The sequence below is a fragment of the Eptatretus burgeri genome, chromosome 16 (genome assembly GCF_056783735.1).
Source record: "Eptatretus burgeri isolate ZD-2024b chromosome 16, Ebu_testis_v1, whole genome shotgun sequence".
Taxonomy (NCBI): domain Eukaryota; kingdom Metazoa; phylum Chordata; class Myxini; order Myxiniformes; family Myxinidae; genus Eptatretus; species Eptatretus burgeri.
Window position 1 is genome coordinate 50,713,452 of NC_140976.1, and position 222,500 is coordinate 50,935,951.

Genomic DNA, 222,500 nt, shown 5'->3' on the forward strand with positions numbered 1-222,500 from the left:
TTGAGACTCTGAACTCTGTTTGCATGGATATCAACAGGTTTGATGTTAATGTCAATAAATATTGGTATGAATGTGACACTTATTACTGGTATCTGACAAATATTTTCTGCTTGCAATATGATGCATATCCACTGTGACCCAAATAACTTCCTGCTTTATTTCAGAAGACCAAAAATGCACAGTGGAGATCCCATCCTAGAAAATACTTAAGGCATTGAAATTTATGTCAACTTGCTAATTTCACCTATGGTTATGATTCCAGATTAACCATGGCATCCTGCAGAGAACCATCATTGAAGAAGCGTGCAACTGAACCTTCCATTGACTTTCGAGTCCACTTGTTGTGTCAAGTAGACAAGTTCACTGACATTAAAGGTGTTCATCAACTGGAGCATCTGCGACTATCAGAACTGGAATCATACCAATCATTGTTGGACTGTATAAGCAAGAGGGTTCAATATCAAAACCCTGAGTATGTTCGTGTGCATCAACAACTGAGTGGCATATTTGGAAAAGAACTGAACAACCAACATGCAGTGTGGCACAAATCATATCATGGTAAAGCAACACACAAGCAACACATTGAGCGAGACAAAGCTAGATATGACAAAGCAGTTTTATCTCAAGAATTAAGTGTATTGTCATACAGCAAAGTCGGTGGTCGCCCTCCCGCATCACAAACATCAAACACCCCAAAGCAAGGAACTCCTGCATCTACCAGCACACCAACAAGATCTCGTTACCCTCCATTCCAAAAGGAATACTGTTTCTTCTGTCAAAACGAGAATATTTGTGGTGGTAAGACAGAATGCCTTAATTCTTGTTGAAGTGTCGATATTGGAGTGTCAATCCAAAACATAGTTGATGTTAGCGGGAATGAACAATGGAAAGTAAACCTGGCAAACATCATAACTGTTTGCGACTTTCCTTCAAGGGACATTAAATATCACAAAAATTGCCATACTATTAACTGGCACAAGTACATAGAACCCAAAGAAAGAGTCAACAACAGAGAACATCAGGCAGCAAATTCAGTGGAATTTATTTCTGCAGAGATCGAGTTCCGTGCTGAATTGCAGGAATCTATAGATCAAGGAAGCATCCTTACTTTGAGTGAAGTAGCAACAGGATACAACCAATTTATGCACAATCATGGCATTCCAAACCCACAGATTACACGTGCAGTGCTACTCACCAAAATAGAACAACAAATATCAAACTTCACAATTACTGAAGCAAAAGGAAGAAAACCTGCAGTAATTCATTCTAAGGAAACTGTTCGGTCACCAATAGATACTGTTGTGGAGGAACGTGATGTTTTAGCTAACAGACAAAATATGAAGACCATCTTTCATTGCTCAAAACTTATCAGGCAATTTATCTTGCAAGCCAGCGAATCTAACCCGTGGATCTTTAATGGCTCATTGACAAATTGAGAAGAACAGTGTGTACCTGCAGAACGAGTTGCTATGATGAGGTGGACATTACAAGGAACTCAAGCTGCAACAACAGACACACGTGCCAAAGAGCTCAGCAAAACATGTCGCACTCTTTCACATTCCATAGTGCAAGCATGCAAAACAAAGAGGCAAATGTCTCTGACACCAAAATCAAATACAGCTGATTTCCAGTGCAGGCTGTGACATGACAGGACATATCCAAGGGAAGGGAAAGATGGGGTGCTTTACAACTTTCCTGAAGGCAAGCCCCACCATTCTGAGAGCACTAGCTGACTTTGGCGAAGGGGATGAGCCATCTGAAGAAGTTCTTCGTGGTTGTGAAGAGTTTTTTTGCTCTCTTTTCTCTCCAGTTGGAGTCCACTTTGGGCAAGCAAAGATGCTGAGATGGTTTTTGTTCAAGCAACTCACAGATGAACAAGAAGTTGACAAACTGACAAACAGATGAAACTCAGGGATCATGGATTTAACATATACGCCATGCCCATGTCCAGCGTAATATCTGGCGCCAGGATATGGTATTGAACCCAACTTTTCTTGACCCTTTGACCTCGGGGTGGCGAAACCAAGACAAAAAGCTACTGATTGATCTTTCTCAGGTTGCACCAGCTCCTGTCTCAGTGCTGCAGCTCATCAGGTGTAACTGTGAGAAATTAAAGTGTTCAAGAAGGTACTCATGCAGAGGAAACAGTGTGGTCTGTACCGAACTTTGCAAATGTGGTGGGGAAGGCAACAGCTGTCCGAACATAACACCACCAATGATTAGCGAAGTTCTAGAAGATGATTGAAGCAATGATAATTATAAATGTTTAATCAGTAACATTGACACTCCTGATTCATACATGTAGCATTTTCATACCTTTGAAAAAAAAAAAAACTTATCAATCTTCGAATTGTATAACCTCCCAAATAAATTTACATTGAATTACATGCTCTATATTGTTTCTGTTAAATGCTTTGGAAGATTGTCAAAGAGTGATCCAATCATAAATATATTATTATTGGAATCCTCCTGTGCCAAAACATATGATTAGACAACAAAAACATCTTCTTCTGTCTATTGGTTCAAAAGTAATGGCATTTTACATTGAAAACCCCCAAAATCAGGCGGCCATCTTGAATTTTTTCCAATATTTAGAGTATTTCTCGTGCTCTTTGTTTGCTTCTAATGAATCTTTGTCCCTTTTATATGAGTTTAGATAAAATAAAATAAATATTGTATGACATTTGAATGAATAGTTATGGTTAATTTGCAATATTATTTTTAAAAGAAGATTTTCGGTGGTGGCCATTTTGAAATTCAAAATGGAGACCCTAAATGTTATTGGAAAACTGGCACCCTTTTTTTTCTAAACCAGTGAAGTTTCTAGATGTGTTTAGACATGGGTGCCACGAATCTACGCAAAAAATGACAAATCCATAAAATGTTACATCAGCCCACGGACTAATGATGGAGCACATACAGATACAACTTGACAAATTAATGATTGTAAGTACTGCACAATAAAACCTGTATATTAAAAGAGTTCAAGAAAAATGCTTCACTGGGAAGGGGTAAAGTGACTTTCAGGCCACCACATATATATATATATATATATATATATATATATATATATATATATATATATATATATATATATATATATATATATTCATACATATATATAGTTACTAGCCGAGGGTCAGCCGCCAACCGACCGCTCTGAACGGAGCCGCAAGTCGAGTCAGCCCGACCAATCGCCCGGAATATAGATCGCCGCCCGGATAACTCCGAGCGACGGGTCCTTGTACAAGAACCAAAATATGCCAATCGGCAGATCACGTTGGGTAGGGTCGATTGCCAATCTTCAATGTACCTAAATACCCACGTGATCCAACTACTGGGGTATTTCACCCTCGACGGATCTCGTAAGGAACAAACCACCGAGGCCACCTTGTCCGTGCGCGATTCCAAGCGGTGTAATCGCCGAGAACCGTCGTTCCAAATGTCCCCCTATTACAGCAAACCAACGGCTTTCTCACTCCCGACACACGAAATGTTCAGTCAATGAGGGAATGGGTGCAACGAGCAGGTTTACATTCACACAAGGACATTTATTATAATGAAACAGGGATGCAATTAAATAAGGCAAAACACGTCTGCAATTATACAAGCAACAAAAGCATGACAAAAGAACTACAACCGTGTACTTATTATGTACAGTCATATACACTTAACAGCAGTTCCGACTTATGAGACGGGCCCACGGACACACGTACGCACGCGCGCGCACACACACACACACACACACACACACACACACACACACACACACACACACACACACACACACACACACACACACACACACACACACACACACACACACACACACACACACACACACACACACACAACAAACGGTGGCTGAGGCCTTTAATCACGAGATGCAGCTCGGAGGACAGGTGAGCTGAAACTCAGAGCTTGACTCGAACCTTTCCACCTCGTGTGGTCTTCAACTTGTCCGGACGCAGGCTCCAGCGAGAGCGAGCTGGATCCAAATCGCAGTGAGCCGCGTTCCTTCCCGAGCTTCCATGAATCCTCCCGCACTTCTCAACACGTGCCGGTGAGATGAGGCGCCGATCCTTCCTGTCGATGCGTCGCTTCCCCGTGGAGCCAACTCCAAGAGGAGGCCGACGCGTCGCACCAAGCCGGGAAACAAAATGGAGAACGACATGCTCCACGAACCAAGAGGAAGAGAAAGAAGAGGAAGAAGCCTCCACTCGCAGCTCGAGCCGAACAACCGGCTCAAGTTCCTTCCAAAACAAAGCAGCAGCCGAAGCTCACTGAGCCAGCTGAAGCAAAAAGCTTCCGAAGGCCTCAAGCCAAGCAAGCCAAGCAGGACCCAATGGCTGAATGACTGCTCTCTCCGAAGCAAAAAAAGCTTACTCCTCCCACGGGACTCAGCACACGAACTCTGCCCACGGGACTCCCACGAACTCAGCCCTACCACGGGACTCCCACGAACTCTTTTCGAACAAAGAAAAGATGTCCTCTTTACCCTTTGCACCCACTCCCCCGCACCCGGCATGACTCATGCCCTCGTGATCCAACCCTGCTCAACTACGGGTGGGAGGGAGTTGTTGACGTCACGGGATGGTAGGGTTCTTCTTCCTCTTTGCAGAAGAGGGGGAGGGACTTCTCCATTGTTTCGTTCCCTAACTATTAAATCAATCCGCAGCGCATCTTATCGATCTCTGAACGTTTAAACAATGGAAGGTGAGCTATCTAGGGAACATGCACTTATCGACATAGCTGACTAAGGGAACCTGTACGTTGTGTGCGATTGAATTCCAAATTCGTAACAACATATATATATATATATATATATATATATATATATATATATATATATATATATATATATATATATATATATATATATATATATATATATATATATTGTTATGGCTGTGGAAATTCGCATTACACCATAAAGGACCCTCAGGTGAGATATCTTCATAGGTACATCTGTAGTTAGCCCAAACCCGTTGTATAGAGGGAATTTATGTGATCCATCTGGGTTGCGACGCTGTGAGTTCGGCGTTTTTCTTTTTCTATCTTTTATTTCAAACACACAACATTTCAACAACCACGCCATCCCCATCACAGCGCCAACCACACTGCAACCACGCCACCCACACTGCAACCACGCCACCTCCACCATCTATGCAACTACATCTTCGCCACTACGTCCGCTTCCGAACGGCAAACAAGGGCGCCAGGGAAGGAGCTGCAAGGACGCGCGGGTTTTCCCGCCTGTTTTTCCCGCCATTTTTCCCCGCGCTTGGTGTGAAGGAAGAGGGGAGGGCAGCTTGCCGCCGATTGGTGGATGACCAGCGTGAGGCGGTCGTGGTGAGGGAACGCCCCTCTTCGAGAACCCTCTCGAAGGAGGATGGAGCCAAAAACGGGGGCGGAGTGAAGGGCGGAGCCCCGGGCTATAAAAGTCGGACACGGGCGGAGCGCTTTTGGTGCTCTCTTACTGACTTCGTCTGCTTTTCTTTCTTCCGGCTCGCTCTTCCTCTTCGTCTCCTCTTCGTGGTGGCCACAGGCCTGGTCTTCTGTGGTGCGGTCCCGAGACTCCGCTGGCGGGATGGAACGTCTGCCATTCCCCACACCTCAAGCAACAACGTTTCCCCCCCCCCCCACATTTTCTATCTGCGCTGAGATAGTGCTGGAAACCCCGTCCGTGGCGTTGAGCGGCCAACACGTGCCGGTGCGAGGCACGCCGGAGAGGACTCGCCAACCATGCCAGGGATCAGAGTCGCGGCCAGGCGCGACCACGCCGACGGACGTAAGAGAGGGACTCGACGGCCCAAAGGGAAGTCACCATTTTCTTTTTGGGGTTTTTGTATGGTTCTTTTGGCGCTGTGTCTCGGAAAGTATAACTGTATAAGTGTTGCCATGTGTGCGCGTAGTCGGTTTTAACTGCTTTTCTTCTTGCATTTGCTTTTTGTGTATGGCTGTATATACGTGCTTTCCATGTGTCACGAAATAAAGTGCTTGCTTGTTGAACTGTGCCCGTTTCGCTTTACCTTTTCTCCATTGACTCTCCATCCTGCTTCACATAAAGGGTTCGTAGCGGGTGCAAGATCCCGGTAATTAATCTGAACCATCCAGGTCGACGATAACACCGCTTGGTTATCCCGATAGTAGGGATCGTTCCGCCGAAGCGGCTCGTGTCCGGAGTCGACCTGCGGCGAGGTACGATCGCCCGGTCGACCATTCGCGCAGGTACTTAGGTAGATCGAATTTGGCGAACAACCCTATCCTATGTGGGTGGCTGATTGGCACGATTGTGGTGAGGTCGAAAGGCCCACCCGTGACTGGCTCCGGGCGATAGTTCACGGAGGGTCACGACTGAATTGTCCGTCCGGTGGGCGACGTGCCGCGATTCGAGTTACACGGCTTTTGCATGCCGGCGGGCGCGAATTCGCAACAATATATATGTGTGTGTGTGTGTGTGTGTGTGTGTGTGTGTGTGTGTGTGTGTGTGTGTGTGTGTGTGTGTGTGTGTGTGTGTGTGTGTGTGTGTGTTATGGCCACAAGTACCGAGTGTATTACAAGGGGGTTAATCCTTGTTTCTCCTCATTAGTACCGGACCTTGGGCCACCGCTCATAATTAACTTTGTGGTGCGGTGGTTTACTTTACAACCACGAACACCAATCAGTTAACCACAAGTTCCACTGTCTAACTTGCCATTTAACTGGAGGTCACGTGGCTTCCTGACCAGGGAGCGTGCCCTCAGCGATGCATTCGGGCAGGTAGAGTTCTCCTGGCGTCCACCAAAACCCGATTCATCCGTCGGACTGCCAGATGATGAAGCATGATTCATCACTTCAGAGAACGCATTTCCACTGCTTCAGAGTCCAATGGCGGTGAGCTTTACACTGATCCAGCCGACGCTTGTCATTGCACATGGTGATCTTAGGCTTGTGCGCGGCTGCTCGGCCATGGAAACCCATTTCATGAAGTTCTCAATGAACAATGCTTGCACTGACGTTGCTCCCAGAGTCAGTTTGGAACTCGGTGGTGAGTGTTACAACTGCCAAGAGACGATTTTTCTGCACCACATGCTTCAGCACTCAGCAGTCATGTTCTGTGAGCTTGTGTGGCCCACCACTTCGTGGCTGAGCTGTTGTTGCTCTGAGACATTTCCACTTCAAGATAACAGTGCTTACAATTGACCGGAGCAGCTCGAGCAGGGCAGAAATTTGACAAACTGACTTGCTGGAATGGTGGCATCCCATGACGGTACCACGTTGAAAGTCACTGAGCTCTTCAGTATGGCCGATTCCACTGCAAATGTTTGTCTATGGCAATTGCATGGCTGTGTGCTTTATTTTATACATCTGTCAGCAATGGGTGTGGCTGAAATAGACGAATCCACTAATTAGAAGAGGTGTCTGCATACTTTTGGCCATGTTGTGTGTAACAGTATGTATATGTATGTATGTATGTATGTATGTATGTATGTATGTATGTATGTATGTATGTATATATATATATATATATATATATATATATATATATATATATATATATATATATATATATATATATACATATATACATATATATACATATATATATATATACATATATATACATATATATATATATACACATATATACATATATATACACATATATACATATATATACACATATATACATATATATACACACATATATATATATATATATACATATATATACATATATATATATATATATATATATACATATATATATATACATATATATATATATATATATACATATATATATATATATATATATATATATATATATATATATATATATATATATATATATATATATATATATATATATATATATATATATATATATATATATATATATACAGCTATAGAAAAAAATAAGAGACCACTCCAAAAAAAATTTAAATCAGCATCTCCACATGTATGGCAGCCGTTCCATTCCGGTGTCTTTTGAATTCCAACACAGGCACACCTCATTCTACTTCGTGGGGTCCTGATTAGGTGATCACCTGAACCGAATCTTATTTAACAAGGAAAAGTATAAAAACCACTGCTGTGGTTATCACGATTGGTCCATTTGCCGTTATTATGTGTTCCATTGTCAACCTTGTTGATGTGGAAAGTTTATGGTTTATGATTGTTTTGGACTAACATGAGTCCACTAATAAAATTCAGGTTGGTTGCCGGGGTGGCTACCTTGGTGAACTCCTGTAATTTGCATAAATTCAAGATGGCTGCTACAGGTCAGAGGATGGGGCTCAGTTTTTAATCGGTCAACATATAATCCTGTGTAATACCTCTTTTCCATATGATTTTGACATGAGGAATTCAATTTTGGGGTTATTTTTTATGTTCAGGAATAAATAGAGGTTCACATGAAATGTTCATGACTATTTTCTGCTGAAAATTATGCAACACTTCCGTTCGGGGGGGTTGAAACTCCTGTATTGCACTGGCTAGGAGTTTGAACAGACTCTCTTTGTTCGAATCGCAATGCAGGAAATTCTTCCAGATGATAGGCATGTTTGTGTTGTTGTCAACTCTGAGATTGCTTCCAGATCCACGGTTCTGTCATGTCTGTGTCTTGAGGCTGTCCTTGTATACATCCCAGACTATATCCAAACGAACAACAACCTGGAGCATGCGTTCCAAATATGGCAGGAACACAAGTTGTGAGTAGTCCTTGAAAGTTTTGAAAGAAGCCGTTGACTTCTTCGGATCGAGTATGTTCACAAGGGCAGCGCCATCAACAATTTTTACATCCACTTTTGGAACAGATTCTGCTTGAGGTAACAATGATTCCAAAAATTCAATCAAGTCTGATTTGCTTGATTGGTGCATGATGCGATTCGCTGCCAATGATGGAGGCCAGGCATGATTTTCATGCCTGAAGAAAGCATCCATATCACCGTCTCTCGCCTGGCACAATATATTCATCCTCGAGAAGAGATGAACATCATTGTGTGGAGATGTACAGTTGGACAATTTGCTATGCCTTTATATAACAATGGTGCATGAACAACATCAAGAATGTGCTAAATTCAAGCCTTACCACGTTTCTGCTCTCGTGGCATGAACACAATTATTTAAGGAATTAAGGTTAGGTGCAAATCACTATGATACGTTTCTATGAAAATTAGTGTTATAACAGCAATATTTTAAAATGTTCAGCATGAAGATGTAGGTTATGAGTCTTCTCATGTGTTTTATTGAACTAATTGACCTCAAAAACATAGGTATAGACATCAAGATCAAGGCAATCAGGCGACTTAGAGCCGTTTCATGGGCAAAAATGTGTTTTTGCGGCGGCCATTTTGAATTTCTTCATTTTTAGCGAGAACCGCTGGAGTGACATCGTGGTTTCCGCAATTTTTGAAATCAGCATACCCAACCCCCCCCCCCCCAGGGCAAAGTTTCATATTTCTTTCCAGAATTGCACAACTCCACCAAAAAATGTTTCATATCCTCCCCACTATCATGCTTGTTGAAGAAAATAAGACAGTGGTTAAAGGCAGCTGTTCAGGTTGAAAGAAAGAAAGAACAATTGCGAGATAATCATTTGTCCAAAAAGAAAACCAACTATATCAGAGAGTGATATAACTGACTCTGAAAGAGCAGCACTCTCCGGGCTTCTTCAATTACACAATAGTTGTTCCTGGTGGTTTGGTGCTCTCCGTGTACATGTATGATAGATAATAAAGTTTTCTCTCAAGTACATCGACGTCTTCATACCTCAAATGAAAGGGTGATCGACGCTCCGACGTATATATATATATATATATATATATATATATATATATATATATATATATATATATATATATATATATATATATATGCTCACGAGTGCTGGCGATGACACACAAGGGACCCCTGGGTATCGTCAGTGAAGCAGCGTTGACAAGACCTAGTGTGGTGGCCTGGTATCAACCACGATGTGGAGGAAATGGTCTTGGACTGTGCAGCTTGCCTGCTCAGTGGTAAAACAGGCCAATCTGCCCTACCAATCTGCCCTACCGCCTCTGCAATTGCTGACCTGGCCTTCTAGACCCTGGAACCACTTGCAGATTGATACCTGTGGGGAAATCCATGGTGTACCCCACCACCAGCACTACCTCATTGTTATCTATGATCTCCATTCTAAATGGCCTGAGGTCGTCCCAGTGGGCTCATAATGCCCGAAGATACATGTATCCGTACATCAGGGAGAGCATTCCTTCAAAAGAGTGAAGCACAAAATCAGAGTAACGTTCCACAATGCAAGAACAACACCTGGATGTTTTAACGCTCATGGTGATGGTGACACTGATATGGATGGGAGTGCGGAAACAGAAGTTAGGTTGGTGTAAAGGAGGATGGCGGAAGAGTTCAGCATGAACATCGGTTTTAGGCCCTCTCATGATTATCATGGTGATGGAGTTTGTAGGCAGGAGGGTAAACATGACAGTATTCTGGAGAGGATGTTGTACAGACAATTTGGTTGTTGTGGTGGAGTATAAGCGGGAGATGCAGGAAGTACTGGGGAAGAGGAAGGAGGCATTCGAAAAGCATGGGCTGAATAAGAGTATAGAGAAGCCTGAAGTGATGTGGGTCAGGCAGCAGAGAAAGAGAAATGAATACCAGGTTGTATGGGGAAGGAGCTCAGACAGGGAAATAGGTTTGAGTATGTGGATGGAACAGTAACCAGGGTCAAAAGCAAAGGTGCTGAGGAAGATTCAGGTGGGTGCGAAACCATGGATGAGGGTGGAGAGATTGATCGCAGACAGGAAAATATCGAGGGAATTGAAAGGGAAGGTTCTGATGTCATGTGTAACGCCGGCCTACCTTTACTGTCTGGAGACGGCAGCACCGACAGAGAGACAACTAGAGAGGATGCAGGTCTGCAAAAACAATTGGGTCAGAAGGATTGCGGGACTGAAGAGGATGGATAGAAAGAGGCTGGATGAACTGAGGGAGGAGTTCAGTGTGGAAGTCAACTTGACAGGGAGATTGATAAAAAGCCAGCTGAAGTTTGCTGGTCACATGGTGTGGATGGGGGAAGAGACCATGTTGAGGGAGCAAGGAAGGAAAATCCTCTATTTCTCTTTGCTGATGACTCCACCCTCTGCCGTACCATCTGTCATCCCTCAGACCGGCAAGCAGCAGCTTCTTCGCTCACTGCAGATCTGGATAAAATCACAAACTGGTCCAACACGTGGAACATGTCTTTCAATCCAGACAAATCTCACACTCTCACTATGTCTCTTCGAAAGGACCGTTTACAAAACCCCCCCATCCACTTTCTCAACAATCCTCTGGAAGAAGTCTTTTCTTTCAAGCTTCTGGGTCTCACTATCTGCCATGACCTTTCCTGGGAAAGTCACATTTCCAACCTTGCCTCAAAAGCCAGTCGCCGACTGGGAATCCTCCGTCGTGCAAAGTCCTTCCTCGGCCCTCTTGAGCTCCTGACCACTTACAAAGCTTTTGTCTGTAGCCTGATGGAGTACTGCTCTCCCCTCTGGGCTGGTGCTCCTGCCTCCCACCTTTCTCGACTTCACGCTGTCGAAACCAGGGCTTTTAAGATCATTGGCATCTCCCGCAATGAAGCTGAGTCTTTGGGCCTCTCACTCAATCACCGCAGGTTGGTCGGTGGTCCTTCTGTCTTCTACCGACTCCTCTCCAGCCTTGCCCCCCCTGCTCTCTCTGCGATTTTTCCCCACCACATTTCCACAGGGCGCTCAAGGTCCGCCAACAACCCCCTTCTGGTAAAACTACCAAAATCACGAATCACTGCTCATCTTCACTCTTTCATTCCTCTTTTTTCCCGCCTTTGGAATAAACTTCCTCACTCTATTCTTTCCCATTCTTCCCTCCAGGCTTTCAAAACAGCTGTTCACCACCACCTCTTATCTTCCCCCATCCAAATCCTCGATCTTTTCTACCCCCGATAATCCACCCAAGCCCACTTCCTTCAATTCTCCTGCTTTCCTTCCTGAAAGTCCCTTTAATGTCCATCTTCCCCTCGCCATGTTCCCCGTCCCATCCCCATCCCTCTCCCTTCCACATTTCACCTGTGTCTGTTCCCCAATGTTTTGTCCCTTCCACTCCCGCCCCTCTTGTCTCATGCCTCATTGCTGTGAGTTGTGTGTTAGCTCTCATACGAGCCTCGACCAAGGTATACAAAAAAAAAAAAAAAAAAAAAAAAAAAAAAAAGGAAGAAGAGGTAGACTGTGGTTGAGATGGGAGGATTGTGCGAGTGCAGATTTCAATTAGGTGGGGGTGGTTGGAGTGTGGAGAGAGTTAACTGAGGAAAGAGGGAATTGGAGGAGTATCATTGTCAAGGCAGAACAGAACTTTGGTTCCATGTGACCTCACACCTTATAAATGAATGAAAAACAAGAGGAGGAAGTAGTCAATTGAGAACATTTTGAAGCTGATCGACGTCACCGGTATCATTAATGTTTTTGCAAGACGAAAATCCATTAAAAAAAAAAGGTTGCGAGTACAGTACAACAAAATGAAAAGTATACAAGAAGATAATAAAACACTTTTTTTGAATTAAAATTTTTTTTTTTTATCTATATATTAACACTGAAGGACCAATTTTGTGCTCCTCCGAGCAGCTGTGTCACGTTTTTTTCGGTACTGTGACCTGGACTGAAAGAAACTTCGTACCTGTAAGAGTGCATCGCACATAGTGGCAATAGTCAAACTTCAACTCTGTAGCAGAATAAACACTTTTCATTTTACATTCGTTTACATGGCGACGTGTGACGTCACCGCTGAGAGGCGTAAAGATGTCAGGACAGTATCTCTCATTCGTTGATGTCATTACGTCTGTTGTCGACAGACCGTCACTGCTGAGAAATGTAATTCCACTCCTCGAAAATAGCGTCTGCCATGTAAAACCCTCTTCTGCACATGCTGACTACCTCAGAATGTGAATTTGACACAAAAATATAACAAGAAACATTGTATCTATATATTAAACACTGAAGGACCAATTTTGTGCTCCTCCTCGAGGTCACGTCACGTTTTTCTCAGTACTGTGACCTGAGAAATTTTGACACGGTGTCTGTATGTCAAAGTAGACTGCATACGACTGCAGTCACTTGGATCCGGTTGCCGCCGCCTATCCCGGGTGTTGACGGGCGGTGGCAGCAGCACAATACACAGTAACCGCAACAGCAACCTTAGTTTTGGGCTCCCCGCTGACAGTGAAAGTTCCGCATGATGTTGAGGTGCTGATACTGCAAAACAAAACAAAACATATATCGGCGGCACGGGCAGTTCAACATGATCTGGTACTCTTGCGGGCAACTAATATTACGATCGAAAGATGTTTGCCACTAAATCCAGCCTCCCTACTGCCAACAGGTGACGAGGGAGAGGCAAATGTGTGCGAGCGAGTGCTGGTGGAAGAGACAAAGGCCAGACGGGACCTGCAGGAAGCCCCGATCGAGAATGCGGACTCAGAGCTATTCGTAGATGGAGCAGCGAGAAAGAACCGATGGGGGGAAACCTCGCTAGTTTTTGCAGTATGTACCGCTAATGCCACCATGAGGAAGCAATTGCTACCAAAAGGGTTTTCAGCACAACAAGCCGAATTGAAGGCACTAATATGTGGATGTGAAATGGGAGCCGGTAAAACATTAAACATATATACAGATTCCAGATACGGCTGGGGCATTTTGCATGACTCCGCTGCCATATGGGCCTTGAGGGGCTTCAAAACGTCCACCGGAAAGGTCATCAAACACGGGGAGCTGATTTGAGATTTGATACAAGCAGCGCAAGAGCCACAGCAGATTGCGGTGATTAAATGCAAAGCTCACACAGAAGGGAAAGAAGATGTTTCAAAAGGCAATAATAGAGCGGACTTGGCAGCCAAAGCGGTGCTCGATGAAGAAGAATCTAACCCGCAACCATCTGCTGGCATATACGTAGAACGAATATTGGTCGTTCCCCGAACACAGGAACAACTCAAAGATTTTCAAGCCTCCGCACCGAAGGAAGAGCAGGAATCATGGAGGGTGAAGGAGGGTACACAACAAAACACACATGGAGTGTGGGTGGACGAGCAGAGCAGACCATTTGTACCTCAGAAATTGCTACTGTGGCTAATATTAACTGCCCATGCACAGGGACATAATATGGCCGCTAAGGGTGTATCAGAAATTATTTGTCAAACCTGGAATGCTCCAGGTGTGACAAAAGCAGTGGCGGAGATGGTCAGCAATTGTGCAACCTGTGGTAAACATAATAGGAAGCATGCCGCAAAGAAACAGGAAGCACACCCGCCCCCGTCTGGACCGTTTCAACACCTACAGATGGATTTGTAAAAATGCCAGCAAACAAACACCACAAATGTGTGTTGGAAATCGTAGATATGTTCTCAAAATAGGTGGAGGCTTTTGCCACCACCAACCAGGAAGCCAAAACAGTAGCTAGGCTGCTATTGCAGGAAGTCGTCGATTGTCCTCGGACCAAGACACGATTGTCATCGGACCAAGGAGGGTCTTTCACGGCAAAGGTAATGAGGAAAGTAGCCGAGGGCTTGGGGATTAAACACAAACTGCACTGCCCATACCATCCTCAGTCGGCAGGAGCAGTAGAAAGGTAGAACCAAACCCTAAAGCTGACCCTTGCCAAACTGTGTGAGGGCCAACAATTGCGCTGGCCAGACGTGCTTCCCATAGTGCTCATGAGAATGCGAGCGACAAACAATGCCACAAGGGGGTTCTCTCCCCACAAAATAATAACAGGACACCTGATGCAGGCACCAGCCTCAGCTCCCCCGGATATGGGGGATTGGGATTTGTATTGCATGACTGACGGAATGATGAATTATTGTAAGGCGCTAACTGCTACCATCAGGAATTTTCACTCACAGGTACAGGAAGTCCTACCGATACCTGCTGGAAGCCCTTTGCATGACTTCTAACCTGCCGATCGGGTTTGGTGAAAGAGTTCCTGCAGAAAAACGTCCTACAACCCAAGTGGACGGGACCTTTCACTGTACTCTTGAACACGCCCTCCTCCGTCAAAGTGGGAGGTAAGAGTGCATGGATACACCACTCACACTGTAAAAATGCACACGAAGCGGCGAGAAACACCCAGGGGTTGGAAGAAATTTATTCCCCAGCAGAAGTCGACACACCCGTTTCAGATTCAGCTTTCTTCAGAGATAGTGAAGAGGACGACGAGTTTGAGTAATTGACACCACACCACAGGCACCCTCCACACGTTCCCACCAACATCGCACTGGCGGTGGCGGAAGGAGAACCAGAACACGAGAACCCGCCCTGGGAGCCCACAGAAGCCCCAGTGGGCATCGAGCCTGTACAAAGTGATCTGGGAGAAGATAGCGATGGGCCGGAGGAAATAGCCCCAACAGAGGATCCGGCAGTGCCCGATTCAGCATTTTACAGGGACAACAAGGACGACTACGAGGGAAAAGACATAACTCTTCAGAGATACCCTCCACCACCACTGAACCAGGGAGGAGCCGGCCCGGCAAGACCAGGAGACTGAGTGGTGGGAGGTCCACCACAGGAGGAGATAGACACCCTGCCGAACGTGGAACCGGAAGGACCAGGGACCAGAGACCTTGGAACACCGGGGCCAGCGGCAGAATCCCGGACTACCCAACATGCGTCTCCTCGCACTGACACTACTCCTTTGCAGCTGGGGCCTGTCACTAGGCAACGAACTAACGATACACACCTCCCACACTTCCACAGTCGAGGAGAAGAAAGTGAACTAGCGACACCTCTACAATGAAACAGGAGAGAAGTGGCTGGAGAGAGAGACGCGATGTGGTCAGAAAAGTGAATGCGGCAGCGGAGGGCCCAAACCCCAGATGAGGGGACTCTCATAAACCCATATGCCTACTTTGGGCTGGTACATGACAAAGAATTGGACACTGCAAAATTGTTCAATGAATCCAACTGGCAATGATTAACAACAAAACGTCAGCGATGGTACGCCATGAAAGGAGGGAGAAAGACTACGAAAACTCCACCAGAAGAGGTGCAGATACGTCCACAACAATTGGTGGAGTTATCCTGTTTTCCTCCTATCAACGTAAACCAGTCGAAGGAACAACTCAAGGCAACGTTCAGAAGCCTTTCATGGGACAGTGGCAGGCTGGGGAAAATGCCAGTGGTAATAGCCAACCACCCATACGGCGAGGAAGATTATAAAACAATGGAGAATGTGACTCTCATTTTTCGTATTCCCCCTGAAAAGGAGGGGGGAAGCTGGATTGTACTTGCAGAGGCATTCACCAAAATCAAATAATCTATACAGCTGCTATATGTTTCAACGTCTTGCAAACGCAAGAATCACAGAAACCTCCGAATGCATTCGTGGCTTTAGCCACAGAAATAGCAAAGATCCATAACAAAAGTAATTGTTGGGTCTGAATGAAGCCACCAAAGGGTCTTTGGCAGGGATTCCTATGGTGGTGAGGCCAATGTAATACCCTTCCATGAATTTCTTTCTAATCCTTTGAGGGAATTAACAGTGGACACAACCAACGAGACGTGAAAGCGGATATTCGAGTCTGGAAATCCCAGGGTCGACCTGGGACAACACCCCTCTCTCATATGGTTGGAGGAGATGACAGGCCGATATGCTTCCCTGGCAAGGGGGTACATAAAGTGGGGATTTCTGTTTGTGGACTCACATTACCACTGCCAAAGGAAAATTCTAATGCAATGGTGAACAAGTCGGATCCGATAGGGCAGAAGCAGATAACTATCACCATGAACTACACTTTGCATCATGATAACGGAATGATCCCACAAAAGGTATTTTTGTGGTATGTGGGGACAAAGCTTACCCCTACTTTCCAAAGGGGTGGGCAGGGATTTGTTATTTAGCCTCATTATTTTCGGATAGCAGGATTAGGACCACTATCCAAACCTCCCCACAACCATGGTACTGGTGCAGCGCATCCGAACCCAACCCAAAGGGATGGGCCGGTGGATCAACGTGCCAGGTTTACTGCCGAGGTGTCCTGGTTTACTGCCGCAACCACAAGCACCACAGGAAGACTGTTGAGTCTCCTTCATTTATTGCCCCACTCCCAATGGAAGACCAGTTGACAAATCATGCCACAACAATATCTGTCACAATATTCAGGTGAACAAACATCCTCAGCTTTGAAGCCTGAAGCATTCTCCACCCAAGCAGTCACACCAGTTATTCCTCACTCTTTTCATGCTGAGATGACACACATATCTCAATGATTGTTGTGTAAAGCTTGAGTCTACTGTGAGAGTTTGAGTTGCCAAGCTAATTACAACTGGACTGGGGTCAATTTGTTGCAATTGTTTTTATTTGTGTTTTTGTTGTTTTCAGTAATTGGTGTGGGGGTGGAGGGAGGGTTTCTGGTAATGGTACTAATTTTGGCCACTAATGTGAGATTTTGAACGTTGAGCAGGAAGATGTTATGAGTTGTCGATGTTGTTGCGGTTGTTGTTGTTGGATATGAGGATTGATGGGTGAATGTGGAAACAAATACATTGAGGAGGAAGATGTTATGAGTTGTTGATGTTGCTGTTGTTGTTGTTGTTGGTTATGACGATTGATTGGTGAATACGGAAATAAATACGGTTGATCTCGAACCTTCATCTGGCTAATTACACTCCCCACCCCCACCCCCCACCCCTGCTCTGGCATCTCTGGATGGAGTGGGTACAAGCTGCAAACCAAGCTCTCTCTGCCAGAGCTTTGGAATGCAGTGGAGTGGAGTGGAGTGCAGTGCAGTGTAGGACAGGATAGGATAATGAATGTCACCAGAAATGGACCCAGACATGACAGAAATGCATAACTGGTAATACAGTATTTACTTCCGGTAGGTGTGTGGACCAGCGGCTCAGCCTATACACTACCCATGTGTTAGTATGTCCAAATGTCTCAAAATTTTCTTCAGGCGAGTATTAAACAATGATGGTGACTGCTAGAAAATTGGTTATGTGTTGAATAAAGGTCAAAATTGGACCGTCAGGGTATCAGCAGCAATATCGAGTGTCACACTAGAAGCCATAGCCAGGAGAAATCACAGAAGAGGAGTTATAAACAACGAGCAAGGTTACCCTGTGTTTCTCCGAGTCAGTACAGCTGGGCAGTGAGTCAATGTGTGGAAGACACAGCTTGACTAACGAGGTGTCTTCTTTTTAGGATTTATGGTGCTTTCAGAGCCACAAGGCGAACGCCATGCATCCAAACATGGACGTCATAATATAGAAGCTATTAGGTTCCCCAAAATTTTGTAGGGCTCTCCCGCTCTCTTTTAAAAATCTCAACAAGGCCTGAGAGTCGAGGGTGCTTCTGGTCCAGCATGATTAATATTTCCAGCAGGTTTGATACTTGGATTCCCATCTCTCTAATATTCCGAGTAAGACTGTCTGGCTTGCTCATTGAGTGGACATTGAACAAATAGGTGTACCAAATCCTCAGGCTTCCTATAATACCCACAATGCCAAGTAGCATGACATCCTATTCCATGAAGGTAAGAATTTAGATGACAGTGTCCGATTCTCACCTTACCTAAAGCCAGCTGATCTCTTCGGTTAAGCCGGGGAAGCTTCACTGGAGGCATCACATCCAATTGCACCTTGTGACAAAATCTTGCCTTTGTGCCGGGGTCCACTGGACTTGCCATTTTTGCATGATCCTGTCCTTGACCAGACTGACGACTTTTGATGGGCCCAGAGGGATTTCCATAACTTTATCACTTTTAAGGGCATGCTTCGCCACCAGATCACAAGCCTCATCACCACCAATGCTAAAAATGAGCGGGGATCCAATACAGGAAATTCAGGGAGTTGTGGGGTATCTATTGCCATTGGTATGGAAGATATTATGAGGTATTTGTTGGATAAAGGTGTAGTTGATGCCCAGTGTCTCACTACTTTTAGGGAGGGGGCTAAGGTTGAGATCATGTCAGTGGTGTTGTCCTTTACAAGCACTTCTCTACCCCCTAAAGGGTTCCCTTGGTATCAAGCATATTCTGTCTGGGAATACATTGCTCCCCCTCAAAGATGTTATACATGACAAAAATTCAGACATATTGCACCATCATAAAGGGGCAAATTACACTGCAGTAAGTGTAATGGGAATCATGAGTATGGCAGCAGTTTAAGCCAGTAAATGTGATGTGCCAACTGTGGGGGCGACAACAGTGCTGCCGACAGAGGGTCTGTGGAATTTCAATGGGCTGTCCGGATTCAACAAGTAACTATTTGAAAACTTTCATACTCAGAGGCTGTTCTTAAAGTCCCTAAAATTAAGCAGTCAGTCAATGAAGCCATTCTTTTCACTAATTCCCCGGTCCAGGCTAAATTAGAGACAAAGTCAGTACGTCGTTAAACCGAGACTAAAGACCAGGAATGCCAAACTGAGAATAGAGGTGCCAAAAACGGCGTTTAGCTTTTCCAAAATGGGGTTCATTGGATTTATCATGGAGGTTGTTAATTGTGCAGCTCAAGAAAAGAGGAGGTCGGAGAACATTAACAGAATTTATTTGGCTGCTTGTGAACATTTGGGGTTGGAGGGCTTCTTCTTCAAGGAGATTAACAAGATATTTCGCAAGACAGGGAATAAACTTAACTCTGACACTCAACAGTCTCAGGACTCTTCAGGGGTCTAATGTTTTCCATTCAATAGAATGCAAAAAGTCTGGTGGCCCATGGGTCTGAAGTTGAAAAGTTTATTTCTGAATTTCCAATGAAACCTGACATAATGTGTCTGCAAGAGAAGTAGCTCAAAAGTCACAATCGATTTCAGATTCCGAGGTACACCTTTATACGTTGGGATAGAGTAACTGGGAATGGGGATGGTCGTGTGATTCTTCTCAAACTTGGTATTCCCTTCACGATAATAGAATGCAGGGTCGAATTTGAGGGTAACATTATAAACATGCATGGCACAAGGGGGAAAGATTACGATAATATACTTTTACAATCCTTGCCAATAGTTTATGATTAAACCATTTCAGGAGATTTTTAGGAGGTGTGTTGGAGGGGTGTTCCTTCATGGTGACTTTAACAGACACAACATTCTTTGGGGCTCCAGAATCACAGATAGAAATGGTGGCTGCATTGAGGAATTAATGGACGAATTTGATATTGTGTTACTTAACGACGGAGCTGGGACTTGTATCATTCCGTCTGCGGGGAAGATGTCCCCTTTGGACCTTACCTTCATGTTGTCCTCAGTAGCGGTGAAATGTGAATGGAGGGTGCATGAGGACAACCTGGTTTGTAATCCCATTCCAGTGGTCACTAACCTGAAATTAGGAAGGGATTCAGTGGACTCTGATGGAATGGCTTATTGGAATTTCTCCAAGGTCGACTGGGGCCTTTTTTCAAGTCGATGTGCCAAGGAAGTGAAGGAAGAGATGGTTAACCATAATATTGATAGCCTGAAGAGGAATATGGTCCAAATTATAAGTAAAATTACGGTGACACAATCCCAATGTCCAGTTCCATTGGCAAGAGAATTAAAGTGCCCTGGTGGAACAAGAGTTGCAAACAGGCTATCCAGGAGAGGAAAGCCACCCTTAAAAGGTTAAGTAGAACCATGCGGATGGAGGATGCCTTGGAATTTAAAAGGAAAAGGGCATGTGTCCAATGGGTTGTCAAGCGAGTCAAAACAGCCTCTTGGCAATCATTTTGTTCTTCTATTAATCTGGATACTCCTCTTAAAGTTATATGGAAAAGAGTTGAAAGTATGAAGGGAACAAAATCTGGGTGGAAGTCTATCCCAGTTCTCATTTTCCAGAACAAAACTCTTTGTTCACATGGGGGCAAGGCAGAGGCTCTGGGCCAATATTTCTCTGGAGGTGATGGTGGAAATTACAGGGAGTTGAAAACACAAAGGATTCAATTTGAAAAACAGCATCTGGTAAAAAAAAACTGGTCTACCAAGAGGTTGGAACCAAGTTCCAGACCAAGAGGTTGGAACTGGTCGGCTTTCTGCATCATTATCCTAAATGCAGTGCACTTTCCATGGCCGAAAAAAGAGCTTACCGCAACACAATCAATCACATAGTAGACTGACAGAAGAATTGTCTGCTGTTCAGTCTGCTGAAATTATATCAGATTCATGGGCCAAAAGTTTCTGACTAACTGAGTCATTCCGTTGTCTGCATGCTGAGAATAAGGACCATAGTTTGTTAAGAACTGGAGTGACTAGCTGTTCCTCTGATGAAAATGATTTTGTGCAGAAAAGACACTTATCAATGTCAATGTTATCTTCCCTTAGCTTTCCTTAGATACCTTAGCTAAGGTATCCCTTAGCTTTCTTGACAATGGGAGCAGTGTCAAATTCTGCATCCATATTGTAATAATAGACTGTTCAGTGCTGCTGAAGTAATCTTGAGTACACTAAGACAAAATGTGGATCTGCTTACAAGCGTAAAAAAAATATTGGTCACCAATAGTTTGGCAGAATAAGTCTATTTAATCCACTAAATTGAAAATAATTCCATGTAAATTCATAAGTATTTTAGACCTAAGGATAAACCCTATTCGTCGGACTTTATTCTTTTAGGGGGGTTATTTTTCACAACACCATGTACATTACATAAAATTTATGCAGTAATGACTTCCATTTTAGACACATTCTCATGACAATACTATTTAACCCCAGCTCAACAGCCTGTATGCAAAACATTCAGTATACCACATGTTTTTCCATCAGAAAATTTGCTACATGTTAATATATCTTCATCACAAGACTATTCATAATTTTAAAAAAATAGAAACAAATATTTTCATACTTACATTTTAACAGAGAAGAGGGTGTCACATAAAACATGCTGCAGTATGTGTAGTCTATCACATCTGTTCAAATGTGACTGACCTAATTTCATATACATTGTAAACTCATGGCTGATTGCCATGAATGCTATGTATTGCAGTGCCACATGTGGCGACCATCTCAGGAATGTGGGGGTCATCTCAGGATTATTGTGGCATATGGGATCATCTTATATAATTCAATATTCTTTGTCAGGGGCATTATTTTAGGGTTGGTTCAGGGTTTAGGGGTGGCACTTTTTTAGTGCATATGTATTTAGTGATATTGAGGAAGGGGGAGGGGGTGTTAGTACATTGGTATTTGTAACCCCCTCCCCCACCCCTTGCAAAAATTCTGGATCTATCGCTATGTGTTATTGATATACTCATCAACAATTATAATCCCTTTCAACAATATATTATTTCAAAGACATTTCATATTAAATTAATGGTCATTTGCCATGAGTATTGAATAATACCATTTTCAGGTATTTTCAGACATCTTGGACAAAATGTGATGAAAATATGATTTACCTTTAAGATAATATAATATATTATATATGAATAATTGCAACAGACCCTAGAGAAACTTTTACTGCTTAATATTTGATACTTTTATATTATGCATGTGCTGAGTGATGCTAAAAGTATTTGAAAAATGCGAAAATGTTGATTAATGGGGAAAAATTTGTAATAAAATTGGTTCTGCACTTACAATTATTTGCCACATGTTTTTTTTGTTATTGCATGTAATAGCCTATTGTATTAGGATCAGTTTTATATATATATATATATATATATATATATATATATATATATATATATATATATCAAGGTATTGTAACATGAAAATTATAAAAATTATAGCCGTTTTAGTAAATATTACCAAATTCAGGGGTCAACGACCCTAATTGACCTATTTCTCAGAATGCCACCATTTCCCAGACTGGCATCATTTGTTTTCATGTACAGGGATAGTAGGTGGTCAATAATAACCACATTAGAAAATGTAGTACTGCTGGTGTGGGTATCTCTCAAAATAAGCCTCTTTTCTGGCCCCTGCTGCTCCACTATAAAGCATACTTGTACCCCTTATCATTGTTGAGTTCATTCATATCAGCAGACCAGATATAATTAACTTCCTTGGAATAAACCTTCCCTCTATGAAACTTTGTCATTATTGGTTTATGTAATTCATCAGCTAATTGTTCTTCAGTCTTAATGACATCATTAGAGCCTATAAGTTTTTTGAATTTCCAAGCCCAAGTTTTAATTTAGTACTGATCATCTTCTCCACAATTAACCTATCAACTTTTTCTCTCAAGGTTGGATTTTTTATCAGAGACAAATTATACAACATTTCTCTATCAGCTTCATGCTTTTCTTCCAAAGTTGTGGTATTCCCATAATCAATATCGTGCCTCATGCACACTTCATCAACCATATTGATGGGTTTACTCCATGGTTTAGGATTGTCTGCCTCCTCTAATCTTTTATCCAAGTTTGTGCCTGGACCACAGAAAGAATACCCTGGTAGATGTAATTAATCTGGTATTTCAGTAGTTGTAAATTTACTTCCTGATAAAAACTTTTGTATATCTCCTCCACGTTTGTGATAGGAGATAAATTGACTCTTTTTTGAGCCACACACCGAACATGTACCTTTTGTATGACGCTATTATTATTACTTTTAAAATATGAAATATTTTTAGAATTAGATTTCTTTTTACATTTGAGACAATAACTCATTTATTTATGAGAAAAATTCCTATGCACATTTGAATCTTAATTTTTAAAACATAAAGAATCCTTCGAAATGTCTTCACTCTCTCCTCCATTTATTTCAGAAAAAAAATGAAAAACATTAATTTAAGTTATTATCTTTCCCTTGAAAACGATGTCAATAGTCTTGTCGAAAATATTTCTAATAGACTTGTAAATTCTTTGTTTTCCTCCTCGATACGTTGAGATTTATTTATTTTCTGTAATACCTCCAATCTTTTTTTTAATCTCACTGGTTTCCATATTTTGATATTTATTTATTTATTCTCTCTCTTTTTTTCTTTCTCTCTCTCTCTCTCTCTCTCTCTCTCTCTCTCTCTCTCTCTCTCTCTCTCTCTCTCTCTCTCTCTCTCTCTCTCTCTCTCTCTCTCTCTCTCTCTCTCTCTCTCTCTCTCTCTCTCTCTCTCTCTCTCTCTCTCTCTCTCTCTCTCTCTCTCTCTCTCTCTCTCTCTCTCTCTCTCTCTCTCTCTCTCTCTCTCTCTCTCTCTCTCTCTCTCTCTCTCTCTTCTCCCTCTTCTCCCTCTTCTCTCTCTACTCCTTCTCTCCCTTCCCCCTCTCCTCCTCTCTTCTCCTTTTCCTTCTCTTCTCTCTCTTCTCCCTCTCCTCCTTCTCTCTCTTCTCCCTCTCCTCCTTCTCTCTCTTCTCCTTTTCCTCCTCTTCTCTCTCTTCTTCTGTCTCAGTTTCTTCAACTCCTTCCTCGTCCCTTACTATCCTTGAATCACTTACACCCCATAGAATATCATACATATATTCATCAGGATTTCTTGTTATTCCTGGATACAAAATAATTCTTTTTACAATAAGAAAGCAATAAAATTTCTTTTAAATTTCTAAAAGAGCGTTACGTTTTCTTAACCTTATAATTTTTTCATTATTTAACATTTTAATTAAATCCAAAGTTGTCGGTTTATCAACATCAGTATAAAGCCAATCATTTATTAAAAATACCTCATTTATATATTCTAGAACAAATTTATTAAAATACCGAATATCCTTTTATTGAAGGTATGCTTGGACACAGATATGATAATTTTCTTGAAGCCTTCTTGCTGTCATTTATGTATTAGAAATATATGACAGAATAATATTATGACACAAAACACCTCCCCATCTTCCCATAGTTAAATCCTTTTGTATTTCCTTCCTTTTTATATATAATCCTGTTTTTTTTCTGTTTTCATGATAGAAACTAGGGCAAAACCATTGTAATATTCACCGTTATCAAATTCTTTTATTTGTTGTTTACTAATCGTGCTTCCACAAAACTCATTCTCTGTACCAAGTGGATAATATTCTTCCTTACGAGACTGATTTATTTGTTCCAGGTCTTCTCGGTCAATTTTAAATGACCAATTATACCATAAATCATTCATATCATACCCCCATTGTTCTATTCTCAAACAAACGATATGCCTTTCTTTATAAAAAATTATTTTAATTCAAACTGTGAATTCTGTATGACCTGGAGATAAAATCAACACTTCTGTGTCTTTGAAATACACGGCCGTTTTATTTAAGGATATATATTGTGATAAATCAACCAGGCGTAGTGGCGTGAGCCTGTAATCCGGCTACTCGGAGGCTTGGGTTGGATGATCGCTTGAAAAAGGGTGCTCTGTGCTGGGTATCTTCCTTGGAGGGTGTATTCTATGAGAGGGTGTAGGGCATCCCGGATTCATGGCGAAACCCAATCCTTATCCCTGTGTCGTAAGAGGTGACCAGGGTTGCGTCAGGAAGGGCATCCGGCGTAAAACCTATGCCAAATCAGTATGCGGATCATAACGGATGATCCGTTGTGGCGACCCCTAAAGGAAGCAGACGAAAGACGAACAACATTGTGTTAAATCACTTAATCTCACCAAGTCATTCGAGTCAGTCGGGCTTGGATAATTTCTTAATTTATAAGCATTTTTCATATTAATATTTTTTGTTATACTATATTTCTGTTTTTCAGCATGTGCTTTTGTGTAATAATTTGATAAATCAATATTCAGTTTTTGGATACAGCAAAGATAGAACCATATTTACCAAAATAAGTCATTTATATTGGATTAAAAATAATTCCATAAAATTTTTTATTTTTGTTGAGTTGAAATAACACATATAGACATAATTGATCACAACACTTGGAATTTAATTCGTGGACTTGAAATGTTTGATAAACACCATTCTGTAAGAATTTTATGACTTCAACAGGTGGTGGAAGACCAAAACGATCAAAATAATATTAGTCTTGACAATTAAAAATGCAAACCCAATGAGAACCTTTCCCATTATTATCTTCTAAGTTCATAATACTATTCTTTGTATGTTAAGGCATGTTTGTTAATTCATCTCTCAGACAAATAACCACATTATGAATTTTTAATTTCTTACATTATTTGACACATTGTAAATTTGATGTTGTATTCTTTCGAAATTTCTTAAACCACTCATCAATACTCATTTATTTATTAGAAAGATATATCCATTACCCCTTTTTGTTAATTTTACACCTGCTTGTGCATTCGAAGAAAGCATATCTCCAACTAACAATCTCACTTTATCAGGCAGACTTTCAAGTTTTTAGGCAAAATCTACAATTACACCACTTCCACTAATTTGTTTCTCCAACTCTTTGTTATGTCTTTCCAATTCTTTTTGAGCCCGGAGTTGAGCCTTCCTTTCGTTCTAAGCTTTCACGTCTGTGGAAATACCACCCGTCAATGCTCCAGCCAAACTTAAACGAGCAAATAAAGGAATTAGAAATGGGAGAATTCCTCCATTCTTCTCTCTTATTGAATATTTTTTCAACATTGGTTTTGTTATTTTAATTTTAAGTGAGCCAGTATCGTTCAAGATTTTAACCTGTTCTCTTGTGAGCAAAACATCAATTCTTACTGCTCCTTTTCTCCGAATTGTATAAACGTTAAACATACAAGGCTTTTGATTTTGAACACAAGATGATAGTTTATGAATATTGATTTGATTAACATATAATGCAGTTGGTACTTTACCACTCATTTATTTAACAAAAAATTATGTGAGACGAATCATAACACCATTATCTGTATTAATCTGTAATTCTGTTTCTTCCAAATGCAAACAATATGTATCAACTTCTTCACTCTCTCCTCTTTCAATGTATAGGGAAGTATCCACTGGATTAGACATTATAGTTTCCTTTTGAGCTCTCAGATCAAACGCATAAATTGTATACAAACTTTTAAATACTGTCATATCCAAAATAGGTTCTTTATTTCCATTACTTTCACACACATTTTGGTAAGACTTGTATGCTTCAGCATAATGATTTTTTTCCCAATTAATTTCCAATCTATCTCATGGATAAAATGTTCCATCTGGAGAAACACGTAGTTGTTTCACCTTTGCATTATCACTCAATGCATTATTCTTATCAGTAGCAGTATCGCCATCTTTTTTTTTTTAAATGATCCACAGATATCGTGGCTTTCCTTCCAGAACACCAAAATTCCACGTGAAAGTGGTTTGGTTTAGTTTAACGTGTTGACGTCTTCTTTTTAGGTACGATACATTGATTGGTTTCTTTGAGTTGAGTTTTCTATTCAACATCTCTTCTGTTTTAAGATTCGGAGTATATTCACTAATATACCAACTCATTTCATCAATTACAAATTTATTCTGAGCACCAATAGCACTACCAACACCAAAAAGCAATCTATTTTCATTATCATTCCTTTGTAGTTGAAATCTAATTTTAAGACCATACAGAACTATATCATGATCACAAAATCAAAATATACCTTTAAGAAGAACTGCCACAGTAAAACTATTAACTGCTTTTGTATCATCATGATACATTCCTTTCCTTTGACTATTTCCAGGGTCTGTGTTTGTTCCTGTTAACATATCAGGAATAAAACCTTCGACAGCCCCCTTTCCCATTCCATCAATGAATGAATATAGTGTAAATTTCATCATTTCAGATACAGCAGAGACATAATCAAACCCTTCAACTTCTTGTGTTCCAATCATAGACTCCGATAGAGAAGGACTGGAACCTCATGATCTCGGGGTTTGGAACTTGAGTCTGAAGGATTAACCTGACTCCGGGACTAAAATGACTTCTAGAAGGGCTAGAGACATGATCTCGGGATCCATTTTGGGGTTTTTGAGGACGGCGAGTTCAATATTGTCATTTTAAAAACCACCTGAGATCATCTTCAAGATCAACAGGTCATATTTCTAGGTCAAATTCCTGAATTTTGGTATTTTTTGCCCGTTTTTGTGTCTACCTCAAAGAGGAAAACTTTTGTAAAGTCTATGACAAAACTTTTCAATGTTCACCTACTGCACCTTCTTGCTGATTTCTATCATTGTTAACTAATGTATGTTTTGTTTGTTTCTCTTTCAGAAACTGTCCAGCTCGTGATCTCACAGGATCTTTGTGTTGTTTCCTGCTTTAGTGACAATATGCCACGTCATTGCAGCTGCTTTGTTTGCAGAGGAAACTATGATGGAACGCCTTATGTAAAGGTCATATCCTTCCCAAAAGAACCTGAGGAGAAGGAGAGATGGATATTGTCAATGCCAAATGAAAAAGAAAGCTTGAGGTGCTTAAAGGAGATATATATTTGTGAGACACATTTCAATTGTGATTGGGTGTCAGTTAGGGGTGGCAAACGACCCAAAGAACCCCCATCAATATTTCCTGGAGTACAGAAATCAGCTTTGAAGCAGGTGACCTCAGCCCCACACCCAACATCATCTTCTATGTCAGAATCAATTGCTAAGAAGATGCAGGCAGCTGATGAGGCTGCAGACAATATCCAAGATTTCGACCACTTCTGTGCTAAAATCAGCTCCTATTTTCCTGGCTTTAACGTCATCAAAGACCAGGAAAACCTTTACCGATCAAGAGCTGATGCTACTGGACAAACTGTCAAGCAGTTCTTTCATTTCCAACAAGTTCACTCACCTTTTGGATTTCTATTCTTGAATAGAGTTGAGAAAGATGGCATTGAGGTGCCCAAATGACTTTTTCCTTTGCAGAAGAACAGCCTGCTCTCAAAATGGTCCCAGATTAGATCCATAACTGACCAGGTAAACATCTATGAATCCACAACAAGGACATTCTTCAGCTTGTAATGAGCCAGCTCTGTTGGATGACTGAGGCACACGAGCTTCCTCATTTCACCTTCCTTCTGTCACAGCTGCATCTTATGTTCAAACCTCTTGATCGTCGCCGATTTAATACTGATACTATGATTTTTGCAATGCAGCTTCACAACAAATCACCCAGTGATACAAAATGATTCGTAGATCTGGCTTAATCATTCTACCATCAACAATAAGGTGAAAAAAAAAATGCTTATGCTTGCTCATAGTCAGCAGGACTCCAACCTCAAAACCTTGTTCGACCAGCTTAAACCACAGCATCGTTTGGTCAATTTAATGTTTGACGAGGTAAAGCTGGTCGAGACATTGCGATTTTCTGGAGGGCATGTTGTAGGATATGCTCAAAATGCAGCAGTGGGTGGTGAACACAAAATGCTTGCTTCGAATGCTATGGTTGTTGAAGTTGCCTGCCATTTCGGTGGTCCACGCTATATTCTACGAATTTTGCCCTGCAAAAAACTAACTGCTGATCAGCTGAAGGAACTCCTTATCAAAGCTGCATCAGCTGTAGTTGGTGCTGGCGGTACTGTGACTTCTTTGATATGTGACATTTGTAATACCAACCGCAGTTTTTATTCAAAACTTGGAGGACCTGGGAGTTGCCAAGTGCTGTCAATTCAAGAGCAATCTATATTCTTAGTGTATGACTTCGTGCACATCTTCAAAAATGTTTGCAACAACTGGATTACTGTTGATGGCAAGACGCTCTCATTTGTCGAAGATGGTAATGAGTACAAAGCTTACTCGAGTGATATTCAGAAGGTTTATGAGATCAACCAGGCAACTCCTATTTGCTTAACCAAGCTGATGCACACTGCTGTTTTCCCCAAGCCCCTTCAATGCCAGAGCGTACCATCGGTATGCCAAGTGTTCGGTGACAAGACTGTCGCTGCTTTAAAGACCTTCAAGGATTCACTGGGCATCAGCGAAGGCACAATCATTCTCACCCAGATAATGAGTGAGTGGTTCAAGATGACGAACGTGAAAGACCGTTTCTCAGCTATCCATCTGTGTGACGAATCCAGACAGCCTTGGACAGCAGATTGTACAAGTTTCACTAGGCTGGAGCAGGCCTGCCAAATTATATCTACCTGCGCATGGCAAGGAAGTGGTGGTCGTAAGCTGAAGCTCACTCAGCAAAATGCTAAAGCCTTCATTGTGTCCACACGTAATAATGTGGATGCTGCCAAATTGCTTCTGGCAGAGAAAGACTTTGACTACGTTCTTCCTGCTATATTTGCAGATGAAGCCTTGGAAAAGATTTTCTGCCAAGCCAGGCAAATTAACGGTGGAAACTTCTACATTGACGTAGTTGACATTATGGCTGCAGCTAAAATTGTAAATTTGCAAACTGATTGAGCATGACATTATGCCTGAATCTAGTTCTCGTTTGATTGATTGCGACAAGAACTGTACAAGTTCCATAAATTGAGATGAGCGAAGTGAACTCATTGAGGAGATTACTCCTCCAGACACTCAGGATCTCTTGGGGTCTGATGATGCCCTTAAGCATAAAGTAGTTTATTTGGCCGGACACCTTGTTCATAAATATGGCGATAGCACTAGTATGGAGGAGATCATTGATGATAAAGATGGTAGCGAGGTGTCATCTGAGTTTCTAGATAATTTTAATAGAGGTGGATTGAGTGTGCCGACTTTGTCAACCATATTTTTTGTACATAATGCCTATAATTTGTATGACAAGACTAAAATGCATTGCCGATTTCATTTTGCTGAGCTGTTATCCTCTGTAGATGCACCTTTAGCTAGTAGTAATGCTGCATGTACTACTTTAGCTAACATTCTATTGAAGCTCATGTCCTCAATGTAAGTGACAAAGAAAAAGCTTTGGAATGCCTCAGGAGGCAAGAAAAGCTCTCCAACTAGTGATAGACATAGACATAGTTGTAATAGGCATAGTGTTGTGACATGCATATAATGTTTATGTAATATGATATATGACAATAAAAATCAAAGTTTGACAGCTCTACACACTTCCATCTTATTACAATCAGCCATCTCTCTCCGTTTATGAGTTAGACACAAAAACGGGCAAAAAATATCAAAATTCAGTCATTTAATCTTGAAATATCACCTTTTGACCTTGAAGATGACCTCAGCTGGTGTTGAAAATTACACTATTAAAGTCGCCGTCCTCAAAAACCCCAATATGGATCCCGAGATCATGTCTCTAGCCCTTCCAGAAGTCATTTTAGCCCTGGACTCAAGTTAATCCTTCAGACTCATGTTACAAACCCCGAGCATGGGAGGTTCCATTCCTTCTCTATAAGAGTCTATGGTTCCAATGTACAAATTAACACTATCAAACATTTTCCAGAAGAAATCATTGACGAGTGTAGCGATTGTGTTATTCCAAGCCTTACTGAATGAAAATTAACACAACAAGAAACTTTCGGATAGATTCAAATAAGTTTGTTGATTCTTTCTTTCAAAACGTTTTGTACCATTTGCATTCCAGTCTGTTCCAGTTGTTGCATTTACCTTGAAGTAATCTTTTCTAGTGGAGTTTGAGATGACAATGGTATCATCCAAATCATAGATACTATCAATTGCTTCCTTATTTTTAATATTTCGAAAAAAGATGTTAAAACTTTTGAAACCTTGACCCAAGTATTTGAATTATTTTCTGTCGTTCTTGGGGAGACAACTGAGTTTTGCCTTTCTTAATTTCTTTTATTGCTTATAATTTATGAGATTCCTTTTGGGCATAATTTATACTTTTTATTGCACCCGATACATTTCCCACAGCAGAAGCAGTTGAACCAATTAGCTCTTTATGTTTAAGAATAGTTGAACCTATACCCATTAGAGTATCAATTATCCCATCACCTCTAAATTGATGTCCGACACCCCTTTGTCTCTTCGGTTTATAGTATCCTCTACAAAGATACAAACCTTCAGCCTTGTAGTATGGGGAAAGGAACATCCCAATTTTATATTTTCCCAACTCGTGTTTTCTCACAATAGCCATAGTCATTATTTATTGGAAAACTTCACGTAGGTGAATTCTGATGGATATAACTTCTCCATGAAAAGAAATCATACGATTATCTTGGTCGGTTATCTTAAAATTTAGTCTGTATGTGGTTTTTCCAGACACAGGGAGATAAACCAGATTTTTGGGTTCCAAATTGAATGTAGAACCAATTGGGGTTGAGAATGCGTTGAATGAAAATATTGTATTTGATTTTATTCCATCATTATAAGCACCATCAATCAAATCACAGTGAATTAATATGCAAGTTTTTCCTGAGGATATTTGAATGACATTATCACTGTTAAACATCCCATTAGTTTCAATATATTTTGAGGAGAAACCCAATAACTCTCTAAATGAATTCTCAATTGTGAAATCAACCTTGTAGTTATTTTTAAGTTTAATCGTTGATTTTGAAGTATGTTTTTGAATATCTATAACAATATTTTTTGGTTCATCACCCTGTTCTTTCATAAGATGAACAATTTCGGAAGATATTTAAGAAATCTCATATGCTCTGGGTGAAACTGTTATCATTTAGTATCCACTTCCCAGATGATAACTAAACTTGTCATTTTTTCTCAGTCATATTAAATAAGGTATAATAAGTTTCCATGGACAATAAAGATGCCTCATATTCTTTTGTTGTGTCAAGTTGTAGTGGTATGTGAATGAAGATGTGTGGTCACTTGTTGTGAAATTAAAACTAAGGTTTGTGCTTCTTGTCTTATTTAATACGAGATAAAATATCTTTATATTGGTGATTAATTATTTTCATATTCATCAACTGGTCTAAAATGGCTGATGCTTCATAAAAACAATTATTTCCAGCCTTCTTACTACCTAACAACAATAACAGTCTATTAACGAATTGTGATGGGTCATTTAGAAGAAAACTAACACCTGAACCAAGGATACTGAAAGCCTGAATAATGTGTTTCTACTTCTCATTCTTCCTACTTTTACCAGAAAGACGAACCCTATAATTAAGAGAGTGCAGCAGATCAATATATACTCTATCATCATTATTTTTCATATCCATGGTTTATCAAAATACTTTGATTCATCCCTCACAGTTGAAACTTGTATTCCATCTTTTGTGGATGCAACATTCATCTCGGAGTTAGTTTAACGGAAGGTTGAGCAGAACTCAAGAACCTTAATTCGTCATTAAATATCAATACCTTTCTTGAACAAGATGAAATAATGCTTGTTGTTTTGTTGGAATGAGTCCTGCTTTGGTTTTTGAATCCGCTGAATATTCATTGTTTTGAAGAGCATTCACAATATAATCAGGGGGTTGATTAATCTCTTCCAGTTGTTGAAATATTCCTTCATCATCATATTATAATTCTTCGATATGCTCTAATTCTCCCTCTGTCATTTGACTGAAATCTTTTAACATTTGAAGTTTTTAGGAGTATATTCGATTGTGGGAACTGTGGAAACATCGATAATTTTTTCTTGGGATGTTTATAAAAGTGGTTTAAAAGATTTCTCTTGTTTTCTTTCAAATGCTTCTTCACCCATTAGTTTCTGCCTGTGTATCTTCTTTATGTCTTCCATTTTGTTTTACAACTTTTGAAACCAATGCTTCATGTTCCTTAAATCTTCTTGCTCTTTCTTTCGCATCCATTTATTTATTGGAAAATACCATTTTATGAATTGTAAGGATCAACAGGGAAGTTTTCCTTTTCTTCATCATCCAATTAGATGTGTTCAAATAAATCCTTTTCTTTAAATATTTCATGAAATTATTTATTAACATTAATACGAGTTGCAATTTCTTCTTCACTAATAGTATCTCTGCTTTTCATACGTCGGGGTTGAGTTTCTACATCAACATCAAAACAAAATGATAAAATCTTAACCCTACTCAGATGTTTAATAATTTGTCTTATTCCTTCTGGATTAGTTTATAATATCCCAAGACCACCAGATTTTAGTTTCTTTAACTCACTCTTACAATGTAAATATTTTGTTGTACCAAGAGAAACCTCATCAAATATTTGAGCTTCATTCCTCAATCGCATATGTTCCTCCACTGAAATATACTGATAATCTTCACCTTTTACTTCTCCAGGTCATATTGCTCTTGTTGTTGTTGCTGTTGATACAATGCATATCATGGGGTATTTTTTAACTAAATTTACAATATTCTCATTTGTACTATACAAGAACCTTGATTTATGAAAGTTTTTTTCCAGAAGCAGATTTACCCGCAAGATTTATAATAATAGTTGTCGTTTATATATGAAATTGTTTATAAAACAAAAAATATATATCCCTTAATATCTCATCTTGTTTCTCAACAATGTATTTATATTTTTCAGTCGTGTGCTTCATGTAATCCCCAAATTCCTTTTTACTACATAATGTAGAACAATTATCTCTTTAAAAATTGTTAATATCCCTTGAATTTAACTTGAATAAAATAAAAGTATGAGCATTATTTCTGATGGAACGACTAGGAAGTTGAGAGTATGATTGACGAAGACAAATACAATTACAAGAAGAATGTCTCCCTCTTGTGTAGTAGCTGTCCATTACCGTTTGGTTTCTTTCAATAACACAATCATCAATGATAACGAGGCTCTTTTTTGATTTATCCAAATTTGGGGAGACGGTATATCATCCGTATTATCACTAAGAATACAAGTTTTTTGGTTTTGATTTCTTTTTATATCTCTGTGTATCACAAAATAGTTGTATTATATCTTCAATGTTATAATCATTGAGATTGTTTTGAAGTTTAAATAAACTGATTATATCTTCTTTTTGAAGATCAGCATTAAAACCTTGTGAGAGTAGTTGATACTCAGGTTGAAAACTCGACTATATCATTAAATTCATCAAAGATTCATCGAATTCATCAAAGAAGAAAAATTATTTAATTATCATAATCTAAAAAGTTGGGAGTCAGGAGCATCTTCAAAAGTAAGCCGGTTTTTCCACATCCGCTTGAACCAACTATGAGACATCTTAATGAATTTGGAAGATTTTTTATGATTGTTAAATTTTATCTTATTTTCCCAAATGGGTAAAAAAATCATTCATTTAATATATTTGGAAAACAGGTTATTTAATTTATTATTGGTTTTTTAGAAACTCTATATTTTAACCTAAGTTCAGGTTTAATTTCAAGATAATCCATTATTTTATTTATGCAATATCTTGTGTTTATATTTCCCTGAAAATGACAATCGTGAATAATATATAACAGCAATCCTTTGAAGATTTCTCTAAGACGTTCATTTTCATCCCTTGTAAGGGGAAAGGTGTGTTATTAACCCTCATACTTTACATTCATTTCTCGAATCAATCTTGTAAAGTAATTCATTTTTGGTGTAAATCTAAAAGAATTATTTTCCTTTTTATATTTTTTATTATCACTAATTAGAAGATAATCACAGAATATACATTGTTTATAGGCTTTTGATTCTGTGTTTAATCCCCATCTTTCACACGCAGGACAATTCTCAAATTTGTCATATGGAGAATCAGGGAATTCAAGAGGCTCAAAATCTAGCATATTTATAAGATAAAACTTTACTTAAACTAAAATTCATATTTGGTATCATCTTCGGTACTTTCACAATCATCTATAAAATGATATTCATAACTTTCGTTTAAACACAAACTCTCAGTATCATAACTGTCGTTTGAACACAAACACTCGGTATCATAATCACTCTCATAATCTTCAAACTCTTCAGTGGAATAATGACTCATATTTAATTAGTAGAAAAAAACATTACCATCGATATCTATATACTTTTTTTCATTAAGACCTACATCACATTTGCCATGGCGGCCGTGGGGTCTCCAAAATCTAGGGCCACTAGCAATTATATGGCGGCCGCAGTATTTCCATGGTCACACAATGTCGCAGTCACATACGTTTTTATTTTTTCGGGGAGCCACACGGCGTATTTATAAATTGTGGAGAAAGAAAACGTGGGGTTGCCGTATGGTCTTTGATTTGATGTCGCACGGTGACCTGAAGGGGGCCCTGCGGCGGCCATAGAATTTTCAAGGCAGACGCACGGTAACCTCAAGGTGCCCGCAAGGCGACCGCAGGGGGGCCTTAAGGCGAACGTACGGCCAGACGGGCGGTAACGAATGGGGTAATTTTTTTTTTTTTTTACCAGTTTTTTTTTTTTTCGGCTTGTCGAATTGCTACGGCGAACGTAGAAATGAAAAAAGTTATAACTCCGCGTTATAATTCCACGGCGACCCCTCCGGCCTGTAAAAGATAGCCAAATGGCATAGGGCCACCCTGAGGCCACCGCAGAAACTCTGCGGCTGCCGCACGTTTCTGTCAATTTGGAGGGCGTACGGCTGCCGTATCCTCGCCGTAGAGCAAATGTGACTTAGGCCTTACAGATTCAACTACTACATTTTTTACGTTAAAGGTAATTTTCAAATGATCCTTAACTACTATTGAACGAAATGTAATTTCACCTGATATATTAGCATTCTTTATTTCATCAGGATTTTAATCTTTAGGGTTGTTGAAAAAAAATATAAATTTCTCCTTGCATAGTACAGATGTTCTTATCTTTTCTTTCTAAACCTTCATCCATAAGGTTTTTATTTTTTGATACTTTTTCTTGTTTCATTGCTTTTTCTAGTTTTGAATATATTACCAGAACGAGAGGAGAAACTTTTGTTAGAGATACTTTAATTGATGCTCTTCCAGATATAATAAAAGCCCTTCCACTGAAGGAAATTGAAAAACTCATATCATTCACCATGATTGTTTTATCCAATAGTTATATTTATCTTTGTTCAATTTTACATCCTTGACATATTTCTCAGTATCTTTAACAAATGAAGGGATTGATTGAAACTTGTCTTTTGTGTCTTGATACATTGTATTTTTTAAGTGAAAAAAGTTGGAGGATAAAATGGTTTTAAGCACAGATTCACCTATAAATTAAACAAAATTTTCATCAACAACATTTTATTTTAAGCAAAATTTTTATGATACAAATATCGTGAATACAACGTACTGCGATGTTTGTAATCAGGAATTTAAATATTATAAAAAACACCTTCAAACCAACAAACACACATTCAATCTTTTCAAACAAAGATCTCCACTTGACCAAGAAACCAGACATTGTGATAGATGTGATAATGATATTCTTAAATTTTTTTTTATAATAAACACCTTCAATCACGCAAACACAAGAACAATGAAGAAAGGGAAGCTAAATTCTCCATTGAAAACACTGATGGGGCATTTAAAAATAAAAATTTTTTTTTTCAAGACCCTGGACCATCTTCAATCATGGAAGCTGTTCATATGGTCAAACAAAATATTGAAACTATAATTAAAAACACATTAAGTGAAATGAAAACTTTTAAGTTTTATATGGGAGTAAAATTGAAAATGGTAAGACAAGACTATGAAAATACTCCCTATATGAGGACAAACACTCACTTTATCTTATCATTTCAAGATTTTGTAAGATGTGATGTTTACGATGATCTCCAGAGACAAGAACAAGATGTTGATAACACTGTAGTAGGTGGTGGATTTACTATCACAAAAATAATCTTTTTCGATATACACATCCTAAAATCAGATCCTCTTCAAGCTTCTTCTTATATTGATTTACGAAAAGAGATAAAACTTAAGAAAGCGGTTGTTAATATTCAAAACAAAGATAATAAAAGTTTTCTATGGGCTGTTCTTGTTCACTTACATCCTCCACAATGGAATCCTGAAAGTGTTGAACATTATACGAAATATGAGAATACATTAAATGTTAAAGATTTAAGTTTCCAATGTTATTTATGGATATTCCTAAATTTGAGAAAATGAATAATCTATCTGTTAATGTATATGGATTAACGGATACAAACAAAGTTCAGATATTAAAAATTTCAAACAACTATAAAAATGATGGAACACACATTGACCTTCTCCACTTTACTTCAAAGGAAAAATCTCATTATGCTTTCAACAAAAATTTCTCAAGAATAACCAAATCACAACTATAAAAGAGAAAATGTAAAAAGTTCCTTGTAAGAGATGTCTCAACTCCTTTCACACAAAAGAACGATTACATCACCATTCGAAATATTGTAGTAATCATAAATCAACTGTAATCAATTTACCAAAAGCAGGTTCAAACATATCATTCAAAGATTTTAACAAATCTATAAAACATCCGTTTGTCATATATGCTGATTTTGAAAGTATCCTTGAAAAGATAGATACTGTTTCTCCAAATCAAAAGAAATCATACACAAATAAATATCAAAAACATACTCCTTGTGGTTTCTTTTATGATATCAAATCAGCTGATCAATACAACAAGTTCGAACTTCATAGAGGAGAAGATGCCTCAGAGGAGTTTGTAAGACGATTGGAAAAATACTGTATAAGACTAAGAGAAATAATGGTCAAAACCTATAAACCAAAGTCATTAACAAATGGAGAGAAAAAGGAATTTAGAAAGAACAGTATCTTTCATATTTGTGAGAAGAAAATTGAGGGAGAGGCGAAGGTTAGGGATCACTGTCATCTGACTGGTAAATATAGAGGTCCAGCTCATTCCCGTTGTAATCTTAATTACAAGCCTCCAAGCATCTGGAGATATTTCTGCCATTCCTAACACAGATCAAAAATACATCTCATTCACAAAAACAATTCATACATCCCCCATAACCCATATCAGATTTCTTGACACATACAAGTTTATGTCAAGTTCATTGTCTAAATTAGTGTCAAATATTAAAAACTTCCTGAGTCTTAAATAATATTTCTCAAATCAAGAAGAGATTGATCTCTTATCACAAAAGGGAATATATCCATATATTGATTCATTTGAGAAATTTAAAGAAACACAACTTCCTTCAAGGGAAAGTTTCTATGCAAAGTTAAATAAAACTCATATTTCTGAGAGATTATACACAAGCTAAAAAGGTTTGGGAAAAGTTTAATTTAAAGAATCTTGGAGAATATCATGATTTTTATCTTAAAACTGATGTATTGTTATTGGTTGATGTGTTGGAATCTTTTAGAACAGTCTGTCATAATAAAAATTATTATGGATTAGACCCCGATCACTATTACACAGCCCCGGGCTTGTTTTGGAGTTCTATGTCAAAAATGACAAAAGAAAATTTGGAATTAATCAGTGATATAGATATGCTTTTAATGATATAGAAGGCTAAAAGAGGAGGTGTGTCTCAAGTATGTTCCAAGAGACATGCTATAGCAAATAACAAATATCTTCCTGATTATTATAAGAATGAGGACAACTCTTTCCTGATGTATTATGATGCTAACGATTTGTATGGGTAGGCTTTGTCTCAATATTTACCTTATGGAAAACTTAAATGGGTTAAAGAAAAACATTATGAAAAAGTTTTACTTGACATTGTAATCTCCTCTCAAAAATAATTGGATGAAGCTGAAGTTGGATATTATTTTGAGGTTGATTTAAAATACCCAGAAGAACTTCATAACAAACATAAAGCCCTACCTTATGCCCCTGATAAAGAAAGTCCAAGAAAAGAATGGTTAAGTGATTACCAACAGTCATTTAATATAAAAGGTAAATCTCCAGAAAAAACTACTTACAACATTAAATGATAAAGAAAGTTACATTTTACATCAAAGGAACTTGAGACAATATTTATCTGCTGGGTTGAGAGTGAGGAAAATTCATCGAATTTTGAAATTTAAACAGTCATTGGTAAAAGAAATATATTGATTTTAATACAAAAAGGAGAACAGAAGCAAATACAGATTTTGAGCAGAACTTTTATAAATTAATGAATAACGCTGTATTTGGAAAGACTATGGAAAATGTTAGGAATCGACAAAACATAAGACTTTCTACATCTTGGAAACAGGCTTCAAAGTTAGTTAATAGACCAAGTTTTCCACTCGCGGAGGTGTTTCCAGAGAAGTTTTGTGCTATTCATTTGAAAAAAGAGAGTATTGAAATGGATAAACCAATTTATATAGGAACATCAATTCTTGATTTATCAAAGTTGTTAATGTATGACTATTACTATAATAATTTAAAATTAAAGTATAAGGATAATGTGTCATTGTTATATATGGATACAAATAGTTTCATATTAGAAATTAAGACAAGTGATGTATATGAGGATATGATCGATAATATTAATATGTATGATACATGTAATTATAAGTCTGATCGTATGTTGTTTTCATGAAAGAATAAAAAGGTTGTTGGTAAGTTTAAGGATGAGTTGGGAGGAAAGGTCATGAGTGAATTTGTGGGTTTGAGATCAAAGTCTTATGCTTTTACGTATTTTGATAATAATAACATTGAAAGATGTGATAAGAAGCAAAAGGGAATAAGAAAAATATAATCAAGGAAACAATTAACTTTCAACATTATGACAACTGTTTAACCTTTCAAGAAGGAAGAGTACAGAAAAATGAATACAATAAGAAGTTATAAACATCAATTATATACAGAAGAGATAAATTAGAAAGCATTAGGAGCTTTTGATGATAAAATATATATTTTAGAGAATGGAATCAAGAGTATCCCTTATGGTTATAAGTATAAGTGTTAAGGAGAGTCTTTTTACCGATTTATAAATGATAGAACCAAGCAATAACCAAACCAAAGAGTGGAGATGTAATCAGCCTTGGTATTTAAATGGGAAACATAATGAATGTGAGAAATATCAAAAGAGTCTTATTGAATAAATAACCCGGTCAAAAGTAAATAAAACAAATAAGCGGATGAATTTAACGACAAATAAGTTGGAGGATGTCAAGAAAAAAATTAATATCCTTGAATGGACTGAAAACTTTGATGGTTATCAATTGAACAATGGAAAAACAATTTACTACAATCTCAATATGATATGTGGATCCGGCGGTGGACAAACAAGAACATTGCGAGAAGTTTATCATTTTTTTCTGCTCAACAAAGACACATAAACCAAGAACTAAGTTCTAAAATAGTATTTGTGAATATACTCGATGGTGATGAATGTAATCGGAAAGTTAATTTATTACCTCGAATAGAACATGGACAAATATTCGTTGGATCACTCTTTGAGTGGAGTAAGTAATGGGGAAGAGATCGATCTCCTCTTTTGACCCCATGGACCAAGAGTCAGAAGGGGTCTTGGGACAATTTAACATGAGCTTGTATGGGAGAAAATCATTCTCCTGTTTAAGGTTTTTAAAGGGGTTGTCAGAAAGATTAGCCTATACATTTGTATGGGAGGGGGAGAAAATCATTCTCCTGTTTTTGTCCTGATGCGTCTTGAGTCAGAGAGTTCTCCCTATACATTTGTATGGGAGGGTGAGAAATCAGTCTCCTGTTTTGAGGTTTTCAGGGTTTAATTCATAGAGTTTACCCCGTTTTCCCCATTCATTTGCATGGATGCCTCAGAAACCCCATTATTCCTCTACTCCCATCGGAATAGCTCGGTAATCGGGGGGGGGGCAGTGTCAAGGGGGTATAAAGACAATGCACTGACATTGGGGTCACAGTTGGACACACTAATCAAGGTAAGGAACAAACAGTAAAACATGAAAGGACCAGGAAGAAGATGGGTTAGGTAGGGTTCATGGGGGTAAAAAGTATTGTGGGTGGGGATGTCGGGGGGGGTCGGGTGTCATGAGATAATTGTATACCACCAGCTTGAAGTCCTGAATCGAGTACAGTCATCTTTGGAAGGCAATTCCACAAACAGGAAAAAAGAGGAAAAAAAAAAAGGAGTGCAGGTTTGAGATAAACCTGAATTTGGAGGAACTTAATCAGGTAATTACTAGAAGTCATCATGCATCCTGGAGGAGCTGGGAAAAGTAGAGGAAAGGTAATATTACATTGAGTCCATTTAGCGGTCGCCAATGTGAGAACAGACCTTCTGCTTCAGCATAATCATGAGATGCCAATATTAACGAGCTTTCAATTCTACAGAAGAGGAAACAATTGTAATGCTGGTGCACCAGCTCATTGAGGAGAGCAGTATTCCATTCAGCTGCCACTTTCTACTCGTGAAATACTTTGGCCAAAACCATTTCCAATTGACCCAATTCTCTCGTTTGAAGGTGGGAGGAGGGTGAGAGAATTTGGCCAGTCTTCCACGAACCGATACGGCAGGCCAGACACTTGACTGGATTTGGTAATTTGTTCAGGATGCAGGAGAGGACTCGAATTCTCTTGGTGAGACATTTGATCTTCATGCACACCAACTAATTCTAGCATAAGGGACACCCAGCTTCAGGTCTATTCAATGGATGGTGCACATTGTGATGCAACAGTACCTGAGAAATATAAATCGGCATTTATAGTCGGGAATCGAATCCTGAAGCAAACATGCCCCAAGCAATTCACTTCAGTTTTCCACAATAGAAGGATTTTATTAACTTGCAATTCCAAATTATGCATTTGAACACCCATGACCATGCAAGCAAGTAAATGAACATCCGGTCTTCCAAAGGCACTTTGTCTTTAGGTACTACTTTATAAGTCACTGTGGGAGTGGGAAAAGGTGTGTGGGGGTAGAAAGGCTGCAAGATGTACCTCCTCTCCCTCGATTATGAACAGTTTCTCTGTACATTGCTGCCTCCACATCTGAAGGTGGAATCTTCTTCCACAGACTTGTAGTCCATCTCGGTGTGCATGGGGCAAGGGACATGCCAATCATATCTACTATAAATGTGTGTGTGTGTGTGTGTGTGTGTGTGTGTGTGTGTGTGTGTGTGTGTGTGTGTGTGTGTGTGTGTGTGTGTGTGTGTGTGTGTGTGTGTGTGTGTGTGTGTGTGTGTGTGTGGCATACTTTTTGTGGAGTTCGAATGGAGCGTTCTGATGTGGAGTGTGATACACCCAAATGATTGCCATGATCTCCTGAGTTGATCAGGATAATTAACTATAAAGAATCCAAAAGAATTCCCATGTTTTAAACACATGTCATGTTAAGGTGTAGAGAACAGCTTAATATGTCATTCCACAGCATGGCATTCTAATTTCAAAATAAAAAATAATGATAGCATCATAACAAAGCATATATTAATTAATACGATTACTACTACTACTACTACTACTAATAATAATAATAATAGGAGTACCATATGGCAATAATAATAACGAACATTCAAGTCCCACGCTGGCCCGAGCACATCTGGGTTTGGTGAAAGGCAAGCAAATGCTCAATCAGTACAGTAGTCGGGTATGCAACAAGGTTGTGAAGACCAATGAAAATTTGCTCTAACGGACCAATCTGCCAACGAGTAACATGGAAACAGCTAATTAACATGCTTAAGCATTGATATGCAAACACTTTTTATTCATCCACTCTGCACACTTCTGTACGATTCAATTGGATATAAAAACAAAGCGATTTTAATACATTTTCATCTCTTGTGAGTCTGAAAGGGGTATGAATCTTTTTCCCTGTTAATTATTTAGATTTCACATTATACAAACTGACCGGAGGATTTTATGATTTCAGCTGCAACACAAATCACATGAATACATGCAAGACAATAACGAACTTGACTTCACAGAAACACAGCCACTCACCTGAGGAGGGAATGTGTGTGTGTGTGTGTGTGTGTGTGTGTGTGTGTGTGTGTGTGTGTGTGTGTGTGTGTGTGTGTGTGTGTGTGTTGGGGGGGGGGCGGGTGGAGGTAACAGGATGATGCAACTTATCGGGCACTCTTGGTACCGGCGTCACCATCTTTATGATGTCACTTCTCTCTCTGCAATCAGCGTGGCAGTTCAGGAGAAATCTCCACCTCCTGCTGGGATGACAAATCTATGGGATTTGTCTGTGCTCTATCCCACAAATGCTGAGTGGCAAGCAAGAAAGCAGCACAAACCATTTTGTCTTTGATACAACTCGGCAGGGTATGAACCACCGACCTCCCACACTTCTAGCAGATGTTCCAACCACAATGCCACAGAGTTTTGTAAGTGATCTAAACGACCCGTGAACCCGTTGTGACAGCGTTTGTTAAAAAAAATCATTTCAAAAAAAAAGATAGCTCGAGCCAACTACACTGCTGAGGTTGTTTGCATTGATCAAATTCTCCCGAAGAGTACTTCACTGAATCGGGAATTGATTTTTTAATAATTTTTTTTCGTCGCCCAATTTGAACCAGATTGATATTGCGTGTTAATGTGAAAAAAAAAAAAACAGAGAAAAGAAAGTCAAAGAAATTATTGTGCATCATCTTCGAAACACAATTTTATTTATGAATGAACATGGAAGTATTAGATCAAAATGGTGGTTTATTTTCTGCTTAAAAATAAATCGTTCTTTGTCTATACTAAATGTTTGAGATTTTTTAATAAATCATTTCAAGAAAAACTAGAACGGGCACTCGTAGAGCGCATACCTTCGCCGCAGCCACTAGTTACCTTTGTATTAAGTTGTCCACAATGCATCTCAATACAAATATGCATTTCGTGACCCCCATGACCTTTGATCCACAACCGCTACCTAGGGTGACAATAGTACGATACCTTGTGTCATTTCAGAAGATGGGGAATTGAACACTGAACAATTTGGAGTTAATTTGATGTAAATCAGAAACATATTAACCATTTTCATCATGAAAAAACGATGTTGACCTTTTTGTGACCTTGTCCTTTGATCCGATCGCTCCCAAAATCTAATGGATTTGTCGTTTCATGATGCCAAATAAATCCAAAACAATTACAGCCTCTCTGCGTTTTTTTTTTTTTTTTTGCGTTAAGTTGTCCACAACGCTTTCCGATATAAATGTGAATTTGTGTGACCCCCTTGACCTTTGACCCCAAACCACTGCCTTGGGTGACAAAAGTACTATACCATGTGTCATATTAGAGGATGGGGAATTTAATTTTGAACATTTTGGAGTTAATTTGCTGTAAATCAAAACAAAATTGACAATTTAATCACGAAAAAACAATTTTGACCTTTTTGTGACCTAGACCTTAACCTTGATCCGATCGCTCCCAAAATCTAATCAATTTGTTCTCTCGTGATGCCAAACACATCCACAAAATTTCATGACAATCTGCGAAGTGGTTTTTGTGTAATGTTGTCCACAACGCTTCCCAATCAAAAACTCCATTTTGGTGACCCCCTTGAACTTTGACTTCCACAGACTAAGTAGGGTTGCAAACACAATACCATACGCTATATCAGTGGATCGGGATTTGAATACTGCACATTTTGGACTTAATTTGATGTAAATCGGAACAAAATTGACACTTTAATCGCAATAAAAAGATTTTGACCTTTTTGTGACCTTGACCTTGACCTTTGATCCGATCGCTCCCAAAAGCTTCGCCTGGCGTCCTTGACTAACTGCACATCATCTCTGAAAATTTCATGCAAATCGGTCCAGCAGTTTTTGCGCAATGTTGTCCGCACACATATTTACCAATAAATAAATACACAGGGGTCAATACAATACCTTCGTCAAACGAAGTTTGCGAAGGTAAAAACAGATAGCTCCAGCAAACTATACCGCTGAGGTTGTTTCCATTGATCAAATTTTCCCGAAGAGTACTTGACTGAATCGGGAATTCATTTTTTAAATAATTTTTGTTGCCAGATTTGAACGAAACTTGATACTGCGCACCGCAGGAGAATGGTAGGTAAGGTGGCTGCAATTTTTTTTTCACCATCGTGCACCGTTTTGGCAGTATTTCGGGAACATACATACATACATGATGAGAGATTTAATAATATATATCTAGATTGAATGGAACTCTTCACACAAAAGACGACATAGAGGGCAGTCCACGTTTTATCAGCTGAACCCTCTAAATGTAAAAGAAGTAATTGAGTTTGATTATTAACCACAGTCTTGTAAAAGCAAACAAATAAATAAATAAATGAAGATAGGTTCCAAGAGAAAATTAATTTTTGTTCAAACGTCCAGTTATCCAATTGAAATGAATTGGTTACAGGTAAATTTGCTGCTGAGCCAGAAATTGGCTTCCAGCGATACACGCTTCAGGAAAACACACACACACACACACACACACACACACACACACACACACACACACACACACACACACACACACTCCAGAAAAGTCCCTGAAGCAATAAAACTCCATCACATAAGTGATGAAACCAACACTTCTAATTGTAATGCATTAATTAACGGGAACAGCACTTGGGAGAGCATGAACCTCCGCCAGACTCAACAGTTTACGTTTTGTATCCCACTGATAGGCCAGATCTGGATCCGGACCTGAACTAAAATCGAATCGGCTTTTTCTCATCACATACCCAACTTGTCCACAAAGTTTTGTCATAATCCATCAACAGCCTTTTCAGATATCATGATACATATCGTTTTAGGCCCCATCTCTCAATGGTGAAGAATGATTTATAAAAAAAAGACGAAGAAACATATCGGATCCGGATCTTCAGCAAAATCGAAGTAGTTTGTCCTTGTCACACACCCAACCTGTCCATCAAGTTTTAGCCAAATTCGACCATAACTTTTTGCGATATCCTACTCAAAGACAGATAAACAGAGGTGAATATATAACCGTCCACTTTTCGTCTGAATCCACCCATAAACTTTCTGAGATAATGACGGAGGTAATGACAAAAAAACCTAATAAATCAAGAAACTTGAATTTTGGCAGAAAATGATCAATTGCCTCAATTCACTTTCAGTTAATGTAGAAAGTAAATGCCAAAAACAAAGTAGAAACTCGAAGGGCACTTTGACGCCACTCAATATGCCTCTGCCCAAATGATTACATCATTATACATACTTGTGCCAAGTTTGATTTCAATCCCTGAAACCAGATTCAAAATATTAAATAATTCAGGCTGACACACCATGCGTCCGATCAGCTTGAAATTTAAAACATACATTTCTCATGACTACTAGATCATAAATGTGACGTTTCATTTCGATTGCTAAATCAGTTCAAGAGAAAGAATTATTTTTAAAGATTTTCATTCAATCCAATATGACTGCTCAACCATTTTATCTATTAATTATTTGTGAAAATCCTGCTATCCCCAAGGTTTGGGGAACACATGAGTGAAGTTTCCCCTCAATCTGTTGTCATTTCAGAGAAGATGATTTCTAAAGGTTTATTCTTCAAGAAATCATAGCTGCCAAACCATGTATGCCTGGTGTTGGCTGAATGCTTAGGATGGTGAGCATTGGATCCTAGGGTCCTGAGGTCAAATCCTGCTCAGCTGTTGAATTAATACCAGGTGGGGTTAACTCGGCCTGTCATCCTTCCGGGGTCGGCAAAATTAGTGCCAGTATGCTGGTATACTGTGGCGGAGTGACGATCCATCAAGGATTTTTTTTTTTTTTTTTTTTTGTATACCTTGGTCGAGGCTCGTATGAGAGTTAACACACAACTCACAGCAAGGAGGCATGAGACAAGAGGGGCGGGAGTGGAAGGGACAAAACATTGGGGAACAGACACAGGTGAACTGTGGAAGGGAGAGGGATGGGGATGGGACGGGGAACATGGCGAGGAGAAGATGGACATTACAGGGACTTTCAGGAAGGAAAGCAGGAGAATTGAAGGAAGTGGGCTTGGGTGGATTATCGGGGGTAGAAAAGATCGAGGATTTGGATGGGGGAAGATAAGAGGTGGTGGTGAACAGCTGTTTTGAAAGCCTGGAGGGAAGAATGGGAAAGAATAGAGTGAGGAAGTTTATTCCAAAGGCGGGAAAAAAGAGGAATGAAAGAGTGAAGATGAGCAGTGATTCGTGATTTTGGTAGTTTTACCAGAAGGGGGTTGTTGGCGGACCTTGAGCGCCCTGTGGAAATGTGGTTGGGACAAATCGCAGAGAGAGCAGGGGGGGCAAGGCTGGAGAGGAGTCGGTAGAAGACAGAAAGACCACCGACCAACCTGCGGTGATTGAGTGAGAGGCCCAAATACTCAGCTTCATTGCGGGAGATGCCAATGATCTTAAAAGCCCTGGTTTCGACAGCGTGAAGTCGAGAAAGGTGGGAGGCAGGAGCACCAGCCCAGAGGGGAGAGCAGTACTCCATCAGGCTACGGACAAAAGCTTTGTAAGTGGTCAGGAGCTCAAGAGGGCCGAGGAAGGACTTTGCACGACGGATGATTCCCAGTCGGCGACTGGCTTTTGAGGCAAGGTTGGAAATGTGACTTTCCCAGGAAAGGTCATGGCAGATAGTGAGACCCAGAAGCTTGAAAGAAAAGACTTCTTCCAGAGGATTGTTGAGAAAGTGGATGGGGGGGGTTTGTAAACGGTCCTTTCGAAGAGACATAGTGAGAGTGTGAGATTTGTCTGGATTGAAAGACATGTTCCACTTGTTGGACCAGTTTGTGATTTTATCCAGATCTGCAGTGAGCGAAGAAGCTGCTGCTTGCCGGTCTGAGGGATGACAGATGGTACGGCAGAGGGTGGAGTCATCGGCAAAGAGAAATAGAGGATTTTCCAGAGAGTCCGAGAGATCATTGATGAAAACCAGAAAAAGAACAGGGCCCAGAACGCTACCTTGAGGAACTCCAGCCTGCACAGGAAGAGGGGATGAAAGAACTCCATTTAGGGCCACACGTTGACTCCGACAGGAGAGGAAGTCTGCGAGCCATGAGTGGAGATGGCCTTGAATACCATGGGAAGAGAGTTTGGTGAGTAGGGCAGGGTGCCAGACTGTGTCAAAAGCACGTGATATGTCCAGGGATACGGTTCGGATTTCCTGTCTGGCATTGAGGACCTCCATCCATTGATGGGAGAGCAGTAGCAGCATATCCAGGGTAGAGTGACCTGGTCTGAAACCAAATTGATGATTGGAAATCAAGCCATTGGAGAAGAGGAAGGATTTCATGTCTGAAGCGATGATGGATTCCATAACCTTGCTGATGATTGGGAGAAGGCTGATTGGTCTGTAGTTACAGGGATCTGTTTTTGCACCTTTTTTATGCAGGGCAGTGATGTTAGCAGATTTCCAAGCAGATGGCAGATGACCTTGGGCAAATGAGAGGGTGAATAGAACAGAGAGAGGGTGAGCAAGAGCAGAAGAGCAGGCTTTGAGGACACGTGGGCTGATGCCGTCTGGACCGGTTGCAGAATCTGACTCGAGGTTTGAAAGCAAGCTCTCCACCTTGTCAGGAGAAAAGGATACAGAGTCCAGGGACAGTTGGGTGCGACTGGGTAAGGTGGGTAGAGATAGTGATGGGTTTTGGACACAAGATTTAGCTGCAAACACCGAGTTTAGACATTCATCTTTATCACGTGTGGAATCAGCAGTGCGGCCATTTGAGGTAAGGGAGGGGATGGAGGGGGAACATACACCAGAAACAGATTTGATTAAACGCCACCAGGATTTTGAGGAGGGAGAGAGGTTTGAGAGTTCAGACTTGAGATGAGAAAGATGTTTTCTGGCTCTCCTGAGGGTAGATACACACTTGTTCCGAGCTTTGTGGAAAGAACTGAGATTGCCCTCAGTTGGGTTTGCTTTCCATGAGGCAAAGGCAAGTTGTTTCAGGACAACTGCCTCGCCACAAGCTTCAGTAAACCAAGGGCGGGAGGAAGGGTAAGACAACTGAACACGAGAGGGGATAAATCTGTGCATGAGGGAGAGCAAGTTTCTTTGAAAGAATTCCCAGGATGAGTTGATGTTTGAGAAAGTAGTGATAGGAGACCAGTCTGTAAGTTTGATGGCTGCTCGGAGACCCTGCCAGTCGGCTTGAGTGAAATGCCAGACTCGACGGCGGTGAGGTGGTTCTCTGATAACAGCCAGAGAGATGTCCACTTTAATAAGGACGTGGTCAGAAGAACCGATTGGAGTGAAGGAAGAGCAGCAGATATTGTCAGGGAAATTTGTCAAAAATTTGTGTGCCCATTTGTGCCCATTTGCCAAGGAGATTGCTTAAGCAGCACCAACGCTCTGCAAAGAGTACGGTCCCAAATCATGTGACCTATGTTGTCATAGGTGGAGAACTTTTTGTTCCTCAAGGATAGGCGATCATACCTGTAAAGCTTTGCCTCGATCTGTTCAGACATTTCTGAGAAGAATATTTTTGAAGGTTTTGATGTTAAGAACAATATGGCTGTCGAACCACATGACCAATGACATCGTCATTTTTGTTTCTCCACATACAATTTAGCCCTAGATGATCCTCAAAATTTTTCATACTGATCGGATAATGCATTTGACGTATGCAATTATGACATCATAACAAAACCACCTATGATATAAAAAAATCACTTGTTTCCCATCGGAAGTCCGTCACAGGTGCCAAGTTTCAATTTTTTCAATGGAGTAGTTTTGGATACCGAGGTCCAAAGTTTTTCCTTTTTTTCCAACATGGCTGCCACACCATGTGACATATGGCATCATAATTATCATCAAAACATTCTATAAAAATAGTCACACCTGTGGTGAAAATTTAGTGTCAACCAGAAAAGTGGTTATCGAGAAAAAAAGAACAGAGAAAAATCAGCATGGGCGTAGGTGTGGGCAGACAATCCGAAAACATGCCACTGGCGAATTCGCCAATGGAGGAAGAAAAATAACTTTTACGAAACAACCAAAACATAACGGTCGCTTGTCAAGTATTTTTTCTTTTATTTCAAACAGTGATGTCATAAAACCAATGAGACCTGAGAACAGTAATGGTGGTCTTCCAATAGACCAGAGAATGCATAGTGGAATGCCTAAAATGATCAGGGAAAAGAGTGTGAACAAAATAATCAAACTCCAAATCACGTATGCATAAACATGAGGACAGTACACAAAGTATGTGGGAAAAGCAAAACAGGAAAATCAAACGTCTTTCAATCATGCACTTATACACAATGTAGTTGTGCTGTCATGAGTAGTGTCACTTAAGTACCATTTGAGAAGAAAAAATAAATATATGCCATGCAAGACCTTTATCTCATTGCAATGTAGTTGGAAGAACACTTACATCAGAACAATTATGCTTCAGTCACATTTGGCTCGGCGGCTGTAGGGTTTAAAAAATCTACGGCTACTAGCAAATATAGGGCGACCGCAGTATTTACACGGTCACACAATGTAGCAGTCAGATATGTTTATATTTTTGGGGTAGCCGCATGGGGTATTTAGAAATTGTGGAGACCGAAAATGTGGGGGTGCCGTATGGTCTCTGATTTGATGTCGCACGGTGACCTTGGGGCGTCACTGCGGCTGCCATAGAATTTTCAAGGCAGACGCAAGGTAGCCTCAGGCTGCCCGCAAGGCGACCTCAGGGGCGCCCTCAGGCGAACGTAATTTTTTTTTTGGAATTTTTTTGGGGTTGGAAAAATTCATTTTTCATTGATAAGAGCCTACGGCAGCCGCACGAATAACGCAAGCCCACCGTACGCCCTACGTATGGTCGACGTGGAACATCCACATCATGGCTACGGCTTGTCGAATTGCTACGGCCAACCTAGAAATGAAAAAAGGTATAACTTCGCGCTTTAATTCCATGTTGACCCTACGACCTGTAAAAGATAGCCATACAGTGTAGGGCCACCCTGAGGCCACCTCAGAAACTCTGCAGCCACCGCACATTTCTGTCAATTCAGGGGGGTACGGCTGCCATATCCTAGCCGTAGAGCAAATGTGACTCATGCTTAATCCAGGTTTCCAGCCAAATCAATTCACAGGGTTTGATCTTTTGGTTGGTCAAACAAACACGCACACATGCACGCCCGCGCATACGCACACGCACACGCACACGCACACACACACACACACACGCACACACACACACGCACACACGCACACACACACACACACACACACACACACACGTGCACGCACACACCTCAAAACCTTCGGATTTAGTCCAAAGGAACTCTTTTGTCTGAACACCCTTTGGGTTCCCAAAATACAATTAAAAACAACAATAATAATCAGGCACTTTCTAAATCCTTCCCGTGAAGAAAGTTCAAGGGACGGTAAACATCATATTTTAATGTGGATCACTCACAGTGAAGTACTGTCAGCACTTGAGTTAAAATTATTCTCACAATTATTGGCCTCGCAGGGTGAACATTGTTTCAATCTAATCTGACTTTGGGTTTCATGTCGCTGCGGCGTGCATGGAATTATAGATCTCCGTATCCGCTGAAAGACAAAAGGAAGGATCAAATTCAATGTTTGCACAAACAGTAGCTTTATAACCAATATATTATAAAAGGTGAATGATCTGTTTGTTCACAAACGATTCCTACAGTATATTTCTTGGGTAACCTCAATCAAACTTGTAATGCGTAAAGATGGCTTGCAGGGTGTCATCAGTGGGTAACAACACAATCCTCAGAGTTGGGAACAGTGGATGTGGGGGCAGGATTGTGGGGATGTGCAAGATAAAGGTTCAAAACAATCACCGAAAATCCCACTTGTGTAATGCAAAGCTGTAGAGGGTCTCTGACTGGGAAGGAGATGAAACAATAGCGTCTAATGGTCTAAAAGATGTAAAATGTGGTGTCAAGTGAAGAAAGCCAGTAAAAGCCTTTAAAATCTGGCAAGTCAAAGCTATGCAAGAGGTAAACAACAGCAGTGAACATGGCACTGTATGTAATGAACCTTAATTTTCAGAATATCGATACCATCAGGTAAACTTAAAAATAATTATGTATCCTTGTTCTACTCAGACTTCATTCCCCTCTCCTGTGTGGTGTACAAGTACAATTGCTAGAACAGAACCCTCATCTCTATGCAGGCTCGTGTCGGTGTGCTTTCAGCATACAAGATCATGTATTGATTGCATCAAGTAAAAGTTGATATTAAAGGGTATATTTACTGTCACTGTGGGAAACGAAGTGCAGCTGACATTACAGTTTGTCTTTCATCACAACAAAAAAAATGTATATTTGATAGTCAAGTGTTTACCTTATTCACAAGTATTGTTATATCAAAGTTAAAATCTCTGGACATTTGATGCATCATCGACTTGATAGAGTTTTTAATTCAATATGTCTAAGGTTGGAAATAATTATTAAATTGGAGTTAAGGCTTTGTTTGATTTTTTTTTGAAGAAAAAAAGAACAATTTATGTTGGACATGGCAGACAGATGGTGCAGGCAGGAGGGGTAGGAGGTGAAGGAGAGGGAGGAGGAGGAGAAATAAAAACAAAAAGGTACAAAGTGTGCACAAAGGACCTTTCTGTACTGTCCTTACCAGAAACACCCACTGCTCTGGGAGCGGTCTGGGGTTGTAGGGGAGGGAGCATTTGGGACAATTTATTTTTTGCGTGGATAAATGATATCCCATCCCTCTGGCAGGGGTCAGTGTTGGGTTTCAGTAGGAAAGGGATGGAATGATGTGGCTCTTGCAGTGACAGTTGGCAACTGTGCAGAGTTGAAATGGAGAGTTTACAATTATAACAAAGCATATAGACACAGCCTGATGTCTCCATAGAACAAACCAGCCATATCTCATACCATGCTAAGACCCGCAGAAACGAGTGCTGATATAGCCGTAGACATGGTTTCACAGGATTGTATTGCAGCATTTAAGATCACACGAGTGTGACAAGTCACCATCTGAACCATTTTACCCTGGTGGTTTTCATTATTCCATTCAGGGCTTTCAGATGTCTGTTCACCTACTCCTCAGGTCATGCCCCATCCATGCTCAAGACATTTCATCACCTAATTTATCCTCTCCAAACCCACCCATACCTTTCCAGGTAAATGAGTCTTCCCTCCAGTCACCTTTCAGTTTTCTATTGTTTGGCTCACCTGGAACATAGTTCCGGGGAGCTGATTGGATAGCATGTCATCCGCCCACAAATACTGGAAACTTCTTCTCTGAAACTACACATATGATTTCGAATAAACTTCACCACAACCTTCGTCAACCTGTATGTACCAAAGTTTGTTCATGACATTAAAAAAAACCAAAAAAAAAAATACGCCCCTAAGGGGGTTTACAGGGGTTGCCCCCCTAAATAGGTGTTTGCTCTCTTCTCAGAAACTACACACACAATTCCGATGAAACTTGACCACAACCTTGAACACCCGTGGTGGACCAAAGTTTTTTCACACTATTAAACAACAACAACAACAACAACAAAAAAATTGGGGTCGAAGGTGATTTATCGGGGTTGGGCGGGGAGGGGGGCGAGTTGCCCCACAAAATAGGTATTTGCCATAACATTGGTTCATTGGTACATGTTGCCGATTCCTTCCTACGTTGACTTCCTCTTCAGTATCATTACTCTACCAGGTGAGCACCCAGGGGTATTGCCCCTATTTTTTTTTTTTGATACATTGCTGTTTCATCTCTTCCTCGCTGTGTTTGAGCTTGTGTCCAGCTTCTTCAGCACCGTTGCCCTCCTGTACCTCTCCTTTCTAATATTCCTCCCCTGCCCCATTCTTCTTTCAAATGCCTCGAATCCACAGTTGGAGTTTTTCCCCTCTTTCTACAGTTTTCATTCTTCTGTTCTGTATTCTAGCTCTTCCCTGAGCCTCGATCTTGTATATAAAAGTAGCCAAGAGCTCATTTGTTCAAAAGTGAACAGTTATCCATCTCTCCCAAGCTCTGTTTATCAAACAGAACATAATTGCGTTGGCAAGTTGCCTGATACGCACAACACAACAATTTTCCTGCAAGGCGAACTTGTAAAGCCATGACCATCGGAGAAGATTGCTGTTAAAAGGCTGACAGTGGAGCAAGACAAGCTGCATCATATATTTTATCTTTATTGTTCACGTCATAAGATTTCTGGCAGTATCCAGTCAATGTTACAGCAACTCATTGCACCACCTTTGTTGCCAACCTCATTGTCGTTAATCTTCCTCTCCCACATTATAAATGCCATTATCCAGAGAATGGTACTGTGAATTTCATGAGATACACCATCACAGAGGACATTCACAAGCTTGCCACCATTTGTAAACCTGCCACCATTAGAACTGTTGAGTGAAATATTATGCTTTGTTGATAAAGTTAACATAAGCAAAGTAAAGGTTCATGCTCAGTCTGGTTGTTCTACACCATTTTATATTTGCTTTGGGATTTTAAATTTACAATGCAGAAATTTATTTTTGTAATCAGGCATTGTTGGGTGATTTGATGTCCATGTGTTTATTTAGCCTCCAAACCATTCAGCAAAATTAATTCGACCATCAGAGCTTAACATTCAGCTCAGACTGGGGGTGACGTATCCATCTTTACGGAGTTGTTTCTGTACCTTGTTAGAGTGCTTGGCTTAACTTTCATCATAAGCTGTGGGCTGTCAGGATGGTCTATGCCCCAGAGGTATGCACACTCACCTCGGACCTGTCCAACCTGGGTTTGAATCTCGTATCAGCTACAAACTGTCATCCTGATGTCTCTTAAGCAGAGTGAGGCATCAATGTGTGTTTACACGCTGTCGCTGGGATAAACAATAAACTTGGAATCCTATCTGCCAGGAATAATTAGCAGACGTTAACGAAACCATGGTGTCCTTCATGAAGAGAAGGTGAGCTGTTGCTGCTCCATGGGGAAATTTCAAATTCATGTGCTATCCTCCAGGTGATGGCATCAGGGGCACAGCCATGCCTTCAACCATTGGTGCTAATCACAGCCTTATTTTTTTTGTATACAAGGTCAAGGATCATGGAAGAGCAAGAACACTGAATGGATTAGGATGTAACACAACAAAAGTAACAGTAAAAAGAGGGGGAAAACACCAACATCAAGGCTGAAAGGTAAAATAGAGTGAGATGTGGACAAATAAGTCTCCTTTGAGGTGAGAGGATAAAGGCCTAGGTCACATTTGCTCTACGGCGAGGATTCGGCGGCCGTACGCCCTCTGAATTGACAGAAACGTGCGGCAGCCGCAGAGTTTCTGAGGTGGCCTCAGGGTGGCCCTACACTGTTTGGCTATATTTTACAGGCCGTAGGGGCGCCGTGGAATTATAGCGCGGAGTTATAACTTTTTTTCATTTCTACGTTCGCCGTAGCAATTCGACAAGCCAAGCTATGATGTAGATGTGTTCCACGACGACCGTACGAAGGGCATACGGTGGGCTTGCGTTATTCGTGCGGCTGCCGTAAGCTCTTCTCAATGAAAAATGAATTTTCCCAACCCCCACAAAATTACGGCGGCCGCCCTATTTCCATGGTCGCCGTACCGTGGCCTTGGGGTCTGTGTGACTACCTGCGGGCAAAGCAGGGTCGCGCATGGTTCCCCTACGCCCGCCGTGCACCTACGTATGGCCTCCGTGTCAGTCTGCGTCGACTGTGCGTCCACCGTCCGCTACCGCTGGAGATCGGAGTATAGGTGTTTGCCTGTACACAGTGGTGCCCCCAGAATCCCAATTTAATTCGTTCCAGGAGGCTGTTCGGATTGCAAAAAGTTCTGATTCCAAAAATATTTTCCCAATAAGAAATAATGGAGTGAATTAATCCGTTCGTGGACTCAAAGAAAACCCACTTTCAAGACACTTTAAACTGAAATTCCCCATGTTTAAGGTAAAATAGGATGAGTAAATGACCTTCGGTGGCGGTGTGTTGTATGTAAACTGGTACAATCACCACATCGAAAGGTCCACACAGGCTCGAGCTCCGTCCTGGGTTCGGATCGCTCGCGCACTCTGCGAGAGCACTGCCCCCAGGGCAGCTCATCAAACATGATGCCCGCAGAACCACAATCACTTTCACCAACGCATCGGGCTGATGTAATCATGGATATTCCAAATTACAACTGGTCTTGCTGTGAAATTCAATCCTTGCTCGACAGTCCGTCACACCACATGATCGGATTGCTTTTTTGTTATTAATTAAAACACAAGATGATTAAAAAAAACAAACATCACAAATGAAGGTGAAAACACTAGGTAAGGCCAAAGTCACATGTGGCAGGGCGGCCAGAGGGTCTACAAAATGTACGGGCACTAGCAATTATAAAGCGGCCGCAGTATTTCCACGGTCACACAATGTAGCAGTCACATATGTTTTTATTTTTCGGGGAGCTGCACGGGGTATTTATAAATTGTGGAGAACGAAAACGTGGGCGTGCCATACGGTCTTTGACTTGATGTCGCACGGTGACCTTAGGGCGTTCCTGCAGCAGCCAGAGAATTTTCAAGGCAGACGCAAGGTGCCCGCAAGGCGACCGCAGGGGGGTCCTTAGCCGAACGTGTGGCCAGACGGACGGTAACGAATGGGTTAATTTTTTTTTTTTTTTACCAGTTCTTTTGTTTCGGCTTGTCGAATTTCTACGGCGAATGTAGAAATGAAAAAGTTATAACTCCACGTTATAATTCCACGGCAACCTTACGGCCTGTAAAATATAGCCATACAGCGTAGGGCCATCCTGAGGCCACCTCAGTTTCTCTGCGGCCGCCGCACGTTTCTGTCAATTCAGAGGGCGTACAGTTGCCGTATCCTCGCCGTAGAACAAATGTGACTGAGGCCTAAATTATCGATCGACACATGAGAGATGCTTTCACAAGTACTTCCACCGATGAACTGAATGAACAAAGCACGAAGATGCGGCTCGAACAGGTGGGGGAGACACGTGAACAAACATGAACGCTACGTTGTGTTCGGTTTTTTAAAATGTATTAGATTTTTAGGGCAAAATTTTCTCGAAAAAATTGTTCGTATTTCAATTTGTTCAAACAATGGGGCGTTCGGATTCTGGCGGCACCACGGTATATTATAGTTATAGTATATTCATTTATATATTCTGTTATATTTTTATTTCATTAAAAAATAGAACTGGTATACATATATACCTACTCGTTACCGTCCGTCTGGCCGCACGTTCGCCTTAGGGCTCCCCTGTGGTGGCCTTGTGGGCACTTTGCGGCTGCCTTGAAAATTCTATGGCCGCCGCAGTGATGCTCTAAGGTCACCGTGCGACATCAAATCAAAGACCTATGGCACCCCAACGTTTTCGGTCTCCACGATTTCTAAATACGCCGTGCGGCTACCCGAAAAATAAACACATGTGACTGCTACATTGTGTGACCGTGGAAATACTGCGGCTGCCAAATAATTGCAAGTGGCCGCAGATTTTGGAGACCCCACAGCCGCCATGGCAAATGTGACCTCGGCCTAACGGGGGTGGAAAATATCAAGGTTTTGGATGTTGGATAATCTGAGATGGTGATGAACAGCTGTCTTGAATATTGGGAGGGAAGAATGAAATTGAAGAGAATGTGAAAGTTGATTTTGCAAGACACAGGATTTTTGGAGTTTCACAAGAAGGGGATTGATGTTTGACCACGTGTGCCCTGCAGAAAACTTGGGGGGAGGGGGAGGAGGACAAAGAATGAAGACCAGAGTGTGAAAGACGAGAAAGGAGGTGGCAGAAGACAGAGACCACCGACCTGTCTCTGATGGGAAAATGATAAGCCCACAGAATCAGGTTCAACAAAGGAGATTCCAATGACCTTGAAGGCCTTCATTTCCATGTCATCAAGCCGAGCAAGATATGAGGTAGGGGAGCCTGCACTTCATCAAGCTGCGTATTAAGGCCTTGTAGGTGTATAGGAGTTCAGGTGTGCCAAGGGAGGAATTTGTACGATGGAGGATGCCCTGTCGGTGACTGGCTTTCGAGGCCAACTTTGAAACATTGTTTTCCCAAGAAAGATAATAGCTGATAGTGAGATGATACTTTCTCAAGAGGATTGTTAATAAAGTAGATGGGAGTGGTTGCCAGATGGTCCTTTCGGAGAGAAATAATGAGAGTGTGATATCTGTCGAGATTGAAACACATTTTCCACGTTTTTGACCAGCTTGTGATATTGTCAAGGTCCGAAGAGTGGGAAGGGGCTGCTGCCGGCCTATCTGAAGGAAGAGTGATGTCACGGCAGAGGGTAGAGTAATGCAAGTAATAAAGGGGATGTTCCAAAGAGTCAGAGAGTTAATTAATGAAGATCGGGAATAGGATCTTCCAAAGAGTGCCTTCAGTCACTGTAGCCTTCATAGAGATAGGGGAAAGGATTCTGTCGAATGCCTCACATTGGCTATAAGAGTGGAGGACATCAGTAAGCCATGTGTGGAAGTGTCATTGGATGCTATAGGTTGAAAGTTTGGACAGCAAGGCTGGATGCCATATCGTATTGAAAGCACGCGATATGTCCAGAGAGATGGCCCTGATCATGTCTGACATTGAGGGCCTCCATCCATTATTGGAAGAGTCGAAGCAGCATGTCCACGGTGGAGTGACCTGGTCTGAATCGAAATTGGTGATCTGAGATGAGGCCATTGGAGAAAAGGAAATATTTCACAAATGTGATGATGGATTGCATGACCCTGCTGATTGGAAGTCATCTATTCGGTCTGCAGTTAAGAGGAACAGTTTTGGCACCTTTTTTATGTAATGCAGTGATGTTGGGTGACTTATCCCTGTGTGTCGTAAGAGGCGGCCAGGGTTGCGTCAGGAAGGGCATCCGGTGGAAAAACCTATGCCAAATCATTATGTGGACAACAAAATGATGGTTGATCCGCTGTGGCGACCCCTGACGGGAGCTTGCCGAAAGAAGAAGAAGAAGTGATGTTGGTGACTTTCAAACAGATGGAAGATGACCTTGGGCAAATGACAAGGTGAAAAGAGGAGAAAGAGGATGCGCAAGAGCAGCAGAGCAGCTTTTGAGAACCCCTGGTTTGATGCTATCCCATCCAGTTGCAGAATCATAGTTGAGGGTTGAAAAAATCATCTCCACCATCAGGTGCAAAAGATACATGGTCCAGGTGCAGTTGAATGGGTTGAGTCGTTACAGAGAGTGAAGGGTTGAGGACACTAAATTTGGAAGAAACCACAAAATTGAACTCACGAGTATAGTCGGCTGTGTTGCCATTTGAAGTGAGAGAAGGGATGAAGGTGGAGCATACTCCAAAGACAGACTTAACATGCTGCCACCAGGTTTTTGAGGAAGGTAACAACATTGAGAGTTCAATCATGAGGTTGGACAGATGTTGTTAAGTTGGACAGATGCAGTTCTGTGAATGACCAAAAGCAATCTCCAAATTCACTGCATTTAGAATTGACGTTGTGTTGCATAAGATAAAAAAGATAACATCCCCTGGGCAATCTTGACCCATCATCATATGATTATACATACACAAAGCATGAAGAGTGCTCGAGTAATTTAATTTGCCAAAAGTTATATTCTGCACACTTAATGATATTGTTGCATTGGAGGGCCAGCTCAGGCAGATGCCAGATGTCTGACCTCTGTGGAAGACCCATCAAACTACAAATTCTTTGAGTTCATAATTTACTGCGTGATTTACCGAGTTACAATCCCCCAAGGACAGCCTTCCCAGCATGTGGTTGGTCCAATTTATTGGGCACCCGCTGCCTGTAGGTGGTGCCATCTTTTAGGATGGCTAAAATGGCTCAAATAGGATGGCTCAAATATAATCCCGCCCACAAGGCTAAATCAATAGGAGGTTGCTGGTAGGTTGAAAGGGTGGCCGCTCATTAAAGTATTATGTTCTCAACCAGGTCCCTCTGTTGCTTACTGCACCATCCTGGCCTGCAGTTCTTTGGTTCAAACAGCTCTAATCTTGTCCATTTAAAGTGTATAGCACTTCCCGTGTCCTTTGTTTGTGCCAGGTACCACAAGTCCATAAGTCCTCTAATGTTTGGATCGAGGACTAAAAGCATAAAAAGTGTCTGAGTGGTATGAGAGAAAGCATTTTGCATCCAGGAACATTTAATTACGCAAGGCATATTCAAGAAGAGGAAGCCTCCGTAGCATCACGTTAGCCTGGGAAGCAGCATCGGCAAAACTTGTTGCAACAGAGAACGACCCACCATAGCTCAAGAAACTGATTGCGAAGCGATTTAGGCTGGAGCAGGTCTTTAACGCTGATGAGATGGAATTATTATGGAAGAGGATGCCATGAGCAGGACTCATGTGTTTTTATATTTAAATGTAAAGGTCTTGTGTTTTTTTTATTTTCATTTATTTATTTTAAATGTTTATTCAAATGTTTACATGTTTTGTATTTATTTTACATGTTTATATCAATTGTGATACATTTATTTTTGGCTGACACCCACCTTCTTCGAGATTTCTTTGAAGTCCAGGAACTTCACCCAATTTTTCTCATGAGCTTTACGTATTAACTTTTGCAGTTTTGGATTTTGCGACACTTTTCAGGAACGTAACCCCCGCGACATTGAAGGATTTAACTATAATGTAAGACCCGTCACTTCGCTGATGAGAATACCAATCTTTGCTTAATTGCTTCCAAAAAAAACAAAACAAAAAAAAAACCGTGGTAATTAATGGTGAAAAGAAATTAATTTGGTGGTGTATCGATACCTGCCAAGCTCAATACTCGGGGTGCTCGGAGGGGGGAGAGCGTCAATTGCATAATCATCAGCAACCTTTTCAGATGCTGAATTCCAAATTATATACAACAACACACTCAGAGGAAGATCAAAATAAATAAATAATTCTCCCCCTCCCCCTCCTTCTCTCTACCTTCTTTTGAACAAACTGTTTCTGGTACGTATTTGGTAAGGGCCATGCCAGGAAACAAACTCTCCTCATGTGACCATTAGCAGAACATTATGTGCTGCATGTACATGTATGTGTGTATGCGTGTATGACTGTGCTGCGCATGTACGTGCATGCTGCACTGCCGATTGTGTATGGGGAACCGTTATTGCTCGATTGGTAGTATTCCCCGACAGAGCAATTGTTGACGATGGACGCCTGCAGGCATGCCGAGACCGATCTTTTATAACTTAGATGTGATAATAAAAACAATAATAATTATAATAAAATAATAATAATGATGATGATGATGATGGTAATAATAATAATAATAATAATAATAATTAGTTTTAAAAATAAAAACAATAATCGAAGTTTGAATTTTGGATCAGAAAGACAATAATCTAATTGATGCTGGTTTTCAAGAAGATTAAAGAGCATTTGAAAATTTAATTTTGGGCCCGGAAAACAAGCAAACACATAATTAAGATGTAAACAGCAAGCAGAGGGAGAGAAAAACACACTAGAGAAGAAAGAGTGTAATATGTCATTTTCAATTTCAAATAGGGAACATGTGGGGGTGGGGGGGTTTGGTTCAACAAGTCATTATTTAAGTGATGCACATAAATGCAAACTGAAAGAATCACAAAAATCACTGCAAGCCTTGATTCAGTTTGCATCTTCACCTGCCAAGGGGTGCCAGAGGAGGTAGCGAGTGTGTGAATGATGCCCAGGGGGATCCATATGATGCAGAAGATCGTAATTAACCAACCAAGCACAACCGCCCACGAGGGGTATGTATAGCCTCCATAATGTACTGGTTCGTACCGAATAAGGCTAAATACAAGGATGATCTGAAATTGCACCACAACAGGAAAAACAACATGATGGTACATTTATTTTGATAATAAAAACAAGACCACACACTGATAATAATGCTTGTGGATGAATCCAGGTAAATATAATATGCTGATGAAAACTGTTAAAACGATGTGATAATTGCTTAGATAATCAAAAGTATTGTGTGGGCAAAGTATTTCAGTTAATATGAGGGCGAAAATGTACAGAATAAACATATCCACTGTTCTTTCTCAAATATAATTGGTTACAACATACAAGAAATGACATCCAACAAATGAGAGAGGCTAAAGAGACCTTGCTTATTGACTGACTACATTGTGTGCACATAAATCAACACTGTATTATACAGTACCTTGCATGCCACTTAAAGTCAGGTCGCTGCAACACACTGTGCTGATCTGAAATTGGCTAGATGTTGGTCTGAAAAATGGAACATGTCCATCAATCCTGGGAAATTTCAGTCTCATCCTGTTACTCGGAAGGATCGGTAAATGTGTGGACCTATCTATTTCCATGCCAGCGACTGGAAGAGGATCTGTCTCTTGAACTGCTAGACCTCATCATCAGCTATTATCTCTCCTGGGCAGACCATATAGCAAAGCGGGCCTCCAAAGGCTAGCCTCAGACTGGGTATCCTCTATTCTTTCAAGTAATTCCTTGGAAAATCAGAACTACTCACTGCCTACAAGGCCTGATTCATAATTCCTTGGAGTACTGCTCTCATGTAAGAACTGCTGCCCCAGCATCACACCTGTCTCTCCTGGATTTTCTGGAATCTAAAGCTGTTCTCTCCATCCCTTGCTAGTTCCTCGTCCCTCCAATTCAAATGCGTTATTCAGGCAATTGTTTTTGGGTTGACCACCTTCCTCACAAAACTCACAAGATCCAGGCTCAATGATTACCTCGGCTCATTAGATTCTCTCTTCTCCGACTTGTGAAACCGCCTTTTCAAGTCTGTTCAATCCCAGTTTTACCACAAGAGCTTGAAATCGGCAGTTAAATTTACCATCACCTTAATTTATCCTCTATCCCAAAGTGTGATTTTTTTTTTTTAAATCCTCATTCCTTTTCTCTACACCTTCACCACACTTTCAGGTTGTGTTTCCTTCCCCCTCCATGTCCATTAATCATCTTATTGCATCCACCTGCTGTTCTACTTTCAGCATGTCTCATCGTGGTACTCCCTTCTCTCCCCTGTCATCTTACTTTTCCATGAGTCGAATTTTGGTTCACGAAAAAATATTTTCACGAAAAAAATAAGTGACCACTATATTCGTTATTGGTGTGTTTCTGTCTTTCTGTCCGTCTGTCTGTTGGGTAGTCGATCTCGTCGAAAAAAAAAAATTCCAATTTTTTTTTTTTGAAATTTGTTCTACCCTTATTATTAGTATTTCCGTTGATATGTTTGTCTGTCTGTCTGTCTGTCCCTCTGTTTGGTCCAGTGCTCCGTTAATACAATGGCGATTTCGATGAAACTTGGTTGGTAGGTTCATACCATGACCGAGTTGTGTGCAAATGAGAACCGTTGCTATGGACACCACCGTTGCCTAGCAACGGGACTTTGAAATATTTAAAAAATCATAAAAAAAATATTTTGTCGAAAATCAAAAATCGGGCCACGAGCGACTCTGGGCAGTACATTCAGCCATATTGTCAAAATTTTCCAGCCGGATCCTATGAAAACTATCAGAAAAGATAGACTTTGAATGAACCCTGGTCGAAAACAATAAAAAAACGAAGTTCGTTATATCTCAGAGACTATGAGTCAGATATACATGAAACTGGTATGGTAGGTTCATGGTATGTGCCAGTGTGAGAAAGTGTGTGAGAAAGAACCGTTGCTATGGACCCCTCCGTTGCCTAGCAACGGCCGAAAAACCTCTAAATGTGGGGGTATTTTATCGAAAAACAATCTGCAGCATTAACCCTTGAAGCTGGAATCAATAATTTCCTTGTGCTTTATCATCAGGCCATTCCCCATCGAACGAGCCCATCGCATCAGGTTCTATTGGGTAGTCGACAACCCATGTCCGCCTACCGGCTTGTCTGTCTGTCTCTCTTTCCCGAGCATAGCTCCGTGGGTTTTGATCCGATCCTGATAAAATTTTGGTGGGAGGTTTATATCATGATCTAGTTGTGGTTTTCTGAGAATGGGCGTGGTGCGCCCATTATGGGCGGAGCCACGCCCAAAAGACATGTGTTTCTAGGGGGTAGCCGATTTCAATTTGCATCTTCTCATCGGGGGTTTGTCGAATCTGATAGGAGTTTCGGTATTTGGTTAGCCCAATGGTACCTGCATAGCCCCACGGAGCTCGATTTTTCATTTTCATGCCAAGGTCAAGGTCACAAGGTCCCAAACTTAGAAAATTGCGAATTGTGTTTTTAGGGGGTAGCCAATGTCAATTTGCATCTTCTCCTGGGGGGGGGGGTGTCGAATCTGGCAGGGGTTTCAGTATTTGGTTAGCCGAATGGCACCTGCATAGTTCCCACGGAGCTCGATTTTTCATTTTCATCCCAAGGTAAAGGTCACAAGGTCACGAACAACGTTATATTGTTCCTGGAATGTTCCAGAGGAAGTTTTGCACCAAAAGTGCAAAACAGCTTAGGTGCCTGGAATGTCCTATCCCTAAGAGAGGATGATCACCTGTCTCTGTTATCATCTGAGCTCATGCGTTTGGACATCGGGATTGCAGCTCTCTCTGAGGTTCGGAGACCGGATTGCGGCGAAATAATGGTGGGTGGTTACACCTACTATTGGTCTGGTCGCTCTGATGGTTACCATACCCAAGGAGTTGCTGTAGCTGTGTCCAATAAGCTGACCCCAATGATAATTGAGGTAACACCGGTCAACGAGCGTATTATGAGATTAAGGATTCGTCACTCCTTAGGTGTCATTTCCCTGGTCTCTGTTTATGCTCCGACTGAGGCGAGTGATCTCACCGTGAAGGATGCATTCTACGCCACACTCGAGTCTGTGGTTGATCAGTGCCCCAGACGAGATACACTTCTAGTCTTGGGGGATTTCAATGCATCGACTGGAACTGATAGGGATGGTTATGAGGTGTGTGTTGGTCCCCATGGGTCAGGAACTATGAACCAGAATAGCACTAAGTTCCTTGACTTTGCAAGAAGTCATGGACTTAGGGTGGCTGGTTCATGGTTTCAGTGCCCACAAGCTCATCGCTGGACTTGGTATTCCAACGCTGGCAGTGTGGCAAAGGAGATTGACCATGTCCTCATTGACGGTCGTTGGAGGATGATCCAGAACTGCAGGGTCTACCGGAGTGCTCAGTTCCTCAATACTGACCACAGGCTTGTTGTAGCAACTCTAAAGCTGCACCTTAAATCCTGGAGAATGGTACCATCCCAGCCTGGATGTTGCCAAGCTCAGGGATGAGAGAGTAGCTGAGGAGTTTGCGAACAGGCTGAGTGGACACTTGGGGGGTCTGGGTGCTTTGGGGGGTCCTGAAGAGTTGTGGAGCGCCTTCAAGACCACCGTCCTTGATGTTGCCGGTGGATGTCCTGGAACTCACCGCAGGGCAAAGAAGAATTTTGTCTCTCAAGGGACACTGGATACCATTGACCAGAGTCGCAGAGCCAGGCTGAATGGCAGAGCTGAGCTGTTCAGGGAGCTGAGGCGTAAAACTGTACATGCACTGAGGGTGGACAAGGAGGCCTATGTGCGAGGAATCTGTGAGGGGGTAGAGCATCACCTGTGGACAGGTGATTCTCGTCCCGCTTACAGGGGAATTCGCGCATTACGTTCATCCAAGCCCATCCCTCGGAGCACTGCAGTTCGAGCAGAGAGTGGTAGGCTCTTGACAGAGGAGTCTGAAGTGAAGGCCCGCTGGGCCGGTTACTTTGAGCGATTGTACCAGGCTGATCCCCCAGCTGTCGAGTTGGATGTCAAGGGTGTTACAATCCCTGTTGCTGACCATCAAATCAACTGTGGTCCACCTTCGCTTGTGGAAACACGGGCTGTGGTGAACCAGTTGAAACGGGGCAAAGCTCCAGGGATCTGTGGCATCCATGCCGAACTTCTCAAGGCTGGTGGAAATGCTGCACTCATGTCATTGCATGCAGTTTTGTGCTCTGTCTGGAACACAGGCATCATCCCAACTGACTGCAAGAGGGGCCTTGTTGTCCCTCTCTGGAAAGGGAAGGGTGATCGGCAAGACTGCAACAACTACCGAGGGGTGACGCTGCTCTCAGTGCGGGGCAAGGTCTTTGCTCGGATAATTCTTGATAGGGTTCGCCACCATCTGCTTGAGTACCAGCGTCCAGAGCAGTCAGACTTTACACCAAAGAGGTCAACGATTGACCGTATCCTTGCCCTTCGTGTCCTCACCGAACACAGATGAGAGTTTCGGCAGGGGCTGCTTGCAGTCTATGTTGATCTCTGTAAAGCGTTCGATTCAGTGAATGGGGATGTCCTCTGGAGGATTCTTGGTCTTCGTGGAGTGCCACCAAAACTGATCGATCTGATGTCTGAACTCTACTCTGGTACTGAGAGTGCTGTGAAGTGTGGGGGTACTACCTCTGACTTATTTCCAGTTGTTACTGGAGTTCGTCAGGGATGTGTACTTGCCCCCACACTTTTCAGCACTTGTATGGACTGGATTTTAGGGAGGATGTCGGAGAGATCAAGTTGCGGTGCATCGTTTGGGAATGTCAAGATCTCGGACCTTGATTTTGCAGACGATGCAGTCATCTTTGCGGAGACTTTAGACATCCTTTTGGGGGCCCTCGAGGTGCTGAATGAGGAGTCGGAGCCGCTGGGATTACGGGTTTCTTGGGTCAAAACTAAGATCCAGGCTTTCGGTGACATCTTGGATGCTGCTGTCCTGTCTGTGTCTGTTTGTGGTGAGGATGTTGAGGTCGTGGAGAGATTCACTTACCTTGGCAGTGATATTCATGTCTCTGCTGGCTGCGAGTCAGAGGTCAATAGACGTCTGGGTCGGGCCTGGGGAGTCATGGATTCACTGGATCATGGGGTGTGGCGCTGCCGGTACCTGTGCGGGAGGACGAAAGTCCGAGTCTTCAGGTCCTTGGTACTTCCAGTCTTGCTCTATGGGTGCGAGACTTGGACTCTGACCAAGGATCTGAGATGGAGACTTAATTCCTTTGGTACCAGGTGTCTTCGGAGAATCCTTGGCTATCGCTGGTCGGATTTTGTGTCCAACGAGCGGTTGCTGAGAGAGACTCGGATGAGATTTGTTACCTGCATAGTCCGTGAGCGTTAGTTGCGACTGTATGGACATGTGGCTCGTTTTCCTGACGCTGATCCTGCTCACCAGATTCTCTCAGCGAGGGAGTCTCATGAGTGGAGGAGGCCAGTGGGCCAACCATGTGCCTCATGGTTGCAGCAGGTTGACCATCATCTCAAGGAGATGGGGATGGGCCTGGCATCTGCCTGGGGGATGGCCAGACGGAGGCCCCTGGAGTACCGGCGGAAAGTGGATGCAGCGACGTGCTGTTCTGGCACATGCTCCCACACCTGACCTGACCTGACCTGGGGTGGGGGGGGTGTCGAATCTGGCAGGGGTTTCAGTATTTGGTTAGCCGAATGGCACCTGCATTGCCCCACAGAGCTCGATTTTTCATTTTCATCCCAAGGTAAAGGTCACAAGGTCACGAACAACGTTATATTGTTCCTGGAATGTTCCAGAGGAAGTTTTGCACCAAAAGTAATAATCCTTGACCTTTGACCTTTAAAGTTCACAAAGGTCAAATTTTCAAAGTTGTGGCAATCGAACCGGGGTTTCGACCTTCTTCGATGAACTAACTCCAATAAGCTATAGCATGTATCCTGTTTCCTTATTTTAAAGTCCACAACATTGTTTTCTGACCTTTCAAGGTTATACAAAGGTCAAATTTTGAAAGTTGTTGAACGAAACCGGGTTTTAGACATTTTGCAGCTAATAACCTGTCACTCATACCACATCATGTTGATCATTTTTATAACTTGGTCAATCATTATCACATTGTCTCATCCTTGACTTCTGAAACAATCTACATCGTCAAATACCGCTCGTGAACCATTGTTGTCTTCAGACTTATGTATAAAATTAAGTCAGAGCTTGAGAACACAGAGCAAAGTATTTGGGCCATGCTGGATAACACCTTACCAAAACGAGGCAGGGTGACACAAAGTACCAGCAAACTCTGAACAACAGTGCAGGCTTTTTACCAGTCATTTCTTGAACATTTCTTGACAGTAATGGAATTCCTGCAACAAGTAATCACCCAAATGATCACAGACTCATAAAGTGAAAGGTTCATGAATGTCATTAAATGTTAACAAACCACTTCATGTTTAATCAGAATTTTTGGAATGTTCTCAGATTTGTGAAGGAAGTTGTACATGTATCTTATGCAGGACAAAAGGGTTTTGTGATTTTAGCTTGGTGTTTATGATTCGTGAGAAGGCCTCACCTCATCAACGGGGTGGAGACATTGTTTTTCCTTTGTTTTCTCTCTTTCGAAATATCATAATTACACAACATTGCTTCATTTCTGAGTCAATCTTCAAATTTGAAGTGAAGGTACCTGGTCCAAAGTACGTTTAATTCTTATCTGTATTTTTTTTGAGATTTGGGCCCCCTTCCAATTTTAGGGGTTCAAATATGAAATGCATAGCAAAAAAACAACTCATTTTTCCTCATTCCTTGTTTGCTAATTCTTGTCTGGATTGTTTTAAATGAACGTGGCTGCAAGAGAAAACTTGATCAAAGATTGCAGTGAAGGATTGTTCAAATGGTGGAGAAAGCACCTCGATCAACTGCCAAACAGATGCAAGCTGACCTTCAAATACAAGGTGTGACACTTTTGACTTGCACCATCCATCGCCAACTCAATAAAAGGGCGTTCTATGGTTGGAGCCTCAGGAGGACCCCACTGCTGAGAGAGAGAGACATAAGAAAGCCTGACTAGAGTTTGCCAAAACACACCTGGACAAGCCAAAATCCTTCTGGGAGAATGTCCCGTGGACAGATGAGAACAAATTGGAGCTTTTTGGTAAAGCACATCATCTCTGTTTACGGAAAACAAAATCAAGCCTTCAAAGAAAAGAACACCTTCCAGACAGTCAAACATGGAGGAGGTTCACTGATGTTTTGGGGTTGCTGTTCTGCCTTTAACATTGCGCTTCAAAATGCTTTTGTAATCTCCTGATTTCATGATGCCATGCACACATTCAAGGCTCCCAATGTCCAACCCAGTGTCAGAAAGCTGGGTCCCCATTAAGGGTCTTGCAGCAGGACTTGCATGCTGGTATACTGTGGCGGAGTGGCGACCCGTCCAGGATTGTGTCCAATAGCCAAGGAGACTGCTCAGACAGCACCAATGCTCTGCACAGAGAGAACGAGTATGGTCCCAATGGATGGATGTATGGGTCTTATGGAGATTAAATTAAATAATGCTTAAGATAAAGTTAAATTGAGAGGATTAAGAGGTTAAAATTAAATAACTAGGAAACTGATGATGGAATCTCATAACATGTGATCAACAACAATCATAGATTAAATTTTGAGTTAATCAGCTAATTATCTCACCACCTGGATTTAATTTTTTTTTACAGGGCTGCATTGTTTTTTCACATCAATTCCAGGAATCATCATGCCGAGTTTCAAAATAAAATCATTCGTTGAGCCACCTTGGAGTATGGAAAAACAAAAATGTTAATGCACCCACTGACTGACTGACCGACTGGACATCGTTATGGCTTTAATAGCCCATCTCGACTTTGTTGTAGATGAGCTAAAAAGAAGAGGCATTACTTTCATACCAAACCCTCGGAATTTCATTGCAACAAACATTAAAGTACACTTTCTATGAATGTATTTGTCCTGCATGTCATTTATGCACAAGTTCCACTATGAGCATCAGATCAATCATTAAAAATGTACAAGTTTATTAACAAAAACTTGAGGAAACATTTCCAAATCTGAATACTTTGCATGATGCAGTGCTCGACTGTCATTAAAAAACACCATTTTGCAGTGGAAAAAAAGGAAGAAAATTCGCTTTTGTTGATGAGTTTTCTGAACACTGATGAAATGAGACATACCATACAGCCAGCAGACTGCAATCACTTCAAAGAAAGCAATAAACACAAGGGTGACAATGGACGAATGATGGTCGACAAGTTGGAAGAAATAGATTCCGGCCTATGCAAAACAAAAAACACCAAAGGATTGTCAGCTCGATATTTTTGTAACATTGCACCAAGCAAAATAATGTCCTCTGGTGATCTGAAAAAAAAAAAAACATTTCCGATTTGCAGCAGGTCACTAAATATCAGCATTAAATAAATGCAAACTAATTAAAGGGAGCCAGCATGGGTTTGCCAAAGGTAGGTCTTGTCTATAAAATATTTTAGAGTTCTATGAAACATTTCTGATTGGGTGGATGAGGGAAAGGCAGTGGACATAGTATATCTAGACTTTAAGAAGGCATTTGATAAGTTACCATATCAGAGGTTGTGAGCCAAAGTGAGGGATTGTGGAGTGGCTGGTTAGGTAGCTAATTGGATTGCAAACTGGCTTTGTGGTAGGAAGCAAAGAGTGGCTGTGAGTGGGACGATGTCTTGCTGGGAGGATGCAAGTAGTGGGGTCCCTCAGGGATCAGTATTGAGACCATTACTATTCATTATTTAAATCAATGATTTGTAGAGTGGGGTGAAGAGTAGGCTTTCCAAATTTGCAGGTGACACAAAGCTTGCGGGTAAAGCAGATAGCAAGGGGGGGGGGTGGCTATCAGATACAGGAAAGTATTGATACTTGCATAGATTGTGAAGAATATCAACAGATGTAATCTAACCTGAGCAAGTGTAAGGTGTTGGGGATGGGAAAGAACAATGAAAATAAAAATTACAGGATGCAAGGGGTAATTTTTGAGCATGTCACACAGAAGAAGGATCTGGTGGTGGTAATAGATATGGGAGGTAAGCAGGCAGCACAATGCCAGGCAGTTTTCGGTGAGGCAAACATGGTTTTAGGTTGTATTCGTGGGGGATCATTTATAAATCAAAAGAGGTGGTTTTAACATTGTATAAGAATTTAGTGAGGACACATCTAGAAGACTGTGTGCAGTTTTGGTCACAATGATTCAGGAATGACAAAGCTGCCAGAGAGAGGGTTCAGCGCAGGGTCACTAGATTGATTCTCGGCCTCGCTAGACTTAGCTATGAGAAGCGGCCGAAGGAGACAGGGCTTGATGCACAAGAAAGGAGGAAGTTATGAGGGAATTTCCTTTATACACTAGAAAGGAGGAAGTTATGAGAGTATATGATAGAGATGTTTAAGATAATGAAGTGTAAAGACAAAATAATTGCAGAATAATTATTCAGCATGCTCGAGAGTGATAGGACCACGGGCCATAGCCGAAGAGTAAAGAAGAGAAGAGTTATGACGGTAGTAAAGGCCCTGTCACACCTTGATGTTTTACCCAGCGTATGGCAAGGTATCAAAATGTATGTAAAACGCTGGCGTACACTGAACTATTGATGTTTTTTTTTAAGTTTTGGGCGTATAATAACGTGTTGGACGTATGCATAACGTATTAGTAACGTACACAGAACGTTTTAATCATATATCGATAACTTACATCAACGAATGCTGAGCGTGTTGTCGGCGTTCATAACCTATGCCTAAGGATAGTCTAACTTATGCATAGTGTGGCAGCGTATCGCCAACAATCACGTGGCATAGCCTATTAAAAGGCTGCGGCTCGACGATTCAAATCATAACCGCACTAGACATCGAAGTGTCGAGCCACTGTCACACCTTGACGTTTTAGCCAGTGTATGCCGACGTATGAAAAATTTGCCGAATACGCTGGCACACGTCGAATACATTATGGGTAAGTTTTGTATACGTTATGAGTATGCTAAAGCACACTGGCAAACGTCGTAGTATGCCGAGTACATCAACAAATTTTCAGCATGTTGAAAAAATTCCGATGTATCCAGCATATGACACACATGTTCTGCATACGCTGGCATAAGTTGTAGGCACGTTACTCGATCGTTGACACACATCGACACACGTTACTTGTAAGTTACTCATAAGTCGAAACACGTCGAGGTAATGTTTAGCGTACCCGAAACTTATTTCTAACCTATGAGTAACGTGCTTTGAACCTATGAGTAAAGTGCTTTGATCCTATGTGTAATGTATCTCAAACATACATTGACGTATGTAGATGTATTTGACGTCTTCCGGACGACCGCAGAACTTACTGAATGTGTTACTAACTTATATTACAGCTCCCGTATAATGGCATATTGACAGCGTTTAGGGGAATTGGTATATAAAAATGGGGTTCACAAAGGAGGAACCAGTCAGTGTTCCAGACTCCAGGTTGTTGTTTTTTTTGTTGTTTTTTTTTTCTTCGGCATGACGGTGATGTTGACGCTTCAATTTCCAGTGCAGTTATGATTTAAATCGTTGAGCGGCAGCCTATTAATTATATTATATTATAACCGCACTATAAATCAAAGTGTCAACATCATCGTCATGCCGAAGAAAAAAAACAAACAAACAAAAAAAAACCATGGAGTCTGGAACACTGACGCTAAACATTACCTCAACATGTTTCGACTTATGAGTAACTTACAAGTAACGTGTGTCGACATGTGTCAACGATCGCGTAACGTGCCTACAACTTATGGCCAGCGTATGCGGAACATGTGAGTCATATGCTGGCATACGTCGAAAAATTTCAAACATGTTAAAATTTGTCGACAGCTCGGCATACTACGATGTATGCCAGTGTACTACGACGTATGCCAGCGTACTAAGACGTATACCAAACTTACCCATTACGTATTCGACGTGTGCCAGCGTTTTCGACAAATTTTTCATACGTCGGCATTCGCTGCCTAAATCGTCAAGGTGTGACAGGGCCTTAAGGCAGGGGACCTTCACTCACAGAGTAGTTAATGCATGGAATGGTCTCCTTGGAAAGGTTGTGGCAGCAGACAGAGCAGATAAGTTTAAATTGGAGTTAGATAGGTACCTGGAAGTATTCGAGATGGATGAGTATACAGGGTGTTTCAAAAAGATTGATACAACTTTGTCTTCCTGCCATTTCTTTGTGTTGTGACCAATACCATTTTCCTTTTCAGGATTTGGTAGTGTCATCGTGGTATTTGTTCCCTGCGATATCTAGCTCCATAGCTAAACTACACCATTAACAATGAAGCAGAAGACAAAAGTGGTGGCTCTGTGATATGAGACAATAATATGTAGACACCTGCCAGAGGTTCCATTGGGAATATGACCTCAGGACACGTGATGGACCCAAAAATTGTGCTACCCAATGTATTATGAAACGTTTTCTGCACAAGGGTGGAGTGCACAACCAGAGCAAGGGCAACAATGGCAGGCCAGCATCAGTAACCACGAGTCAAGCAAACGTCAACGCTGTGCGGGATTCTGCATTGGACAGTCCCAAGAAGCCCCATCACTGATGTTCCCGGGAGCAAGGCATCAAACCAACATCAGTCTGGTGTATACTCATGAAGGAACTGAAGCTTTTCCAATAAATCATCTCTATTAGGCATAAACTGTGTCAAGATCCATGAGAAGGAGACTTGATATGTGCAATTGGTTAAGTGACAGGATGTCCTGGTCCCCAAACTGGATCAACCTGAACTGGTTCAGTGAGGAAGCCCATTTCCACTTCAACGGTGCCATCAACAACCACAACAATATTTTCTGCGGGGGCAGAACCACCTCAGATGACCAAGAGGTACCCACCTAAAAGGGCCTAAGGTTACATGCTTGTGAACCTTCAATTCCAGATGGGAAACGCGAGGGCTTTAATGGTTTGAGAATGACAACAGCAGGACGGTGATGATCAAAGGTGAGTGCTACCGTGCCGTGCTCTAGAATTTCCACAATGACAGCCCAAAATGTCACTCCAAACCAGCTCAGCATGACCTTGTTTCTGCAGGATGGTAGACCCCCACATACAGCTGGTGATACCATCACTTTCCTGCAGCAGCTCTTCAGAAACAGCCTCATTGTCCTGGGTACCGCTCATTACTGGGCATCTCAGACTTGAACCTCTGAACTACTAGTTCTGGGGGGCTGCCAAGGGCTCTATCTACACCAACCACCCTGTCACACTCGATTTGAAGCAGGAGGTTTCAGCCTACCTCCAGGCAGTGCCACAAGAGGCAGACAAAAAAAAGAATTCAAGAGTAGGTAACATCGGTCCACATCAGTCCGAAGTAGGAAAAGTGATGTTATCACAGCTTTGAAGATTATTTCTGAAGATGATGAATTCACAGATGATCTGATTTTTCATTTTGTCAACATTTGAATATGCTGCATATCGCCCGAAGGACATTCACATTCAGATAATTTTAGAGCTGTGATGGTGTCTCATTTTCAATCAGAGGTGAACACCTCAATTGACCACCACCTTCACTTTCTACTCTTCAGCAACACATCCAGTGAGTACAAAAACAGGTCATAGAGTAAGGGGTCAAACCAGCATTCCTCGCAGTTCTTAGATATAGATTGTCAATTGCATTCATCTATTCACACACATGCCCACCTGTTGTTGAAAAAAAACACAAAAAAAGGTCAAAGCTGAAATTGGTACATAATATTCATGGTAATTGTGCTCTGATTAAAAACAACAACAAAAGAATCCCTCAGCGAGGGTAGAAAAAAAAAAAGATTCACAAGTTCATGCGAAAGTAGCATTTTAGATTAAAATATAATTTCATCAGATCAAATATTTCAAAAAAACACCAAACATGTTTGCCGTAAGACTTAAAGTTATACATGGATGCATGGATGAATGTAGTAATTGAGTGGACCGATATGCACTGTTTAGATGTGGAGTAAGGGATTCACTGAACGATGCATGTTGTTGTGTTCCCATGAATTGCACAAATTTGGTTTTTAATGAGCAGGTAATTGCTTTAGATGCCACGCAATTTTCCACGAGACAACATTACTGTAATTGGCATTGCCCAATGCGAAACCTTGATACCATCACCACAAACCGAAGAACCAAACTTATCATGCTTTTAAAGCCTTCGTGTCAACATCCGTGTAGTTACAGTCTGTGGTTTACTCTTCAGGCACATCATCGTCACTCTCACTGCTACCGCTTTCTGAAATTTCTCAGCAGTTTCAACAAGTCTTTGAGGCTCATATTGGTTTGGAAAAAGCTCTGTATGACTCGCTCTTCAGTATACATACCCCACAAAAAGGGGTTTGAGGACATGCTTCTTTATGAGATTTAGAAAAATGTATTTGGTCCAAAATGGTGTCCTTTGAGCATGACTGTTTACTGGAATAAGCATAATTTCGCTCCCAAATTAGATTTCAATGTTACGACCAATTGAAAACTGCCTCGGTAGCTTTCAAATACAATGGTGGCAATGAAATACGTATATAGAGACAATTTTGTAAAGTGCATGCTGCAATTTTGGTGTTGGCTTAATGGTTAGGGTGGTGGGCTTGGGATCCTAGTATCCTGAGCAAAAATCCCACTTGGCTCTTGAATTAATACCAGGTGGGGTTGAGTCGACGTGTCATCCTTCCAAGGTCGGCAAAATGAGTGCCAGCTTGCTGGTATCGTGCGTCGGAGTGGAGATCCGAGGATTGTGCCCAATAGCCAAGTGGACTGCTTCGGCAGCACCAACGCTCTGCACAGAGTATGGTTCTAATGGATGAATGGATGCCTCAATTGATGCTACATGGAATTTCTCCATTAAATGGCAGAATTCTCTCCAGTACAACATGCTTTGGGGAAACATGCACAATAAAATAAAAAACACCCTCCATTGACTTGACAGGTGAGAGGTGGTGCCAGGACTTGGGACTTGTCGTTGTAACAAGTGGCAGCAGAAAAGTTACTTTTATAAGGTAATATAAAGAACTTCAATGCAGGGGGCCATGAGACACAACGAGCCTTCACTGTCATGACAACATCTTCCCCATCCACATTACTTCCAGAAACCTATCCATCTCATTGTAAAACAATCGACAAACTCCACAGCCACTACCTTTGCAGGGAGACCATTACATGTATTTCACCACTGACTGAGTGATAGACCCTGCCTTACTACCATCCTAACTCTCCTCTTAAACTGTGACCCCTTTTTTTTCCTGTCGGTGTCCATTCTGCTGAAAAATGATTCTGCACTTATTTTGTCTGTACCCTTCATTATCTTAAACGTTTATATCAGATCTTCTCATAATTGTCTCGTTTTTACTGTATAAATCCTGTCTCCGTCATCCGATCTTCATAGCTAAGGGCCCTGTCACACCTTGACGTTTTAGCCAGTGTATGACAACGTATCAAAATGTATGTAAAATGCTGGCGTACGCTGAACTATTGATGTTTTTTTCAGTTTTAGGCATATTCATAACGAGTTGGACGTATGCATAACGTATTAGTAACGTACACAGAACGTTTTGTTAACTTATAGATAACTTATACCAACGAATGCTTAGCGTGTTGTCGGCGTTCACAACTTATGCCCAACGATAATTATCGATCCCAACGATCCCAACGATTATAATCTAACTTATGCATAGTGCGCGGCAGCGTATCGCCGACAATCACGTTGCGTAGCCTATCAATAGGCTGCCGCTCAACCATTTAAATCATAACCGCACTAGACATCGAAGTGTCAACATCATCGTCATGCCGAAGAAAAAAAAAAGAAAAAAAAACCATGGAGTCTGGAACACTGACGGGTTCCTCCTGTGAAGCCCATTTTTATATAACATTTCCCCTAAACGCTGCCAATATGTCATTATACGGTAGCTGTAAGTTAGAAACACGTTCAGTAAGTTTTGTGGTTGTCCGGAAGATGTCAAATACATCTACATATGTCAATATGTGTTGGAGATACGTCGCACATAGGTTCAAAGCATGTTACTCATAGGTTAGAAATAAGTTTCGGGTACGCTAAACATTACCTCAACATGTTTCGACTTTTGAGTAACTTACAAGTAACGTGTGTCGACGTGTGTCAACGATCGCATAACGTGTCTACAACTTATGGCCAGTGTATGCGGAACGTGCGAGTCATATGCTGGCATATGTCGACAAATTTTGAGCATGCTTAAAATTTGTCGACGAGCTCGGCGTACTATGACATACACCAGTGTGCTTCAACGTGCTTCAGCATGCTCTTAACGTATACAAAACTTACCCGTAACGTATTTGACGTGTGCCAGCGTTTTAGACAAATTTTTCATACGTCGGCATACGCTGGCTAAATCGTCAAGGTGTGACAGGGCCTTTAGTACAGCTAGCCCCAGAATCAATCTAGTCGCCCTGTACTGAAGCCTTTCAATGGCAGCTACGTCCTTCCTCAGACTTGGTGATAAAAACTGTACACATGATTCCAGAATAGGCCTCACTAAACCTACACAGTATTAAAACCACCTCTTTTGATTTATAACTAATTCCCCCATTAATACAACCTAAAACTAGATTAGCTTTCCTTATAGCTGCTTGGCACTGTACTGTGTACTTACCCCCATATCTATTACCACCCCCAGATCCTTCTTCTGATTTACACACTACAAGACTGCCCCTGGCATCATGTAATCCCTACTTTCATTGTTATAACCAAACCCCAGCACCCAATATTTCCTTGTGTTGAACTGCGTCTGCCAATCATTTTATGGAAAGGAGTGGACAACATGCAAAACAATTGTCTGCACAATATCCTCTATTTAAGAATGAAAGCATTGGTGTATTGAATAAAGCACGTGAACAGTGAAAGCATCATATGAAAAACTGCAAAGGCATGTTGACAAGTCATGCCTCCTATTCTTTTTTTGCAAAACAGGTAAAGATATTTGAATGAAATAAAGACAGATATGAACATCAATCTTCATTCTATCATGGCACATATATTTCTCAACAGAATCACCACTGCAATTCACACATTTCTGCCAACATTCAAGTAGTTTGTGGTGCCATCCTGCTGACTTAACCAGTGCATTACAGCTGCCTAGACATCATTTCCATGAAGGTGTTCCTTAACTTTGGGGAAGATGAAAATCTGACAGAGCCAAGTTGGGGCTCGTGAACTTTTGTGAAAGTACTCTATTTTCTGCCTCATATTCTCAGGATCGTAATTGGTGCACCCAAATTTCATCTGCAGCCAGTTATCCCAACTCTCATCTGCAGCCAGTTATCCCAACTCTCATCTGCAGCCAGTTATCCCAACTCTCATCTGCAGCCAGTTATCCCAACTCTCATCTCCAGCCAGTTATCCCAACTCTCATCTCCAGCCAGTTATCCCAACTCTCATCTCAAGTGCTTTTTACATCACAGCACTGAATGCTGTGCTGCTCTCTGCCACCTTGACTAAAGTAGCACTAACACACGTCGCAATGTAGCACTTGACTAATATAGCACGAGCACTGACACACAAATACAGTCCTGTATACAAAATCACAAATCTTCACTCCCAGTGGTGGGAAGAACTAATTTGCAGACTACACTTTGTTTCATTCGAATATCTTCACCTGTTTTGGAGAAAAATAATTGAAAGCATTACTTTTCAGCATTCCTTCATAAAACTTGGTCAATTACCTGAGTGACCATTGGTAATCCCAGCAGGAAGCCAGCGAAGCAGATCATGAAGACTACAATCTCCTTACGATGAAGAATTCCATGCAAGAATGGGGCATTGCTGTCCATCACAAACATAACAGCAACCTCCACCATGGCAAACTGAGCAGAAACATCAGTTTAGTCAGAGAAAATGAAACAAATAGTCCTGTCTAAATTTTTTTTTAAAGAAAACTATAAAACCAAGTCACGTCGGGAGTAGTTAAAAAGCTTATTTGGACTTAAAAGTGATTAAAAAAAACAAGCTCCAATGAGCTAAGATCCTCGTCCTCTTAATGATGACATCATAAAACGAATAAGACGTCATTGTGATGCATCAGGTTTGCGATAAATTATCTGTGTTAATGCCCGGCTTGATTCCCGCAAACATAATTCAAACAGCTTGCCAAGTTTCGGAGATAATGGTATAGGCGATTTCCATTTGCGGCGATATTATGACGTCAACTTTTTATCTTGGAAGAATTTCCAAAATTGGAGATGGTTACTGCCTGCACGTGGGCTTTCTGCATATACATGCCAAGTTTCACGAAGATCCGATGAAAACTCTGGGTTGTGAAACAAAAAAAATGTCAAAAAATAGGAATGACGTCATAAAAATTGATATGACATCAGAGTGATGTATCATATGTGCGGTAATTCATCTCTGCTAATGCCCTGTTCGATTCCCGCAAACAGAATTCAAAAAAGTTGCCTAGTTTCGGAGATAATTTTTTTAGGCGATTTCCATTCACGGAGATATTTTGACGTCATAACTTTTTTTCTTGGAGGAATTTTCAAAATCGGAGATCGTTACTGTCTGCGCAGGGTATTTTTACTTCAAGCTTCAGGAAGTTTCAATGAAAACTGTAGGCTGTGAAACAAAAAAAGTCCACAAGAACAACAACGTGAGTAAGACTTAGAGATCCTCCACGAGGATCTAAAAATTGACATTTCAGAAGTGTGTCAGGGTAAATGGCCCTTTTATGGAAATTGCAGAGATTTTACAGACATGCAAGTGCATTGGGCAGCTACATTGTCTCCTCATAATGAGAGCAAGTACCAAAATGCTATACCTTGGTGGAGTGAGCATCACCATAAACACTGTCTTCTTCTTCTTCTTCTTCTTCTTCTTCTTCTTCTTCTTCTTCTTCAATATGCAACACAAGGATGTAAGTAGCAACACTGGCCGAGGTTGTGAATGCACCACTGATGTAACACCTTCTGTAGGTTAAGGCAGGAAGATGGAATTTGGCAAGGGTGCTGGTGATAGCTCGCCTACTCTTCGCAAAGGAGATTGTGGGATTTCTGTAACTTCCACTCGGTAATAATGGCAGATGGCACTCCCAGTTTAACGTTCATCCGAGAGACGGCACATACAATGGTGCCTCACCATACTTGTGAGACACCAGTATGACAGCTTATAGCTGGGTCGGGATTCAAACCCAGGCAAGACAGCTTGGAGGCGAGCATGCGCACTTAGCCATCCTACCAGCCCACAGCACTGTCAGTCAATCAGGAAAAAAAACTGGTTTAACATTTGCTATTTAAATCACCACATTTCATTTTTGCCTTGAAAAGGGAATGAACATACCAAAAGAAACAGAAATCAAAAACTGAGCATTTTTTATTAACTCAATTATAGGATTGCAGAATGACATGCTCGTCTTTGCCGAGATTCCCGTCAGCCCGTGGCAGGGAAGATAGACCAATTTTATTTTTCGAAAACTAATAAAAGTACTGTGTTAATCGCATGCGGAAAGAGATGTGTGACTGATGTTGGGCTTTAACCCCTCTTTTGGTCTGACAAAAGTTTGATGCTCGATATGTCAACCTGAACCTTGCTTCCCATGGTGGTTAACATGTTCTTATCAGTTTTCAGTTGATAAAATCCATTGCACAAACTTGATAAAGTTTACACACAAAAAAGTTACGGAGGCACGATAAACAGTTTATGGCAATGGGTTAATTTGTTGTAGAGATCAGAGAGACAGACAATGCCTTTTGGACTACTGAGGACATGCAACAAGCAAGTTTGCAATTAAGACTTTTGGTACTACAAAATTTTAAAAACCTCAAAAAGAAGAGACATATTGCCCAAGCTTTTAATCTGTCACTAATCAGGACAATCACAAGAATGCTGGATGTCAATGATTAGAGAAAGGTATTGCCAAAATTTGTATTGCAATATACTGCCACAGAGAAGAAGCCTGTATTGTGATATATTGCAATCATGAATTCTGACTAAAAAGTGTTCGAACTTGTTCCTCAATCTTTTTCCAGTAATTTCAGTTGTGACTTGATAAATGATGAACAAAAGTCAATTGAAATTATTTTCTTTTTTATTCTTCAACTTGCAACAAATGAAAGCAAAACACCTGAAACAGAACTTCAGGAGAACCATAAAATGCATACTTGCTAAAAAGTTCACATAATATTGATGTCTCAAATGGAAAGATACAAATCCACATAGTCCAATAGTCCAATGTTTACAACATGTTCACGGTTGAAACCAGAGAAAAGTCGATGGCATGCCATCACAAATCCCCATGCCTCCCACCTAAAGCGAGGTTGAAAGATAGCAAAAAGTTCCACGAGGATTGACTCAATGTCAAATTTTGAGTAATTTTTTTTGGTCTCATTTTGACCCTAAGTCCCCAAATCCAAAAAATCGTTACCCATTTCATGCGTCCTGCAATGTTGAAATGCAGATACAATGTTTCACTTAAATTTGTTTTAAAATATGCCTGTAATTGCATTTTTCAGTATTTGACCTTTTGACCCCACCCCAGGGGTATGGCAGCTGTTTAAAAATGAGATCGAAGGCAGAGGCAACATTTAATGTTTCCTCTTGTGAGGGGAAACCTGGCCTGGACATCTGCTGCTGTGATACCTTTCATCTCTGAAATGGGAGTAGTTTCATCTTCTCTGGGTGATAGGATGCTACTCAACAGTTGATGTCAATTAGGTATTATGATCGATAAACAGGGTTGGAGAACTTACCTTGCAAAGCATCATCGTGATAGCTTTGAGTGGCTTCAAACACTGCACAACACATTCTCAGTCAGACAAATATCATCAGTTGAGGTACCCAAAGTCACTTTTGCACTTCACCAACTCCTAGCTCATAACTATAATTATGATGGCACTGCAGTTCCAAACATCTGGATACATTGTCGTAGGCCCTATTCCAGAAAGAACCAACATTGATCTTAAGCTTGTAATCTGGAAGGGTAAGATGTTCCAATTTGGTTTTGAGTCGACTGCGATGAATGACACAATTTAACTTATTTTGGCAAGAACATGTGATACTCTTCACTTTTTAAGAATTTCTGAACAGTCTCATTATTAGCGTAAGCAAGACAGAACATCTTGGCTTGAGCTGAACAGTGTCACAGCCTTCATCATATTGACACCATTGTATCATGAAGCACACCTGCAATGTTCTGTCCTGAAATCAAGAATGACATGCATCATTCATATGAAAGGTGAAACTCATTTGAAAAACATAATGAAACAAGAGTGAGAATTGCTTTGCAATACATGTCCCCTTCCGGTCCCAATGAATGTTCGTTTATTTGCGTGGTGTATATTGGTGTGTTCAGTGTCGAAAATAATAATAACTAGAACGGGCACTCGGTAGAGCGCATACCTCCGCCGCCGCAACTTTTTTCCAGGCACATTTGAAAAACGTCATTTTAAAACGTCCATGACGTCACAACCATCAATCCGATTGATGTCAAATTTGGTGTGTAACTTCTTTGAAGGCAGTCCAACAAAATGGAATGATAAACACTGAAAAATTAAAAGTTGAAAAATGACGTCATCTTTTGACATCATTTTGACGCACTTCCGGGGACATCACGTCCAATCGGGGACTACCATTCTGAAACCTCGTAGTTTACTGAACGTTTTAACGTTGGTTTCATGTCAATAGCTCTATTAGATCTGAAGCTATGCCTACAAGTATATTTTGACCTTGAGTGTGACTTTGACCTTGACTACAGAGTTAATTGGCAAAACCTGTACATCAATAAACAGATATTTTGGTACTGATCCTAATGCCTGGATTTGGGAGACTTTGCTTCATAAATTATATAGATAATTGAATGTAAAATATCAGGACATTTTAGCCACAATTGAAAAACGTCATGTTCAAACGTCAATGACGTCATAACGGTCAGTCCGATCGAAGTCAAATTTGGTGTGTGACGTCGTTAAGGTAAGTCTGACAAAACGGTATGATCAAAACTGATATCGAAAATTGAAAATTTACGTCATCTTGTGACGTCATTTAGACGCACTTCGGATGACGTTACGTCAAATCCGACACTACATATCTGAAAGGTATCTCGTAATGGAACAAGATGGCGGTGGTTGCATGTTGATAGCTGTATTATGAAGGAAGTTATGCTCAAAAGAGTGTTTTTGATCTTTTCATGACCTTGACCTTGACATTTGACCCGATCGCTCCCAAAATCTAATCAAATCGTCCTTAGATACTCACGAATCATCCCACCATATTTCATGCAATTCGGTTAAATACTTTGAGTTATGCGAATAACAAACAAACACACATATTCACAAATAAATAAATACACAGCGACCAAAACATAACCTTTTGCAGAATGCGAAGGTAATAATAAAACGTAACCCGACCTCCATCGATGAAGCAAAAACATGCGCATGGCTTTTGTGCATATTTAATACATCGTGGATTATCTACCTGAGATCATTCCATTTGCATTGGGCCATGCAATAACATGCAGGGCTTGCCATTCTGTGCTGCTTCATGCATGATTTTATTGAGATGGGGTTAGGCCAGCTGTCCAGCCAATGAGTTTAAAGCAATGGAGTGCAGTCAGGGCAGCTGAACACTGACCAATGTATAATGTGTGATATTTTCTAAGTTTAAAAAGGGAATCCCTCTGACGAATTGACGAAGCACCCTAAAACTCGAACTTGTTCTGGAACTTATCATAATAAAGCCATGTAGTACCAAGTTTCAGTTGAATATGTTATAGGGTATGGGGGAAAAAGTCTGCAAAACCAAAGGTGAGACAGACGGACAGAATTGCAAACCTGGAGTACTCTCTGGTGAAACCGGAAGGGGCTAACAAAAAGGAGCTGATACTCTAGGTCCCCTGCCTTGTGGGTGGTATGAGGAAAATATCTGTGTAATATGAAAGCTAAATTTTAAACTTTTTTTGAAATATCACAGACACAAGCCTTAATGGTTGCCATGGCAACATGATTCAGCCAATCACAGCCTTGATCTAATCAGGCTGAAATAAAGTCATGAGAAATGGATATATGCAAAATGAAAGTTAAATGTTTTCAACGATTTTTTAAATATTGTGAACAAAAAGTACAAGAACAGATGATTGGTTGGTTGGTAAGAGCTCAATTTAATGTCCCCGGTCTCCGACCTCGTCGGCGGGAGGAGGGGGGGGGGGGATAATAATAGCATAGTGTATCCCAAGGCAAAACGAGCTATGCAAATACAATTCCCATTACTAATAAAAGGCAACGTGTGTGTGTGTGTGTATGTGTATGTATATGTGTATATGTGTATATGTGTGTTTGTGTGTTTGTGTGTTTGTGTGTTTGTGTGTTTGTGTGTTTGTGTGTTTGTGTGTTTGTGTGTTTGTGTGTTTGTGTGTTTGTGTGTTTGTGTGTTTGTGTATTTGTCTGTTTGTGTGTTTGTGTCTTTGTGTGTTTGTGTGTTTGTGTGTTTGTGTGTTTGTGTGTTTGTGTGTTTGTGTGTTTGTGTGTTTGTGTGTTTGTGTGTTTGTGTGTTTGTGTGTGTTTGTGTGTTTGTGTGTGTGTGTGTGTGTGTGTGTGTGTGTGTGTGTGTGTGTGTCTGCTCCATAACTCCAAAACTTTAAAACCTTGCAGCCTGAAACTTTGCACGCAAACTAAGAAAACTCCAAGGAAGTGCAAGAGTGAAAATTGGATGTTTGTGTTAATTAAAACACCCATTTTGAAGTTAATTAACGACCTCATTTAATTACCTCTTTCAACAGGCGATCCTCGGCAAGCTTCCTCTCTGGGTCTTTAGCCGTTTCCTGGGTTACCTTGCTGGGATCTGAAGCCACAATGTTTTTTGGCATGCTCAACCATGCCTTGACTTGGAACAGGCCGCAGCAATTTCTTCATGATAAAGCTGTTTTCACTTTCCTCACTCATATTATCGAATGCCTGTTCCTCATAGCTACAAATCGCTGGGTATATTGCATTGCTTAGGCCTCGGTCACATTTGCCACGGCGGCCATGGAGTCTCCAAAATCTACGGCCACTAGCAATTATACGGCGGCCGCAGTATTTCCATGGTCACACAATGTAGCAGTCACATATGTTTTTATTTTTCGGGGAGCCGCACGGCATATTTAGGCCTAAGTCACATTTGCCACGGCGCCATGGGGTCTCCAAAATCTACGGCCACTTGCAATTATACGGCGGCCGCAGTATTTCCACGGTCACACAATGTAGCAGTCACATATGTTTTTATTTTTTGGGGAGCTGCACGGCGTATTTATAAATTGTGGAAACCGAAAAAGTGGGGTTGCCGTACGGTCTTTGATTTGATATCGCACGGTGACCTTGGGGCGTTCCTGCGGCAGCTATAGAATTTTCAAGGCAGACGCAAGGCGACCGCAGGGGGGCCCTTAGGCGAACGTGCGGCCAGACGGACGGTAACGAAGGGGGTGATTTTTTTTTTTACCAGTTTTATTTTTCGGCTTGTCGAATTGCTTTGGCGAACGTAGAAATGAAAAAAAAGTTACAACTCCGCGTTATAATTCCACGGCGACCTTACGGCCTGTAAAATTAGCCAAACGGCGTAGGGCCACCCTGAGGCCACCTCAGAAACTCTGTGGCCACCGCACGTTTCTGCCAATTCAGAGGGCGTACGGCCACCGTATCCTCGCCGTAGAGCAAATGTGACTTTGGCCTTATGTCTTAGAAATTGTGGAGACCGAAAACGTGGGATTGCCACATGGTCTTTGATTTGATGTCGCAAGGTGATCGCAGGGGGCCTGAAGGTGAACGGGCGGCCAGACGGACGGTAACGAATGGGTTAAATTTTTTTTTTTTTTGGCTTGTCGAATTGCTACGGCGAACGTAGAAATGAAAAAAAGTTATAACTCCGCGTTATTATACCACGGCGACCTTATGACCTGTAAAATATAGCCAAACGGCGTAGGGCCACCCTGAGGTCACCGCAGAAACTCTGCGGCCACCGCACGTTTCTGTCAATTCAAAGGGCGTATCGCCGCCGTATCCTCGCCATAGAGCAAATGTGACTTAGGCCTTGTCAACATCCGGAGATGTCAGCGTTCATGGCTTGACATTTCAGGCACCTCTGTGAGGTGTATGTTAAATTGGTTGTGAATCGTGTGCCAAATGAGCCATTTCTTAACAACCACTTTGTTGGAGTGCTTTCTTGAGTTCTTAAGCCACTTGGCGAGCACTTTTAAAGCTGCTTGGTAGTTCGTTTCCGTAAAAGTATCCATGCTCTCAAGGGAACATCGATTAGACAGACGCACTTTACACTTGTGTTGGGCCCTGTGCGGTTGGTGCATCAGGAGGTCTTATCTGCTGAAAATGTGCAATTTATTTTCACAGGATATCACTTTTTTAACCTTTTGTGCGATCTTCTAATATAATCCACCCCTCACTTCGACATCGATACATATATAAAACAATAAGGTCTATCCTACCACATGTTTGCCTTGATCTGGCTGTGAAGGCATAGAGCATAGATCGACATTTTGTGTTCTGTGCCTTGATATATTTTTCAATTAAATTTTGAGAATTTCCCACTTGAATTCCTCTTTTTGAAGGTTAATATTTGTGTTTGTCGTTTTTTTTTTAATTCTATGCATGTGTACGTATATAAACTGGATGTACATGTGTGAGTGTGAGTGCGTGTGTGTGTGTGTGTGTGTGTGTGTGTGTGTGTGTGTGTGTGTGTGTGTGTGTGTGTGTGTGTGTGTGTGTGTGTTAGATTGGTATCTACTTATGTGGAATGTGGAATGAAAAGGTTTCAGAATGTGGAATGGTGTCCTCCCAGGGCAAGCTCAAAGTATTCATCTTTATTTCGGTAAGGGGTCACGTTTCATGGACCAAGCTGATGTTTTCTGTTCTCAAAGTTTTGTGCCGAGGGCTCTCTTCAGAATCATTACTGAGCCCAGGGCAGCTTCCAACTGTAGTTTGTTGCTTCACGAAAAAAAATTTTCACGAAAAAAATAAGCGACCACTATATTCGTTATTGTTGTGTGTCTGTCTGTCTGTATATCTGTGTGTCTCTGTGTCTGTCTGTCTGTCTGTCTGTCTGTCCCGATCATTGCTCCGTGGGTTTTGATCCGATCTTGAGAAAATTTTGGTGGGAGGTTTATTTCATGATCTAGTTGTGTTTTCCTGAGAATGGGCATAGTGCGCCCATTATGGGCAGAGACACGCCCAAAAAACATGTGTTTTTAGGGGGTAGTCGATTTCAATTTGCATCTTCTCCTCGGGGTGTTGTCGAATCTGACAGGGGTTTCAGTATTTGGTTATCCCAATGGCACCTGCATAGCCCCACGGAACTCGATTTTTCATTTTCATCCCAAGGTCAAGGTCACAAGGTCACGAACTTCGAAAATTGTCAATTTTGACATAAAAAATTTATCTTCTCAGAGGGGTTTGTCGAATCTGGCAGGGGTTTTGGTATTTGGTTAGCCCAATGGCACCTACATAGCCCAACGGAGCTCGATTTTTCATTTTCGTCCCAAGGTCACGAACTTAGAAAATTGCGAATTGTGTTTTTAGGGGGTAGCCGATTTAAATTTGCATCTTCTCCTCGGCCCTAGGCCCTAGGGGGCTTGTCGAATTTGGCAGGGGTTTCGGTATTTGGTTAGCCCAATGGCACCTGCATAGCCCCACGGAGCTCGAGTTTTCATTTTCGTCCCAAGGTCAAGGTTACAAGGTCACAAACTTAGAAAATTGCGAATTTTGACATAAAAATCCATCTTCTCAGAGTGGTTTGTCGAATCTGGCAGGGGTTTCGGTATTTGGTTAGCCCATTTGCACCTGCATAGCACCACAGAGCTCGATTTTTCATTTTCATCCCAAGGTCAAGGTCACAAGGTCAGGAACTTCGAAAATTTTGAATTTTGAAATTAAAATCATACGACCACCCAAACTTTGAGAGCTGGGATGACAATATCTTTTATGCATAATCTTGAGGTCATTCGCCACCCAAAGTCTTGAAACCATTTTGCTCTATCTCGAACACCTTGCCCGTGGCACCCACTTCAAGTTTGTTTTTATGCTGATTTCATCAAAGTATGCATAATCTGAGGAGTGCGAAATGCCATATAGCCTATATGATGTTATATTGTTCCTGGAATGTTCCAGAGGAAATTTTGCACCAAAGGTCGTAATCCTTGACCTTTGATCTTTAAAGTTCACAAAGGTCAAATTTTCAAAGTTGTGGGAATCAAACCGGGTTTCGACCTTCTTCGACGAACTAACTCTAATAATCTATAGCACGTATCCTGTTTCCTTATTTTAATGTCCACAACATTGTTTTGTGACCTTTAAAGGTTATGCAAAGGTCAAATTGTGAAAGTTTTTGAACAAAACCGGGTTTTTGACATTTTGCAGCTAATAACCTGTCACTTGTACCACATCATGTTGATCATTTTTATAACTTGGTCAAACATTATCACATTGTCTCATCCTTGACTTCTGAAACAATCTACATCATCAAATACCGCTCGTAAACTATCGTCGTCTTCAGACTTGTTTGTATTAATATTCCCAGGGTTGGTTTTTAATATATCTGTGAGGTTCTTTGTCATCATTCCTGTAAGGTTCTTCATCATTCTTCAGCTTCCAGGATCTTTTCAGTTCATGCTTGAGGTCTTGATATTTGGTCATTTTCTTGATTTCTGCATCACTAGTGCAAAACCACTGGTATTAACACCTCAATTAGCAATGCCTTCTTCTCTCTTTTTTTTTTTGTATGTTGGTATGAAATCTGGTCACGATGCTTTGTTTTCAATGCTCACGCTCGATGGGATCATTAGGTTGTATGTCAGCGGTACTTCAATGTTTTCAGTGATTGCTTTTGGTTCATTTTCCCACAAATTTTCTGGAATTGGTATATGAAAGTTTTTGCAGCTGTGCTAGCAGATTACATGACGAACTTTGCTGTGTCGTTGTGTGTACAGCTGTTCTGACACGTATTTTTTTTTTGTTTGTTTTTTTTCGTGTTCGGTCATTAAGCGTCACATGTCCACCTCCACCCATTACCTGTATTATTTTTCCTCCTCCGACCTCCCCACCCTTCTCTCTCACTCTGTCCCCTCCTTGCTCCAACCTCCTAAAAAATGCAGCACTCTCCTCCCACACCTCTGCCTCAAATCTGCTCCTCTCTCCCGCTCCCCCCCTAACTTATTATCCCAGTCAGAGAAGCGACGGGTTGTATTTACCCATATTAAATAGTAAGAATAAATATTTTATTGCAAATGTTTTCTGTTTGCAACTGATTTCTATTTTCAAATTATTTCATGAATACTTTTCAATCATATTAATATTCATTTTAATTATTTAAAATAAAAACTTGTATTTTATCTACTGCTGTATTTCATTATTGTGAAAAAAACATGGTGTCTTCAGCTATAATTTATTTTAAATTCAGAGAAAAAACACATTTACCTGTGTAACCACTTTCATCGAGGGGTCCAGTTTGTGGTACGTAGTTGATAAGTTCCCAATCCACACTAATATGGGATAAGGGATTGGCAGATAACTCTGTTGGGCAAAAAATCTATCAGTCAGTAGTCACTGCAACCTGTTAAACAAGAAATGGAGCAAATATGAGAGGGACCAACTATGCATCAACCAACTCGACAGGTATATATTTTTGGGGAGTTAGGGGGGCAAGTTGTGCATCTACTTACTTGATCTGCATCCCGCAGCTCTTCTTGTATTTCATTTTTGACTTGAATGGCCTTTATCGTCATTTCATTCCCGCTTTGGGAACAGACTGAATTTGATAGCTGAAGTGGATAGTGTTGACGGATTCGAAACATCAAATTTGCTGTCACTCCGACGTATTTGACAAAGGCATTACAATGGTGACATAATGCAACGTTCTCTTAAATTTTGTTATTGCTTTTGCGTATCCTTAACCCTAACATCCCAAAGATTCAAAGACCAAATAAAACAGAAAGTTTCATTAATGATTCGCAACACCCAAGATACAGACCATAGCCAATCAGTCCACAAAAACAAAAATCGAGCTAAACACTTGCTCAAAATTGCTGAACAACACCTAATGCATAGAAGAGCGTTGCACCAATTGGTTTAGGATTATAGGCCGAGGACACATCTATGCACATTTACGTCTGACTGAAGAAATATTTAAAAACACAGAATGTCCTTCTTTGCAAGCAAAACAAAATTGTGCTTTTTGATGCACCTGCAGAATTGTGGGAAGTCGTGGGGTATCCATTTCCCTCAGTGTCTCATTGTTACAGCAAGTGCTTTGTTGTTGGCAAATCAGTACCCATCAGCCAAGTATAATGATCAACGAGTACAATGAGTGACCACCTTTGAGTACAAGTTGCTTTTGAACTTTGACATCCAAAATTATTGTGATTGTCCCGATGAGTGCAAGACGACAAAGAGTCAGACAATGAGTCTTATCGTTTCAATTTTTTTTTTCTTTAAGTCTCCATGTAACAAATTTCTTCCTTCAAAACGTAATGACTTCCTCATTACTGATTTTATTTAGACATCCATTTTGTGCATTGCATTCTGCATGCAAAGAAGAAGAAATATGTATAACGTCAATTGAGGGTCCAAAGCAGCTCAGGATTTCATGTCGTGTCCATTTTCCTATAAGCAAAAATTTGGGGGTTTTTACTTTTTATTTTAACGGAATAAAATGATACTATTTTTCAACTTGCTGGTTCGAGAAATGATAGGGACACAAGTGCTTTGAATCATTTACGGTCCATCATATTCTGATTCAGCATTGTGAGACTGACAGAAAGAAGCCAAGTGTCACAAATAGTATGTAATGCCAAGTAACAATGCAAGTTTACAAAACAAAACAAAACAAAACCTTTTATTAAATATTTCGATGAAAACCACCTGTCATGCTCACAAGACCGTTCCCACCCCCCACCCCATTTTTTCCCCCTCTAATTCTGTCACCTATTTGGTTCAAGGGAATTTTTCTGCCCCAAGGTATCTAGCAAAACTATCATCCTGAAAAATAGGTTACTAATGCTGACTGATCATTAACTGTAATTTCGGTCACCGTGATTACTTTGTAACACATTACAAGCACAAAGATGCTGAATTTGTTGAAGGTTGCTGCCAACCTCATCTTATTCTGAGCTTGCATAAATGCATGTTGACAGTGAATGAGCAGCATGGTAATAATAATAATAATAAGAAGAACAAGAACAAGAACAAGAAGAAGAACAAGAACAAGAACAAGAACAAGAAGAACAAGAACAAGAAGAAGAAGAACAAGAAGAAGAAGAACAAGAACAAGAACAAGAACAAGAACAAGAACAAGAACAAGAACAAGAAGAACAAGAAGAAGAACAAGAAGAAGAACAAGAAGAAGAACAAGAACAAGAAGAAGAACAAGAAGAAGAACAAGAACAAGAACAAGAACAAGAACAAGAACAAGAACAAGAACAAGAACAAGAACAAGAACAAGAAGAAGAAGAACAAGAAGAAGAAGAAGAAAACAAAAAGATTAAGGCAAAACTGAGATGTATAAAATCTTGATATGGTGCAATCTTGATATAGTGGAGAGAAACCAGTTCCCAGATGAAAAAGAAAATGAAAAAGTGCACATTTATACATGCTCGTGAGGTTCTCCTGTGAATTCCAATTATCATTTATCATGGGTATTCATTGTACTGCAAATGTCCTCTCGACTTGGTATTCGTCACCAAAATGAAGCTTATCAAGAGCATCCAATTTTCTGACAAATGCGTCAAAGTGTGTTAATTTCACTCTTTACATCATCACACAATCCCCAAAAGAAACCAACATCTAAATATGAGACAATTATGATGCTTCATTGATGCAAGTTGCTGAAGCATTTCCCAATAGGGCTTTCAATGGAACTTTATGGTGACTTATGCAGTCAATACTTCAGGGCACTTGGACTGGCAGTATGATGAAGCTCATGACTTAATATGTTGATTAAACTTTTCAGAATGAATATTACCTGACTGTCAAGACCCAGGAAGATGAGCATGATGAAGAAAGCAACTGACCAGAATGGGGAAAATGGCATGCTTGTAATAATCGTAGGGTAAACCTCAAATACAAGGCCTGGACCTGGGCATGAGACAAACAAAGGTTATAGGTCATGCGCTGAAGTTTGTTATGCACAATCCTTCAGTAATGTGGGGTCAAGGATGAGATTTCACACACAACTAACAGAAATACCAAATGGGGATGGAGCTAAAGGTTTTTGTATTATTATTTTTTTGAATACATAAATGCTGGCTCGTGGAGAGGTTAAATGACTGGACAACAAGCTAATAGACTGACAGGGGGTCAAAATGCAACAGGGAAACAAAGCTAAGAAGAATGTGTGCACTAGTGGAGGATGCTCGGGAGGATGGGGAAAGAAGATCGAGGCCAAATGTGGAGATAAAACACAGTCCAGCAACCTGCCTATCTGGTTGATGAGAAACAGATCTTGGGATTCCATCTCCTGCTGAGAGAGGTGCCAAATTGAAATTATTATATGCAGATGACTTTGTCTTGACAGATAAAATAATTTTTAAGTAAAGACGCTTCATATTTGGAAGAAAGCAATGATTGAAGGTGAATCAAGATAAGATGAAACTGATGGTTAGTGATAAAGAAGAAGGAAAGAAGGAGAGTAGGAAATAGCCCTGTGTGACTTGTGGTAAAGCAGTAAAGTCAAATTATAGTGTGTGTGTATGTGTATGTGTATGTGTATGTGTATGTGTATGTGTATGTGTATGTGTATGTGTATGTGTATGTGTATGTGTATGTGTATGTGTATGTGTATGTGTATGTGTATGTGTATGTGTGTGTGTGTGTGTGTGTGTGTGTGTGTGTGTGTGTGTGTGTGTGTGTGTGTGTGTGTGTCTTGCAAAAGGTGTTGTCATTGGAAATTGGCAATTGAGTTAAGGGAAGTTTGGGTATAGTTGCTAACAGTTACAGATGTAAAATGCATGGGTGGAAATCATGATGCAGAGAACATAGGGGTAGTGGATATGGGATTTTAAGTAAAGGCCCGGTCACACCTTGATATTTTAGCCAACGTATGCCGATTTTTGAATTTTTCTTCTAAAACGCTGGCACACGTTGAATATGTTATGGGTAAGTTTTGATAACATTGAGAGCACGCTGAAAAACACTGCCATACGTCGTTGTACGTTGGCTTTAAACGTTGTACTTTTTGGTTGTCCTCAATTTTTTTCATGCTTGAAATTTCATGACGTATGCCGGCGTATTACTCACACGTTCCGCTACGCTGGCCACAAGTTGTATGCATGGTCTGCGATCGTTGACAGACGTCAACACATGCTACTTGTAAGTTAATCATAAGTTGAGACACGCCGAGGTAATGTTTAGCGTACCCAAAACTTATTTCTAACCTATGATTAACGTGTTGTTGTCACGTTACGCGATCGTTGCCACACATCGACAGACGTTACTTTTAAGTTACTCATAGGCTGAAAGACGTCGATATAATGGATCGTCCTTGCGTCAGCGTCCACGGCCACGGCCAGAACACTTATTTGCAGCATTCTTCAAATTTTTCTTCCGCATGACGAGGATGTTCACACTTCGATGTCTAGCTTGGCTATGATTCCAATTGTCCATCGGCAGTGTCTATTTAAAATAGTCGAGTTTGAGCGTTTTAACACGTTCAGAAGAAACGCTTCAAATTTCCAAACCCCAGCGTCAAAAAACAAAGGCGAGTGACAGCAATTTAAATCGTTCATTGTAAACAATGAAAATAGCTGAGTGGTACCGTTTAAAAGTCGTTGAGTGTAAAAAAAATCCAATTGTTGAGCGCAAGTGTCTACTTTCAATAGTGGAGATGAAGCCATTTAAATCGTTGAGTGGCAGCCTATGAATAGCAAACCCCACGTCACCGGCAAAGATAAGCTGCCGCACGATATGGATAAGTTAGGCTATCGTTGGGCATAGTTTGTGAACGCCGGCTTCACGATAATTATTCGTTGGTATATCGTATCTATAATAATCAAAGCGCTCTATGCACATTATTAGTTCATTGTGCATTTGTCCAACCCATTATGAATAGACCTAAATGGTAAAAACAAGCTATAGCTCATTGTTGAAAAAGCTCCATAAAAAATTAGCCGCGAAGAACTTCGAACAATGGTGAAAAGATGTCTCCTACCCGTGGACACGCGGACGCAAGGACGATCCATCATAACCCACACCCTCCCCCTCACACTCACCTACTACTGCCAACATGAACAAACTACTACTAATACTAATACTAATACTGATACTGTTACTGCTGACATGGACATCGACTCAAAAAGGACTCGAAAACACTATTGGGTTCCCATTTTATGAGCAGCATTTTTATATACCAATTCCCAAAACCGCTGGGAACACGTCTTTATATGGCAGTTGTAAGTTACAAACACGTTCATTTATTTTTTTTTGTCGACCGGAAGACGTCATTGGAATACGTCTACATACGTCGATGTGTGTTGGGACTACGTAAAGAATTGGTTCAAAGCACGTCAAACATAAGTTAGAAATAAGTTTCGCGTAAAAAAGACATTACCGCGACGTGTTTCGACTTATGAGTGGCTTATAAGTAGCGTTTTTGGACGTGTGTAAGCGTCCACATATCGTGTGTAAAACTTATCTCCATCGCATGCGGATCGTGTGTCATACGCCGAGTACGTTGTAAATTTTGAACATGTTTAAAATTTCTTGACGTACTCTACTTACTACGATGTACGATAGCGTACTTTAGCGTTGTACTCACGTATACCAAACTTACTCATACCGTATTTGACGTGCCCCAACGTTTTAGACACATTTTTCTTAGGTCGGCATACGCTGGCAAGATCACCAAGGTGTGACCGCGATGTTGACACTTCCATTTCTACGGCAGTTATGATTCGAATCGTTGTGCGTCAGCCTTTTAATAGGCTACGTCACGACATCGTCGGCGATGCGTGCAACGCGCTATGCCTAAGTTAGACTATCGTTGGGCATCGGTTGTGTAGGCCGACAACAGGTTCAGCATTCGTTGGTATAAGTTATCTATAACACAACGAAACGTTCTGTGTCCATTACCAATGCGTTATACATAAGACCAAGTCGCTATGAATATGTCCGAATCTTTAAAAAAAACATCAAAAGTTCAACGTAAGCCAGCGTTTTATATACATTTTAATACGTTGCCATCGCTGGCTAAAACGTGAAGGTGTGACCGGGCCTTTAGGCTGGAAATGGTGAAGAGTTTTTGTTACTTGGGAGATGTGTTAGATGTAGATTGTAGGGTAGAGTTAGCTGTGAGAATTAGGATAAGCGCAGCCTGGAACAAGTAGAGAGAGTTAAGAGGCATTTTAACACAAAAATATCCCAAGCAAAGTAAACAGTAGATGGTTACTTCCACCACTGCACTAAACTTCACCACATGGAAGAGTTTGTCACAAGCAAGAAGCTTATTGCTTTTTAGGTCAAAAAGGTCAACATCGGCCAAAAGTTAACATCTTTGTCGAATTTATAAAATCATTAATTTTCACCTGATTGAAAAGAAATTTGAACATGATTTGCATATCTGGTTACTGAATTCAACCACCAATTGTTTTTGAGGTCAACATCGGCCAAAAGGTCAACACAGGCCGAAATTTCTAAAATCCTCAATTTTCATCCAATTGACTTGAAATTTGAAGAGGATTTGCATATTTGGTCATTGAATTCAACCACTAATTATTTTTGAGGTCAAATTTGTTTTATGGATTTCAAAAATATCATGCAATGCACGACATCTTTCTTTGTTTTTGTGTGTGTGCAAGAAATCTCAAAAAGTTGTAGACGGATTCGGATGAAATTTAGTGGACAGGTTGGACATGTGACAAGGACAAAATGATGAGATTTTGGTGAAGATCTTGATCAGGCGACTACAATTATTTAAGTAGTTCTTCACCATTGAGGGATAGGGCCAGAAAAAAAATGTAACACAATAACTCAAATGTTATGGACGGATTTGGATGAAACAGACAGGTTGCGTTTGTGACAAGGAAGAATTATTTCAATTTTGGTGAAGATCCGAATCCGGATATGAGAAGTTTTTAATTTATGTGATTCGTCACCATTGAAGGATGGTGCCAAAAACGACATAAAGCAGAATATTACAAAAAGTTGAGGATGAGTTATAACAAATCTAGTTGGATGAGTTGGTGAGATGACAAGAACCAGTCAATTTGATTCAGGTTCAGGTATGGATCCAGATCCGGCCTATCAGTGGGATACAAAACCTAAACTGTTCGGCTTGGAGGAGGTATATGCTCTACCCTGTGCCATTTTCGTATTTAACCTGTATTACACCAGTTATGATGTACAGTCATGACACATGGGGAATGAGGGTAGACTATGAGAGAAGAATAGAGAGGACAGAGCTTAGAATGATGAGATGGATGTGCAGAGTAACACCAAAGGATAAGCAGAGTAATGGGGAAGTATTATAATAAAGAAGCTTAAAGCTCATGGTACTTATGGGAAGAGTACAAAAAGAGAAGACCAAGGTGGTTTGGTGATGTGGTGAGAATGAGAGAAGAGGAGTCTGTCAAGAAAGTCACTAGTTTAGTAGTTGAGGGGAAAAGACCAAGTGGTAGACTGAAAAAGACCTGGAAGGATATGATCATAAGAGACATGCAGTTGTTGGGGATAATGGAGGAGGATGCTTTTTGACAGGACCAAGTGGAGATGGGCAATCAGCCAACCAACCCCCAAATAAAAAAATGGCATGGGAATGGCCTTGCCGGTTCACAGGCCTGCAGCAACTGCTTGATGCCGATCAGTGCAGAAAAGCTTTAGTCAATTCATCTTTGGGCTATAGAAATTCATCAATTCATCTTTGCATCCTGTCTAGAGGCTGCCATGCATGTGACAATTATTTACACAACCTGGTACACACTTTTGCCACCCACATTCCAGCAGTAGATGAAACATTGCAGCCAGGGTGGAAAGTACACCATTAAATGCCTGTAAGAAAACAGATCTGTTTTTTTGATGTTCAAGATTTAGGTTTTGGTGGTGGAAAGGGAATGAGTAACAATGAGTTGCGGGAAGGGGTAAGAGGATTTTGTTTTCCTGTTTTACAAACATATATATATATATATATATATATATATATATATATATATATATATATATATATATATATATATATATATATATATATATATATATTTGTATTTCTTCAAGAACTGAGAATGCATCTTGAACAGACAATGTTGCAATTGCAGGGCCTACCTTCAGTAGCAATATCTGCCACTGCTTTTCCTTGCTGCTGGGACATGTAGCCCATGCCAGAGAATATGACAAATCCAGAGAAGATACTGGTAGCTGAATTTGCGAAGGAGACTATCAGCACATCCCTGCAGGAAGTAAGTTTAAAAGTCATAAAATCACATCAGCTGTAAGAATGAACTTAAAACAAAATACCCCCATTTAAAGCAAAAGTAATTCATAACAACCAGTAGCATGAACTGCGCTTTTGAACAGGGCAACAAACTGTGGACATTCCACTGTTAGCAATTTCTCCTTACCAAACAATTGACTGAAGCCATTGACCACAACTGACCCTTCCACCTCTGATGTGTTGTCGGACAATTGGTTTTTGGGTCTTTCCTTCCCCAGCTCTATTCCAATCTACAGCACCAGCTCTACCAGTAATCTACCCTTATTCAGCTTCATGATAACATATCACAAACTCACTCCGTGTTCCTGCTGAAATCCACACTGAATCATCACCTCTGCAACCATTTATAATCTCCCTTTTCTCCAACATAAGAGGAATCAATGATGTTGAATATTCTATCAAGTCCTTCTCCTCGCTTCAATCATGAAAGGTATCAGCTCATTCTCACTGTCAAATCCTACATCGACATCAGCTTTTCTATGCCTTTCCTAACATGACACTATTTACATATCACTTTTCATATGCTTAGCTTTGCCTTCACACTGTCAATATGTACACCCTCAGCTTTCTGCACTTCTGATCATCCATGACTGGAGACGTGGATATATAAAAAAAACAACAACACTGTTCAGAACATGCAAAGCCAATTCAAATTAAAAGTTTTCAATTTATGGGGTGTGGTCAAACTCACCTAAGAGGACTGTGGTCAAATTTGTTGAAGCTGGAAAAAACAACGACCGTCCCAAAGCTGATGCCAAGGGAGTTGAAGATTTGAGCTGCTGCATTGACCCATACCTAGATAACAACACACAGATCCACATTGACCTTGAATGTCGATCTGCTATTTATGAAAAAAGAAAACATTAAGATTGCATCATCAGTCAACAAACTGAAAACAACATTACATAAGAAAGTTGGAGCCTTGATGGCACATTCAAGATTTGCAGGAGAAACCAATCAGAGGAAAGAAAAAAAATCATTCATAGGTGTCAAATCTATTTTTCAATACAGATATCAATGCTAATGGAATTAAGAGTGAGAAGACAGAGGGAGAGATGCGAACGTAAAAAAAAAAAAAACCCAGAGTGGAGACAACCAAGCAGACGAGCAACAGAGACACACAGACATAATGAATTAAAGGATGACAGATGATTGGGACTTCCTTGAAGCAATGCCTGCCTCCAAATAAAATAATTCTCACAATGACACAAATCATAAATTCTGCACATTGCAGTACCTGCACATCAGAAAGTTTGTGCCAGTCAGGTAGAATGAAGTAACGGACTCCTTCCCAGGCTCCGGGCAGGAGGCAGTTGTTGATGAGGAGGGCCAAAAGAATGAAGTAGGGGAATGTCACGGTGAAGTACACCACCTTCGGTGTAGATACAAGAATCAAACAAATAGTTTTATCCTAAGTAGATTCATGTTGCGAAAACCACGAGGCAAAAATTCCAATTTATAATATTTGAGGGTTTAAAAAAAATGGCCAAATCAAGAACAATTACTTTCTTCCAGAACACCAAAACTCAAATTTTGAGGAGAAAAAAATTATAATAATAAAAAAGAGGTGTGTTCAAGAAAAAAGTGTGTGAAATAAAAAAAAATAATAATAATATTACTACAACCAATGAAATGTTCAGAAGCATACCCGTTATGTATATGTACTTATTATATTGAAACGTGAAGTTCATACCCTCTTGCTACTTCTACTTTTCATCCTAATTCTTCAAGCTCGACAAACATGCAAAATGAAGGACGTACAGAACTCTCTTGCAATCCCTATGTAAATGTGTACCATGTCACGCTGCTTGTGGTGGGAGAGCATATTACAAGACCCAGCTCACTGTAAAATATGCTAATTACCCTCGCAGAAGGAGAGGGTATTGTGTTTGGGTCCATTTGTCTGTCTGTCTATCTATCTGTATGTCTGTCCGCACAGAACTTTAGTGTTTTTCTCCGCAACCGCTTGTCGGATTGAGACAAAATTTTCACCATAGGTGTGACGACTCATGGAGGAATGATATAATCGTAATTATGATATCATAGGTCGTGTTTGAGATGGGAAGATTGTTTGTGGAGTGATATCAATAAGGTGGGGATGGTTGGAGAATGGAGGGAGTTGGCTGAGGCTTGGAAGAGTATTGTTGTCATAGCAGGGCAGAAGCTTGGTACCAATTGACCTCACCCCTTATACAGGGAAGACATTGATGACGAGGAATAAAAGTGATAAATCACATTATTTGTTAAATCCACCAATGCTTAACACTTGGTTCCTTCGGAAAACAACAAAAACTGCAGATATGAATTCCCGATTGGTGATTACAATCTGGAACAACACACTGTCCTATCTTCATGAAGCTATATACTGTTACGGCTGTGGAAATTCGCAAACCACCATCCAGGTCCCGTAGGTGAGGTATCTCTTAAGTACATGTGTAGTTAGCCCCAAACCCGTTGTTTAGAGGGAATTACTGTGATTCATTTGAGCTCCGATGCTTTGAGTCAGTCGTTTTTCTTTTTCTATCTTTTATTTCAAACAAAAACCAACAAGGACGCTCGGTGGGCTTTTCCCGCCTGTTTTTCACGCCATTCTTCTCCGCACTTGGTGTGAGGGAGGAGAAGCGGGGTGGGGCAGCTGGCGCCCGATTGGTGGATGCGCGGTGTGACGCGGCCAGGGAGGAGGAACGCCCCTCTTTGAGACCTTCATCGGCAGCTGTTGTTTTGCTGCAAGGCCTGTGCCGGCCGGATCATCTGCAACTGCTGTGCTTTAAGGCCTGTGCCGGCCAGTTCATCTGCCGGCTGTTTTTACTGCAAGGCCTGTGCCGGCCAGTTCGTCTGCCGGCTGGGTTTGACTGCAACGGCCTTGTTCTGCAGGCAGTGTTTGCCTGCTGCCTTTGCCATGCCATGCCCACTGCCCATGTTCACAAGCCCCCGTTCAATTTTGATTTCCCCCCCCCCCCTTGTTCATTGCCATGTGCGCCAGGATCAAGGCAACGGTTTGCAAGCTGCAAGAACTGCCCTGTTGGCAGCTACAACACGGGCCTGCAGTGGCGGCCCATGCACCGGTTTTCTTTTGACTTTTGTTTTGCTCCATGCAGAGTCCATTGATCCTGGGCCATGGTTAAGCGTAAAATTTGTAAGTTAAGATGTACTGTACTTATGAGTGCGCCCCCGGCATGTCTGTCTAGCGCCGGCAATTTTATTTAAGTCGTCCTTGTGAGTGGGTTTGTTTACTTAGTTACTCAGCCCTCAGGTTATTTATTTTGGGGACACGAATACCATGAATGTCGCACTCAGGGATCCGTAGGTAAAACGTACTAGGGGAGAACTACACATGATGGCACACGAAAATTTGATGACTCGGGACGACTCTGTAAAAAAGGGGAGGGGGTAGTGTTACGGCTGTGGAAATTCGCAAACCACCATCCAGGTCCCGTAGGTGAGGTATCTCTCAAGTACATGTGTAGTTAGCCCCAAACCCGTTCTTTAGAGGGTTTTACTGTGCTTCATTCGGGCTGCGACACTTTGAGTCAGTCGTTTTTCTTTTTCTATCTTTTATTTCAAACAAAAACCAACAAGGATGCTCAGTGGGCTTTTCCTGCCTGTTTTTTCGCCATTCTTCTCCACACTTGGTGTGAGGGAGGAGAAGCGGGGTGGGGCAGCTGGCGCCCGATTGGTGGATGCGCGGTGTGATGCGGCCAGGGAGGAGGAACGCCCCTCTTCGAGACCTTTCTCGAAGTGCCTCAAAGGGGGGTGGAGCAAAGAATGGGGCGGAGCAACAGGGCGGAGCTCCGGGATATAAAAAGTCGGACACGGGCGGAGCGGTTTTGTGGTTGCTCTTGCTCTCTTCCTGTCTTCCGGCTCGCTCGTCCTCTTCTCCTCCTGGTGGCCGCTGGCCTGGTCTGCTGTGGTGTGGTTCCAAGACCCCGCTGGCGGGAAGGAGCATCCGCCATTCCCCCCTCCCGACCTCGGGCATCCACGTTTCCCCCCCCCTTCTATCCGCTCTGGGATAGCGCCAAAAACTCCGTCCGTGGCGTCGAGCGGCCAACACGTGCCGGCGCGAGGCACGCCGGAGAGGCCTCGCCTACCACGCTAGGGCATGGAGTCGGGGCCAGGCGGGACCACGTTGACAGACATCGGAGAGGGACTCGACGGCCCAAAAGGGAAGTCACCTTTTTCTTTTCGGGGTTTTTGTATGGATCTTGTGGCGCCGTGTCTTGTAAAGTAAAACTGTATAAGCGTTGCCGTGTGTTCGCGTATTCCGTCGTAGCTCTGCATTGTTGTTTTTGTTTTAAATAGATAGATGTGCATTCTGACTGTTTGACTGTATATGTGTGCTCTCCGTGTGTTGTGTAAATAAAGTGCATTATGTTGAATTGTTACCTGTTTCGCTGCGTCCTTTCCTTCGTTTGAATCTCCATCTTGCTCCACGTAAAGGGTTCGTAGTGGGCTTAATACGCCCGATAATTAATCGGAACCGTTGAGGCTGATGATAACACCGCTCGGTTATCCCGATAGCACGGAATGGACCGCTTAAGCAGTTCGTGTCCGGAGTCGGCCTGTGGCGAGGTACGATCGCCCGGTCTACTATCCGCGTGGGTACTTAGGAAGGTCGAGTTTGGCGAACAACCCTATCCTACGCGGGTGGCCAATTGGCACGATTGTGGTGAGGTCGAAAGGCCCACCCGTGACTGGCGTTCCCGGAGGGTCACGCGATAGTTCCCGGAGGGTCACGACAGAATTGTCCGTCCGGTGGGCGAGGAGGCCGCCATTCGAGTCGAGCAGCCGATCGCTCGCCGGCAGGCGCGAATTCGCAACAATACATTGGCCATACTCTATGACAGTGTAAAACTGGGCCATGCATTATCATGCCAATGTGACGTCATCTCTTTGGTCCTCTTTTGGGGTGTATTTATATTAAAATGAGATTAAAAAAACATTATGGTGTGGGTGCATTACCCAAGAGAGAATGTCACTTCCTTCTGCATGGAATTGTTTTAATTCGTTCAGCCATTATTATGCGAGGCACGACAACATTTATCAATGATTCTGTGGATGAACAAATCGGCGATTTTGCAATCTCATGACCTGGTATTTTAGTGATATATTGTTGGATATTGTTCATTATTGTTAGTTATGAAAACATTCTGGAATAAAAGGTATGTATGGTTTTAAATGCTTATAGCATCACTCTATCATAGTTTTTAAGCATATCATTTTGTACACATTTGAATGAGCACCCATTTTTGCCCTGTGCCATCCCTACATATGGGGTATTGTCAGACTCCATGATAAAAAAGACCATTTACAGCAATTCACCTGATTTCAAATTTTAATGATACTGTTACGGTTGTGGAAATTCGCAATACACCATAAAGGGTCCTCAGGTGAGATATATCGAAAAGTCCATGTGTAGTTCACCCAAACCCTTTGTATAGAGGGAATATGTGTGATTCATCCAGGCTGCGACGCTTTGAGTTAGCCATTTTTTCTTTTTCTATTGTTATTTTGGACCATTAAGCCGCCAACAAAGCAAACAGCCACTACCTTTACCTTCACAACTCCATCTAGCAAACATCGCTTCACCGCCATTCCCAAACGATGCCAGCCAACCACCAAATCACCACAGCAAACCCCACACCACCTTCGCCTATCTCCTACAACCATCGACCACACCACCAGTCAACACCAAATGTCGTGCTGTCCAGGGCCCGTTCGGTAATTGATGCCGAACGCGTCGAGCCGCGGGTACGAATGTGTTCCTCTCAGGGAGAAATTCGGATCAAAAAGGCTTCACGCCCCCTTTTTCTCCATCCAATGGGCGAGAGTTGGGCTGTATGGCCCCGCCTCCAAGCGCGATGAATGTGGATTCTTTACGAGGGAGGAATTCGGATCAAAAGAGGTTCACGCCTCCTTTTTGCCACACCAATGGCTGAACAGAGGGTGGCGTGGCCCCGCCTCCAATCGCGTTTTGATCCTGAAATTTGCATATAGGCTCTTCCTCCGGCCTATAGAGACGCGAGCACAAGGCGACTCAAAAAAGTTGCAGGCAGCTGGTCGGGGCGAGTGAAGAGTTTGTGTTCGAGTTGAGTGACTACGGCGGTCGGCATCAAGGTTGCGGTGTGGGGGTCACTCGTCTCGTCATTGGTGCAATCTCGTCGCGGGATCCAAGTCAGCCAGCCATTCCCCTCTCCCTGAGCATCAGCAATCCCCCCCCACCATTCGCGCTGAGATAGTGCCGGGGGCCCCGTTCCTCCCCCACCCTAAACTTGGTGCCAACCAAACTGCTTGCGCGGAGCACGCCGGAGAGGGCTCGCCGACCATGCCAGGGGCACGGAGTCGGGGTGCAGCGGCGCGGACATTGCGGCTTGTCCGCTATCGTGTCACGAGGACACGGGTAAGACCTTCTCGGTCTCGTGGACCTGGCCGCTCCTCCAGGTTCCACACACATTTGGTCCACAGACCTGTCTGCCTCCTTGCCTTTGAGGGTGGCTTTCTTTCCTTTGCTTTTTGGAATGAGTGATGTGGCCCCGAGTCCTGACAAATAGAACTGTATAAGTGTTGTAAATAATTGCTCTTTTATTAGGTCGTATTGCTTTTGTCTTGACTGTTATTTGTTGCATTTTGTCTTGACTGTAATATACGTGCCTTCCGTGTTTCCGTAATAAATGTGCATTGCTTGTTGAACTGTTTCCCGCTTTGCTTCGTCTCCTTCCTTTTATTGAATCTCCATCTTGCATCACGTAAGGGATTGATAGTGGGTTTAAAATGCCCGGTAAATATTCTGAACCGTCGAGTTCGACAGTAACTCTGCTCGGTTATCTCTGCAGCACTGAACGAGCCGCTTAAGTGGTTCGTGTCTGGAGTCGACCTGTGGCGTGGTACAACTCCTCGGTACGCTACTCACGCGAGTACTTAGGTAAATCGACCATTCGGAGATCAGACCCTATTTCCCGTGGGTAGAATGCGGACTGAGTTGTGGTGAGGTTAAATCCCCACCTGTGACTGGCTCCGGGCGGTAATTCCCGGAGGGTCACGACTGAATTGTCCGTTCCGGTGGGCGTGGCGGCCGCTTTTGGCTACACACGGTCGTTCGCACACCGGCGGGCGCGAAGTCGCAACACTGGTGTCAGCGAGCGGGAAACAAACTCTCCCGTCTCCAAGCTTAAATTCACGGGAATCGATTCAGGGGTGAGTGGAGTGACCCCCGATTCCCTTCAAATTACGAGCGAGTTAAATTCAATCCGCTTACGTGAAATAAGATGGCATTTCAAGGCGAGCGGGTGCCGGGGGTAGAAATCTATATGTCTTTTAATGTAGAGTCCATGGCCCGGGATGGTTCTTTTTATAAACTCGCCGCAGATGTTAATCCATGGGGGAGCTCACCCTCATTTTCTGAGCACGAACTTTGCCGGCAAATGGAGTCGCACAATGGGGCGCGATCGCACCTCAGCACAGCATGGAGTGAGCGGCTATTTATGGCGCGGCGAATGGTGCGACACGAGGCGAGCGCTCCCAACAACCATTTCAAACCATGTGGGCATGGCAGGCGAGGCAGGCGGACATTGGCGGGCTTCGGAAACAATTGGAGGAAGAATGGAAAACCGAGCTTGAAAAGAAACAAAAGGAGCACGATTTGGAAGTAAAACAACTAATGGAAAAATTATTGGAGGAGGTAAGGCGGTTCAAAGAACTAGAGGGGAGAGTGAGGGAAATACAGTTGGCAGAGAAAAAATGTGAACACGATTTGGAAATAATACAATTGAAGGAAGAGATAAGAACAGGCAATCAGGAAAGAGAAAGCCTAGAACGGAAGATAAAAAGAGGACAGGGACAGCTGGAGGAAAGACGAGCGTGTGTTAAGCTCCAACGGGCAGAGCACATGTGTTTGCATGGGGAACCCCTCGAAACGCGGGGCTTGTTTTTTTTAATGCGCAGAGTGGCGTCATGGCAGCGTGTAGGGTTGGAATCCGGCAGGAGGGTGAAACCCTGCCGGATGGTGCCGACCAAGAAGGGACGAGGTACACGTGCAGCTGCATGACATCACGAGCAAGGTGCAAAGAGCGCAGGTTGCGAATTGCCGCGCTGGTGATGCGCATGTGAAAAAAAAAGCAAGCCTCACTTCGGGTGACCCCCCTGCCTGGGCACAGGATGGAACTCGCTAGGGGGAAGGGTTAGCTGAGCTAGACCAACTTCATGGGGCAGGGGTAAGTCCTCATGGAGCCCATGGAATGGATTAGTTAGAGGGATTGTAGTTGAGATTTAGGAGGGAAAATTGATTTTTGAGGATTTTGGAGACAAAGGCAGACTTTGAATGTGTAGATGGGACGTAGCTTAGCTACGTAGTGTTAAAAGGAACGTGCTGTAGTTTAAGGGATGACGTGGGAGCACGAGTTAGTTCGGGGATTTAGTTGGAAGGATGGCAGAGTTCAGCGATGTGTGTGATGGAATGTGAAAAGTGGCAACATGTGCTAGTTGAGTGAGTGAGGCCAGCGGGTCTGTGTGAATGGAGTGAATGGGGAATGCATGGTGCGATGAGTGATTTGGGGGAGGAGTGATTCCCACCCAAGGGACCCCGGGGTCAGTGAAGAGTGAGTGAGCTGGGTTAGTTAAATTGACAAAATGGAAGTCGTTTTGCTGTTGGTGTGAGTGTCGGCTCGAAACCTGTTTTGGAGGGGTGAAGGAGCCCCGTTGACGGGCTTGGAGCGTGGCTACGAACGGTGAGTATCGCTGAGTGGGTACCCCGGGCACCAGGCTAGTCGGCCGCGGTAGGCCGAGGGCCCATGGGGGGCCTGGATAGCGTAGTGGGCACGGGTGCGCCCGCATGATGCGGGGGCCCAGGGTGCCATTGGCCGCGTTGGCAGTGTTGTGGGCACGGGTGACCCTCGGAAAGGGGCCCGGGAAGCCAGCCTGCCATGTGAGCGTTTCAGGGGAGTCGCCATGGAGGGCACTCCCCAGTGTTTAGGGAGCTGGTAGGCTCGGAGGCAGTGTCGTGCCCGGGGGTGCCATCGTAGGAGAATACATTAATACATTCAATAAACTAACTTGGCTTACTTCCCTCATGCACTCACAGCCCCTCTCAACCAAAATAATGGAAGTTGGAATTCCTCAAGGTAGTCTTAGGCCCAGTTTTGTTCTTCATCTATGTAAATGACCTCTGCCATTGAAAAGCTATGGAAAACCCTATCTTCCTTTGTGTAAACAACCAGCACATTGGCTTGCGCTTTGACCTCTCCTGTGCTGACCACATCAATACTCCAAAACCAACCACAGATTGGCACTCTCAGTTGTTCCAAATCATTCATTATAAACTATAACTACTCGCAACCTGAAAAAAGGCCTTCGTCCATAGCTCAATGAAGTACTGCTGTCCCACATTGACTGGCATGCATGTCCCTTCTGGATCCTATGGAATCCAAAACTCACATTATTGGCATCTGCCATGATGAGGATGAAGCACAAGGCCTTGTTGCTCTTACATCACAGTCAGGTTACAAGGAATAACAAGGAAACCATATGCAGGAGTGGGACATTTGGCCCATCATCAGGTCAGGTATGGGAGCATGTGCCAGAACAGCGCACCGCTGCATCCACTTTCCACCGGTAGTCCAGCGGCCTCCGTCTGGCCATCCCCCAGGCAGATGCCAGGCCCATCCCCATCTCCTTGAGATGATGGTCAACCTGCTGCAACCATGAGGCACTTGGTCAGCCCACTGGCCTCCTCCACTCATGAGACTACCTCGCTGAGAGAATCTGGTGAGCAGGATCAGCGTCAGGAACACGAGCCACATGTCCATACAGCCGCAACTGACGCTCACGGACTATGCAGGTAACAAATCTCATCCAAGGTACCGGCAGCGCCACACCCCATGATCCAGTGAATCCATGACTCCCCAGGGCCGACCCAGACGTCTATTGACCTCTGACTCGCAGCCAGCAGAGACATGAATATCACTGCCAAGGTAAGTGAATCTCTCCACGACCTCAACATCCTCACCACAAACAGACACAGACAGGACAGCAGCATCCAAGATGTCACCGAAAGCCTGGATCTTCGTTTTGACCCAAGAAACCCGTAATCCCAATGGCTCCGACTCCTCATTCAGCACCTCGAGGGCCCCCAAGAGGATGTCTAAAGTCTCCGCAAAGATGACTGCATCATCTGCAAAATCAAGGTCCGAGATCTTGACATTGCCAAACGATGCACCGCAACTTGATCTCTCCGAAATCCTCCCTAAAATCCAGTCCATAAAAGTGCTGAAAAGTGTGGGGGCAAGTACACATCCCTGACAAACTCCAGTAACAACTGGAAATAAGTCAGAGATGGTACCACCACACTTCACAGCACTCTCAGTACCAGAGTAGAGTTCAGACATCAGATCGATCAGTTTTGGTGGCACCCCACGAAGACCAAGAATCCTCCAGAGGACATCCCGATTCACTGAATCAAACGCTTTACAGAGATCAACATAGGCTGCAAGCAGCCCCTGCCGAAACTCTCGTCTGCGTTCGGTGAGGACACAAAGTGCAAGGATACGGTCAATATTTGACCTCTTTGGTGTAAAGCCTGACTGCTCTGGACGCTGGTGCTCAAGCAGATGGTGGCGAACCCTATCGAGAATTATCCGAGCAAAGACCTTGCCCGGCACTGAGAGCAGCATCACCCCTCGGTAGTTGTTGCAGTCTTGGCGATCACCCTTCCCTTTCCAGAGAGGGACAACAAGGCCCCTCTTCCAGTCAGTTGGGATGATGCCTGTGTTCCAGGCAGAGCACAAAACTGCATGCAACGACACGAGTGCAGCATTTCCACCAGCCTTGAGAAGTTCAGCATGGATGCCACAGATCCCTGGAGCTTTGCCCCGTTTCAACTGGTTCACCGCAGCCCGTGTTTCCACAAGCGAAGGTGGACCACAGTTGATTCTCGGGTCAGCAACAGGGATTGTAACACCCTTGACATCCAACTCGACAGCTGGGGGATCAGCCTGGTACAACCGCTCAAAGTAACCGGCCCAGCGGGCCTTCACTTCAGACTCCTCTGTCAAGAGCCAACCACTCTCTGCTCGAACTGCAGTGCTCCGAGGGAATGGCTTGGATGAACGTAATGCGCGAATTCCCCTGTAAGCGGGATGAGAATCACCTGTCCACAGGTGATGCTCTACCCCCTCACAGATTCCTCGCACATAGGCCTCCTTGTCCACCCTCAGTGCACGTACAGTTTTATGCCTCAGCTCCCTGAACAGCTCAGCTCTGCCATTCAGCCAGGCCCTGCGATTCTGGCAATGGTATCCAGTGTCCCTTGAGAGACAAAATTCTTCTTTGCCCTGCGGTGAGCTCCAAGGCATCCACCGGCAACATCAAGGACGGTGGTCTTGAAGGCGCTCCACAACTCTTCAGGACACCCAAAGCACCCAGACCCACCAAGTGTCCACTCAGCCTGTTCGGAAACTCCTCAGCTACTCTCTCATCCCTGAGCTTGGCAACATCCAGCCTAGGCTGGGATGGTACCATTCTCCAGGATTTAAGGTGCAGCTTTAGAGTTGCTACAACAAGCCTGTGGTCAGTATTGAGGAACTGAGCACTCCGGTAGACCCTGCAGTTCTGGATCATCCCCCAAAGACCGTCAATGAGGACATGGTCAATCTCCTTTGCCACACCGCCAGCGTTGGAATACCAAGTCCAGCGATGAGCTTGTGGGCGCTGATACCATGAACCAGCCACCCTAAGTCCATGACTTCTTGCAAAGTCAAGGAACTTAGTGCTATTCTGGTTCATAGTTCCTGACCCATGGGGACCAACACACACCTCATAACCATCCCTATCAGTTCCAGTCGATGCATTGAAATCCCCCAAGACTAGAAGTGTATCTCGTCTGGGGCACTGATCAACCACAGACTCGAGTGTGGCGTAGAATGCATCCTTCACGGTGAGATCACTCGCCTCAGTCGGAGCATAAACAGAGACCAGGGAAATGACACCTAAGAGTGACGAATCCTTAATCTCATAATACGCTCGTTGACCGGTGTTACTTCAATTATCATTGGGGTCAGCTTATTGGACACAGCTACAGCAACTCCTTGGGTATGGTCACCATCAGAGCGACCAGACCAATAGTAGGTGTAACCTCCCACCATTATCTCGCCGCAATCCGGTCTCCGAACCTCAGAGAGAGCTGCAATCCCGATGTCCAAACGCTTGAGCTCAGATGATAACAGAGACAGATGATCATCCTCTCTTAGGGATAGGACATTCCAGGCACCCACCCGAAGGGACCGCCTCAGGTTAACCCAAGGAGACCGCTGTCTGGTGGACGATACCTCAGCACCACTCCGACACACTCTCCCGCAATCTGACCCAGGGATGTTACCCCGTGGTTTCCCTCCTATCATCAAAGATTGGGGGTCCCGAAGGCTTTGCCCCAATCCCGTCATCCGGTGAGCTGCCCTGCGAAGGGAAGCTGCGCAGGAGGTACTCCCACGGAGTGGGTTTTCAGATTTTTTTGCGTTTTTGCGTTTTGCGGAATGAAGGGTTTGACGGTGGCCGGAGTGCAAATCCTGCCACCCACCTCCTCATAAGAAGTAACCCAACTGCAGGAGGACGTCCGCAGACGCAGTTGGGCACTAGATATGGATGGCCGTTGGCTCACAAGGAGCTCCTCCGCCCTTTGGCCCATTATGCCTGTGAAAAACCAACAACAGACCAAATATATCTATCAAAACGACGTAATTTCATTGGAGAAATAAGGGGAGTAGTGGAAATAATGTGCTACATGCAGGGATATCGCAATGGTGCTAAAATATAGATGGGGAAATATATTTTCGTATTTTCATGACAATGTTATTTCCCCTTTTTCAGAGGGTGGGCAGGGCAAAACTGTTTTTTGACCGATAAATATATCACCCCAACCAATCACACACTATCTATCCCTTGATGAGACCTTCACAGATATCACACTTCACACAGATGCACACAATCACCCATCCATACTCAACCTACTTAAAAGCCCTGCCAGTTTAAAGTCAGGTCAGTCAGTTTTCTTGATTGCCACTGATAACATGTCACCCAGTGCTACCTGTCGCATGGTCGGTTTGTCAGCGACTAAACCGACACCCCTCACTGGCTTGCCAGTGGGGAGGGTGACTGACACCCTGCGAGGACGAAAAAGAATCCCTGCCAAAGGGCGGATGAGCTCCTTTAGGGAGCCAAGGCCATCCAGTAAGGAGATGGTGTCTCCGATAAAACACCCATCCGGTTTGACCGGTTTTCTTAGGTAGTAGATTGTAGACATCAACCACCCATGGTGGTACTACCGTTCTGACTTATGAGCGTTAAAGTGGTGCCCGGAACCATCTTACACTCTCCGTGTCATGATTGCTGGTCTTATTTTCTGTCTCACTCAAACTATAGCTACCGGGCTTGCTTTAATCTCTCTTTTCTGCAAACAATCATCATACACTTTTCATCATACATTTTTCTTACTCACTCATTTTCTCTCCTCACTTTATTCTCTCTTTTCTTAATGCTCTATGCAGTTGTTTAATTTAAGGCAAGGCCTCGATGAGGACTATTTAGTCCATGCCTGTCGCCTTCAACATAAAACATATATATCCCTCTATACCCCTCCATCTCCAATGAGTCTAAGTATGATCCAATTCCAATTTAAACTTATCTACTGTTTCTTTTGCCACTACCTTTCCAGGTAGACCATTTCATGCAGTAACTACCCTGAGTGAAAAATGCCTGCCTTACAACAGTCTTACCTCTCCTCTTCTTTACTCTCAGGCTATGGCCCTGGTCCTATCACTGTCTTTTGTGCTGAAGGTTGGTTGCTATCCTTTTTCTTTATTTTTATGGTCTCTCCTCCAGTCAATGTCAATGTCAATCTCTCTGTCTCTGTCATCTGTCTCAACACACCAACCCTATCCATCTCCTTCAAGATGCATACTGTACATTCTTCCAATAACTCTTGTTTAAATGCCTAAAATCCCCATTTACCACATACGTTCACTCCGTTGTTTCTCTTCTTTCAGGTTTCTGGAATGGCTTTCTGCAGACAATTTCATTGCACTCTTCCCTCCAGGGTTTCAAGCAAGCAGTGCACTCCCTTGTCACATCCCCGTCCCTATGCATGAGATTTTCTACCCCAATAACCTGACCTAATCCAATCTTCTTCCAGATTATTGTGTTTCCTTCACTCATTTCTCTTCTCTTTTTTTCCTGTTCGATCATTCTCTTGTTTGTTGTGTACACCACTTGGTAGTAGGAATATGTTGGTTGTGTCTGACTACCCTCAACTTCATAGGCATAAGCTCATTCAAACAACTCCCTGGCAATCATTGCCCTCATTCACCTTGCTTGCGCAATACAGACGACATTGTTGATTCCCTTATTCACTCGCTCAGACCACTTCCTCGTTCATTCAACCAGTATTCCACAACAAAATATTTTTTATCATAAAGAGCATATGAACATCAGTAATCGATACTTGCAGTTGTTTTGTCTTTTTTTTTTTAACACAGCACTCCAAGCTAACCTGGGAGCTGTATCATAATGAACTGGAACTAATCCATATATATCTATATTATGACAAATATCTCTGAATGATTCAAATACATCAGCTGATAAGAGAACATCAGATTTAAGATATAAATTGGGATATTCTCCATGATTGGGTAGCTACGTTGAAAGACTTCCAAATATTTTGGGCATGTTTATAATCTTCATTGGTAATTACAAGTTTAATTTAGTTAATTTTAGAATTGTATTTTAGGTGGAGTCTCTCTTGATTGCATTTTTTAAAATGAATCCATATTATTGTGTTATAATTCATTATAACATAAGGATATATTCCTTTTCTTGTGAATGGATCAATATGTTCAGAATTGAAGAAGGCTTTGAGATAAGGAAAATATTTAAGACTCATAATTAAATCGGCTAATAGATGATCTCAGAATCTGATCTGAGTTCCAACTCTCAGATTTGATTTGATGAAAAATATATATTTGTTCTGCAGAATGAATAGCAAATAGATAATCCAGTTCTTTTTGAGAATTCTTTCATGAGTAAGTGTGTATCATAGTTTCTGCTGTTGTAGAGAAAGATGCATAAAATTTGGATTTTTAAAATTGGTTCACGAGCACCAGCCAGTGAACACTATATTCGTTATGTCTGTGTGTGTGTCTTGCTGTCCAGAGCATAACTCCGTGCACTTAGATCCGATCTTGATGAAACTTGGTTATGTGTTCGATATCAATGTCAAGTTGTGTTTTTCCTGGATGAGGGCATGCTCCGCCCATTGTGGGTGGAGCCACGCCCAAAAATAGCCATTTTTAGGGGGTAGTCGGATTAAAAATCTATCTTGTCCTCGAGAATTGACTGAATGGAATGGGTTCTTTGGTATTTAAATAGCAAAATGAATTACCTAAAACTTGTCATCCGATTTTTCATTTTCGTCCCAAGGTCAAGGTCACAAGGTCAAAAACTTGGAAAATTGTGAATTTTGACATAAAAATCATTTGACCACCCAAACTTTGAGAGCTTGGATGACAATTTTTTATGCATAACCTTGAGGTCATTCCCCACCTAAAGTCTTGAAACCGTTTTGCTCTATCTCAAAAACCTTGCCCGTGGCGCCCCTTTCAAGTTTGTTTTTACGCTGATTTATCAAAGTATGGATAATCCGAGGAGTGTGAAATGCCATATAGCCTATATGACGTTATATTGTTCCTGGAATGTTCCAGAGGAAGTTTTGCAACAAAGGTCATAATCCTTGACATTTGACCTTTAAAGGCCACAAAGGTCAAATTTTCAAAGTTGTGGGAATCGAAACGGGTTTTTGACCTTCTTTGACAAACTAACTCCAATAAGCTATAGCACATATCCTGTTTCCTTATTTTAATGTCCACAACATTGTTTTGTGACCTTTAAAGGTTATGCAATGCTCGAATTTTGAAAGTTGTTGAACGAAACCGGGTTTTCGACATTTGCAGCTGTTGATTGAAGGCCACTATAATCAATTATAACTTGGTCAAAAATTATCACATTGTCTCATCCTTGACTTCTGAAACAATCTACATCGTCAAATACCGCTCGTGAACCATTGTCGTCTTCAGACTTGTTTCAATTAAAATTATTATGCACAGGTCCTTTGACCTCTATACATTCCCATGATTTGCCAATGGTCTCTAACTTTTGGTGAATCCATATTGTTTTATTACTACAGAAATGACATTACCGTCTTTCATAAAGTCCTCACAATTTTGTTCTGTCAAAATAATTTGTCTGTAGTTTTCATATATTAGTTATATAAATAACATTTTTCTCATCTTGTACCAAATTCTTTATGTGCATAATCTCCTCTGTATAATTCAAATTTATTCAAATCATCTCCAACTGATTATTTTATGCAAGAGCACAATCCACAAGGTTTATGTTTCTGACAAATATTAAAATGTGATTTCACCTTTTTGAATCTTCTTCTTCTTTCAGCTGCTCCCGTTCGGGGTCGCCACAGCGGATCATCCGTATGATCCGCATAGTGATTTGGCACATGTTTTACGCCAGATGCCCTTCCTGACGCAACCCTGGTCGCCTCTTACGACACAGGGATATGGTACACCTATTTTAACCGGGGTATACACCGGCCCAGTACACTGGTACTCACTTCGCCGACCTCGGAAGGATGACAGGCTGAGTCAACCCCTGGTGTATTAATTCAGTGGCCCAACGGGGCTTAAACTCAAGACCTTTTGGATCCCAAGCCGTTGCCCTAACCACTGCGCCAACACCAGGCTCTTTTCACCTTTTTGAATATCGATTTGAAATCGGCATTTATTAAAAATTGGTGCTTCATTGTTTTACTGAAAATTTTTTTAATCTAACATCAGTTGCTTTCCATGGCATATCAATTACTAAGATTTATTATTACTATGATATTTTGAATGTTCTGATAATTTTAATTTTGTGTGAAAGAAGGTCAGACGGCATTAACCTCTGCCATCGAAGATGGACGGAGGTTACTGTTTTCACCTCTGTCTGTTTGTTTGTTTGTTTGTGAACAGTATTACAGAAAAAATCCTTGACGGATTTCGACGAAACTTGGTGGGAGGATTAGGTATGGTCCAAGGATCATGCCATTAGATTTTGGACTTGTTCCAAAGTCCAATATGGCCGCTATGGCGGCCATTTTGGAAAAATATTTGAATTTTTTTTTTTTGCATTTCTACATGTTTTAAGTGATTTCCAACCCCCCCTCCCCCAAAAAAAATTGTTAGAGAAAAAAAAAACAATTTTGCAACTTTTTTTTTTCAACAAAATTTCGATTTTTTTTTTTGCATTTCTACATGTTATAAGTGATTTCCAACAAAAAACATGCCAAAATTATAATTGCGGCTGATTTTGGAACTTCAGGTGGATATGCCCACGTACAATCAATTTCTGTCTCAAGGAATCCAGTTATGACGAATGAATTGAGGATGTAAAAGTTAAAAGTAAAAGGGAAAGTTGCAAACTATTACTCTGTGAGCACTGTTGTCGTCAAATTGAATGAATGGGATATCAGGTTCACTTGAGTGACCCAGCAGTATTGGTGGCGGAGGTTTTGCACTCTACCGAGTGCTCCCCCTCTAGTTTACAAATGAATGTATCTTTTTTATATTTCAATTGTATTTTTGTGAAATAGTTAACCTTGAATATAGGAGGTCATATAATGTCATATAATAATAGGAGGTCAGTTAACCTTGAATATAATGTGTTTTATAATTATTATATTTATCTCTATTTAACACAAACTTTATCATCTGATAAGTCAAAAACAACGAGATAAATTATTCATGTTTTAAAATTTTGGAATACCTGTTAATTTCAGTGGAAATACTAATTATTTTATGTTTAGTTAATCTTTAATTTGACACCCTTCCAGGATTATTGTGTGGAGGATACAAGTGGTAAGAAAAGAACAAAGAAAGCATTTATTACTTTCATTACTGAAGGTATACTGAAACTGTTCAGCCTGATGGAGGTATGCACCCTACCAAGTGTTGTAGTTAATTTATTTTTAATATCGATTACCACTTTTATCTTTTATTACCCCCCTACTCATTTCAGCCAAGGGGAGTATAGGTTTGCTCTCAGTCTGACCGTCCATCCCACCTGTGACGCTTTTTTTCCAATTTTTTTTCCCACACCCTGAAACATGTTCAACTGAAACTTGGTGCATCACTTTTTTATTCAGTTGCAAAGGAAGTAACTTATAAAATAGGGGTCCATGTCCGTCGATCCGTCCGTCCGTCCACAATCCATCTTTCGATCATTATTCTGCAACCTGTAGTCAGAATGACTTGAAACTCAGAGGAATGATACTTGGGGAGATGCTGCAGAAAGTCGCTCAATAAAATTTCAGATTTGTCACCAATTGACTTAGTTAATTAGTCGAATCAATTAATCTTCAAAGTCTTGAAACTCGTAGACTATTCATAGTTTTTGCTTCTGGTTTGGAATTGTTGCGGATCCAGGGTGGCGGGATTCTCACCCGACACTTGGCGCCACCCTCACCACTGCCGTCTCCGGGGTTTATAATGCCGGCTGACTCAGCACAGGCCTCGGGTCACGAGTCTTCAATCGCGATACCAACGTAATCCTGGACCTTACCAGTTGGGGAAATAGACCCCGGTTACAGACTGGTTTTGTCAGATGCGGAGCATTTTCTGCCAGTCTGTAACCATTTTGGTTTTAAATACCAATCGAACGGATCGTTCCTCAACGCGACACGAATTAACTCAAAGCGGCAACTTCATCCGAATCAACCAGATTTATTGGGGAACATTGGAGAGCACAACACAAGCAAAATATTCATGACTGTTTTTATCAATCTATAACCCGTTCTTAACGAGGGAACTACGGATTATGGGTTTTGAGGTGGTCCCTACCGAGATATACCTTAAACAACATGCAGACAAGACAGACAGACTGCATGCAGACAAGACAGAGTACTTGGTGATGTTTTAAGGACGAGAGGAAAGTGTCAAAAGCACGAATGTCGCTCGTAACAAGCCGATGTCCACGGATTTGCGCCCCAAGCTCAAACACGCTGCGTGGCAAAATGGCGCTCGTCTTCCTTTTTCGCACCGTATGCGGCATCCGTGAGCTCTGACCCTGCGTAAGGTCGACAGCACAAGACCGCTATATTGACGATGGGCTTCAGCTGGTCTCTCACAAGGTCTAGCACACAAGTCCAGGCCTGGCCTGCTCACCAGACAAGGCCAAATCAAGGTTCCGGGCTCCGCAGGCTGGGTGCATGGGATTCCAAGACGTCGTCGAGCCGTGAGGTGAGTAGGGAGAAAGGCTCCGTGATTAGCACACAGGTTGAACCTGTCGATCATCTCGTCTCGAAGCCGACTCCAGACACATAGCAGCCAGGTCCTCTCCCTGCCGATCACACCACTCGCTTTCCTTCTTCTCCTCGCCTCAAAGCCCACGCACGCTTCAAAATCGACTGCAGTTTTTGTACTTCTCTTCAGAATCACCCGTCTTTCCTTTTCTCCGCTTGCCTCTCAAAGCCGACTGCCATTTCTCTCATGGCAGAATCACCTCCATCCTCTCAGTTTTCTTACCCTAACTGAACTACTTTTTCTTTCTGGGGCGCGCCCCTTTACAAAGCCGACAAAACTCCTCCCCCTAGCTTCACCTCCCTCTCCAGGCCACCCCCCCTCAGCTGACTGGGCGGGGCCTATCGTCCGGAGAGGGGAAGGAAGAAGAGGAAGCCCTCGGTACACTACCAATGTATGAACAATAACATGCACCCTACACCTCCCGACACAGATGTAACGTCAAATTACCGAACAACCTGACTAAACATGCATTTAATGGGGGATCTGAGCTAATCCTACATTTAGCAGCATACTGAGGGCCATTTCCGTAACAGTATAATGGTTCTATGAAACAATATCAACAGCTTGCCTGAGCGTTTTTTCCGAATTTTTGTCCAGGAGGAAAGATAATGAGTCTTAATGAGTATCAAGTTCATTAGGACCAATTAATCGTCAAAGTCCAAAAACTCCAAGAGTATTCGTAGTTTTTACTTTTTGTATGGTATAATGCTTCTATATAAAAATGTATACACCTTATCGTAGCAGTTTTTTTCCCTGAATTTTTGCCCAGGAAGAAAGATAATGAGTCTTATTGAGTATGATGTTCATTGGGGCCAGAATAAAAACAATGAATGTTAATGAATATATCCAATATCAATGAAATCAGAACTGACCAGGGCCCACAGGCCGTATTTTTATGACAAGTTACAGAATATGGTCACGTTTCAGGGAGTTTCATCAATTTTTCAGTTGCTCACTTTTTGAACTTAAAAAATATCACTGGTAGGGGGCATGTATTGCAAAGCAATTCTCACTCTTGTTTCTTTTAGTATAGGCCTAATTTCGTGCAAGAAGTGGATGAGATATTGGATTTTGTGTGTAAATCCATTAAAACAAGTTTATACATCTTAAAATAACTTCCTTTTATTTAGTTTGTGACTTACCATTCAGAATTACCTTATTGTCAATATTGGCGACTGTACAACTATGAAAATATATTAATGTTGAGAGAGAATGAGGATTTATTCTCACATTTTTTCTTTTATTTGTATATCTTCCATCACTTTCTATGATAACTTTAGTTCTAAGCTAATATTTAAGAGTATTATTTCATTTAAATCCTTGCATAATTCCTTCCTCAATAAAGGGATTAGTGTTAACAATTCCTCATGCACATAGTTTTGTTTCTGATTATTTATATCTATAAAGTAATGTTCTAATATTACCATTATAAGCATTCTCATGACATTCAACTTCAAACCCTTGATAATCACGATGATTTTTTGTTGTTTGCGTTTGTTTAATTTCGTTTTCTTCCAATAAGACCTTTTCCCATTTTCATTACAAACGTCACAATGAGTAGTCTTAGCAGGTAAGGGTATTTTTCCAATATTTATTTTATTTCTGATTGTGTGTTTTTTTTTTTAAGTAAGATTTTCTGAAAATCTTTTGAACAAATAAAACAGTATGTTTTTAATCTCCATTTTATTCAGGAAAAAAAGACTTTTTTTTAGGTATGGTAATTAATAATACTGTGTATTTCATTATAATAAAATTTTTACTTGTGTTTTAACTGGTATATTTAGAAGGATATCTATGTTTAAAATAAAAATTTGCTTGCATTTTATCTGTCATATTTAGGAGCATATCTTTGCTGAAAATGAAAATTCAATAAAAAGTTAAACCCTCAACTCAATAATCATTATTGTTCATATACCCCAGAGTGAGTGAGTGAGTGAGTCTGCTCCACTGTGAACCTTAAATCATTTATTAAATATCTTTAAAAGCTGTAAGAACAGTCATTAATGGAGAGACTGCAGAAGAGGGTGGGTGGGGGAGGCACAAGTCAAGGCAATGTCTACTGCATAAGCTGCAAAAGCAAAGAACAACAATGCAACTGTTCAATCACACCTTAAATTCCCAGATATGTGGGATGAGCAAAATACTTTCGATGAAACTCAAGTCGTAAATCAAAAAAGAAAATTTCAAACAATTTGTAAAGAAGTATTGTTCTCAATTACCTTGCCAGTGAATTGAATTCCACGGAAAAGGCAGATATAAACAAGAAACCAAGTGAGTACAAGCAGGCCAAACAAATCCCAGCAGATCCCCATGGGCTGTGAGACTCCTGGTGACCGACGCAACACCACCTGACTGATAAACAGGAAGGAAAGTATACTGTTACGGTTGTGGGAATATATGGAATAATTTAATAGGGAATATAGCATTGTGTAGAGTTGCATCGTCCGGGGACATGTAGGAGGCATTTCAATGCAACAAAGTAGTTCACATGTGAGTTTAAGTGTTATGTGTCACCACACAAGGGGGTGGTGTCATGTTAATTTGCTGGGGTTTAAGAATAAACTTCCCCATTATGTAATCAACCCCCTGTGATTTTTCCTGATGTCTTTATAATGAAAACCATGAGGAACAAGCAGGCGTGCAAAGTAGGCAGAACTCCCGCATTCCTGGGTTTCATGCGAGCAGGCCATTCCCCGAAGGCAGAGGAGAAAGGGGTGATCCAGAGGAAGGTTGTTGCCCATTGTGGGAGGCTTCCTACTGTATAGGATTAGAGATCAGCAGGGTGCATACACGAGCTCAGTGTGAGGAACGCACAAGGCAGAGTTGATTTGGAAGAGAATCAGAGGTGGAAGTTCAAGGCTTGCATATTTTTGGAGAGCCGTGATCAGAACATTTTGAGAGGAGAGACGGAGAGAGCACACGTGAGAGAAGGGAGAGTTCAGGGTGAGCGCATGCATGAAGCAAGATGCTTCGCTGGCGTTTGGCTCTTGGTTGAGTAGTGAGAAATGGACCCCGAGTCTTGTGTATGTCATAAGTAGCTGCACACTGGTGCTCTGAGCCTTAGTGTTGAGTGCCACTCGCGAATTGCCTGATGTACGTTTGTCCTGCTATGAGAGAGGCACCAATTTGCGTACGTGGAAACGTCTGGTGCGTGCATGCACGTGCTGGTGGAAACCTCTCAATCCTAAGCTTCAGAAGGACCAGCTCTGGGCCAAGCTAAGTACAGGAATAGTTGAAAGGAAGGATCTTTTTATATTTTGTGTTCCTTTCATCTGTATTTGAGTCCGTGTAAGAGGCGCCTCGACTGAAGGATTTATTTCTTTCATATTATTTTCATGACCCTTATGAATTATCGTCCTTTGTAAATATGTGTTTTATTTTCATTAAATGTGTTCATTTTGAAGAAACTGTATTCGTGTATTTGTAGAGGTGTTTGAGGATAAACCCCATGTGCATACGTTTCATTCCCCATGCTCCTCCGCCCTCTGCCATTGCGCCCCATGTCCATCGAGCACATGTTAAAATTTGCGAGAATCAACGTGTCCACATCCTATTAATAAGGTACCGCTCAGGCATCCCGGGGACTGGCGGTGTTAGATGCCAGCCACCACAATTGGGGTTGGTGGGTTAACCTGGGCCGGCCACCCCCACGACAATACAAGTGCATGAATTATTTCTTTAAAGTTCGCGAGCAGGGTGGTAGTCTGACAAGATGGTGCACTTGTCATTGAGCTCTCCAGCCGAGATTTGATTCTTAGCCCAACTATAAAATTGCCAGATCGGTGCCTCATCAGCATTATGACATGCAATGTCCATCAAATGGACATTAACCTTGGTGTCACATCTGGTAGCATTAGCTACTGAACATTAAAATCCCACAGTGTCTTTTATCGAAGAGTATTTGAGTAATTGCCGGTATCCTGTACAAAATCATATCCAGGAAAGTATCAGGCCTGGCTAACTGTTTTCCAAAAAATTTTGGCCAATCCCATGAAGAGAGAATAATTGGGGCCATTAAAATTTTACTGGTGGAGAAGGTGCAAAAAAATATGTGAGGACTGTAATGCACGACACTGAGTTGGTTGTAGTGAATATTTTTGCCAATATCAATCATCTAATTGGTGCTGTATTTGTCGACAACCAACCCAGTTTTTGTTGAACTTTCTAATATCGGGAGTTTTGACACATTTTATGAAACTTTCATTGCTTCAGAATCCTCCAGGTTATACCAACAACTATTGCTGCTGCAGAGCAGGGGAAAAGGTGTGATCGAAGCCACAGCTTTAATCTGCGCTATCATGAAGGATGCAGTGTTATCAAGAATGGGGTTGGGGATTATTACAAGTCTACAATTATTCCTGTCGAATAACCTTTATGGTATGCACTCTAATAACACTGGTCGAAAAAATAGAACTTTTTTCTCTCATCAAAGATGTTAACTCATTTTTCTAAACCAGTTTTGTACACAGATTCCAAATCTGTTTTGGGTTTTCTTGGAGCACATAAAGTTATTAAAATATGACAGGCATTAATTTCAGCACAATTTAGGTAATAATGACACAGTAGGCGAGAAAAAAAGTTTATAATTGAAAAAAGCTGTACTTATTATTTGGAAAAGATACTCCACTCACCTTGGTCATGGCAGATGTTAAGGAAAAGAATAAGCTTGAGAATGCCATGAAGAAGGTGAGTTCAACATCTGGATACATCCAGTGAAGTACTTCACTTGAACATCTGCCATGAACAAGGCGAGTGGATTCTTGCCGAAACTTCGACTTTACCGACTTGCAAGTCCAGCTTTTTAAATTTATAAACTTTCACCGTTTAAATTTGACTGGATGAATAATAACAACCTGCATCAATTTACACATTAGGCGAGTTAACATTACAACTTTATCCATTTTTCAGTGCAATTCCAATCAACGTTATACACACCATACACTTGGTCAAATTAATACACTTATGAAAAAAAGAAATGTATAAAAACTTTATGATGTGGTGAGTATGATTTTCTTTTGTAAACTTTGTCCAGAGTATCATGATACAACATCCAGCAGTAGTCTGCCAGCATACTTTCGTTCCAGAAACCCTGGTAGTGATTTTACATTGCCTGAATGTATTTATGGAAGCGTTCCACCCACTCGTCACTCATCACACCAAGGTTTTCGGGAAAGAAATCTAAATGCGAGTTTAAAAAAATGTAATTTCAAGAAATGCAACAGCCCATTTATTTTTGATATGCATCAAGCAGTTTCCGGACTCCATCTTTGTATGCAGGAGAATTGTGCTTACCCCAATAGTTTCCACAAATCCATTTGAAAGGATAGTGCCCTCGTCGAAACTATAATGGAGCGAAGTGTTCATCTCCTCCAAGATGAAGCATCAACGTCCACAAAACTCAACGATATTGGACTTGGTATACATGACTCTGGACCACTATACTTTTTAGCTCGCTATCACGAGTGAATGAGCAAAAATGAGTGGTGTTAAAAAGTGAACCCGAGGCCACGATGTATTAGCTATGCAGCACGAAGTACATCACCGACCATGATTGGTCCAGTGTTATCACATGCCCACCTCAACAGAACAAACCAGTGAGTCAGGTTTACTACATCTATCTCTCTCTACAATATATATATATATATATATATATATATATATATATATATATATATATATATATATATATATATATATATATATATATATATATATATATATATATATATATATATATATATATATGTTTGCAGCATAAGTTTCCTTCTGGCGACTAACCAAAAGGCTCTGCCAAGCATTCAAAAGACTGATAAAATGTTGAGAGATGAGATATATCGACATGCTGGAGTTTTATCAAGAAGAGTTCAAGGCTGTAACCGAGCCCACTTGCTTGGGGCAAGATGTGACGAGCCAGAAGTCGGCTCGGCAGCTGTTCCTCATGTATCAACATCTGAGTGGAGTACAGCCGAAAAGCCATTATGCAGCTTTTTATGTCGACAAGTCCTTGGCCACCTTCAGCCAAAGGACGCCATGTAACATTTGGCTGAAACCAATGAAACCCACCCCAGAAAAAAAACAACCAGTAGCCTTTGAACAGCCTTCAGTAGCACTTCCCATGGTTGAAGGCAGATAAACTTATGCCACAAAGGTGAGGCAACCAAATTATTTACAACTAGAACCCCAGCTCTGTAGGAAAGGTTGGGTTGGGCTCTCTTCCATAGTCCTAATCTTTTTTCTTAACATGTTCAACCATCCCATCCCAATTTTTAAGGACATAGAGTGGGGATCCCAGGAACACCACTCGATATTTGACTCCCTCTTCCACCAATTTTAACTTTGAAGGCAAATGCACCAGTGGTACTTACCATGTCCCAAGCGGATTGTTTTTTAGACTGGGAACCCATAAGGCTTTACTCTTGTTCCAGTGACAGTTCAACGAAGATGCCAAGCAAAAGAGATTTAAACACTGAATAAATGCAGAGATATTCTCATTCTTAATGACCACAGCGACATCATCTGCATAAGCTGATACAACTATTGAAGGAATCCCGGTGGATACAGTTACTCCTGAAAGATTTTTCCTGAATAGAATTAGAAGTGATTCTATAACCAAGGAGAAAAATAATCCAGAAACCAGGCACCCTTGCCTCATCCTTCTCTCTACCTGTATCGGAGAGACGAGCTCATTGTTAATTTTAAAAATACTAAATATGTTGCTGTACAGGAAGGATACATAGTCCCTAAAATTGGTACCAAGACCACATACTTCCAACACATGATGCAAAAACACATGATCAACACTATCAAATGCCTTTTCTAAGTCAAGGAATATTATCCCAAATTATTTTTCCATGGAATCACACTCCAGCAAATCTCTGATAAAAAAATATAATCATAAATTGATATGTTTGGGATACAGTAGTTCTGATCAGAGTGGACGAGATCATCAATTACCGTCTTCAACCAACTTGCCTACACTTATGACAATATTTTAGAGTCCGTACATAATACCGAGACTGGTCGCCAGTTCTTTATCTGCCGTAAGTCTCCAGTCTTTGGTCGAAGAGACACCACCGCTCTTCTAAAACTTAGAGGCAGGTTTCCATTTATCAAAGATGATTCCAGGACATTGAATAACTCAGGAACCAAAAGGTTCCAAAAAGCCAAGAAAAACTCTGCCGGTAAACCGTCAATTCCAGGCGATTTCCCCGAGTTCAATCCAGCAAGGGCCTGCATTAGCTCAGGTAATGTGATTGGTGAGTCCAAGCTCATGCATGGGGCTCAGTGATGGAAGGAAAGTGAGAAATTAAAAGTTCCATAGTTTGCTCACAAACAGTATGTTTTGCATAAATTTTTGAAAAATAATCACTAATGCACAACTGTACATCACTGGAGTTAACAACCGTTTCCTCTTGAGTCAAGCAGAGAAAAAACGGTCTTTTGTGATTTGTTGACAAAACCCATTTGGAAAAAGGATTTGCTGGGAGTATCTAAAACCTTTGTGTTGTTTATCCTTAATGCCATTAACATCCCTGCTGCATTCTCTTGCAACAGTTCTCTCAATTGGGTCCTCTTTTCAACAAATATCGTTTAGCCTCTCCTATTTCCATATCTGGCCACTTTACTCTCTAACTGTATGATACCAGCTTCTAACAGAGACATTGTTGTATTTTTAACATTGGTAACATTTGAAACAAAATGCTGCGAAAACGCTCTAAACTGTGCTTTTTTGTTGTCCCACCATAACTCGAATGAAGAAAAAGAGGCATTTTTTGAGAGTTGGAGAGCCCAAAAGGTATAGAAGTCTTTTTTAAATGAAGTATCTTCAAGAAGATTGGTGTTAAATTTCCAATACGTACTTTTATGTGAGGTTTGAGGGGAAAAGAGACCCATGGTAACTAAATGATGATCGGAAAATAACGATGGAAAGTGAGCTGGAGAGAAAACAGCATTCCTGAAATGCGAGTTTATGTACCACCGGTCAATTCTCGCAAAGGATGCTCTCCCGTTAGCCCAATGTCCCCACATATATTGAGACTCGTTGGGGTGACATAGCCTCCATGCATCTAACAAACCTATTGCCGAAAAAAATGAGACAAATAGTCATAGGATTCGGGGTGAGGTTCTGCTGTATTTGTCTAAAAAAAAGTTTGAAGGTACAAGTAAAATCACCCCCCATGCAAATCCAATCATTGAGATCAATTGAGCGAAAGTGTCTGATTAAAGACAAAAAATAAGGCTCTTCGTTCTGTAGTCTCACTGGGCGCATACACATTGAATAATGTAAAATGGAAATTATTGATGACCAGTTCTCGAGATGAACCGGCCTTTGATAATCTCTTGGAAGTGGCACGATTCAGGTAGTAGCCCAGGTCTGAATAAAAAGGCCACACCAGCAAAAGAAGAAAACAAATTACTCAAAAAGCACTGTCCCTTAAAGAGGCGACACCAATCATACTCCACATCTTCAGTTATGTGCGTTTCCTGGAGTAAAAGTACATCTATATGTTTACAATCAAACAAACTTTTCACTTGAACCTGGCGGTTGTGACTTGCACCTCCAAGTTCATATTTAAGGTTCCAAAAATAATCTTTTCATGGTTTATTCAAAAGCTTGAGCAGATTCTGAGAAATTTCAGTCCCCGCTTTTGTAACAACCTTTCGAAGACGATGAAACTGTGACTTTGTTTACTTGAATTCATCAGGCTTCCTAATGATGTCTTTTGCAGCTTAAACAAATGAAAATAAATTAGGAAAATGATATTTAACTTGCATAACCTACGCTCTGCACGACATGTTGGGGTGGGTGTGTTTGAGAAAGGAACTGATGCAGAGTATCAGCAGTAATTTTACTTTAATGCAGTAAGTGGAATACGATTTCACTGTTTCAGAACCATTTTATTTATTTTTTTGTACCATGCACCTCATATGGTCTTTGAGATAATGTAAGCCGAATATCACGTTACTCGAGCGCAGAACAAAGTCGAAGAGAGCGCGACAAGAAACCACAAACTCGGAAATAATATACAAGATGATCACATTTCGGTGTCGATACGTTTCATTCAGAAAGGCAAGAATAAGTTTTGGGGCTTTGTATGACTGATACGATGAAGATTGAGACAACTCGGTCACATCAGCTTCGTCATTTGATTCTGAAAAATCAGACCCAGCCCCACCTGGGTCATATAAATCAGTCTGAGCAGTCACTATTTCAGGTCCTGGCAACTGAAGATTTGCCAGAATGTTCCTCAACTTTACTCTGGTACTCAGTACATTCAACCGGACCAGTAACCTCGGTTTCTTGCTCTTGAGGGCTGATATTCACTGGCTGAGTTGAATAATCAGGATAATGAGTGAGATTCTTTATCAATGAAGGGGTAGTAAGGACGAAAACACCTCCATTCTGCTCGGTCTCAGCAGGAAGTGCTGGTGACGACTTGCTAATGAGCTTACCATCAACATCAGCCTCACCAGCTGCTTAACTCGTCAAATTTCCAGTGTTGCACAGTAATCCTTGAAAATAATTTAATTCATTAATTAATCCAAAATCATTCTCCTTAGTATCAATACAGCTTGGAGATCCCTGAGTAACACATTGAGGGGCATCCTCAACTACACGTTCTTCATCCAAAACTACCTTTTTTACGGTAGTTTTGGAACTACTAATGTCGGATGCTCTTCGTTTTTTTTTTTTGTCACGGCAATGGGATCCTTCTCCATCTCCACACTACATGCAGAAACAGCCAAACCATTTGAGTTGTCATTGGGGATTGCATTATCTCCTAAAGCTGAGGTGTTGACTTCTTTTGGATTAGGAACTGGAGTAAAACCCTGAGTCTCCTTGTGCGAGGAAACAGGAAGCATCTGGGTATTAGGAGTTACTCTATTCTCTACTCTTGGAACCGGGGTAATATCTTTTTCATAATCAGTGTCGTTATGACCTGCTTCACCACACTTTACACAAGATACTTTTGGACAAAATCTTTTCACATGTCCAAACACTCCACAGTTAAAACATGTTAACGAGGCAGAAGACACATACATTTGGTACTCATAATTGTTCAAAGTAACTTTAAACGAAATGTTTAGACTGATGACACCTCAATCGGGGAGAACCATATAAACTTGCTGCCAGAAACTTACAACATGTTTAATCCATTCATCTCAAGCTCTAAAAGGAATTATCGAGATTTTCGACAACTGTTCCGTATCGTGACAGAATACACATCAGTTTGTCATTGGTTATAAACGAGGGTACATTTGATATCACAATTCTCATTGATGGGGTATCCATTGGCAAAGCAAATATAAAGAGACGTCTCTGAAGTTAATCCTGTACTTACAACATCGTGAACAAATTTTTCATCAGACACAAAGACAGCAATTTTCTGAATCATTTTCAATGCTGCTCTTACATTTTGATTTCCTATTATTTTCCCCACTGATAAAACAATGTCTTCGGTGGCAATTCCTTCAGGTGGAACGCACAGCAATGCATGCCTCCTTGTTAAATTATCAAATGCCTCAAACAGAGTGCGTGTATCTGCAATGTCAGCAGTTTACCTCCCCCTTTTTGCTTGAGCCTGACAAAGCAAAGGGGCATCAAACTAAAAAACAATCCCACTAAAAACTAAGGAAAGTGCATTATAAGCAAAGAAAAAAAGACCAAGCTTACAATGCCTCATCAAAGCAGGTAGGCCACACCAAAATAGGCCAGCTCTTGCTCTTTATCTCTCTCAAGGATACAAGGGGTACAGAAGTCACAGACAACCACCTGAAAACACGTTGGGAAGAAAAAGAGGAAAAAGGGAGGTAGAAGGGGGAAGAAAAAAAAGCATAGATCTCACCACAACACAGGCTGGCGAGAGGAAGGGAACGGGCGGGCGAGAGGAAGGGAACGGGCGGGCGAGAGGAAGGGAACGGGCGGGCAAGAGGAAGGGAACGGGCGGGCAAGAGGAAGGGAACGGGCGGGCAAGAGGAAGGGAAGGGGCGAAAGGAAGGGAAGGGGCGAGAGGAAGGGAAGGGGCGAGAGGAAGGGCAGGGGCGAGTGGAGGGGTGCGGGCGAGAGGAAGGGAGGGGGAGTGAGGAAGGGAAGGGGGGAGGGGAAGGGAACGGGCGAGAGGAAGGGAACGGGCGAGAGGAAGCGAACGGGCAAGAGAAAGAGGGAAGGGGAAAGGGAAAGGGTGAGAGACAAAGGGAAAGGAAAAAGGAAAGGGCAAGAGAAAAGGGGAAAGGGAAATAGTGAGAGAAAAGGGGAAAGGGAAAGGGCGAGAGAAAAAGGGAAAGGGAAAGGGAAAACGACCAAAAACGGTTCCAGCACACGGGAAAAATATTCCCGCACCCCCTCATAATTCTGCATCGCGACAATTCACCACTATGCTAAGGAGTACTGCACAACTCGGACTGTTCTCGGAGCGCGCGAAGCAGGGCTGAGCAATGGAGGTTAAAATGCTCAACCGCATCTCGCCGGGGATGTCCCGGGTGAGCATGTGGGATTGATACAACCCTCATCCAGTCGCCAGAACACGGCAAGAAAGGGTGCGAGGAGGGGTCAAGGGAAGGGCGATCCGGGAGATTGGTACGGGGCCCAGGTGTGCATTTAGGCTCATGAGAAGCAGCCCATGGGTGGCGGGTGTGCATTGCTATTCGGCAGTCAGACTGCACTCAGAACATTTTCGGGCCAGGGTCCCGGCTCATACCCCATGTTGAGTCAGAAGTTCCAGGCCGTGTCAAGCCAGAGGGGCGAATGAGACCGTTTCCGGTCCCGGGAGCATGGCAGAACATGGCTAGGGCCGCTGTGGCCCAAGAGAAGCAAAATTCAGGTCACAGCGCGTCGCTTTCGGGTAGACACCCCACCATTCGCCCGGAGCTTATAAAAGGCGAAGCGTGGAGCAGCTCGCTCTCTGCTTCGGCCTCTTCTTCTCTGCTCCTCTCGACTCTGCCCTTTACTCGTGGTTGGTGTGTGACTAAGATGTTCTTCTTGAGGACCAATGCAGAGCGTGCGCTGCCAGGAGCCCCGGTAAAGTGACTAAGCCGGAGATAACGCACCAACTCTCAAGGTGGGAACGTTCAAGGGGAACGTCCCACAGAGGTACACGCTACACTAACAGACCTATACATGACAAGGTTAAGGAACTTTCGCCTCACGCATTTTCTCTCTTCTCTCTTCCCACCCCTCTTTCTCGTCCCTGATGAACGCACAAAAGAGCATCATTACTGACTCGCAATCCCATTTTCTTCTGGCACTACACCACACATTAAACACCAGAATTCCTCTCTCCTACCTCCCCCTAAGCAGACTGGTTTGCGTTGGTCTGCCGACTGCACCAGGTATTGTGAGGCAGTTTGTCCTCATCTGCTCTTTTTCTTTCTGGACTATATCATGTGTGTGCGTGTGCGTGTGCGTGCGTGTGCGTGTGCGAGAGAGAGAGAGAGAGAGAGAGAGAGAGAGAGAGAGAGAGAGAGAGAGAGAGAGAGAGAGAGAGAGAGAGAGAGAGAGAGAGAGAGAGAGAGAGAGAGAGAGAGAGAGAGAGAGAGAGATGGCATCTGTCGTAGTTTAAAAGATTGTAGAAGTTCTCACGGGATAACTCTGCTCTGTGTCTACTTTTGTAAATTGCTTGCCTTTTGTCGCCCCACAAATTCCTTCCTCTTCTCTTCTGTACATACCAATCCACCCAATTTACTCTGCCACATACCTTTCCACACTTGATTGTAAAATATGCTTGTGTAGGAATGTTCCCATCTCATTTTCATCTTATCCTTCATTGGTCCAGCATGGTTTGTATTCTAGCTTAGATGAGACGTTATTCTCCAACTACCTGTTTTCTAACCGGTACATCCTTGGCAGTTACACTCAGGCTGCATCTGATCCTGTAAGGTTTTTTGGTTTGAGAAAGGCGTATCAAGGGCATGTCCCCCAGTAATTAAAATAGGTGACCTTGAGGTAAACGCTATCAGATGGAGGACCCTAAGTCATGTGGTCGAGTTATTGGCATTAATGATCTATTCGCGACCCGCCGCGTCACAAGGTTATTTGTGTGCGACGCCGGCGATTCCGAAGAGTCTGATGGGAACCCGAGGTAGCTCACAACCCCTCATCATATTCTCACCCCCGAAGGTATGCATGTATGTATGCATATATATATATATATATATATATATATATATATATATATATATATATATATATATATATATATATATATATATATATATATATATATATATACACATGTTTGAGCAAATGTATGTGATTATGTGTGTATGTATGCATGTATATCCGCTCTTCACCAATTGGTTCGACAACTGACCTGAGGTCACAATCAATTGTAACCTGAAATACTTAAACAACCCCGGGAACCCAAAGGACCCTGAGGACCGAAATGACCCCGAAGACACAAAAGACCATGAAGACTCAAAACATCTAAAACACCCAGAAGACAAAAACACCCCACAGACCCAAAATACATAAAATATCCTGAAAGACCACGAAGACCTAAAATACCTAAATGACCCCAAGGACCTAAATACCTTAAAGACCCAGAAGACCCTTAAAGGCCATGAAGACCCAAAAGAACAAAAGACCCAAAAGAGCTAAAAGACCCCAATGACCCAAAAGACCCCAAACACCGAAAAGACCCTGATGACACTTAAATAACCAAAACACCCAAACTACCCCAATGACCTAAGAGACCCAAAAGACCATGAAGACCAAAAATACCTGAAAGACTGAAAAGACCCGAAAGACCCTAAAGACCTAAAATGCCCCGAAGACCTAAATGACCAAAAAAGACACAAGACATCGAAGATCCAAAATGTCGCAAAGACCCTGAAGACACAAAAGGCCCCGATGACCCTGAAGACCCAAAAGCTCAAAAGACTGAAGACCCAGAGAAATCACAACACCACATCAACCCCCCTCCCAGCTCTGTCCTCTATCTGGCCCCCAACCTCTTCTTCTTCTTTGGGCTGCTCCCATTAGGGGTCGCCACAGTGGATCATCCGTCTCCATTTCGCTCTGTCCTCCACATCTTCCATTGTCACTCCAACCACCAGCATGTCTGCCCTCACCGCATCCATAAACCTCCTATTTGGCCTTCCTCTTCTCCTCCTGCCTGGCGACTCCATCTTCAGCATCCTTCTCCCGATATACTCCGCTTCCCTCCTGTGCACATGTCCAAACCATCTCAATCTTGCCTCTCTCACTTTGTCTCCAAACCGTCCTACCTGCGCTGTCCCTCGAATATACTCATTTCTAATCCTGTCCATCCTCGTATCCTCGTCACTCCCAATGAGAATTGCAGCATCTTTAACTCTGCCACCTCCAGCTCTGCTTGCTGTCTTTTTGTCAGCGCCACCACCTCCAAACCATACAACATAGCTGGTCTCACTACCATCTTGTATACTTTCCCTTTCACTCTTGTAGATACCCTTCTGTCACAAATCACTCCTGAAACTCTTCTCCACCCACTCCATCCTGCCTGCACTCTCTTCTTCACTTCTCCACCACACTCTCCGTTACTTTGGACAGTTGATCCCAAATATTTAAACCCATCCACCTTCACCACCTCAACTCCTTGCAACCGCACCATTCCACCACCCTCCCTCTCATTTACGCACATGTACTTAGTCTTACTCCTACTGACTATCATTCCCTTCTCTCCAGTGCGTACCTCCACCTCTCGAGGCTCGCCTCAGCCTGCTCCTTACTCTCACAACAGATCATGTCATCCGCGAACATCACAGTCCATGGAGACTCCTGTTTGATCTCGTCCGTCAACCTATCCATCACCATTGCAAACAGGAAAGGGCACAGAGTCGATCCTTGGTGCAATCCCACCTCAAACAATCCCACCTCTATCTGGCCCCCCTACCACCACACCCAAACTCTGTGCTCCCCTAATTCTTTCTTCAAATCCTCAAACCCCCTCCCAACTCAAAGTCCTCAACAGCCCCTCCTCCACCCACCTGTCAAAAGCTTCAAACCCCTTTATCCCAACTCTGTCCTCTCTCTGCCTCCGCTACCCCAACCCAACTCTGTCATCCTCTCCCCTTTTTTTCTTCAAGTCCTCAAATGCCCCAAACCCAAGTACTCAACCCCTGCATCCCCTCCCAATGTTTCAATCTCCCTCTTCCAACTGCATGCACCCCTAACCCCCAACTCTCTGTCCTCCCCTCCCCATTTCTTGCTGCCCTTAACAATGTTACACAAGGAACTTTGGCACATGAGAAGGCCATTCAGCCTATCGTGCTTGCGTTGTTCCTGTCCCCATTTGTTAAGAATAATGTTAAATTTAAATAAAGATGGAACGTTAAATTCAGATTCACTTCCCCCCTTCTTCACTTATCCTCACTATAATTCACGGATCAGTGTTTGTTACTTGCAAAATCGAAGATTTTTCAAGTATATTGGTCACTCAATTTTGTTATTCTGTCTGTCTGTCTGTTGCCTGCAGGTCACAATTTTAAACCGATCTTCACGAAACTTCAGCACACGTCAACAACTTCGGTGAGATTTATAAAATCCTCAAATTTCAGAAAATCGATTTTAAATTTGAGGAGGATTTATATTTCAGGTCACTGAATTCAACTTGCCAATCAATATCGCCCAAAAGGTCATTGACAAAGATCAACAGGTGTTATTTCTATATTCCTCAATTTTCATCTGATTGACTTGAAATTTAAAGAGGATATGTATGTATATATTTCAGGTCACTGAATTCAACCACTAATCATTTTTAAGGTCAACATAGACCAAAAGGTCAACTACTAAGGTGGTATTTCTAACATCCTCAATTTTCATCCAATTCACTTGAAATTTGAAGAGGATGGATATATATATATATATATATATATATATATATATATATATATATATATATATATATATATATATATATATATATATATATATATATATATATATATATATATATATATATATATATATATATATATATATATATATATATATATATATATATATATGTCCTGGTGTTGGCGCAGTGATTAGGGCAGCGGCTTGGGATCCAAAAGGTCCCGAGTTCAAGCCCCGTTCGACCACTGAATTAATACACCAGAGGGTTGACTCAGCCTATCGTCCTTCCGAGGTCGGTGAAATGAGTACCAGTATACTGGGCCGGTGTATGCCCCGGTTAAAATAGGTGTACCATATCTCTGTGTCGTAAGAGGCGACCAGGGTTGCGTCAGGAAGGGCATCCGGCGTAAAACATGTGCCAAATCACTATGCGGATCATACGGATGATCTGCTGTGGCGACCCCTAACGGGAGCAGCCGAAATAAGAAGAAGAAATATATATACATATACATATACATATACATATATATATATATATATATATACATATACATATACATATACATATACATATACATATACATACATATACATACATATATACATATATATATATATATATGTATATATGTATATATATATATATATACATATATATATATATACATATTGTTACGGCTGTTGAAATTTGCAGAGCACCATATAGGTCCTTAGATCAGTTATGCCGATAAGTTTGTGTTCAGATAGATTTCCCCACCGTTGTCTAAAGGGATTTATTCGTGTCACCCGGACTGTGATCTTTGAGTTAGCCGTTTTTCTTTTACTATCGTTATTTTGGACCGACCGCCATTGCTACCACCACAAAGCCCCACCAACCACAACAACCACGATCACCACAAACACCTTCTCGTCAACCACCAACATCCCCACATAATGAACAGCCGCTTTCACAACAACCACCTTAACCACCACCGCCCAACCACACCACCCTCATGACCACCACAAACGCCATCCACACCACCCTCAAGCCACACCAGGTAGCCAGCACGGTCTCGCGGAGCCTCTGTGGTCTATGCGGCTCCGTGGTATAAAAACCCCAAGGGGTCGAGTCTTCCCCCTTGTCTATGAGGGGGTTTTTCCTTGCTTTTCTCTGCATGAAACTTGTGGCGCTGAGTCCATTAAGTAGAACTGTGATAAGTGACTGTACATAATAAATAAACGGTCGTATAGTTCCTTTGCATTGTTTTTGTTGGCTGTATAATTGCATATGTGCATGCTCGAATACGTGCTTTTCTTTCATGAATACCTGACTGTGTACGTGTGTAATAAATGTGCTTGTTCAAATGTCACCCGTTCGTTATGTCCTCTTTCCCCAATTGAACTGCTATCTTGTCCTCGGAATATTGTTGGTTTTTAAATAGCTGGTAAAGTGATTGGGTCCAATGGTACTGCGTGATAATACACCACTCGGTTATCCCAAAAGGAAGTGAGTTGCTTAAGCGGCTCGTTTCCAAGCAATTCCAAGATTGAGGTACAATCTCTCGGTAATCTACCCTCGCGAATTATTAGGTAAATCGAAGACTTGGTGATCGGACCCTGAAGCGCGGGTAGAGTGTGGACAATGTTGTGGTGTGGTTAAGAACACACCCGTGGCTGGTTTTCGGTATTGCTCTGGAAAGCCGCGACTGAATTGTCCGTCCGGTGGGCGTACGGCCGAGATTCGGCTAAACGCGGCTGTTTGCATGCCGGCGGGCGAGAATTCGTAACAATATATACACACAAGCCGGTAGGTGACATGGCTGCTCGCTCTAGATGGAAAGCTGGCCGACGCGACTAGCAGATATTCATGTACATGCTATCAATCAATTTAGCACAATAAATATGATTATCACAGCCCTCTTAGTTTGCGCCCAGAAACCCGCCTTGTGAAACTTCAGGCATGTTTCCAAAGAGACTAACAAATGGCAGCCGTGGTAATTTCAAGCATCTATTCGCGAAAGATTTTATTTTTTTATATGATGCTGTAAGACATTCTCCTTGGGCACAAAAAAAACCAGGTCCTTCGGAGGTCCCGTTTCGGAGGTATTGATTTCTTTGTACAGTCCACAATAAGTGTACGATGTAGGATAAAGTATTTTAGCTGTTGTTAAGTAACGGAGGTGTGCATAGCAACCATTCATTTTTGTGTAACTGCTAGCCAGATTGTACACATTTCACCCAAGTTTCATAAAAATCAGACTCTTTCTCTGAGAGATATTCGCAATTAACCGTTTCTGAAATGTTCGACATGTACTCGCCCAAAACCTATCTCCTCCTACAAATATTTCTTGTAAGGGCTGTAAATTGGCATGAAGGGAGCTAGATGTATTGCACACAGAACTCTAAGCTTCGACTTTTCAAAAAAATTTTGTCGATTTTTTGACCACTTTTAAGGGCCGTTGCTATGCCGTTGCTTGGGCCCAGGGTCCCATATTCAACAGCACACGGTTCCCAGAAATATTGGGCCAACGTACCAAATTTCATTGGAATCGGTAGAGTGGTTGAGTGGTCAAGCCCAAAGGCTTGACCAAAGTTTCGCGGACAGACAGACAGATGGAAATGTCCAGAATAAGGGTGCACTCAGAGCAGCCAATACATGTATATATATATATATATATATATATATATATATATATATATATATATATATATATATATATATATATATATATATATATATATTGTTGTGGTTACCAAATTCGCAAACCACCATTCAGGTCCCTTAGGTAAGGTATCTCGGCAAGTATATGTGCAGTTAGGCCCAGACCCGTTGTCTAGTGGGAATACATGTCATTTATGCGAGCTGCGACTCTTCAGGATAGCCGTTTTTCTTTTACTATCCTTATTTTGGACCAACCGCCATGATTACCACCACAACCACAACATCAACCACCAACCACAACGCCGCTTCACCACAACCGCCACGACCTTCATGTCACACCTCGCAACCGTAGCATCGCCACCGTTCTTGCCCCGCTGTGGGTACCGGTGTTGGATTCGTGCAGAGCGCGCGTCGAACAGCGTGTACAAAATCACGGATTTTGTGCTTCAAAAACGGATCAAAAACGACACACGCCCACTTTTTGCCGTCCAATCGGTGAGCGAGGGACGATTTGGCCCCGCCTCCAGGACGATCGATATATGCAAATTTGTGGATCAAGAAGCCTTCACGCCCACTTTTTCTCGGGCCAATGGGGAGCGAGGTGAAAGGTCAAAGGGAGGGGGTCAAAGGCGAAGCTACGGGGGGATAAAAGGACCGTGTTCGTCAGTCAGACCAGTGTGGAAGTCTGGAGCCCGAAGCCTGCAGTAGCTGGAGAAGAGAAGGGGAGAGTCCAAAGAAGAGTCCAACGGGAGAGTCCAAAGAAGAGTCCAACGGGAGAGTCCAAAGAAGAGTCCAGAGTCGGAGAGTCCAGAGGCGGAGAGGCGGCAGCGGCGAAGGCAGACGAGGGGGTGCTCGCGTCGGTGCCGGGAGCTGCACGCCCGAGGGAGGCCGGCAGCGCGACCTGGCCGAGGTGGAGACGCACACCAGGGATAATAAAGATCCTCTATACCCCGAGCATCAGCAACCCCCTCCTGTTTCCCCCCGCGCTGAGATAGTGCGACCAAGGGGGCCCCTTTCCCACCCCCTGCCAGACACTGTCCGCGAGGTCCGCGGAGTTGGGGCGCCATCGCCGCTCCGCGTCTCATCACCAGACGGGTAGGCGCGACCCAGTCTCGGCCTCAGGCCCGCCTCATCCTTGAGGGTATTTCTTTTCCTTGGTTTTGGGTATGTGTTGTCGGCGCCGTCTGTGAGGTAGAATTGTATAAGTGTTGCCGTGTGCTCGGTAGTCGGTATTAGCTCTGCATTGTCTTCGCTTTTATATTTGCTTTTTGTGTAAATGGAATTGTGTTTTTTCTGTGTGCTTTTGGTGGAATTGAATGTGTGCTTCCCGTGTGCCGCGAATAAATGTGCTTTTGTATTGAACTGTTCTCCCGCTTCGCTTCGTCTTTTTCTCCCATTGAATCCTCATCTTGCTTCACGTAAAGGGTTGGTAGTGGGCTGAATACGCCCGATAATTAATCGAACCGTCGAGGTCGACGATAACACCGCTCGGTTATTCTGATAGTACGGAACGGGTCGCTTAAGTGGCCCGTGTCCGAAGTCGACCTGCGGCGAGGTGCGATCGCCCGGTCTACCCTCTGCGTGGGTACTTAGGTAGGTCGAATTTGGCGAGCAACCCTATCCCACGCGGGGGCTGATTGGCTCGATCGCGGTGAGACCGAAAGGTCCACCCGTGACTGGTTCCCGGCGTTAGTCCGAGAGGGTCACGACTGGATTGTCCGTCCGGTGGGCGACGTGCCGCGATTCGAGTTACGTGGCCGTCAGCACGCCGGCGGGCGCGGAATCCGCAACAATATATATATAAAAATATATATATATATATAAAAAAAAAATATATATATATATAAAAATATATATATATAAAAATATATATAAAAATATATATATATAAAAATATATATAAAAATATATATATAAAAATATATATAAAAATATATATATAAAAATATATATATATATATATATAAAAATATATATATATATATAAAAATATATATATATATATATAAAAATATATATATATATAAATATATATATATATATATAAAAATATATATATATATATAAAAATATATATATATATATATAAAAATATATATATATATATAAAAATATATATATATAAAAATATATATATATATATAAAAATATATATATATATATATATATATATATATATATATATAAAAATATATATATATATATATATAAAAATATATATATATATATATATATAAAATATATATATATATATATATAAAATATATATATATATATATATATATATATATAAAAATATATATATATATATATATATATATATATATATATATATATATATATAAAAATATATATATATATATATATATATATATATAAATATATATATATATATATATATATATATATATATATATAAAAATATATATATATAAAAATATATATAAAAATATATATATATAAAAATATATATATATATATATATATATATATATATATATATATATATATATATATATATATATATATATATAAATATATATATATATATATATATATATATATATATATATATATATATATATATATATATGTCCTGGTGTTGGCGCAGTGATTAGGGCAGCGGCTTGGGATCCAAAAGGTCCCGAGTTCAAGCCCCGTTTGGCCACTGAATTAATACACCAGGGGGTTGACTCAGCCTATCGTCCTTCCGAGGTCGGTGAAATGAGTACCAGTATACTGGGCCGGTGTATGCCCCGGTTAAAATAGGTGTACCATATCTCTGTGTCGTAAGAGGCGACCAGGGTTGCGTCAGGAAGGGCATCCGGCGTAAAACATGTGCCAAATCACTATGCGGATCATTCGGATGATCCGCTGTGGCGACCCCGAACGGGAGCAAGCGAAAGAAGAAGAGATACACATATATATATATATATATATATATATATATATATATATATATATATATATATATATATATTTTTTTTTTCAGGTTCATGAATTCAACCACTAATTATTTTGGAGGTCCACAAAGGCCAAATTTCTAAAATTGTCAATTTTCATCTGATTTACTTGAAATTTGAAGAGGAGTTTCACATTTGGTCATTGCATTCAACCACAAATTATTTTGAAGTCAAATTTATTTTCTGGATTTTGCAAGTATCGTGTTCTGCATGACGACTTCTTCTTGCTATTCTGTCCGTTTGTCTGTTTGTATGTCAATCGCCTGCAGGTCACAAATTAAAACCGATCTCCACGAAACCTCACCAAGTTGTAGAGGTATTCTCAACTGAGAAGCCTTTTGATTTTGAGGTCAAAGGTCATCTTGACGTCGAATTTCTAAAATCGTCATTTTTCATCCGATTTACTTGAAATTTGAACAAGATTTGCATATTGCATCACTGAATTGGGAAACCAACTATTTTTGAGGTCAAAATGTCAAAAGTCAACTCAAGGTAAAACTTCAAAAATCAACAAATTCCATCTGAAAAATCGTCAATTGTCATCTGATTAACCTGGAAATTAAGCAGCGATTGCAGAGTGCATCACTGAATTTGGAAACCAACTATTTTTGAGGTCAAAAGGTCAAAGGTCAACTCAAGGTCAAACTTCAAAAATCATCCATTTCAATCTGGAAAATAATCAATCAATTTTCATCTGATTGATTTGAGCTTTGATTAAGATTGTCAATTTTATTCTTAATGAAATGGACAATTTGATGAATCCAAGGCAACCTTTGGAGAGGGTGGTGGATTTTGTAAGTATCGTGTTCTGCATGACATCTTTTTCTTGCATATTTGTTTGTCACACGACTCCTTCCACAGTTGTGGGCCGATTACATCCAGACTTGCTACATAGGATCAGCATGACCCCAATTAGTGCATAGGGGTGTATTTATCTTTGCCGTTGGTCTTGGGGGAGGGGGGGGAAGGGGAGGGGGAGGAGACGGATGCAAATTCTCAATGTAAATGTGTATCACGTAGTACCGCCTCCAGGTGGTGGAGGATATTACAAGTCTTCGCCATTTACAGTACAGCACTCCTTCCTGTCCCCATGTTTTCCAGTGCAGTAAGGTGCACAAAGTATGTTTTTACTTCATGCATATAACTTCATGGGTTATTTATTTATTTATTTTTGCGTATATAGAGCCGTCAGTTGTTTATAAACCATCCACATAAAGGTGTGTTAGAAGAACGTGTTGCATGCTTGGAACAAGATCGCCTATAGGGTGGGTACTCTGCTAGTTAATTACAATGAAGGCAATAACCTTTCAAATTTGACAGGTCTCATCAGGAAAACAAGAGGTGCTTGAAGAAAACCAAAAACACATTTAGAATCAGTGTCCCAATAGCTCTCTCATCCATTGATAATTACATCTGATGAAAATGACTTTGTGGCCAGTGTAATTTAATCCCTTGGACAGGTTGGCCAAACCCATTGCATATTGTTCAATTGTGCTACATCATACTTTTCAGTGTTATTCTTTCAGAATGATTTGATTTATATAATGAACAGATAAGACCGAGTTCAACTTTTTTATTTCAGTCACTATGAGTTAAATAGGGCTTGCAGGATGGCCTAAAGGTATGCACATTCACCTCTGAGCCGTCGAGACTGGATTTCAATCTCGACCCATCTATAAACTGTCATCCTGGTGTCTCAAGGGCAGGGAGAAGCATCATTGTGTGTGCCATCCCTCGGATGGAAGTTAAACTGGGAGTACTGTCTGCCAGCATCAGTTGGTGGATGTTAAATATCCCACAGTGTCCTTTGCGAAGAGTAGGCGAGCTATCGCCAGCACCTTGAACAAATTCTAAATTCATGCAGTGACTTCCTGCATTGGAGTGGCAACTGCACCAGGCGATTGCAGCCTAGTAACTGCTTCAGTCACACCAATGCTCTGCAACGGGCATGGTACATGATGATGATGACTAGGATAAGGTGCACACATGGAAATCCATTGTTCCTGTAGTTAATTGATTGATTTGTTCAGGCAATCAATTCAAAATATACGAAACCCGCACAACTCTTTTTTTTTCCAACCTACCCAGCCCAATTCTCCCAACAGTTACCCAAAGCAGATGTTTTTCTTTTTCATTATGCCTTATCAGGAAAAGAAAACAGCACAATTTTTTTATGTCATTTGAACACAAAGAAAACACTTGAACAGTTGAGAGAAGCCATAACAATTCAGAATTTGAAAAATAAAAATTACTTGAAATAGAGTTGGCCAGAAGAGAAGTTGCTGTAAACCGTGCTCGCATTTGGATCACTCTGCCATGGCAAAGGGTTGCTGAAGGAGTGGAAGAGGTAGAAGAGAGCCCATACCATGATCATGTTGTAAGATACTGATAACATGAAACACATAGCTACACTGGAAACACCAACACCTGCAGAAGGAAAAAAACCCCACAAAAATCAATATTAAATAATGACAACACTAAAAATACAAACACCAAATAGAAGGCATAAACAAGGCAAGTTGAACAAGGTAGCTAATTTCACAAGCCCTTCAAAACAGGCAAGTGCAGTAAATTACAAGAAATAGATCAGACTATGTAAATATTAAACCATTCACAAGCCATCTTGGTCATAAAGTGCACAACTCGATTCAGCTATATTCGACATGAGTCATTTGGCCCTAGTGGCCTAGATTTTGGGAAGATAAATCCAGCGAAAGGCTGCAGTGTGAAGACAGAGATTATATGGTAGTAAAAACTGAACAAGTTTTAGAATTACTATAATGAATAATTTAAAGTCTCATTAATGACCCTCAGAGAGAATCTTTTATATTGCTCTGTATATTTAAAAATATTCTCCCATTTCAAATTAAACAACATGCTTAGGAAGATCCAAAGATGATCAACCTAACTCCTTCTACTCCCACACCCAGGAAAGAGCTGCTCCTATATCAACCACAAAAGCAGAAAGTTCCCAATGCCAGCTCGACTGGCAACCACCTTCAAACCTTTGAAAAGAGGGCAGACCATGGCGAAAGCTTGGGCCATTCCACGACGCCAGTACTGCCCCATGACGACTTCCATATAAAACAATGGAATCCCACACATGAGGAGCATCAGCACGTAAGGAATAAGGAAGGCACCTGCAAAGACCAAAACCTCAAATAATCAATATTTATAAATACAAATAATCAATATTTGTCAAGAAATATTATCCCACCCTTAAAAAATAACCTCTTCACATTTTGACTCCTCTATTTCTTTTGAGACGAAAATAGCCCTACATTCTTAATATGGCATTTGAAATAGTCGGTAAGAGGAGTAAAAGGTTATATTTAATTATTTAGGAGAACACTTCTTGGTAAAGCACAGATACCAATGCTTGATGGGTGTCCCAGGTAGGGCTCAAACCCACAACCTCGAGTAGTATGGCACTGAATCATTAGTAATGAATATCAGCGCTCCAAACAAATCAGCCACCTCACTTCGTGAAGACGCTCTGGGACACCCATCAGAGACATGATCTGGGATCATGACAAAGATCAGAGACAAACATCAGAGCAGACTAAATCTGGAATTTACCAAGATAGTGTTAGTCTAATTACAACTGAATATAATATTAATTCACCTTCTAAATTGCATTAACATATTTCTGAGTAAATGGTGCTGTGGTTGTGGCAGTAAAGAGATCGATTACATGATGAAACTTTAAAGTCCATTGAATAATATGTATTCAATTTAATGTATTATAGCTCGGTAGAACCAGTTTGTGAAGGTTTTAAATTAATGATCACTGTCATGCTGAACTTTTCTAATTTGTAAATTAAAGGGCACTTGACCTTTTGAAACAAAATTGAATCAGTTTATCTTTGTATTATAGCCCAGTTATGCTAAGTTTGGTGCAAATCCCTTGAGCAGTTCATAAGTTATCACGGCAATAAAAATCTGCCACTTTCAGCTGATGGTCACATGACCTTTCACCCAAAATTATTATCAGTTCATTTTTGCATCATAGTATGTATTTGTTCCCAAGTTTGTTTAAAAAAAAAATTCATACATGGAAACAATCAACATCCAGCATCAATGTAAATGGATGCAGGGATGGGCAAAGAACAACCATAATTCAAAGAAAGACGTGGGGATGGTTCCACATGATAATTTATTGTGACCATGCCCGTCTTGTTTGCATAGTGTTTACATACCATCCCGAAACGTTTTTCATTGAAAAAAAAAGTTTTTATCTAACTTATATAAATTTGGAACTAATAAAAAAATGTGACTACATTCAAGGAGTTTTGCTAAGTTTTACAAGCAAGTTTTGGTACATTTTCGTGACAAGTCAAAATAACTTGGAATGAGGAAAGCATAAGCCTAATTGTGATGTAATAAAACAAATTACTTTCAATTAGTAATAAAATGTTTTATAAAGCTCCAGTCCTTGGTACATTATGCCTGGTGTTGGTTTAATGGTTAGTGTGGTGGGCTTTGGATCCCAGGGTCCTGAGCTCAAATCCCGCTCAGCTGTTGAATTAATACCAGGTGGGATTAGCTCGGCCTGTCATCCTTCCGAGGTCGGCAAAATGAGTGCCAGAATGCTGGTATACTGTGTCGGAGTGGTGACCCGTTCAGGATTGTGCCCACTAGCCAAGGAGACTGCTTAAGCAGCACCAACGCTCTCCACAGAGTATGGTCCCAATCTCCTACTCCTCCTCCTCCTTGGTACATGTAACTGATGCCCGCCATTCCTCATCCTCCCCCATCCTTTTATCCCTACTCCCCCTCCTTTCTTCTTCCCACACTAACTGGTTACATGTATCAGGCTAGGTGTGATGGGACAAATTCCCATTAATGTTGTTATGTTTCCAGGGATAGGGGTTTGAGATATCACCATAGAGCAGATAGGAATGTATGGAGTAGCATGGTCAATGTGCGAGTGGATAGCCATCTTGATGTAAAAGTAGGGAAATGATAGCTTAATGATTGTCTTGTTTGCATTTGTGCCACACAGAGGGTATAAGTAGTTAGGGATTATGGTTTAGAAAATTGTGTAAAACCTCTATGTAAACCTCTACCGGGAGACGCCGGGAGACTTGGCATGAAACAGGCAGGGGGCAGAGCTATGAATGCCTCCCGATGGGCGGAGCAATGGATTGCCTGAGATGAGTGGAGCACCATCCAGAGAGGGGGGTGGAGTTATATATTCCTTCAAAAAGGGGCGGAGCGGGACCGAAGAAGGAGACGGAGGAGTCAAATAGGCAGTTGGGAATGAGAACCTTGGAGATGGCTGAGGAAAAACAGAGGTCTGGTCTGAGGTGAATGGGGAAGTTGGTTGGAGGAGAGCAGAAACTGAGGAGTTTGGAGGAGGATCACAGTCTTTGGTGGAGAACAGGGAACCGAGATGTTCATGAGAAGAATTGTCTCTGAGAGGAGGTTGTCCTGCCTGCCTGCCTTTTTGTCGTTCCTGCTCTGCCCCGTCCCTGGAGCCTGCCATGTGCCATCCACACCTGTTCATCTCCCCATCGTTCTGATCGCCTCATCGTCGTCGTTGTCCCTGCTACCCCAGAGCAGAGTCCTCCAGTTTTTGTTCCCTTCCCGTCTGTAACCGAGTCCGGTTTGAGGCACCTTCGTTTTAGATTTTTAGTTTCTCCTATTTATACTTAATTATTCATTTTATATTTGTGTCCCCTTTCCGTCCCCACCACAATCTGCCATCATCTCCGTCGCGATTGAATCATCCCTGGTTATTTTTATTAATGTGGTTCAGGAAATAAATTGATTGAGTTGAAAGCCTCCAAGGTTTCTCATGTCTCTCCTCATGATGAGGGCGCGCATTGTCTGCCATCAATTCAGAATGTCTCTATAGGAGTTAATCTGCTCAGGACATCATGGGACTTTAAACCTCCCACTGTGACGAGCTCGACGTTAGTCGAGCCCTTGACGCTACAATATTATGATGTCACTACTCAACAATACTAGTTTTGGCAATACCACAATACTCGACATCACCACTCGACAATGCCACAATACAACAAAGTTTTACTGAGTATACAGGTGCCCCACAGAAAACCAGGAAATTTGGTGCAGTTAGTCGAATTAAAAAACTCCAGCAAAATTTCATGGCATTTCTTCAGTCCCCAAGTTGGATGTTCTTTCATAAAGAGAACAATCACGGTGAAATAAAATAAAAAAGCAGTGAGAAAATTAATATGCGAGTTTATTGATATGGTAAAATACGGCAAAATAAATCTCAAAATCTCAAATTTCCTGGTTTTCTGTGGGGCACCCTGTAGTTATGGAAACGTCACATCCTAGTTGTTCTGAATGGTCGGAGCTGGAGGGAGGGGGTAGGAGGAAAGTGTTCGGGACTCCTACGGGTTTCCCCCACGGCCGCCGCAACTGAACGGAAGGACTCGGTCTATGTTGAACACGCTGACGGGCACTCTCATGCAGACTTGTGTTTATCAGAAGACATTTGACTTATCAAAGCAGATCCTCCAATGTTTGACACATCGAAGGTCTTCCGGCAATGATTGCACCTTGCCTTGTCACCGAACTGTCCTGACAAATCCAACTTCCGTATTGCAGATTGGTGAGCCATGTCTCTTGAAATTAGCACTTTCCCGACATAAATGTTGTCTCACAACCTGAGTCAACAAAGTCAACAACAACAAAGTCACCAAAATGTGTGATGAATATAATGTATGCAGGAATTCTGTGATTTTATTGACCAATAATAAATGTAACCAGAGTAGAAATAATCAGGAACCCTAAATCAACGTAGTTATGGGGCAATGACTTTGGATTGGCAGCAAGGTTCCTGATACTGATTTGCTCTTTGAGGAATGAATGACATCATGGAATATATTATTACGGCGCCGGTGCGTCGGCCGCGAACCGACCGCTCTGATCTCATGGAATATAGATCGCCGCCAGGATAACTCCGAGTCGACGGGTCCTTGTACAAGAACCGAAATATGCCAATGGGCAGACCACGTGGGGTAGGGTCGATTGCCAAACTTCAATATACCTAAATACCCACGTGATCCAACTACCGGGGTATTCCACCCTCGACGGAACTAACCGCTGAGGCGAGCCTGTCCCGTGCGCGATTCCGAGCGGCTTAATCGCCGAGAACCGTCGGTCCAAATATCCCCCTTTTTACGGCAAACCAATAGCTCTCTAACTACCAACACACAAAATACTCAGTCAATGAAAGAATAGACGCGACGAGCTGAAAACATTTAACAATTGGGGTATTTATTAATAATAATGGGGAACTAGAGAAGCACGCAAGAGCAGAACTCTTCCGACTATACGAAATGCAATACAAAGATTTACAGCACACAATGCACTTAACAATTTCCTACTTATTAGATGGGCCCACGGACACACGTTCGCGCACACACACACCCAAAAAATGGTGGCTGAGGCCTTTAATAACGAGGACAGGTGAGCTGAAACAAAGAACCTATCTTGAACCTCTCGACCTCGAGTGGTCTTCAAGTTGTTCGGACCCGGGCTCCAGCAAGAGCGAGCTAGATCCAATCGCCGTGAGCCGTGATCCTTCCTGAGCTCCTGCGAATCCTCCCACGCTTCTCAACACGTGGTGGTGAGACGAGGCGCCGCTCCATCTCGTCGATGTGTCGCTTCCCCAAGGAACCACCTCCAAGAAGAGGTCGATGAGTCGCACCAAGCCGGGAACCAAACGGAGAACAAAGAGCTCCATGAACCAAGAAGAAGAAGAAGAAGAAGAAGCAGAAGAAGCAGAAGCCACCATTCGCAGCTCGAGCCGAGCAACTGGCTCAACTTTCTTCCAAACAAAGCAGCTCTCCAAAAGCCTACCGAGCCAAGCAGGACGCGAAGCTCTGCTGAACAACTCCTCTGCAGAAGCAAAAAGCTTCCGAAGGCCTCAACCCTAACCCAAGCCAAGCAGGACCCGACGGCCTGCTGAACGACGCAGTCCCGAATAAAGAAAGGATCAACTTTATCCTTCTCCGCCCCTCCACCGCGCCCGCGCCCAGCTTAACTCATGCCCTCGTGATCCATCCCCCACTCAACCACGGGTGAGAGGGAGTTGTTGACGTCATGAATCACGGGACGGCAGGGCTCTTCTTCCTCTTCACAGAAGAGGGGGAGGGACGTCTCCATTGTTCACTCCCTAACTATTCATTAATCCGCAGCGCATCTAATCGATTTCTGAACATTTAAACAATGGAAGGTGAGCTATCTAGGGAACAAGCACTTATCGACATGGCTGACTAAAGGAACCTGTATGTTGTGTGCAATCGAATTCCAAATTCGTAACACCATGCAGAATTGACTGTCAAAAAAAAAAATAGATAAGACTGATTTTATTGCCATTGTTAAATCATTTTGGTATGTTTTTCCGTTTTAAAAAAAAAAACACATTTTATGGACTTGTCTTCATTTTCCAGGACTTTCAAGGTCCTCAGCTAAATTTTGTCAAATTCCAAGACTTTCAAGGCCTGGAAATCCAAAATCCAAATCCATTGGGATGATACTCGGTAAAGTGTGTTCATGCTGCAAAAGCAGTCTCCTGGGATATTGGGCACAATCCTGGATGGGTTACTACTCCAACAAAGGACTCAAATGATTAAATCATCCCAGCAAGCTAGTACTCATTTTGCTGACCTTGGAAGGATGGCAGGCTGAGTCAACCCACCCATCCATTGGGACAATACTTTCTACAGAGCGTTGGTGCTGCCGAAGCAGTCTCCTTGGATATTGGACACAATCCTGGACAGGTCACCACTCCGACACAGGATTCCAGCAAGCTGGTACTCATTTTGCCGACCTCAGAAGGATGACAGGCAGAGTCAACCCCACCTGGTATGAATTCAAGAGCTGAGCAAGATTTGAACTCAGGACCATCATATCCCAAACCCACCACTCTAATCATCAAGCCAGCACAAGGCATGCCTGGAAAATTAATGTTGAAATTCAAGGGTTTCCAGGTTTTCAAGGACCCCAGTGGATGATCTCGTTCCAAGCATACAATACGTCCTTCAGCCACATCCTTTTATTTAGGCAGTGTATAGGAACCAGACTGCTGCCTTAATCACTCCCCCCCCAAAAAAAAAACCTGGGTTCAGAACATCGAGGAAAAAATGCATACTGCTTCCATACATATATAATACATCATGGTTATGGAGCTCAAATAATTCCAATTGCACCTGCCAAAAGGCTGACACCAGAGGCCTGAAGCCTAATAGGCGTCAGGGGCCTTGTGAAGACGATGGTACTATCAGCTCCCACCTTTCAATATTTGGTGTTCCATTTAACAGTCGCTTTGGTTGGTTTACACTGAACAGAAAACTTAAAGGGAGGATATGGCAATTGCGAATATATCTCTTCCAAAGAAGTATTGGGCTTACCATAGCACCAAAATGGTGGACGTATTATTATTATTTTTTTGGTTACCATTGTGGTTACCATTCAGGACAGCTGTCCAACCAATGGGTATATAGCAGACATTTGTGCACATAAATACTTGCCATATTTTCTGGTATATAAACTACTGTCATGTATGAATCACACACCTGTTTTTCACCCTCAAAATAAATGAATATATTGATCATTAAATTTGCTTATCAAGATCTAAATACGTTTGTACATTAACTTTGGATGGAACAAAGTGATGGAGGTATCAACATGCTTACTCACATTTCAACTTAATTTCATCGAACAGTTTTATTCTCATTCTCATCAAGTTGAAGAGAGAGGAGAGGACACCAAGAAGTATATATTTTTCTTTCTTATTTTTTAATATTATAGAGAGGATTTTTTTTTGTGACTAGAAAAAGGAAGAATAGGGATTCATACCAGTATCATAATATTTCTTGTGGATTTCTGGTCCTGAAAATGGCCGTTTGGGGCTGATGAAGCTTTTCAGCCCAACCCGAGGAAATCCTAGTCAATACTTTCCTTGTCAAAGATGGCACGTACGGTAACTCCTTATCCGAATCAGGTTGGAGCAAGTCCCCATTGCTGTCACCGTTAAGTGCAGCGTCCTCCTCCAAAAATGATGTTTTCACCTCTGTGCTGTCCATGTTATTGGAGATGCAGCATTTCAGAAATGCTAATTTGATGATGCTCGATGTTATCTCCTCCCACACCTTGACGATCCAGCCGCAGATCATCGGAAGGTCGACACCTTTCCCATCACCCTGCTCCTGGTGTGGGTCTTCACCCCAATCATTATCCAGTCAGTACAGCAGCAACATAGCCAATCCTTGAATGGCTTGTTGATGGACAAATAGATGGGCTGCAGGAGCGATGTCACCCCACCTGGAATGATGACGACATTGGTGTTGGGCTGACGGAGCAGCACTTTGGTGGAGTCAGTCTTGTGACAACTGAACACATCCAGGACTAGCATACTCCATTGTTGGAAGAAACTGTTGTTGGCTTTTTTAATTTCCGCACATGATACAAACTCTTATCCTGAACCGATTTTCAAAATATAAATGGTGGAATTGAGCTTAACAGCAGTTCCGACTGCTAACAAAAAAAATATAAATAAGTGTTCACTTGAAATATGATTGAAATTCAGTATTGATTGTTTATGAGGCTAATTTTTTTCTACACCTGAGTTCTAACCACACCCTCCATTATATATCTCTACTAAAAAAGGGTGTGTGTGTATGTGTGTGTGTCACCACCATAACTCCAAAATAATAAAACCCAGCAGCCTCAAAAACTTTGCATACACACTAAGAAACATCCAAGGAAGTGCAGGAGTGAAAATTGGGTGGTTTGTTTAATTAAAACAACTCTTTTGAAGATAATTAACAGTCTTATTAAATTATATCCTTCATCAGGCGATACTCGGCCACCTCGCTCTCTGGGCTCTTTAGGTGTTTCCTGGGGAACCTCGCTGGGGTCTGAGGCCACCATGTTTTTTAGCTTGCTCAAACTGACCTTGACTTGGAACAGGCTGCAACGATTTCTTAACGATAAAGTTTATTTTTCACTTTGCTCACTCATCTTGAATGCCAGTTCATCAAAGCCATAAATTGCTGCATACATCGCTTTTGGAAGTACAATAAATTTTCAAATTAGGAGCTTGGAGCAATTTCATGCATTATACGAGACAATTTTCCATGATGGACTCTCATGGACTAATTGAAGTAAATCATCGAAATATTATTTTGGTTTTGAGGATAGGATATTATCCTGTTCTAAATAAGTATTGAAATCTGTGGAAAATCTGATAATTTAAAGAAATAACTAGTCTTATAACCAGCAGGGTGGGTCGCACCACGTCACCCCGACCGAGCGGGTCGCGCCCCGTCACCCCGACCGAGCGGGTCGCGCCCCGTCACCCCGACCGAGCGGGTCGCGCCCCGTCACCCCGACCGAGCGGGTCGCGCCCCGTCACCCCGACCGAGCGGGTCGCGCCCCGTCATCCCGACCGAGCGGGTCGCGCCCCGTCACCCCGACCGAGCGGGTCGCGCCCCGTCACCCCGACCGAGCGGGTCGCGCCCCGTCACCCCGACCGAGCGGGTCGCGCCCCGTCACCCCGACCGAGCGGGTCGCGCCCCGTCGGTTGGTGTGGGTGACTAGGATTTCTTCGGGTTGAGCTGAAAAGCTTCATCAACCCCAAACGGCCCTTTTCAGGATCACAAATCCACAATAAATATTATGATACTGGTATGAATCCCAATTCTTCCTTTTTCTAGTCAAGAAAAAAATCCTCTCTATAATATTAAATTCACCAAGTGGGTCGGTGAATTGTTGTGTAGATGATGCTCAATAAATTTCAGATTTTTCCAATTCAGCGTTCTACTTGACGAATTTTCACCGGGATACCGCTTAACTGATGACGTCACGAAAAATCACCCCTCTTCCCCATTGGGAGGTCATTACAATGTATGAAGCGAAATATTTTTCCATTGCACAGTTTGAAATACAGAGGTCGAAAGTTTATCGGTTTTTTTCAAGATGGCGCCCATACCACATGACCTTTGACGTCACAATTATAAACTGAGTATGCTATCAAAAAAGATATGTACAATGGTGAAAATTCTGTGTCGATCGGACTTATCGTTCCAGAGAAAATGATTTTTAAAGCGAAGGAACCTGCAAATTGCCGGCAAAAAAAGAATAAATAAAAAATAAACAGAAGGAAAACAATAGGTAACCCAGTCCATTTGACTGGGTACCCTAATAAACAGAATAAAAACAATAGGTTGCCCAGTCCATTAGACTGGGTACCCTAATTAGCACCTTTTATTGGCAATGTACTAAACTTAGAATTCACATCTCCCCTCAACAACCAGTACATTTATATCTAATATCCAAAGCTCATTCGAACGACTGACTGACTGACTCACTGATATTAACGTTCGGTACCTTCCGAGTGATGTTGAAAGCTGAATTTTTTCATGTTGACGGACAATGAAGCAGATACACTCGGGGAAAAAAAAGAAAAAAATCACAGAATAGTTGGAAAGCATCCATAAGTGAAAATATAAATTAATTAATAAAAATGCAGGTGAGGCAATGGGGAAGCACGGTTCTTTATTGCTTACAATGTGTAAGCATACCCCACTATAATTTATACACATACTGTACTCACATTCTAATAGTACATAATTTATAGATGTACTGTACTCAACTTTTAATTGTAGAAACTTCATGCATGTACTTAAATTCGAATAGTACACTTGTAGACGCTACTGTACTGAAATTATAATTGTTCGTACTTTATACACACTCACATTCTAATTGTACATCTCATCTATAAAGCTCTTTCTAACCACTCACTGACCGATGTTAATGTTTGTTACCTTCCGGGTGATATAGAAAGCTGAATTGTTTGCGTTCTGATTAACATTGAAGTGGGTACATCAGGGAAATAAAAAAAATAAAAAAAATATCGCAGAACCATGGGAAAGCATCCGTTAATGAAAATATAAATAAATGAGAAAAATAATAATAAATGCAGGTGAACGACCCAAAACAATGGAGAAGCACTGTAATTTTGCATGCCAACGGACATCGAAGCCGATACACCGGGGGTGAAAAAAATAATAAAATCAGAACTGTCAGAATGTGTTCATAAATGAAAAAAAAATAAATGTAAGTGAGCGCCCGACACGGCTATTTCTTGCTTATGACGTGTAAGCATATCCCGCTGGTATAATAAACAACTACTTCCAGAATCGAATGATAGGTCTGCAAGCGTTTAAGATCACACTGAACCAGCACATCACCTATCAGTCACTCATTGAGAATTTGTGACAAATATAGTGCATCTGTGGCTCCTGTTAGTTTCTTAGCAGTACTGCATTGTACTTGATTATAAATTATGGAACAGATAAAATAAGTATCACCAAATGGCTATGCAGAAATAGCCGGGCAGTCGAGTGTAAGGATTATTATGCACATCGGTGTGCTCAATGTCTTGAAGAATGCAATCACTCCATGTAAGTTTAAATGTGCTCAGTGAACATATAAATAATTATTTTGAAAACTGAAATATTCATTAAATGAGAAAACCACTCAAATTGGCAAATGCACATATTCTCACCTCCCCCACTGCGGTAGCACAGGTATGGAAATCGCCAAATATTGCCGAGTCCCACAGCCGCACCGATGCACGCCAGCGTGAATTCCACCTTGCGAGCCCACATTTCCCGTGGCGGTTCATGGTACGTGTCTTTTACGTGCTCCATTGTGTTACATATAATGAGGAATGCTTTTGAGAAACCAACTTCCTTCACTCTTGCTGCTATTAAAGAGACAAATACAATAGGAGGAAGAGAGGGGGGAGAGAGAGAGAGAGAGAGAGAGAGAGAGAGAGAGAGAGAGAGAGAGAGAGAGAGAGAGAGAGAGACAGAGACAGAGAGAGAGAGACAGAGACAGAGAGAGAGAGACAGAGACAGAGAGAGAGAGACAGAGACAGAGAGAGAGACAGAGACAGAGAGACAGAGACAGAGACAGAGAGAGAGAGAGAGAGAGACAGAGAGAGAGAGAGAGAGAGAGAGAGAGAGAGAGAGAGAGAGAGAGAGAGAGAGAGAGAGGGAGGGGAGGGAGGGGGAGGGAGGGGGAGGGAGGGGAAGAGAGGGGGAGAGAGGGGGAGAGAGGGGGAGAGAGGGGGAGAGAGGGGGAGAGAGGGGGAGAGAGGGGGAGAGAGGGGGAGAGAGGGGGAGAGAGGGAGAGGGAGGGAGAGAGGGAGGGAGAGGGAGGGAGAGGGAGGGAGAGGGAGGGAGAGGGGGGGAGAGGGAGGGAGGGGAGAGAGAGGGAGAGACAGGGAGAGACAGGGAGAGACAGGGAGAGGAGAGAGGATACATTTTTACAGAGCAATAACTATGGACCACCACACAAATGGGGTAGTGTGCAATGGTTACTTGGATTTACCAAGTTCACATAAGCACAAGTCCGAAACACGTTTCTGCTTTTCAGCTTTATCAGCAGGACAAAATGGTCAATAATATGAAATGTGAAAAAACCCAAAAACGATTAAAGACAGACAGCATGCTTGGGCTACTATACAAAATAAGACAATTCTCTGTTTGTGTGTACGTCTGATAATTAAATAATTGAAAACGGCTTTCCAAATCTCCACCAAACGCTGAATACGCACTCAGGGTACCAACTACCTCAGGCCAGGTCATGGGCATAAATTAGATCCCACCTCCACACGTGTGGGGAGATTATGCGATGTTTGCCTGTGCAAATGGTTTATTGACCATTGCTGGAGAGGAGGAAAGGGGGCTGGTGAGAGTTGGGAAATGATGCCAATTCTGAAAACCTGTGGCCATCCCAGAGGGAGCAGGTATTACTCGAGCCTAAAATACAGAAACCTTCACTGCCAGTTCCCAATATAGCTTCCTGAATGAGTTGCGAAAGGGATTATTTTTGACAAGACAAGGTAAAAGCAGAAAGAAGCGAGTTATAATAAAAGTAGAAATATCAACCAATCAATATATTCAACAGCACCCATTAGAAAGAAAAAAAAAACTGTCCACCAGGATCAGACGATGGTAACACACGTACCTTTGCGCAATAGAGTCTGGATTGGATGCCTTTTCCGACAGCAAACGTTTGTCAATGGAGTCAGTGACGTACATAAGAGTTAGGATTTGTACGGGAGAAATTACAAGGAGACAATTGATGGGCAACACTCATAAAGTGTTGGAGAGAGGGACACAAGGCAACAGCTCAAACTATAAGAGAACAGAGGGAAGAAGGGATAGAGGTGGCCGTTTAGCTGTGAATCGGGGAGGGAGAATGCTTATGGACTGGGCAGGCCTGGAGAGGAGGAGGGCGGGGGGGGGGGTGGGTCCTAAGACAAGAGGAGTGAAATGATAGATTAACCAAGAGTCCACAAACCTGCCTGTAGTTGGTGAACGTCCAACCTTGGGAGTCAGCCTCCTGCCAGATATAAATTCCGTTTATATACACAAATGAAGAAAAATGTGTGTATGTGTATATATATATATATATATATATATATATATATATATATATATATATATATATATATATATATATATATATATATATATATATATATATATATACATATATATACATATATATATACATATATATATACATATATATATACATATACACATATATATATATATATATATATATATATATATATATACATATACACATACACACACACACATACACATATATTATATATACACACACATACACATATATTATGTATACACACACATGTGCGTGTGCGTGTGCGTGTGCGTGTGCGTGTGATGGCCACAGGTACAGAGTGTATTACGAGGGGGTTAATCCTCGTTAGAACCGGACCTTGGGCCACCGCTCACAATTAACTTTGTGGTGCGGTGGGTTACTTTACAACCACGAACACCAATCCGTTAACCACAAGTTCCAGTGTCCACTGTCTAATTTGCCGTTTAACTCGAGGTCACATGGCTTCCTGACCAGGAAGCGTGCCCTCAGTGATGCATTCAGGCAGGGAGCGTTCTCCTGGCGTCCACCAAAACCCCATTCATCCATCGGACTGCCAGATGATAAAGCATGATTCATCACTTCAGAAAACGCATTTCCACTGCTTCAGAGTCAAATGGTGGTGAGCTTTACACCGATCCAGCCGACGCTTGGCATTGCACATGGTGATCGTAGGCTTGTGTGCGGCTGCTCAGCCATGGAAACCCATTTCATGAAGCTCTCAACGAACAATGCTTGTGCTGACGTTGCTTCCAGAGTCAGTTTGGAACTCGGTAGCGAGTGTTACAACCGACGAGATGATTTCTCTTCACCACACGCTTCAGCACTCGGCAGTCATGTTCTGTGAGCTTGTATTGCCAACCACTTTGTGGCTGAGCTGTTGTTGCTCCGAGACGTTTCCACTTCAAAATTACAGTGCTTACAGTTCACTGGGGCAGCTCCAGCAGGGCAGAAATTTGACAAACTGACTTGTTGGAATGGAAAGTCATTGAAAGTCATTGAGCTCTTCAGTATGACCCATTCTCCCGCAAATGTTTGTCTATGGCGATTGCATGGCTGTGTGCTTGTTTTATAAATCTGTCTGGTTGGTGACGGTTGTGGCTGAAATAGACGAATCCACTAAGTAGAAGAGGTGTCCGCATACTTTTGGCCATGTAGTGTATAACAGTATATATATATATATATATATATATATATATATATTAGTTATAATTGTGGGGGTAGATGGAAGAATCTATTAGGAAGTTTTGCATTGTGTAGAGATGCTAGAACGTCGTCGAGTAGAAAGCAATTCGATGTAGTAAGTAGGGAATCTGTGAGTTTCAGTGTTATGTGTCACCACATGAAGGGTGGTGTGGTGTTAATTAGCCAAGGGAGTAAGAATAAGTTCCCCAGTATGTGATTGCCCTCTGATTTTCCCTATGTTTTTTTTTGTATTTCAAGCCAGGCAATAAAGGTGGGGAACACATCCTTGAAACCACAACAAACAGCCAGAAAGCCACACCTTCAAAGGTTGACAAAAAGTGAAGTCACACCTCCAAAGGATGATTGATGGGTGTGACGTCAGAAGCTATCAGAGCAGGAGAAGCCCCTCCATCCCGGGTTTTGGGGGTGAGGAGGCCATGCCCCAGGAGGTGGAGGAGATATAGCAAACGGGATATAGAGTGCACAGGAGAGGCTGGCACATTGCGAGAGGCTTCTGACAACTGCATAGCATGGGAGATCAGTCACACGTGTGGTTTGTGAGAGGCCAAGAGAGAGGAACTGGATAGAAGAGAGATCAATGTGATCGAGGTTGAGGGCAGGCAGGCTTGCACACGTGTGGATTGTGGAAGGTCTCCACCTGGGTAGAACGGGAGATCGGCAGAGCCCACACACGAGGTTGGTGTGAGGAACATAATGCAGGTGGCACCTCAGGAAAGAGGAAGGCTGGCACATTTTCAGCCTTCGTGTGAAAGCCGCTTGCGGATTGCCTGTTGTACATCTGCCCTGCCACGAAAGAAGTAACGGCGCCATTTGCGCGCGTGTGCATGTGCTGGTGGAAGCGCCCCCCCCCACTCCAAGTTCGACAAGGATGAGCTCTGGGGTAAGCTGAGTTCCAGTATACTTGAATTTGGGACCCTTTGGTTGCACGAGCTCAACCGAACAGCGGAACGGCTAAAACCAACGCAGAATGGTAGTACCAAGTCCCCTAAGTACAAAAGGAGCACTGACAGACAACTTGGTTGCTGGGCCCCAAGGACAGATGCTCCCTAGTGGGGCATTCAATGTCAAGTGTACACATTTTTCAGCGAAATTTTGACACCGTCTTAGATTTCACTCTTTTTTGTGCAAGTGTTTGTATCCACAGTAAAACATTATGTGTCAATTTTCAGACCTGGAAGCGAATCGGCGCCCATTTTAGCCCCCCCCCCCCAGATATGGGCATCCCCGGTTGACCCACAATCTTCCAGTGGCCATATCACAGGTTGTAGTGGTTCGATTTGGATGAACTTGGTATCAAAATGCTCGTAAAAGCGACATCTTTCGAATCGCATCAAGTAAAATCACTCCGAAACTAATTCAAAAAGTTATAGTGTGGGGTGCCCTTTGACCTTGCCCTCCCCCCAGCCAAACCGATGGTCCCGATTTTTCCATGTGACAATACCCCTTCATATACTCCAACACATCAGCATAAATTAAAGTGGGATTTCAACGGGTTCAAGTTTAATCATGGTTTTATTGTTCGGGCTCCACATACGTCACTAATTCTTGATTCGACATTGAGCGACGTTTGCCGTCATCGTTCCAATGACGTCACCTGCTGGCAGGCGACGTTATGTCTGAAATTGACAAATATATATATATATATATATATATATATATATATATATATATATATATATATATATATATATATTTCTTCTTCTTCTTCTTTCGGCTGCTCCCGTTAGAGGTCGCCACAGCGGATCATCCGTATGATCCGCATAGTGATTTGGCACATGTTTTACGCCGGATGCCCTTCCTGACGCAACCCTGGTCGCCTCTTACAACACAGGGATATGGTACACACCGGCCCAGTACACTGGTACTCATTTCGCCGACCTCGGAAGGATGACAGGCTGAGTCAACCCCCTGGTGTATTAATTCAGTGGCCCAACGGGGCTTGAACTCAGGACCTTTTGGATCCCAAGCCGCTGCCCCTAACCACTGTGCCAACACCAGGCATATATATATATATATATATATATATATATATATATATATTCTAGAAGAAGAATCTTCCCAAAAGAGCCTGGTTTATAGCAACACCAGGCTTATATATATATATATATATATATATATATATATATATATATATATATATATATATATATATATATATATATATATATATATATATATATATATATATATATATATATATATATATATATATATATATATATATATATTGGTGAGAACAAAGTATTTGATACAATGCCGATTTTGCAGGTTTTCCCACTTTAAGCCCGGTCACACCTTGACGTTTTAGCCAGCGATGGCAACGTATTAAAATGTATGTAAAACGCTGGCTGACGTTGAACTTTTGATGTTTTTTTTTTAAGATTCGGACGTATTCATAACGAGTTGGTCGTATGCATAACATATTAGTAATGGACACAGAACGTTTCGTTGTGTTATAGATAACTCATACCAACGAATGCTGAACCTGTTGTCGGCCTACACAACCGATGCCCAACGATAGTCTAACTTCGGCATAGCGCGTTGCACGCATCGCCGACGATGTCGTGACGTAGCCTATTAAAAGGCTGACGCACAACGATTCGAATCATAACTGCCGTAGAAATGGAAGTGTCAACATCGCGGTCACACCTTGGCGATCTTGCCAGCGTATGCCGACCTAAGATAAATGTGTCTAAAACGTTGGGGCACGTCAAATACGGTATGAGTAAGTTTGGTATACGTGAGTACAATGCTAAAGTACGCTATCATACGTCGTAGTAAGTAGAGTACGTCAAGAAATTTTAAACATGTTCAAAATTTTACGACAAGACAAGGACTAACAGCCAAGCTAGACATCGAAGTGTGAACATCCTCGTCATGCCGAAGAAAAGTTTGAAGAATGCTGCAAATAAGTGTCCTGGCCATGGCCGTGGACGCTGACGCAAGGACGATCCATTATACAGACGTCTTTCAGCCTATGAGTAACTTAAAAGTAGCGTCTGCCGATGTGTGGCAACGATCGCGTAACGTGCCAACAACACGTTAATCATAGGTTAGAAATAAGTTTCGGTTACGCTAAACATTACGTCGGCGTGTCTCAACTTGTGATTAACTTACAAGTAGCATGTGTTGATGTCTGTCAACGATCGCAGACCGTGCATACAACTTGTGGCCAGCGTAGCGGAACGTGTGAGTCATACGCCGGCATACGTCGTGAAATTTCAAGCATGAAAAAATTTGAGGACAACCGAAAAGTACGTTTAAAGCCAGCGTACAACGATGTATGGCAGTGTTTTTCAGCGTGCTCTCAATGTTATCAAAACGTACCCATAACGTATTCAACGAGTGCCAGCGTTTTAGAAAAAAAATTCAAAAAAAAATCGGCATACGTTGGCTAAAACGTCAAGGTGTGACCGGGCCTTTACAAAGCACGAAGAAGTCTGTAATTTTTAATCATCGGTACACTTCAACTGTGAAAGATGGAATCTTAAACAAAAATCCTGAAAATCACATTGTATGATTTTAAAATAATTAATTTGCATTTTATTGCATGAAATAAGTATTTGATCATCTCCCAACCAGTAAGAATTCCGGCTCTCACAGACCTGTTAGTTTTTTCTTGAAGAAGCCCTCCCATTCTCCACGAATTACCTGCATTAACTGCACCTGTTTGATCTCGTTATCTGCATAAAAGACAGCTGTCCACATTCAATCAATCAGACTCCAACCTCTCCACTATGGGCAAGACCAGAGAGCTGTCGAAGGACATCGGGGACAAAATTGTAGACTTGCACAAGGCTGGGATGGGCGACAGGACAATAGGCAAGCAGCTTGGTGAGAAGGCAACAACTGTTGGCGCAATTATTATAAAATGAAAGAAGTTCAAGATAACAGTCAATCTCCCTTGGTCTGGGACTATATGCAAGATCTCACCTCGTGGAGCCTCAATTGTCATGAGAAAGGTGAGGGATCAGCCCAGAACTACACGGCAGGACCTCGTCAATGACCTGAAGAGAGCTGGGACCACAGTATCAAAATAAACCATCAGTAACACACGACGCCATCATGGATTAAAATCCTGCAGTGCAAGCAAGGTCCCTCTGCTCAAGCCAGCGCATGCCCAGGCCTGTCTGAAGTTTGCCAATGACCGTCTGGATGATCCACAGGAGGAATGGGAGAAGGTCATGTGGTTTGATGAGACCGAAATAGAGCTTTTTAGTTAAAACTCCACTCGCCGTGTTTGGAGGAAGAAGAAGGATGAGTACAACCCCAACAACACCATCCCAACCGTGAAGCATGGAGGTGGAAACATCATTATTTGGGGATGCTTTTCTGCAAAGGGGACAGGAGGACTGCACCGTATTGAGGGGAGGATGGATGGGGCCATGTATCACGAGATCTTGGCAAACAACCTCCTTCCATTTACAAGAGCATTGAAGATGGGGCGTGGCTGGTCTTCCATCATGACAACGACCCGAAACAAACAGCCAGGGCAACTAAGGAGTGGCTCTGTAAGAAGCATCTCAAGGTCCTGGAGTGGCCTCGCCAGTCTACAGAGCTGAACCCAATAGAAAATCTTTGGAGGGAGCTGAAAGTCTGTGTTACCCAGCGACATCCCCGAAACCTGAAGGATCTGAAGAAGATCTGCATGCAGGAGTGGGCCAAAATTCCTGCTGCTGTCTGTGCAAACCTGGTGAAGAACTACAGGAAAGGTCTGATCTCTGAAATAGCAAACAAAGGTTTCTGTACCAAATATTAAATTCTGTTTGCCTGATGTATCAAATACTTATTTCATGCAATAAAATGCAAATTAATTATTTAAAAAATCATACAATGTGATTTTCAAGATTTTTATTTTAGATTCCGTCTTTCACAGTTGAAGTGAACCTATGATAAAAAATTACAGACCTCAACGTGCTTTGTAAGTGGGAAAACCTGCAAAATCGGCAGTGTATCAAATACTTGTTCTCCCCACTGTATATATATATATATAGAGCCTGGTGTTAGCGCAGTGGTTAGGGCAGCGGCTTAGAATCCAAAAGGTCCTGAGTTCAAGCCCCGTTGGGCCACTGAATTAATACACCAGGGGGTTGACTCAGCCTGTCATGGTTCCGAGGTCGGTGAAATGAGTACCAGTATACTGGGCCGGTGTATACCCCGGTTAAAATAGGTGTACCATATCCCTGTGTCGTAAGAGCCGACCAGGGTTGCGTCAGGAAGGGCATCCGGCGTAAAACATGTGCCAAATCACTATGCGGATCATACGGATGATCCGCTGTGGCGACCCCGAACGGGAGCAGCCGAAAGAAGAAGAATATATATATATATATATATCTCGATATACAGTAGACGCCGCTTTATAAACCTACGGTGATAAAATCCAGCCACTTATTGTCCCCAAAATGAGTTGGAACGGAATTTTACATAGAGAAATCCGCCGGATAATAAATCCACCCACCGTTTAATAAATCCACGTGCTTGGCACATGCGCGGTCTCAACCTAAGCTTGATGTAGTATGTGCTGCTTGGGGAGTGTTTAACTATGGGAGAACTGGAAAATCCTAACGCGCAGTGTCAGAGTGGAAATCCCATTGACTGCAGCCTTGTGCAATGATTTCCAGCTCACTCTACGCTTTCACTTTTCATTCGTCACAGCGGGTGAAGCGTGTACTGTATGTGTTTATTGCTTGCGCCGGTTGGTTGAATTCTATCTCTCAGCATTTTTGTACTTTAAATGTGACGAGTTGGGTTGTGATTTGGAGTCAAGATGGCGACCACGAGCAAAAAGAGGAAGGATCTATCCATGGAGGATAAGGTGGCCTTATTGGACCATTTCAATGCAATGGCGAAGAGAAGTCAGCGCGAGACTGCAATCGCGTTGGAAATTTCTCATGGTCAGCTCCAGAATCTTACTAAGAACGAAGGCACCATCAGAGCAGAGGTTCAAGAGCGAGGCAGTGTGAAGCGGAAGCGGGTGGGGAAAGACGAGGAAGTGGAGAAAGCCCTGCTTGAATGGTGGGAATTTTCGAATGGGAGGAATATGCCAGTGAATGGCCCGATCTTATGTCAGAAAGCGGAAGTCCTTGCGCAAAAAGCTGGTAATCACGACTTTAGGGCCACTGACGGTTGGTTTTCTCGGTGGAAGAAATAGAATGGAATTGTCTTCGACAACGACGACATTGAGACAACAGGTGAAATTACGGAAGAGGGAATGACCGACCAGCTCGTCGGTCAGATTCTCGAAGCTACCGAGCCCATAGCTGAAGAAGTGGAAGAAGAAAGCGACGAGAAAATCGAGCCGATGCCAACAGCGGCAGAGATGCAGACTGCACTCGCCAAATTGGATAGGGGACTGCAGCTCTCAGGTTTTGCCCATCCCGATTTCCGCCACGTGGCGGATTCCATAAAGGAACATTTGCGCAAAACCTTCCCTCCCAAGCAAGCAACCTTGGAGAGATTCTTTTGAACAATCCCCTTGTCACCGTTTGATAAATCAATGTTTTTGTAGCGTAAAGCAGTGTTTAACGACATTCGCTTTTTGTCTTATCTATCCAGTGGGTGGATGAAAATAGGTTCTCCGCTTAATAAATCCAGCCGGTTAATAAATCCAAACGGCGTGGTCCCATACTGGATTTATAGAGCGGCGTCAACTGTACAAATATATATATATATATATATATATATATATATATATATATATATATATATATATATATATATATATATATACAAACACACACACACACATATTCTTCTTCTTTTGGCTGCTCCCGTTAGGGGTTGCCACAGCGGATCAACCGTCGCCATTTCGCTCTATCCTCCACATCTTCCAACCACCTGCATGTCCGCCCTCACCACATCCATGAACCTCTTCTTTGGCCGTCCTCTTCTCCTGCTGCCTGGTGGCTCCATCTTCAGCATCCTTTTCCCGATATACTCCGCTTCCCTCCTGTGCACATGTCCAAACCATCTCAATCTCGCCTCTCTAACTTTGTCTCCAAACCGTCCTACCTGCGCAGTCCCTCGAATATATTCATTCCGTATCCTGTCCATCCTCGTCACTCCCAATGAGAATTGCAGCATCTTTAGTTCTGCCAACTCCAGCTCCACTTCCTGTCTTTTTCTTCGCGCCACCGCCTCCAAACCATACAACATAGCTGGTCTCACTTCTGTCTTGTATACTTTCCCCTAAACCCTTGCAGCTACCCTTCTGTCACAAATCACGCCTGCAACTCTTCTCCACCCACTCCATCCTGCTTGCACTCTCTTTTTCATCTCTCTCCCTCACTCTCCGTTACTTTGGACAGTTTATCCCAAGTATTTAAACCCATCAACCTTCCCCACCTCAACTCCTTGCAACCGCACCATACCACCACCCTCCCTCTCATTTACGCACATATCCTCCGTCTTACTCTGACTGACTATCATTCCCCTTCTCTCCAGTGCATACCTCCACCTCTCAAGGCTCGCCTCAGCCTGCTCCCTACTCTGCCGACAGATCATGATGTCATCCACGAATATCATAGTCCATGGAGACTCCAGTCTGATCTCGTCCGTCAACCTGTCCATCACCATTGCAAACAGGAAAGGGCTCAGAGTCCATCCTTGGTGCAATCCCACTTTTAACTTAAACCGGTCCGTCATTCCTACCGCACACCTCAACGCTGTCACACTGTCCTCATACATATCCTGCACAATCCTCACATACTTCTCCACCACTCCCGACTTCCTCATACAATGCCACAACTCCTCTCTTGGCACCCTATCATAAGCTCTCTCTAAATCCACAAACACACAATGTAACTCCTTCTGGCCTTCCCTATACTTCTCCATCAACATTCTCAAAGCAAACATCGCATCAGTGGTGCTCTTTCCTGGCATAAACCCATATTGCTGCTCACAAATCGTCACCTCTCTTCTCAACCTAGCTTCCACTACTCTTTCCCACAACTTCATGGTTGGGTTTAACAACTTTATCCCTCTGTAATTTCCACACCTCTGCACATCACCCTTGTTTTTGAAAATCGGAACCAGTACACTTAATCTCCACTCCTCTGGCATCCTCTCACTTTCCAAGATTTTATTAAACAATCTGGTTAACAACCCCACTGCCATCTCTCCTAAGCACTTCCATGCATCCACTGGTATGTCATCTGGGCCAACCGCCTTTCCACTTTTCATCATCTTCATAGCAGTCCTCACTTCCTCCTTACTGATCCACCCCACTTCCAGATTCACTATCTCCACCTCTTCCAACCTTCTCTCTCATTTTCTTCATTCATCAGCTCCTCAAAGTACTCCATCCACCTTCTCAACACACTCTCCTCGATCGTCAGCACATTCCCATTTGCGTCCTTTATCACCCTATCCTGCAGCACATCCTTCCCAGCTCGGTCCCTCTGTCTTGCCAATCGGTATAAATCCTTTTCCCCATCTTTTGTATCCAACTTCTCATACAGCTCGTCATATGCCTTTTTCTTAGCCTTTGCCATCTCTCTCTTTGCCTTTCGCCGCCACTCCTTGTACTCCTGCCTACTTTCTTCATCCCACTGACTATCCCACTTCTTTTTCGCCAACCCCTTCTTCCTTATACTTTCCTGTACTTCCTCGTTCCACCACCACCACCACCACCAACCAAGACACAATAATTTTTCGCAAATGATGCAATATATATATATATATATATATATATATATATATATATATATATATATATATATATATATATATATATATATATATATATATATATATATATATATATATATATATATATATATATATATATATAGCATCATTTGCGAAAAATTATTCTGCCTATTGTGTCTATTGATATTTAAGTGTACATTTTTTGTATAACCATAATCGAATTAAGTTATAAATGTTACAATCTCAGTTTTTGCATGTCTTGCAATAAGCATGGCGACTGAAGATCGAAAGGAGTTCCGAAAATACTGTTGCGATCCGTTCAGCTGCCATAAAACGAAACAACGAAAAGATCTTCACAATGTGTCAAATGATATGTTGATGAAATTTTCTTCAAAGGTGAGAAAAGATGACAGACTTTGTACTTGGTGCAGAAAAAAAAAACTCAGTTGTCACCAGAGCGGACTCAAGAATCATCTTCGACCAGTTTGAAATTATCATCAGAAGGTACTATCGAAGGCATTGCAGAATCGATTTTGACAGATGAGGACGAGGAGGTTTTTGAGGGAGAAGCAGAAGTTGACCTCTTCAACCAGTTGTTATCGATGATAGGCGAAAGCCCATTTGACAAACGAAAGCCGGAAAGGAACCCAGGGTTCGTTCCTGAAAAGCGAAGTAAAGTGGAAGATTCTGTGCGAAAGAAATTAGAACTAGTTGCTGGACCAAGCACTGCGGAGAAAACACAAAATATAGCGTCAAAATGTGATGAAAACTGCATGCCAGATGTGATCAAAAGCCTGAAAGAAAAATACGTTGTTTCGAGCCGTTCAGAGCAAATATATATATATATATATATATATATATATATATATATATATATATATATATATATATATATATATATATATATATATATATATATACTGACAATATTTGCTAGGAATATGAGCATCAGAGGGATGATGAGTGAATTCAGTTGCTCCCAAAGAATAGCTGTGCAAGCCAAAAATTTAGAGAAAGAAAATGGTATGCTGTCGTCTCGAAATCCCAAACAGGGTAAAATATTTCCTGACGAAGTGAAATCTGCCGTAACCGAATTTTACTGAAGTGATGAAGTCAGTCGAATAATGCCGGGAAAAAGGACTGTGTAATAAAGGTGGTAAGGAATGAACATGGAAAAGACAAAATTCAAAAGCACCTGGTACTAAACAATCTCAAGGAACTGTTTCAGAAATTCAAAGAGAAGAACCCTGGCTTGAAAGTTGGATTCGCGAAGTTCGCCATGCTCCGTCCCTCGGAGTGTGTCCTGGCCGGTTCAGGCGGTACACACAGCGTATGTGTATGTACGATACATCAAAATGTGAAACTCATGTTTGGTTCCAAAATGCCACAGGTTGCCGAACTTCCTTGCGATCATCATGTGATAGCACGCATAATTTGTAACGCAGCACAACTGGCATGTTATTTCAGAACTTGTGAAAGTTGCCCATTTCTTGAAGACTTCAAAACCGAGACACTGAGTGCTTATGAACTAGAGGATATTGATGAAATTCAGTTTAAACGGTGGACATCCACCGACAGATCTGAACTGAGCTCCATGGTCTGCCTTTGGAAGAATTCATTAATCAATTCTGTGAATGTGCGGTAAAATTAGTGAGACACGTCTTCATTGCCAAGGCCCAATCCCAGTTTCTGAAAAATAAGAAAGACAAAATAGGTGAAGTAGAATTTGTCATTATTGGAGACTTCTCAGAGAACTATTAGTTTGTCGTACAGGATGCGGCCCAAGGATTCCATTGGAACTGCTCTCAAGCGACAAATCACCCCTGGGTTTACTATTTCAAATCGGATGATGGCAAATTAAACCACGATTCGTTCACGATTATATCAGAATGCAAAACTCACGACGTTGCCTCAGTGCACCTTTTCCGAAGAATGCTCATTGAACACTGGAAATCTAGCTTTGGAAATGTAAATAAATTTTACTCTTTCTCAGACAGTTGCGCTGGCCAATATAAGAATTGCAAAGCCTTCATAAACCTATGTCGTCACAAATCAGAGTATGGTATTGACGCAGAATGGAATTTTTTTGCCACAAGTCATGGCAAGGGCCCTTCAGATGGTGTGGGAGGTACAGTCCAATGAGAAGCAACACGTGACAGCCTGCGTAGACCTTGCGACAGTCAAATTATTTCTTCAAAAGATCTTTTCGCCTTTGCTGAAAATGGCTTTAATGAAATGAAGTTCAGTTACGGGATCCAAGAGACGTATGACGAGGAAGAACGAAATCTGGAAGAAAGGATAAAAACGGCCAAAACCATGGCTGGAACTCAAAAACTTCATGCTTTTATCCCCATTTCTGAAACTGCTCTTCAAGTACGCAAATTCAGCCTTAGCGATCAACACCGTATCAAGTCAGCTATTTCAAAATATACACCAACTTTTAACGAGAAACTCTCAGGTTTTGTCACAGTGCACTATGATGGAAAATGGTGGCTTGCCTGCATCATGGAAGCCTTTCAGGACACTCATGAAGTGAAAGTGAATTTTCTTCATCCAAACAGGCCCGCAAATAGTTTATTTTTTTCTTGACATTGAAGATCACTGCATTTTAGACATTTCTCATATACCTCTTTCCGTAGAACCAAAAACTGCTACAGGTAGAACCTACACAATCAGTAAAAAAGAAACACAGCTGTCAAATAAAACATTGGTTGGCAAAAAATCTTGACTATAATCTGCTAGGAAAAACTCTGACTCGGACGAGTATCACTTCCAGTTCCTGCATGTGCATGTGGAAAATTTATGTACAATATACTAATATAGTGTAATGGAAATCTTGTGTTCAAATATTGTGCCATGTATTGTGGCGTATTGTGTGTCCAGCACCCGAGTCCCCGAACAATAAAACAATCATCACACTTGAACCCATTGAGATCCAATTTTCATTTATGCTGAGGTGTTGGAGTATATGAAGGGGTATTCTCACACAAAAAAAAAAATCGGGACCATCGGTTTGGCTGGGGAGCGGGGGCTCAGGGTCAAAGGGCGCCCCAAACTATAACTTTTTGAATTACTGTTTCGGAGTGATTTTACTTTACGCGATTCGAAAGGTCTCACTTTTACGAGCATTTTGATGCCAACATCATCCAAATCGGACCACTACAACCTGTGATATGGCCACTGGAAGATTGTGGGTCAACCGGGAGCACCCAAAAATTGGGGGGGGGCTAAAATGGGCCCCGATTGGCCCCCAGTTCTGAAAATTGACACATATTGTTTTACGGTGGATACAAACACTTGCACAAAAAAAAAGAGTAAAATCTAAGACGATGTGTCAAAATTTCGCTGAAAAATGTGTACACTTGACATGGAACGCCCCACTAGGGAGCGTCTGTCCTGGGGGCCCAGCGACCAAGTTTTCTGTCAGTGCTCCTTTTGTACTCAGGGGGCCTGGTACTACCATTCTGCGTTGGTTTTAGCCATTCTGCTGTTCGGTTGAGTTAGCGCAACCAAAGGGTCCCAAATTATGGAGCGTCTCTCCTGGGGGGCCCAGTGACAAAGTTCTCTGACTGTGCTCCATTTGTACTCAGGGGACCCCTTACTAGCATTCTGCGTTGGTTTTAGCCGTTCCGCTGTTCGGTTGAGCTTGCATGATTTTCGCGGCATCTAATTAGCGTCTGTCACTGGTATTCCAGCGGCGAAATCGTCTGTCATTGTTTATACCGTGTTACAAGCTATACAAGTAATATCAGAAACCTACTTGGGGCCGTTCCGCTGCCAGGTTGAGCTTGCGCTGATTATACGATACGGATATTGACCACAGAATGTCAACCCAGCAGCAGCGTTCTGGCAGACGCAGATTTCTGTGGTGAGAATATCATCTGGCATCTTACCATGACGGCAATTGCTCCCCTCTTCGGTTGAGCTAAACCCCGCGGGCTCCCGGTATATAATGGTCAGGGACTGTGCAGCTTGCCTGCTCAGTGGGAAAACGGTCCAATCTGCCCTAACGCTTCTGTAATTGCTGATCTGGCCTTATAGACCCTGGGACCACTTGCAGATGGATACCTGTGGGGAAATCCATGGTGTACCCCACCACCAGCACTACCTCATTGTTATCTATGATCTCCATTCTAAATGGTCTGAGGTCTTCCCGGTGGGCTCCTAATGCCTGGAGTTACAAGTATCCAAAGCTCAGGAAGAGCATTCCTTCAAAATAATGAATCTCAAAATCAGAGTAACGTTCCACAATGCAAGAACAACACCTGGATGTTTTAACGTTCATGGTGATGGTGACACCAAGATGGATGGGAGTGCGGAAACAGAAGTTAGGTTGGTGGAAAGGAGGATGGCGGAAGAGTACTGCATGAACATCAGTTTAAGGCCCACTCATGATTATCATGGTGATGGAGTTTGTCGGCAGGAGGGTAAACATGACAGTATTCTGGAGTGGATGTTGTACAGACAATTTGGTTGTTGTGGCGGAGTGCAAGCGGGAGATGCAGGAAGTACTGGGGAAGAGGAAGGAGGCATTCGGGAAGCATGGGCTGAAGAAGAGAATAGCGAAGCCTGAAGTGATGTGGGTCAGGCAGCAGAAAAAAATAAATGAATATCAGGTTGTAGGGGAAGGCGCTCAGACAGGGAAATAGGTTTGAGTATGTGGATGGAACAGTAACCAGGGTCAAAGGCAAAGGTGCTGAGGAAGATTCAGGTGAGTGCGAAACCATGGATGAGGGTGGAGAGATTGATCACAGACAGTAAAATATCAAGGGAATTGAAAGGGAAGGTTCTGATGTCATGTGTAACGCCGGCCTACCTTTACTGTCTGGAGACAGCAGCACCGACAGAGAGACAACTAGAGAGGATGCAGGTCTGCAAAAACAATTGGGTCAGAAGGAATGCAGGAGTGAAGAGGATGGATAGAAAGAGGCTGGATGAACTGAGGGAGGAGTTCAGTGTGGAAGTCAGCTTGACAGGGAGATTGATAAAAAGCCAGCTGAAGTTTGCTTGTCACATGGTGTGGATGGGGGAAGAGACCATGTTGAGGGAGCAAGGAAGGAAGAAGAGGTAGACCATGGTTGAGTTGGGAGGATTGTGCGAGTGCAGATATCAATAAGGTGGGGGTGGTTGGAGTGTTGGTAACTGAGGAAAGAGGGAAGTGGAGGAGTATCATTGTCAAGGCAGGGCAGAAGTTTGGTACCATGTGACCTCACACCTTATAAATGAATGAAAAGGAAGAGGAGGAAGAAGTCAATTGAGAACATTTTGAGCTGATCGACTTCACCGGTATCATTAATGATTTTGCAAGACGAAAATCCATAACAATAACAAAAAAAAAGGTTGCGAGTACAGTGGAACAAAATAAAAAGTGTACAAGAAGATAATACACTTTTTTTGAAAAAAAAAAAATTTTTTTAATTTTTTATTCCTAATAAAACGTAATTTAATCAAATTGTATCGTATTTTCTGAAAAGCAAGAGCAAGCAATGTTGTTGATAGTTGATACTTCACCGAGAGATCACCAGTGCCTTGACGCCGCAATGCCAGTGTAGTTATTTTAATCCTGTGCCACTGCCAGAGCGAATTGGACCTCGACCCATTTTGAGTTGTTTCTCCATCGACGACACACTCGTTTATCGTGCCTCTTCCAATCGTATCCGAATTTCCACCCTCCAACTCCTTCCATTCCTTCAGCAGTACCTTCTATGAAATAAATAATCAATAAATAAATAATATCAACAGAAAAAGTCAAACGACCCGTCGTACCCTCATGTTTTCATGGTCCGCATTATTACCACATATTCGTCTTCTTCTTCTTCTTCTTCATAACAATCTATTTATATCGTATTGGGATCTTCAGAGACGTGAGGCTCTACATACGCCACGATCCAAACACAATTTGTCAGTCAGTATAAAGACAAACAGGCCTAACAAACTTTAAAATGTACGTTCTTCCCAAGTTCTTTGATAAATCTATTCACGGCTTTGTAGAGTCTTAAAAGGGTACTTGTGGTCTACTCAGTGTAAAAATATCCGGCAGATTTTGGCAGCCAATTCCGATTCGCCTGACAGAGCGAATTAAAGAGCCGCGCTCTCGATGCCTCATGCAATGGGAATTGAATTTAAAAGTTGTGGAAATCTTCAGGTTCCTTCCACCGTGCACATGTCCTTCCCTGTAAGGTGATGCCTGAAATGAAAACGAGAGAAGAACCTTCAGAGTGTAGGCTTTATTCCATTTGATTGAAGCCGCTTCTACGGGCAAACGATGAGATGGTTCAGTATTTGTTGACTCATCGTACTTCTCAGCCAGGTTTTCAGACGCCTGGGTGCGCTGAAGGAGCGATCACCCGAGCAGGAGCTTGCTGGGGAGATCATTGGCAATCGAAGCAACCGTTCAACCTGCGGGAACAATTGGCACACCTCCGGTACCATCTTTTGGGTGATGGCTTGGTAATCCTGAATACAGGAACCAGTGTACTGCTTCTTGAAGAAGAGCAATTCTTCTTTCAGACTCTCTGACAATTCTGGATAAATGGTAACGGTGTCAGGGTCATACTCTCCAGAGAGTAACATCTTTGTGAGGCCGCCGTGCCATTGCAAGTGTGTAGAGGTGAAGTACGTAGTCATGTTCGACGTAGCTGAATCGAGAGCCGTGAAATTCCTCGTTACGTTTTCAGCCGTGTACACTGTATGAATGTGACCGACAGAGCTGCCGTCAGTGGGTGTGAGTGGCCAGCCAGCGCCGTGCGTAGAAGAGAAGTTGCATAGAGGGGGCGACGGTAGTGTACATCATGTACATCATGTACACTACCGTCGCCCCCTATATGCACCGTACAGTACATGTACAGTACATGAGGTATATCTACAGCGTGGGGCTGCATGGTATAATGACAAGAATAGCAACGAAGGCTTATCGCTGCGTATCAACAGCTATTGCTTCATTTTTTGCATTTTTCAAATAGGCATGGGACTCGAAATGTGAGGGGGGGGACAGAATATACTCTGTCCCCACCCCCCCGGATCGACGCCCATGGGTGACCCCCGCAAAACCACGAGTGGGTGGGTCACCTCGATCGGAGCAGCAATCAAATGATGACATCTTCAAGTGAAGAATATATTTACAGCAAAGACACAAACACACACACACACACACACACACACACACACACACACACACACACACACACACACACACACACACACACACACACACACACACACACACACACACACACACACACACAAAAACACACACACACAAACGCTATGCGTGACATATATTATACATATTATATACACACTTGTTATACGTGACAAATTGCACATGTTATATGCACACGTGTTATGCATGACAAATTATACATATAGCTTTATGTTATATGTGACATGTTGCACGTTATATACCCACGTTATGTGTGACATGTTGCACATGTTATATACACACGTTATGTGTGACATGTTGCACATGTTATATACACACGTTATGCGTGGCATGTTGCACATGTTATATACACCCATGTGTGACATGTTGCACATGTTATATACACACATGTTATATGTGACAAATTGCAAGTTATATACGCATGTGTTATGCACGACAAATTATACATATAGCTAGATGTTATACATGACATGTTGCACATGTTATATACACATGTTATACGTGACATGTAGCACATGTTATATACATGTTATACGTGATATGTTGCACATGTTATATACACATGTTAAGGCCCTGTCACACTTTGACGATTTAGTCAGCGTATGTCGACGTATGAAAAATTTGTCTAAAACGCTGGCACATGTCGAATACGTTATGAGTAAGTTTTGTGTACGTTAAGAGCATGCTGGCATACGCTGGAGTACGCTGAAATACGTCGAAGTACGCCGAGCTCGTCGACAAATTTTAACATGCTTGAAATTTTTCGACGTATGCCAGCGTATGACTCACATGTTCGCATACGCTGGCCATAAGTTGTAGGCACGTTACGCGATCGTTGACACACGTCGACACACGTTACTTGCAAGTTACTCATAAGTCGAAACACGTCAGTGTTCCAGACTCCATGCTTTGTTTTGTTTTTTTCTTCGGCATGACGGTGATGTTGACTCTTCGATTTCTAGTGCGGTTATAAATATAATATAATTAATAGGCTGCCGCTCAACGATTTAAATCATGACCGCACTAGAAATCGAAGTGTCAACATCACTGTCATGCCGAAGAAAAAAAAAAACAGACAAAAAAAAAACCATGGAGTCTGGAACACTGACGGGTTCCTCCTGTGTGAACCCCATTTTATATACCAATTCCCCAAAACGCTGCCAATACGCCATTATATGGTAGCTGTAAGTTAGTAACACGTTCAGTAAGTTCTGTGGTCATCCGGAAGAGGTCACATACATCTACATACGTCAATATGCGTTGGAGATACGTTACACATAGGTTCAAAGCACGTTACTCATAGGTTTAAGGCATGTTACTCATAGGTTCAAAGCACGTTACTCATAGGTTCAAAGCACGTTACTCATAGGTTCAAGGCAAGTTACTCATAGGTTCAAAGCACGTTACTCATAGGTTAGAAATAAGTTTCGGGTACGCTAAACATTACCTCGACGTGTTTCGACTTATGAGTAACTTACAAGTAACGTGTGTCGACGTGTGTCAACGATCGCATAACGTGCCTACAACTTATGGCCAGTGTATGCGGAAAGTGTGCGTCATACGCTGGCATACGTCGAAAATTTTTCAACATGCTGAAAATTTGTCGACGGACTCGGCGTACTACAACGTATGCCAGCGTGCTTCAGCGTGCTCTTAACGTATACAAAACTTACCCATAATGTATTTGACGTGTGTCAGCGTATTCGGCAAATTTTTCATACGTCAGCATACGCTGGCTAAAACGTCAAGTTGTGAAAGCGGCTTGACACTTCGATGTCTAGTGCGGTTATGATTTGAATCGTCGAGCTGCAGCCTTTTAATAGGCTACGCCACGTGATCGTCGGTGATACGCTGCTGCGCGCTATGCATAAGTTAGACTATCGTTGAGCATAGGTTGTGAACGCCAACAACACACTCAGCATTCGTTTATATAAGTTATCTATATGTTAAAGAAACGTTCTGTGTATGTTACCACTACATTATGCATACGTCAATCTCATTATGAATACGTCCAAAACTGGAAAAAACTAGAACGGGCACTCGGTAGAGCGCATACCTTCGCCGCCGCAACTTTTTTCTGGGCACATTTGAAAAACGTCATTTTAAAACGTCCATGACGTCACAACCGTCAGTCCGATTGATGTCAAATTTGGTGTGTAACCTCCTTGAAGGCAGTCCAACAAAATGGAATGATAAACACTGAAAAATTAAAAAGTTGAAAAATGACGTCATCTTTTGACGTCATTTTGACGCACTTCCGGGGACGTCACGTCCAATCGCGGACTACCATTCTGAAAGCTCGAAGTTCACTGAACGTTTTAACGTTGGTTTCATGTCAATAGCTCTATTATATCTGAAGCTATGCCTACAAGTATATTTTGACCTTGAGTGTGACCCTGACCTTGACTACAGAGTTAATTGGCAAAACCTGTACATCAATAAACAGATATTTTGGTACTGATCCTAATGCCTGGATTTGGGAGACTTTGGTTGATAAATTATATAGATATTTGAATGTAAAATATCAGGACATTTTAGCCACAATTGAAAAACGTCATGTTCAAACGTCAATGACGTCATAACGGTCAGTCCGATCGAAGTCAAATTTGGTGTGTGACGTCCGTAAGGTAAGTGCTACAAAACGGTATGATCAAAACTGATGAGATCGAAAATTGAAAATTTACGTCATCTTGTGACGTTATTTAGACGCACTTCCGATGACGTTACGTCAAATCCGACACTACATATCCGAAAGGTATCTCGTCATGGAACAATATGGCGGTGGTTGCATGTCGATATCTGTATATGAAGGAAGTTCTGCTCAAAAGAGTGTTTTTGACCTTTTCATGACCTTGACCTTTGACCCGATCACTCCCAAACTCTAATAAAATCGTCCTTGGATACTCACGAATCATCCCACCAAATTTCATGCAATTCGGTTTAATACTTTCTGAGTTATGCGAATAACAAACAAACACACATATTCACAAATAAATAAATACACAGCGACCAAAACATAACCTTTCGCAGAATGCGAAGGTAAAAACACCAATAGTTCAGCGTACGCCAGCGTCTTACATACATTTTGATACCTTGCCATACGCTAGCTAAAACGTCAAGGTGTGACAGGGCCTTTATGCGTGACATGTTGCACATGTTGTATACACGTTATGTGTGACATGTTGCGAATGTTCTATAAACACGTTATACGTGACATGTTGCACATGTTACATACATACGTCATGCATGACATTATACATATTATATACACACGTTATACGTTACATATGGTTGGATGTTTGGTGAGTGGAGAGAGTTGGCTGAGGACAGCGTATCGTGGCTGAGGCAGGTCAGAAGCTTGATGACATTGGACCTCATCCCTTATTAAGGAGAGAGAGAGAGAGAGAGAGAGAGAGAGAGAGAGAGAGAGAGAGAGAGAGAGAGAGAGAGAGAGAGAGAGACAGACAGACAGACAGACAGACAGACAGACAGACAGACAGACAGACAGACAGACAGACAGACAGAAAGAGACAGAAAGAGACAGAAAGAGACACAGACATAGAGAGATTGGAAAACTGACCAGAATCTAAGTTAAGACTTTAAATCGGCAAACATTACCGATCTGCATGAAACAGGTGCAATAACAGATCCCTGCAACTGCAGACCAATCAGCCTCCCAATCATCAGCAAGGTTATGGAATCCATCATTGCTACTGACATTAAATCCTTCCTCTTGTGCTGGAATAGAACTCAATTTCCACAAGTTAGATCAGCATACCAAAGGAGAATCCTTAGTTTCGTATATACAGATGAAGAACATTCAATGATTCACGAAAACATTCGAATGAACTTCACTGAAACAGAAGCCTGAAGCAGTCCCTCTTATACTCACTTGACATTCAAAAAATGGGAGGGTGAGACATTTGGCAATTCAATTCCGGGATGAGCTGATAGGCACGAGACAAAATAACTCACAAATGCAAAACGTGGCCACTTTGGATGGGAGGGAGAGAATAACACAATCATGGCAAAAGTTTGCTTTGTTTATAACCAGGTCATCCTCTTTCTATGCAGCGAGCAAGACCTTTTTCACAGTAAGATATTCATTTATCCCTATGTGGGTCTCTCGGGAAAAGGGAAACGTTACTGCCAGCCAATTTGACTAGAGTACAAAAATTAAATTTATCAAGTTCCAGCAACAATTATAATTGAGACTACATGAATATAATTATTTTTCTTCCACACGCTTCTCCAATGGCTTGATTTCCAATCATTAATTTGGATTCAGACCAGGTCACTTAATCCTGGATATGCTGCTTCTGCTCTCCCAACAATGGCTGGAGATCCTCAATACCAGACAGGAATTCAGAGCCATCTCCCGACACATATCGCTTGCTTTCGATATTGTCTGGCACCCTTCCTTGCTCAGTAACCTCTCTTCCGATGGTATCCAAGGGCATCTCCACTAATGGCTCGCAGACTTCCTTTCCCACCACAGCCAATGTGTGGCCCTTAATGGAGTTTCTCGTCCCCTCTTCCTCTCTACAACAGTGATCAAAACCTGGCATTACAATGGAAGAACTTCCTAATGAGTGGTGAGAACAAAGAAGGTCTCTTTGAGTTCTTATTCAAAGCTTGGCAGAAAGTTGATGCCAGACCCTTGCAGGACATTGTTGTCCACCTCTCTCATGGAATTGGGTGCCACAGGAAATGCATGATTAATGGGATAACATGTACAAACGTCATCTCTGAGCTGTGTCTACTCCGATTAGGAGGAGGCAGACAAGAAAATCATTCTCCATGCCAAGCACAATCCAGAGTCCAGAGTCGATGTCATTGTGATGACTCCGGACACTGACATTGCAATGTTGCTGCTGGGACATTTGGAATATCTCCAGTGTCGAGTTCATTTAATATAAGAACCGGTCTCAAGGGTACCAGTCTCACCCTCAACCTGCTTAAAGTATCGGCACATATCGGCCTTGATTTGGGCAGAGCTCTGATCAGCCTTCTATTTTTACAGCGATGGTATCCTTCATGAAGCTCAAGCAAATTATGGAGCTCAAGCATTTATACATTGAAAACCAAATTAACCCTGTTTAACTCACTTGTCAAATCAGTACTATCATATGGATGTGAGGCTTGGAAGATAAACAGAGGGGACAATCGAAAACTTGACATATTTACGTTCAAATGTCTGCTTATTATATTAAAAATCAGATGGCCATACATCGTATAAAATGAAGAATTACTGAAAAGAACCAAGGTAACGAAGATCAGTGATGAAGTGAAGACAAGGAGATGGAAATGGATTGGATACTTGCAAAGAATGAAAAATGAAAACAACTGTCTGGCAGCATTTCCATGGACGCCCAAAGGAAGAAGGAAAGTGGGATGTCCAAGAACAATCTGGAGAACAGTAGAAAAATAAAGAAAAGAGGTAGGATGAAACCAGGCCAATAGCCAGAAACAGGGCAGACTGGAGAGTTCACACTGCAGCCTTATGGGGCATCAAGAAAGAAAAGATCTGGGAGGCAGCAGTTGTCACCGCTATGCACCATTCGCCCCATTCATATCTTGTGATGACACAAGGTGTCGATGTTTACTGCCGCAACCACAAGCACCTCAGGAAGACTGTTGAGTCTCCTTCATTTATTGCCCCACTCCCAATGGAAGACCAGTTGACAAATCACGCCACAACAATATCTCAGTCACAATATTCAGGTGAACAAACATCCTCAGCTTTGAAGCCTGAAGCATTCTCCACCCAAGCAGTCACACCAGTTATTCCTCACTCTTTTCATGCTGAGATGACACACATATCTCAATGATTGTTGTGTAAAGCTTGAGTCGACTGTGAGAGTTTGAGTTGCCAAGTTAATTACGACTCGACTGGTGTAAATTTGTTGCAATTGTTTTTCTGTGTGTTTTTGTTGTTTTCAGTAATTGGTGTGGGGGTGGAGGGAGGGTTTCTTGTAATGGTACTAATTTTGGGCACTAATGTGAGATTTTGAACGTTGAAGGGGAAGATGTTATGAGTTATCGATGTTGTTGCGGTTGTTGTTGTTGAATGCGAGGATTGATGGGTGAATGCGGAAATAAATACATTGAGGAGGAAGATGTTATGACTTGTTGTTGTTGATGTTGTTGTTGTTGTTGTTGTTGTATATGACGATTGATGTGTGAATACGGAAATAAATACGGTTGATCTTGAACCTTCATCTGGCTCATTACACCCCCACCCCCCACCCCTGCTCCGGCATCTCTGGATGGAGTGGGTACAAGCTGAAAACCAAGCTGTCTCTGCCACAGTTTTGGAATGCAGTGGAGTGGAGTGCAGTGCAGTGCAGTGCAGGACAGGATAGGATGATGAATTTCACCAGAAATGGACCCAGACTTGACAGAACTGCACAACTGGTAATACAGTATTTACTTCTGGTAGGTGTGTGGACCAGCGACTCTTAGCCTATACACTACCCATGTGTTAGTACGTCCAAATGTCTCAAAATTTTCTTCAGGTGAGTATTAAACAATAACGAGCCGAAACCCCATCACAGACGGATTCCATTCATTCGTCCACCCTCACCAGCTCACCCACACTCGAGGGACAAAGACTGGACAGGGCGTGCTTGCCCCCACCTACTCATCCCCCGCCCCTGCCCCATTACCCACCCGCCCTAAAATTTAATTACCCCGGCCCCGCCCCCGCCTCTTCACTCCCTGCCCCCCCATCTCTTGATTCCCCGCCCCTCTTGCCCCTGGGCCCCCGCCCCCTGTCCACTACCTCGCACTCAACCCCGCCGAATTCACCCCAGCCCCCGCCCACTCATCCCCCACCCCATTTCCCCCCGTCTCCCGCTTTCAATTTGCTTACCCCCGCCAAAAAATTTGCTTACCTTGCCCCCCCCGTTTTTGTTGATACAATGCGTATCACAGGGTGTTTTTAAAGTAAATTTACAATATTCTCATTTGTACTACACAAGAACCTTGATTTATGAAAGTTTTTCCAGAAGCAGATTTACCCACAAGATTTATAATAATAGTTGTCATTTATATATGTAATTGTTTATAAAACAAAAAATATATCCCTTAATATCTCATCTTGTTTCACAACAATATATTTATATTTTTCATTCGTGTGCTTCATGTAATCCCCAAATTCCTTTTTACTACATAATCTAGAACAATTATCTCTCCAAAAATTATTTATATCTATTGAATTTAACTTGAATAAAATAAAAGTATTAGCATTGTTTCTGATGGAACGACGAGGAAGTTGAAAGTACGATTGACTAAGATAAATACAATTACAAGAAGAATGTCTCCCTCTTGAGTAGTAGCTGTCCATTACTGTTTGATTTCTCTCATTAACACAGTCATCGAAGATAACCAGGTTCTTTTTTATTTATCCAAATCTTGAGGAGATGGTGTATCATCCGTATTATCATTAAGAATACAAGTTATCGGTTTTGATTTCTTTTTACATCTCTGTGTATCACAAAATAGTTGAATTATATCTTCAATGTGATGATCATTTAGGTTTTTTGAAGTTTAAATCAACCAATTATATCTTCTTTTTGAAGACCAGCATTAAAACCTTGTGAGAGTAGTTAATACTCTGGTTGAAAACTCGACTTTGTGAAAATTATTAAATTTTCATAATCTAAAAAGTTGGGAGTCAGGAGCATCTTCAAAAGTAAGCAGGTTTTTCCACATCCGCTTTAACCAACTATGAGACATCTTCATGAATTTGGTAGATTTTTATGATTGTTAAATTTTTCTTATTTTCCCAAATGGGTAAAAAATCGTTCATTTATATATTTGGAAAACAGGTTATTTAATTTATTATTGGCTTTTTTTACAAACTCTATATTTTATCCTAAGTTCAGGTTTAATTTCAAGATAATCCATTATTTTATTTATTCAATATCTTGTGTTGATATTTCCCTGAAAATCACATCCATGAATAATATTGTGACGTCCACGGGACTTGAACAATCCCGCCAACGTAGAATGAGCCGGAACGATGGAGGCGGTTTATTTGTTTTTTATTATAACCAGAAATAACAAGACTCGGCAAGAAGAGGGATCCGGGGCGATTCGACGGGATGGTGTGGGATCGGGCGTGGGGAAAACACAGACAATTCCAATGAATATACAGTTCTCAATCCCTCTAAGGCGCCAAGCACACACACACACACACAAAACGTAGCTATTTCTGGTGGTCAGGCTGGACCGTGGTGTGGACGCAACTGTCCCTGGATCGGCGTCGGATGAGATGGCCTTGCTCTCGTCAGGGGGACAGGAGAAACCGTGGTGCTGTCGACCTCCTGGTCTTGGCCCAAGTCCGCTCACAGCCGCCAGGGAACCAGTTCTGGCGCCAAGTTGCGAGCAGGAGAGGGAGGCAGGTCTGCCCGCCGTTCGACCACGTACTCCGAGTCAGCAGAACCCCAGAGCCAACCAAGGTGAGGCACGAGGCTCAGCAAGGCTCCAATATATGATCAAGAACACGATCGAATCAGCACAACAACAAGGATGCTCCCCGCGCAACAGCCTCCCCACCAAAAAAAACACGATCTTTTGGTTGTAATCTTCTTCCTCTCCCTCTTCGACCCCGAACAGAACCTTTTTATCCTCCTGTCCTCGTCACTTCCAATCGAGCCGTTTATTGGCCCACCGCCGTCGCCTTCTGCCAATCGTGATCACGGGGCGGAGCCATCCGCTGCACTGTCCTGTGACGTCAAGGCCAGTCTCCAGAGAATACCAAAAAGGGGTTTACGCAGACACACTTACCCTATCCCGTGTCCCTATCTAATTACGTGACAATTATCATTTCCCCCCTTGAAGAAATGAACATTTACTAGACAACTTATCACCACTGAATTACTACTTATTACATCGAGATCCTGGTAAACTCGAACAGCATGGCATACCTAATTAAACATCCTAATTACCCTTTGAATGCATACCCCCCCCTCAAACGTAACACTGCCCCCTCCTCTGGTACCGCTGCTCCTGCAAGGTATATCACAGGCGCTAACGTACCAGCCTTAACACTTACTGACTCACACCTAATTAACCTAACGAAATAAAGTAGGAGGGGCAATGGGCAGCGAGTCGCAGCTAACTTACCTATCCTGCTTAATGTACTACCCCCTTATGGCCTTATCCTCGCCGAAACAATCATTCGTTTTTTTAATTTATTTTATTTTATTTTATCACATGAGAGCACTGAGCGAAGTTGCACTCCATCTTCTGGATCATCGCTCTTGCCCAGCACTCTTCCAGTGATCTGGGGAGGGGAAACAAAAGGTTCCACAAAAACACAACACTTATACTTTACATTCCTACTCTAAGCCTTAACGACACTATTCACAGGATATTTACACTTGACCGCCTCCCCCAGTGGATGCTAATAGACCCAGCGTTACCTGGGGAGCCAATTTCAAATTTGCTTGCCCCAAAATTATGCGGACATCATGCCCTTGCTGCACATGTCAAGTTGTGCGGGATCGAGTGGGACTCATACATCTTCACAACACTCACACCATGGTCATCATCACATTTCTAGGTCATGGTCCTCATTTTAATCATGCATCTGAATCCCGTCATGGCCGTGGGGTGGGTTACCAGAAGATGATGGGGGCATCTCAGGTGCAACCGTGCCCACAGGTAAGCTTTAGTCCAACACGGACGTTTCTCCGCCCCGCTCCCTTTGATTCCCTCCCCCCTGGTAGCCATCAGCTCTAATCCCGTACAACACTCTGGAAGGGGTCTCACTGGCTCCTCTGGCCTTCCTGGGTCGCCAAGGTCCTACCCGCCTTGGTCGCCCAACCAGACCCTCTCCCAGTTGGCTCCTGACACTGTCACCATTAGCCACCAGGGGTGAATATCCTTGAAGGGGGTCGCAATTCACGCTCACCGTGAGCTTCAGCAATCCCTGTGGACAAGCACATCATCCCCACCCACAAAACCCACATGACTCCCGCACCCCATCATCCTTACATGTGACACCTGCATTTCTAACACTTCACTGACCATGACCTTCCCTGTTACCACACCATGCCCAATAAAAAAACAATGTGTGCACCATACATTTCACTTCTTCACTTAAAACAACTCACACAGCACTTCTCACCCGATCCACGCACCAGCCATTGGACAGCCACTCGTGCCCGCTTTGTTTCCATTTACCCACTGTCCTGATTGTCACTCTAAAACCCAGCAGAACTTACAAACCCATGCCAATTTTCCCACAATTCATTTTTTTTTTTTCACCAAAGGAAGGCACTTCGCCACAATCTCACCAGCCATGCATGGCCGTATATGCTCAGCCCAATCTAGTCTCCCCGACCCCCGACAGTGATCTCCGGACCCGACCTATGAAAGGGCATCTCGGATAGACCTGGCGGTTCAGCAGGAGGATTCACCCTATCCGAGTCTAAAAGTCTATTGGAGTGTCCCTCCATCGCCGGGTACCGGCAATATTGTTGCATGTGTCCTCTTCGCCCGCACCAGAAACAACTCCCCATAAAAGGCCCCCGTGAGTATCGGTGAAATGTCTCTTCCGGTTCCGGACCCCCTCGGCCATAATCAAATTGCTCTATTGGCTGGGCAGGACCCCGCCGCTTTGGCACACCAACTACCAAATTACCCCTTATCAAACTTAACAGTTTCTGGCAGATTTCCTGTAACATTTGGGTAATGCCAATTTCTCCCAGCCCCCCTCCCTGATCCTGGATCTCCGCCTGTCGGATCATCACCGATGGCCTCTCTGGAACCCGACCCGGCCGACTCCACGAGGCCAGCCTGGCCGCGCACTCGGCCGCTCGGTGAACGGTGGGTGGATCCTGTAACTTCACTAGCGCTCGGACCTCAGGGTCAGGAAGAGCAGCTAAAAATTTCTCTAGTGCCAGTCTGTCCCACGCCTCCACTGTAAGGTCCCGATACGCGAACCTGACTGATTGGTAAATGTCCTGTGCCAGCTCCTGCACTGTCTCACCCGGCTTTAATCTGCGGTGCTGGAGCTGAGCCCGCACCAGATCACAGTTTGCCGCGAACCCAAACCGACGGCTCAACGCCTCGCAAATGTAGGAGCTGGTCAACATCCCCTCTGCGATCACGTTTAACACATCTGCGGCTGGTCCCCGCAACGTTTCCACCAAATTCCCTGTAAGTTCCCGCTCATTCCACCCGTTTAGGTCGGGAAATGCACTCAAATTGTGTCAGAAAAGCTTCAACGCTCCCTGACCCATCGAAATTTACCAGGGGGATCACTTTTACGGTGGCCCGCTTCTCAGTTTCTCCCTTGTCCGAATCCGGCCCAGGGATCAAACACCCTTGTGGCTGCGTATCCAATTTCGGAGCCCACTGTGGCCAAAGATGTTTTGTGGTGAGGGTCTCATGCGTCAATTTTGCCTCTTGTTCCAAACGTTGAATGGACCGATTCACCTCTTCCTGCAGGATCTTCTGGGCCCGCACAACCTCCTCCAAGGCTCCGTCGTGAGTTTGTAGCTGCTCCTCAACCAACCCGGACACTCTACTTACAAAAGACGGCTCTACCAGGCCTTTATCCAAGACTTCATCTTGGCTCATAATTTTATCTTGTTCGTCCAAACGAGCCTCCAATCCTTTTACGTCCTCCGCCAATTTCATCCCTTGCTTCCTCAGCTCTCCCCACTCTTCTATTTGCAGCTGCATACGAGCATCCAAACAGACATGATGACGTTCAAGGATTTCCTCCACTTTATCAACCCGAATGTTCCTTGCCTCAATTTTATCTACCAATTTCTTCCGCATATTTTCCCCCTCCAATGTAATTTCTACCTTTGTTTCCTCCAATCTGTCCTCGAATTTACTTTGTATTTCCCCCAATTGAACATCCACACACTCCTGCATCTCAGTTTTCATTTTCTCCATCTTTTCCCCCAATTCATCCCTCATTAAATCAATCCGTGCACCCAACTGTTCCCCCATTACCCCCAATTGATCTGTCATTTTTGCCCCATGTGCCATCATTGCACTCATTAAACGTTCCAACATTGTCCAGATCATCATCGTGCCGGTTTCCGGCGCTGCCGGCTCCGTTACGGGCGATGAAGCACGGTCCACGCTTGGAATGGGGGAGGTTCCAACCCTACCCCCGTCTCTACCTTCTTCCCCCGACTCGCTGCCAGACACGTGGCCTTCCTCCTCAAACATCTGCACATCCGCCATGGTGCAGAAGTCCCGTTTGCCGCCAATTAAATTTAATTTGAAAACTCCCGCCAAAATTTTCCCGCGCTCGTGCGCTTTTCTGCAGTAATTTTATATTCCAATTCGTGGCGAGATTTTAATCTTGGTATATTCTCCCGATACCAAATATAATTTAGAGGGGTTCGAACATCCAACACCCTGACACCAATGTGATGTCCACGGGACTTGAACAGTCCCGCCAACGTAGAATGAGCCGAAATGATGGAGACGGTTTATTTGTTTTTTATTATTACCAGAAATAACAAGACTCGGCAAGAAGAGGGATCCGGGGCGATTTGACGGGATGGAGTGGGATCGGGCGTGGGGAAAACACAGACAATTCCAATGATTATACAGTTCTCAATCCCTCGAAGCCGCCAAGCACACACACACACACACACACACACACACACACACACACACACACACACACACACACACACACACACACACACACAAAACGTAGCTATTTCTGGTGGTCAGGCTGGACCGTGGTGTGGATGCAACTGTCCCTGGATCGGCGTCGGACAAGCTGGCCTTGCTCTCGTCAGGGGGGCAGGAGAAACCGTGGTGCTGTCGACCTCCTGGTCTTGGCCCAAGTCCGCTCACAGCCGCCAGGGAACCAGTTCTGGCGCCAAGTTGCGAGCAGGAGAGGGAGGCAGGTCCGCCCGCCGTTCGACCCCGTACTCCGAGTCAGCAGAACCCCAGAGCCAACCAAGGTGAGGCACCAGGCTCAGCAAGGCTCCAAGACACGATCAAGAACACGATAGAATCAGCACAACAACAAGGATGCTCCCCGCGCAACAGCCTCCCCACCAAAAAAACACGATCTTTTGGTTGTAATCTTCTTCCTCTCCCTTTTCGACCCCGAACAGAACCTTTTTATCCTCCTGTCCTCGTCACTTCCAATCGAGCCGTTTATTGGCCCACCGCCGTCGCCTTCTGCCAATCGTGATCACGGGGCGGAGCCATCCGCTGCACTGTCCTGTGACGTCACGGCCAGTCTCCAGAGAATAACAAAAAGGGGTTTACGCAGACACACTTACCCTATCCTGTGTCCCTATCTAATTACGTGACAATTATCATTTCCCCCCTTGAAGAAATGAACATTTACCAGACAACTTATCACCACTGAATTGCTACTTATTACATCGAGATCCTGGTAAACTCGAACAGCATGGCATACCTAATTAAACATCCTAATTACCCTTTGAATGCATACCCCCCCCCCCACCTCAAACGTAACAATATATAACAACAATCCTTTGAACATTTCTCTAATACATTCAGTTTCTTCCCTTGTCAGGAAAGGTGTGTTATCACCCTTATACTTTACATTCATTTCTCTCATCAATCTTGTAATGTAATTCATTTTTGGTGAAAATCTAAAATAATTATTTTCCTCTTTAAATTTTTTATTATCTTTAATTAGAAGATAATCACAGAATATACATTGTTTATAGGCTTTTGACTCTGTGTTTAATCCCCGTTTTTCCCACGCAGGACAATTCTCAAATTTGTCATATGGATAATCAGGAAAGTCTCGCATATTTATAAAGTAAAACTTTACTTGAACTGAAATTCATCAATATTTTCAGTTGCATATTGACTCATATTTAATAATATTACCATCGATATCTATGTACTTTTTTAATGACTAGATTCAACGACAACATTTTTTATATTAAAGGTAATTTTAAAATGATCCTTAACTACTCTTGAACGAAATGTCATTTCACCTGATATATTAACATCCTTTATTTCATCAGGATTTACATCTTTCGGGTTGTTGAAAAAAATACAAATTTCTCCTTGCATATTACAGATGGTCTTATCTTTTCTTTCTAAAGCTTCATCCATAAGATTTTTATTTTTTGATACTTTTTCTTGTTTCATTGCTTTTTTCTCATTTTGAATATATTACCAGAAGGAGAGGAGAAACTTTTGTTAGAGATTCTTTAATTGATGTTCTTCCAGGTATACTAAAAGCCCTTCCACTGAAGGAAATTGAAGAACTCATATTATTTACCATAATTGTTTTTATCCAATAGTTGTTATATTTATCTTTGTTCAATTTTACATCCTTGACATATTTATCAGTATCTTTTACAAATGAAGAGATTGATTGAAACTTGTCTTTTGTGTCTTGAAACATTGTATTTATAAAGTGAAAAAAGTTGTAGGATAAAATGGTTTTAAGCAAAGATTCACCTATAAAGTAAACAAAATTTTCATCAAGAAAATTTTAGGTTCAGCAAAGTTTTATTCTATAAATATTGTGAATGCAATGTACTGCGATGTTTGTAATCATGAATATAAACATAAAAAAACACCTTTGAACCAACAAACACACATTTAATCTATTTTATCAAATATCTCCTCTTGAGTTGGAAAGAAAACATTGTGATATCTGCTCAAAGGATGTTTTGAAGAGTAGTTATAATAGACATCTTCAATCAAAAAAACACAAGAAAAATGAGTTTAAAGTAAAGGGAGACTATCATATTGAAAACACTGATGGGGCATTTAAGGGCATATAAAAATTAGGATTTTTCAATTTGGACAACCCGGTCCATCATCAAGAGCTGAATCAATTGAAATAGTGAAACCTGATGTTGAAAAATTATTATAAACACACAAAAGAAATGAAAACTTTAAATTTTTTGGGAGTGAAAATGAATATGACAAGATGAAGAACAAACTCCTTATATGAGAACAGATCTTCATTTCAACATTTTTTGAATAGTGGGGTTTATGAAGAACTATCAAGTCAAGAGGAGGATGTTGATAATACAGTGGTAGGAAGTGGATTTATATTTTAAAAATCATCTTTTGAGATATACACATTCTAAAATCAAACCCTCTTCAAGCTTCTTCTTATATTGAATTTCCAAAAGAAATAAAACTAAAGAAGGCAGTTGTTAATATAAAGAACAATGATAATAAATGTTTTCTCTGGTCTGTTCTTGCTCACTTACATCCACCAAATTGTAATTCAGAAAGATAAAACAATACATGAAATATGAGAATACCGTGGACATTAAAGATTTTAAATTCCCAATGCCACGAACAGATATTCCTAAATTTGAGAAAAAGAATAATCTTTCCATTAATGTATATGGATTAACAGATACAAACAAAGTTCAAATATTTATTCAAATATTCAAATCAAATATTCAAATATTTGATATTCAGAATATTCAGAAAGAGTAAAACAATACATGAAATATGAGAATACCGTGGACATTAAAGATTTTAAATTCCCAATGCCACGAACAGATATTCCTAAATATTTGAACTTTGTTTGTATCTGTTAATCCATATACATTAATGGAAAGATTATTCTTTTTCTCAAATTTAGGAATATCTGTTCGTGGCATTGGGAATTTAAAATCTTTAATGTCCACGGTATTCTCATATTTCATGTATTGTTTTACTCTTTCTGAATATTCTGAATATCAAATATTAAAAATTTCAAAAAACTTTAAAAACGAAGAAACACACATTGATCTTTTATATTTTAGTGTTGGAAAGAATTCACATTATATATAGATCAATAATTTATCAAGATTATTCTCCTCTCAGGTATTCACAACGCAAACAAAATATATCCTTGTAAGCGATGTCTTAATTCATTTCATACAAAAGAACGATTAGAACAACATTCAAAATATTGTAGTAATCATAAATCAGCTGTAATTACACTGCCGAAACCTGGTGAAAAGATTTATTTTGAAGATTATAATAAATCTATCATGCACCCATTTGTGATATACGCTGATTTTGAATGTATCCTAAAAAAAGATAAATACTGCTTCTCATAATCCAAAAGAATCACATACAAATAAACATCAAAAACATATTCCTTGTGGTTTCTGTGATTATATCAAATCATCTGGTGGAGAAAAGTAGAATAAACTTGAACATTATAGTGGAAAAAAAGCATCACGAGTTTGTAAAATGATTGGAAAAGGATTGTATAAGACTAACTAAATTAATGAAAGAAACAAATGAGCCGATGAAATTAACCGAAGAAGAAAAATTAGAATTTAGAAAGAACAATATCTGTCATATTTGTGAGGGGGAAATTGAAGAGTCTAAAGTTAGGGATAATTGTCATCTTACTGGTAAATATGGAGGTCCTGCTCATTCCTGTTGTAATCTTAATTATAAATTTCCTTCTTTTATTCCAATCTTTCTTCACAACAGCGCCAACTATGATACACATCTATTTATAAATGAACTTTCAAAAACACCAGGGAATATTTCTGCCATTACAAACACAAGTCAAAAGTATATTTCATTTACAAAAATGATATTCACAAAACCTTTAACTGGTATTAGGTTTCTAGATTCTTCCAAGTTTAAGGGAACACCACCAGCCTCCCAAGCATCAAATCTAAGCTCCATGGGGTCTTTTCCAAATCTTAATTCATTCTTTCCAAAATGGGAAATTCTAACTAAAGAGGAAATTCAGATTAAAGAGAGAATTCAAAGTAAAGAGGAAATTCTAATTAATGAGGAAATTAATGAAGAAATTCTAACTGAAGATGAAATTCAATTTTCAAGAAAATTCAAACAATGAATGAAATTCTAACTAAAGAGGAAATTCTGATTGAAAATGAAATTCTGATTAAAGACGGAATTCTAACGAGAGAGGAAATTCAAACAAGGAATGAAATTCAAAGTAAAGAGAAAATTCTTACAAGTAAGGTAATTTATCCTTATGATTTTATGGATTCATTTATGAAATTTAAAGAAATACAACTTCCTTCAAAATAAATTTTCTATAATAACCTTTATGAAGAAGAGATAAGTGATAAGGAATATAAACACGCACAAGAAATTTGTAAAATGTTTAAGATAAAGAACCTTGGAGAATATCATGATTTGTGTCTAAAAACAGATGTTTTATTGTTAGCTGATGTGTTTGAAGCATTTAGATCACTCTGTCAGAATAAAAATTGTTATGGATTAGATCCTGCCCACTATTTCACAGCTCCTGGTTTAGCTTGGAGTGCAATGTTGAAAATGACAAAACAAGATATAGATTTAATCAGTGGTGTAGATATGCTTTTGATGATTGAGAAGTCTAAGAAAGGTGGAATATCACAAGTATGTTCAAAAAGATATTTGAAAGCCAATAATAAATATTGTTGCGAATTCGCGCCCGCCGGCGTGCGAGCGGCCACGTAACTCGAATTGCGGCACACCGCCCACCGGATGGACAATTCTGTCGTGACCCTCTCGGACTAACGCCGGGAACTAGTCACGGGTGGGCCTTTCGGCCTCACCACGATCGTGCCAATCGGCCCCCCGCGTGGGATAGGGTTGTTCGCCAAATTCGACCTACCTAAGTACCCACGCGGAGGGTAGACCGGGCGATCGCACCTCGCCGCAGGTCGACTCCAGACACGGGCCACTTAAGCGACCCATTCCGTACTATCGGGATAACCGAGCGGTGTTATCGTCGGCGTCGACGGTTCCGATTAATTATCGTGCGTATTAAGCGCACTACCAACCCTTTACATGAAGCAAGATGGAGATTCAATTAAAGAAAAGACAAAGCGAAACGGGAAAAACAGTTCAACATAAGGCACATTTATTCCGCGGCACACGGAAAGCACACATATACAATTACAACAATTATGCACCAAAAGCAGATGTTACAAAAGAAACACAACAATGCAGATCTACTACCGACTAAGCGAGCACATGGCAACACTTACACAGTTTTACTTTACAGAGGGCACCGACAACACATATTCAAAAGCAAAAGAAAAGGGCCACCCTCAAAGACAAGGAGGCAGACGGGGCCTGTGGGCCGCGAGACCGGGTGGAGCCTACCCGTGTCTCGTGATGAGCCGCAAATGTGGCGGCGGTGCCCCGACTCCGCGCTCCTTCGAGGGTTTCGTTGGCACTGCTTGGGGTGGGAACGGGGCCCCCTTTTCGCACTATCTCAGCGTGGGGGGGGGGAGGGAAAGTGGGGAATTGTTAATGCTCTGGGGAGAGAGGATAGCTGGTTGCTTGGGTCCCGCGATGAGCAACTCCGCTGCGACCTCGTCGCCGACCGCTGTCTTCCTTGCCTCGGACCCGAGGTATCCGGTCCCCTCCGCAATTCTCCTCAGCCGACTGCCTCCAACCCTTCTCCAACTCCAACTCCAACTCCTCTCCAACTCCGACTGCCTCCAACTGCTTCCGACTCAAAACTCTCAACTCTTCTCCAACTCGCCTTGACCGAAAAACTCTCTGAATTCGCCCCGCGCTCGGCGCTTTATAGTGGTGTAGGAGATCCCATATGCAAATTTCTGGATCAGAACGAGCTCGGGGGTGGAGCCACGCTCGCCCATTGGACGGAGAAAAAGGGGCGTGAATCTCCCCTGATCCTCGAATTTGCATATATCGATTCTACTCCGACGCTCCTGGAGGCGGGGCCAAACCGCCCCACGCTTGCTGATTGGATGAATCAGAAGTGGGCGTGTATCATTCCTGATCCGACTTCTCCACGGAAAGGCCGCTTTTTGCACCCGCGGCTCGGCGCGCGTCCCGCACGAGGCCAGGACAGCCTGACGCTCGGCGTTCACAAGTGGTGTGGGAATGGCCGCAGAAGGAGAGGTGAAGGTGGTGGAGGGTTTAAAGTGGTGTTCCATGGCCACGGTGACGCTTGGAATGGCCGTGATGCGATGTTTGCGGGAGCGAGCTGTGAAGGCAAAGGTCGTGGCTGTTGGCGTTGTTGTTGTTGTGAAGCGGCGTTGTGGTTGGTGGTTGTTGTGTGATGGCGGTTGAGACGTGGTTGGTTCAAAATAAAGATAGAACAGAAAAACGGCTATCTTTAAGGGTCGCAGCCCGAATGAATCACATTTATTCCCTCTAAACAACGGGTTTGGGGCTAACTACACATGTACTTACAGAGATATCTCACCTACGGGACCTGAATGGTGGTTTGCGAATTTCCTCAACCGCAACAATATCTTCCAAATTATGATCGTGAAAAAGACAGTAATTATGTGATGTATTTTGATGCTAATAATTTGTATGGATGGGAAATGTCTCAATCTCTGCCTTATGGTAAATTAGAGTGGGTGGAAGAAAAGGATTATGAAAAGGCTTTGATGAATATTGTTATTTCTTCTCAAGAGGAATTGAATGAGGAAGAAGAAGGTTATTATTTTGAAGTTGATTTGAGGTACCCTAGTGATCTTCATAATTAGCATAAAGACCTTCCTTTTGCATGTGAGAAAGAAACCCCAAAGAAAGAATGGTTAAGTGATTATCATAAAAGTTTTAATACTAAAGGCAAATCAACAGGAAAGTCATTAACAACATTCTATGATAAAGAGGGATATGTTTTGCATCAGAGAAGCTTAAAACAGTTTTTGAGAGAAGGATTGAGAGTGGCTAAAATTCTTTGAGTTTTAAAATTTAAACAAAGTCCTTGGATGAAAAAGGATATTAAATTCAATACACATTTGAGAACAAATACAAAAGTAAAATTTGAAGGGGATTTCTATAAATTGATGAATAATGCTGTCTTTGGAAAGACAATGGAGAATGTTAGAAACAGGCAAAACATTAGATTTGCAACATCTTGGAAAGAAGCTTTGAGATTGCTAAATAAACCAAGTTTTAAGAGAGAAGAGGTTTTTTCAGAGAACTTTTCTGCTATTCATATGGAAAAGGAAAGTATTGTAATGGATAAACCAATTTATTTTGGAACAGTCGTTCTTGATTTATCAAAGATATTGATGTATGATTATTTGTATAATGGCTTAAAGAAAGAGTATGGTGAAAATGTTTCATTGTTGTATATGGACACTGATAGTTTTATCCTCGATATAAAAACTGATGATGTTTATAAAGATATGAAGAAAAATATTGGAGTATATGATACAAGTAATTTTAGTAAGAAGAGTGAATTATTTTCCAAAAAGAATGAAAAGGTTATTGGTAAGTTTAAGGATGAGTTGGGTGGAAAAGTAATGAGTGAGTTTATTGGATTGAGAGCAAAGGCATATGCTTATAAGTATGGTGATCAGATTGATAAGAGGTTAAAGGGAATAAAGAAATATGTTGTTGTTCATCTTTCGGCTGCTCCCGTTAGGGGTCGCCACAGCGGATCATCCGTTATGATCCGCATACTGATTTGGCACAGGTTTTACGCCGGATGCCCTTCCTGACGCAACCCTGGTCGCCTCTTACGACACAGGGATCAGGATTTGGATTTCGCCATGATTCCAGGCTGCTCTACACCCTGTCCAGTGCAGAGCCCCCGTCCTCAAGCAATCCTCCAACCCAAGCCTCCGAGTAGCCGGATTACAGGTGCACGCCACTACGCCCGGTGGAATAAAGAAATATGTAATTAAGAAATCAATAACTGTTAGAAATTATTATAATTGTTTGATGAATAAGAAAGAAGAATATAGGAAAATGAATACAATAAGAAGTTATAAACACAACATATATAGTGAAGAAGTAAATAAAAGGCATTAGGAGCCTTTGATGATAAGAGATTTATTTTAGTTAATGGAATAGATTGTGTTCCATTTGGATATTGTAAGATAGAGTGTATAGAATAGATTGTGTTTTAACGATGGGAAGATGGGTAAGGGTTTTTTTAAGGGCTCCCGCCACGTTTTTTTCACAATATATGAATGGTCAAACGAAGTATTAATCAAACTAAAGAGTGGAGAAAATCTCAGTCTTGGAATATAAATGGAAAACATAATGAATGTGAAAAATATCAAATAAGTCTTATTGAAAAAATAACTAAAACAAAGGTAAATAAAACAAATAAGCGAATCAATTTAAAAACTTGTAAGTTAGAGGATGTAAAGAAAAAATAAATATCCTTGAATGGAATGAAAACTTTTATGGTTATCAATTGAACAATTAAAAAACAATTTATTATCATCTCAAAAATGATTTGTGGCTCTGGAAGTGGTCAAAAAGAGCATTAAGAGAATTTTATCATTTCATAATGGCACAAAAGGGGTATCTTAAAAAATATAAAGATTCAAATGTTTTGTTTTTAAATATTTTAGATGGGGATTATTGTGCAAAGAAAATTAAACTATTGAAGGAATTTGAGAATGAACAAATCTTTCTAGGTTCAATGAGTGAGCTAAAGAATATGCATTGGTTATTTGAAAAAGAGTGTCCCAAGGCTTACATGTTTCAGATATTTCTTTAGAATCACCTTTAACAAATCACATTACTACTTTACAATTAAACAAATCTTTATCTTATTGCCTTGGTTATTTGAAAAAAAGTGTCCCGAGGTTAAAAGGGGAGACAAATAAATATACCTTGGGATAAAAAGGGGGTTTACTTTTTAGGGGAAAAAAAATGAATCGCTGAAAATCCCCCATTCATTTACATGGGGAAAAGTGAGCCAGAATCAGTATATTCACCCTACTCCCGTGATGTCCTTCTCATGGGTGTCAAACACATCCAAAAACCTCTTCATCATATCACTGCAATTTGCGACTAAACTGAAAGTTAATGTCCTACCATGATAAGATCTTGCCTAAAACTAATCAGTCAATGCACCTTGAGAAGCCATTGAAAGGTAATCTTTGAAACAAAAGGATGAAATGCTCACTTTGCAAGTACTCCATCAATGGATTATGCGGAGGTAGATGCAATAGTTTCTTCTTTTTTTGATTCGTGTCTTGTAATTGTTTTTCAGTAATGACACCAGAGAGGTTATTGTTATAGCTGAGTTTCATTGTCTTTGCCACAAGACCGATGAATAAGCCATTTAAATCTTCAAAACTTTAGTAACACAGATGGGATCCACACGGAACAAAAATGTTCCTCGTATACCCCAAATAATCTATACTTATGGGGTTTATAATAAAACCTTGTTGACTATGGATGTAATTTGGCATTTTCTTTTATTTCAGTTTTCCTGCCAATCTTCTATGCTCTCCCATTGTTCATACTGAAGGATGTCCTCAGATATATACTGTATTTAACAATGACGTGTAAGTACACAAGTAATCATACTGGTTGCACACAGGTCAATAAACTGGGCTTTTTATCATTCAAAATTTCTGGATCCGGGTCAGAGCACGTTGGACGTTGTGTTGTGCAGTTCCTCCTTCTAGTTAATAATATGGTGTATTGTTGTATATTGTCGAATTAGTGTCCCTGTGAGTGTCTGGCCTACTCATCAAGGCCTCAGCTAGTTGGCTTGCAAATTACCTCAGATAGTTGGCTTGGCAACTGCCTCAGCAAGTCTGCTTGGCAATTGGCTCAGCCAGTCGGTTTGGCAATTGCCTCAGCTCGTCGGCTTGGCAATTTCCTCAGCGAGTCGGCTTGGCAATTGCCTCAGCTCGTGGGCTTGGAAATTGCCTCAGCTGGTCGGCTTGGCAACTGCTTCAGCTCGTCTGCTTAGCAATTTCCTCAGCTAGTCCGCTTGGCAATTGCCTCTGCTTGTCGGTTTGGCAATTGCCTCAGCCAGTTTGCTTCGCATTTACCTCAGCTAGTCCACTTGGCAATTGCCTCTGCTTGTCGGTTTGGCAATTTCCTCAGCCAGTTTGCTTCGCATTTACCTCAGTGAGTCCGCTTGGCAATTTCCTCAGCTAGTTCGCTTGGCAATTTCCTCAGTGAGGCCGCTTGGCAATTACCTCAGTGAGTCTGCTTGGCAATTTCCTCAGCTAGTTCGCTTGGCAATTACCTCAGTGAGTCGGCTTGTCAAGTACCTCAGTGAGTCCGCTTGGCAATTTCCTCAGCTCGTTCGCTTGGCAATTTCCTCAGTGATTCTGTTTCGCATTTACCGCAGCTTGTCGGCTTGGCAATTTCGTCAGCTTGTCGGCTTGGCAATTTCTTCACTGAGTCGGCTTGGCAATTACCTCAGTGAGTCTGCTTGGCAATTTACTCAGCTAGTTCGCTTGGCAATTACCTCAGTGAGTCAGCTTGGCAATTACCACATTGAGTCCACTTGGCAATTTCCTCAGCTTGTCGGCTTGCCAATTTCCTCAGTGAGTCGGCTTCGCAATTTCCTCAGTGAGTCTACTTGGCAATTTCCTCAGTGAGTCCGCTTGGCAATTTCCTCAGTGAGGCCGCTTGGCAATTACCTCAGTGAGTCTGCTTGGCAATTTCTTCAGCTTGTCGGCTTGGCAATTTCCTCAGTGAGTCGGCTTGGCAATTTCCTCAGTGATTCCGCTTGGCAATTTTCTCAGTGAGTCCACTTGGCAATTTCCTCAGCTTCTCGGTTTGGCAATTTCCTCAGTGAGTCGGCTTGGCAATTTCCTCAGTGAGTCCGCTTGGCAATTTGCTCAGCTTGTCGGTTTGGCAATTTCCTCAGCTCGTCGGTTCGGCAATTGCCTCAGCTAGTCGGTTTGGCAATTTCCTCAGCTCGTCGGTTTGGCAATTTCCTCAGCTAGTCGGTTTGGCAATTGCCTCAGCTTGTCGCTTTGGCAATTTCCTCTGCTCGTCGCTTTGGCAATTTCCTCAGCTAGTCCGCTTGGCAATTTCCTCAGCTCATCCGCTTGGCAATTTCCTCAGCAAGTCCGCTTGGCAATTGCCTCTGCTTGTCGGTTTGGCAATTGCCTCAGTCAGTCTGCTTTGCATTTACCTCAGTGAGTCTGCTTGGCAATTTCCTCAGTGAGTCGGCTTGGCAATTACCTCTGTGAGTCCGCTTGGCAATTGTCTCAGCCAGTCGGTTTGGCAATTGCCTCAGCTCGTCGGTTTGGCAATTGCCTCAGTCAGTCTGCTTTGCATTTACCTCAGTGAGTCTGCTTGGCAATTTCCTCAGTGAGTCGGCTTGGCAATTACCTCTGTGAGTCCGCTTGGCAATTGGCTCAGCCAGTCGGTTTGGCAATTGCCTCAGCTCGTCGGTTTGGCAATTTCCTCAGCTGGTCCGCTTGGCAATGTCCTCAGCAAGTCCGATTGGCAATTTCCTCTGCTTGTCAGTTTGGCAATTGCCTCAGCCAGTCTGCTTCGCATTTACCTCAGTGAGTCGGCTTGGCAGTTACCTCAGTGAGTCCGCTTGGCAGTTACCTCAGTGAGTCGGCTTGGCAGTTACCTCAGCGAGTTCGCTTGGCAATTACCTCAGTGAATCCGCTTGGCAATTACCTCAGTGAGTCCGCTTGGCAATTCCCTCAGTGAGTCGGCTTGGCAATTCCCTCAGTGAGTCGGCTTGGCAATTACCTCAGTGAGTCTGCTTGGAAATTTCCTCAGTGAGTCCACTTGGCAATTTCCTCAGTGACTCGGCTTGGCAATTTCTGTCTGCTCTGATGCCGTGTGCCTCATTCCACTTTTTTTCTCCCAAATGCTATCCTTTGACCATCTTCAACTTCATTTTATTCCCCCTCCTCGCTTCAAAAAATCAGCATTATTTTTCACTCCAAAAATAAATCATAATCTCTTTTGCCTGTATTTCTTTCCAACGTTCATTGTTTATCCACTCCATTTCTCAAAAGCTTCAGATTTTATCTCAATTGAAATAATTGCTTCTTACTTTAAAAGCATTTTATAATACTTTGAAATGCTTCACTTTCCTTTTTTTCTACGTGAGAAACACCACACGTGTTCTTCTACATCAAAATATATTTCTCTTCTTTCTCATAAAGTCTATTTCTCAAACCTGTCTCACTCAAATATGCGTGGTGCATTGACCGTCCTCCCGAACCTACAGCACTATTTTCTGCCGTGCCTTCAATAAGCCCTCATTTCACCCTTTGCATGATGTGTGTTGCCATTTATTAAAATTGGGAGGCATGAGGAGTTCAGTTGTCAGAGGTTGCCTGCACACACCCTTTAACTCCTACTCCTCTTCATAACCATTAACAGTGTCAAACCCCATTCATGTCAGTTCCCTCCTCCCTCCACCCCTGTTATCTCCTGCATGCATGTGTCCTCCCAAGCTCTCTCTCTCTCTCTCTCTCTCTCTCTCTCTCTCTCTCTCTCTCTCTCTCTCTCTCTCTCTCTCTCTCTCTCTCTCTCTCTCTCTCTCTCTCTCTCTCTCTCTCTCTCTCTCTCTCTTTCTTTCTCTCTCTCTCTCTCTCTCTCTCTCTCTCTCTCTCTCTCTCTCTCTCTCTCTCTCTCTCTCTCTGTCCCCCTCTCCAGCATCTCTCCACTTCATGTCCACTCCTTTCTGCATCAACATCGACTGATCAGATGATTATAATGGCGCCAATGTTTCTCAATCAGAGGGCAGCACAAAGGGATGTCTGGTGGTCAGTTAAAAACTTTCAGCTCTATACTGTGTGTAACAGCGATGAAGCAATTTTTGGTGCATGGAGATAACTCACTTACCACTGAGGCACATATGAACCAAAAATGGTGAAATAACCGTATTTGAGGTGAATTTTGGTCAATCCTCCGTGTACCCCAAGGAAAACCTCACATCCCTCTCGGAGTCCGTGTACCCCAGTGTGAGAACCCCTCCTCAATAGGATAGGGGGAGGCTTATAGCTGTTGTTGGGTTTGTTTCTTCAATTCGTGCCCCCAATTTTAATGATGCCACAGAGTTTCTTAGACCCCTCGGAGTACTAAACCACCATTTTGAAAAAATGTGGTTTTTTTCTTGGTGCACTCCCAACACCCCCAATTTTCGAGCTGTATTGATGTCCGAGCTGTATCTGAGAGCCGGCTGGGACTTTCGGAATAAAACTTTGCAAAAATACTAGGAATACCAAATATGCGTGTTGACTGTTTTTGACCTCAACCTAATTTTTAAGGTCAAGATCCAATTATATAGGCATTTTAACATTTTCACCCTAATTCGCCAGGTTTGTCTGTAACGAAATTGCCCTCTCCAGATTGCCTTGAGCAAGGCGCATTCACATGTAATTTACATCATACCCCTCTGGGATTGAGGTAAAGGTAAAATGGCAGTCGGAAAGAAAAACAAAGATTATCATTTTTTTGTTTGTTTTGTCATCGCTAAATTTTTCCAATGTGGAATTTCAAGGACCGCTTGGCCTCCTAATGAGTTCTTGCATCATAACAGTGTTTCTGCACTGAGGTTGTGCATATGATATTTGATTAGTGTCTTTGACCTGCTTTTGTCAGAATGTGACCAAATTCACAAAAGACACCTTTTTATTCATAACTTGAATCATTTTGTTGTTATTTTCATGATGTTGAGTTTTATTGATAGATTCTAGTTGGCGGCACATTTTCTTAATTTACGCTTTCTCCCAAAATGTCCACCCTTCCCATGATGTGTTGCCATTTATTAAAATTTGGAGGCATGAGTAGCCCAGTTGTCAGAGGTTGCCTGCACACGCCCTTTAACTCCTACTCCTCTTCATAACCATTAACAGTGTCACTTGCATCGAAGGTTAAGGTCATATGATGATCCGAACAAAATATGCCATCATGGATCGTGGGCCAAGGGGAAGTCGCGGGTGATCGCTAAGGGTAAGCTGGGGGAAGTTTACCCTTGGTGATCGCTTTGTGATCGTAGATATAGAGTTGTCATTGAAATTTCCGATGATGAGGCAGAAGTGCAACGCCTGTTGCTTTCATGATGCAGACAGATTGGTGGTACCACCTCTCCTCCAATCTATTCTTACGTTTGTGGAACTGCTTTTTGTTTTTTTTTTCATATGTGGAACACGGCTGCAGATAGCATAATTTGCTTGAGGGAAAGAGGGGAAGGGGGTTACGGCTGAGCAACCTATTAAATGATGTAGATTAGTGCAATAATTTGGAAGTTGCCCAGAGTGATATAGCTTGCCGACACTGCAGAAAGGACACCATGGGATCTTTTAAGCCCACCGACTAATGCTAGCAGGTAGATTTCCCATTTTAATATTGTTATGGTTCTCGGAACCATATGCATACAAACATACAGTTGTCCCAAAGTTAGTTATGCCATTAAGTTTATGTGCAGATAGAACCCCTCCTTGTGTGTAGTGGGAAAGTAAAAGGGGCTGCGTTGCGATGTTTTTTTTAGTTAGATTAATAAATCTTTATATCCCCTCCATCACGATCCTCTGTCCACCTGCATCGCCGGAGCCTCGTTTTTCCGAGGCAGAATCTTCACATCCGCAGTTCTTTTTCGGCTTCCCCAAACGTTCCAATACAATCTTGGCTGTACCATCATCCACCTTCCTCAAACATGCGTGGAGTGGGTGGGCTTTCCCGGTGTGGCCGAAATTCCGCCCAGAAAGGGCGGACCCCATGAAAGCCCTGTCCAATCAGGGTGGACGGTGACGTCAGCTTCGCCAAGGCCCCTCCCCGCCCAGGGGGAACTATAAATTATGACATCATCCTCAGAGTAGAGTGAGAGAGTTTGATGGGTTCGTTGGCTGGTTGCAAAGAAAGAAGGTCGTGAGTTGAGTGGTTGAGTTCTTTGGAGTTCTGGAGTTCTGGAGTTCTGTGGTGGAGTCTTGAGTTCGGCAGTTGAGTTGGTCCCTTGGTTGTTGGTTGAAGAAGGAAGGTCGTGATCACGGAGTGCCTGCCCACGTCTTGCCTCGGCGGCCCATCTGTTGTGCTGGTCCGAGTACACCATACCTTGACGGGGTCTCTCGTTGGGTCCTGTCTGCTATCCCGTTCTACCTTGGACTCCACGCTCTCCACCCGGGCTCCTTCGCAGACACAGTCTCCACACGTGCGGCTGTGGGCCGAACTGCACGACCTCAGCTGGGTGCCGCACCATGGAGCACCCCTTCTCTTGGAACGTTCAGGTACCTAAAGAACTGCGACCTCAGCTCCCTCCCTCCCTGGCTGCAAAAGTCCTTTGCCATTCAACTGGGGTTTATTTTGTCCAAGTGTGTGTTTGAATGTCGGGTGCCTGTCCATTAAGTAAAAACGATGCAAGTTATTTGATCATTGTAAATCTTGCCTGTATTATTCTCGCGACAAGTCTGCTCTTTGTCCTCTTTTGTAAGTTGCTGTAAAATTCTCGCACTACATCTCTCTCTCTCTTCTATCCCCTGCATAACACCAATAAACCTGTTCCTGTATCACATGAATTTCCTCACTTGGTGTAAATAAATTATTGCAAAAATGTTCCCAGTTCGTTTTTGTCGTTTCCTTCATTGGTCCAGCATGGTTCAAATTGAAATTTCGCCGGGTCTTTATAACCGATAATCTGTTCATTCTAGCCAGTACGTCCTTGGCAGTTCCGCTCAGCTGCATCCGATCCGGAGTTGGTAGTTGGTACTCTACCGTAGTTGGTAGCGTGATCCGGTTAAGGCAAGGCGTAGCGAGGGCGTGGTTACCCGGTAGTCAAAACTGCATGGTTAATTAGGACAACTGATTTCACCTGGCATGATGACCCTATGCTGCACGGTTGAGGTATTGGCATCCACAGTCGGTTCAGCGACCCGCCGTGTCATGGAATTATCCGTGAGCGACGGCCTACAATTCTGGGAGTCTGGTGCGGGACAACGTACCACGTGGTCATTCTCGCCACCGGACCCCAGCCCACAACAGTTTGGTGTCAGGAGTGGGATACCGATCCCCCATTGAGAAATTTACGGGATTCGGATCAGGGGTGTGCTTGGCAACCCCCGTCCTCTTCCCCCCGAAATTAAGAGCAGGATTTCAAATTTTAGTTAATTATTGATACGAACCATGGCAGACCAAGACGAGCTGGTACAGGTGGGTTCTGTAATAATGTTAGAGGAATCCGTGGCTCAGGACAACATCTGTGAGGAAGACCTTTCCCTGCAGCCAAACGCAGAGGTAACATTGGGGGTGACAGCGTCAATGCTTGGGCACCCCCTCCATCAAATTTCCCCCTCAGAGGACCTGGCGATCCCTCTCGGATCCGCGCCGGATCGTGGTGGATCGGCTTCGCAAAAGCCATTTGACATGAGCCAGTTGGTGGTGATGGTGACAAAAATGAAGGGGGATTTACAAAATCAAATGGATGCGAATATGCAAGCACAGAGGAGTGAAATGCAAGCAACGAAGGGGGAAATGCAAAGCATGGGAATAAGCTTACAAAAACAAATGAATGGGAATCTACAAAACATGGAAATTCCCACAAATAGATCTGTAAGGGACATTGAAGTTGAGCGTGTGGAATGTTTTGGGACCCAGTGCAAGGGTCAGGTTAACCTCCCACAGGAACACGGGGAGACGATATTCTCCCTCGAGGCAGACCGTGACAAGGTGAGTCCGATAAGACTGTACGAGGAAGAGCGGGTGCATGGTGCGAAAGAGCACATGCCGAGCTTTGGGGGGATATAAACCCTGGGATCTTTTGGGCTAACACAAGCCCCCAATGTGATTGTCCCGGAGTGTGTGCCAGAAGGTAGGTATCTTGCAAATGAGATAACATGTGTGAGTACATGTGAGGAGATGGGACACGGACCGACCCAGACGGGAGAAGTGGGTCATGTGACGGACGGGAATGGCAAGCCTAATGGGCCGAACGGAACTATTCGGGAACCGCGCTGGCTCCGTGGGACGCCACGTGTGATATCCGTTCCATGTTTTGCGAATGGCCCAAGCGTGAACGTTTACGTGATCGGGAGTCGGCGTTAAAATGATTGGCGCTTGGTACAAGACCAGGGCGTGGATGGCTAAAATGGAGGCAAATTGGGTCGAGTGAATTTGAAAAGAATGTATCCCCATGTGAGCACGTGTATGGGTCCCGACGTGCTGCGCACCGCGTGTGTTGTTCGTGGGACGCGTGGAACGAGTCCCGATGGCGACACCGCAGGGCCTGTGTGCGTGGTAAACCTCGCGGTGCGGGCCATGTGCAAGTGACGTCAGCGAGGATCTGGCAGCATGAAGGGCAGGTGTGTAACGCACTGTGCTTCACATGGGGCATAGCCTGAAAGGGAGCAGATAATGCGATTCATGGGGCGAAGTTACAGCCTCAGGTATCAGCCAAAAAAAGGGGACGAGCGAGTTGTAAACCGCCTTCCTGGCGACACAAAGCTGGCAGAGCCTAACCACGAGTACACGAGTCCGGACAGGATGTAGTGAACATCCTAGTTGGGGGAAAAGGAGGACTAGTTCGGGGAAGGGTTAAGCATTAGATATACCGGCCTCATGGGGGCATGAGTCATCCTCCATTGGGCCCGGTAACACGAGATAGGGGAATTTAGGTTAGAATTTAGAATGAATTGGAGACATGGACAGACATGGAATGTGTAGTGGGAACGTAGCTTAGCGATAGAGTTAAATGGAACGTGCATTTGAGTAAGGGATGACAGGGAGCACGAGGTAGTTAGGGGAACGTAGCGAGTAGAGCGAAAGTATTGGTGTGAAGAAAAAAAAAGAAAAAGGAACATAATGAGTGAATGTGGGTCAGCGGGCCCGAGTGTGAATGGAGTGAATGTGGAATGCATGGTGCGAACAAATGATTTGGGGGAGGAGTGAATCCCACCCAAGGGAACATGGGGTTATTGTAATGTTAGTTAGTTGGTTAGTTAAATTTACCTAAAGGATGTCGGTTTGTTGTTGTTGGAAGAAGGCACGAAACATTTTTGTAGGGTGCAGGAGACTATTGACCGGCTGGGAGCATGCTGATGAAATATGTGTACTGAGTAGAGGGCACCCCAGGCACCGAAGTAGTCAGCCAGAGTAGGCCATGTGTCCAAGGGACCGCGTTCGTGTAATTGGCACGGGTACCCACGGAAACGCGACCCGGAGCACCAAAATGCCACGTGGGCATCGACGGGGAAGATGCCAGATAAGGGCATTCCCCACGTTCATAAGGAGTTCATAGGCTCGGAGACCCGTGGTGCCGAAGATCGAGTTAGGCAGATGGGTATACCTGCCAGTTGAGCCACGCTGCCTAGCCACAAAATTGTGCAAGAGCACGAGAGAAAATTTGTGGGCCAGGCCCAAATTAGTATCGAACACCAACACAGGCGACGGGAATCGTGGTTGCTGGAACTGATAGTTTAAAGAGACAGGTGTGTTGAAAAGCCCGGGGGATAGGTTAACGTTTAATAAATGCAAGGATAGATAGGAAACGTGTACCCCTTTGCACCATTCATCCCTTCGCTGTTCATCGGCCGCTGGACTCGCCTTGGCAGTTGCTGATATCTGTGGGAGCTATTCTGAGGCTGCATTGGGCCTCGAGACAGATTCACTTGTCTTTTCCTCAATCCTTTCTCAGGGATCTTAGGGATTGGGGATGGACAGTCAGGCCAAGTTTGACAAACAAAGATGATAAGGGGGTGAGGGACACAGGTAATTATAAAAAAATAATAATTATAATAAGAATAGATAAATAAAGAAATAAATAAGTCTAAATTTCGTTGTTTTTTTTGTTGGCTCAAACTAATGAGGGTGGGTATGGACAAGGACAGGCAGAGGCGATAGGTTGGGGGAGACCGTAAGGTTGGTCCGAGCCAGTCTTCGGACCGGCCAATGCCACCACTCTCCCTTCACAACCTCATCAGACCACGCCGAGGCCGGCCAGCTTCATTTGCTAACCTGTTGCATCGCACCTTACCTGGTCTGCATTTGTCATGCCTTTTGATGCCTTTGCCTTGACTCCAGTTGCCATACCTCTCCATGCCTTTATTTGCATTGCCATGTCATTCAACCTCACTATGTGCGCAAGGACCCCCTCTGTGAAATTGTTTTGCAAGGACTGCCCCGCAGGCAGCCGCGTTACCCGGGACTGCATTGGGTAGCCCGGATGTCTCCTTGTTGTAAAAAGGCCAGTTCAAATGGACCTGGGACTGCATTGAGCAGCCCGGAGATCTCCTTGTTACATAAAGGCCATCTCAAATGGCCTGTGAAACGGCGTGTGGCCTGCTGTGTTTTGGTGAGTTGCCTCCAGCAGCTAGGAACAAAATAAAATATATATATATATATATATATATATATATATATATATATATATATATATATATATATATATATATATATATATATATAAAATCACCGACAAACAAGGGACCATCAAGGGTCCCGAAGACGTCTGAAAATCGATTGCCTGCTGTGGCACTCAACCACGAATGTTGCCTTTATTTTGTTCTCTCCTCAAGCCACAGGTCCTAGACCATGGGAAGTGTAAATATTAGAAATGTATATAGTTCTGACCCACCTGTTGTTTGTTTAGCGCTGGCAATGCAGTTAAGCTGTCCGAATGAGTATGTTAGTTTAGTTACGCAACACACTAGGTTATTTATTTTTGGGACATGTATTTAAAATGTCGCACTCAGGGATCCTTAGGTAAAATGTACGAGGGGAAACCTACACCTGCATGCCACATGGATGTAAATGACTCTGGTCGAGTCGATCAAAAGGGAGGTTGGTAGTGTTACGGTTCTAGGAAACGTATGCATACAAACATACAGTTGTCCCAAAGTTAGTTATTCCATTATGTATATGTGCAGATAGAATCCCTCCTTGTGTGTAGTGGGAAAGCAAAAGGGGGTGCGTTGCGATGTTTTTTTAGTTAGATTACTAAATCTTTATATCCCCTCCATCACGATCCACTGTCCACCTGCGTCTCCGGAACCTCGTTTTTCCGAGGCAGAATCTTCACATCCGCAGTTCTTTTTCGGCTTCCCCAAACGTTCCAATTCAATCTTGGCTGTATCATCATCCACCTTCCTCAAACATGCGTGGAGTGGGTGGGCTTTCCCGGTGTGGCCGAAATCCCGCCCAGAAAGGGCGGACCCCATGAAGGCCTGTCCAATCAGGGAGGACGGTGACGTCAGCTTCGCCAAGGCCCATAACCACCCAGGGGGATCGATAAATTACGACACCATCCTCAGGGTAGAGTGAGAGAGTTCGGTGGGTTTGTTGGCTGGTTGCAAAGAAAGAAAGAAGGAAGGTCGTTAGTTGGGTGGTTGAGTTCTTTGGAGTTCTGGAGTTCTGTGGTGAAGTCTTGATTTTGGCGGATGAGTTGGTCCCTTGGTTGTTGGTTGAAGAAGGAAGGTCGTGATCATGGAGTGCCTGCCCACGTTCCGCCTCGGCGGCCCATCTGTTGTGCTGGTCCGAGTACACCCGAGCTTGACCGGGTCTCTCGTTGGGTCCTGTCTGTTACCCCGTTCTACCTTGGACTCAATGCTCTCCACCCGGGCTCCTTCGCAGACACGGTCTCCAAACATGCGGCTGTGCGCCGAACTGCACGACCTCTGTCGGGTGCCACAACAAGGAGCATCCCTTCTCTCGGAACGTTCAGGTACCTAAAGAACTGCAACCTCAGCTCCCTCCCTCCCTGGATGCAAAAGTCCTTTTCCATTCATCTGGGGTTTATTTTGTCCGAGTGTGTGTCTGAATGTGTGGCCCCTGTCCATTAAGTGAAAACTGTCTGAGTTATTTGATCATTGTAAATCTTGTCTGTATTATTCTCGTGAAAGTCTGCTCTGTGTTCTCTTTTGTAAGATTTTTGTTTTTTTGTATACCTTGTCGAAGCTCGGATGAGAGCTAACACACAACGTACATCAAGGGGGGCATGAGACCGGAGGGGAGGTAGTGGGAAGGACAAAATAGTGGGGAACAGAGACATTTGGAGATCTGTGGAAGGGAGAGGGATGGGACGGGGAACATGGAGAACAGAAGATGGACATAACAGGGATGTTCAGGAAGGAAAGCAGGGAATTTGAAGGAGGTGGGCTTGGGTGGATTTTTATCGGGGGAAGAAAAGATCAAGGATTTTGATGGGGGATGATAGGTGGTGGTGAACAGCTGTTTTGAAGGCCTGGAGGGAAGAATGGGAATGAATAGAGTTAGGGAATTTATTCCAAAGGTGGGAAAAAAGAAGAATGAAAGAGTGAAGGTGAGCAGTGATTCGTGATGTTGGTAGTTTTACCAGAAGGTGGTTGTTGGCGGACCTTGAGCGCCCTGCAGAAATGTGGTGGGGACAAATCACAGAGAGAGCAGGGGGGGGGCGAGGCTGGAGAGGAGATGGTAGAAGACAGAAAGACCACAGACCAACCTGCGGTGATCGAGTGAGAAGCCCAAAGACTCAGCCTCATTGCGGGAGATGCCAATGATCCGAAATGCCTTGGTTTCTACAGTGTTAAGCCGAGAAAGGTCGGAGGCAGGAGCACCAGCCCAGAGGGAAGAGCAGTACTCCATCAGGCTGCGGACAAAAGCTTTGTAAGTGGTCAGGAGCTCAGGTGGGCCGAGGAAGGACCTTGCACGACGGAGGATTCCCAGTCGGCGACTGGCTTTGGAGGCGAGGTTGGAAATGTGGCTTTCCCAGAAAGGTCATGGTTGCTGTAAAATTGTCGCACTACATCTCTCTCTTCTGTCCCCTGCATAACACACGAATAAACTTGTTCCTGTACCACATGAATTTCCTCGCTTAGTGTAAATAAGTTATTGTAGAAATGTTCCCAGTTCGTTTTTGTCCTTTCCTTCATTGGTCCAGCATGGCTCGTATCTACGTTTAGCCGGGTCTTTATCCCCGATAATCTGTTCATTCCAGCCGGTACGTCCTTGGCAGTTCCGCTTGGCTGCATCCGATCCGAAGTGGGTAGTTGGTAGTTGGTACGCCACCGTAGTTGGTAGAGTGATCCGTTTCGGGCAAGGCGTACTGAGGGTGTGGTTCCCCGGTAGTCGAAATTGCAGGATTAATTAGGTAAACTGATTACACCTGGCAGGAGGACCCTACGCTACGCGTTGAGGTATTGGCATCCACGGTCAGTTCAGTGACCCGCTGCATCATGGAATTATACGTGAGTGACTGCCTACAATTCTGGGAGTCTGGTGGGAGACGACATAACTTCCCCCACCTTGTGGTCGTTCTTGCCACCAGATCCCGGCACGTCACAATTTCAAACTGAAGGATGACACATGTATTTACTATTAATGCTTCGCCAAGCAGGCTAAACACCGAATGACATTAACTGGGCAGAAGTTCAAACCCAGGCTGGACTGCTCAGAGGGGAGTGGGCAAACCTCTCAGTTATCCTGCCAGCCTTGTGGAACTACGGTTGTGAGACTGTCCAATCCCACTCTTCCCTCAAGCACGTCAAGCAAGCAATGCACTTCCATCTCATTTTACCCCTACCTCCCATCCCTCCTCACAATCTTTTCTACCTCCAATAACCCAACCTCACCCAATACTCTTACTTACGTTTTACTGTGTTTCCTTTCCACTTCTCTCTCCTGAGTGTAAATGTAGCTTTTCATGTTTTGTAATTTTACTCTTCTGTGAGCTTCAATCTTGCATCCAAAAATGTAAAGGATGTTTGTACACAAGATAATGTGCATTGTACAAATATAATACTCTCAGATTCGCCAAACACCTCTTACCATGCAGAGATCATGGCTCATAAACATTTGTTAACAAAGCGAAGAAGGTAATCACACTCATAATACATCATGAAAGAGCAGGCTCACAAAAAAGTGAAAATTGTTTGAAAAGAAAAGGATTGCAGGTCCATTTGGTGACATGGTGTGGTGGTGAAACATGACTGAAGTGCTGACGGAAAAAGTTCCACTTCCTTGAAAGGACAGCCGCTGGTGCATAAATGATGGTTCTTAATTCACAGTGTAAATGCCAGACATATTATGAACATTATCTCAATATTACATGAGTCATACTATCTCAGCCATAAGTGGTAATATTACATATTTATTTGTCATTTCTCAATTATTTGTTTTCAATGAAGTTGCTGGTTACATCTTGCAAGGATGTGCTCTTCAGAAAATTGGAGTACTGTATGGTTTGATTGGCTACGTCTTTGGGATTCACACGGGAATCGTACTTATGTTTCACACAGACCTGCACGTGTTTGGGAATATGTTTTAACATTGCCGAGCAAATGTCTGATCTGATTGTTCTGTTAATAATTGATGCTTGTGATTCAGTCTCTTTATTTATTTGTATGGAGCCTGTGGCTGCCTGGCTGCATCATTTTCTGGGAGCATGGCTGTGCCACTGATGCAATGCTCCCTGCAAGGCCTAAGTCACATTTGGTCTACGGCGAGGTTACGGCGGCCGTACGCCCTCTGAATTGACAGAAACGTGCGGCGGCCGCAGAGTTTCTGTGGTGGCCTCAGAGTGGCCCTACGCCGTTTGGCTATCTTTTACAGGCCATAGGGGTCGCCGTGGAATTATAATGCGGAGTTATAAATTTTTTTATTTCAACGTTCGCTGTAGCAATTCGACAAGCCGAAAAAAAAAAACTGGTTAAAAAAAAAAGATGAACCCACTCGTTACCGTCCATCTGGCCGCACGTTCGCCTAAGGGGCCCCCTGCCGTCCCCCTGCGGTCGCCTTGCGGGCACCTTGAGGCTACCTTGCATCTGCCTTGAAAAGTATATGGCTGCCACAGGACCCCCTTAAGGTCACCGTGCGACATCAAATCAAAGACCGTACGGCAACCTCACGTTTTCGGTCTCCACAATTTCTAAATATGCCGTGCGGCTCCCCGAAAAATAAAAACATATGTGACTGCGACATTGTGTGACCGTGGAAATACTGCGGCCGCCGTATAATTGATAGTGGCCGGAGATTTTGGAGACCCCACGGCCACCGTGGCAAATGTGACTTACGCCTTACTAACAAGCTGGTACTCATTTTGCCGATTGAAGAAGGATGACAGGCTGAGTCAACCCGCGTGGTGTTAATTCAGACACCAAGATCTTAAGCCAGCTACCTTAACCATTAAGTCAAAACCAAGCTCTTCATTAACCAAGTCAACTTTTAAAAGCATTGCCTTTCCCATATGGAAGTCCTACCCTGAAGCATCGATGCATCTGTTCAGACTGTTGATAAATTGTCTTTTGATACCAAGAATATATATATATATATATATATATATATATATATATATATATATATATATATATATATATATATATATATATATATATATATATATATATATATTTAATTACAATTTCAAAAGCATTTCATTTTCTCATCCAAAGTTGAAAAACAGCTCCGAATTGAGATACAAATTAGCCAATGAACCAGTGTTGAAAAACAGCTCCGAATTGAGATACAAATTAGCCAATGCACCAGTGTTGAAAAACTAAGTTGCAAAAAATCTTCCATTATTTATTGAATTATTACACAGCGAAATGTAATGATCTTGCACATCAAGGAAATACTTGGTTCATTTCAACTGAACCAACCCCAAGTTAAACCTCCGCTCCCTTGCCAAACAAGAACTGTCAAATAAGAAAAGAAAAGCTGGGAGTGGCATTCTGCTGTGCCACATCATTCCTTCCACAACCCCTCCCTCCAACCAACAAAATGAAATAATTCCATCTTTTAAATGCTACATTTAAATCTGCAGTTCCTGTTTGACCATAGCTGATACATTTAAATATATTGTACCTGTTTGACCATTACATCATTTTAATAGGTGGAGATAAAGAGTTTGAATTTTAATCTCAGCAATGGCTCAACAGTTGATTTTTTTTTACACATCAACATTCATAACATAGACTTCAAATTATTTTTTTTAAATGGCATTCAAAGTGTCATTCCTGAAAAAAAAATTGAGTTCTTATACCGTTTTGACAATAAAAAAACAACCCAGAACAGCACTCGGTGGTGCGCATTCCTCCGCCACGCTGAACAGTTTACGTTTTGTATCCCACTGATTGGCTGGAAATGTATCCAGACCTGAACCAAAATCGAATTGGCTTGTTGTCACCGACACAAGTCATCCACCAAGTGCTGTCATAATCGGTCCACACATTTTTGTTCTCGAAAATCATGTTGTGCAACGTTTTTGGCCCCATCTCTGAATGGTGAGGAATCACTTGTGCATTCAAAAAAATTTATCTGATCCAGAAACGGATCTTCATCAAAATCAAAATCGAATACATTCTTCCTTGTCACACACCCAACCTGTCCAGCAAGTTTCGTCAGAATTAGTCCACAACCTTTTGAGATATACTGTTCACAGACAAACAGACAGGGGTGAAAACAAAACCTACATCCAACCATTGGTGGTGGAGGTAAAAACACAGATATGCATACAGCTTAAAAGCACAATTCCACCTCTCACCAACAAGCAATCGAGAAATAAATCATCTGTCATCGAATTTGCTGCTGTGAAGAGATATGCATAATTATATAAATGGGAATATTTCCCACACGGGGCACCTTTGTAAAACTCACGATTAGACCCACGAATCAAACCCAGGGCCTCTCACAATCAAGACGAAGCTCTGCCATTTTGGTTCGACAAGGAGAGAATCAGGATGTCAAAAAAGAAAGGTTCTTAATCGCGATCAACTTGGTAAACTTGGCAACCATACATAATATACAATTTTTTTCCCGAACAAATCAAACATTTTCAAGTTTTAGCAAACGAATTTACCACATAACAGAAATGAATATTGTGCTACAAGAGTCGCTCACCTGTTAGAGACAGGATTTAGCAGTTGCACACTACAGTGTCTGATGTTTTACGTACGTCCCTGCCCAGGCAAACGCCAAATATGGATACGAGTGCAACTGCAACACATGAGTGTATGCGGAGAGGAGTTTCGGGTAGATATCCCTAAACCTAACCCAAATGTGGAGATGAGTTCAAGTGTTAGAAAGTGGGCAGGGAAAATGCTGAATCGGTTTTTAGTGACAAAAAACAGAGGATAGCGTGAGACAAAAAGGGGAGTACGAAGCAAGTGAAAACGCACAGAACAAACAGTGCTTTCATAAAGTATTCACACCCCTCGACTTTGTCACATCTTGTAGTGTTAAAGCCTGGATTAAAAATGGATTAAATTGAAAAAAAAATGTCAGCAATCTACATAAAATCCTGCATCATGATAAAGTGAAAGCATGTTTTTATAATTTTTTGTACAGGTTAATTAAAAATGAAAAGCTGAAATGTCTTGTATCAATAAAAATATTCAAGCCCTTTGCTATGACACTCCAAATTGAGCTCACATGTGTCCCATTTGGTTTGATCATCCTTGAGATGTCTCCACAACTTGATTGCAGTCTATCTGTGGCCAATTCAAATGATTGGATATTATTTCGAAGGAAACACACCTTTCTATATGAGGTCCCAGCGTTGACAGTGCATGTCAGTGCAGAAACTCTACCATAAAGTCTGAGGGACTGTTCGCAGAACTCAGAGATAGAATTGTGAGGAGGTATAGATCTGGGGAACGGTGTTGAAAGTTCCCAGGAACACAGTGAGCAGTGAGCTCCATCATTCTGAAATGAAAAGAATGTGGAACTACCCAGACTCATCCTAGAGCTGGCCATCTAACCAAACTGAGCAACTTTGCAAGAAGGACCTTGATCAGGGAGTTGACCAAGAACCCAATGACCACTCTGACAGAAATACATAGTTCCTTGGCTGCAATGGGAGAAACTGCCAGAGGCACAACAATTTCTGCAGCACTTTACAAATCTTGGCTTTATGGGATAGTGGTCAGAGAGAACCACTCCTGAGAAAAAGGCACATGGCAGTAGGGTGACTATGCTGATTCTGGCTCACTTTCCCCCATGTTAATGAATGGGCGATTCGCAGCGATTCATTTTTTTTTTTTGCGAAAAAATAAACCCCCTTTTTATCCCAAGGTATATTTATTTGTCTCCCCTTTTAATCAAGGGGCACTTTTTTCAAATAACCAATGCAATAAGATGAAGATTTGTTCAAGTAGTAAAGTAGTAATGTGATTTGTTAAAGGTGATTCGAAAGAAATATCTGAAACATGTAAGCCGAGGGGCACTCTTTTTCAAATAACCAATGCATATTGTTTAGCTTACTCATTGAACCTATAAAGATTTGTTCATTCTCAAATTCCTTCAATAGTTTAATTTTCTTTGCACAATAATCCCCATCTAAAATATTTAAAAATAAAACATTTGAATCTTTATATTTTTTAAGATACCCCTTTTGTGTTATTACGAAATGATAAACTTCTCTTAATGCTCTTGTTTGACCACCTCCTGAGCCACATATCATTTTGAGATTATAGTAAATTGTTTTTCCATTGTTCAATTGATAACCATCAAAGTTTTCAGTCCATTCAAGGATATTTATTTTTTTTCTTTACATCCTCTAACTTACTAGTTTTTAAATTGATTCGCATAATTGTTTTATTTCCCTTTGTTTTAGTTATTTTTTGAATAAGACTTATTTGATATTTTTCACATTCATAATGTTTTCCATTTATATACCAAGACTGAGATTTTCTCCACTCTTTGGTTTGATTAATACTTGGTTTGACCATTTATATATTGTGAAAAAATGCAGCGGTAGCCCTTAAACACCCTAACCCGTCTTCCCATCGTTAAAATACAATCTATTCTTCTCTCTATAATACAATATCCATATGGAACACAATCTATTCCATGATCTAAAATAAATCTCATCATCAAAGGCTCCGAATGCCTTTTTATTTACTTCTTCACTATATATCTTATGTTTATAACTTCTTATTGTATTCATTTTCCGATTTTCTTCTTTCTTATTCATAAAACAATTATTATAATTTCTAAAAGTTATTGATTTCTTTATTACATATTTCTTTATTCCCTTTAACCTCTTATCAACCTTATCACCACACTTATAAGCATATGCCTTTGCTCTCAATCCAATAAACTCACTCATTACTTTTCCACCAAACTCATCCTTAAACTTACCAATAACCTTTTCATTCTTTTTGGAAAATAATTCACTCTTCTTACTAAAATTACTTGTATCATATACTCCAATATTTTTCTTCATATCTTTATAAACATCATCAGTTTTTATATCTAGGATAAAACTATCAGTGTCCTATAGAACAATGAAACATTTTCACCATACTCTTTCTTTAAGCCATTATACAAATAATCATACATTGATATCTTTGATAAATCAAGAACTGCTGTTCCAATATACATTGGTTTATCCATTACAATACTTTCCTTTTCCACATGAATAGCAGAAAAGTTCTCTGAAAAAACCGCTTCTCTCTTAAAACTTGGTTTATTTATCAATCTAGAAGCTTCTTTCCAAGATGTTGCAAATCTAATGTTTTGCCTGTTTCTAACATTCTCCATTGTCTTTCCAAAGACAGCATTATTCATCAATTTATAGAATTCCCCTTCAAATTTTACTTTTGTATTTGGTCTCATATCCGTATTGAATTTAATATACTTTTTCATCCAAGGACTTTGTTTAAATTTTAAAACACTATGCAGTTTAGCTCCTCTCAAACCTGCTTCAAAAACTGTTTCAAGCTTCTCTGATGCAAAACATATCCCTCTTTATCATAGAATGTTGTTACTAACTTTTCCGTTGATTTGCCATTATTATTAAAACTTTTATGATAATCACTTAACCATTCTTTCTTTGGGTTTTATTTCTCACATGCAAAAGGAAGGTCTTTATGCTTGTAATTAAGATCACTCGGGTAACTCAAATCAACTTCAAAAAAATAACCTTCTTCTTCCTCATTCAATTCCTCTTGAGAAGAAATAACAGTATTCATCAAAGCCTTTTCATAATCCTTTTCTTGCACCCACTCTCATTTACCATAAGGCAGAGATTGAGACATTGCCCATCCATACAAATTATTAGCATCAAAATACATCAAATAATTACAATCTTTTTCACTATCATAATTTGGGAGATATTTATTATTTGCTTAGCATATCTTTTTGAACATACTTGTGATATTCCACCTCTCTTGGACTTCTCAATCATCAAAAGCATATCAACATCACTGATTAAATCTATATCTTGTTCTGTCATTTTCAACATTGCACTCCAAGCTAAACCAGGAGCTGTGAAATAGTGGGCAGGATCTAATCCATAACAATTTTTTATTATTACAGTGATCTAAAAGCTTCAAACACATCAGCAAACAATAAAACATCTGTTTTTAGATACAAATCATGATATTCTCCAAGGTTCTTTATCTTAAATATTTTCCAAATTTATTGTGCGTGTTTATATTCCTTATCACTTATCTCTTTTTCATAAAAAGGTTATTATAGAAACTTTCTTTTGAAGGAAGTTGTGTTTCTTTAAATCTCAAAAATGAATCAATATAATCATCAGGATAAATTCCCTTACTTGTAAGAATTTTCTCTTGACTTTGAATTTCATTCCTTGTTTGAATTTCCTCTCTCGTTAGAATTACCTCTTTAATCAAAATTTCCTCTTTAATCAGAATTTCCTCTTTAGTTTGAATTTCATTCATTGTTTGAATTTTCTTTATAATTAGAATTTCATCCTCAGTTAGAATTTCTTCATTAATTTCCTCATTAATTAGAATTTCCTCTTTACTTTGAATTCTCTCTTTGATCTGAATTTCCTCTTTAGTTAGAATTTCCTCTTTTGGAAAGAATGAATTACGATTTGGAAAAGACCCCCTGGAGCTTAGATTTGATGCTCGGTCGGCTAGTGGTGTTCTCATGAACTTGTTCCCATAAATTCCCATAAACTTGGAATCTAGAAACTTAATACGAGTTAAAGGTTTAGTGAATATCATTTTTGAAAATGAAATATACTTTTGACTTGTGTTTGTTATGGCAGAAATATTCTGTGGTGTTTTTGAAAGTTCATTTATAAACAGATGTGTATCATAGTTGGCGCTGTTTTGAAGAAAGACTGGAATAAAAGAAGGAAATTTATAATTAAAATTACAACAGGAATGAGCGGGACCTCTATATTTACCAACAAGATGAAAATGATCCCTAACTTTAGACTCCTCAATTTCGTCCTCACAAATATGACAGATATTGTTCTTTCCAAATTCTAATTTTTCTTCTTCGGTTAATTTAATCGGTTCATTTGTTTCATCGGTTCAAACCACAAGGAATATGTTTTTGATATTTATTTGCATATAATTCTTTTGGATTAGGAGAAGCAGTATTTATCTTTTTTAGGATATATTCAAAATCAGCGTATATCACAAATGGGTGCATGATAGATTTATTATAATCTTCAAAAGAAATCTTTTCACCAGGTTTAGGCATTGTAATTACAGCTAATTTATGATTACTGCAATATTGTGAATGTTGTTCTTATCGTTCTTTTGTATGAAATGAATTAAGACATTGCTTACAAGGATATATTTTGTTTGCTGTTCTGAATACCTGAGAAGGGATTAATCTTGATAAATTATTGATGTATGTATAATGTGAATTCTTTCCAACACTAAAATATAAAAGATCAATGAGTGTTTCTTCATTTTTATAGTTTTTGAATTTTTTAATATAAGAACTTTGTTTGTATCCATTAATCCATATACATAAATAGAAAGATTTTTCTTTTTCTCAAATTTAGGAATATCTGTTCGTGGCATTGGGAATTTCAAATCTTTAATGTCCAACGTATTCTCATAATTCATAAATTGTTTTGCTCTTTCTGAATTACAATTTGGTGGATGTAGGTGAGCAAGAACAGACCAGAGAGAACATTTATTATCATTGTTCTTAATATTAACAACTGCCTTCTTTAGTTTTATTTATTTTGATAATTCAATATAAGAAGAAGCTTTAAGAGGGTTTGATTTTAGAATGTGTAGGTCTAAAAAATGATTTTTTAAATATTAAATCCACTTCCAACCACTGTATTATCAACATCCTCCTCTTGTCAAGATAGTTCTTCATAAACCCCACTATTCAAAAAATCTTGAAATGGTGTTATAAAATGAAGAACTGTTTTCATATAAGGAGTTTGTTCTTCATCTTGTCTTTTCATATTCATTTTCACTCCCCAAAAAAATTAAAAAGTTTTCATTTCTTTTAATGTCTTTCTAATAACTTTTTCAACATCAGGTTTCACGATTTCAATTGATTCAGCTATTGATGATGGACCGGGTTGTCCAAATTGAAAAATCCTTATTTTTATATGCCCTTTAAATGCCCCTCAGTTGTTTCAATACAATAGTCTCCCTTTGTTTTAAACTCATTTTTCTTGTGTTTTTGTAATTGAAGTTGATTCTTACAACTACTCTTCAAAACATCTTTTGAGCAGATATCACAATGTTTTCTTTCCAACTCAAGAGGATACATTTGATGAAATAGATTAAATGTGTTTGTTGGTTTGAAGGTGTTTTTTATAATGTTTATATTCGTGATTACAAACATCACAGTACGTTGTATTCACCATTTTTATATAATAAAACTTTGCTTAAACTAAAATTTTCTTGATGAAAATTTCATTGAATTTATAGGTGCATCTGTGCTTAAAACAATTTTATCCTCCAACTTTTTCACTTAATAAATGCAATGTTTCAAGACACAAAAGACAAGTTTCAATCAATCTCTTCATTTGTTAAAGATACTGAGAAATATGTCAAGGATATAAAATTGAACAAAGATAAATATAACAACAATTGGATAAAAACAATTATGGTGGATAAGATGAGTTCTTCAATTTCCTTCAGTGGAAGGGCTTTTAGTATACCTGGAAGAACATCAATGAAAGTATCTCTAACAAAAGTTTCTCCTCTCCTTCTGGTAATATATTCAAAACCAGAAAAAGCAATGAAACAAGAAAAAGTATCAAAAAATAAAAACCTTATGGATGAAGCTTGAGAAAGAAAAGATAAGACCATCTGTAATATGCAAGGAGAAATTTGTATTTTTTTCAACAACCATAAAGATGGAAATCCTGATGAAATAAAGGATGATAAAATATTAGGTGAAATGACGTTTCATTCAATAGTAGTTCAGGGTCATTTTAAAACTACCTTTAATATAAAAAATGTTGTAGTTGAATCTCGCAATGAAAAAAAGTATATAGATATGAACGGTGATGTTGTTTCTACGAATTAAATGTGAGTCAATATTCAACTGAAGATTTTGAAGAGTATGAGAGTGATTATGATAGTGTTAAAGATGATTCTGAAGATGAACTTTCTTTGGAGTAAAGTTTTACTTTATAAATATGCTAGACTTCCCTGATTCTCCATATGACAATTTGAGAATTTTCCTGCATGTGTTAGAGTGGGATTAAACACAGAGTCAAAAGCCTATAAACAATGTATATTCTGTGACTATCATCCAATTAATGATAATAAAAAATATAAAAAGAAAAATAATTCTTTTAGATTTACACCAAAAATGAATTACTTTACAAGATTGATTACAGAAATGAATGTAAAGTATGAGGGTGAAAACACACCTTTCCTTACAAGGGAAGAAACTGAACATATTACAGAAATGTTCAAAGGATTGTTGTTATACATTATTCACGATTGTCATTTTCAGGGAGATATCAACACAAGATATTGAATAAATAAAATAATCGATTATGTTGAAATCAAACCCGAACTTAGGATAAAATATAGAGTTTCTAAAAAAAGCCAATAATAAATTAAATAAGCTGTTTTCCAAATATATAAATGAATAATTTTTTACCCATTTGGGAAAATGACATAAAATTTAACAACCATAGAAATCTCCCAAATTCATTAAGATGTCTCATAGTTGGTTCAAGCGGATGCGGAAATACCTGCTTACTTTTGAAGATGCTCCTGACTCCCAACTTTTTAGATGATGATAATTTAATAATTTTCACAAAGTCGAGTTTTCAACCAGAGTATCAATGACTCTCACAAGGTTTTTATGCTGGTCTTCAAAAAGAAGATATAATCGGTTTATTTAAACTTCAAAAAAACCAAAATGATTATCACATTGAAGATATAATACAACTATTTTGTGAAACACAGAGATGTTAAAAGAAATCAAACTGATAACTTGTATTCTTAGTGAAAATACGGATGATATACCGTCTCCCCAAGATTTGGATAAATCAAAAAAGAACCTCGTTATCTTTGATGATTGTGTTAATGAGAAAAACAAAACGGTCATGGACAGCTATGACACAAGTGGGAGACATTCTTCTTGTAATTGTATTTATCTTCGTCAATCATACTTTCAACTTTCTCGTCGTTCCATCAGAAACAATGCTAATACTTTTATTTTATTCAAGTTAAATTCAATAGATATAAACAATTTTTGGATAGATAATTGTTCTACATTATGCAGTAAAAAGGAATTTGGAAATTACATGAAGCCCATGACTGAAAAATATAAATATATTGTTGTGAAACAAGATGAGATATTAAATGATATTTTCCAATAAATAAATGGATGCAAAAGAAAGAGCAAGAAGATTTAAGGAACATCAAGAGTTGGTTTCAAAAGTTGTAAAACAACAGGAATACATAAAGAAGAAACGCAGACAGAAACTAACGGGTGAAGAAGCATTTGAAAGAAAACAAGAGAAATTTTTTTAACCACTTTTAAAAACTTCAAAAGAAAAAATTATAGATGTTTCCACAGTTCCCACAATAGAATATACTCCTAAAAAACTTCAAATGATAAAAGATTTCAGTCAAATGACGGAGGAAGTATTAGAGCATATCGGAGAATTAGAATATGAAGATGAAGGATTATTTCAACAATTGGAAGAGATTAATCTCCCCCCTGATTATATTATGAATGCTCTTCAAAACAATGAATATTCAGTGGATTCAAAAACCAAAGCAGGACTCATTCCAACAGAATAACCAGCAATATTTAATCTTGTTCAAGAAAAGGTATTGATATTTAATGATGAATTAAAGTTCTTGGGTTCTGCTCAACCCCCAGTTAAACAACTCTGAGATTAATGTTTCTTCTCACAAAAGATGGAAGACAAGGTTCAACTGTGAGGGGTGAATCAAAGTATTTTGATAAACCATTGGATGAGAAAAATAATGATGATAGAGTATATATTGATCTGTTGAACTCTCTTAATTATCGGGTTAGTCTTTCTGGTAAACGTGGCAAGAATGAGATGGAGAAACACATTATTCAGGCTTCAAGTATCCTTGGTCCAGGTGATACTTCCTCATGACCCATCACAATTCGTTAATAGACTGCTATTGTTGTTTGGTAGTAAGAAAGCTGGAAATAGCAATTGTTTTAATGAAGCATCAGCCATTTTAGACCAGTTGATGAGCATGAAAATAATGAATAAATATCAATATAAAGACATTTTATGTCATATTAAATAAGATGAGAAGGACAATCCTTTGTTTTAATTTCACAAGTGACCTCACATCTTCATTCCCATACCCACTACAACTTGACCCAACAAAAGAATATGAGGCATCTTTATTGTCCATGGAAACTGATAATACCTTATTTAATATTACTGAGAAAAATGACACGTTTAGTTAAAATCCGAGAAGTGGACACAAAATGATAACAGTCTCACCCGGAGCATATGAGATTTCTCAAATATCTCCCGAAATTTTTCGTCTTATGAAAGAACAGAGTGATGAACCAAAGAATATTGTTATAGATATTCAACAACATCCTTCAAAATCAATGATTAAAGTTAGAAAAATAACTACAAGGTTGATTTTACAATTGATAATTCATTGAGAGAGTTATTGGGTTTCTCCTCAAAAAAGATTGAAACTAATGGGAAGTTTTACAGTGATAATGTCATTCAAATATCCTCAGGAATAAATTCGGTATTAATTCACTGTAATTTGATTGATGGTGCTGAAAATGATGGAATAAAAACAAATACAATATTTTCATTCAGCGCATACTCAACACCAATTTGTTATAAATTCAATATGGAACCCAAAAATTTGGTTTATCTCCGTGTGTCAGGAAAAAAACCTGACACAGAGTAAATTTTAGGATAACCGACCAAGATAATCTTATGATTTCTTTTCATGGAGAAATATATCCATCAGAATTCACCGACATTAGGTTTTCCAATAAATAAATACGATGTTTATTGTGAGGAAACACGAGTTGGGAAAATATAAAATAATTACATGGGATGGGATGTTCCTTTCCCCATACTACAAGGGTGAAGGTATGTATCTTGGTAGAGGATACTATAAACCTAAGAGACAAAGGGGTGTCGGACATCAATTTAGAGATGGGATAATTGATACTCCAATGGGTATCGGTTCATCTATTCTGAAACTTAAAGACCTAATTGGTTCAACTGCTTCTGCTGTTGGAAATGTTGCATGTGCTGTAAAGAGCATAAAAGATGCCCAAAAGGAATCTCATAAATTACAAGCAATAAAAGAAATTAAGAAAGGCAAAACTCAGTTGTCTCTCCAAAACTGACAGAAAACAAATACTTGGGTCAGGGTTTCAAAAGTTTGAACATCTTTTTTCCAAAATAAATAGAAGTATGGAAGCAATTGATGGTATCGATGATTTGGATGATACTATTATCATCTCAAACTCCATTAAAAAAAGAAGATTACTTCAAGGTAAATGAAATAACTGGAACAGATGGGAATGCAAATGGTACAAAAAGTTTTGAAATAAATAATCAACAAACTTATTTGAATCTATCCGAAAGTTTCTTGTTGTGTACATTTACATTCACTAAGGCTGTGAATAACAGAAACGCTACAGTCGTAAATGATTTCTTCTGGAAAATGTTTGATAATGTTTGTTTGTGCATTGGAACACAAGAAGTTGAAGTGGTTGATTATGTCTCTGCTGTATCTGAAATGATGAAATTTACACTATATTCATTCAGTGATAGAATGGGAAGGGGGGCTGTCGAAGGTTTTATTCCTGATATGTCAACAGGAACAACCACAGACCCTGGATATACTCAAAGGAAAGGAATGTATACTGATGATACAAAAGCAGTTAATAGTTTTACTGTGGCAGTTCCTCTTAAAGGTATATTTGGATTTTCTGATCATGATAAAGTTCTGTATGGTCTTTCAATGAGATTTCAACTACAAAGGAATGATATTGAAAATAGATTACTTTTTGGTGTTGCTTGTGCTTTTGGTGATCAGAATAAGTTTGTAATTGGTGAAATGAGTTGGTATATTAGTGAATATACTCCTAATCTTAAAAGAGAAGAGATGTTGAACAGAAGACTTAACTCAAAGAAACCACTCAGTGTATCATACCTCAAAAGAAGATGTCAACACGTGAAACGAAACCAAACCACTTTCACGTGGAATTTGGGTGTTCTGGAATGAAAGCCACGATATCTGTGCATCATTTTTAAAAACCAGATGGTGATACTGCCATTGAAAAGAATAATGCATTGAGTGACAATGCCAAGGTGAAACAACTTCGTGTTTCACGAGATGGAACATTTTATCCACGAGATAGATTGGAAATTAATTGGGAAAAAAATTATTTTGCTGAAGCATCCACGTCTTACCAAAAGGTGTGTGAAATTAATGGAAATAAAGAACCTATTTTGGATATGACAGCATTTATAAGTTTGTATACAATCTTTGCGTTTGACCTGAGTGCTCAAAATAAACTATAAAGTCTGATCGAGTGGATACTTCTCTATACATTGAAAGAGGAGAGAGTGAAGAAGGTGATACATATTGTTTGCTTTTGGAAGAAAGAGAATTGCAGATTAATACAGATAATGGTGTTATGATTAGTCTCACATAATTTTTTGTTTAATAAATGAGTGGCTAAGTACCAACTGGGGTATACGTTAATCAAATCAATGTTCATTAAATATCATCTTGTGTTCAAAATCAAAAGCCTTGTAAGATTAACGTTAATACAATTCAGAGAAAAGGAGCAGTAAGAATTGTTGTTTTGCTCACAAGAGAACAGGTTAAAATCTTGAACGATACTGGCTCACTTAAAATTAAAATGACAAAACCAATGTTGAAAAAATATTCAATAAGAGAGACAAGTGGAGGATTTCTCCCATTTCTAATTCCTTTATTTGCTGGTTGAAGTGTGGTTGGAGCATTGACGGGTGGTATTTCAACAGCGGTGAAAACTGCCAACGAAAGGAAGGCTCAACTCCAGACTCAAAAATAATTGGAAAGACATAACAAAGAGTTGGAGAAACAAATTAGTGGAAGTGGTGTAATTGTAGATTTTGCTGAAAAACTTGAAGGTCTGCCTGATAAAGCGAGATTGTTAGTTGGAGACATGCTTTCTTCTCTCGCACAAGCAGGTGTAAAATTAACTGAAAGGGGTAATGGATTATATCTTTCTAATAATGAGTATTGATGAGTGGTTTAAAGAATTTGGAAAGAATACAACATCAAATTTAGAACTTGTCAAATATTGTAAGAAATTAAAAATTCATAATGTGGTTATTTGTATGAGAGACGATTTGTTGAGAGAATAAACAAGCAGTCAGAGAGTGGTACTTACGAAATCGTCAACTTGACATCTGACCTTGTCGAATAAAAGCTGTCTCTAGAGAAGGTAGCGACGCAAACCAGAAGTTTCTATGATGATTCTGTACCAAACCATCAAAAATCGAATGTTTTGGATGTTTGACCTCACTGTGACCTTGACCTTTGACCGATTTTGACCAAAATCTAATGAGCACTAGCCATCACCCTCCTGAATCACGTGGTGTAATTTGACATTGGAAGCTTCTTCCGTTCTCGAGTTATCTGTACCAAACCATCAAAAATCAAATATTTGACCTCACTGTGACCTTGACCTTTGACCGATTTTGACCAAGATCTAATCAGCACTAGCCATCACCCTCCTGAATTAAGTGGTCTAATTTGACATTGGTAGCTTCTTCCGTTCTCGAGTTATCTTGCCGACAAACAAACAAATAAGCTGTCATAGACTGGTACTTACGAAATCATCAAATTGACCTCTGACCTTGTCGAATAAAAGCTGTCTCGAGAGAAGGTAGCGACACAAACCAGAAGTTTCTACGGTGATTCTGTACCAAACCATCAAAAAGTGAATGTTTTGGATGTTTGACCTCACTGTGACCTTGACCTTTGACCGATTTTGACCAAAATTGAATCAGCGCCAGCTATCACCCTCCTGAATCACATGGTGTAATTTTACATTGGTAGATTCTTCCGTTCTCGAGTTATCTGTACCAAACCATCAAAAATCAAATGATTTGGATGTTTGACCTCACCGTTACCTGACCTTTGACCGATTTTGATCAAAATCTAATCGCTGCTAGCCACCACGCTCCTGAATCAGGTGGTGTAATTTGACATTGGTAGCTTCTTCTGTTCTCGAGTTATCATTTTTTGGATGTTTGACCTCACAATGACCTTGACCTTTGACCGATTTTTATCAAAATAGATTCAGCACTAGCCATCACCCTCCTGAATCACGTGGTGTAATTTGACATTGGTAGCTTCTTCCGTTCTCGAGTTATCGTGCCTACAAACAAACAAGCAAACAGAAACGGAAGGCATCAATATACTGACGAAATCTTTAGATTTCGTAAGTAACAAACAAGCAGTCATAGACTGGTGCTTACAAAATCGTCAACTTGACCTCTGACGTTGTCGAATAAAATCTGTGTCTCGAGAAGGTAGCGACGCAAACCAGAAGTTTCTACGATGATTCTGTTCCAAACCATCAAAAATCAAATGTTTTGGATATTTGACCTCACTGTGACCTTGACCTTTGACCGATTGTGACCAAAATCTAATCAGCGCGAGCCACCACCCTCCTGAATCACGTGGTGTAATTTGACATTGATAGCTTCTTCCATTCTCGAGTTATCATTTTTTTGGATGTTTTACCTCACTGCGACCTCCCTTGACCTTTGACCGATTGTGACCAAAATCTAATCAGCACTAGCCATCAACCTCCTGAATCACGTGTTGTAATCTGACATTGGTAGCTTCTTCCGTTCTCGAGTTATCTCCACCAAACCATCAAAAATCGAATATTTGACCTCACTGTGACCTTGACCTTTGACCGATTTTGACCTAAATGTAATCAGCACTAGCCATCACCCTCCTGAATCACGTGGTGTAATTTGACAATGGTAGCTTCTTCCGTTCTCGAGTTATCGTGCCTACAAACAAACAAACAAACAAACAAGCAGTCATAGGCTGGTACTTACGAAATCGTCAACTTGACCACTTACCTTGTCTAATAAAAGCTGTCTCCAGAGAACGT

General features: G+C 41.7%; 1 protein-coding gene and 1 pseudogene across 11 annotated transcripts; one reads left to right on the forward strand and one right to left on the reverse strand.

Moving 5' to 3' along the window:
• Positions 1-50,258: 50,258 nt before the first annotated feature.
• LOC147011051 (sodium- and chloride-dependent GABA transporter ine-like) lies at positions 50,259-169,332 on the reverse strand. Of its 11 annotated transcripts, none has more exons than XM_085859796.1 (14): positions 169,184-169,332; positions 151,647-151,847; positions 141,100-141,234; positions 140,347-140,521; positions 118,893-119,025; positions 98,526-98,660; positions 97,980-98,083; positions 97,120-97,244; positions 91,832-91,944; positions 78,571-78,711; positions 70,052-70,151; positions 68,112-68,212; positions 61,809-61,976; positions 50,259-51,790 (listed from the first exon to the last, which is right to left on the reverse strand). In XM_085859796.1, exons 2-14 carry the CDS (start codon positions 151,789-151,791, stop codon positions 51,650-51,652), a joined length of 1,716 nt encoding a protein of 571 aa, XP_085715922.1. In that variant the 5' UTR covers positions 151,792-151,847; positions 169,184-169,332; the 3' UTR covers positions 50,259-51,649. The 11 variants fall into 11 exon arrangements, 10 of the variants coding, with proteins under 10 accessions (XP_085715922.1, XP_085715924.1, XP_085715928.1 ...); XM_085859798.1 differs by having other exon boundaries at positions 151,647-151,844; positions 169,184-169,203; XM_085859802.1 differs by lacking the exon at positions 169,184-169,332 and adding an exon at positions 168,940-169,116.
• Positions 169,333-200,585: 31,253 nt separating this feature from the next.
• The window catches only part of LOC147011052 (sodium-dependent proline transporter-like), a 124,725-nt pseudogene continuing 102,810 nt past the window's right edge, over positions 200,586-222,500 (forward strand).

Excerpts from the sequence above, each read along its gene's own strand:
- LOC147011051 (XM_085859796.1), bottom strand. The coding sequence starts at position 151,791 with ATGGAGCACGTAAAAGACACGTACCATGAACCGCCACGGGAAATGTGG. Across the intron at positions 91,945-97,119 it reads GGCAGATATTGCTACTGAAG|GTCCAGGCCTTGTATTTGAG; the intron begins GTAGGCCCTGCA and ends TCTCATGCCCAG. Across the intron at positions 68,213-70,051 it reads TGCAGTCTGCTGGCTGTATG|GAATTCCATTACTGTCAAGA; the intron begins GTATGTCTCATT and ends TACTTGTTGCAG.